We start from the raw sequence: 288,358 nt of genomic DNA, 5'->3' as shown, positions 1-288,358 counted from the left end.
CAACCTTCCTTCATACGTATTTCCTGAAAATTACAGTCTACAGAAGTTCAAGTCCAATGTCAACAAATCTCTTCTTTTGTCTTCTCAACCTCCAACCCAAGCACTGTACTAAGTACTATAGGTTCTAATACCTCTCGTGTTTGGGGTTTACTTACGCGTGCGCGCACACACGACTTTTCAACCCTTATATTAAACTACTAACTAATGGTGGCCAAGATTAAAATTAATAGCCATTTTAAATACTTAAAGGATGATTTCAAATACATATTATTTTAGATGTTTAGTTTCTCATAATACTGTAAGTTAAACAGAGTTGTAAAAGGTCTCTGATCTTTACATATGCTGTCAGAAGACTGTTCTTTACTTACAAAAAAAAAAAAAAAAGTTTCAGATTAATTCCTGGTAATGGTTATTTTGGAAAATTTTATCCTCCAATATGCTGATTTTGTGCTAATTTATATTTCATGAATGCTGTAATTATCAGGAAATCTCTTACCTGTGTTTATCCTCTTACTAACAGCAACGTTATTTGATACTCCATACTTATTTATTAAACCCTTGCTTTTTAGAAAATGAAACTTTATTTTCATTAAACATCAGCTGGCAGTAGTGTTCAAATTCTGTAGTTTCAAAGCCCTTTTTAAATTAAGTGCTGGCTCTTGTCTACTGGCATATCATCAATAACGAGAAATAGCTCAGCTTACAAACAAAAACTAAACTAAATAATTAAACTCTTAACTTTTTCCTTGCATAGCTTATATTACTCTGAGACTCCATGTAAATTCTTGAATGTTTCATTGTATAATTGCACTAAATATACATAACTTGAACACTTTAATCAGGATTATTTTAGATTATACAGTATGAATCAGAGCTGTAATACTCAATATGTTCTACGTTGATAATAATATTAGTAAATTAATAAGAGGAGTTTACCTCAATATAGTACGTAGAACACTTCCGTATGATACCCTCCAGAAATTAAAACGGAAAAAACGAAAAAATCGACAACTTACCGGTACATTAAAGTAAAATATAAATAATTAAATAATCAATTTAACACAATTCAAAAACAATTTAAAACAATTAAAATTCAAATTAACGCAATTAAAAGAATCTAACGAAAATATTCAAAACGATTTTCCTTCCTGTATTTGTCTCGTGATGTGATCAGTTTTAATTGCGTTAATTTGAATTTTAATTGTTTTAAATTGTTTTTGAATTGTGTTAAATTGATTATTTAATTATTTATATTTTACTTTAATGTACCGGTAAGTTGTCGATTTTTTTCGTTTTTTCCGTTTTAATTTCTGGAGGGTATCATACGGAAGTGTTCTACGTACTATATTGAGGTAAACTCCTCTTATTAATTTACTAATTTAGATTATACAATAATCAAATACAAATTAACTAAACAGTCAGGTAACAAATTATGTTTTTGATTCCCCAAGGTTACAAATACTAATCAGAGTTCATAAAGTTCATCTTTGTTATGCATATTTTTCTAGTTAATTTCTTAAAAAAAAAAAAGAAAAAAAAAGTAAGGTTCATTTAGAGTGAGAGATTCCACTTTTATAATTTTAAGTAAGTTTAGTAAGTTTAGATCCTTCAAATTCAGCCGTAATTCTGAAATAATAATATCATTTTAACTTGTGGTTCTTCCCTAAACAAATATTAATATTAAGTCTCTGTTTCAAAATGTAAGCAAAAATAAAAACTTCTGCTTTAACAAGTGGAATTGAGCTTACCTTATCACATCTATGCCTATGGGTTTCAGTTCTTAGAAGTGTTGGAGATCATCTTTAAAATTAATAAATGGTAACTGCCATTTGCTTTATTCGTTTAGCATATTACTAAATTTCTATAATCTAGCATCATGTTACAAAGCTTGATGAGATATCAGCATACAGTTGTGTACGCATATGTGCTAACTATGATTGGAGAAATGTCAACATATTGCCAATACATAAAAGCAGTTCTATGAGTGAAGTTGGTAACTACAGACTGGTTAGTCTGACTTCAGTGATAGGAAAAATCTTAGAGACAATGATTAAGAGTGCAATCCAGGGTTTAGATAGTATGGAATTCTGAAGGACACACAACATAGCTTTGTTAAGGGAAAATTATGTTTAACTAACTTAATAGACTATTTTGACACAAGTGCTCATGAGCTGGATTTAGGGAACAATTTCAACATAGTTTATTTCAACTTTCACAAAGAATTTGACTCTGTCCCTCATGAGAGGTTACTGTATAAGCTTGAAGAGGGTGGGATTACTGGTAAGATTCTAAGATGGGTTGCTGCAGGGCAGAAGGCAGAGGTTTGTGAATAATGGATATTCTTCACATTGGTGTAATCAGGAGTGTTAATGGGCAGCCAGGAAAGCCCCTCATGGTGTCCTAATAGTGATTTTTCCAGTGTTATCCTGTAGAGATAGAGTGGTCATAATCCCACTGTATAAGGCAATTGTAAGACCACATTTGGAATATTGTATTTAAGTTTAGAGACCTCATCTGAAAAAAGACATTGAGCTTCTTGAAAGGGTCCAAAGATGGACAACTAGAATGGTTAGATCGGCAGAGGGGCAACTGTATGAGAAAAGGCTCCAGTTATGTGGGCTACAGACCTTGGCAACCAAGCACCTTAGAGGTGACCTGATTGAGGTTTTAAGGCGTGAGAGGGATTAGAAAAATGAATGAAGGTGGAATTATCACTGTTATAAAGAATTCCAGAATTAGGGATCATAGATTCAAATTTCAGGTCTTGAGGTTTAGATTAGATTATAGGAAGTTTTCTTTTAGCCAGAGAGTCATTGATAGCTAGAATATGGTCCCCTCACAGGTAGTTGAGGCTGACAGTTTAAATAAATGCAGTGGTTGGTCACCTGGATAGTTACCTGTGTGAAGAGGGAAGCTTATAATTTGTATTTTCTTATCTATTTGTTTTTTTTTTTTTTTTTCTTTTGCCAGTGCAGCAAAAGCCTGTGGCTTCCCTGCACTATATGGCAAATACTATTATTGTAACTAGGCCCAACATCTCTTATTTTCAGTTTCAAAAGTATGAGTGTTCAGAAATTTTTTTACACCTTTGTAGAAGCTTTAGTTCCAGCAGCTGGAAACAAAATGAAAACTCTCCCTTTTTTATCCATTTTTTCAATTTAGTGCAGGATTTGTAAACCACCCACAGACATTGAAGAGCAGTTAACACAAAAAATCAAAATGGTTTTGTAGTTTGGATAGGTATGGATCAGCTAATTGTTGAATAAAGCCATACTTTTATGTTACATTTTTTTTACTGATTTTGAAGGTAATGATATGAAAGAAGAATTATTGGTCTATATTGAATTTCCTGCTCAATTAGTTTTTAAAATATTTAATGCAGTAAATAGGCATGTTAAAATAAATCTTTGGATCTTTGGAAAAACTGTTTTAGTCTATGCCTGAACAGGGCTGCATTTGTGACTGGCAGGCATTTGGGTATAGCAGCAGAAATAAAAGAAGTGCTCAAAGATGAAAATGCAAATTATTACATAGTGCTTTATTTATTATGATCATCAGTACAAATCATAAATTTCAATAAGAGTGCATTCAATTTGCAACTGTTTAAAATTTTGTGTAAAAGAATTGGATCTGAGCATGCATATTTACGGATGTATGATAGGTGCCAAGTATGGTGCCATCCCTCTTGGCACTCATGTATGATGGGTGCCAAGAGGGATGAAAGGATTATTCGAATTAAGATATAAAGTTGAAGTATTTTTGAAGAAACAAAATTAAAACTGTCATTGTGAAAGACTGGATTGAAAATTTGCATATTTATCAGATATGGTTTTATTTATAAATGAATTAATGAGTAAGTTAAAAAAAAATCCTAAAAACTGATGGAAGCAGACACAGTAAATCATGATTCCCCCCCCCCCCATTCTCTCTGTTTCCAGTCTTTGTAAGCTCAGATGATCTAGATATTAGCAATGTCACGAATGATGCTTGTGAATGCTGGTAGGTCCTGTTTTAAGTATTAAGTGACTACTTTATATACCAAAAGAAGAGACACGTGAGTAGGAAATTTCTGAATTATTGGTTTCTTAATTCAATGAACATTATTCACTTCACTTTTGGGTAAAAGTAAAGGCAGAGTAGCCAACACTTCATGAAAAAGCAATGAAGGCTTTTTGACTTTTCCAACTACATACTTCTGCAAGACAATTTTTTGGTCATTAATAAAACCCAAACATTGTTTTCTTTTTATTTTAATCATTAATAAAAAAAAAAAAAACCAAGGCCAGTTACTCTCCATCAGTCATTTCATTAACTGAGAGGATTTTAAGATAATAAGCGAGAAAGAACAACAGTGATCACACTGATTGCTTTCTGTTTATACAAATTATGTCATTATTATTACATTATTGGTTAAAAATTTTTTTATTTCTCATATTAATTTGATTTTTAGTCAAAGGAGTTTAAAGGAATTAATGTTTATGAATGGAATTAGTTTAAAGGAATTAACGATTATGAATGAAATTGGTTTAAAGGAATTAACGATTATAAAAAGTTGGGTTTTTATTTTGTTGATTGAAGAATTTAATAAATATCATAAAAAAGTTACTTATTTGGAATTAATTTACTATTTTGTGATATATTTTGGGTTGAACAGCTGCTTAAAAAACTTTTAGATTTTAATGTTCATAAATGATGTCAACACAACTTTCATCCATTTTATTTTACTGAAAAAAATAAAATAATAAAATAAATAATAAATAAATAAGAGGTTGTTTATTCGTGTGTACTATTTAGAGGTTATCCTTTAATAAAATGGTGACATCTTAAAGCAGTTTTGTTCATTGTTTAGATGGTAGGTACAGAGTATAGATGTGCATAGTTCAGCAAGTTTGTACATATTTAGTTTGAATTTCCTTAATTCCCCAGCAAGCATCCTCCCTCAAAGTTGTTGTAACTCCATGATATGATACTACAAAAATGCTTAGAATAAAGGCAATCAGTAATTTAAAATTGGATACCATAATGTATTCATTATATTGACAGTACAGTGAATGTAAAAAGAAATTATATATATATTTTTTTAATTGTTACTTTAATTAATTTATTCTTTTTTTTAAAAGTTAACATAAACAGGATTAAAAAATCATCACAACAGATCGTGGATATTTCCATAAGCAATTTCCATATATTTCTGTAGATGCACACAGTTATCCTGTGGAATATCTTTTTAGCATGTATGGCAGAAATATATTTTTGAAAGTTTTATAATAAGATTTTCATTATATGCTTTGTGCTAAAAATAATATTTTAAAAAAATTGTATAATTTTTTTTAAAATTTTACATAATTTGAGAGCCAGTTTACTCCTTCCATTTTCCACATTTGATTTAATTTCTTTAACCAAATACAGTGAAACCTCCCTTTAACGGACAGCCATGGGGAACGAAAATGTGTCCGTTAGAGAGAAGTGTCTGCTAACAAGAAGTCTGAGGGAGGGAAAAAAAAAAAGAAAGAAAGAAAAATCGTTAAACGTTTAATGTAAAATTAAATTAAAATATATACAGATTTTGAACAATATTTTTGTAAATAATGGGATACACTTAAATAGAAAGGGTGCAAGAATATTTGCTGATGCTATCGAGGCAGTGTTAGGTGGGTCGGAAAACTGCTAGCTTGGGGGGAGACAAAGACCATTGGATTGACAGTAGCCACTGGCAGAGGTGAAAGAGATTCTTGCACTGCTTCTATTAGAATGAGCAGAAGCCTGAAAAACAAGACGCATGGTATTTCAGAGACTGCTGGGAGCCATTGCGGTACAAGTAAACACATGGGTTGTGTTAGAGTAGCTAAGAATAGAAACAGGTGCAGGTATACTTGCGTGTACACCAATGCTAGGAGTTTAGTAAATAAATTTGATGAATTTGAGGTATTGCTCAAAACATCAAAGGCAGATATTGTTGGGATATCAGAGACGTGGTGTCACACAGATATAAGGGATGCAGAACTGGAATTTGGGGAGTACAACGTCTACAGAAAGGATAGACAGGATAGGAAGGGGGGAGGGGTTATGCTATTAGTTAAGAAACACATAAAAACCAAGGAAGTGAAGCCAGTCGACATCGCCGGACAGTGCTGTGTTGAGTCAGTTTGGTGTGACAAGCATTAGGAGATCAAAATTGAGAGTAGGAGTGTGCTATAGGCCTAATGACTCTGATGAGTATAATAAGGAACTGTACAGGGAAATAGAGTGGGCCAGTAAATCAGAGAGTCTTATAATGGGAGATTTTAATTTCCCAGATATTGACTGGAATTTGGGGGCTGGTTACTCACACACTAGCAGGGCTTTTGTGGATTTATTGGATGATTGTTTTCTACATCAGCATGTTCGGGAGGCAACTAGAGGGAGTAATACTCTTGATTTGATTATCAGCAGTGATTCTTCATGCATTAAGAATCTGCAGATAAATGAACCACTAGGTGGCAGTGATTACAGTGTGCTGAAGTGGGATTTACTCAAAGAGGTAACTACCATTAGGGGTAAAGGGAAGGGTTATTGCTTCCGTAAAGGCGACTACGATGCACTGAGACTGTATTTAAATTCTATACAGTGGGACCAACTGATGATGTTACCAACAGCAAATTCAAAATGGGAAGCATTCAAAGAACTTATCTTGGAAGCTACTAGGCTTTACATACCAACTAAGAAATATTGTTCAAAGTTTAGGCCAAAATGGATGTCAGATGAACTAATGAGGCATATGGCAGAGAAGAAAAATGCATGGGATACTTACAAATTAACACATGACACAGAAGCCTATGATAGATACAAGTTGATATGCAACCAAGTTACAAAGGAGGTTAGGAAGGCAAAGGCAGATTACGAGAAATCCTTGGCAAGGGATGCAAAGAAAAACAGCAAAGAGTTCTTTACTTATGTAAACTCTAGAAGGAAGGGGATGAATCAGATTGGTCCACTTGATATTGATGGGTCAACTGTTGATGATCCTGCTCAGGTAGCTAACAAACTAAATGAATATTTTGCATCGACATTCACACATGAAGAGTTATTCAGCGAGGGGAATGCCAGAGGTGTATTCAACTCTAGCAGTAAGCTACAGAATCTTGAAATAACTGGGAGTAAAGTGGAGGAGAAACCGTTGAAGATAAACACAAGAAAGGCACCCGGGGTGGATGGGATCTATCCAGTTATATTAAAGGAGGCAGCAAAGGAAGTAAGCAAACCCTTAGCCATAATTATGAGAGCTTCCTTGGACTCAGGGGAGGTACCCATAGACTGGAAATGTGCAAATGTGACCCCAATTCACTAAGGAGGATCAAAGGCTGACACAAGTAATTATAGACCTGTGAGCTTAACTTCTGTTCCAGGAAAATTAATGGAGGCACTGGTTAAAGAAGCACTGCAGGATCATTTAGACAAGACTTCAGTTATAGCTCAGACACAGCATGGTTTTGTTAAGGGGAAGTCTTGCCTGACCAACTTGATTGGATACTATGATGCAGTCACAAAAGAACTGGATGCAGGGAATAACTTTGATATTATATACTTGGATCTTAGAAAGGCTTTTAGCAGTCTTCCATGTTGCACATGGAAGACTGCTACACAAATTGGAGCAGTGTGACATTGGAGGCAAATTGCTGCTATGGATAAAGGGGTGGTTGAGGGGGAGAAGACAGAGAGTGGTAATCAATGGACACTGCTCATCATGGACTAATGTTATTAGTGGAGTCCCTCAGGGCTCAGTGTTGGGTCCATTATTGTTTTCTGTATTTATAAATGATATTGATGATGGTATATCAAGCTTAATGTCCAAGTTTGCAGATGATACAAAGGTTGGCAGAGTTGTCAAGGACACTACTGACACTATGCTGCTGCAACAGGATCTGGAAAGGTTGAGCAGATGGCCTGAGAGGTGGCAAATGAAGTTTAACATTGACAAATGTAAAATGCTACACATGGGAAACAGCAACCCCAGAGCAACGTATCAACTCTGTGGTACTAAACTGACAGTGGTAGAGAATGAAAGGGACTTGGGGGTGGTTGTGCAGGCAGATATGAAGTTCTCTGAGCAGTGCAGACGGGCTGCAAGAGTAGCTCATGGAGTATTGTCAATGATATACAGGAATTTTTCTAGCAGGGATAAGGAGGTGATTATTCCATTGTATAAGGCAATGGTCAGGCCACACCTAGAGTACTGTATACAGGTCTGGAGGGCTCATTTCAAGAAGGATGTAGAGCTGCTGGAACGAGTACAGAGAAGGGCAACAAGATTAGTGAATGGAACAAAGGGGTGCTCTTACGAAGAGAGGCTTAAGTTTTGCAAATTACAGTGTCTGGAGACTAGGCACCAGCGAGGTGATCTGATAGAGGTGTATAAAGCCTTGAATGGTTTAAGCATGCTCAATGCTGATGAGATTCTTCCTCTGGCTCAGGAAAATCACCTGAGAGGGCATAAATTCAAATTGAGGAAAGACAGATGTAGGATAGACGTGCGGAAATTTGCCTTTAGCCAGCGGGTGGTTGGTTGGTGGAACAGACTTCCATCCCTTGTGGTGGAGGTTGATAGCCTAAATAAGTTTAAAGCTCAGCTGGACAGGTATTTTGAACGAACAGAGGGGTGAAGTGGAAGTGGGTTTTTTTTTTTTTTTTTTTTTTTTTTGGCTGATGCTGCATAAGCTTGCTTTCTTGCATCAAATGCCTCTACTAATGCTAATATACAATTACATACACAAGAGATAAAGAAAAATTGTTAAACGTTTAATGTAAAATTAAATTAAATTATATACAGATTTTGCACAATATTTTTGTAAATAATATACATACAATTGTGCTATGCATATTATGACTTTATCTTAAGAAAAATGCATACAGTAATCACTTATTTTCTTCTGCACCTTCTTCCGGCTGATAATTTTGTTTTCAACATTTGTTTGGAGTAAAGAAACCATTGAAAGTCCTTCAGTATCTTCTTCAGCGGCAAAAAACATTTTTAAACGATTGATTTGTATGAGCGCTTCTTCTATTTTCATCGGTGGTTTGTCGTTAATATGTTCTTCGACAGAATGACCTCCTTCCATTTCTTCATCCTCATGAGGAACTTCTTGAAAAATATCGATGATAATGTCGTTGATATCTAGAGCACCATCTTTTGTAGTGAGGTTTGAGTCTATATCTTTGTAGCCAGGGTCACTTGTAGCGGAAGTATCGTACATTATCAATAGATGTTGAAGTTCTTGTTCTTCTTGGTGCTCCACATTGCTGTTCACAACTTCAATTTTTGCGTTTGAGAAGCCAGACTTTACAAAACAGTTCACGACAGTTTGTTTTCTAATTGCGTTTACTGAAGAGGAAATCCATTGAATCAGCATCTAGTATGCTGATTTTCTTTTCAAGGTCACTCGCACATGTTACAACGTTCATGTTTGCAATGAGATGTCTTAAAACACGTTTTCTGTAGTGAAGTTTAAAATTTTTTATTATCCCTTGATCCAAGGGCTGACAGTCTGCAGATGTGTTTGGTGGCAGAAAAATGATTTGAATGTTGGACAATTCAATGTGTGGGTGAGATCCAGCATTATCCATGAAAAGAATAATTTTTCTGTTTTGACGAATCATGTTTTGGTTAAAGTGACTTATTCATTCGCTCATGATATCTTGTGTCATCCACACTTTTTTATAAGACTTCCAGTCAACATCCAAAAGATTCAACTTTATGCCCTTGAAACAACGAGGATTTTGTGGGTTTCCTGTAACAAGAGGTTGTTCAAAGTCTCCCAGCATATTTGTACACAATAGTACAGTCAAGCGTTCCTTAGAAATTTTTCCGCCATGGCACTTTTCGTTTTTTAGACTCATTGTTTTTTCAGGAAGAGCTTTAAAAAAAACAACCCTGTTTCGTCACAGTTGTAAATATCCTTAGCTTCAAAATCACGACATAAATCTTCCAATTTGATGGTCCACTCTGTTACAACCCCAGTATCAACAGATCCACCTTCACCACTTTCGGTTTTCCAAGAAATTTTATGCCGAGTTTTGAACTTGTCTAGCCATCCCACAGAAGCTTTGAATTCATTTACTCCCATAGATTTCGCAACCTCCAAAGCCTTTTCCCTAATAATAGGCCCATTAATGGGAATTTTTTTAGCACGTGCGTGACAAATTTGAAGTCCATCAGTTTTCGGGAATGATTTTTGAACCTGATCATTTCCGTGTTGCCAAAATTGTTTAAGCAGTTAATTTTTTTCTTTAGGATGTCGCTTACCTGCGTCTTCCTGATTTTGAATTTTGCAGCGAGATTGCGAACACTATTTTTTTGCCGATCATACGCATTAATGAGTTGGACTTTATCTTTTAAAGTTAAATGTTTACGAGAAGACATTGTGCACTTCACACGACACTGAACAGAACTGAAAAGACGAAAGGCCGACCATATTCTCCCCTCCCTGCACACATCAAAAGTTTTACACGTGCCTTAAAATTCTTGAAAAAGGGTTTAGAACTGCGACGTAAACCTTGATAAAATTCAGAGAATCGGAAATAGAAAATAAACACACTATTGAGGCAATACGTGAAAGAAACGTTCCTAGAAAAAGGGCCGTAAGCTCGCCCGCTGTCCGTTATGGGGAGATCAAATTAAGTGCTAATCTAAACGAAACAGTGCCTATCTGCATCCGTTACAGAGAATGTCCGCTAGACAGAAGCTGCAAACACGTTAAAACCAATGGAGGTGAGTTGGGGAATTTGAAAATGTCCGTTGTAGAGAGATGTCCGTTAACGAGAGGTGTCCGTTAGGAGAAGTTTCACTGTACATAATATGTATGAATTGGATTGCAAATAAAATCTGCAAATGAATTCAACTTTGGATGCTGATGTTGATAATAAAGAATTACTTTATTATTTCTTAGTATTGTGGACAGTAATAATGGGTGCATGCAGAGTGAAATGCCAATGCATTGGGAAATGTCACATCATACCAGCATCCCATTAGTGATGGATGTTTTTGTATGCTATGATGTGCTAGCCGAACACTAATATAGCACATTTCCCAATGCACTGACACTTCATTCTGCATTCATCCATTGTTATAGTCACCAGTATTAGGAAACTGACAAGAAGATAAAATGTGAATAAGAATTCCACTTAACAACCACTAGCAACAGTGAAACAGCAACCAAACAATAATAGCCATAAACATCAACCAAAAAATTATAATCCATCTGACGCACATTCAGAATGAAACAATGACACATAAGCTATGAAATCAAAACCAAAATAAATGAATGCTAGACTTTTATGTCTCTCTAGAGGTAATTTTTATTATAAACTCATGGTGCTTTCAACAAATGCTTAAGCCTACTGCTACATGAATGAAACACCTAATACTGGCAGATCTAATTTTATTGATATAATTCTAAAAAATTCTAATTCCTTTTGGAATGCAGCTCAAAAATAAAAACTATATTGAAGGAATACTCTAACCATTTTAATTTTCAAGTGTTTTTTTTTTTTTTTTTTTTTCTTTTTGGCATATGGAAAATGTCAGCAATGCCCTCTGCTGGATTACATATGAAAAGAAAAGCAAGTGGTCTAGACTATTTTGCGATTTAAAAACACAACACAAAGACAGGTCATTATTTTTTCTGGAGAAGGTTGCAGTATTGAAGAACTCTGACAAGTGGGACTTTGGTGAAGTGATTGTATTGTGTATGAAACTTTTTTTGTTTCAGCTGTGTATGATATATATTGAAAGGAGAAATAATTTAATTTGATGCAATGAATTTTTTTTTACTGTGCAATGTAATACTTTTCCATAGAGTATTTATTACTTTTCTTTTTATGCAGGATGCACAGTACAGAACTTACAGCATATTGCTTCTCTCCCCACCATTTACTGTGAACTTTCATTTTTTTACACTCCATTGAATAGGGAGCTGATAAAATGAAAAAATCCATGTACAGAGGAATTACACCTATAGCTTGACATTCTACCTACAGTCAACCAATAACAGTTATTGAATCTTCAGACAAGAAATAAAGAAAGATATAAACACAATATTATGCCTGAATACAGATCAAAGCACCTTCTAGAAGTTTTAACTTAAATCATTCATTATAAGAATATCAGTGATATATATCACCATATTTTTCTGTAGTAGTAAAAAACTACAGAAATAGTGTTAATGGCATCAATTTAATTGTATCTCATATTACAACTACCTTCACAACGAGTTACCACATATTGCACTACCTCGAATAAGTAATGCTTCATCAATGGAGAAGACTATTGTTACTTATTCTCAGGGGATACCACCACCCAGATGGCACCATTTCAAGACTTGTCGGTCTATCATCGGTGGGCAGGTAGGTACCCCGGTGTTGCATTCATGCCAACCTAGTTGTGAAGTATAACTGCACAATATGAGAGATGCCAGTTGGTGTACATAGTAATAATACTAAAAAGAATAAACACACAAGGCATAATAGGCTACGGATTGGTTGCAATCATGTTGCAACCAATCTGTAGCCTATTACGCCTTGGTTGCAACACCGGGGTACTTTCCTGCCCACCAACGATAGGCTAAAAAGCCTTGAAACGGTGCCGTCTGGGTGGTGGTATCCCCTGAGAATAAGTAACAGTAGTCTTCTCCATTGGTGAAGCATTACTTATTCGAGGTAGTGCAATATGTGGTAACTCATTGTGAAGGTAGTTGTAATATGAGATACAATTAAATCGATGCCATTTACACTACTTCTGTAGTTTTTTACTACTACAGAAAAATATGGTGATATGTGAGTGATATTCTTGTAGTGAATTACCAATCCGTAGCCTATTATGCGTTGTGCATTTATTCTTTTTAGTATTAAACCATTCATATAAACTATGGTTTGCATACATACATGTTAACCCTTCCAATTTAGTTGGAAATTTTCCAATAATGGATACATCTCTGGTATAGACCTGATTTTGGCATAAGAACTGGCATGTTATCTGAAGAGAATCATTGGTTCTTGATTCTCTTCAGATAACATTTCAGTGAAGAAACACTCATTGCTAGCAAAACTAGTCTGGTTTTAGTAATAGAGGCATGGGATGCAAGAAAGCAAGCATATGAGCTTATGTAGCATCAGACAAAAAAAAAAAAAAAAAAAAAAAAATCACATAACCATTCCCTCTAAAACTTTGTCCAGTTTCTCCTTGAATTTATTTAAGCTATCAACTTCCACAATGACAGATGGAAGTTCCAGCAATTAACCACCCGGTGACTAAAGGCAAATTTCCACACATCTATTCTACAACTGTCTTTCCTCAATTTGAATTTATGCCCCCTCAGCTGAGTTCATAATCTAAGCAAGAGGAAGAATCTCATCAGAATTGAGCCTACTCAACCCATTCAAGGCCTTATACACCTCAATCAGATCACCTCACAAGTGCCTAGTCTTGTTGCCCTTCTCTGTACTCGCTCAAGCAACTCTACATCTTTCCTAAAATGAGGCCTCCAGGCCTGTACGCAGTACTCAAGTCATAACCTGACCATTGCCTTATACAAAGGAATAATCACCTCCTTATCCCTGCTAGAAAAATTCCTGTATATCATTGACGATACCCCATGACCTGCTCTGGCAGCCTGTCTGCACTGCTCAGAAAATTTCTTATCTGACTGTACAATTACTCCCAGATATTTTTCATTTTCTACCACCCTAAGTACATGTGCTTTGAGTGACCGGGTTTCAAGCCTTTGACTGCTAAATGTGGTTTTCATAAATAAATCATATTTAGCAGTCAAAGTATTCTGATCGTCCCAGAGTATAAACAGAAAATTTATTTTAATGATTATGGTTATTATTAATGTTCAAGCCACATGGATTGTGTCCCATCGGCTATTTCTTCAGAGAACTATACTCTAGTCCAGTGGTTTTCAGCCGGAGTGCCACAACAACATTCCAGGGGTGCCACGTAATTTGTGTTTAAGTTACTTAAACTTATTATTATTTTTTACTTTATATGTTTATTTCATTATAAAAAAGGTATACAGTATCTTTTTAATTTTGTGGTGATCTATAATTGATGTTTACTTAGTACCTCTATATAAAGAATAAAATTATATACTGTATATATATATAATTTGTATTATGAAATGTAATTTTTATAATTATATTATTGTAATAAAGATCATATAACATATATATTTTTTAATATTTTATATATATATATATATATATATATATATATATATAGAGAGAGAGAGAGAGAGAGAGAGAGAATCGGATCTAACAGGCAGAAAATTGAGTAGGGGTGCTGCAAAATAAAATTAATTACTTAGGGGTACCGTTAATAAAAAAAAGGTTGAAAACCACTGCTCTAGTCCTTTGTCTCCACATCCTTTCCTTCCTTTCTTTCTGGATTGCAGAGTCAATTGAGTTTTTGAGAGTGAAGTGGGAGATTTTGTTTGCATTTTGTATGTAATATTTGTTACACGTTAGATTATTATGGTAAAGTTGAAATTCACGTTGTCCAACCATTTTCAACAACTTCATGTCAAACTATCATCATGTCGTAAGGTGTGACAGCATCTCTTGTAACTTAACCCTGTGAATTCTTTAAATTTCCATTATCATAGTGCCACCTAAGAGAATAAGTGAAAGCAGTACAACTTTGCTGCTGTCCTCAGATAAAGTTTTTAATTGTTATAGTATAAACTATTTTTCTTCAATCTTCTGAGGATATTATGTGGTTTTTGGAATTTTGGCATATCAGGGATATAGCAGCAATATTTTATTAGTCATTCTCAGGTTATGTAAAATTGACTTATGTAAGAAGTCCTGGAATGCATCTCTATATTCATTTACATCATGGTATATTAAAATATATACATATTTAAATAAATACATACTGGTCTAATGAATATTTAAATAAATAAATACTGGTCTGATGAATTTAAGTTCCTGTTTCATACTGATGAGAGGACCAGAATAAGGCAAAAACAGCACAAGTCCATAGACCCATCCTGCCAAGTGTCATCAATACATGCTGGTGACATGAAGTGTATTGTATTTTGGATGCCACAGGTTATCTGGAAATTGTTTCTAATTAGGTTCTTCATCATTGCTACAGTGCATTCATCAGTGAATAAGTTCTTCCAACAGGATAATGCATCATGCAACAAAGCCAAAATTGTACAAAACTAGTTCTAGGAACATGAGAACCTTCAAAAAATCTTCACCCAAAAACCAAGAAAAATCTTCCCACACCACCTGTCCATCCCCTCCAATAGTTTGTCTAGTTTTTCCTTCAATTTATTCGAATATCCACTTCCACAACGACAGATTGAAGTTTGTTGTAACAATTAACCAACCACTGGCTGAAGGCATATTTCTTCATGTCTATTCTGTAACCATCTTTCCTCAGTTTGAATTTATGCTCCCTCATGTGCATAGTTTGAGAAAGAGAAAGAATGCTGATGCATTCTTTCTCAGACTATGCACATGAGAGGGCATGTCTGCACTGCTCTGAGAACTTCATATTGACTGCACCCAGGTCTTTCTCATTTTCCACTAAAGCAAACTTCTGCACATATGTCCTGCAACCATCCTTCCTCAACTTGAATTTGTACCACACAGTTGGTTCCTTAATCTGGAATTACTGCTACCCATATGCAGTACCTTGCATTTGTTAATGTTAAACTTCAACTGCTATTTCTCATCCCATTGGCTTAATTTTTCTACATTTTATTGTATAGCTTAGTAGTAGTAGTAGCAAGCTTATATAGCATCAGCCAAAAAAAAAAAAAAAAAAAAAACCCTACACAATTCATCCATCCATACCCTCCAAGAATTTGTCATCCTTCCTTGAATTTATTCAATCCATCCACTTTCACATCAGATGGAAGCCTGTTTCAACAACCAACCACCCACCCACTGGCTGAAGGCAAACTTCTGCAACCATCCTTCCTCAACTTGAATTTATTCTTCTTCATGTGTGTAGTCTCAGCAAGTGGAGGAATGTGATTAGCAATCAGCTTACTCAACCCATTCAAGGCTTTAAACACCTCAGTCAGATCTCTCTCTCTCTGCTAGTCTTGAGATGCTCCAATTTGCTTACCGTCATTAACCACCCTACCAGCCTTTGTATCATCTGCAAACATAGACATTAAGCCTGCTATGCCGTCATCAGTATCATTAATAAATATAGAAAACAACAATGGACTCAAACTGAACCTGGGGAACTCCACTAATAACATTTGTTCACAAAAAGCAGTGTCTGTTAATAACTACTCTCTGTCTTGTCCTTAATGCAGCACTGCTCCAATTTGTGCAGCAGTATCAAAAGCTTTCCTGATAATACAAGTGTATGATATCAAAATTATTTTTTGCATCCAGTTCCTTTGTTACTGCATGATGGTATCCAGGTTGGTCAGATAAGATCACCCCTTAAATACATGCTATGACTGCAGTATATTTGCATTCTAGATTGTCCTGTATTACTTCTTTAACCAGAGATTCCATTATTTTTCCTGGAACAGATGTTAAGCTAAGAGGTCTGTAATTACTCATGTTACCCTTCAGTCCCCCCTTTGTGAATTGGGATACATTGGCACATCTTCAGTCCACAACAACTTCCCCCGAATTATTATTCCTTTTATTTATTCAGGCTGTTTAATTACTGTGTGATTGCAGGTATCACCAGCACCTCAGAAGCATAATCCTATTGAAGTTTGCAGAAAAATTTCTAAATGGAGGGCATTAGCTGTAACTGATAAAAACAGGTACTTCACGTGAGAACTTGGGTACCATTTAGAGCAGAAGCATCCAGCCTGTTTTGACTAGGGGGCGCCAAAACAAATGACATGCTGAAGATCACTGCTTCAATGTTGTTTGCAGTTAGTCTACAAGAATGTTTCCTTGCCACTAATTATGCATTTTTTGAAAGAGAATTTTATCAAGATCCATTTACAATTCAAGTTCAGGCTCATTTCACTTAACCTTTTCTCATTTATTCTATACTTTGTTCTTTGGAACAGACCCAAGGTTAATGGCATTGGCAAAAGTTCAAAAATTCTTAGGTAAGGTGAATTGCATTACACTCACTTGCATAGTATCAAATTAAAAAAATAATTTATTATAACTATCTACAAGAAAGGAACTAACAAAAAAATTAAAAATAATTTGTTTAAAAATTCTCAAAAATAATGTAAATCACAGGCAGGAGTATACGCAGGAGTATATCTTAGTATATGCTTTCATAAGAGTCATGATAATAGCAATGTGGACATCTTTCTCTCTCTTGTTGTCCATAGTTCACTTCGTATGTGGGTCAGTTCTTATGTATTAATATATAAAAAATATAGCCTTGGAAAAAGTTTTAAACCTTTAGTTACAATAAACCTGGTGCTCTTAGATACATATATATAATATCTGAAATAAAGTTAATGTGATGGTATATGCACAAAAACAGCAAAAAAATACTTTGCAGTAAAAACTGGTTGAAATTAAAAGAAATCACAGAAATGAAGAGAGCTATACAACATTCAACATTTAGTGCATACCTTTATATGAGATGTGAGTGTAATATCATCATCATCATCAGCCATTTTCAATCCACTGCAGGATGAAGGCCTCTCCAGCAACTTTCCAGTTCCTTCTGTTTTGAGCACTGGCCATCCATTTACTACTCACTAACTCATCCATTTACTACTCAAAAACTCATGAATTTCATCTATCCATCTCCGCCTTTGTCTTCCAGGTTTTCTTCTAGCTCCTCTTGGGTACCATTCTGTTATTTTCTTAGTCCATCTGTCATCATGTCTTCGAGCTATGTGTCCTGCCCAAGACCATTTTAGTTCTTTAGTTTTGATAAGAATGTCCTTTACTTGAGTTTGCTGCCTAATCCATGTGTTTCTCTTCTTATCTAACAGTCTGATTCCCAATATAATTCGTTCCATTCTTTGCTGTGTAGTTCTCAGCTTCTCTTCCATTCTTTTGGTGAGTGCCCAAGTTTCACTTCCATAAGTCATGGTGGGGAGTATACATTGATTCATTATTTTACGTTTCAGACAAACTGGGATATTGCTCTTCAGTATGTGACTATATTTCCTGAATGCTATCCATCCAAAATTTATTCTTCTCTTGACTTCCAGCCATTTATCATTATTACAGCTAATAACTTGTCCCAGATAAGTATATGACTCCACCTTTTCAATTACTGCTCCTTCAATCATTATTTCTCTTTCCGTGGCATACTTGTTCATCATTACTTTTGTTTTAGCCATATTCATCTTTAGTCCAAAATCCTTACTAACTGTGCATAACTGATTAAGATTTTCCTCTAATTCTTTGGGATCGTGGCTTATGACCACAATGTCATCTGCAAATCGTAAATGGTTTAGGTACTTTCCTTTCACATTGACTCCTTTCTGTGACTAGTCTAATCTTCTGAAAGCTTCCTCAAGGGCAGCAGTAAACAGCTTCGGAGATATTGTGTCTCCTTGTTGAACTCCTTTCTCAATTTTAAATTTCCTACTGTCTTTGTCTAGTCTAATAAAAGAGGTAGCATTCTCATATATTTTCTTCAAAATCATAATATGTGGGGTATCTATGCCTTGTCTTTCCAGTGCCCGAAACATTGCCTTATGCTGTATGGAGTGAAATGTCTTTTCATAATCCACAAATGCCAGGCATAATGGTGTTTTATATTCATTTGCTTTCTCCATTAGCTGTGATATTACGTGAAGGTGATCCATAGTTGAGAATCCTGTCCTAAAGCCAGCTTGCTCTTACGGTTGATTCTCATCAAGTATTCTTTCTAATCTGTTAGTAATGACCCTTGTGAACAACTTGTAGATATGGGATAACAAACTAATTGGTCTATAATTTCCAATTTCTGATTTATCTCCTTTCTTATGCAGCAAAACTATGATTGCATTATTCCACTGCTTAGGCATCTCACCTTTTCTAATGCACTTTGTGAAGAGCCTTGCCAGTTTTTGTGTTATGTCTCTTCCTCCCAATTTTAACAACTCTACAGTAACTTCATCTTCCCCCGGGGCTTTCCGATTCTTCATTTTCTTCAATGCATGTTCTACCTCATCAGGAAGAATATCGGGTATGTTGTATGTGTTGCTACTTTGCAATCCATCTTCCCCACTGCTGGTATCATTCCCTCGCTCCTTGTATAATTCTCTATAGTAGTCTTCTGCTTTTTGAAGTATGCCTTCTCTGCTGTTTATAAGTACACCATCGCTATTCTTCAGTTTCAGTATCATTTGTCTTTCTGTATTACTGCTCACGGCTGCTGATTTAAATCCTTCGTTTTCCCTTAATGCTTGTTCTAAATCACCACTAATAGTAGTAGTAGTAGTTGCATGTGATGCAAGAAAGCAAGTGTATGAGCTTATGCAGTATCAGCCAAAAAAAAAAAAAAAAAAAATCACACCATTCCCTCCAAATGCCTGTCCAGTTCCTCCTTAAATTTATTTAACCTGTCAACTTCCACAACGACAGATGGAAGTTTGTTCCAGCAATTAACCACCCGCTGGCTAAAGGCAAATTTCTGCATATCTATTCTACATCTGTCTTTTCTTAATTTGAATTTATGCCCCCTTAGGTTTGTAATCTGAACAAGTGGAAGGATCCCATCAGAATTCAGCGTGCTCAATCCATTCACGGCCTTATACACCTCAATCAGATCACCGTGCAGGTGCCTAGTCTCCAGCCACTGCAATTTGCAGAACTTAAGCCTCTCTTGGTAAGAGGATCCCTTCATTCCCCTCACCAATCTTGTTGCCCTTCTCTGTACACGCTCAAGCAAATCTACATCCTTCCTAAAATGAGGCCTCCAGTCCTGTACGCAGTACTCAAGGCTTGGCCTGACCATTGCCTTATACAGAGGAACAATCACCTCCTTTTTCCTGCTAGCAAAATTCCTATATATCATTGACAAAACCCCATGACCTGCCCTGGCAGCTTGTCTGCATTGCTCAGAAAACTTCATATCTGACTGCACAATTACTCCCAGGTCTTTTTCATTTTCCAGCACCTTAAGTGTAGTACCACACAGTTGGTACGTTTCTCTGGGGTTACTTCTACCCATATGCAGTACTTTGCATTTGTCAAGGTTAAACTTCAATTGCCACTTCTCAGCCCATCTGCCCAAATTTTCTAGATCCTGTTGCAGTAGCACACTGCCATTACTGTCATTAACAACCCTGCCAACCTTTTTATCATCTGCCTGATATACCTTCATCAATATCATTGATAAATATACAAAACAACAGAGGACCCAACACCGAACTCTGTGGACTCCACTAATAACATTAGTCCACGAAGAGCAGCACCCATTGATTACCACCCTCTGTCTTCTCCCACTTAACCATCCTTTTATCCATTATAGCAACTTACCCTTAATACCATTCTGCTCCAATTTGTACAATAGTCTTCCATGCGCAACAGTGTCAAAAGCTTTCCTGAAATCCAAATACAGGCATACCTCGGTTAACGTTACCTCTGATAACGAAGCCTCGATATAACGAAGTCCGCAATTTCAAGCCCCATTTAACATAAAAAAATATTCCATTTTTGTTTAATCACCCGAAATCTAAACAAACTGAAGAAATTACGGAAACATTTGGGGCTTCTCGTGGTTGGTTCGAGAAATTTAAAAAACGGGCCAGGATTCATAGTGTAAAATTAACAGGAGAAACTACAAGTGCAGATGTTGAAGTTGCAAATAAGTTTCCAGAAAAACTAAAGGAAACAATTAAACGTGAAAATTTTCCACCAAATTTGGTGTTATGTTGACGAAAGCGGTTTGTTCTGGAAACGGCTACCAACAAAAAGCTTCATTTCTATTGAAGAAAAATCAGCTGCTGGGTTCAAAGCAGCCAAAGACCGTTTAACGTTACTCTTTGGATCAAATGCCTCTGGCGATTATAAATTAAAATTGTTATTAGTTTACCATTCAGAAAATCCGAGGGCGTTAAAAGGTAACATAAAAATGAATTTACCTGTAATATGGAAAGCAAATAGAAAAGCGTGGGTTACCAAGGAGTTATTTACTGATTGGTTTGTTAACCACTTTTGTCCTGGAGTAAAACAGTACATATTGTCAAAAAAACAACTTTGAAGAAAAAGCTCTTTTGTTGTTAGACAATGCTCCGGGACATCCTACTGATCTTAACATGTTGGACACATGCATTCCTGTCAAAGTTGTGTTTCTTCCAGCAACCACAACTTCCCTGATTCAACCATTGGATCAGGGAGTAATAGCATCATTTAAAGCTTATTATCTGCGTCGAACTTTAAGCAATTTAACTGAACTAGAGGATAAAGAGGAAATGACAGTTAAAACTTTTTGGAAAAACTACACCATTAAAAACGCAAGAAAGCATTGATAGTTCTTGGAAAGAAGTCACTAAGAAATGCTTAAATGGAGTTTGGCGCAAAATATGGCCAGAAGTTGTACTAGAAGAAGAAAATAACATCCAAGAAATTAGAAATGAAGTTATCCAGATGGCTCAATCAATAGGTTTCGAAAATGTCGATGAAGAGGATGTTAGAAATTTATTGAATGTAGAAGATGATGGTTTTTCAGTGGAAGATTTAGAAAGCCTTGTTAGCAACGAAGACAAAGATAATGAATGCGAAGTTAAAGAAGTTCCTGCCGAAAAAGTGTTAACAACCAAAGATTTAAAAAGGTGCTTAAATGATATTGAAAACGTTTTAAATTTTTTTAGTGAAAATGATCCTGACTTAGGAAGACGTGTTATAGTTAAGCGATCAGTGTTAAATGCAATAACTCCGTATAGGCAATTATGAAAGAGAAAAAAAGCATAAACAATCGACTTTAACCTCATATTTTAAAATGTGATTTCACTTTGTATGTAAGTTGACTGTTTATTTAATAAAACTTTTCTTTGTTCGAAAAAAAGCTTTTCATTTTCTTTACGTAGGAACGTATCCCTATTCTGGCCATAGTATTTTTACCTCTGAAAACGAAGTTTCGCTTAACGAAGTAATTTCGTGGAACGCATCCTATTCGTTAATCGAGGTATGCCTGTATATGATACGAAAATTATTTTTTGCATCCAGTTCCTTTGGAACCACATAATTTCTGTGTAATTATTTTTTGGTGACCTCAACCATGAAAAATATTGAAACCTAGAGTTGCATTATGGTGAGAAAACAGAATATACTTGTTCTGTCATCTCAGTATACTGTATTTCCCCATGTATAAGACACACCTTTTTTCAAAAAATTTGGGGTCTAAAAACTGGGTGCGTCTTATACAGTGGTTATAGATTTTTTTTACTTGCATTTCGCGCTTGTTGTCTTTGCGCTCATTGTTTCGCACTTGTTACCGGTATATTAGGTTACGTTTTGCCGCGTTCTGCCCAGAAATGGCTCAGAAAAGATTTTCATACATGCTGAATTCAAGTTATCCAGTTTGCAAAAGTAAATGGAAATCGTGCTGCTGAACGTAAGTTTGGTCCTTCTCCAACTGAGAAAACAATCCGAGACTGGCTACGGGAAGAAGAAACCCTACTGAAAACACCATGGCAGAAGAAGGCCATGAGAGGCAAGTCAGCAAAATGGCCTGATTTAGAGAGGGAATTGAAGATATGGATTGAAGAGCAAAGGGCAGTTGGAATTCCTGTGTCCACAAAGATGGTTCAGCATGAGGCAAGAAGAATTGCTGATGAAAAAGAAGTTACTGATTTCAAAGGAGGACACAATTGGTGCTTCAGGTTCATGAAACGGAATGAACTAAGCATGCGTACACGCACCAGACTCGCCCAAAAGATGCCTGAAAGCTATGAGCAGAAGGTCCTTGAATTTCATCGTTTTGTCATTCAATGTCGGAAGACACATCAGTTTGAGTTGGGACAGATTGCAAATATGGACGAAGTCCCCCTTCAATTTGATGTCCCAAGTAACAGAACTGTTGTTAAGAAGGGGGTGAAAACTGTAACTGTGAAGACAAGTGGACATGAAAAGAGCCATTATACAGTTGTTCTAGCTTGATGTAAATATGAAGTTTCATATTTACATATACCGAGTGGTTATAAAATAAGTTTCCCTATTCAGGAGAACCTAGTGTCAAAATGGTTAGAAATAGTGCTGTGAAAATCGGTGGGTATGTCATTTAGGATATGGGGAAGTGATTTGTAGAAGGAAAAAAAATTAGTTCAAATTCCCGTCACCAAGGGAGAAATTGGCACTGTAAACATGAGATGGAATACTTAATTTAGGATTAGATTTTAATATCAGAACTTAGAAACCCACAGATATTGTTCTATGTGCTTTCCTTCACTCGAGATGACATTCTGAAAATGGAGGACTGTGTGTGACACAGTTTCGCATAGCATCTCATTGGGGATGTTGGCTACAAGCTGTTTAATGCTTGCTTTAAAATCGACAAGCATCTGTATACTGCCACGGTAAACTCTGTCTTTCAGGTATCCCGCATAGCCAGAAATCACAGGGATTCAGATCTGTGATTGGGCTGGTCAGAATTGCGGAAAGTCTCTAGAAATGATGTGATCATTTCTGAATGTTGAACGGAGCAGTTCTTTCACTTGTCAACCAATGTGGGAAGGGGCACCATCTGGCATAAACACTACAGTCTCCCAGCATTGCCTTTCTTGCAGAGCGGGAATAATGTGCTCTCTTAGAAGAGCACAGTACTGTACATCTTACAGGGGAGCCCATGAGGTGTAGACTCTTCAAAGTAAAATTTTCCAATTATAAACTCTGCTATGAATCCACACCATACTGTAACATATGGACATTGTAGTGGTCTTTCATGCACAGCAGATGGACGAGAAGTTCCACATATTTGGCAGTTTTGTGCATTTACAGCCCCATGAAGAGTGAGATGTGCCTCATCAGATATCAAGATCATTCAAGCCCATGTATCATCAAGTTCCATACGAGCCAGAAATCATAGAGCAAAGTCAATTCTTTGTTGCTGATCACAAGACTTTAGTACTTGCACTACGTGAATTTTTACGGTAATCAACGTAAAATTATTCGAAGCACTTTATGTAGAGTAGGCCAAGGAAGGTTCAAGTCTCTTGACACACCTCTGGTACTACTGACTGGTAGCTTTTCGCATTCTGACCTGGAGGCCATTGCAACCGCCACTTCATTCACTACCTCTGTTCCGATACGTGGTCGTCCCCTGCCTGGAATTACACATAACTCCCCGGTCGCTTCAAATTTCTTTACTAGTTTTCAAAGGTCCTTTACACAAACCTTAAGTTTTCGAAATTCACGTAGTGCTGCATTAGTGTTACTGTTATTCTGGAAAACAGTTTTACTAAAAGAGCCGTAATGGTTATTGACGGTTGCTTGGCCTTTCTGCTTTTATCTAACAGGATGTCATTTGTGTAAGCAGCATGTCTTGAAGTAAATGACAACTTTTACATATGTGCAGCACCATTTTTCCTCTGGTGGCAGAAATTTGAACTAATCTTTTTTCTACAGATCGCTTCCCCGTACCCTAAATGACATACCCACCGATTTTCACAGTGCTAACTCTGTTTTGCCCTAGGGGTCTCCCGAATAGGGAAACTTATTTTATAGCCACCTGGTATTTCACTTTTTATAATTGTAGAATTTCCTTATATTTAATGTTATTAAACTGATGGTGCATTTTATCAGACTTCTCATTGTAGGTTGTGCTCATAATAATGAAATTTCACTGTATGGATATAATGACTGTGGTTGCCTTCAAAGTATCCACTCTTTTTCTGACTTTATATTTAGGGTTATTTGATAAATTTCTAGTGTAGCATAGAAGGAATTATTATCTGATGTTGACTTTACATATATTTTTTGGTATAGTCTCCTTGTAACTCTGCACTTTTTCCAATGATGCTCTAGATTTGTGATGCCAATTTTGTGGTTGCTTTCTTGAACATCCTGAAAAAAGGAGCATGTGGTGTGAAAAGTATTGTGGATAGGGCAACAATTAATGGCCAGCTTGATGAATTGTAGTCATGATAATAGCCAATGTATGAACAAGTGCATTATCCAGGTGGAATAAAACACCTTTAACTAGCTTTCTTGGCCTGTCTAGCTTGATGGCATTTCATAATTTAGTTATGAGGTTAGCATAGTATTGTATGTTTATTATTTGCCCCTTTGGAAGATAATTTACCCTTTTGAATCTCAGAAGATAGATGCAGTGACTGACTTGGCTTTCTTTGGAAATGTAGGATTGACATGCTTCCATTATTTTGATTGCAGTTTTTGCCCTGGTTGATAATAATGAAGCATTGTTTTATTCATAGTTAAGATCTGAGCAGAAATTTTTCAGGAAGTGCTTGAAAATGAGCAAAGGGTTGCTCTGAAGTTTTGGATTCAGGACATTTCTGATGGCATCAAAAAGCAAGGCGCACCCATTGTGTAGAAACTTTTGTCATATCTCATTTTTTTTAAAATAACAGCTAGATGAAATATAAAATAAATCACATACAGCAAAGCACATACCAATTTATTTCCTCATTGATTTCATTGCTAGTTCATCTCTTTGTGTATTTTTATAAACAGTATAGTTAAACTCACTTTAAACTATGTGAGAGTGTAACTCATGCCATAATGAGAATCCTCCTACTAGACAAATGGAATATTCCTGAAAATTTCCAGCAAGAGAGCAATTTTTGATGGGTGGGCTGTAATCTAGTTACTTCATTTTCCTATATAAGTAAATCTTAGTTTTATTTTCTTATTCTTAGCATTGGTAATGGAAAATGATGAAACTTATACAGCATCAGCCAAAAAAACAAAACCACAACACTTTCCATTTCACTAATCCATTTCCTCCAATGGTTTTTTTAATTCTTTCTTGAATTTATTTAAGCTACTAACTTCCACAACAGATGGAAGTTTGTTCCAGAAATCAACCACCTGCTAGCTAAAGGCAAACTTCTGCACATCTATTCTTCAACCATCCTTCCTCAGTTTGAATGAGTAGTGTCACTGGTGTTACTGCTACCCATATACAGTACTTTGCATTTGTCATTGTTAATTTTTAATTGGCATTTTTCATCTCATATACTTAACTTTTCTAGATTATTTTGCAGTAGCATACTGTCATTCCTGTCACTAACCACCCTGCAAACCTTTGTATCTTTGCAAAGTTGGACATTAAGCCTGATGTGCCTTCATCATTATCATTGATATATATAGAAAACAACAATGGGCCCAACACTGAACCCTGGGGGACTCCAATAATAATATTAGTCCATGACAAGCAATGTCCATCGATTATCACTCCCTGTCTTCTCCCACTCAACCATACTTTTATTCATTACAGCAACTTTCCCTTAATGCCACACAGCTCCAATTTGTACAGCAGTCTTTTATGTGCAACAGTATCAAAAGCTTTCCTGAAATCTAGGTATATGATATCAAAATTATTTTTTGCATCTAATTCCTTTGGGACCACATTGTAGTATCCAATCAGATTGGTCAGACAAGATTTCTCCTTAACAAACCCTGCTGTGTCTGAAATATAACTGCAGTCTTGTCAAGATGATCCTGCAATGCTTCTTTAACCAGTGACTCCATTATTTTCCCCTTTGTGAATTGGGGATATGTTTCCACATTTGCAGTCGTGGTGACCTCCCCTGAATCCAACGATGCTCTCATAATTAATGCTAAGGGTTTACTTACTTCCTTCACTACCTCCCTTAATATAATTGGATAGATCCCATGCCGGGTGTCTTTCTTATGTTTAACTTCAACAATTTCTCTTCCCTCTCAGTTATTACAAAATAATTTAGCCCCCTCTTAGAATTTGATAACCTTCTGGCATCCACTTCTCCAAAGAATTATTCATGTGTGAATGTAGATGCAGAATACTCATTCAGTTTGTCAGCAACAGTCAAATGGATGGTCAATATGAAATGGACCAATTTTGATTCATCCCCTTCCTTCTAGTGTTGACATAAGTAAAGAAGTCTTTGCTGTTTTTCTTTGCATCCTTTGCCAAAGAATTCTTGTAATCTGCCTTTGCCAACCTAACCTCCTCTGCTACTTGATTACAGCTTAGTTTATATCTACCTTAGGCTTCTGTGTAACTTGTGATAACGTATATGTATCCTGTGCATTTTTCTTTTCTGCCACAAGTCTTGTTAGCTCATCTGACATCCATTTAGGCCTATACCTTGAACAGTATTTATTAGTTGGTATGAAAAGCTTAGTAGCTTCTCTGATTAATTCCTTGAATGCTTCCCACTTAGAATTTGCTGATGGTAACATCATCAGTTGGTCCCACTGTATAAAATTCAAAAACTATCTGATTCCACTGTAGGCACCTTTATGAAAGCAAAAACCATTCCTTTTACTCTTGACGTTAGTTACATCTTTAAGTAAATTCCACATCAATACACTGCAATCACTGCCACCTAGTGGTTTTTTTTATATGCAGAATTAGGTCACTATCAAGGTGTCTGGCATCCACACTTATATATTTAAAATCTCTCGATAGAATAGCGATGGTGTACTTATAAACAGCAGAGAAGGCATAATTCAAATAGCAGAAGACTACTATAGAGAATTATACAAGGAGCGAGGGAATGATGCCAGCAGTGGGAGAAGATGGATTGCAAAGTAGCAACACATACGACATACCTGATATTCTTCCTGATGAGGTAGAAAATGCATTGAAGAAAATGAAGAATCAGAAAGCCCCGGGGGAAGATGAAGTTACTGTAGAGTTGTTAAAATTGGGAGGAAGAGACATAACACAAAAACTGGCAAGGCTCTTCACAAAGTGCATTAGAAAAGGTGTGTGACGCCTAAGCAGTGGAATAATGCAATCATAGTTTTGCTGCATAAGAAAGGAGATAAATCAGAAATTGGAAATTATAGACCAATTAGCTTGTTATCCCACATCTACAAGTTGTTCACAAGGGTCATTACCAACAGATTAGAAAAAATACTTGATGAGAATCAACCGAAAAAGCAAGCTGGCTTTAGGACAGGATTCTCAACTGTGGAACCAGTAATATTGGGAATCAGACTGTTAGATAAGAAGAGAAACGCATGGATTAGGCAGCAAACTCAAGTAAAGGACATTCTTATCAAAACTAAAGAACTAAAATGGTCTTGGGCAGGACACATAGCTCGGAGACATGATGACAAATGGACTAAGAAAATAACAGAATGGTACCCAAGAGGAACTAGAAGAAAACCTGAAAGACAAAGGCGGAGATGGATAGATGAAATTCATGAGTTTTTGGGTAGTAAATGGATGGCCAGTGCTCAAAACAGAAGGAACTGGAAAGTTGCTGGAGAGGCCTTCATCCTGCAGTGGATTGAAAATGGCTGATGATGATAGAATACTCTTTCTACCCCTAGTCAATCTTTTTTCTCTTCCCTATCTCTTTTTAACAAGTGCATCTTTCCTAAAATGATTCAAAGCCTATATGCAATATTTGAGTGTGACCTAACTAGTTCTTTAAATAATGGAATAATCACCTCTGTCTCCACTTGAAAATTCCTATATATATCATTGACAGAACCATCCTAACAAACAGTCTGCACTGTGTGGGGAACTTCATAACATGTCATACAACTACTTTCAAGTCCTTTTCATTATCGGATATCCAGAGTTTCCGAAGTGGTAAATTACCTACTGCTACCAAGATACAAGACTGGTTCTTGCATCTGAATAGTAGTAATTCCGCTGCCATACAAATAATGTTGATAGAATTTGTAATATTGGGCACTAGGATGGTGAAAATAGAATTTTACTTTTTAGTTAGGGCATGCTGAGGAAATTTTCTATTAGTTGCTGTGAAATATAAATTTGGCATTGTTGAAGTGTGTAAACACCGTGGAACACGTAATTAAAATGGAACTCTTCCAGTTATATTAAGTTTTAGAATAGAGACATAATATACTAAAAATATAAATTAAAACCCAGTGTAATTAAATAATGATTTAATTAAACATTGTATCATGATAACAATTGCTGCAAACCACAGCAAGTAATGCTGAAGAGGTGCTAATTGTTATCTGTGGGCAAGCAAAAAATTAAAAACTCAACCACATAATGAAAAAAAAAAAATAAATATTAACTTTTCATTGCTAACATTGCACCCAGGCACTACTTTTTTCAGCTTTTCTGTTTGTTTTTTTAAATTTGTGAATGAAATCACATCCTCCTGTACTCTTTTCCCACCAATTTTGTCACATTGGTTATTTGGTATTTTCTGTTTTCATTTTGGTATTACAAGACATTAAATTTTTGTTTGGCATTTAACAAATGTCAGGTGAGCAAAATCATTTACCTTTCTTGTATGCAATTCCCATTCCCACATGGTATCTGAGATGCCAACGACAGGTGTCTGATCTTGTTGTAGAGCTTTTATTTCACCTGCAAACTGTTTGGGGAATTTCATAAATTGTACAGCTGCTCGGCGCCTCCGTAGCCAGGTGGGAAAGAGCAGCAGTGCGTAGCACACACTTCTTGATTAGACCGGGGTTTGAGCCCGTCACCACCGGATGCGGAAAGGTCAGGGAATGACCACCGCATATCCTGGAGCAATATGGCCTTAGTTGCTAATGCTCCTAAAAACCAAACAACAGTAACAGTACAGCTGCTCCCAAGTCCTTTTCATTATCAGCTATCCTGAGTTTCCAAATAATGGAATAATTTGGAAACTCATTGCTTACTAATCACAGTTGTTTCCAAGTCGTAAATTACTCAGGTAATTTACCACTTTGGAAAGTAAACAGCTAATCAAAGATATAGGCAATCACATTGCATCTGCCATGTGACCATCAGGATTTCAATCTAGGGATCAGTGACCTTGAAAAATAAAAAAAAAATATGATAAAAACTTAATTATTATTAATGATTTCCCTGGATTATTTTGTTTCAAAATTTTTTTAATTGGCTTTAGTAGCTCATAATTAATAGATCACTATTTTCAATTCAGTAAAAAAAACTAAAAATAAATTTTTTATAATTAAAACAAAAAAGAGGATCACACACATCACATGAGTATCTTTGTTAAAAATGAGGGTGTAAGTAATGAAAGGTTAAATATAAAAATAATGGATATTAAATAAAACAAGCACAAACCCAGTGAAGCAGCACAGTGGCCTATTATCCTGCATAAAGTATGGTGCAATTGCTGTATGGAATTTCCCCCCCCCCCACTCCAGAAAATAGTGATCTATTAACTATGAGCTACAACCTAATGGACAAATACAAATACCCAGTAAGAAGAAATAACATGAAACAAAAGTTTAGTGGGTGGGGGGGGGACCACAGTGATCATTCCTTCCCTGTGGAAATTCCCAAACTCATTTTTTATATGGATAAAAATGATCATGGATGCCCCTGGTAACTTGATGTTTTCAATTTTTTTCATTTTATTCAGACTGAACTTCTGGCAACATCACAAACTTATTGTGATTACGAGATTCAGTTATGATTAAAGTTTATTCAGATCTTCAGTTATGAATGTTGGGATATACCATTACTTGCTATAAACTAAACTTATAAAATGCTTATCTTCTCAATGTTAGGCTATATTTTCATTCAGTTAGAACTTATATCACAGTTGTTTCCCTCGCTGCTATAGCTTACCTTATTAATTGCTGCATTGGTGCTCATTCTGTCTCTCTCAATTGTCTTTCATTCATTGATATTCTTTCTCAATTAGTTCATGTGCTTCACTCACAGAGTAGCAGGAGATGTTTCTCATGTCACCTATGTTCTGTCTCCTAGTTTTTGTCGTATAATGGCCTTTAACTGCCATTGCACCGTAAAACCTCCAATAAAAAACAGTTGTAGTTTTTAATAGTGTACTTTTTTTTTGTGACAAACCCCTAAGAAAGTGTACACGTTTTCAAAATAGGGAAATGTATTAGTTAATTAAATTTTTGTCACTTATCACATTTTTTAAAAATCATTTTGGTTTCAGCTGTGAGTTTTGGTTTTTGAAAATTAGGCAGCTGCTGATTTATCAATACATATTTATTTACTTATTTAAGTTTTTGTATTTTTCTGTTTTTTTAGTGGGATTGATTTGTATGTTTGACCTTCGGGAGTGCAATGTTTCATGCATAGTGTATTTCTAATTTGAATCACTTGCAGTACAGTCAATCTAAATGAATCAGCATAAAGAAGTAAAATATTCTAAACATAAATGAAATTTTACTTTAGTTAACTATATATTTTTTGTAACTAATGATTGAACAGCTGTTAAGCTTCTTTTAAATTATTGAGGTCTAATTATTTTATTTTAATTCTATATAAATAGTTGACATTGATTTTTAGCCAAAGTTTCTTTTTCTGGATTGCAGCCAGCTAATTCCAGTTGGGTGTAGCAGAGAGCATTGTCTTTCTCTCCCTTTAATGCCTGTTCAGTGTGTCTTTCTGCCCAAGCATTTTCTCTTAGGTTTAAAAAAAAAAAAAATGAGATAAGCCTACTTTTGGCCTCCAGTAGTAGCACATTTATACAACTGATTAGAGAGACTGACTTTCACTGTTGAGCTATCTAATTTTCGTGTTGCCATTCATTTCTTGCTTAAGACAAGTTAAAAATACAAGTTTTCATTAAATTGTTAGCTTTTTTTAGTTTTCAATTTATATTTAATAGACATCTTTTTATTTTTTAAATTACTGGTCATCAAGTATTTAGCTTTTAAATTCTAACTGTAACAGGTAAAATTTTCACTTTTTCTTATATGAAATTGCTTTTGATGGAACTGTTTTCATTTCAAGGAATGCTACTTATTGATATTTTTGAAAATCTAAGTATAATTTTTTCTTTGGGAAAAATGACATTGTCTCAGAAATTATTAGGATCATTTTTTCCCTTTGATTTGTTTATTATCAGTAATATGTTACTTTGACAAGAGGTGTCTGTGTGGGGGGTAAGATTTTTCTTAGAAATTGAGCATCAAAAACTAGGCAAATTGTTTATATTTGTATTATGATCATTAAAAAAAAAAAAAAAAATATATATCAGAAATTTTGGCATTTCTGATGCCTGGTCACCTTTCAGTGAACAGTAATTTCTTTGATCTTCATATTACTTTGCATAATTACATAAATTACAATATATTGTAATTAAATAATTACAATAGATTACATAAACTGAAATATTTGATATGTTGCTTACTAAAAATTAAGCAGTTCTAGTGATTAAACTGGTCAAAATTTTGAACATAAAAGCACTGCTTTAGACATTTATATAACTGTGTTCCAAAAAAAAAAAAAAAAAAGGCAAATCATGTTTTCAGTCAGTAATTGATAGCTTTTCGTATACGCCCTCTATTGGTTATAGGTGGTTTTCAGGTGTTATAATATTGTAATTTGTTGGATTGTTTACAGTATTTTGATATCCATACTGTATGCTTACTAACAAAAAATGAAAAAAAAAAAAAAAAAAAAAGAGTGAATGGGCCAGTATATTTAATACGTCAGGCAATTTTTTTTTTTTTTTTTTTTGAGTAATGAGAATAAAAACGAATGGCGGAAAACACAAATTTTAGTAGGATATAGGTATCGTTACACCTTAGCTTTTCTACTGAGGAACTGATACCCTTTAGGAAATTGCGTGTTGTTTTTGCTAAACATATGGGAGGACTAACAGACACGATAAATCTTGCCGTTAAAGGCTGGTGTCAGTAACCGTCGTAAATAGCAGTTGTGTGTAGTGTTTTATCTTATTTAGCGGGCATTGCTGAAGCGATTGCAAAATATCGAAAGAGGTTTGTACCAATTAGAGTAACTTATAAGAATTTTTTCGAAATTTTGGAGTATTTGCTTAAAATTCTTATTAGAGTAACTTTATAAAACCAAAAACGAAGCCGCTAACTAAGTACGATCTGTGCCTGGTTGTTTACGATAGGTGTTTCGAAACCTGGTGCTGGTAGGGAAATTACTTCATTTATCTAGAAGCAGCACCTTGTTGTACTGATCTGTGAACGATGTGTATACAGTATTTGTTTTGCTTTCCGATTTTGGCATGGCTATTCATATTTCGGTGATAAGAAAATTTCCTCTTCATAACCTTGTATTTATTTCATATTTATCTATTAGTAGTATTCACTCATATTCGAAAGAGCGCGTGTAGGACTGTTGTATTCGTGACATTGTCATTTTTGTTTTCATTCGATGTGTATTTAAATACATACATTAATGAATTATTCAATTTTCGGAAATATATTACATAATGTGGAACATTTTTAAAATTATTACTCCTTTTTGGATTACCCAACAACCTTGTGTGGATAGGGAATATGACCTTATTTAAAAGTCGGAAAGGTGAATGAATCGTTAATGTTTTGCAGTATAATTGCCAAAATTCCTGTTCAAATTAGTCTTTCAGAGATAGTGGATATATTCACTGTCTCTGATGAGTATTTAAGTAAACACTCAAATGTGAGTTCCCCCCCCCCTTCAGGTTCGAGTGTTTATGTATATCTTTTAGTGAGGGGGGAAGGATATTTCTCTGAGTACCGTATATTTTTTTTTCTAGATTTTCAAATTTTGCATCGCTTCTGACTTTAAAATGGTTGTTCCAACATAAATAAACGCATTGCAGCTCATCCGTATATCGTTTATATGCTAAAGGCATTTTTAGAGCTGCACAAACTTATCTGAAACATTTTTTAAAGAATTTTTAGAACGGCATAAGCTGTACTGTACTTCTCAAATAAATATTTGAAGAGGCTGCACACTAAAAAAAAAAAAATAATAATAAATAAAATAATAAAAATAACCCGTGCGAAAGCTATTGAATGGCAATCACTTTGAATCGAAATTATCGATATATAGAAAACTATTGTTTTTGAACTACTAATTCTAATACAGCAGTTATAAATTTTACTGTTTTGATGATTATTTTCTTAATCGCATTATATGGATAGTGGGAATTCGCAATTAATAATAAACCGATAGTAAAAGCATGCATTTTCTACGAATATCTCGAAGCAACCAGTCTGTTACGTGAATTTGATACAGTTATTGATCGTCTTGTACCAGAACGGAAGTGGTGTTGGCTATCCGGATTTTTCTGACATTATTTTCTTGTCGCACTATCGTAATCATTACTTTGAGCAAATTAAAGGGTATTATCCTGTTTTTATTGCAAAGGGAAACGATTAGAAAGTGCGATAACCGTATATTTTGCAAGTTTTTCTTCGCTTTGGCAGTCATTGCAAAGGTAAATTATGAATCTTAATTTCTATTTCATTAGCGTACGTTGTCGCTGTTATAGTGATAAGTGTATTTGAATTTACCTTTCAAGATATATTGGATTTGTTTATCTTCTGATTTTTTTTCCTGAAAATCATTAAATGTGGACGTCTTTATAGATGAACTATGCATATAATATATTTATATATGGAAGGAATTAACAATTCTCAAATTGTTTACAATTATACTAGTATAATTGTAAAGTAAAAAATATTGATAATTGTGTAATTTAATGTGATATCCCTTTCATGTAAGGGTAATTTCAAGTGCATATTATGCAAAAATATGCAGTGCATTTCCCGTATGGAATGTATTTACATTTATTTAATTTCATGCCTTTGCCGGTTTGTTTGTTTGTTTATTTATTTATTGTCACTTCAGGATATATTTTATTATTAGGCATTATATCAAGGAATCAGCGGTACCATTCTGTTGATGTCATTGCTCAGTTTCATTTATACATATTTTTTAATTTAATTTCATTACACTTAAAATCTAAAAAAAAAAAAAAAGCCTTGGCATTATCCCAGTAATCATTGGCTCATAGGCAGTGGTGCACAATCAAGAGCATTTAATTAAGTTATAATTAAATCATGCTATATGAAATGTCTTGTAAAATAGGGTTATAAAATATGGGATTGGAGATCCCATATTTTATTTTAATTTATTTTTAAATTTAAAGAAATCTAATATTATATATAAAGTGTTATATATAAAAATGGGACAACTTAAATATTTGAGAAATTTCTAGAATATTCCAGAAAGGTATAAATGACTCCTGAATGTGGTAGAAAATTGTAGATGATTCTAGAAATTGAGAGTATTGTTTCAATATTATAGAAGGTTGTAGATGATTCTAGAAAGTGAGAGTATTGTTTCAATATTATAGAAGGTTGTAGATGATTCTAGAGTGTTTTGCAATAATATAAATTAAGGAGTAAGAGCTGTAAATTATAAAAATTGAACACCCATCATTCAGAAAGAGTAAGTTTTGTGTGTTTTGTGATAAACATGACAGGAAATAGGAACTGACTGTTGAAGAAAGAAGTGCTATTATAACTCTTTTATCAAAAAAGTTATTCCATGAGAAGTATTGGAAAAAACTAGGCATTTTATTTCAAGGAGTGGAAACTGTCATTCAAGGAGACTGGCAGTTTAAAGAACAAACCATGATCACAAATGACCATGCATAACAATAGAAGCACAAGATAAGACCATAACAGTGATTTCTAAATGCAGTCGATGACTTGCTGAATCTGAAATTAGAGCTGAATTCAGTAGGAACAGCATACTGCTGTGTCTACATCCACCTAAAACTTTGTCTTAAACAAAGACTTCATGGGCATGGCAGCCTGAAAACCCTTATTTAAACCGGAACATCAAAAGAAATGGTTCACTTGGGCTAAGGGCCATCAACATTGAAAAACTGATGGAAAAACATACTGTGGACGGATGAATCAAATGAAATTTTTGGATCCAAGTGTAGAGTTTGTGTGAGACAGTCAACTCAAGAAAAAATGGTGCCACATTATTTAGTGCCTACAGTAGAGTATATTGATGATTCCATCATGATCTGGGGTTGCTTCTGTTTTTCTGGAGTGGGTGACATCGTCAGAATTGAAGGAATTTTAAGAAAAGAAGTTATAAAAACATTCTTGAACAGAATGCAATATCCTCTGGACTTACTTTGTGGAAGAAATTTTGTATTACAACAAGACAATGATCCAAAGCAGAGTTCTAAACAGGAGGGGTATTGCAAATTATTCAAGCCTATAAAAACACGGGTTGCGACAACATCACTTCATTCCCATTTTTTGGCTTGCTGAGTGAGATAGTCGCATCTCCAGTACTCAGGATGGCAAGTCAGTGTCATTAGATGATTCTTTGAAATGGCAGGATATTGGACGACTTGAAGCCTGGCAGGCGGAGGTAGCATGTTAGCTTAATGTGTCACGCAGTTTTGTCTCAACACTATGGACGCATTTTAGGAAACAGGAACCTTTGCAAGAAGAACTGGCCAAGGTCGTCTGAAGGCTCCGTCAACCAGAACAGAACCTGTCTGACTCTAACCACAGCAAGACAGGAACCCTATGATGTCCTGTCATCAACTCTCTTCAGGCCACAGGTGAAAATATTTCCAATTGGACTGTTAAGAAGGATTAATTCAAGTGGGCTCTATGCAAAGAAGCCAGTGGTTTGTATCCCAAACCACCATAGAGCTTGTTGAAACTGGTGCCATGAACATGACTTAGAGCCCTGATAAATGGGATACAATTCTGTTCTCCGATGAGTCCTGTTTTAGCCTATGGATTCTGTTATTTCATTTGTAGACAATAAGGAATGCAGAACCAATCCTCCAACATCAGAGAAAGGGACCACTTAGTGCAGTGGAATAATGATCAATGGCTGCACCCCTCTTCATGTTCTTGATAGGGGTACTGTAACTCTGTAGAGGTATTGAGAACAAATCCTCAAACCCTATGTGCAACTTTCCAGGGGTGCTGTTGGCTCAGATTTTATTTTCATGCAGGACAATGCCACTGCACATAGAGCTCAAGTGGTGGAGTAATATCTTGAAACTGAAGATATCTAACGACTGCCGTGACCAACACGAGTACCAGATTTAAATGTGATCAAATATGTTTGGGATTCCCTTGGATGTTGCATTATGCACCGATGGCCAACTCTCGATCTGTGCTGGTGGAAGAATGGCATTTATTGCTACAGAATCTTATAGACACCCTTATATCGGGCATTGTTCACCCCTGTCAGGCCTGTTTAGCCATTGGATGGGATCATATGCCATATTGATTTCATGTGACTATATTTTCAAGCATCTTATGTTGACTTCTGTAATGTGACATTTTTGATAATTCTTATACAATTCCTATGAAAATGGCCCTTATGTTCAAATTTCTCACTGTTTTCTCATTTCATTGAAAAAACAGTGAGAAATTCTGTTGTTCACCACTATACCAAGTTTTGCCCCACTTCATTGCAACTGCAAGAGTTACACCATATGTTCTACGTATTCTGTTAATTTCGTCGAACAGTGTATTATTCAGTTAATTGCCAGAATAGCATGTCTGTGTAAGGCAGTGATAAATTTTGTGGAGGATATTTTGATGAAAAGTCAATATAGTTGTTAATATTAATCACTTCAATATTTTTTGCTGTAAATTTTTCAATGCTTAATAAAAAATCTTAAAATATTTTGTATGTTGTTTTTATATGTATATATAAAACCTTATATTGTCATATGCTGTGATCTAAAAGCAAAAACACAGGTGGGAGTGTACTTAGATGACAGGTAGCTGGAATACAGTGGGATGAGAAAAGTAACTAGATCTAATTACAAGAAATCTTTGGCAAGGGATGCAAAGAAAAACAGCAAAGAGTTCTTTACTTATGTAAACTCTAGAAGGAAGGGGATGAATCAGATTGGTCCACTTGATATCAATGGGTCAACTGTTGATGATCCTGCTCAGGTAGCTAACAAACTAAATGAATATTTTGCATCGACATTCACACATGAGGAGTTATTCAGCGAGGGGAATGCCAGAGGTGTATTCAACTCTGGCAGTAAGCTAGAGAATCTTGTAATAACTGAGAGTAAAGTGGAGGAGAAATTGTTGAAGATAAACACAAGAAAGGCACCTGGGGTGGATGGGATCTATCCAGTTATAGTAAAGGAGGCAGCAAAGGAAGTAAGCAAACCCTTAACCATAATTATGAGAGCTTCCTTGGACTCAGGGGAAGTACCCATGGACTGGAGATGTGCAAATGTGACCCCAATTCACAAAGGAGGATCAAAGGGCGACACAAGTAATTATAGACCTGTTAGTTTAACTTCTGTTCCCGGAAAATTAATGGAGGTACTGGTTAAAGAAGCACTGCAAGATCATCTAGACAAGACTTCAGTTATAGCTCAGACACAGCATGGTTTTGTTAAGGGGAAGTCTTGCCTGACCAATTTGATTGGATACTATGATGCAGTCACAAAAGAACTGGATGCAGAGAATAACTTTGATATTATATACTTGGATCTTAGAAAGGCTTTTGATACTGTTGCGCATGGAAGACTGCTGCACAGATTGGAGCAGTGTGGCATTGGAGGCAATTTGCTGCTATGGATAAAGGGGTGGTTGAGGGGGAGAAGACAGAGAGTGGTAATCAATGGATACTGCTCATCGTGGACTAATGTTATTAGTGGAGTCCCTCAGGGTTCAGTATTGGGTACATTATTGTTTTCTGTATTTATAAATGATATTGATGATGGTATATCAAGCTTAATGTCCAAGTTTTATGCTACTGCAACAGGATCTGGAAAGGTTGAGCAGATGGGCTGAGAGGTGGCAAATAAAGTTTAACATTGACAAATGTAAAGTACTACATATGGGAAACAGCAACCCCAGAGCAACGTATCAACTCTGTGGTACTACACTGACAGTGGTAGAGAATGAAAGGGACCTGGGGGTGGTTGTGCAGGCAGATATGAAGTTTACTGAGCAGTGCAGACGGGCTGCAAGAGTAGCTCATGGTGTATTGTCGATGATATATAGGAATTTTTCTAGCAGGGATAAGGAGGTGATTATTCCCTTATATAAGGCAATGGTCAGGCCACACCTAGAGTACTGTATACAGGTCTGGAGGCCTCATTTCAAGAAGGATGTAGAGATGCTGGAACGAGTATAGAGAAGGGCAACAAGAGTGGTTATTTTTTATTTATTTATTTATTTTTTGGCTGATGCTGCATAAGCTTGCTTTCTTGCATCAAATGCCTCTACTAATGCTAACCCTGAATACTCACACTATCTGTCAGATGCTGTGTGAGCATAAAGGGTTAGAAGATCTTTTAAAATTCTTGTTACTTTTTCAGTTTGGGAATGAAATCAAACCCTCCTGCATACTTTTCTCTACTAGTATTCTCCAAATGGTGACATACGTACCAACTGTGTGGTACTACACTTAAGGTGGTAGAAAATGAAAAAGACCTGGGGGTAATTGTGCAGTCAGGTATGAAGTTTTCTGAGCAATGCAGACAAGCTGCCAGGGCAGGTCATGGGGTTTTGTCAATGATATATAGGAATTTTGCTAGCAGGGAGGAGTAGGTGATTGTCCCTCTGTATAAGGCAATGGTCAAGCCATGCCTTGAGTACTGCGTACAGGTCTGGAGGCCTCATTTTAGGAAGGATGTAGATTTGCTTGAGCGTGTACAGAGAAGGGCAACAAGATTGGTGAGGGGAATGAAGGGATCCTTTTACCAAGAGAGGCTTAAGTTCTGCGAATGCAGTGGCTGGAGACTAGGCACCTGCGCGGTGATCTGATTGAGGTGTATAAGGCCTTGAATGGGTTGAGCATGCTGAATTCTGATGGGATCCTTCCACTTGTTCAGATTACGAACCTAAGGGGGCACAAATTCAAATTAAAAAAAGACAGATGTAGAATAGATGTGCGGAAATTTGCCTTTAGCCAGCAGGTGGTTAATTGCTGGAACAAACTTCCATCTGTCGTTGTGGAAGTTGACAGGTTAAATAAATTTAAGGAGGAACTGGACAGGCATTTGGAGGGAATGGTGTGGTTTTTTTTTTTTTTTTTGGCTGATGCTGAATAAGCTCATACACTTGCTTTCTTGCATCACATGCCACTACTACTACATGGCATTTCTTTGTTTAGTGTTTATTTTTCCAGGTTATGAGAAGTTAGTTTGTTGTCTGACATGCCACATTAGTGGATGTGTTTTTGGAATTAGTGGGGATGTAAAAACATTGCTAATCCATAATTTGTCCCTGAAGGATAGAGGGGATGAATTATGAAAAAAAAAAAGAGAAAAAAACTTATTATTAGTTACAATGTGAGTAGGTGTGTTTGATTTAAGGATGCAGTAGCTTGAGGAATAACAAGAGGTGCGATAATGAATTGTCACATGGCAAACGTGTTAATTCACCAGAAAGCAGAACGAGTGTGACCCCTAAAATCAGCTGTTGGAAACATATTCCAATGGATGATAGAATTCATCCTAAGGTAGACCACCATTAACGACCCCCAGATTTTGTTGAAAGTTGAAACAGATTACGAGAAAAAATGCAAAGGCATCCTTATTGAATTGACTAGAGAAGGGGGGGGGAATTAAAGCAGTTTGCTCCCGATTTTTCAAAAGCAAATCAGATTTGGTGTCAAGACCTTGTGCCTTTTAAGGAAGTTAGTTCCCATTCTGCAATATGTTTGCTACCTTTTGGAGTTTGGTTGTTGTTGTTTGGATTCTTTTTAATATATTGGCTAGTTTATCATATTGTGCCAATTCTTATGCCTTTTATCATGTATTATGTCTGTACAGATGTGTGTTCACAGATTAATTTGCATGTTGTGCAGGCTGAAAAACAGAATAACTAATAGGGATAAAAAAAAACTTGGAAATGAATTACTAGAATTCCTTTAGGATTTGAATCCAGATCTCTCTCTCTCTCTCTCTCTCTCTCTCTCTCTCTCTCTCTCTCTCTCTAAACAGGTAACAAATGGCTGATCCACAGTTAGGCTGTGGTAGTGTAGTGTATGTGCCACTTGTCTCACGTTGGAACCCAGGTTCCCAACCTGTGGGTCGAGACCCCCCCCAAGTCGCAAAGTGTTTTCTGGGGGGTCACCATAGTTAATTTTATAGGAAATTTCACTACAAAGGTTTTCAACACTTATTTATTTCAATATGGCATATGGCTACACTGCAATATTCTACTAGTGGTTGTAACACTGATTTTTGATAAATGAAAGGAAGTGGCTTAAGGTCCACCACAGTGTATACTTAAAAAATAGTAAAAACCTGCCGTGTTCATACATATTAATTATTTGCTATGGCCAGCCTTTAATATTTTTTCAAATTTTTGCTGTGGCAGACCTTGATTCACTCCCTAAAAATAAAATATACAAATGCAGTGTTATTATTAGAATAAAATTCTATGTTACAAATAGTAAACTGAAAAAAAATATTCACTATGATGCAAAATTCATTTTTAATCGGTGTCTCGATGTGTGAATAACAGATTGTCAAATAAAGGTGAGTTGCTCTCTTAATGCAGTTAAAGATCACCCCATATGTTTTGCTGACACCACCATGTTTGCAATGATGTAATTCAAAATAATGTCCGCGATTGGCAGTTTAATGCAAACTGGAGCGAACTTAGTTCACCAGTAGTCAACCACCTTTAGTTGGCGCCATGATAGAAACCAGCCACTTGCTGTCAAGCACGGATTAGCTACTGCTTGCACTTTCTAAAATCTGAAGAGCGTCAGTAGGTCATCATCAGTCCGTGCTAAATCCTTACCCATGGAGAAAATACGTAAATATTCAGAAGACTATCTGAAACGTCACTTAGAGATAAAGCATTCAGAACTTACTAAAAAGGATTTGGAGTTCTTTCGACACCATGAAACTGGTCTCAGACATCAGAGACTTGATCCTACAGGAAGTTTTTAGCAACAGAGCACAGCAACAGTGCAAGCATCATATGAAGTTGCATGGGAAATTGCCAAACAAAAAAAATCTTACATGATTGGAGAAATGTTCATCAAACCCAGGGGCTCACATCTGGTGAGTATGTGCTTGGCACACCCAGGGTCTTAAGCTGGATATCATCATTCTTATTTTTGGTGATTCCCTCCTACTTCTCTCTCTCTCTCTCAGGGTAATCAAATTTTTTTTTGGCTGATGCAGCATAAGCCTCAGGCTTCCTTGCACCATATGGCTAATGATGATAATAATAATAACCCTGCATGTTGAAGATGAAGTCAATTCTTGGGGAAGCCAGTGAGATAAAAATGCAACAAATATCTCTATCCAATACTATTCAGAGGTGCATTTCAGATATGTCTGTAGACGTTGAAAGAGCAGGTTTTGAATGAAATCAAAGTTTCTCCACTGTTTTCTTTTCAAGTTGATAAATCAACGGACGTAAGTTCATGTTCTCAATTGCTTGTCTTCATGAAATATATTCATTCAGATAACATCAAAGAGCCCCTGTTTTGTAGTGCACTTGAAACTACAAAAGGTGAAGTTATAGAGAAAATAAATACCTTTTTTTGAAACTGGAGGACTACAGTGGAAAAAAGTCTGTGGGGTTTGTACAGATGGAGCACCAGCTATGCTAGGGTGAAAGTTGGGCTTTCAGACAAAAGTGAAAGAACTTACTCCCCAGGCAAAGGGCATTCACTGCATGATTCACCGATATGATCTTGCCAGTAAGACTCTTTGAGCTCCTCTGCAAGAGGTACTTAATTCTCTGATCAAAATTGTGAATTACATAAAAGCTGGAGCCCTCAACACCCTTCTGTTTAAAGAACTCTGTAAAGACATGAATTCTGATCACGAGGTTCTTCTTTTCTACACTGCTGTATGCTGGTGTTGTCGAAAGGAAATGTTGTCAATCGTGTCTTTGAGTTTAAAGATGAAATCAAGTTGTTCCTAGAAGTGCAAGGGAAACATGACCATGTGGCTTACTTTAATGATGAAACTTGGAAGAAAAGAGTTGCTTACTTAGCAGACATTTTAGACCAGCTAAATAAGCTGAACCTGAAACTTCAGGGAAAGGAAACACATTATCCAATTTCAAGACAATCATTAGGCATTTGTATCCAAGCTGCAAAACTGGCGTCGGCAAGTAAATCTTGGAAACATTGCCATGTTTGAAAAACTCTGCAGTGTGGTAGAGGAATCTGAAGGAGGAGATTACTGGGCACCTTGAATCTCTTGAAAATGAATTTCAGCGGTACTTCCCTGGATATCATCTAGGTTACAGAAGAAGAAGCTGAACTGGTACAAAACCCATTCTCTGCTTCCCTGAATGTAGCCAGCATTCCCCATGAAGTATAGGATGAATTCTTGGATCTGCGGAATGATTCCTCGGCACATAATTTGTTTTATGAAAAATTGCTGACTCAGTTCTGGTGTGCTATGTATCAGTCATATCCAAATGTCACCATGCAAATTTTGAAGCTGGTTGCCCAGATGCAAGTACAACCATTGCATTAAATATTAGGTTAGAATTATATTCTGAAAAATCTATTTTTAATGTGTTTTCTTTACCCTATTAAAAATGCCTTTTTATGCAAATGTGGCGGGGGGGGGTCGCAGGTTACTTGGCTATTATAAAAGGAGGTTGCGACTCGAAAAAAGTTGGGAAACACTGTTGGAAAGATCTGTTTAGTTTCGTTTGCCAGATTAGATGGTTTATCCTGCAATGACAGCTGGAATTTCTAAAGAATTTTTCAAGTGGCAGCTTAGGTGTATATTTCCATCCCCTAGTTCTGGGCTTGCAAAATGAACATAGAATCGTTGTATATGACCTTATGGCCTTGTTTTTCTTTATTCTTATATACCACCCTCAAAAACTACCCGGATACAACTGTTTTCATGTCTATTGGACCTTCTGTATAAACAAGTGACTTGGACTGGTATTGAGCCAAAATATAAGTTGCTCTTTTCACGGCATGTAGAGCCAAGCTGACTGAATTAAAGAGGGGTGTTATTGTTGGTCATTGCTGATTACACAAATCAACAAGTCATTGCTGACTTGTTGATTTGTGTAACTGCTGATGACTTATGCAATTCAAAGTCAATAGTCAGTGATATTTTTGCAAAATGGAAGCTTGATGGTACCCCACCTAGAAATGCACAGGAAGAACACAGAAACTCACCACACATGATCAGACATATCTGCAAAGAATCAACCAGGGGTTTAAGGCATCATTAGGGATTGAGATCTGTACAAACACCGTGTATAGGGCTCCACATCCTCAGTTTTCATGGGAGAGAGCATGTAAAACAAGAATCACCACACAGAGTAAGACCCATCAGTGGTCTTGCTCTGTGTGGTGCAATGAACACTGTAACTAGTCTGTAGAATACTGGAAACCAGTTCTGTGGAGTGATAAATATTGCTGCACCCTATTCCAATCAGATGGGTGTGTGTGTGTGTGTGGATCTGTAGGATGTCTGCTGCTAAGGAGGTGCAGTGTACCAATAGTGAAATACAGAGGAGGTTGGGTTATAATGTGTGACTGTTTTTAATGGTATGGCCTAGGGCAGTACATCTTCACACTACCTGTGGTGGTTGTGCATAGAACTTTGAATGCCAATGGACAATTTTAGACAATTCCCTATAACGTGGTAGGATAATGCTTCATATCATAGCACTGGTGCTATTTGAGTATGTTTCACGGACATGAATGTACAGAAGTTGGAATGTCCAGTGCAGAGTCCTGATTTGAATCCTGTGGAACACCTATGGAATGAACTGGAATTTTCATGGAAGTTTCCTCTTTCATATGCCAATTGACTGCTCACTTAGATTTGATTATATTACTCACAGGTTATCATATAATTACTAATTGAGGCTAGTCGTCATCTGTCGAGAGACTAGTGTCTTGAAACAACTGTTATGAGAGTACATGTGAATATAAATTGCCCTTCAAGACTAAAATTGACTGCAGAGATGCATACAAAGAATTGAATATTTTGATCATGAGTAACAGTGGTAACTGTTACCAAAGGAAATAAATGATGACTTTTGCTTAATCCTTAAGTGTAATATTGTGCATCCAGCAATTGTGAACATTGACAAAGAATTACTTTGCAGTATTAAAAAAAAAATTCTTTTACCCATTTAATTTTCCTCTCCCTTCTAATAGTTTGTTCAAGTCTTTAAATTTATTCAGACTTCCTAAATCCACAACATTAGGTGGAATTATGTTCCAACAATCAATTATTATCTACCTAAAGGCAAAACTTCTGCACATATATTCTGCAAACATCATTATTCAATTACCTTGTATGTTTTCCAAGGAATAATAAAGATGCAATCAGCACTTGGCGTATTTTATCTTTTTAAAGCCTTGAACACCTCAGTTAAGTTTCCACACACAGATGCTAATTTCCAGACATTGCAATTAATACAACTCGAGTATTTTTTAGTAAGAATATACTTTTGTGTCCCAAAAGAATATTTGTACTAAAATTGTTGCTGTTCTCTGAACCATTTCAAACACAGCTACATCCTTCCTAAAAATGAAGTTTACAAACCTGTATTCAAGACTTAGGCTAATAATTTATACAATGGGATTATCACTGTAACTAAAGCTTGCTAAAATCTTATAGCTAGTCAGATTGGTCAGGCATTATCTCCCATTACCAAATCCATGCTGTGATTGTGTTATGACTATTTCTATTCAATTGATTTTGTATTTCTTCTATGGAGTCTATAGAAAAAATAATACAAATTGTGGACTGCATAAGTTTCTTTGCTCAGAAATTAAACTTGCATGTCTGTAGTTATCCTCTTCACCTTTATGAATAGATGAGACATTTGCCTACCTTCTCCAGTATATAGGAACTTCCACCGAATCCAAGGATGCTCTCATTGTTAGATCCAGCCAAAGGTTTTATTACCTCCTCTGTTGCTGCTTTTCATACAGTTGGATATATTAAAATATTTCTTAACAGAAATATTTTAAATTAGCATTAGCAGGGGCAAATGACGCAGGAAAGCAAGCTTATACAGAATCAGCAGACAAAAAAGAGACACTTTCCATTTCACCTATTTATTCTCTCCAATAATTTGTCTAGTTCTTCCTTGAATTTATTTAAGCTATCAAATTCAACAACAACAGATGGAAGTTAGTTCCATCAATCAACCACCCATAGGCTAAAGGCAAACTTCAGCACATGTATTCAGCAACCATCCTTCAGTTTGAATTTGTACCCCCTCGTGTGTGGTCTGAGCAAGTGGAAGAATTTCATCAGCATTGAGCTTTCTCAATCCATTCAAAGCCTCAAACACCTAAGTCAGATCGCCTCGCAGGTGCCTAGTGTCCAGATGCTGCAGTTTGCAGAACTGAAGCCCTTCTTGGTAAGGGCACCCCATTATTCTCCTCACTAACCTTGTTGCCCTTCTCTTTACTTGTTCCAGCAGCTTCACATCCTTCCTAAAATGAGGTCTCCACATCTGAATGAAATAATCATCTCTTTACCCCTGCTACCAAAATTTCTGTATATCATTGACAAAACCCCATGAGCTGTGGCTATCTGCATTACTCAGAGAACTTCACATTTGATTGTACCTGCACAATTACCTCGGTCTTTCATTTTCCACTACTCTTAGTGAAGTACTACGGTTGGTATGTGCAGTCTTTTATGTGCAACAGTATCAAAAGCTTTCTTGAAATCCAAGTATATGATATCAAAATTATTTTTTGCATCCAATTCCTTTGTGACCACATTGCAGTGTCCAGTAAAAATTGCTCAAACAAGATTTTTCCCCTAACAAACTAATGCTGTGTTTGAAGTATAATTGCAGCCTTATCTAGATGATCCTTCATTACTTTTATTTTTTATTTTTACCAATGACTCCATTATTTTCCCTGGAACAGAAGTTAAACTAACAGGTCTGCAATTGCATCCCTCTTTGATCCCCCTTTGTGAGTTGGGGATATATTTGCACTTCTCCAGTCCATGGGGACCTCCCATGAATCTGAGGTTGCTCTCATAATTATGGCTAAGGGTTTGCTCACATCCTTCACTGCCTCCCTTAATATGATTAGATAGATCCCATCCGCTCTAAGTGCTTTTCTTTTCTTTAACTTCACTTCAACAATTTCTGTTCCACTTTCCTCTCAGTTATTACAAAATCATTTAGCTCCCTGTTAGTTTGATAAATACAGTGCTGTTTCTTGTATTGTCTCTATCATGGGAACTTCTCTGACCGTGTGGTCATCCCAGGGCATAAGCAGAAATTTTATTTATAAACTTACGGATCCCCTTCCCTAAAGAATTCCTTATATATGAATGTAGATGCAAAATACTCGTTCAGTTTGTCAGCAATCTGAGCAGGATCATCAACAGTCAACCCATCAATATTGAGTAGTCCAATTTGTTTCATCCCCTTCCTTCTAGTGTTCAATTAAGAATTCCTCATGTGTGAATGTAGATGCAAAATACCCATCTAGTAGTTACATCTTTAAGTAAGTCCCAGTTCAATACACTGTGATCACTGCCACCTAGTGTTTCTTTTATTATCTGCAGATTCTTAATGCATGAATAATCATCATATGTGCTTTTAAACTAAGAGCGTAAACTCCCATACTGTCTGTCCTTTCTGTATGCATTGTACTCCCCATATTCAAATTCTGCATCCCTTATATCTGTGCAAAATCCCAACAATGTCTGCATTTGATATTTTGACCAGCACTTCAAGTTCATCAAATTTATTTACTATACTCCTAGCATTGGTGTACTTGCAATAGTACATGGGCCTGTTCTTACTCTTAGTTACCCTAACTTTTAACTCAGCTAATACATTTACTTGAGTCATGATGACCCCCAGTAGTCCACCTTGCTTCAAGGCTGCTGCTCTTTCCAATAGAAGCAGTGCAAGAATCACTTTCACCCCTGCCTCCAGCTGTTTTTACTCTATTAATCTATGTATCTGCCCATATATTCCTAAAAATTTCTCTTCCAGCTTTCTCTCAGCAGTTATCATAAAATAATTTAATTACCAATCAGTATTAGATTTAGCATTAGCAAAGGCACATGATGCAAGAAAGCAAGCTTATATAGCATTAGCCAAAAAAAAAAAAAAAAAAAAAAAAAAACCTTATTTCACCCATCCACTTGCTCCAAATATTTGTCAAGTCCTGCCTTGAATCTTATGCTATTTAAGCTATCAACTTCTACAACAACAGATGGAAGTTTGTTCCAGCAATCAACCACCCACTGGCTAAAGGCAAACTTCTGCACATCTATCCTGCAACCATCCTTCCTCAATTTGAATTTATGTATCCTTAGGTGCATAACCTGAGCAAGAGGAAGAATCCCATCAGCATTGAGCATGCTCAAACCATTCAAGGCTTTATACACCTCAATCAGATCACCTCACAGGTGCCTAGTCTCCAGACACTGTAATTTGCAAAACTTAAGTCTTTCTTCAAAAGAGCAACCCTTTATTCCATTCACTAATCTTGTTGCCCTTCTCAGTACTCATTCCAACAACAAACAAACAAACCTTCTTAAAATGAGGCCTCCAGACCTGTATACAGTACTCAAGGTGTGGCCTGACAATGGTGGGAAAGTTACTAACGGTAACGGTAGTTACCGTTAGTAACTTTCCCGCCATTGTGATACCGTACTAGATAGCGTTAGTTGAACTTCGTTAGCAGTTAAATTGTATGTTTAAATAAATACATATAACGACTTAGATTACAAACGTAATATAATTAATAACATAACATAATTAATTAATAAATTAATAGAATCATGACTCAGACCAGAGCAGCAAAGCAAAAGGCTCAAGCTAATGGAAGTGCTGTGGCTCAGAGCAGAACTGAGGGGGATAGTTGTCCTCTGACTCACAGCCTTATAAAATGCACTGTTTGCTTGATGTTTGCAGAGCAATCGGGTACGGGACATGATACTGCCAAGGGGGATGTCTTTGTGTGTGCACGATGCAAGGAGTGTATCGATATCAGGCAACAACTCGGCGTTCTTGTGGGCCTATATGAGAGCTTGAAGGACAGGGTGGATGCCCTCGAAGAAACTAAATTGAGGGGCCCATCAAGCTCTCAGCTGCCCACATCAACGCCAGAGCTTGCACTTGGGCATCGCGTGACACAGAGACAACCCCTAAGGCAGAATGCGCTGGTCCCGAAGGAACTAGTAGTTGTTGGTGACTCTATTGTCAGGGAAACAGGGAACATGCTTTGTAAAAAAGATAGGTGGAACAGGACCAGGGTATGTCTGCCAGGGGCAAAGGTTGATGACGTTGTAGAGCGAATATCATCTTTTAAGGGCACAAAAGGTGATATAGTTGTACACGTTGGCACTAATAATATTAAGAGTAGGAGACCGGCAGAATTACTTAACAAGTACAGGTCACTGTTGAACAAAAGCCGAGAATTAGGGTTGAATTTGAAAGTGTCTGCAATTCTGCCCAGACCCGATAGGAGGGAGTATATGATGAGAGCCTTGTCGATCAATTCGGCCCTGGAAAGATTGTGCAAGGCTCAAGGGGTAGAATTTTTTTCAGCCTGGAATGTACTTGTTAACAGGAGAGATTGCTTCTACAGGGATGGGATACACTTAAATAGAAAGGGTGCAAGAATATTTGCTGATGCTATCGAGGCAGTGTTAGGTGGGTCGGAAAACTGCTAGCTTGGGGGGAGACAAAGACCAATAGATTGACAGTAGCCACTGGCAGAGGTGAAAGAGATTCTTGCACTGCTTCTATTAGAATGAGCAGAAGCCTGAAAAACAAGATGCATGGTATTTCAGAGACTGCTGGGAGCCATTGCGGTACAAGTAAACACATGGGTTGTGTTAGGGTAGCTAAGAATAGAAACAGGTGCAGGTATACTTGCGTGTACACCAATGCTAGGAGTTTAGTAAATAAATTGATGAATTGCTCAAAACATCGAAGGCAGATATTGTTGGGATATCAGAGACGTGGTGTCACACAGATATAAGGGATGCAGAACTGCAATTTGGGGAGTACAACGTCTACAGAAAGGATAGACAGGATAGGAAGGGAGGAGGGGTTATGTTATTAGTTAAGAAACACATAAAAACCAAGGAAGTGAAGCCAGTCGACATCGCTGGACAGTGCAGTGTGGAGTCAGTTTGGTGTGACATAAACATTGGGAGATCAAAATTGAGAGTAGGAGTGTGCTATAGGCCTAATGACTCTGATGAGTATAATAAGGAACTGTACAGGGAAATAGAGTGGGCCAGTAAATCAGAGTGTCTTATAATGGGAGATTTTAATTTCCCAGATATTGACTGGAATTTGGGGGCTGGTTACTCACACACTAGCAGGGCTTTTGTGGATTTATTGGATGATTGTTTTCTACATCAGCATGTTCGGGAGGCAACTAGAGGGAGTAATACTCTTGATTTGATTATCAGCAGTGATTCTTCATGCATTAAGAATCTGCAGATAAATGAACCACTAGGTGGCAGTGATCACAGTGTGCTGAAGTGGGATTTACTCAAAGAGGTAACTACCATTAGGGGTAAAGGGAAGGGTTATTGCTTCCGTAAAGGCGACTACGATGGACTGAGACAGTATTTAAATTCTATACAGTGGGACCAACTGATGATGTTACCAACAGCAAATTCAAAATGGGAAGCATTCAAAGAACTTATCTTGGAAGCTACTAGGCTTTACATACCAACTAAGAAATATTGTTCAAGGTTTAGGCCAAAATGGATGTCAGATGAACTAATGAGGCATATGGCAGAGAAGAAAAATACATGGGATACATACAAATTAACACATGACACAGAAGCCTATGATAGATACAAGTTACAAAGGAGGTTAGGCAGGCGAAGGCAGATTACGAGAAATCCTTGGCAAGGGATGCAAAGAAAAACAGCAAAGAGTTCTTTACTTATGTAAACTCTAGAAGGAAGGGGATGAATCAGATTGGTCCACTTGATATTGATGGGTCAAGTGTTGATGATCCTGCTCAGGTAGCTAACAAACTAAATGAATATTTTGCATCGACATTCACACATGAGGAGTTATTCAGCGAGGGGAATGCCAGAGGTGTATTCAACTCTAGCAGTAAGCTACAGAATCTTGAAATAACTGGGAGTAAAGTGGAGGAGAAACTGTTGAAGATAAACACAAGAAAGGCATCCGGGGTGGATGGGATCTATCCAGTTATATTAAAGGAGGCAGCAAAGGAAGTAAGCAAACCTTTAGCCATAATTATGAGAGCTTCCTTGGACTCAGGGGAGGTACCCATAGACTGGAAATGTGCAAATGTGACCCCAATTCACAAAGGAGGATCAAAGGCTGACACAAGTAATTATAGACCTGTGAGCTTAACTTCTGTTCCAGGAAAATTAATGGAGGCACTGGTTAAAGAAGCACTGCAGGATCATTTAGACAAGACTTCAGTTATAGCTCAGACACAGCATGGTTTTGTTAAGGGGAAGTGTTGCCTGACCAACTTGATTGGATACTATGATGCAGTCACAAAAGAACTGGATGCAGGGAATAACTTTGATATTATATACTTGGATCTTAGAAAGGCTTTTGATACTGTTGCACATGGAAGACTGCTACACAAATTGGAGCAGTGTGACATTGGAGGCAAATTGCTGCTATGGATAAAGGGGTGGTTGAGGGGGAGAAAACAGAGAGTGGTAATCAATGGACACTGCTCATCGTGGACTGATGTTATTAGTGGAGTCCCTCAGGGCTCAGTGTTGGGTCCATTATTGTTTTCTGTATTTATAAATGATATTGATGATGGTATATTGGGCTTAATGTCCAAGTTTGCAGACGATACAAAGGTTGGCAGGGTTGTCAAGGACACTACTGACACTATGCTGCTGCAACAGGATCTGGAAAGGTTGAGCAGATGGTCTGAGAGGTGGCAAATGAAGTTTAACATTGATAAATGTAAAGTACTACACATGGGAAACAGCAACCCCAGAGCAACGTATCAACTCTGTGGTACTACACTGACAGTGGTAGAGAATGAAAGGGACTTGGGGGTGGTTGTGCAGGCAGATATGAAGTTCTCTGAGCAGTGCAGACTGGCTGCAAGCGTAGCTCATGGAGTATTGTCAATGATATACAGGAATTTTTCCAGCAGGGATAAGGAGGTGAATATTCCATTGTATAAGGCAATGGTCAGGCCACACCTAGAGTACTGTATACAGGTCTGGAGGCCTCATTTCAAGAAGGATGTAGAGCTGCTGGAACGAGTACTGAGAAGGGCAACAAGATTAGGAATGGAACAAAGGGGTGCTCTTACGAAGAAAGGCTTAAGTTTTGCAAATTACAGTGTCTGGAGACTAGGCACCAGCGAGGTGATCTGATAGAGGTGTATAAAGCCTTGAATGGTTTAAGCATGCTCAATGCTGATGGGATTCTTCCTCTAGCTCAGAAAAATCACCTGAGAGGGCATAAATTCAAATTGAGGAAAGACAGATGTAGGATAGACGTGCGGAAATTTGCCTTTAGCCAGCGGGTGGTTGGTTGGTGGAACAGACTTCCATCCCTTGTGGTGGAGGTTGATAGCCTAAATAAGTTTAAGGCTCAGCTGGACAGGTATTTTGAACGAACAGAGGGGTGAAGTGGAAGTGGGTTTTTTTTTTTTTTTTGGCTGATGCTGCATAAGCTTGCTTTCTTGCATCAAATGCCTCTACTAATGCTAATGCTAATTGCCTTATACAAGGGGATAATCACCTCCTTATCCCTGCTAGAAAAATTCCTGTATATCATTGACAAGACACATTGAGCTACTCTTGCAGACCATCTGCTCTGCTCAGAAAACTTCATATCTGCCTGCACAATTACCCCCAGATCCTTTTCATTCTCTACCACTGTCAGTGTGGTAGTACCACAGAGTTGATATATTACTCTGGGATTACTGCTTCCCATATGTAGTACTTTACATTTGTCAATGTTAAACTTAATTTGTCACCTCTTAGCCCATCTGCTCAACTTTTCTAGATCCTGTTGCAGCAGTGTACTGTCATTAACAACCCTGCCAACCTTTGTATCGTCTGCAAACTTGGACATTAAGCCTGATATACCATCATCGATATCATTTATAAATACAGAAAACAATAATGGACCCAACACTGAACCCTGAGTGACTCTACTAATAACATTAGTCCCCGAAGAGCAGTGTCCATTGATTACCACTCTGTCTTCTCCCACTCAACCATCCCTTAATCCATAGCAGCAATTTGCCTCCAATGCCACACTGCTCCAATTTGTGCAGCAGTCTTCCATGTGCAACAGTATCAAAGGCTTTTCTAAGATCCAAATATATGATATCAAAGTTATTCATTGTATCCAGTTCCTTTGTAACTACATCATAGTATCCAATCAAATTGGTCAGACAAGACTTACCCTTAACAAACCCATGCTGTGTCCGAGCTATAACTTAAGTCTTGTCTAGATGATCCTGCAATGCTTCTTTAACCATGTAAAAATATATATATTATTACAAAAACAAAATCCATCAAGAGGGACAAGCAGCATTTAGCTGCACAAGACAGAGCAATGACAGGTCTGTGATGCCTTTAGATGTCTGGGGCTGCACGCACGCTACACTGAAGGAATCAGCATGCTCATCGCTTTCCGGAAGGATTTCATAACCCCATCAACCTCCTTCGTGATGGGGATAGGGGCTTGTAATTGAATTCCCTGAACGAGGAATTCCCAGTAAGCATGTCATAGCTCGTGTTATGTCCCTGTCCTTTGTACACACTGCTTGTTGCTACTACTGATTGAATGATATATTCCTTGACAGTAGTTAATTTCTTTGAATAAATCCTATATCAATATGCAATAATTGCTGCCAATGAGTGATTTCTTTTAGATTCATAAAATATGTTAATTACTACTAATAATCAAATAAATAATGTTGCTTCCTCTTTTGGCACCTCCACCTTGATATAGAAAGCAGTCATCAGGTATATCCAGAAAAGTTCAGATGCAGACTGAGTCACCAACCCACAGTTTCCAATCAATATTTGTAAAGCTAAAATCCCTCATGATAAGGCATTCTTATTTGCTAGCTCACTATTTGTTTATATAGTTCATAACAGTCATTTGGCTTAAAAACTGCTCCTCTTATCTTTCTTTTCACAATGCTTGTGTCACTAATGGCTGTCTTATTTACTGCACCGACTGCTCCTGTTTGTTGGATGTACTGTTTTAGAATCTAGATGCTTTCTTACCAAAAGCATATGCCTCCCTCCCCAAATCGTATCTCTCCGTTTTGTGTATGTTGCAGACACCATATTCATATTCTGAATCCTGTATATCAGATTGATACCATGTTTCTGATATTTTTGTTATGTCATTGTGTGATAACTTCATATTCATCAAATTTACTTACTGTACACATTAATATATAAGTGTATATATATGCCTGTCCATTTGTTCTCCAAGTAACTCTGGTAGGCCCACTGGGCTAGCCAGGTGGGTAAAGTGCCTGCCTGGCAACCTGAATGTCGTGGGTTCGAATCCCGCCTTGGGCTTGGATCAGAGTAAAATGCAAAAACTTTGGGAGGTGCATTATGGCCACAGAAGCTGATGCGTCAACAACTAACAAAAAAAAAAAAAAAAAAAACTCTGGTAGAATATAATTTCATATCCTATGAGGACCCCTAGAAGATGTTGTAGTCTCCTACTTTCCCTTCTTCCCCAATGGTAACAGTGCAAGAATCAGTTCCACCTGTGCTTATGGCTATCACTGAATTATTATTCTGTGTATCCTCTGAATCTAGCAATTTAACAAATCACTTGTGTTTTTTAGTTGACAGCATTAGCAGATATCCTGCAAGGATATCTGCTAATGCTTTCAAGATATCAGGTGTATCCCATCACTATAAACAGTTTCTTCTCGAAGCAGTTGAATAAAAATTCTACCCCCACAAGGCTGGCACAATCTTCCCCAGGCCTGAATTACTCATTAGGGCTTTTGCTACCTGGGAAAAATTTCAAACACTTGTCAGATTTCGGCCTTACTCAACTTTTCCTCAACGTCTCATAATTGCCTTTGCTACATGTCATTAGTACCTAAGTGTGTAAGAATATAACCTCTTGTGTACTTAAATGATATTATTCTACACTATTGCTTTGGCTCATAGCAAATATAACCTTTTTCACTTATCCTTATTGCATTAAATATTTTCTCTTTCCCCTGACAATAGAGCCACACGGAATAATTACCTCCATTGCGGTACAAGTAAACACATGGGTTGTGTTAGGGTAGCTAAGAATAGAAACAGGTGCAGGTATACTTGCGTGTACACCAATGCTAGGAGTTTAGTAAATAAATTTGATGAATTTGAGGTATTGCTCAAAACATCAAAGGCAGATATTGTTGGGATATCAGAGACGTGGTGTCACACAGATATAAGGGATGCAGAACTGCAATTTGGGGAGTACAACGTCTACAGAAAGGATAGACAGGATAGGAAGGGGGGAGGGGTTATGCTATTAGTTAAGAAACACGTAAAAACCAAGGAAGTGAAGCCAGTCGACATCGCTGGACAGTGCAGTGTTGAGTCAGTTTGGTGTGACATAAGCATTGGGAGATCAAAATTGAGAGTAGGAGTGTGCTATAGGCCTAATGACTCTGATGAGTATAATAAGGAACTGTACAGTGAAATAGAGTGAGCCAGTAAATCAGAGAGTCTTATAATGGGAGATTTTAATTTCCCAGATATTGACTGGAATTTGGGAGCTGGTTACTCACACACTAGCAGGACTTTTGTGGATTTATTGGATGATTATTTTCTACATCAGCATGTTCGGGAGGCAACTAGAGGGAGTAATACTCTTGATTTGATTATCAGCGGTGATTCTTCATGCATTAAGAATCTGCAGATAAATGAACCACTAGGTGGCAGTGATCACAGTGTGCTGAAGTGGGATTTACTCAAAGAGGTAACTACCATTAGGGGTAAAGGGAAGGGTTATTGCTTCCGTAAAGGCGACTACGATGGACTGAGACAGTATTTAAATTCTATACAGTGGGACCAACTGATGATGTTACCAACAGCAAATTCAAAATGGGAAGCATTCAAAGAACTTATCTTGGAAGCTACTAGGCTTTACATACCAACTAAGAAATATTGTTCAAGGTTTAGGCCAAAATGGATGTCAGATGAAGTAATGAGGCATATGGCAGAGAAGAAAAATGCATGGGATACTTACAAATTAACACGACACAGAAGCCTATGATAGATACAAGTTGATATGCAACCAAGTTACAAAGGAGGTTAGGCAGGCGAAGGCAGATTACGAGAAATCCTTGGCAAGGGATGTAAAGAAAAACAGCAAAGAGTTCTTTACTTATGTAAACTCTAGAAGGAAGGGGATGAATCAGATTGGTCCACTTGATATTGATGGGTCAACTGTTGATGATCCTGCTCAGGTAGCTAAACTAAATGAATATGTTGCATCGACATTCACACATGAGGAGTTATTCAGCAAGGGGAATGCCAGAGGTGTATTCAACTCTAGCAGTAAGCTACAGAATCTTGAAATAACTGGGAGTAAAGTGGAGGAGAAACTGTTGAAGATAAACACAAGAAAGGCACCCGCGGTGGATGGGATCTATCCAGTTATATTAAAGGAGGCAGCAAAGGAAGTAAACAAACCCTTAGCCATAATTATGAGAGCTTCCTTGGACTCAGGGGAGGTACCCATAGACTGGAAATGTGCAAATGTGACCAAGGAGGATCAAAGGCTGACACAAGTAATTATAGACCTGTGAGCTTAACTTCTGTTCCAGGAAAATTAATGGAGGCACTGGTTAAAGAAGCACTGCAGGATCATTTAGACAAGACTTCAGTTATAGCTCAGACACAGCATGGTTTTGTTAAGGGGAAGTCCTGCCTGACCAATTTGATTGGATACTATGATGCAGTCACAAAAGAACTGGATGCAAGGAATAACTTTGATATTATATACTTGGATCTTAGAAAGGCTTTTGATACTGTTGCACATGGAAGACTGCTACACAAATTGGAGCAGTGTGACATTGGAGGCAAATTGCTGCTATGGATAAAGGGGTGGTTGAGGGGGAGAAGACAGAGAGTGGTAATCAATGGACACTGCTCGTCATGGACTAATGTTATTAGTGGAGTCCCTCAGGGCTCAGTGTTGGGTCCATTATTGTTTTCTGTATTTATAAATGATATTGATGATGGTATATGAAGCTTAATGTCCAAGTTTGCAGACGATACAAAGGTTGGCAGGGTTGTCAAGGACACTATATGCTGCTGCAACAGGATCTGGAAAGGTTGAGCAGATGGGCTGAGAGGTGGCAAATGAAGTTTAACATTGACAAATGTAAAGTACTACACATGGGAAACAGCAACCCCAGAGCAACGTATCAACTCTGTGGTACTACTCTGACAGTGGTAGAGAATGAAAGGGACTTGGGGGTGGTTGTGCAGGCAGATATGAAGTTCTCTGAGCAGTGCAGACGGGCTGCATGGAGTTATGTCAATGATATACAGGAATTTTTCCAGCAGGGATAAGGAGGTGATTATTCCATTGTATAAGGCAATGGTCAGGCCACACCTAGAGTACTGTATACAGGTCTGGAGGCCTCATTTCAAGAAGGATGTAGAGCTGCTGGAACGAGTACTGAGAAGGGCAACAAGATTAGTGAATGGAACAAAGGGGTGCTCTTACGAAGAAAGGCTTAAGTTTTGCAAATTACAGTGTCTGGAGACTAGGCTCCAGCAAGGTGATCTGATAGAGGTGTATAAAGCCTTGAATGGTTTAAGCATGCTCAATGCTGATGGGATTCTTCCTCTAGCTCAGAAAAATCACCTGAGAGGGCATAAATTCAAATTGAGGAAAGACAGATGTAGGATAGACGTGCGGAAATTTGTCTTTAGCCAGCAGGTGGTTGGTTGGTGGAACAGAGTTCCATCCCTTGTGGTGGAGGTTGATAGCCTAAATAAGTTTAAGGCTCAGCTGGACAGGTATTTTGAACGAACAGAGGGGTGAAGTGGAAGCGGGTTTTTTTTTTTTTTTTTTTTTTTGGCTGATGCTTCGTAAGCTTGCTTTCTTGCATCAAATGCCTCTACTAATGCTAATGCTAATGGAGCTAGTACCTTCTCTTGGTGATGCCATTGTGTAGTTAGGTGGGTTATAGCATTGAGTTGGACATCTGAGCACTGGATGTTTCACTAGATTTAATTCCTTAGAGGTCATTAACTATTCTTTGCACATTCAATTTTTAAGATGTAGAGTTTTTAGCTTAATTTCCTCACTGTTTGTATCTAACCTACCTTTTAGCTATAGTCAATTTAGCATAGATGCCACTGCAAGTAGTAAATGTTCTTGTTTATACTCCGGTTCGACCACCAGGTCAGTGGAGTTTACAATATCAATGAATACAAATGTTAAATCGTATTTAGTAGTCACTGGCTTGAACCCTGGTCCATTCAAAGAGCGTGTGCTACTGCACTCATGCTCCTGACCACTCAGCTACGTCAGGCCTAAAATGTTCTTGTTTATACTCCAGCATGACCACCAGGTCAGTGGAGTTTACAATAAATCAATCAATATAAATGTTAATCGTATTTAGTAGTCACAGGTTTGAACCTCAGTCCACTCAGAGTGTGTATTACTGCACTTGCGCTCCTAACACTTGGCTGTGTCAGGCCTAAGCCTTTGATTCATAGAATTGGCTTTGGCATTTATCCCCTGAGCCAAGGCATCTTCACTTCTCTAGAGACAAGCATAATTTTTAGTTAAAAAATGAAATGAAAACTACAGTGCTAAACCACACTAGTACAATAATGCTATTCATAAGGACAGCAATAATTGCCACCCTATCTGCAGTTACTCCACTAATATATGTGTATTACATTAAATTTATAAAATAACTTATGTAATTATATACCACAGAATTATATCAAAGAAAACATAATTATCACATCCAGTACTGATATCTTGAAATGATGCCAAAATTTCTTGATAACTGAGAAATCTTTTGAATTGCTTGCCTGATTAAAACAAATAAATATACCTGCTTGATAAGATTAACGTGCTAACTTTACTACAATTTTAAAACAGATATTGAAAATCACCAAACTTTATCATAAATGCAAACTCACTTAGCAGGGATAAAATAAATATTCCTGTACAAAGAGTATTCTCAACCTTAGTGTAATAAAATATTACTTCTAAATGTTAACAAGAAAGGTTTGGGCTGCTATGTATGTAAGTTTAAGAATTAATCTTTTCTCTAATATATACACACACTTTAGATATATGGATGCTTTATGCAATTTGATAGTTTTCAGCAATTGGTTTAAGCAACTAGTAACAGAGTATTATGTTATCCTTATTTTTGTATTGTAAACAATACATGTGTAATTATGCAGGTTTTTTCATAATGGTGACTAATTGTGATTATTGAAATCTAGGAACTTCTAGCCAGAATGAATGAATGGAAATTTCCATGGAGGCATCTGGTAGTGTTGCTGACCATTGCTACTAGTGCCCTATTAGCATATGATATCCACGTTCATGGGTCATTTAAGAGTAAGTGTTTTGTAATTTATATGGATTATTAATTTTTTTGAATACCCTAATGTAAATACTAGGCAGTATAGGAAGCTGTCTAAAACCAGTTATATAATTGTGTATCATGTCTCTGTAGATGGAAGTGATTAATTATATGATGGACTAAATATTAATAATATGGTAATAGAGAAGAAATGTGTGTTAATAATTTAATTCATAAGTCCCCCCCCCCTCAGATACTGCCACAGTAATCATTCAAAATCAGCTATTTTTGATAGCAGTTATAAATTTGTAAATTTTATGTTGCTCCTTTGTGCTGGCTTTTTAAGCATGTAACTACCTTTTGAGGTCCATTGTTAACACGCTATGAATAAGCTGCCTCACCCGTAAAGGGCTATGCAGCATAGCTTTCAATAGAAAAGCCGAACAGCTTCCTGTGCTAGAGTAGTGGTAATTTGCATCTGGTCGTGCAAGTCAAAGTGATAAAGTAGCAGTATGGACATAGTAAAGAAATCACAGAGCTTCAAAAGGGCATGATTGTGAAGGCTCGTGAGTCGGGCTTCTAATTTGAAATGGCATGTCCTCTCAGTTGCTTGTGGCCCATTGTGAAAATGCCATTCTTAAGGTGCACAAAGAATGGTGTCAAATCACCATTGATTTGACACCATTTTGACGACAGAACTGTAAAGGATTTCACAAAGTGGATGTTTGTGGTGAACAAAACATGCAGCACATTGTATGGGCTCAAGAGCAGGTCATTGTGTGACATTTGATATTGCAACACACTATGGGCAATGCAAGAACAATATCCCAAATGACAGTATGCCTCACACTCAGATGTATGAGGTTCCACAGCAGATGACCCAAGAGACAATACCCTCTCCTCACTGCTTATCATCGTCGACAGTGAATGGTGTGGTATTAGCAATGTGCTGGCTGAACACTGGAAATGAGAGTGTTGGTCGGATGAGTCCAAATACCTGGTGCAATGCACTAATGGATGCCTTTGCCTGTGGCACGAGCAACACGAGTCCATGAACCCATCGTGCATGGTGCCCACTATCCAGGCAGGTGGCAATAGTTGCTTAATACAAGTCACGTTTTTCTGGCAAGAAAAACCCCCCTACTATTTCTTAAGTTGGCAAAATGCGATTGATGGAAATTTCTTGTAGATAAAAATACCTCAAATTTATCATTTCATTGTTTCCTTTTCTTGAAAGACTTCCGACAAAGGATCTATTTGTATATTCTCAGTCCCCTGAAACAGTCACATATTGCATTAATTTTCCCACTTATGCATAGAGTCGGGCATCAGAGGCAACAGCCGTACAAAAGAATGGACGACTAGGTGCTCGATATATTTTCATAGCCATAGATCACTTACGGTCAAAATTCAGAAATGTATTTTTTTGGAGACTATTTAATTTATTTCTTTTGCTAAATTGAGGGAATTGACACGTTTATGTGCGTGTAAGTGGAAAGAAGGTGATGAGGGTCTTAAGCCATATGCGGAAGGATCTGAAATGAAAGGAAATAGAACCAAAGAATCGGCAATATGGGCTTTGGGTACTTGAGAAATTTTATGATGAAATGTGCCACTTGTAATCTTCCAAAGCGGCATGTTTGGCGCATGTGCCATAGGTTGGCCATCCCTGCCATAAATAGATATTAGACAAATATATATATATATATATATTTTTTTTTTTTTTCTTCTGTTTTTTAAAATTCATCAGTTCTTTTTTGAAAACTAAGTTGCACTAGAAATGCCAAGGACTTTTGAAGAACACCAATTTTACTAAAATTCCTGGGTATAATTAGTAAACAGTGAGATAGTTGAAGAATTTGATTATATGAATATGTATAATTTTTTTTCTTGCAGTTATAACTGAATCAAATTTCATTTATTTCCCCTTTTTAACTTTAAATTCTGAATAATTTTCTCCCATTACAGAATTTGAAATTTTGCCATTATTTTTATCTCTAAAATTAATGAATGAATTAAAATTTTTCAATTTTATTCAAGGGTCCAAGACAGGTCATCTGTTGAAGGAGGTAGGATTGTTAGCAGTATGTGAACAAGCATGGAGTAGGATTATTGTATATTCTGGTAAAGCATACAGATACCTTGAAGTGAATGTACCAGTTTATTATGCACAAGTATGTGAAGTATGCGGTCCTTACCTTCGGTTATTCTGGGAGAAGTTGTTTTTATTGTGTGTATATTTGTGGGACAGTACACACGGTTTCAGGTCTTGGTTTTGTGTAAAAGTACCTCCATTGCTCCAGTGGGTGCGTATAAAGTCATTTTATTTTGTATATAAATTCACCTAAATAATAATTTAAAATACTATAATGTTAAATGCTTAACTTGTTGTGTTGGTCATGAAATCTATAACAGATATTGCCTACTTTTAGCATGTTATTCCATTCAGTAGTCTTCTTGAATTTTTAACAGAGAAAACTATGGTAAAATCCTGGGGAGATTACCGAGATTTATTCCAAAGTAAACAGAATGGCGTTTTGAGTGAAACTCAGAATGAAATAGCAGAAAATAGAGCCAGCATTTAGTTAGTCTAGTAACAACTAAGTTTCCTTGTTTAAAAATTGAATTTAGCAGTTTATATCACTAAAGGTATTTTTCAGTTTAGCAAAAAGGCCTTATGCATTGGGTATAAGCATATTAAGAATAAATATTGCCACAACCAGCAAAATGGTGAAATAAAACTATTAAAATATATGGAAACCTATTAAAATACTATATACAGGTAAAGCAAAAAGTAAAAGATAAGAACAAATATAGAGACTAAAAGTGATAAAAACACAAATATTTAAAAGGTAGCTTTCAAGACATTGTGCCTCTTTATCATCCTAGATGATAGGTTGATAAAGAGATCGAGCCGATGTGTTTCGGCTCGAAACCTACCTTTGTGAATATTTGTGTTTTTATTGCTTTTAGTCTGTGTTTATTTTTTTGCTTTACCTACATATAATATTTTAATAGGTTTCTGTATATTTTCTTTTATGTATATTTTAATAAAGTTTTATTTCACAATTTTATCAGTCATGACAGTATTTATTTTTAATATTTTTAATTTTACTGTACAGGGGAGAGGGGCAGTATTGTCTTGCTCATGACCGTATGTCATATTGGTATGGTATGTGATCACGAACACGATGATACATCTCTGACTATTGTTACACTTGGGAGGTATATATTCACTTTCATTATTACATAAGTTTTATGCTTAATAGTTTAAAGAAACATCAGGAAGCACACTGATTTCTTACTTTTCTTTTAGTTAGAAGGTTGTTGTTTGGAAGGCTGCTGTAGCTAAAGGATCAAACACAAGGGTACAGTAGTATATGAATTTAAGTTGACTGGTTCTAGCCCATGTAACTGCTAAATAATATGCTGTTCTTGTATTCTGACTCTCTGTCCCAGAGTATAAACAGAAAATTTACTTATTTAAAATTCAGAAGTAGCTGATATTCAGGTCTCATTTGCAAGTGCAGATGAAACCGTCAGTGAAATCCAGTCACTCACTGATAGTCAATTTTTCTGCTCAGAACTGTTAGTGGCTTCAGATGCATCTGAAGAAATTCTTAAAGCAATAAGAGACTGGCAGTGAATTTGATAGATTCAAATTAATTAGACTTCAGATCCAGCAAGTGTTGATGAGATCTCTCATATATGTCATCCACCTGTTATTTTAATTATTAGTAAATATGAAATTAATTTCTAGTGATTTTTTTTTTCCCAAAAAATTTTCACTTTATATATAAAACTTGTGGGGTTTCCCCTTGAAAATATCATACATGCCCATAACATGTGGACAATACTGTAGTAGTAGTAGTAGTAGTAGTGGCATATGATGCAAGAAAGCAAATGTATGAGCTTATGCAGCATCAGCCAAAAAAAAAAAAAAAAAAATCACACCATTCCCTCCAAATGCCTGTCCAGTTCCTCCTTAAATTTATTCAACCTATCAACTTCCACAACGACAGATGGAAGTTTGTTCCAGCAATTAACCACCCGCTGGCTAAAGGCAAATTTCCGCACATCTATTCTACATCTGTCTTTTCTTAATTTGAATTTATGCCCCCTTAGGTTCGTAATCTGAACAAGTGGAAGGATCCCATCAGAATTCAGCGTGCTCAACCCATTCAAGGCCTTATATACCTCAGTCAGATCACCGCGCAGGTGCTAGTTTCCAGCCACTGCAATTTGCAGAACTTAAGCCTCTCTTGGTAAGAGGATCCCTTCATTCCCCTCACCAATCTTGTTGCCCTTCTCTGTACACGCTCAAGTAAATCTACATCCTTCCTAAAATGAGGCCTCCAGACCTGTACGCAGTACTCAAGCCATGGCCTGACCATTGCCTTATACAGAGGGATAATCACCTCCTTTTTTTCCCTGCTAGTAAAATTCCTATATATCATTGACAAAACCCCATGACCTGCCGTGGCAGCCTGTTTGCATTGCTCAGAAAACTTCATATCTGCCTGCACAATTACTCCCAGGTCTTTTTCATTTTCTACCACCTTAAGTGTAGTATCACACAGTTCGTACGTTTCTCTGGGGTTACTTCTACCCATATGTAGTACTTTGCATTTGTCAAGGATAAACTTCAGTTGCCACTTCTTAGCCCAAATGCCCAAATTATCTAGATCCTGTTGCAGTAGCACACTGCCATTACTGTCATTAACAACCCTGCCAACCTTTGTATCATCTGCAAACTTCGACATTAAGCCTGATATACCTTCATCAATATCATTGATAAATATACAAAACAACAGTGGACCTAACACCGAACCCTGTGGGACTCCACTAATAACATTAGTCCAAGAAGAGCAGCACCCATTGATTACCACCCTCTGTCTTCTAGCACTTAACCATCCTTTTATCCATTGTAGCCACTTACCCTTAATACCATTCTGCTCCAATTTGTACAATAGTCTTCCATGCGCAACAGTGTCAAAAGCTTTCCTGAAATCCAAATATATGATATCAAAATTATTTTTCGCATCCAGTTCCTTTGTAACCACATCATAATATCCTATCAAATTTGTCAGACAAGACTTTCCCTTAACAAACCCATGCTGTGTCTGAATTATTGCTGCAGTCTTGTCTAGATGATCCTGCAATGCATCTTTAACCAGTGACTCCATTATTTTACCCGGAACAGAAGTTAAACTAACTGGATGTTAGTTCTGTTCTTCTGAATTACTACCTATAATCCTATGTTCTTATTCTGAAATAGTCTGAACATATGCAACAGCTAATCAGATTCCATTTGTGACTCACCAAACTGACTCTAAATTTTTTTCATTTGTGCACTCTGCTTCTGCTCTGTATTTTTTGAAAGGTGCATACCTAGGTATGTACTTTTGAAAAGTATATAGCTCCTTAACTTTGGACTATCTTTTATCAAATCCAAAGTAAAGTAGCTTTGGATGACTTCTAAAAACAGTGTTTCTCTTTAGTTTATATAGGAACATTTAAAAAAAAAATAAAATAAATAAAAAAATAATTCAAAACTAAAATTTGTTCAAATTTTGTGTTGTGTGGCACTTAAAATCAGGTGTGGATGTCATATACTTAATTACTAAAATACTAAGCCAGGGGTCAGCAACCTTTTTTGAGTGAAGAGCCATTTTTGATCTAATTAAATAAAAAAAAAAAAAAAAAAAAAGGAGAATCCAAAAGAGCCGCATCTCAGCTCAGATGGGGGAGGAGTTTTTAAGAAATAGAATAGAGTGGGAAGGTATTTTATTAAAAAAACATTTTTTGAAATATTTATTAATACTGAAAAAAAAACTTCTTAACAAACATCCAATTAGGTATGAATTAATGTGACTTGAATTGCTGCTGAACTCCTTGAGCGAGTCTCAATATCAGGCGAATATGCCGTAATTTTCATCTTTAAACATGCTGAGAGACTCCCATTGTTCAGACGGTTTCCTGATTTATTTTTAATATAGTTCAGGCCGAAAATATTTGCCCGCAGAAATATGTCGAACCAAACACTGAGCGAAGTCCAAATGCAAATATTTTCAAATTTATATACTTGTCTGTTAAGCCGCTCCACGCATCGAACACAATTTGGTTTGTTTTTTTTCAACTCATCTATCGCTGTCCATTTGCGTAGAATTGCCAGAGCAGCAGCCTTTTGCCTCTCCAAATCCTCAATTTCAGTTTTAAGGCATTGTAGTCTTGCACTCCACATGTCCCTGATTTTTTAAGTCCTCTAACTCCATTTCAAATTGTGCTTCGTGTGGGCTAAAAGTTAGAGCCACAGTTACATGTTCAAAGAGCTGCATGTGGCTGCGACCCTTTTAAGATCATACCAGGATGAGGGATGCAAATACACATCTGTCTGTAGTTATATACTTTTCAGAAAATAGAGAGCAGAAACAGTGAATAAATAAAGAAGAAAAATTAATTTGGTGAGTCAGAAATGGAAACTGGCTAGTAATGGGTTCACGCTGTTTTGGAATGAAAACATTAGATTACACATTGAAATTCAGAGCAGTAACCACAGAAATAAGAGTTGTAACTACAAGTTACAAGAATGTACCATACTTTCTGGAGGTGGGGAGCTCCACAGATTATATCCTCTGATAATATTGTAAAATTAATTTTATCATGCATTAATTTTCAAAGTAAATTTTCAGTAAAATGATAATTATATGCAGTATGTTTTAATAGGTAAATGACAACTTTCCTCAGTACATAGAGAAGGTAGCATTTTCTATAGTTGACATGTGCAGGATTTTACAGAAATACTCTATCTGGTTATGGAGTTATGTTGCATACTACCTTGGAATAATTGGAATGTGGCTTCAAGAGAATATTTTTACGTAAGTTTTTAAAATTTTTTTTTTTTCCCTGTATACTTATTTTTTTTTAAAACAAATATTAAATTTTAGGCTTGTAGTTAAAAGGGATACTCTCTGCTTAAATGATTTAATTTGCAATTAAATGATTTGATTTTTAAATAGGAGGAATTTTATATGTGAACCTTTTCAATGAACTCTGGACTTCGCAACTCTGCAAGACTTTCAGGGGAAAAGGTTTACCAGTGTGGCCTGCCTTAGTTTGCAGAAAGAATTTCTTTTGCAATGATGGCATATGTTTGAACAGAAGAGGTGCGAAGGTCTTTGCAAACAATCATTTATGGAGCTTTAAGGGTTCATGGAAACTGCTAGTGAGAAGAAATGATAGAGGCAGATGTGCATTTAGTGGGATAGGTAAATTTTGGAAACAGGTTGACTTTTTTTCTGTATTCATATGATAATAAATACCACTCTGGTTGTATTTTTCTGTTAGGGGAACTCTTGTTCTTCCTGTTGACAGCAACTGGCTCACATAGAATTGACTTCTTTGTCCACATGTCAACTTAAAATTACTAATGATATTTTTCATTTGATTAACACCACCAAAGAAGCAAATTCGTTATTCGGTCATGAACTGAAATGCTGTCATTACAACCAGTTTCAAGATATACTGGTCTCTTTCTCTTTCTGGAAATTTTTTTTCTCTCTTTCTTTCCCCCATGTGAATAGAAAAAAAAAGGTTGGTTTCATCTTGTAAATTCTAATAGACAAAAATTTTGTGAAGATCATCACTTATTTAACAAATTAAAAAACATGAAGAGAGATTTTTTAATTATTATTATTAGAATTGAGAAACTTTTAATTATAGTTTAAAGAAGCTTGAACATCAATTAATAAAACACATAAGTGCTGTTGGAGGAAAAACTTGCTTACTCTGAGATAATAAATTGAATACCATTAAAAATTATTTTTGCCAACATTTTTGTAGAACAGTATTCCTATTTTTGTGTTTGTGACTTTTCCCATATTGCACATCTTATGGAAATCTTAGAAATTAGTCAGCAAGTCTTCAATTATTAGAACACATTGCCTCTAGTCAGTTGAGGCAGACAGTTTGAAGAAATTCAAAGGTCACCTTCGTGAGGAGGGAAGCGTTTTTTTTTTTTTTTTTTCTTTTTGCTGGTGCATCAAAAGTCTATGGCTTCTTTGTACTATTTGGCTAATACTAAAGCATCAATATCCATGTTTAAAAATTAACAAATGACCCTGACAACCAGTAAGCTTAAACTGAAAAATCATTCTAGCAGGCAGTTAGGATAAAAACATTTAATGCTAACAAGTTCTGATATGTTCCAGTAGGTCTCATATGTAGTAGTAGTGTAGTAGTGGCATGTGATGCAAGTGCATGAGCTTATTCAGCATCAGCCAAAAAAAAAAAAAAAAAAATTACAAAACAAATCCCTCTAAATGTTTGTCCAGTTCCTCCTTAAATTTTTAACCTATCAACTTCCACAATGCCAGATGAAAGTTTGTTCCAGCAGTTAACCACCCGCTGGCTAAAGGCAAATTTCCGCACATCTATTCTACATCTGTCTTTTCTCAATTTGAATTTATGCCCTCTTAGGTTCATAATCTGAACAAGTGTAAGAGTGGAAGAATCCCATCAGAATTCAGCGTGCTCAACCCATTCAAGGCCTTATACACCTCAGTCAGATCACCTCGCAGGTGCCTAGTCTCCAGCCTCTGCAATTTGTAGAACTTAAGCCTTTCTTTATAAGACAACCCTTTTGTTCCCCTCACCAATCTTGTTGCCCTTCTCTGTACGTGCTCAAGCAAATCTACATCCTTCCTAAAATGAGGCCTCCAGACTTGTATGCAGTACTCAAGGCATGGCCTGACCATTGCCTTATACAGAGGGACAATCACCTCCTTTTGCCTGCTAGCAAAATTCCTATATATCAACCCCTCGACGTGGGCACCTGTACGCGGTGAGGGGACCTCCCAGTGACGCTGCTGGACTTCCAGACTAGCATCACTGGGATCCAACGCCCACAGCCCAGGTTCCAGGCTTACATCAATGGAATCCGGCGTGTTTGCCGTGCGCTGCGACCCGTGGAAATTCGGAAAGGGGGATCCTGGTGGTTGAGGGGCCCAGCTTCAATACACCACTTTGGCCCCTGCTTCGACAAGATGGGTGGTCTTGGAAGGCCCGGCTAGGATGAATCGGCTAGTAGGCTCGCCTGCAAGGGTCAACCGTGACAATGCCACGCCCCTACCCTCATGGTCCGAGGGACAGGATTCAGGCTGGCGGCGGTGCAGGTATAGTGTCTGGGTAGCCCTGGCGTCCCACTCCCGAGCGCATTTATTGCATGCCGGGTAGTGGGCGTCCCTTTGGGCTCCGTGGTGGTGGGGAGCCCTGGCACTGAACAATATAAAAACCTCAATGAATCCTGATAAACTTATTTCTTCAGGGGTCCAACCCGGTCCCTATCTGAAAGCATAGAGAAAGATCCAGATAGCATTATTGCTAAAAAGAGGCAGCGAACGGAAGTACCATCTGGGCCTGTTCCAAGGTTCCTAATAATACACTCCACCGGTGAAAAACTGATTGGTAAAATGTCGCCCTTTTTTTTATTCAAAAAGGGTTAGACGGGTTAGCAGGTTCGCCCAAATCAGTTAAGAGGCTTCGTTCTTGGGATCTCTTGATTGAATCAAAAAATGACAGGCAATCAGAACATCTCCTCCGAGTAACATCAATCGGAGGAATACCTATAACAGTGACACCACACAGAACACTCAATTCATCGAGAGGTGTCATTTCGGAGTGGGACCTTCTCGATGTAACCGAGGAGGAAATCTGCTCCGAATTAAAACCCCAAGGAGTAATTGCCGTCAAGAGAATTACTGCGCGAAGGGATGGAAAAATTGTTAAAACCAGGAGCGTTATCCTGACTTTTAACTCTCCTAAACCTCCTGACGAGATTAAAGCTGGATGCATCAATTGTTCAGTGCGTCCATACATTCCGAACCCTTTACCGTGTTTTAAATGCCAGAAGTATGGACATTCTCAAATGGCCTGCCGTGGAGTCCTTGCATGTGCTCGATGCGGTGCAAAGGACCACGAAACAACAGCATGTTCAGCCGCAAAACCCACCTGTATTAACTGTGAAGGCGAACACCCAGCCTACTCACGAGCATGCCACAGGTGGAAAGAAGAAAAAGAAATTCAACGGCTGAAGGCAGAGCTAAACATATCATACCAGGAGGCAAGGAAATCGGTCAAACCCCTGTATATCAACAGACCTACCTACGCCCAGAAGGTAGCAGGGAGATGTTCCGTCGGAACTCAGACGGACATGACCATTCCTCCAAAGGAGTCTTTCACTCCCATTGCGCGTTATCTCTTAAGTTCTCAAAAACCTGCACAGAAGGACCAATCAGCTGCCACTCCTATATCGGTACCTCCTAATGCTCCACAAATAACAAAGGTAATTATGAAAGAAAAGAATAAGAAAGGGGAAGTCTCCCCAAGTAAACATGGATGTCGAGCAGAAGGAGGTACTCGAAGATTCAGTCTTGGAACTCTTTGCGGAGGAGGAAATGGACACGGGACAGCGTCCATTCTTCCCCAAAAAAGATAAACCCAAGACTGATAAAAGTAAGCCCTCGGCACCTCGGAAGCCGCCTGATGGACCCACCAAGCCAAAATAATGGCTAAATTCCTACAGTGGAATTGTGGATTCCGGCAAAATACTGACGACATCAAGGCCCTCCTGCAAAAGCACGAGCCAGTTTGCTTTTGCTTGCAGGAGACTTACCTAAAGGCAAATGATGATCCCACAATGCATAACACCACAATATTTCGTAAGGATAGAATTGCGGATGGTCCTGCTCATGGAGGAGTGGCTATCCTTGTGGGAAACCAGACCCCAGTGCAGCCCTTGCTAATTAGAACTAGCATAGAAGCTGTTGCAATTCGCCTTACAGTGGGACTTTTATTAACCGTCTGCTCTGTCTATTTGCCACCTGGGACTGACATCTCCCAGGAAGACCTTGATGATCTAACGCAGTTGCCTCCCCCTTTCTTACTTCTCGGGGATTTTAATGGACATAACACCCTGTGGGGTAGTGCTAACATCAACGGAAGGGGACGAGTCATAGAGCGTATGCTCAATGACAATGACCTTTCCCTTCTAAATACTGGAACAAACACCTTCTTCCACATGCCTACCCGTATACTTTTTCTGCCATTGATCTCTCTATCTGCTCCCCTTCTCTGCTCCCTTCACTCACTTGGGAAGTGGAGGAGAATCCATACGGAAGTGATCACTTCCCTGTGATAACCTTGTTACACAGTGGGAGACCATGTCTTCCCTTCAGGTTACCACGGTGGAAGTTTGATCAGGCTGACTGGACTGCCTTCCAACATCAGGCAAATTTTGATCTTAGCACAGTCAGTCAAGAGCCTATTAATGATGCAGTTAAGTACATCACAGAAAATATTGTCCAAGCAGCTGCGAATACAGTTCCAAAAACATCTGCCCGGTTTCCACCATTTCCCAAACCTTGGTGGAATTCACAATGCACAGCAGCAAAAAAGGCTCAAAACAAAGCGTGGGGGATATTCCGCCGATATCCTACCATGACCAACCTTATAGCCTTTAAACGTGCACGAGCCAAAGCACGATATATCCGTCGTCAGAGTCAAAAGGAATCGTGGATCCATTTTACATCATCTATTAACCAGTCTACCAACTCTAAGGTAGTCTGGGATAAAATCCGGAAAATGAAGGGAAAATATACATCCCACCCTTCTTCAATCCTAGATTATAATGGATGCGCTATTGCAGATCCAACTGCAATAGCCAATGCTCTTGGGGAAACATTCTCTGACATCTCCGCAACATCCTCGTACTCCCCAGAGTTCCTGGTCCTGAAACATAAACTGGAGAGAGAAGCACTTAATTTTAAGTCCAAGGGCCTCTATCCCTACAATGGGGATTTTACTATTCAGGAACTGAAAAAAGCCCTCGCTCTTTCCAAAGCAAGTGCTGTTGGACCAGATGGCATCCATAATGACATGATTAAACATCTTTCACCAAAATCTATGGATTGTCTGCTCCTTCTGTATAACAGAATCTTTATTGAAGGGCAGTTTCCGGACTCCTGGCGAAAGGCAATCGTTCTTGCCTTTCCTAAGCCAGGAAAGGATCCAAAAGTCACCACCAATTATCGTCCTATTGCTCTGACCAGCTGTCTGTGCAAAATCCTGGAGAGAATGGTTAATTCTCGTTTAATATGGTATCTCGAATCAAATGACCTCTCCAACATCCAGTGCGGCTTCCGAAGGAACCGGTCCACTTTGGACCATCTTATCAGATTGGAAGCATCCATCCGGGATGCTTTCCTAAAACGCGAACACTTGGTGTCGGTGTTCTTTGACATGGAGAAAGCGTATAACACAACTTGGAGATTTGGCATCTTAAAAGATCTGCATAGCCTTGGCCTTAGGCGGCATCTCCCCTTTTTTATTCAAAACTTTTTAGCCAATCGATCTTCCCAAGTTCGTGTGGGATCCTCACTCTCTCGTCCCTTCAGCCAAGAGGAGGGAGTACCACAAGGATCAGTATTAAGTGTCACGCTTTTTGCCATCAAAGTCAATTCCATCACAGAACAACTTCCTCCAACTGTAAACTGTGCCCTCTATGTTGATGACTTTAGCATATTTTGTCAGTCATGCAACATGAGGGTTATTGAAAGACAACTGCAGAAAGCCATTGATCGCCTTAATTCCTGGGCACTTGCTAATGGCTTCAGGTTCTTGCCGGAGAAGACCGTTTGCGTACACTTTTGTCGCAAGCGTAATCTTCATCCTGAACCTGAATTAAGGCTCGGACAAAATATTATTCCAGTAGTGTCAGACACAAAATTCTTGGGACTTGTGTTTGACAAAAAGTTGTCCTTTCTAGAACACATTCGTCAACTTCGTACAAAATGCACGAGGGGACTCAATATTCTCCGCTCTCTCTCCTCAACTCGTTGGGGAGCAGATCGATGCACCCTACTCCGGCTTTACCGTGCACTTGTACGACCCAAATTAGACTATGGGGCCCAGGTATACTCCTCAGCCAGAGACAGTGCCCTTCGATGGCTTGACCCTGTCCATCATCAGGCCATCCGTATTGCTACTGGAGCATATCGCACATCTCCTGTCCAGAGCTTATACGTCGAAGCAAACGAACCATCATTATCCCTTCGACGTAAGCAGTTATCTTTAAACTATGCTTTAAAGTTGAAATCCCTGCCAGCCATCCTACGTGGACATCCGTTTTTGAGCCACGTTGGGAAAATTTGTACAATACCCGTAAGACTACCAGCCGACCTTTTGGCATTCGTATCCAAGAGCTACTCAGAGAGTTTAACATCATGGTAGACAAGGTTGCACAAACAGGAAAAGAAATTCCTCCACCCTGGCATGCTCATCCCCCACCGTGCGACTTTTCCCTTAAGAAATGGGTAAAGTCCGAGACCTCATCATCTGTCTACCAGCAGCTCTACTCTGCACACCAAGCTGAGCACTCAGACTTCCTGTCCGTTTACACAGACGGCTCGAAGACTGAATCTTGCGTAGGATCTGCTGCTGTCTTTCCGGACACTATAATATCTCAGCAGATTCCTCCCGAATCCAGCATATACACTGCAGAGCTGTATGCTAATAGAGCAAGCCTTGGATCACATTTGAACTTGTCAATTCCAAAGGTCAATAATATATTCCGACTCTTTGAGTGTATTACAGGCTTTATTATCTCTGAGACACAATTCTCATCCAGTTCTTTGTCGGATTCAGCAGAAGAGACATTCTCTTCATAAATGCAAGTTTGATATCCGCTTCTGCTGGATTCCTAGCCACATTGGGATAAAAGGAAATGATTTGGCTGACGCTGCAGCCAAATCAGCAACACCCACTTATAATCGTTGCCTGTTAGTCCCCATACAGACTACAGGCAAATAATACGCAACAAGATATATTCCCAATGGCAAGAACTATGGCACAGACAGAGAACAAATAAATTATACCAAATAAAGCCTGAAATAGAAACATGGCAGTCTAGTCTGCGCAGGAATCGGAGCGAGGAAGTTGTTCTTGCCCGACTCCGCATAGGACACAGTCATTTGACACATTCTTTTCTGCTGAGGGCGGATGACCCTCCTATGTGCGAGTCTTGCGACACCGTTTTAACTTTAAAGCATATTTTAATAGATTGTGTTAATTTTACCCATGTTCGCAATATATATTTTACCGCTTTTACTCATCCGACTGAGCCTTATACACTCAGTCAGATTTTATCAGACAACGACCACATGTCGGCAGTTTTTAAGTTTTTACAAGCTATCAATATATACACACATATATAAATAACAATTTGACGAGGTAACGTTTTTAAAGGTTACCAGAATTTCTTTGTTGATATTTCAATCGTTTCCTGGCGCAATATAACCGTAGTTGTTTTTGCGCCATTAAAACCAAAATCAAATCAAATCAAATCAAACCTATATATCATTGAAAAACCCTATGACCTGCTCTGGCAGCCAGTCTGCATTGCTCAGAAAACTTTATATCTGACTGCACAATTACTCCCGGGTCTTTTTCATTTTCTACCACCTTAAGTGTAGTACGACACAGTTGGTACATTTTTCTGGGGTTACTTCTACCCATATGCGGTACTTTGCATTTGTCATGGTTAAACTTCAGTTGCCATTTCTCAGTCCATCTTCCCAAATTTTCTAGATCCTGTTGCAGTAGCACACTGCCGTTACTGTCATTAACAACCCTGCCAACCTTTGTATCATATGCAAACTTTGACAGTAAGTCTGTGATATACCTTCATCAATATCATCGATAAATATACAAAACAACAGTGGACCCAACACCGAACCCTGTGGGACTCCACCAATAACATTAGTCCACGAAGAGCAGCAACCATTGATTTGTCTTCTCCCACTCAACCATCCTTTTATCCATTGTAGCAACTTACCCTTAATACCATTCTGCTTCAATTTGTACAGTAGTCTTCCCTGTGCAACAGTCACCCAAACCAAACCAAACCCTGTGCAACAGTCAAAAGTTTCATGAAAAGTTCAACAGCATTTTTCATGAAGTAATTTCTAACCTTTTTCTTGCTTACAGATGAGGTCTCTTCGTTCTGATTGCATCTCTCAAGCACTTATTTTTTCTAAGTACATAGTATGACCTCCTGTTATAAATTCATAATGATTTATATCTTTATAGTCAAAAAATAATTCCAACCTTTAGATCTATATACAGGCACTCCACGGCTTAAATAATACTCTACTTAACGAAAATTTGACTTTACATAAGTTTTTGCTGGCCAGTGCACACTTAAAACAAATTGTGGAAATGTATTTTGCATCCCGTAGGAATTAATGGAGGTATCATGAAAATATCGTAATGTGAACCCAATAACACATTGTTTTTTGATAATTCATTCCAAGACCTCCGAAGTTGAAATTTTTGCTATATAACTAAGCTATTTATCTCTCTAAAAGGTCATTTTTACACTGGAAATTGCACTACATTTATTGTTATCATATGTTCCATTATAAGAATCAATTTTGAATCCCTTTGTGATATTTTTCAAAAACACATTTCTGGATATCACTACCATAAAACAAAAACCACTTGCACTTTTCTGTTTATTGGGCCTTTCTGTTAGCACAATCTATTATAAACTGGTAGTAAATTCGATCGTATTGCATTTGCGATAATACAGTTAACTGGGTGGGTGTGTGTGTGTGTTTTTACATTACAGTATTATGATGAAATGAGTTCCCCTTCACTGAAATCTTCAAACATATAAAAAACATAAATAAATTTTCAGAATCTTCTCTTCATTCCTATACACTTATTACAATGGCGAAGGGAAAGGGACCAACAGAAAGTGCAAGTGCTGGCAGTGCTAGAAAACAAAACAAAATTGATTTAGAAATGAAGATGATTAAGAAGTTTTTAAGAAATTATTGCATAGAATTAGGTCTAGCTGCTTCAACAGTGAATACTATTTTAAGGAACAGTGCACGTATAAAAAGAACATGTTAAAGGATCAACGCATTGAAGATCAACAGTGATCACAAAACAGCATTCAGGTGCTATATCAAAGATGGAAAAGCAATTAATATGGATGGAAAATCAGATTCAGAAGCAAGTGCCCGAGTCCAATGGCCATTCAAGCAAAAGCAAGAAGTTTTATGAAGATATTAAGGATAAGTACGGCAAATCCCAAGCCAAATTTGTGGTAAGCAATGGGTGGTTTAATAGGTTCAAGCATTACGCTGGTTTCCAAAACATTAAAGCATGCGGTGAAGTTGCCAGTGCCGATTCTGCAGCTGCAGAGAAATTTTGATGTGTTGGAAAAATCCTCTTCTAAATCTCCACAGCCCTCAACTTCTGCAGCAGCATGCTTATCAGCTGAAGAGTTAATTCTGGCAACGATGCCTGTAAGGTAAAACTTGCTGACGTTATGCCCGTCTCCTCTCTCTCTTTTTGTAATTTTATAATTTTGTAATTTTGTACACTTATAATTTTTCCTGCACATGAGATAAAAAAATTGAATAAATAATTCTATTTACATGTTTAAAATAATTCAACTTGAGAGTTTATTTTCAATTTTTATTTTAAGATTGACCTAGATAATACTTGTAATGTGGTAGATGGGTTCGTTATTTATTGATGTCTAAGCTCTTCTCCACCTTGCACATATTTTGCAAGTTTAATTTGAATGCTTATGTCTATCCCTCAGATTCTTCATTAATTTATTCTATGATTTGGTTTATATTTGTAAATAGCAATTTAATTTTGATTGTCTCATCTTTTTTGTGCTTGTTATCCATCCAGAAATAAATTATGCACACACTTTGTACGTCACAATAAATAATTTTAATAAACAATTATTACGTAACAGAATCCTTCACGAGGTTCTCGTTCACGTGCATAATGAGTCAGAACAAAGAACCCGGTAAAGGGTGTGTAATTTTGCATTTGGAGCTAGTTATAAATATTGACAACATATATATTTGAGGAATGCAGCGAGAAGAAATTGTACTTAAAATAATAAAAACTTTATTTTTTTTCCCTCTCTAGGGGATCACTGTCTCCAGAGAATTTGCAGAGGTATGTTAGTCATGCAGTTGAAGTGTTACAGAAGTATACAGTACTGGCATATCACTGGATTGCCCAGCAGATTTCCACAATTGTTTCATCAAGCAAATGAAATGCAGTAATACTATTTTAACAGTCACTTGCTTAACAAACTTTAATTTTTATCTTCTGTTCGATGGTATTGATGGGATTTGGATGGTGTGGATGTATATATTGTTAAAACAACTGTTCATCCATAGGTTCTTATACCAGAAAGTCTTCATTTGCCAGTAACAGTTTAATGTTCTCTTGCTGTAAGATATTCTGTATAAATGATTGAACTTTTTGTTGTGTAAAATGGCAGTGCCAGGTTTTACAATTCCTGATGCATGTTGAAATTGTTACCTTGTGTTCATTTTACTACAATGTGTACATGAAATTATTTTGGGAAAAAAAGTAGAAAATTAATATGACCATAGTATGTTTGGCTTACATTTTTATACATCCAATTATGGTCATAGGAAAAAAATTTCAGATGAACATTTTCATGTAAATTGCTGTTTTCGGAAAAAAGTTTTTGATAACAAAGCACTTTTCAGCTTATATTGTATGTTGCACAGCAACATGAAATTGTCATGGCTCTGTGTTTTGTGAATGGGACAATTTAGTTTTCCTTCACAAATAAAGCTTTTATTTTGGAAAACATCAATAAGATTTGTTTCCCCAGTTGAGTGAAATACTATAAAATAGTCATTATAATAGTATTCTATGTAAATAATGAATTTCATTTCGCTCTGAGAGGAATGAAAGGAAATAGAAGACATATTTTGAAGTTTGTAGTGAATGTTTCAACTAAAATTATCTGAATTTTTTTTATAATAAAATCTTTAAAAAGAATCTCAATATCATATTTGAAGATTGTGTTTCTAAAACTGGTTATTTGTGTCATTCTTAACATGAGGAGTAAATTGATCTTGTGAGAATGAGAACAGTGTAGATATTCACTCTGCACAATGATGCAAATTTTTCTTAATATTTCTCCAATCCTGATAAATACGTTTTCCTTCTTTATCTTTCCTTCTCTCAAATATTTCAGACAAGTTTTAATATTAATTTTAAACCTTTCAGAATTGGATTTGATAAATGCAGTAATTATTAAATTTTAGGCTAACTGGGAAAGGAAAATAAGTGTTTCAAAAATTAAAAATCATTTACTGAACTGTTGGCTACGGGGAATGTGGTTTAATACAAAGAGAAGCTGATATATTCTCAGGCCCATCCAGTCTCCTTTTTTTTTTTTTTTTTTTGACAAATGGGTGTCAAATTATGAAAGAGAATACCTTTTTATTTTAAAATAGCCTATTTGCCTCAAGAAACCCTATTATCCATTTTAATTTTTTACAGGTTGAAGAAAAGTTGTCAGCAAAACATCACTCTCAGCAAAACTGCAGGGTAGCATGGTTATGAAATACCAGTTTCATAACTGCTAAATTCATGATATGTTGGTAATGTTAGGAGAACAGTATTCGTGCTATTCAACCATCAAAAGCATTGCAAAATTTAAAATGGGTTTTTGACAACTGATTTTTCTGCTAAATGGATAGCTAAGACTCTAGGCATGTGTTGGATTTGTTATAGGAACTCACATCTGGTGAGTATGGGCTTGGCACACCCAGGGTCCTGAGCTGGATATCATCATTCTTCTCTCTCTCAAGTTTCCTTGCACTATATGGCTAATAATAATAATAAAAATGACATCTTGGATATGCAGAAGCTTTCTGCCCAGTGGAACCCCCAAATGTGTGAATGCTGATCAAAAGTGACAGTGTATCCTGTCTTCAACTGCCATTCTTCACCATTTTGAGCAAGGTACCAATGATTTTCTGGTGTGAATTGACCATGGATGAAACGTTGATTCATTATGATCAAGAAGCCAAAGAACAGTTAGAGGTGTGGGGGCCGTAGTGGCTCCCGATCCAAAGAAGTTCTGTGCCCAGTCTGCTGGAAGTTCATGCCCTTTATTTTGGGACAAGACTGAGATTTCATTGATTATCTGGAAAAGGATAAAATAACTGCTGAGTATTTTGACATTTTTGAACAAACTGAAGGAGAAAATGAAGGCTAAATGCTGGGGAAATTCACCTGAGGAGTATTGTTTTTGTCATTCCAGCACGTACAGCACAAACACATGCCAAATTGGCTGAACTAGCCTTCCAGCTTTTTCATCTCCCCCCCCCCATATTTACCAAGTCTTGCACCCTTGGACTACTACTTCTTCCCAAATATCAAACATTTAAAGGGTATCAAATCTGCATGAAATGATGACATCTTATGGGTAACAAAAGCTTGGTTTGAGAAGCAGTCTTTTAATTTCAATTTTAGTGTTTTAAAACTGTTGGAACATGGAGTTGTAAGTTTATTATCTTGTTTTTTTTATTATAGGTTGAGAACTTATGGCACCCACTTGTACTCTAAAAATTAAGGTATTTTTTATGGAATCAAAACTATTTAGTTTCAGTTTTTATCACCAGATGAGAATGCTTATGCACATGATGCGATTTCATTCGAATATGTGGTTAATAAAAAATTTACAGCAGCAACTACTCAATGTGTCCACCACAAGAATGAACATAGGTGTAGTATTAACCTGCCCATAGTGTAAAATGATATCTGTTGGAATTGATGTAACTGGTGGTAATTTGAACTAAACCCAAACTATACCATGTTCAGAAAGACATATTGGAAGTATACTGAATAGAAAGCACCAGATGTCTATGGGGGGGGGGGAAAGAGTTGTCTCCTTCGGTGTATATGACCAAAAGCCACTTTTAACCTGTACGAAAGCCTCAACCACTCCCCTGGGCATAATTTCTGCCAACATCTGATAGGTGTTGGCTGGGCTAAAGCCTCTATACTTGTGCAAAGTAGCTCAAAGAGACTTTTTTTTTGGTGCCTAATCTGGTATTCCATTTTATGCTTAAGGTCCAGGCTCTGACCATTTGAAATCTTTGCTGTCATTATCCCACAGACCTGTTTCTTGTATTTTCATGGAGTGTTGTGCTGATACAAAGGACCCATTTCTATATTTTACCATGGCATGGGTAGCATATAGCTGTCCAAATAGATTATGGGCTTCTTAGCTTTAGGCACTAACAATGGAGTTGCCAAGAGTACAGCATGAGAAATTTGGTTATAAAGGTCAAAATTAAAGTTCTGGTTTAATGTTCAGTAGTTGTTTTTAATCAGCAAAAATTTCCTTCCCCAGTGACATCCTTTTATTTCACTTTTTTCAATTTTTATGTCAAGGGAGAGTATTTCTCCTCGAAATACTCTCCCTTGAGCTTTACACTTTCGCCACTGTCGTACCCACGCATTAAATGATTATTGCGAGACATTTTTTGAAAGACTGAAGTGCTTCCATTGTGGATCTGTGAGCGTCGTTGTGTTGGATGCAAAACGATTTGCCTTTCATAGCTTTCTTGAGATGTGGAAACAGGAAGAAATCACACGGGGCTTAAGTTCAGTGAATAAGGGGGATGTGACAGAACTATGGCAGTGATCATTGGCTGCACAGTATTAGCCATTTGGGCCTGGTATTGTCTTGATGGAGAGACTACTTTACACCGGAATATGGCTGTCCTATCAAGACATTCATTACCATATGCTTCATTCATCTCTTTAACTGTTTCTGATGCATTTAAGCCCTGTCTGACACAATAACAAATCCCATATCACTGTTCAATCTGTATTTCCAACACGATACTTGCTTCAGAACTATTGTTAGTGACACACTGCTAAAAAAAAAAACTTCATGCAACACTAGCTCGACAAGTACTGGGCTTGCTAATGAGCAATCAGGGAGAGCACCTCTAGCAGCAGTTATGGAAAGTTTGCACGGTGAACATAATCTTGCACCAGTCTGCGAATTAAATGATCACCCCTTGTATATGAAAAATGGTCTGTGGGTAGGAGGGACTGGAGTGCTTAGAGCAGAGGTTGCCAAAGTTTTTTTTTTTTTTTTTTTCAGATGTGGGGGTTTGGCAGGGAAATTGAAGTAGTTTTGGCAATTCTAATCACTAAGAAGTATTTTGGGGAAGTGCACTGAAGGAATTATTATACTGATTTAGACTGAGTGGGGGACAGTGGAAATCAACTGTAATGGGGGAAACAGTACAAGCAGATTTATTTAAGTATCAATGACAGAGGAAGGCAAACCACAAAAGAGCATGTGCCAAGGATAATGCAGTGTAAAGGAATAATGGGGGGACTCTAACATGGTTTGGGGGATGAGAATGAAACATATTAGTATGGAGTAATTTGGATAGGTAACAGGTTATGTAAAGAAGAAAGCATGAGTGTTTACAATTAGGTTCCAGAAGTATGATCAAGCTGGGATAAGAGATGAGACAGCAGCAAATCCCTTGGCTAAAGCAGAATGTGAATATTGTAGCCCAAATAGGGGAGGAGGCAGTGTTTGGACAGTGGGAAGGAAGGAAGGAAGGTAGAAAAACACCCAAGGTCAGTCTTTCTACTTCCATATTTGCATTAAACCAAACCATATTAAATAAAATTCCTACCTTACTGCATTGATTTTTCAATCTTGGGCATCATTTTTTACTTGTCTCTCAAATGAAGACAGGCTTTTGGCCTTGGCATGTAAGGCTTGAGCTCATGTTCAGATGTCACATTGAAAAAGCAGTGCCCATGCAAATACCAGCTAATATAATTAATCCAAAAAAAGTTGTCAAAAATATATTTTAAAAATTAACACTGGTAAATCACTTGTAATCAAACTTTGCACTTGAGGCCTGGGTTATGGGCCCTGGATGCCAAGCATTATAGTGATAGAGCTATAATATAGTGATCTGAGCAGTTTATAGAGCACTTTTTCAATGTGACAGTTTCTGTTAAAGTTTTGAAAGTTTTTCTTATGTAATTGTAAACTTATGAATTGTAAGTTTCAGAAAGGAAAACCATCTCTCCTCCCCCCCCTTTAGATCAACACACTAATTCTTATACTGCTTGGTCACTTGAGCGGCATTGCTTCTGTCTCCCCCGTGGCAAGGTTGGTAACCTGGGGAAAAAATATCCGCTCTCCCGAGACTTGAAAGGAGCAAAGATGGATAACAATATGTTTCCACCTTGAGAGCCATTGAGCTCAAGACCTAAGACAAGTGACACTGGGAATAACTTTTTTCAACCCAAGAGGTTAAAAACAACCCCTCAAGAGGAGATACCATCATTCCTCATTTTACACTGTCTAGAAAACCAGCCTCCCTTCCTTGTGCAGAAATGCTTTGAGTTTGCGGCAGGTCAGCTGAAATCAGTAAGGTGACACCTGTCTGACAATCTGGTAGGAATTATCTAGTCCACCTTCCCCCCCCTGGATGTCCACCAAAGGACGTACAATAAAAGTTACTCCCCATACTACCCTGAACTGCTCAGGGGAAGTAATAACAGAATAGGACTTATTAACTGTATCAGAGGATGAAATTGTCCAAGAACTACGTGAACAAAAAGCCATCTCAGCAAGGAGAATCGTGACTTGAAAATACGGTAGTCTTGTTCCAACAAGGAGCATAATTATTACTTTTAGCTCTTCTAACTCACCAACATTTGTCAAAGCAGGTTATCTCCACTGCCACATCCAACCTTACATCCCTAACCCCATCAGGTTCTAAATGCCAAAAAATAGGGGCATTCCAAAACTGCATGTTGTGGTGAGGCAATATGTCCTATGTGGATCAAAGGAGCACAGCCAATCTGACTGCATCATTATCACTCCTCATTCCCCAAACTGTAAGGAAAACCACCCTGTGCTTTCCAAAACATGAGCTATGGAAGCAAGGAAAAAAAAAAGAAAAATCCAGAAATAAAAGTGGAGAATGAAGTTACATACTCAGAGACACAAAGACAATCAAAATAGTCAAAGTGGATGTGTGCCATAGTTGATCAACATTTTGAATCAGCAGGTACTCAGATGTATCAGTTCCCCCCAAATATCTGTGTTGTTAATTGGGCACATTCTTTGCTCTCTACTCCAAACAATGTCTTTTGCAACAAATAACTGAACAAGCCAGTAATACCCCAATTAACATTCCAGCTGATGTTTCTCCAACAAAACCAAAAGTGACAGGAAACTAAACTGCAGCCATTAGGTCTCCCCCAAAATGGATATTAATAACACAATCCAGACAGTTGAATTTTAGAACTCCATGCAACCAGTGATATGGACCTAGCATACCAGTTTTCTGTAAAAAGACCAAACCAAAATAGATTGATACAAGCAACCTATAATAAAATGCAATCAGAATCAAAAACAATCCATAAAACCATATAATGGAAAGAATCCTTCAATGGAATTGTAGAGGCTTGCAGAACAAGGAACAATTTAAGTGATCCTATCAATCCATATTCTTACAAGAAACTTATTTAAATCCACATTTGGATGGCATATTAAAAATTATGTCATGCCAGCCCAAGCAGAGTTTGAAGAGAAACATGTTTGGATTGTATGTTGTTTCTAACAAGAAACTACATAGTAATAATGGCATGTGATGCAAGAAAGTATACGCTTGCTTTCTTGCATCATATGCCACTATTACTATGTTTCTCTTCAAACTCTTTTAGAAGTGGCAGTATGCATTGAAATTTGTATTACTCTTACAATAACTTCTATATATTTTCCTCCTAATTTCTCATTAGATAACCTAGAAAATCTAACAGATTGGCTGTCATATCCATTTTGCTTACTTGGAGATTTCAATGCTCATCATCCACTGTGGGGATCTCCAACAATTAACAGGAGAGGTAAACAAACAGAATCCCTGCTTGATGCTTATCAACTTACCCTGTTGAACATGAGTAAGCCTATGTATATCTATCTTCAGGATCCATGACTGCAATAATAGATCTTTCAATCTGTTTTACCATATACAGGGTGTCTCAAAAATACACGGTATGTGAGTTCCTCATATGTAGACAATAAAAATATTTTATATCAACATAGTTCCGGAAATGCTTGGTTCCCGAGTTATTAACCGAAATGTCTTATCTCCCGCAGGTGATTTCCTTCATCACAAGCTACTGACAGAATTTGGTGGTTTTCCATTCCGACCATGTACTCAAATCAGGAGGAAGCAGGTATGCACTTTATGTATGGTTTGGCGGACGGCAATGCTCTGGAGGCTCGTTGTTTTTACCACGAAAGGTTCCCAGAACGAAGATGTCCAGACAGAAAAACGTTTGAAGGTATCCATCACTGCCTTTGTGAACCTTTACACCTCGTGCTGCCGACAGAGGACGACCAAGATCTACGACTCCTGAAGTAGAGGAGGAGATCTTGGATGTTGTGCATGCCGCTCCTGGAATCAGCACATGCAGAATAGCAATGCAACTGGCTGTTCAATGTTCGACTATTTGGAGAGTGTTGCGAGAACACCAACTGTAGCTGATGTGGAAACTCTATGCAGTCGAATTGTGGCAGGTTGTGAGACAATACGAAACATGCCAGGAACTTGGCATCGTCTTTGCCAAGTTCCTGGCATGTTCCTGGCAAGTTTTGCGAGTCCATGAGATGTCGATGTGAGGCCTGTATTAGGCAGAAGGTGGACATTTTGAACAATTACTATAAGGTAATGTGAACAGTTAAGTGTCATAGACAGACCTTCAAAACTCGGAAACCAAGCATTTCCAGAACTATGTTGATATAAAATATTTTTATTGTCTGCATACGAGGAACTCATTCCTGAAGTTATGCCATGTATTTTTGAGACACCCTGTATACTATTTCAAAATATAAGAGCTATAAAGTTCTTCCTACTTTTAATAATATTGTTTGAATATAAGATAACTTCTCATGCCTTTTTATAGGAAATTTATTTACCCGACGCTCACATCAAATTTATCAGGTTAATACATAGTATAAAAAATCTAAGTGTATAATGCGATATTATCCATACTAAAAGATAGTAATTTATAAGGGTTTTATAAAACTAATCTTGCATTCAATTCCCAATGTCTACTTGCTGCCATCAAGGAAGAGCAAAGCATAGCTGATGCACATCAAACCACCCAAAACTAAACCCACCAGCAATAACAGACTTTTTATACTATGTATTAAATGGATAAATTTGATGTGAGCGTCGGGTGAAGAAATTTCCTATAAAAAGGTATGAGAAGTTATCTTATATTCAAACCATATATACTAATATGGAGTGGTCAGTTTTGGATAACCCACAAAGAAGTGATCACTTGCCGATTCTTTGCAAGCTCCAAACATGGGTAAACTTGCCTCCTGTACTTTTGTCCCACTTGAAAATTTCATAGGGCATACTGGAATGAATATGCCTGTCACATTGATTGACAATAATATAATTCAAACACAGCCATAAATAATTTTACTGAACATATAAGTAATCAGATTTTACAAGCTGCTAACTCTGTTATACCAGGAAAATGCAAACACAGCAATTGTTTCAGGAATCAGGAATGTATGCTCACTAAACAGGTAAAAAAAAAAAAAAAAAAAAAAAAAAAAATAATAGAACTTGGAATCTATTTCACAAATACCCTACAACTAGTAACCTGATTATCTTCAAAAGACTCAAAGCCAAGTTTCGTCAAATAAGAAAAGCAAAGAAAGATGCCTGGATTAGTTATTCTTCAACTATTAATAAAGACAGTAGCACCTGGTGGAAAATTCAAAACACGCAAATATGTACAGTCCCCAGCCTCAATACTAAACTGGAAAGGGCAGGAACTATCATCACTGGCAGAAATTGCAAATGCCTTCACTGAATTATTTTCTAGTATATTAGCAGTATCCTCTACAACCCAATCTTTCAACAAATAAAGGCATTTGCAGAGCAGCATAAAATAAAACTATACTATATCACACCTGTACAACCAGCCATTTCCAATTTATACAAAACTTCCTGTGGTGCAGAATGATTCAGGTTAGCTATCTAAACAACTTATCCAAATCATATGAACAAGAGGTGTAGTACTGCAGGGTTCAATCCTCAGCACAACTTTATTTTTGATAAGAATTACATACTTGACACAGGACATTCCAAATACAGTTGAATCACACACGTTTGCTGACAACCTCATTTCTTGTCAGTTACAAACTATGAATACCATTGAAAGGAAGCTTTTAACTTTCTATAGCCAAAATAGAATGAGTGCAACAGAATGGTTATTCCCCTAGCAGAAAAGAATTCCACTCCAGTTAATTTTTGTAAAAAACACACTATATCCAGATCCTGAAATACATTGAAAAACAACCTGATTCCTCTCACCAACAACTTGTGTTTATTGGGTTTATATTTAGACACTAAACTAAGTTTTGATACTCATATAGCCTACCTTTGGATGCCCTGCCTGAAAATAAGAGCTATCTCTGCTATGTCCTGGGCTGCTGATAGACATTCTTGCTTGCATCTCTATAGAAACTTAATTCTGTCCCACTTATATTATGGATCACCTGTCTGTGACTCTGCAAGGAACAGTTCTTTATTACATCTGAATACCATCCGGCATAGTACCCTTAGGACAGCTATGGGAGCCTTCAGAACATCTCCGGTCCATACCCTGTATATTGAGACAAATGAACTCCCACTACACCTTAGAAGAAAATCCTTACTGTGTAATTATGCAGCAAAAATTACAAAGTGTTCCATCTCATCCCAGCAGGGAATACCTGTTTCACCCTCAATATGCCATGCAATAAAACTAATGAAAACTGCCCTGCAAACCTTCGATTGCAAGAGCTCACACTCATTTGGGACATTAACTTCCAGCATATCCTAGATGACATTGCTACTCCTGAACTTCCGTAGACTCATTTCTTGCCTCTTTGCAACGATTTCTTTCCGACATGGGGAAAAGCTTTCTGCCAAATAACTTTTAGCAGCTTCATGAAGCACACACTCTACCACATATTTATACTGATAGCTCCAAAACATGAAGCTGTAGGTGCTGAAACAGTTTCTTCCACCTTAGTAGCTACATCACTTCCTACTGAATGCAGTATCTATACTGCAGAATTGTATGCAATAAAACCTTTCAAGGATTCCTTAAGTGCAGTCACTGAATTTTTCTCCCTCTTGCCCTGTTATGGAACAGATCCAACCAGATGGTCACCTGCTGGATCCCTGGTCATGTCGGCATCCCAGGTAATGAATGTGCGGATCGTGCTGCTAAATGTCTGACAGTGGATTGTTCTGTCATCCAAGTGCCCTAGACCAACTACAAATCCATTATTAAAACAGCATGTAAGAAACACTGGTCTCAACTATGCCAAACCTAAATTAATAATAAACTCCTGCAGCAGTGGGTATCTAGTTTCAGTAGAAGCAGGCAAGAAGTGATTCTGGCAAGACCTCACATATGTCATTCTTATTCAACTGATGTGTATTTGCTTATGGGAGAGCCTTTCTGAATGTTCTTTTCTGCTAACAATCAAGCATCTGGAAATCCATATTCAAATCTTTATCCAACTTGCAAGAACCCTTAACTTTGTCACACATTCTTGGCAATAATGCAAATTTTGAAGAACTGTTCAACTACTTGAGATATATACATATATAATAGTCTGTTAATCCTGTAGGAGATTTAATCATAACTAAACCATGAACAGGCACAATATAGTCCAGGAGGCCCTCGTGCCAGAAACCCTCAATTACAACTTGGTCTTATGTTCAGCTAAGAGACAAATATCAAAGGTATTTGTCTCTTTGAAACAGCTGTTCTGGTGCTGTCTTGAATATATAAATGTATGATGGATTCACACAGTTGGGTAATGCTGTTAGTGTGGTTTCAGATGTTGCCCTGGTGCCTCTGTAGCCAGGAGCAGCAGTGCATAGCACACTCTTCTTGATTAGACCGGGGTTCGAGCCCGTGACCACCAAATATGGAGGATGCAGAAAGGTCAGGGAATGACCACCGCATATCCCAGGAGCAATATGGCCTTAGTTGCTAATGCTCCTAAAAACCAAACAACAAACAAACAAGATGTTGCCCTTAATCTACACAGCAACTTTTGTGCTATAAGCTTATTGCTAAGCAGTCGTGCTTAGCATTTGTATCGTGTGTGGTGACATATTATTTTAAGTTGTTGGGTTGCCTTCCAGAAAGAAAGTTTCAATCACTAAGAAGGCTGCTCCTAGCAATGAGAGGGCAAGCCAACATTAATTGGAAAACCAAGGTTTAGATATAGGATGAGATTTTAAAGTTGAGTGTGGAATAAAAGATTCCATCTGTACAAAAATAATTTCTCTGACATGATCTGAACAAAGCTTCTACTTTTCTGACCAATGTAGAAGGCTATCTAGATCACAAAGGAGGGCTGCTTGGCACTGGTCATTTACTACCCCCTCAGTCTTTATATCTGTAAATTTTTCTAATCCCATTTTTAACACTAACTCAATATACCAAGGACTTATCTCCACATGGCATGGTATATGGAGACAAGTGAAATTAATAATATAGTTTATTAAGCTATTCACCTAAACTACTATATGTTAAGGTGATGTTTCAGGCATCTTACCAATACCCATCATCAGACCATGCTGCTGACAAACACTTCTTGCTGCTGCTCCCAGAAACCTGATGTGCACACCCTTGATTTCTGGGAGCAGCAGCAAGAGAAGTCTGTCTAAAACTATTTAAGAGTTGATTCAGCACACCTGTTCTGGCAGTTACACTTTGCTTTCCAAATGATCTGAAAATGGAAGTGTCTTGGGCATTTACATTTCACTTAAGTAATTACTCTTGCAACAATTATATGACCAATATACCTGTTGGATGTAATCAAGTAATTTTCAACAGATCTCTGCATGTGATACATTTGGTTCTCCATACATAAACACATCAAGGAAATTTTGTTTCTGAAATTCATATTTCAGAATCCCTCTAAAACAAATATCTTCTTCTTCCAAGAGAAATGTATGATTACCATGGTCTCATTTGTTCAACTCTTAGAAATAAACCATAATTTACATGTATTATTTTCAGTTGTCTTATAATAATACTCAACACAGAATTCCATGAAGTCACAAATATTTATCTAATTTTATGGTTATAACTTGAACTCCAGCACGTTTTTTGTTTTATGGAATTCTCCAACTAAGGGAGAGAATATTTGGTTATAAAAGAGCATATCTGATTATAAGAAGATCATGTATGATTCCTCCCCTTCCCTTTTTTTTGCTGAAAACATTTGCATAGAATATGGTTCCAGCTAGGCCATTGTTGGCGATGAATCAATTCATTTGCTTGGCAAATGAATGGATTAGATCTTGCATTGAAGAGAATCCTGTAATCATTTCAATTTCCAAATAACAAGTTTGCTTAACTGTTAGCCTATCAGGAATGAATCCTTAATAAACAATTTGTTTGATATCAGGTAAACAAAAGAACTTTGTGTACTACTTTGTGTTTTCATGACATGGAAGCACTTAGATTTTTCATCATGTTATAATTTTATGCAAAAGATGGAATTATCTCGTGAAAACATTTCTCGTGTTTGAAGTGAACCATCAGAATGGGTATGATCCCGTCTTTCTTGGTCAGAATATCCTTTCATGTGCCCCAACTAATCTTGTTACTCATCTCTCCATCCTTTCCAGCAGATCTGTCTTTTTTAAAACCTACCTGCAGTATTCCAGACAATGGACTAACCATTGCATTACACAACAGGATAATTACTTTGTCCCTGTATATCAACAGAACCCTATGGGTTGTTCTGGCAGTTTGTACTGCTGAGAGAATTTCATGTCACACTATACAATTAATCCTATATCCTTATACTCCACTGCTTCGAGTTTGGTACCATCCAAATGGTATAGTATGGAATGGTATGCTATTTTGGGATTACTGCTGCTTAAAAATGCAGTACTTTGCATTTATAACTGTTAAACCTTGATTGCCATTTTAGACCCATCTGCTTAGATTATTTAGACCCCTCTTGAAGTAGCACACTCTGATTACTGGCATTAACACTGTGCCCACCTTTGTATCGTCAGCAAATGTAGACACAAACTTGAAATGCCTACATCAATATTATTAATAAATATTAAAACAGTAAGGAGCACAAACATCAACCCTTATAGAACTTCCACTCATTGCATTAGTCCATGAGGAGCAGTGGCATTTATAACCACTCTTTGTCTCCCTACTTACCCATCCCTTTATCTGTAATGTAACTTCCCACACTCCCCAATAACACATAGTTCCAATTTATAAAGCAATTTATACAGTATCATGGGCATTGCCAAAATCAAAGTAGATGATGTCAAAATTATTTTTTACATTCAGTTCCAATGTGACAACCACATAGTAGCTAATCATTTTTCAAGGGTTTAGTGTTAAACAAGTTAACTACAAAATCATTTTGTAGTGAATGTTTTAAATCGAGAATTATTTGACATTTTCTTGGTTTACCAGAAATGTACTCACAGCCCAAGCTAACTTTTAAAGTACTAGGGCGATACAGTTCTATGACATGATGTGCATTGTTATTTGTATAAAGTAAAATTAAAGTTATCCCAAAAAAATGCAATTTTTCTGGAATAGTATGTCCATAGGTCTAATCAAGAAAAAAATAAAAATGTAAAAAAAATAACAGTAAGGTACCATGTTCAAGATTTAATCAAAACTCTGTCAAAAGGGCTATGAAATAAGTTTTTATTTGAGCTTATTCTGTATAATGTGAGTTTTGGTACTAATTCATACCTACCTCACAAGCTAAGAAATACATCATTTAAACAAAGTCATGTCATTTTATTTCATAAGATCTTAATTCCAAAATTTTATTTTATACTTTATTTACAAGAAAATGATTTTAAAAAAAAATTAAACAAAAATATATAAACTACATCTTTTACATATTAATTAAAAAATTTTCTTAACTGATTTGATAAATTTTATCAATAGTTTAAAATGCAACATTTGATTCAAAAAATGTAAACCACAAAAAAATTTCATGCTTTCAGCAAGATGCTCTTTGGTCAGGAAAGCAGCTACAAAAAGGATAGACAATTTTTCAATTTAGCTTTTACAGGATTATTCCTTAATATACCATCTAGATATGGTCCCAGCTGAAGTGATTTTATAACCCCTTAGAGTTGACTCAATAGTGTTGTACATAATCTCCATAGATTACTGCAAGGAGTTTTTAATACATAAAAAAAAAAACCAACCCAAAGAAGCAAATATTTAAAAATATAAAATTATAAATATATTTTACAAGGATTTAACAAAAATATGCTTAATAACAAAGAATTAAGTTTAAATGCACGTACAGCATAATCTTTGCAATGATCAACTCAGGCATTGAAAATATTAAGAAAAATAACTTAAATTCTTAACTTTATCATAAAAGTTTAAAATAATGCATTGACTTATTTCTTGTAAAATTAATAATTTTTACAAATTATTTATCAAAATCATGTAATAACATATAAATTCTCTTATGAATGTAAATAAAATAATAGCAGTAGTTTCTCTTTATCTTTACATAAGTTTGGTTCAGTTTGATAGTTATTGTATATTTTTTAAAACAAGAAAAAAAAAAAAAAAAACAAGCAACAATTTTTTCAAACAAGTCCAAATCAATAATATACAGGGTTTATACTTAACCAGAATTTTCCAATGTAAAACTTCCTGCAACATACAAGGGCTATGTTCCAAAAGAATACTACACTAGCAAAATCATTACACCTATGGGAAATAGGGTTTGATTCCAAAATTGGAAAAAAAAAAAAAAAAAAAAAAAAACACTAAAAATAAAACAATTAACTGTTTAAAATTAGTATACACAAAGTATGCAAACAAATTAAACACAGTGCCATTTAGATTACTAAGACTACACAGCATACTGAACAAGTTTTTTTTGCTTCTGTCACTTAAATATTTTTTAAATGGTCCTCTGAATTTTCCAGGCAGAGTTAAAAATGTGACATATAATATCATTCAGTGGTTTTCTGCTATGTTTTACAATAACATTTATTGATATTTTTCATTTGTTTATGGAAATCACTTACAGTGGAAGTCCAGTCACTTCATTGGCTTCAATGAATTTCACAGTTTACTGTAGATTTCATATGTCACACTTGGTATGTAGGTCACTGCATTAAATTCATATTAATATACATTTCTTAAATCATAAAACAATATCAGAACAACACATTTAAGAAAAATGTGAAAAAGCTTTTAAACCACATAAAAGCAAACTGCACCACTTTCTAGAGCAGTGGTTCTCAACCTCTTTTGCCCCATGCACCCTTTTCACCATATGTCATTCCCCCTTTCCAAGATTGTCTGACTCAAAAGGTGCATTCCAAAAAGATAAAAAAGTGAAATATTTATCTTTATTTTTAATTTAATATGTAACATCCAATAAAGTGTGATGTCCTGTAGATTATGTACAATCTGTAGAATTGTAGTTTGTAGAAAGATCAATATTCCAACAGTTTGAGTCTGTCAATCTGTGGTCCCAATTCCCCCCTGGTTGAGAATCGCTGTTCTAGAGAGTTCACTGCATAGTTGAGTACTGTGTAAAGCAAATCCACATTAAAGGAAGTTTTACTAAGTGCTAACAATTCTCAAGTATGAAAGGAAAGAATGTATTACCATTAAAAAAAAAAAAAAAAAAAAAAGTACATTTTAGGATATTTACCTGAAAGATTCAAAAGTGAATGAAAACTAAGAGTTTGGGTGATGAAACTGCTAATAATTGTAACATGCAAATCTGCTTTTGCTCATTTATCTTCTTTTATAGTTTTCTATCACTTTGCCACTTATTTGCTTTTCTCCATACTGAGTTCAAAACACTCAAGATGCTTGCAGTGGAATGAGAAATATTCAAATTCATCCTAATAGCATTTTATTTTCTTTTTATATAAGCACTCTTTCCACTAATTTTGATGTTAATACATCTATATCAGCTACTCATGTAGAATAGTATATTATAACAGTGTACAAAACGCCTAGCAATACAGGAAACCCTTGATTAATGCGGTTTTGAACAATGCGGTTTTAATTAGTGCGCAAAATTTTTTTGATACTATCCCCTTAATATATGCGTTATCAAATTTGATTAGTGCGCTGTTTTTTTCTTGCAGTGCTTGGCAATCACAACGACGCCTAAAGCGGCAAATACGTGATATGCACTCACCAGGGTCTTCTAACTTAAACGAATGGGAATCGACTCCAAAATGCTCGACAGCAGCACCCCATACCACTCTGAAATTGAAATTTGCTCTGGTAACTCATATTCTTTTATTATTAATATTAAACTTCTTTAATATTATGATATTAAAGAAGCAGTTGAGAACATACACAAATCGTGGGAAGAAATGACGAACAGCTGCATGAGAGCTGTCTGGCAGAATCTTTTGCCTGAATGCGCAAATGATTTTTGCGGTTTCATTAATCCTGTCAACAAAGTTATTGATGAAATTACTACAATTGGAAAAGACCTCGGCTTTGAGGAAGTAGATTCAGAAAACGTTATAGAATTATTGGAATCGCATTCAAAAGACTTAAGTAACGACGATCTTCTTGAAATTGAGCATCAACATGCATACGAGGAAGAAGATGAAAATGAAGCAGAAGAAAAGCAATTTGCTCCCAAAGAAATTTCATTCAAAAAACTTGAACTATTTAATACACTTTAAAAAGCAAAAGAACTCATATTAGAGATTGATACAGATGCAGAGAGAAGCATGAACGTTCGTTGAGGGTTAGATAAGCAAATTGATTGTTATTGCAAGATCATGGAGGAAAGGAAGAAAGCTACCACTGTTCAATTGAAGTTAGATAAGTTTTTTTTGCAAAAAATAAAATTTAAATCATACTATCTTTTTTTAAATTTATTCCTTAATAATTTAAGAACTATGCAGTGCATTATAGGTACGTATTGAGTAAGAAAAAATATATTTTTACAATTTCATAATTTTCAAGGATTCATTATAATTATTCCCATTGTTTCTTAAGTTTGATTAGTGCGGTTTTAATATGTGCGGTATATTTCAAGGATTCATTAACCGCACTAATCAAGGGTTTCCTGTATTATCAATCTTATAAAATTTTTGTTATGTTAAATGAAAAGTAGATTCTAAACTCACTTTCCTTTAATATAAAATGATTTATCAAATTTGTTGATGGTATGCTAATTATTGAACTGCCAATCATTCATACATTATAATCAAAAGTCGGCAGACACATACAGGTAATTGCAAAAAGGCTTTTAATTCAAAAAACGTAATATGTGGTAGGACCACAATTAGCCTGTTTGACAGCCTCAATCCTCTTGGGCATACTTCTGCCAACTTCCTATAGGTGTTAGCCTGAATTTACTTCCATTCTTTCTGAAAAGCAGTTGTCAGAACTGAGTTAAAGAAGGCCATTTTGGCTGTAGCCTAATCTGTCACTCCAGTTTTTCCCAGTGGGATTGAGGGCCAAGCTCTGAACTCGCAAGTCCAACTTCTGATGACATTTGCACAAGTCCTGTAAGATCCTTGCTGTATGATATGGAGCACTATCATGCTGCCACTGACAGCCCATAGTAGTGCTTCAACATTTAATTTCATTATTCATCTAGTGAATAATTGTCAAAACATTTAAGTAGGTCCCAGACCTATAGACCAAGACTGAAACAGCCCTATACTATGAATCTAGAATGTGATGCTTAATGGATGTGCCCCCATCAAATTCATGCACGAGACAGGTGCCCTGCCTACCTTGCCAAATAATTTCTACATCCACTGGAACAAAACATTGTACAGTATCAATCAGTAGCACCCGCTATCACTTTTATAAAGTCCATGAGTGGAGAATGACACCACTCCAAACATTGTCTCACACTGATGGCCGTGATATTAGGCTTATGTTGCTGCTCCAGCATTGAACCCAAGATTATACAGCTCCCCACAGATGGCTGTCATACTGATGGACGTTCTTTCGTCTCTTGGACTTGACCTTTGATGTTTTCAACAGATTACCTGTGTGAGGCATGAACCATCCACTTGCTTGTTGGTTTGTCAAACATGTTCAGTAAGGTCTGGCCATCCAGATCTTTTTCATTGATGTATCATTTAGTCTTCCATCTTTGAATAGTATCTATCACAGTGGATTTTCAAAAGTTTAGAAGAGTTGTAGTGGTACACAGAAAGGTCACCGTTGTGGCATTCAATCATCACACATTGAAAGTCTACATTGTGATCACAATCCATACTGTCATCTACCATATTGCACAGGCCCACAACATTTACATTGGTTACATCTGAGACTAAGCATGCATGGGAGACTTCCAACAGTGAACTTGCCCTATGATGTCCAGGGTATTTGGACATCCCTTTATGAATATTACACACATTTGTGGAAGAGGTGGCTGCATATTTTTTGGTCATACTATGTACATTCTAGATTGAACAGAATCAAAAATGTACAACCAAGATTAAAATTATATTAAAAAAAAAAGTAACATCAATTTTAAAATCTGAAAATTAGCAAAACTGCATTAAAAACATTAAAACTGTAGTGACTTGTTAGATGAAAATCTTCCAGGTCATTGCAATTTTAACATAAAAAAGTCATTATATTCACAGGTTCATAATATTACTGAACAAGTTGACTTATTTCGTGTATACGAGTACATAAAACAGAATGTTCTCAACAGAGGCTATCCTTTTCAACTTATTAAAAATACCACTGATAAAGTATGCAACTGTTTTTCCACCATACCACCCTATTTACTGTTTTCACTGTTGAATGTCCAACCATAGTGACACTTCTTTACCATCAACAGGGCATACTTCTTCATATAATAAAGTAATATTTGATGCAGGACACCATAAAGTATTATAAGTCTTTCAAAGAATAATCTTGTATGCCCTATTCTCAGCCAGATGGCTTCGATAAGTTTTATTTATATAGCACTACAACTAGCTGAAAAAGGTTTCCGTTTTCACAAGCTTTCGAACTTTAAAGTAAAAAAAAGCGACACTCTTATTTTCATAATACTTCTGTTATTTACAGCCAAAATGCAGCAAATGAACTAAAAGATTTTGAATCTATAGTCATAACCTAGTTTAGAGCAAGATTTACTGATGGAATTTTGGCACTTATGAAGAATAGTTTGGGACTTAGGTGCACCCTTCTACTTTAGACACTCATCCAAAGGTTAGGGACACATGGAATGTAATATTTTTTTTAATTAATTGACAATAAAATTTTTGAAAAGCACATAGTTTTGCATGCTAGAATTTTTATCTTTTTAAAATTTTTATTTAGCCATTGACAGCTTGATGGAGGAACTGTGTGCATACATTTTTTCCAGGTTTTACTTTTTAGTTTTCTTTTTTAATTCTTTAATTTCATTTTTAATTATTTTTTCTTGGAATAATTTCCATTAATCACGCAGCACAAATTTCCCAGGTAAGATTCATATATTAGGTTTCATTACTCAAACTCTTAGAAATTTAACAAATTATTTATCTAAAATTGTATAAGAACTTTAATAAATAAATAATACAGAATTTTCTTCTCTCCCGGAAAAACAAGATATCAAAGCCTGAAAAATGCAGAAGAGATAAAAATCTAGTGATACTTGGGAAAATGCTAAAGGACTAAAATTTAAAAAATGAAAATCAGTTTTCTATCCTTTTCATCTTGATCTATGAAATAATGGAGTGAAATTGTTGGCTTAAAAAATAGCTAAAGAGCATCAGTTTTCCCCTCTTTACTTTAGTAAGCACTTTTAAACATATCAGTCTTTTGTGATGTAAGGCAACATGAAAAAAGTGAAAATGATTTGAAAAATCAGTGTCTTTTTAAATCCATACATGTTCTATGTAGTCATCCTATGTCATATGAAACATTCAGTCAAAAATTCATCCCATGGTATTGGGTTGATTTCAGTTCACAAGCTGTACAGCTGCTGTGATCTAATTCTACAGTGATAGTAACAGTATTATAGGGACATGTATATATTATCTTGATGTGGTTCAAGTGGGGTTAAATCTTGGGGGGGAAGCCTTGATGGCCAAGTAGTTTGCTACTAACAAACTTAACTGTCATGAGAGCATCCATCCAGATAACCAATGGGCCAGAGTCAATCACGATGTTGAAAACAATTTATCATTTTAATTCTATAATTTACATAATTATATAATTTACTTTTCATATTTAGTTATGAAAAGTAAAGGTGGAGAAATAAAGTGATGCATCTTTAGTTTTTTTATTATAATGAACAGAACTACATCAAGAGAGATAATTGTTGTTGTTGGAGGTTTTACGGAGCAATGGCAGCTAATGGCCATTATGCACCAAGAGAGATAATGGTATTACTGTTATTAGTATTAATAAGACTGTTATCTTTATTAATTAATAACAAAATCAAATATGAAAACCTCGTTCTTGATCAATACATTATGCTAATGCATTCTAATTTGCTTATTGTATTTTACTGGTGATAAAACCTTGATTTGATATAAAAGCTACACTAAAAATACTAAAAGTAATATTTTGATTTACATTCATTTCATCACAAATGCTTTCATTTTTAGGAAATATATACTTTTTTTTTTCTTTTTTTTGCATTCACAATGTTAGCATTTATAATGCATTTATCACAAAAATTCTTTCATTTCCTTGCAACTCTGGAGAATGATAATTAGCTAGTTTCCTCTTGGAAAGAATACTCTAATTGTATTTTCATATAGTATATTGGCTAATTGATTAATGTCTTCTCCTCGTACAGTTGCCATGACTTCCAGAACCTGGCTATATAAATAAAGGAAAAACAAAATAGCATAACTATATTTTCAGTTTACGTATAAAACAATATTTCACAACAGAGTAAGCAGAAAATTTCATTATTTTAAAGAATGAACTTATTTTCATTTATAGAGTTACTTCTGTTTTGTATAACACCAGTTGGATGATGAAATAACTTTAATTTAAAATAATGTTAACACATAATATAATGGGATTGTTTTTCTATCAATGTAGACCATCCTCCTTTATATGAATTTCTTTTCTTTCTTTCTTTCTTTTTCTTTTTTTGTTAGTTGTTGGCGCATCGGCTTCTGTGGCCATAATGCACCTCCCAAAGTTTTTTTTGCATTTGCTCTGATCCAAGCTCGAGTTGGGATTCGAATCAGCGACCTTTGGGTTGCCAGGCAGGCACTTTACCCACCTAGCTAGTCCGGTCGGCAATGAATTTCTTAAGATTATATATGACTTCATTCTGTGACTGACATGTTATGTGCCATGAAGAGGAAAGGGGAACAGATATTAGCTCATTATCTACAAAAGCTGCATGAGTTACTAAGGAAGAAATAGTTTAGCTTCTCAAAAATCATAAGCTTTGTAATGAAATGCTATTATAGCCAACAGAAAACAGTGTAATTCACCTCAAGAAAATTTCTATAACTTATATTTAGATTATAAACAAACTGTAAATAATTTAATAAAATGAAATGACAGGAAAACCTATTATGGAGCTTTTAAAGTGTATTATAATTAAAGTCATGACTTAAATTATAATGATTAGAATACAAGGAGATCCCAGAAATTCTGCTGGGGAGGGAGGCTGGTTGTACTTTTTTAAAATTAACTACTAAGTTAGTTTTAAAAAGTACACTTTTTCATGTGATAAATTTTAATAAATTTCTGACCCAGTCAAAGTCCCAGTATCTAAATTAAAATGGTAATGTTTCAGAATTCCTTATTGAATTTTGTTATAAGATGAAGGTTTGGGTTCTGTGAAGTCCTACTTAGAATAACAGTCACATTGCAGACTATATGTAATGTGACCTAAATTTAGGCTGCACTGAAAACAACTTGCAATAAGCTAAATAGGTACCCAAAAAATCTGGGAAATTCTGCCCAAATTTTTTTAATGAGTGCTGTCGTGATTAACCTAGACCTCAGGGTCAGCAAGGCTTATGGGATATTTTTCTCAGCATAACTTTCCCTAGCTGGAAGAAGGAATACACTGCCCTACCATCTTACCATTAATATGCAGACACCTGCCTTTAGACAAAAAAAGAGCTTTTATTGTGTCATTTAATATTTTGTGCTGAAACCTTTTGCTTTTATGATGGCCTCCAATCTTCGCGGCAGACTTTCAACCAGCTTTTTATAAATGTCAGGTGATATGTTCTTCCACTCGGTCTTTAACACAGCAACCAGTTCGGTCTTGTTCTTTGGGCGATTTTGACGTGCACGTACCCGACACATCCCAAAGATGCGGTGATTTTGGTTTTTTTTTTTAAGGAGCATTAGCAACTAAGGCCATATTGCTCCGGGATATGCGGGGGTCATTCCCAGACCTTTTCCGCATCCTCCGTATTTGGTGGTGACGGGCTCGAACCCCGGTCTAATCAAGAAGCTACGCACTGCTGCTTCTTCCCACCTGGCTACGGAGGCGCCCCCAAAGATGCTCGATAGGGTTCAGATCAGATCAGATCAGATTCTGGGCTGGTCAATCCAACTTTTCCACGCCCATGTCCTCAAACCACTCTGTTACGACCTGAGCAGTATGGCATGGCGTGTTGTCTTGCTGATACAGGTATGGGTCTTCCCTGAAGTATTGCCATTATGTTGGAAGTGCATAATTGTCCAGGTTATCCTGGTATTGTGCAGCATTCATGATTTTGTTGATAACAACTAATGGGCTCAAGCCAAACCATGAATGGAGCCTCATACCACGACACTGCCTCCACCAAACTTCATTGTTGGGAGGATACAATCACGAAAGAACTGTTCCCCTAGCATTCGCCACAGCCATCAGACTGGTAGAGTGCGAACCTTGATTCGTCTGTCCATAGGACTGCTTTCCACTGCTCTACAATCCAGGATTCGTGCTCCTTACACCACGTTAATCAGCATCTAGCATTTGTTGAGGTGACCAATGGCTTGTGAACAGCTGCATGACCATTTTAACTCATTTCATGGAGTGTCTTTCGTATTGTACTAGTGCTGACATTAGTTCCAATACTCTCATAGAGGGTTTGTGTGACTTGAGACAATGGCAAATTACGATTTGCATGCACAGTTCTTTGCAGAATTGTCTTGTCCCATTCTGTTAGTTTATGGGGTTTACCAGTCTGTTCTTTGGCAGATTCAGTCCTCTTCCATTTGCATATGACATCACTAACCATTGACCTAGGGATCCCCGGGTGACTGCGATATCTCATACAGAATGCCTGCTTATGTGGCATCCTACTATCATTCCACATTGGAAGTCTGTTAATTCTGTTGAACGTGTCATCTTTCATGCCCACTTTTGCAATTGTCTGTTTGAAGCCCAGTGTGCATATTTATAGCAGGTTCTGTGATGTGTTGCATGCATAGGACCTGTTTCCCCATCCATGGAGGGGTGTCTGGATATTAATGGTAGGGCAGTATATGTTTAGTAGGGACCCATATGAACAGAAGAGTTGCACGGTTTGGGGAACTGCTACATTTGAAGTTTAGGCGCATCACTAGAAATTTACAGGCTAGTGATATATATGAAAGTGACACTAACACTGTCCTTGAGAGTACATGTGCACAACCTCAATTTATGGAAAGATGCAATAGTATTAGCCATATGATGCAAGGAAGCCTGAGGCTTTTTCTGCACCAGCCAAATAAATAAATAATTAATTAATTAAAACATTATAATAAAAATAAATAATAAAATACATTTGATCTATTTGATTTTCTCCTCACATAGGCCTATTCAGTTGACCTTTGAATCCCCCCCCAAGCTATCAGCCTAAACCATCCAAGAGGCAGCTTATTCCAATAATCAATAACTCACTGGCTAAAAGAAAATGGGCTTCCTTGCCCCATGTGGCCATTATTAGTATTAGTAATGGCCACATGGGACAAGGAAGCCCATGGCTTATGCTGCACCAGCCAAAAAAAAAAAAAAATAAAATAACAAAAAAAATACATAAAATAAAACAATAAGAATAAAACACATTAATAATAATAAGAAAATGGACAACCTATGCATTTCCCTCCTCCTTATGTAATTATCCAGCTGACCTTTGAATTTCCCCAGACTCATAAAAAAAAAAAAAAAGACTGTCAGCCTCTACCACCCATGTAGATAACTTATTCCAGTAATTTATAACTCGCTAGCTAAAATAAAACCTCCTGCAATCCAGTCTAAACAACTCCCTCCGTAACTTGAAATTATGGCCCCTAGTTCTAGAATCATTTAATTTATAACATATTCTAGAATAATTTATTCATTTCACTTTATCCTTTCACTGTATGTTTTTTTCAGTCTCATACACCTCAATTAGATCCCCACCCTCTTCACAAGCTGTCTAGTTACCAAACTCTTAGCATAGCATACATATTCAAAATCTTTCTGCATATGGATGCCCTTTTGCCAATCTCATCAGATGTGCTGCCCATCCCATCTTTGAATTCTTTCAAGAAGCTCAGCATGTTTTTTAAGTGCAGTCTCCATAATGTAACACAGTATTCCAAGAGTGACCTGGCCTTATAGTTGTCTTATACGGTGGGATTTTGACCTCCCTATCTCTACAAGAAAATGTTTGATAAATCACTGACAGGACATGATGGACCTTCCTTGCTGCCTGTCTACACTACTTGGAGAATTTCATGTTTGACTGTATTATAACTCTCAAATACCTCTCTTCCTCTACTGTTTTAAGTTTAACCCCACCAAGTGTATTTTATTTTGGAGGGTTGCTATTCCTTGCATTTTTCTGGCTGCATTAAAACAGCTATCACTTTTCTGACCATGTATCTGAGTTGTCCCAAGGAAGTTCTTCTTGGTACTAATTAATAACTACTCTACTGATCTTGAAATCTGCAAATTGGCATCACATGCTCTATCCCTTCTTCGATGTCATTTAAGAAAATCAAAAACAACAGTGGTCCAAGTACCATCTTTATGTATTGGGGATTGGCACTTCTTCAATCCAAGTGAATTTTTCCTGAGTCCAGTGATTCCTTCATAATTAACCTTAATGGTTCAATGCACTCATTTCTCTCAAAATTATTGGGTGTATGCCTTCAACTACAGGGATCTTATTCACCTTCAGACTTGAAAGTTTTTCTTATAAATAACATGCTTTCTGGCTTTGCTCACACATTTCTCCTCAACAAGAAGGGTCTTTTGTCAAAAATGTAATGAAAATGGTGCTCAGATCATTAGCAGACACAAGCCACAGGAAAAAAACTTGTTTAACCAACTAACAAACTTTGTATTTTATTACTTTTCGTTACTCATTATATCAGGAGATTGTCAAAAACAAAATGAAGGAATCTGGGCTTCTGTGTTAGGCAAACTAATGTTGATACTGTAGGGCTGAGACATTGAGGCATCCTGAAAAGTGGGATAAAGAAATTCATTACAGTTAACATAGTGCGTACAGGGGAGGGAGGGAGGGGGGAGATGCTTTTTATCAAAAGTTGTCTAAAGCAATCAGGTCATTTCCAGAATATAATCAAGTCTAGTTCAGTCTTCTTGGTGTGACATGACCGAAAAAAAAAGGAACAATGACAGATGTGTTATAGGCCAAATTAATCTGAGGCTTATGAAAAAAATCTGTTTTAGAAAACTTAAATGGGGCAAGAAAAGTGTGGTTCCCTCATTACTTTAATGACTGAATATTGAGTAAATATCAGCATTATAGCAAATGGGATCAGATTTTTTTTAAGCAATTGTTATTTCAGCATGTCAGAGAGATGGTATAGGGCTCAAATGTCTTGATCTGATTCTCAAGGATTCAGAGGCCAACAGCAGGTAGTGATTGCAATGTTATAAAATGAACAATGTCCAGAAAAATCCTGGTGGTCAAAAGAAAAGGTGAGAGCTTCAATTTCAATAGTGAGGATTGTAGCAGACTGAAGTTTCTTACGCTCTCTTAATTTGAGAGACAACTATAATACTGAGAGACATAACTGTATTATGAGAAGTAGTAGTAGTGGCATGTGATGCAAGAAAGCAAGTGTATGAGCTTATGCAGCATCAGCCAAAAAAAAAAAAAAAAAAAAAAAATCACACCATTCCCTCCAAATGCCTGTCCAGTTCCTCCTTAATTTATTCAACCTATCATCTTCCACAACGACAGATGGAAGTTTGTTCCAGCAATTAACCACCTGCTGGCTAAAGGCAAATTTCTGCACATCTATTCTACATCTGTCCTTTCTTAATTTGAATTTATGCCCCTTAGGTTCGTAATCTGAACAAATGGAAGGATCTCACCAGAATTCAGCATGCTCAACCCATTCAAGGCCTTATACACCTCAATCAGATCACCGTGCAGGTGCCTAGTCTCCAGCCACTGCAATTTGCAGAACTTAAGCCTCTCTTGGTAAGAGGATCCCTTCATTCCCCTCACCAATCTTGTTGCCCTTCTCTGTACACGCTCAAGCAAATCTACATCCTTCCTACAATGAGGCCTCTAAACCTGTACGCAGTACTCAAGGCGTGGCCTGACCATTGCCTTATACAGAGGGACAATCACCTCCTTTTCCCTGTAGCAAAATTCCTATATATCTTTGACAAAACCCATGACCTGCCCTGGCAGCCTGTCTGCATTGCTCAGAAAACTTCACATCTGACTGCACAATTACTCCCAGGTGTTTTTCATTTTCTACCACCTTAAGTGTAGTACCACACAGTTGGTACGTTTCTCTGGGGTTACTTCTACCCATATGCAGTACTTTGCATTTGTCAAGGTTAAACTTCACTTGCCACTTCTTAGCCCATCTGCCCAAATTATCTAGATCCTGTTGCAGTAGCACACTGCCATTACTGTCATTAACCGTATTTTTATCGTCTCCCCCATAACCCTAATTTTCAATCTCACTTGAAAATTGGCCCCCACCGAGAGAAACTAATAATTTCCATAATTTCTACTCAATTTACAAAATTGAAACTCTCAATATACATAAACAGAAGTATATTCTTTGATTTCCTACCTTTAGTGCTCAGCAAAAACTATTAATTCACTCTAAAACAGCAAAAATGTACGATCACATTTCAATTTATTATATTTTGATGTCGGAAAAACAAGATCCAAGCTTTGAAAATAAAACGCGTTACAGCATTAGTTCAAAAATTCGCGCGTCAGCTCGGCGCCTTTGGCTAAAACGAATCAACAGATACAGAAGATAATTGACTGGTCAAGCTTATGTCATTAGCGTTACCAAGGTGATCCAAGGAGAAAATGAAACTGTAAACAACTTTCATGGAAAACATTGAGCATCATTACTTGCGAACACTAATTTGCATGGCTCTCTCACAACAGTTTTACTTCTTTTCGTAATTGTTGTACGAAAGAATTGCAATGAATTGGTTTTGAAGAACAAAAATATCTTCTTTCTTTTCTTCAGTATGTATTGTATCTACTAACAAAAAAAATCAAGGAAATTCATCTATTGGAAGCTATACTGGGAAATTCATCTATTGCTATACTGGAAACGGAAGGAAAAAAAAAAACTCGTAAAACTGATCACTACAATGCACATTTCATAAAAAAAAAAAGTTCGCTTTATTGTAATTGTTTTTAGAGGACTAAATTGAACAGCAGTTTCATGGATGTATTGATCTTCTTACGAACTTTCAACAAAATATTTCTATTGATAGCTGCATTATAAACTTCGAAAACATATGTAGAAGGAACTTCGCCTTCATCTCACCTGGTGTGCAAACGAAAAAAATGCGCTCGAGTAACAGATTGTGAAAACAATCCGTTACTGTGATATTTCCTTGATATGCATTTGATACCATCAAAAATTTTCGAGGGAAAAATTGAATTTTCATTCTGAGCTGCAACTGTAATTTCACTTCTCTTGCTCTAACAGAGTAGCTGTTTGCCGAATGAAGGAAAACAGGGTTCATTTCCCTGAAATTTCCAGTTCCTTTCATTCACCTGGGGGGGGGGAAACTCCTTAGGGGAGAGAATTCGCCTTTCTAGTCCGATCCTAATGGAAAGCGACAGAGAGAACAAAATAAAAATACTCTTTTGATGGGGGGAAGGCCAGGAGATTGTCAAAGGTCCACAAATGTAACTTTCACATCAGAGATGCTGAAGTTCTAGCAAGTCAGTTTCATCGCGGATTCGAAAGTTCTAAGTCTATTTCTTTATTGCATTCGGTTTCACAACAGATGCTAAAGTTCTAATAAGTCAGCATCATCGTAGGATGCCTAAGTTCAGATTAGTCCGATTTTTGTCCGGTGTGCATTCGATAAAAAAACCCTCTTTGCTTTACTGTAATTGTTTTACGGAACAATATTTTGCAATGATCAGTCTGGAAATAGCCAGTGAACTGCATTATACATTTCAAATACCGCTGTATAGCTTGTCCTTGAATACAATGACTGCGGTTACTTTCCTTTGAGTGACTGCCTGTACAGATGTTTTATTGTGGACACTTCCTTCCAGTCAGTAAAATCATTAGTAGTCGTCCTTTCTTATACCTATAAAGTAATTCGTTATGTTGTGGGAAACCGTTTTTGCTCCTAATTGATGTTTCATTGTGGACACTTCCAGTCAGTAAAATCATGAGTAGTAGCGCTTTATTGTACTAAAGTAATTCGTTATGTTGGGGAAAACAGTTTTTGCTCCTAATTGAAGTAGCACTTGTGAATTTTGCTGAAGTCGATTATCTGCACACACACTGAAAATTAGAAGGACAGTAAAAGAGTTGATAATTGGTGCCACTGGTGGGCAGCATTCTGACAAACAAATTTTCTGTTTATATTCCGGGGCGACCCCAGTCAGAGGAGATCCCAAAATAGACAGAGAAAGAATACAAGAAACCGCACCGCATTTAGAAGTCACCGGCTTGATTGTGTGAAATTGCACTCTGCCTAAAACCACAGTAAAACAAGAGAAGTGATGGGGAGAAAATCTATTTTTCAGCGGAGTTTATCTTTTTATTGCAGCTCAGAACAGCATTATGGCCGTGGATAGTGAATTTATTCGGCTTCTGTACTAAAACTGAATTTCTCCCTTTGCAATGACATCAAAGCGTAACAAGCAAATATCTTCTAACAATACTTTTTGAGCAGCCCTTGATTTGTAATCTGTTAGCTTTGTATTGTTAGAAATATTGCAGTTTTGTGAACAATACACATTTCAAGAAACAACCGTTATTCTTGGCGGATATATATATATATATATTTTCTTTGGCATTTTCGAAGTGGCGATTTCACCAGTTTATAACTCAGCTATAAATAGAAATATTTTCTTGAAATTCAGTTATAAATATATATCCAGGAAACTGCTGTTCCCTAAAAACAATTGCAATAAAGCAAACTTTTTTTTTATCAAATGCGCATTGCAATGTTATCGGTTTTACACCAGTTTTTCTCGTTTCTAAAAGATGAATTTCCCTGATTTTCTGTTAGTAGGCGAACTACACATTGAAGAAAGGAAATACGATCTTTTCGCCTTTCAAAAAACAGTTGTTGCTACTGTTTCGCTTATTGCTTCTTATGTCAACTAACAGTTTAGCTCCCGACTGTGTTATGTTTATTTTCCTTCTTGATGTGACGTAACCACCGTTGGCACTCTCTTGATGTAGCTGTATCTACGAAGTTTCTCACGTAACTAACGGTTTTTCTCACGACTCGCTCCACAAAAACAGTTTCGCTCTGTAAACAGAAACTCCCGCTCCAAAACAAACAAACGAATCAAGTATCGTGTTTCATAAGCCACAGGTTAATTTGGGTGGGTTTAGAAAAATAACAGAAAAAGGCCTAAAAAAATACACACTTGATGTCACATTTTTGTTATTTGTGTGAAATTCAATAGAAATTTTTTTAAAATTGAAGTGGGAAAATCGAAGGAAACAGTTGTGGCTTAACCTATAGCGAATTTCAGCTGTGTCCATAGAGTAAAAAGTATAGAATTTATTAGTTGACCTTTGAACTGGGTCCACTGGACCCGAGGAGATAAAAATACGGTAATTAACCATCCTTTTATCCATTGTAGCACTTACCCTTAACTGAACCATTCTGCTCCAATTTGTACAATAGTCTTCCATGCGCAACAGTGTCAAAAGCTTTCCTGAAATCCAAATATATGATATCAAAATTATTTTTTGCATCCAGTTCCTTTGTAACCACATCATAATATCCTATCAAATTTGTCAGATAAGACTTTCCCTTAACAAACCCATGCTGTGTCTGAATTATTGCTGCAGTCTTGTCTAGATGATCCTGCAATGCATCTTTAACCAGTGACTCCATTATTTTACCCAGAACAGAAGTTAAACTAACTGGTCTGTAATTACTCGTGTCACCCTTCGATCCCCCTTTGTGAACTGGGGATACATTTGCACATCTCCAGTCCATAGGAACCTCCCCTGAGTCCAAGGATGCCCTCATAATTATGGCTAAGGGTTTGCTTAGTTGCTTTGCCGCCTCCTTTAATATAACTGGATAGATCCCATCCACCCCAGGTGCTTTTCTTATGCTTAACTTCAACAATTTCTCCTCCACTTTGCTCTCAGTTATTACAAAATCATTAAGTATCCTGCTACAATTTGATAACCTTCTGCCATTTTCAAACCTTAATAATTCCTCATGTGTGAATGTAGATGCAAAATACTCATTCAGTTTGTTTGCTATCTGAGCAGGATCATCAACAGTCGAACCATCGATGTAAAGTGGACCAATCAGATTCATCCCCTTCCTTTTAGAGTTTATATAAGTAAAGAAATCCTTGCTGTTTTTCTTAGCATCTTTTGCCAAGGATTTCTCGTAATCTGCCTTCGCCTGCCTAACCTTCTTTGTGACCTGATTACAGACTAGCTTATATCTGCCATAGGCTTCTAAGTCGCTTGATAATTTATATGCATCCCATGCATTTTTCTTCTCTGTTACGAGTCTCATTAGTTCATTAGATATCCATTTAGGCCTAAACCTTGAACAATATTTCTTAATAGGTATGAAACTTTTAGTAGCATCCACGATTAATTCCTTGAATGCTTCCCACTTAGAATTTACTGTTGGTAACATCGTCAGTTGTTTAAGGGATTTATTCTGTAAGTCACTTATGCGTTCCAGTGTAGAAGAACTGGAAAAAAAAAGATGCCAAAATTTGGAGGGGGGGGGGGAGGAAGAGAAAGAGAGATGTGAAAGGTTTAATTGTGGGAAACAAATATCTATGGGACAGTTACAGACTTATCACGAGATACTGTTTCATATGACAATTGTAACCGTATTTGTAACAATATAACTGAAGATGAGCATAAGAAATCCCTGGCAAGAACTGCGATAAGGAGTTCTACTCGTGGTGTGTGAATACAAGAAAGAGGATAAATCAGATAGACCCTTAAAAGGTGACAGCAATGGAATTATAGACAACCCAGATGATGAGAGGTACAACTGAAAGTTCATTTAAACCAGGAAGAAACAGTGAAGAGGAGTCAGCTTGTAAAATTAGTGATATCACTATCTCCGAGAAGTAGCTGTGTGAAAAGTTAGTGAAGCTAAGGGAGGATAAAGCCCAAGGGCTGGCTGGTATATGTAAAGTTATGGTAAAAAAGCAACACATAATAATATTAATGTTCATGGTATCAAACCAGAAATTAATAAGATCATCTTTAGCTTCCATGGTGACTAAGGCCATAATACAGAATCATCTCATCAGAATTATGAAGTCATAATTATTTGCTGTTACAAATGTTATAAAATGCATTGGGAGAAAAAAATACAGAATTTTTTAAGCCTAAAAGTGAAGGTATCAATACTAACAATGCTTGACAGCAAGAGCTATGGAATCATACACACCTGTTGAGAGTATTATTTTTCCTGCAGTTTTACCATGTACCATATCATCTGAATCATTAATAAATGGAAAAATGCCTGCAAAATATACATGAACAGATGCAACCTAGGCCAGAAATGCAAAATGACTACTGAGTAAGGTGAGTGATGACTGGAGTGGATCATCAAGTGTAATTGTCACTAAACAACAGAACTATTAACCCCTGCACTTAATGTGCAGAGGTTAATAGTTCTGTTGATATTTTATACTACATCCAAGGCATCAATACCCACACCATGTGAAAACTCTACAAAGAATTCACCAAGGGAGGAGGAGACCTTTACAGAAGCATTTTGGACCCAACCATAAAATATGGCTACACTGGGGTGAAGAATGCAAAGGATGGATGTAGAAAGACTGGAAGAAAGTCATATGGTCTAATGAGTGCTGATTTATGCTTTCCAGCAACAACAGAGGGGTGCACACATGAAGGAAACCACACAAAGCACTGAAACTATCCTATTGTGTACTGATGGTGCAGGCTGCCGATGGAAGTGTAATGGTGCAGGACATGTTTTCGTGGAACATCCCTTGGTTACTTGATTATAACAGAGGGCATGGTGAGTGCCAGAGCACATCTAAATATCACTGCAGATCAGGTGCACTCAGAATGTTGCATGTTTACCTCTATGGAAAAGAATATTTTCAAGATGACAATGTAACCATCCACTGTGCCAAAAGTGCAAAGCAGAAGTTTGAAGAATACAAGGAAGACTTTAGGCATCTGTGGATTGAACTGAAAGGGCATCACAGCACAATCCAGTCTGTGCCACTTCAGAAATTCTAGACAGTTATATTACATGACTGGTCCAATACTCCTCATGTCACTTCTCAACACCGTGTTCACTCCATACTGTGTCATGCTGAAGAAGAGATTTCAGTCAATAGCAGTCCGACATATAAGCTCATGGTTCTAATAATGGTTCGCTTTGTACATCAGTAATTTTTGTATTATTATTTCACCATTAATCATTATTAAATATTTTTCTGTATGTAGAATAATGTTCCTCTCACTTTTAATTAGAATGAATAGCAAAATCGAAACAAACAAGATTTATATTTAGCTTCTACTGATACTCACATTTTTTTGTAAAAAAATAGGCGCCGGTACTCATTCTTTGCTATCAAGAAAAATTCCGTGCCGGCATGGGTGACACAGTTGGCACGCAGTGGGTGCCAGCCATGCCAGCTGTTTCCGTCTGTTAATTGTTGTTGTTGTTGTATGTTTTACGGCGCAACGGCAGCTATAGGCCATTATGCGCCAGCTGTCTGTTAAGGATCACGTGACACTGGGCGGAGTCAGCACCCGTCAATCACGGCCGTATCGCTAGCAGTTGGTACGCTATATCCAATACTGAATCTCGACCATTAATTTTATTAACCATAAATTTATTATACAAGTATATTAAAAATAAGTCAAAGGTGAGTCTTATTTAATAAATAAAAAATAATAAGTAAAATGTAAAAATACGGTAAGTACCAAGTAAAAAAATAAGTAAAAATAATTTCATAATGAAGTTTTGGTCGAGATTCAGAAACGGGTACCCCTTCCAGACTGCTAGCAATACGGCTGTGACTGACGGGTGCTGACTCCGCACATTGTCACGTGATCTCCTTAACAGATGGAAGCAGCTGGCAGGGCTTACACCGACTGCGTAACAGGCATGTCACCCGTCCTGGCACGCTGTACCGTTGCGTACCGTGACAAAAAAAGCCCTGCTCCTCATGTCATTTCTCAACGCCGTGTTCACTCCATACTGTGTCACGTTGAAGAAGAGATTTTAGCCAATAGCAGTCCAACATATAAGCTCATGGTTCTAATAATGGTTCGCTTTGTACATTAGTAATTTTTGTACTATTATTCATTAATCATTATTAAATATTTTTCTGTATGTAGAATAATGTTCCTCTCACTTTTAATTAGAATGAATAGCAAAATCGAAACAAACAAGATTTATATTTAGCTTCTACTGATACTCACACAATATTAGATGGCTCATTTCTACTTTTTACCTGGAAACCTAATTCAAACCTCTCCTTTTTCTTACAGGGAAAAGTGGTTTTAATAAGTTTGGCACCAGCATGTGTTGGACGTATTTCACACCATGGAGAATCTATATGAATAACAAATCATTTAACGTTTCTTAAAGTATAATAGAGTATTGGAAAGTAAAAAAAAAAAAGAATAAACTATAGTTATTAACTGTCATGGCTTATGTCAATGGTATTCAACTTGAACTTTTTCTCATTCAAACACTCCACACCTTATTATAGCTAGGTATCAATGAACTAAAATTAGAAATAAAGAATCAAACTGGTTATTCCGATTCTTTCTCTTATGTCAAGCCTGAGAGGAAACTAAGTCTATGAGGCATTAATATATCAAGTCTGTAAAGTGGTAACATGTGCCCTATGGCTGTTTTGCTCAAAGAAAAAGCCATGTAATCCTTGTTAGAAACCAAGCCAAGTAACTCAGCCATAGTGTGAAAGAAAAGCACTGAAAAGTTTCTTCTGTTGAAGGGAATTGAAATTCACACTTTGACTAATGATTAACCAAGAGCATAGCAATTCTTTCCATGATTTGCTTGCATTAGCATTAGTAGAGGCATACGATGCAAGAAAGTAAACTTATGCAGCATCAGCAAAAAAAAAAAAAAAAAAACCCCTCCCATTTCACCCCTCCATTCGTTCCAAATGCCTGTCCAGCTCAGCCTTAAATTTATTTAGGCTATCAACTTCCACAACAAAAGATGGAAGTCTGTTCCACTAATCAACCACCTGCTGGCTAAAGGCAAATTTCCACACATCTATTCTACACCACACGTCTATTCAATTGCAATTGTTATCCTCACCTTGTTTCTATTGCTTAATGTGTTTTTGTCGGTATACTGCAGCAGTCACTCACCTTTCCTACCATTCTAACAACAACACTTTTTAATTGTAGTTTCCCATTAAACTAATCATCACCCTTTCTCTGCCTAAACAGTCAGAGAAAGGGTGATGATATATTTCAAATAATATAAGTTCTTGAAAAAGTTCCATTAACATGAGTTTGTACTATTATTTGAAAGCATGCAAATAATATTACAAACTCATTTTATTAATCTCACTCACTATAAGTACTCTCATAATCATGATTTTGTTTAACTTCGACAATTTCTCTTACACTTTCTTCTCAGTTATTACAAAATAATTCGGCTCCCTATTAGAGCTTGATAAACTTCTGGCATCCCCTTCCCTAAAGAATTCCTTATGTTTGATTGTAGATGCAAAATACTCATTCAGTTTGTCAGTAACCTGGGCAAGTTCTTCAACAGTAAAAATATTGATATTGAGTGGACCAATTTGATCCATCCCTTTCTTATAGTGTTTCTATAAGTAAAGAAGTCTTTGCTGGTTTTTTTTTTTTTTTTTTTTTTTTTTTTGCGTCCTTTGGCAAAGATTTCTTGTAATCTGCCTTTGCTTGCCTAACCTCCTTTGTGACTTGATTATATCTACCACAGGTTTCTGTGTTGCTCGATAATTTATATGCATTCCATGCACTTTTCTTCTCTACCACGAGTTAGCATTAGTAGAGGCATATGATGCAAAAAAGCAAGCTTATGCAGCATCAGCCAGAAAAAAAAAAAAAAAAAACCGCTTTGATTTCACCTCTCCGTTCGTTCCAAATACCTGTCCAGCTCAGCCTTAAATTTATTTAGGCTATCAACTTCCACAACAAAAGATGGAAGTCTGTTCCACCAATCAATTACCTGCTGGCTAAAGGCAAACTTCTGCACATCTATCCTACAACTGTCTTTCCTCAATTGAATTTGTGCCCTCTCAGGTGATTATTCTGAGCAAGAGGAAGAATCCCATCAACATTTAGCACTGTCTCAGACCAATCAAACCATTCAAAGCTTTATTCACCTCAATCAGATCACCTCGCAGGTGCCTAGTCTCCAAACCCTGTAATCTGCGAAACTTAAGCCTTTCTTCATAAGAGCAACCCTTTGTTCCATTCACTAATCTTGTTGCCCTTCTCTGTACTACTCCTTCCAACAGCTCTACATCCTTCTTAAAACGAGGCCTCCAGACCTGTATACAGTACTCAAGGTGTGGCCTGACCATCGCCTTATACAAGGGGATAATCACCTCCTTATCCCTGCTAGAAAAATTCCTGTATATCATTGACAAGACACCATGAGCTACTCTTGCAGACTGTCTGCACAGCTCAGAAAACTTCATATCTACCTGCACAATTAACCCCAGGTCCTGTCCTTTTCATTCTCTACCACTGTCAGTATAGTACCACAGAGTTGATACATTACTCTGGGGTTACTGTATCCCATATGTAGTATTTTACATTTGTCAATGTTAAACTTCAGTTGCCATCTCTCAGCCCATCTGCTCAACTTTTCTAGATCCTGTTGCAGCAGCATGCTCTCATTAGTGTCATTAACAACCCTGCCAATCTTCATATCATCTGCAAACTTGGACATTAAGCTTGATATACCATCATCAATATCATTTATAAATACAGAAAACAACAGTGAACCCTGAGGGACTACACTAATAACATTAGTCCACAAAGAGCAGTGTACATTGATTACCACTGTCTGTCTTCTCCCGCTCAACCATCCCTTTATCCATAGCACCAATTTGCCTTCTTTGCCGCACTACTCCAATATGTGCAGCAGTCTTCCATGTGCAACAGTATCAAAAGCCTTTCTAAAATCCAAATATATGATATCAAAGTTATTCCCTGCATCTAGTTGCTTTCTGACCACATCATAGTATCCAATCAAATTGGTCAGACAAGACTTCACCTTAACAAACTCATGCTGTGTCCGAGCTATAACTGAAGTCTTGTCTAAATGATCCTGCAGTGCTTCTTTAACCAGTGCCTCCATTAATCGCCTCCGTAGCCAGGTGGGAAGGAGCAACAGTGCGTAACACACGCTTCTTGATTAGACTGGGGTTCGAGCCCGTCACCACCAAATACGGAGGATGCGGAAAGGTCAGGGAATGACCACCGCATATTCCCGGAGCAATACGCATTAGTTGATAATGCTCCTAAAAACCAAAAAAACAACAAAAAAAACAGCCTCCATTAATTTCCCTGGAACAGAAGTTAAACTAACAGGTCTATAATTACTTGTGTTACCCTTTGATCCTCCTTTGTGAGTTTGGGTCACATTTGCACATCTCCAGTCCATGGGTATCTCCCCTGAGTCAAGGAAGCTCTCATAATTATTGCTAAGGGTTTGCTTACTTCCTTTGCTACATCCTTTAACATAACTGGATAGATCCCATCCACCCCAGGTGCCTTTCTTATGTTTATCTTCAACAATTTCTCCTCCACTTTGCTCTCAGTTATTGCAAAATCATCAAACTCACTGCCAGAGTTTAATTCACCTCTGGCATTCCCCTCCCTGAATAACGCCTCATGTATGTAGATGCAAAATACTCATTTAGTTTGTTAGCCATCTGAGCAGGATCATCAACAGTTGAACTATCAATAACCAGTGGACCAATCGATTCATCCCCTTCCTTCCTTCTAGAGTCTACATACGTAAAGAACTCTTTGCTGTTTTGCTTTGCATCCTTTGCCAAAGAGTTCTCATAATCTGCCTTTGCTTGCCTAACCTCCTTTGTGACTTGGTTACAGACCAGCTTATATCTATCGTAGGCTTCCATGTCACCCATTAATTTATATGTATCCCATGCATTTTTTTCTCTGCCACATGTCTCATTAGTTCATCTGACATCCATTTAGGTCTAAACCTTGAACAATATTTCTTAGTTGGTATGTAAAGACTAGTAGCTTCCAAGATTAATTCTTTGAATGCTTTCCGTTTTGAATTTGCTGTTGGTAACATCATCAGTTGGTCCCACCATATAGAATTTAAATACTGTCTCAGATCTCCATAGTCGCCTTTACGAAAGCGAAAACCCTTCCCTTTACTCTTGATGGTAGTTACCTTTTTGAGTAAATCCCACTTCAGCACACTGTGATCACTGCCACCTAGTGGTTCCTTTATCTGCAGATTCTTAATGCATGAAGAATCACTACTGATAATCAGATCAAGAGTATTACTCCCTCTAGTTGCCTCCCGAACATGCTGATATAGAAAATAATCATCTAATAAATCCACAAAAACCTTGCCAGTGTGTGAGTGACCAACCCAAAAATTCCAGTCAATATCCAGGTAATTAAAATCCCCCATTATAAGACTCTATGATTTACTGGCCCACTCTATTTCCCTGTCCAGTTTTTTATTATACTCAGCAGAGTCATTAGGCCTATAACACACTCCTACTCTCAATTTTGATTTCTCAGTGCTTATGTCACACCAAACTGACTCGACACTGCACTCCAGCGATGCCAACTGGCTGCACTTCCTTGGATTTTATGTTTCTTAACTAATAGCATAACCCCTCCTTCCTGTACACATTGTACTCCCCAAATTCCAGTTCTACATTCCTTATATCTGTGTGACACCACGTCTTTGATATCCCAACAATATCTGCCTTGGATGTTTTGACCAACACTTCAAATTCATCAAATATATTTACCAAACTCCTAGAATTTGTGTACATGCAAGTGTACATGCACCTGTTCCTATTCTTAGCTACCCTAACACAACCTGTGTGTTTCCTTGTACCGCAATGACTCCCAGCAGTCTCTGAAATCTCCTGCATCTTGTTTTCCCGGCTGCTGCTCATTCCAATAGAAGCAATGCAAGAATCAATTTAACCTCTGCCAACGGCTACTGTTAATCTATTAGTCCGTGTATCCCCCCCAAGCTAGTAGTTTTCCAACCCACCTAACACTGCCTCGATAGCATCAGCAAATATTCTTGCACCCTTTCTATTTAAGTGTATCCCATCCCTGTAGAAGCAATCTCTCCTGTTAACAAGCACAGACCAGGCTGAGAAAATTATTTTCTGACATCCACTTAGGCCTGAACCTGGAACAGTATTTCTTAGTTGGTATGAAAAGCCTAGTAGCTTCCAAGATTAATTCAATGAATGCTACCCATTTAGAATTTTCTCTTCAAATAGGCCTCTGGAGTTGGGAATATTCATATTCATAATAATTATACAATATACCAACCGATGTTATAAGTAGTGTTATGTTTATTAAAATAATGTTGTAGATAAAATAAAATAAAATAAAATTCCAATAAAAACTGACTGTAGAATATAATATGAATTTAAACTGCAAAGAATTATTTACAATAAAACAATGTAGATGAAACACAGGATGATAAAAGAGCTAAAATACCGTAGCTTTCAGAGGCATCCGCCTCCTTTTTCAACAGTGAGGCTTATCGTACGGCACATCCTTAAATATCAGCAGGCTCACAGTTCTCAGCACGTGGTTCCACTGGAGCATGGGCAGCGCTCTCCCCATGTGCACTGGAACCAGAAATGGCTCGGGTGCATGCCATGCGGAACCGCTCATCCGGTCCAAGAACCACTGCCTAGAAGAGGGGATGAATGCGGATTCCCATCTCTATTAATGGTATTGCTCTCAGAGGAACAAATCTGCAAGCTCTCGAGCCACTTGCGGTCCCAAAATCTCTTTAAGGATGTGCCGTACGATAAGCCTCACTGTTGAAAAAGGAGGAAGATGCCTCTGAAAGCTACGGTATTTTAGTGCTTTTATCATCCTGTGTTTCATCTATATTGTTTTATTGTAAATAATTCTTTGCAGTGTAAATTCATATTATATTCTACAGTCAGTTTTTATCAGTTTTTATTGGAATTTTATTTTATTTTATTTTATCTACAACATTATTTTAATAAACATAATACTACTTATAACATCGGTTGGTGTTGTGTAATTATTATGAATTACAATTTTCTGTTGGTAGCATCATCAGTTGGTCCCACTGTATATAATTTAAAAACTGTCTGAGACCACTGTAGTCACCTTTACAAAAGCAAAAACCCTTCCCTTTACCCCTGATGGTAGTTACATCTTTAAGTAAATCCCAAATCAGTACACTGTGATCAGTGCCAGCTAGTGGTTCTTTTATCTGCAGGTTCTTAATGCATGAATAATCACTGCTGATAATCAGATAAAGAGTATTACTCCCTCTTTTTTGCCTTTCTCTCTAACATGCTGCTGCAGAAAACAGTCATCCAATAAATCCAAAAAAAGTCTTGCTGGTCTGTGAATGACCAACCCACAAATTCCAGTCAATATTTAGAAAGTTAAAATTCCCAATTATAAGACATTCTGACTTACTGGCACTCTCTCTTTATTTCTCTGTACAGCTGTTTGTTGCATTCAGTACGAGTGATTAGGCCTATAATATAGTTCTACTCTCGTTTTTGCTTTTTCAGTGCTTCTGTCACACCAAACCGATATTGTTTGGTGTCACAGAAGCACTGAAATCTCAATATTGCACTGGCCTCCATGTCAACTGGATGCACTGCCTTATATTTTATGTGTTTCTTAACTAAGAACATAACCCCCCCCCCTCCATCCTTTCTGTACACATTCTACTCCCATATTCAAATTCTGCATCCCTTATATCTGAGTGACACCGCATCTCTGAAATCCCACGTGCACTTTCCCCAGCACTTCAAATTCATCAAATTTATTTACTGTACTCTTAGCACTGGTGTACATGCAAATATATATGCTCCTGTTCTTATTCTTTACTTGTTTCTCAATGATCCCCAGCAGTCCTTGAAATCCCCAGCACTCTGCTTTCAATAGAAGCTCATTTCAATAGAAGCGGTGCAAGAATCACTTTTACCTCTGCCTGCAACTATTGATAATCTATTAGTCTGTGTATCCCTCCCAAGTTAGTAGTTTTCCGACCCACCTAACAATGTGTCGATAGTATCAACAAATATTCTTGAACCCTTTCTATTTAAGCGTATAGGTAGTTAAGTGTATTAGGTAGCACATTAGACTAATAAAATGAAACCTATCAAGTCAAAAGATATTTTTTTCTTATATTTCAATATTCTTTTACAGAGTTAATGTTAGTATTTAAGATTTTAAACTTCAGAATATAACCTTTTATAGTTGGCTAAAAAAACTATTAAATGAATCATAAAACAATGAAAAAACAGTTATTCTCAGTTATAATCTGAAAACATTGAAGCTGAACTTTTTTTTTTTTTTTTTTTAATGGAAACCCCAAACACGAAAGGTATCAAAACCTATAGTACTTAGTACCATGCATGGGTTGAAAGAGAAGTATGGGGGGGGGGGATGCTATAGAGACTAAACATGGGTTTCACCATTTCAAACCTCCAATAAGCAAAGTGGTGGTATTGCACCAGTCGATGAGAGTTTGTTAGGTTTTATTGGCGCATTAGCAACTAAGGCTATAATGAGCTTGATGAGAGTGACTGCCAATGTAGAATAACTAATATTAGACATGATCACACAATTTCATCTAATCACATTATGTTATTATACTAACCTGTTTCTAGCATCAGTCTAGCAGATGGAAGCGATGCCACAACATCCAAATTTTCTCTTGTTTTTAAAGAGCTAGGGTGGAGATAGAAATATTTTAAAAATACAGTTGGCTAAAAACTATTTTGCCCACTAAAATTAGTGGGCAAAATAGCAAAAAATACACAATAGCAAAATTCTTATAAATAACAATAAAAACTTGTACTTAGGCTGCATTATACAATTAATATGAAATACTGGAAATTATGGTTATAAAGATATTCTTTATTATAGCTTCACCACGTGATTGGATTTTAATGTAATTATAATATGAAATAAATGCAGAGCAGTTAATAAAAAGTATGCAATATAAGGGCAGTTTTAGACAGTCCTAATATAGTAATAGTAATCGTGGCATGTGATGCAAGAAAGCAAACGTATGAGCTTATGTAGCATCAGCCAAAAAAAAAATAAATAAATAAAATTCACACAACCATTCCCTCTAAATGTTTGTCCAGTTCCTACTTAAATTTATTTAACCTATCAACTTCCACAACGACAGATGGAAGTTTGTTCCAGCAATTAACCACCCGCTGACTAAAGGCAAATTTCTGCACATCTATTTTACAGCTGTCTTTCCTCAATTTGAATTTATGCCCCCTTAGGTTAGTAATCTGAACAAATGGAAGAATCCCATCAGAATGAAGTGTGCTCAACCCATTGAAGGTCTTATATGCCTCAATCAGATCACTGCACAGGTGCCTAGTCACCAGCCACTGCAATTTGCAGAACTTAAGCCTCTCTTGGTAAGAGGATCCCTTCATTCCCCTCACCAATCTTGTTGCCCTTCTCTGTACACGCTCAAACAAATCTACATTCTTCCTAAAATGAGGCCTCCAGACCTGTACGCAGTACTCAAGGCGTGGCCTGACCATTGCCTTATACAGAGGGCCAATCACCACCTTTTCCCTGCTAGCAAAATTCCTATATATCATTGACAAAACCCCACGACCTGCTCTTGCAGCCTGTCTGCATTGTTCAGAAAACTTCATATTTGACTGCACAATTACTCCCAAGTCTTTTTCATTTTCTACTACCCTAAATGTAGTACCACACAGTTGGTACGTTCCTCTGGGGTTACTTCTACCCATATGCAGTACTTTGCATTTGTCAATGTTAAAACTTCAGTTGCCACTTCTCTGCCCATCTTCCAAAATTTTCTAGATCCTGTTGCAGTAGCACACTGCCATTAGTGTCATTAACAACCCTGCCAACCTTTGTATCATCTGCAAAATTCGACACTAAGCCTGATATACCTTCATCAATATCACTGATAAATATACAAAACAACAGTGGATCCAACACCGAACCCTGTGGGACTCCACTAATAACATTAGTCCACGAAGAGCAGCGCCCACTGATTACCACTCTCTGTCTTCTCCTATTCAACCATCCTTTTATCCATTGTAGCAACTTACCCTTAATACCATTCTGCTTCAATTTGTACAGTAGTCTTCCATGCGCAACAGTGTCAAAAGCTTTCCTGAAATCCAAGTATATGATATCAAAATTATTTTTTGCATCCAGTTCCTTTGTAACCACATCATAAAATCCAATCAAATTTGTCAGACAATTTATTGTACTATGCAATTTTATTGCACAGTACAATAAATATATTACACTGATTCCTCAGCACAAACTCTAAAACGAGTCAACAACCTCCCACCAGTCTGCTAATTTTGAGTATAAAAGTACAGTTTTGTTACCGTGCTATTTTGTCTTCACACTATATATCAAAAGGTCAGTACCTATGAACACAATATAACATATCTGTCCTACTTCGTCTTACACTATGTGATGTCTGGCTGCTTCCACCCAAATTAAAAGGTGAAACTGAAGGTGACATCAGAAAATATGAGGGGTAATCAATAAGTTATCTACTTTGGCTATAAATATTCTTGATATATACAGAAAACTGTAATTTCATCATACTCTCATAAATGTATGCATGTATTTTATTTGTGCAGCTCCAGTAAGCAAGGTGGTTAATGACATAATATATCATCAGAAAAATGTCTGAAATGAAGAAACTTGCAGTCATTATTGGGAATTATTCATGTATCAGGTCTAATTGGATCTGTTCATCTGATAGTCTGTGAATAGAAAAGTTATTGATATTGGCAGTAAAATGCTAATGACTAATATCATTTTTCCCTCACCTTTTCTCTTTATTTTCATTTTCATGCCTAGTTATGTAACTAACCTATCCTTCTAAGCTAAAATATTGAGACAGCATTGAATTAAAACTGATAAAAATTCTTCCTCCCCTATATATTTTGCTTTTAAAATACATTCAGCAATACTTGTTGCTTTCATATTATTAAAATGTGTTCTTAATTGCACATTAAGTTGAAACATTACTAGCAGATGTTTTCTATACTTCTTATAAAGCATTTTGCTTCTCCTTTAACAAATACTTTAAAACTTGATTCCACGAAGGCTTTTAGAATGGAGAGATAATACATAGTTTGGTCATTGTAAGCCTAGCAATGATTTGAAGCCAATATAAGCTATCTGATAATTGAATTTCCTATAACACATACTAAGGAAACATGCAAAATAGCAACAGTCCATTCATGATTTATGTATTTGGCAACATATATTATTTTTCCTCCTCATTGGGTCAATTAGCAATTTTTTTTCAATAACAGGATCAGAGCTAAAACTGGATATAAAAGACAAAAGGGTGTATTCAAAGAGAAACAAAGTCTTGTTTTTAATATTCTCAATATTTTCTCTTATTATTTTAATATTCTCTTATATTAATCTCAATACTTGCAAAAATTCTATCCAACATATTACATGACTATGCATAGGAGGGATGGTTACCAATATACAGCCAATTGTTGCTAATTGGTTTCTGAGATCTTCAAAAATAGCATTAGCATTAGTTGAGGCATATGATGAAGCAAGCTTATACAGCATCAGTCAAAAAAAAAAAAAAAAAAAACACTTCCCATTTCACCCATCCAGTCACTCCAAATGTTTGTTTAGTTCAGCCTTAAATTTATTTAAGCTATCAACTTCCACAACAACAGATGGAAGTCTGTTCCAGGATTCAACAACCCGCTGGCTAAAGGCAGACTTCCGCACGTCTATTCTATAACTGTCTTTCCTCCAATTTGAATCTATGCCCCCTCAGCTTCTTAATCTGAGCAAGCAGAAGTATCCCGTCAGCATTGAGCCTGCTCACACCATTCAAGGCCTTATACACCTTGATTAGATTACCTCACAGGTGCCTAGTCTCCAGATGATGCACTTGCAGAACTTAAGCCTTTCTTTATAAGTGCACCCCTTTGTTCCTCTCACCAACCTTGTTACCCTTTTCGATGTAGAATTGCTAGTACTTGTTCTAGCAATTCTACATCCTTCCTAAAATGAGGCTTCCAGACCTGTATACAGTATGCAAGGTGTGGCCTGACCATTGCCTTATACAAACGGATAATCACCTATATATAACTGACAAAACACTCTGGCAGTCCATCTGCACTGCTCAGAAAACTTCATATCTGACTGCACAATAACCCCTAGGTGTTTTTCATTCTCCACCTTCATGAGTGTAGTACCACACAGTTGGTACGTTTCTCTTGGGTTACTGCTACACATATGGAGTACTTTGCATTTGTCAAAGTTAAACTTCAGTTGCCACTTCTCAGCCCATCTGCCTAACTTTTCTAGATCCTGTTGCAGTAGCATGCTGTCTTTACTGTCACTGACAACCCTGCCAGCCTTTGTATCATCTGCAAACTTGGACATTAAGCCTGATATACCATCATCGATATCACTGATAAATACACAAAACAACAATGGGCCCAGCACCGAACCCAGGGGGACTCCGCTAATAACATAGTCCACATACCACTCTCTGCAGTCTCCCACTCAACCATCCCTTTATCCATTACAGTAACTTGTCCTTAATGCCATACCCCTTCAATTTTAGAGCAGTCTTCTATGTGCAACAGTATCAAAAGCTTTCCTGAAATCAAAGTATATGACATCAAAATTATTTTTTGCATCCAGTTCCTTTGTGACAACATTGTAGTATCCAATCAAATTGGTCAGACAAGACTTTCCCTTAACAAACCCATGCTGTGTCTGAGCTATTACTGCTGTCTTGTCTAAGTGAATCTGAATCACCTCTTTAACCAATGACTCCATTATTTTCCCTGGAACAGAAGTTAAACTAAAGGGTATATAATTATTTGTGTTGCTCTTTGAACCTCCTTTGTGAATTGGGGATGCATTTGCACATCTCTAGTCCACGGGGACCTTCCCTGACTCTAAGGATGCTCTCATAATTATGGCTAAGGGGTTTGCTTACTTCCCTTGCTGCCTCCTTCATTATAACTGGATAGATTCCATCTGCTCCAGGTGCCTTTTTTATGTTTAACTTCAATGATTTCTCCTCTACTCCGCTCTCAGTTATTACAAAATCAATTATCTCCCCGTTAGAGTTTGATAAATTCTGGCATTCCCCTCATTGAATAACTCCTTGTGTGAATGTAGGTGCAAAATACTCATTCAGTTTATCAGCTATTTGAGCAGGATCATCAATAGTCGAACCATCTATGTTAAGTGGACCAATCTGATTCATCCCCTTCCTTCTAGAGTTTACATAAGAAAAGAACTCTTTGCTGTTTGTCTTTGTGTCCTTTGCCAAAGATTTCTTGTAATCTGCCTTCGCCTGCCTAACCTCCTTTGTGATTTGATTACAGACTAGCTTATATCTGTTGTAGGCTTCTGTATCGCCTGATAATTTATATGCATCGCATTTTTCTTTTTTGCCACGAACCTCATTAATTCATCTGACATCCATTTAGGCCTGAATCTTGAACAGTAATTCTTAGTTGGTATGAAAAGCCTAGTAGCTTCCAAAATTAAGTCCCTGAAGGCTTCCCATTTAGAATTCTAAATGGGAAGAATTCTCATCTAGAAGGAAGGGAATGAATCAGATTGGTCCACTTCATATCGATGGGTCAGCTGTTGATGATCCTGATCAGGTAGCTAACAAACTAAATGAATATTTTGCATCGACATTCACACATGAGGAGTTATTCAGCGAGGGGAATGCCAGAGGTGTATTCAACTCTGGCAGTAAGCTGGAGAATCTTGTAATAACTGAGAGTAAAGTGGAGGAGAAATTGTTGAAGAGAAACGCAAGAAAGGCACCTGGGGTGGATGGGATCTATCCAGTTATATTAAAGGAGGCAGCAAAGGAAGTAAGCAAACCCTTAGCCATAATTATGAGAGCTTCCTTGGACTCAGGGGAGGTACCCATAGACTGATTGGCTGATGCTGCATAAGCTTTCTTTCTTGCATCATATGTCTCTACTAATGCTAATTCATCATTTGTAACATCATCAGATGATTCCACTGTATAGAATTTAAAAACTGTCTGAGACCACTGTAGTCACCTTTACGAAATCAAAAACCCTTCCCTTTACCGTTGATGGTAGTTACATTTTTAAGTAAACCCTACATCAGTACACTGATGATCACTGTCACCTAGTGGTTCCTTTATCTGCAAATTCTTAATGCATGATTAATCACTGCTGATAGTAATACCCTTGATCTGATTATCAGCAGTGATCTGATTATCACTGCTGATAATCAGATCAAGGGTATTACTCCCTCTGGTTGCCCGTTGAACATGTTGTTGTAGAAAACAATTCTCCAATAAATCCACAAAAGTCTTACTAGCGTGCAAGTGACCAACCCACAAGTTCCAGTTAATATCTGGAAAGTTAAAATCCCCCATTACAAGACATTCTGATTTACTGGCCCATTCTATTTCTCTGCACAACTGTTCATTGTACTCATCAGAGTCATTAGGCCTATAATGTAATCCTACTCTCATTTTCCTTTTCCCAGTGTTTATGTTACACCAAACAGACTCAACATTGCACTGTCCACCTGTGTCAACTGGATGCACTTCCTTATATTTATGGGCGCCTCCGTAGCCAGGTGGGAAGGAGCAGCAGTGCGTAGCACACGCTTCTTGATTAAACCGGGGTTCGAGCCCGTCACCACCAAATACGGAGGATGCGGAAAGGTCAGGGAATGACCACCGCATAACCCGGAGCAATATGGCCTTAGTTGCTAATGCTCCTTAAAAAAAAAAAAACAAAAACCAATCCTTATATTTATGGTGCATATTTATACACCAAAGGCTGATACTGAGATTTGTCAGGAAATCAAACTAAATGATAGCGATTAAGCTTTGAATAACTAACAATCTTTTCATTTTTCATTATACATATAAGCAAGCAAGTAACCTAAATATAATACCCAACTGAATGCCTAAATTATGTTACATTACTATATAATCAATGTAACTCATTCAGTGGCCTATATGGTTAAATTTGTGCTGATTCCAACAGAGAAACTGATGGGCCTATGGTATCATATTATATTTCATTACTTATTCATTTTTAATTAATTTTGAAGTATAAAGGAATGAGACCACCATTAAAATTTTTCATAAATCTACTTAGAATAGACTTATTACCATCCATTAATTCCAATATACAAGCCAAGATCAATAAATGCTTTTGCATCCTCTTTTGTACCATCAAACGAATGGACCTGGTGAATATTAAAAATAAATAATAAATTATAAATTTTAAAATTTCATTTTTTTACCATATAAATAAAGCTAACTAAAAATAAACATAAAATTAACATTAAAATATATAAGAACAACATGGTTCAATTTGTTTCACATTATAAATAATTAAACTGAATTATTAGACTTACCTAAATATTTTCTTATGAAACCCTTGTATTCTGACTCTCATTACATTATTAAAGTTAAGATTTTACAAATTAAATTAACTTTAGTAATATAGTGAGAATAAGAATACAAGGGTTTCCTAAGAAAATACTGAGGTAAGCCTCTTCATTCAGCTTAATAAAATGAACATGTTTAAAGTAAAAAAAAAAAAGTCTACTAAAAAGGAATGACAAAGGTAAAAATTACAAAAAATGTGTGTTATAATACTATAATATGAAAGAAAGTCAAATGAAAATGATATTTTCAATTATTTAAATTTAAATTACACATTGTTGTGAGCACTAATGCTTCTAATGAACAATAAGACACATTGGCTCCTCTATGTGCGAGGAGTAATATGCAATGGCAGGGACAATATGGTATCCACAGTGATGGATTCAGCCAAGCTAGCAAGCCACAGTGTTATTTAATTTCTTGTAGCAGAGGGGGTTCAACGTAAATTCACTGGCATATGCAAGCTAGATATAAGCTGGAGGTCTGGGTATGCTATCATTAAGCAAATTTTCATATTTTTAGGAAACTGTAAAAATATCTGGTAGAATGTTGATTACACATGGATAATGAGATATAGGAAGTTGTCAAACAATAGTGCATATAATTACTGGCCCATTCTATTTCTCTGCACAACTGTTCATTGTACTCTGATGAGTACAATGAACAGACCAATAACATAGGCCTAATGGCTCACCTAATTTTTTTTTTTGAAATAGCATTAGTATTAGCAAAGGCACATGATGCAAGAAAGCAAGCTTATATAGCACATATAGGCAACCCCCAGCCCATGGGCCATATCCGGCCCTCTACTTATTTTGATCTGGCCCTAATCTATTTCAGCGAAGTTTATCTGATTCATGGTGGGAGAAAACATGGTGTGTTCTACTAACTCACATTAAGCTAACGTCATATGACTTGCGCAAAACACACCATGTTTTCTCCCACCAAGGTCTCTTTCTCACTTTGACTAGCAGCGTGTGTGAATGTGTTATGTTCACACACGCTGCTAGTGTGTGAACATAACACGTTCACACACGCTGCTAGTTATGTTATGTGTCAGTTCGGTGCCTGCATTGATGTTGTGTTCTGTTCGGTGCCTGCATTGATGTTGTGTTCTGTTCGGTGCCTGCATTGATGTTGTGTTCTGTTCGGTGCCTGCGTTGATGTTGTGTTCTGTTCGGTGCCTGCGTTGATGTTGTGTTCTGTTCGGTGCCTGCGTTTATGTTGTGTTCTGTTCAGTGCCTGCGGTGTAGAAGAGTTTGTTTGACAGTTCTGAATATTGCTTATAAATTTGGGACAATGTCAGGTGTTATGTCAAAAAAAAAAAGAAAAGTAGATGCAGAGAATCGTCAATTTCAAGACAACTGGACAGAGGATTATTATTTTATTCTGAATAAAGGATTTCCTGTATGTTTGCTGTGCAAGGAATCCATATCTGTCAACAAAGAATACAACTTGAAGAGACACTTTCCTTCGAGACATGCGGATCACCAAAAAATTGATGGACAACTACGAAAAGATGAAATACAGAAGTTGAAAAAGAACTTGGATAGCAGCAAATGTTCAACAAGCAAAGAACACAGCACCACAGCATTGTCAAAGCCAGCTTTGTGGTAAACGAAAAAAATCGCTAAGCATTCTAAGTCATTTGGTGAAGGAGAATTTATCAAAGAATGTCTGCTGGATGTTGCAAGTATAATATGTGCTGAAAAGAAAAAAGACTTCAAGAATATTCGTTTGTCGAGACGTACTGTTGTCCGACGGATAGAAATTGTGGCTGATGATATCAAAAAAAGTTTAAAAGAGAAGACTGCTAGATTGAAAGCATTTTCAATTGCTTTGGATGACAGCACTGATCCCTCCGATACAGCACAACTAGCAATATTTCTTCGAGGAGTCGATGCAGATTTTAACATCACAGAAGAATTATTGGCGCTTCGGCCATTAAAAGGAACAACTACCGGTGAAGATATATTTGAAACAGTCAACACAGTCTTCGAGAGATTTGGGCTTAAATGGAGTTCACCATCTGGAATATGCACTGATGGAGCCCCTGCAATGGTTGGTGCACGGAAGGGATTTACTGGAATAGTTCATGAAAGAGCAATAGAACTACAGATCCATCAGGAAAATTTAACAAATTTTCACTGCATTATCCACCAACAAAATCTGTGTGCAAATCGATTAAATTCACAAATGTTATGGAAGTTGTAGTAGCCAGTATTAACTTTATTAAGTCACGTGCACTTAATCACCGCCAATTTAAGGAGTATTTGGCAGACCTATTTTCGGATTATGATGTATCTTATTATTGTGGAGTGAGGTGGTTGAGTAAAGGTAAAATGTTAAAACAATTTTATGATCTGAGACAAGACATTGTAGATTTTATGGACATAAAAGGAAACACAATTAACCAAGTAAATGATGAGTGGGTGTGTGATTTAGCATTTCTTGTAGATGTCACCAGATACCTAAACGAAATGAATCTCAAATTGCAAAAACAAGGACAATTGGTTCATGAACTGCATGGACATGTCAAAGCTTTTTGTAATAAACTAAGATTGTTGGAAAGTCAGATAAGAGCTAAAAATTGTTATCATTTTCCTACTCTAGCAACTCATAAAAATATCCCTTATAATTGTTATGGAGAAGAACTGAAGGCACTAATAGAACAATTTGATGAAAGGTTTGCCGACTTCCAAAACAAAGACTCCACATTCGCTATATTTACTCGTCCGATGGATACTGATGTAAATAATGTGCCAGAAAACTTACAGATGGAACTTATTAAGCTTCAGGCGTTTAGTGCTAAAATCACAATTTAGCAACATTGCTTTGACGGATTTTTATAAATTTTATTTGGTGGAAGAAAAATATACAAATTTACGTGCCTTTTCAAGAAAAATAATTTGTCTTTTCAGCAGCGCATATATGTGTGAACAGTTTTTTTGAGGATGAAATACAATAAATCAAAAATTCAGACAAGAATAACGGATGAAAATCTCGAAAATTCTATGCTATTATCCTTAAGTAATATTAACGTCAATATTGATAGTTTCGTAGTTCAAGTACAAGGCCAATCTTCACATTTAATTGTTATGTCGTTCATTATATTATAAAATTTATGTAGAGCTTTATACCAAAGCATTATATTATAAATAAATGAAATATGAAGTAGCAACTTGTTTTAATTCATTTAATATTAATTTATTTTATTTAATAATTTGGTCCGGCCCTTGACTTGGAGACAGAATGATAATTTGGCGTCCAAACTAGGAAAGGTTGCCCATGCCTGTTATATAGCATCAGCCAAAAAAAAAAAAAAAAAAAAAAAACCCCTTATTTCACCCATCCACTCGCTCCAAATGTTTGTCAAGCTTTGAATCTATTTAAGCTATCAACTTCTACAACAACAGATGGAAGTTTGTTCCAGCAACCAAACTTCCATGATGACTCTGATGAGTACAAACCTCAACCAGCAGCAGCAACCAAAAGACTTATGCAACAGTCTGCATCCAAAAGACTTATGCAACAGTCTGCATCCAAAAGACTTATAAACAGGCTATAAAAAACCTGGTGTACAAATGGGTTAAATGCCTAACTGTAGTGGAGATTTTTTAAAAAATAAAGTGCCAGTTATTGATAAGAAAATTTTTTTTCATTTTCATTTGACTTATCCTTAACTTGATTATGCACAACTTAACTGTTTTAATATAAAAGACTAATTTATGAAAATGTGTTGTCCTAGTAAATATAAATATTCTGTTTATATGCCACTAGGTCAGAGGAGTTTACAGTTAACCGTTTTTACAACAAATACAATCATTAACAATATTTAGCAATTTTGCAATGCACATTAATGGAATAAATTCCTATTTATTCTTGAGGAGGTTAGAAGTTTATCTAAATTTAAAGATGGATTGGACAAATACTTCAAAAAAAGTGGTAAATGAAGTGAGTGATGGTAACATTGGTTACTCTTTTTTTATTTTTCTCCTCTTCCTAGCTGATTCAAGATAATCCTATTTCTTTGCATCATTCGGCAAAGACTAATGCTATACTACCATTACCAATAACAGAGTAATAGCAGATTAGTATTACTTTAAATAACCTTAAAATCCCCTAAACAGAGTGGATTTTTTTTCATAATAAGTCAAAGGCTGATGCTGAGATTTGTCAGGAAATGCTTCTACTGAATAATTTCATGAATTTTTGTTGGCAATGACCTCTAAAGACAAAAGATAAATGTTATTTAGTTAGAACAAAGTGATATTTGGCTTGACTTAGTGACTCACAGACAACATGAATCACCTGCTTGAACTGTTGATAATTTTCTTGCATATTAACAAAAAATTTTCATTCTGATTTATCATCATACGCTGTCTTAAGGAAAATTAATGTTTTCCTTACTACACAGGTCTGTTCTCTTTGCTGCCTTGGCAGTGGCTCTTTTTTGTGAAACACTTTCATTAAAACATATTGAATGACCACTGTTCATCATGTCTATTCAAATTGTTGAGCCATCAATTTCTGAGATATTAGTGCTTAGTACCTTGTTGGCTAATATTAATATTGATTCCAATTTGTGGGATTAAACCATATGAAGAGAATATTATCAGTGTATAAGAGAAACCATTTAGAGAAAGCAACATATAAAAGAGAGTCATTTAGACAAAGCAGCATATGTAAGGGAAAGACATTTAATTTTTAGAATGATTATAATATCATTGGGTCCATTGTTGTTTTGTACATTTATCAATGATATTGATGAAGGTATATCAAGCTTAATGTCAAAGTTTGCAGATCATACAAAGGTTGGCAGGGTTGTAAATAACAGTAATGACAGCATGCTGCTGCAACAGGATCTGGAAAAGTTAGGCAGATGGGCTGAGAAGTGGCAACTGAAGTTTAACACTGACAAATACAAAGTACAGCATATGGGTAGCAGTAACCATAGAGAAATGTACCAACCGAGTGGTGTTACACTTAGAGTAGTGGAGAATGAGAAAGACCTCGGGAAATTGTGTAGTCAGATATGAAGTTTTCTGAGCAGTGCAGATAGGCTGCCAGAGTAGCTCATGGTGTCTTGTCAATGATATACAGGAATTTTGCGAGCAGGGATAAGTAAGTGATTATCCCCTTGTATAATGCAATGGTCAGGCCACACCTTGAGTACTGCATACAGGTCTGGAAGTCTCATTTAGGAAGGATGTAGAGTTGCTAGTATGAGTACAGAGAAGAGCAATAAGGCTGGTGAAGGGAACAAAGGGGTCCTTTTATGATGAAATGCTTAAGTTCTGCAAATTGCAGCTTCTGGAGACTAGGCACCTGCGAGGCAATCTGATTTAGGTGTATAAGGCTTTGAATAGGTTGAGCAGGCTCAATGCTGATAGGATACTTCCGCTTGCCCAGATTAAGAACTCTGAGGGGGCACCGATTCAAATTAAGGAAAGACAGTTGTAGAATAAGACGTGCAGAAATTTGCATTTAGCCAGCGGGTGGTTGATTGCTGGAACCAACTTCCATCTTTTGTTGTGGAAGTTAATAGCTTAAATAAATTAAAGGCAGAACTACAGAAACATTTGGAATGAATGGATCAGTGAAATGGGATGGTTTCTTTTTTTTTTTTTTTTTTGGCTGATGCTGTATAAGCTTGTTTTCTTCCATCATATGCCTCTAATGCTAATGCTAAATTGCTCATGGAAAAGATAAGAAATAAGAAAAATTCATATACAGCCATAATTATTTAAATTATGGCTGTCTGGAGGAAGTTTGATTACGAGAATGCAGATTACGAGAAATCTTTAGCAAGGGATGCAAAGAAAAACAGCAAAGAGTTCTTTACTTATGTAAACTCTAGAAGGAAGGGGATGAATCAGATTGGTCCACTTCATATCGATGGTTCAACTGTTGATGATCCTGCTCAGGTAGCTAATAAACTAAATGAATATTCTGCATCGACATTCACACATGAGGAGTTATTCAGCGAGGGGAATGCCAGAGGTGTATTCAACTCTGGCAGTAATCTAGATAATCTTGTAATAACTGAGAGTAAAGTGGAGGAGAAATTGTTGAAGATAAACACAAGAAAAGCACCTGAGGTGGATGGGATCTATCCAGTTATATTAAAGGAGGCAGCAAAGGAAGTAAGCAAACCCTTAGCCATAATTATGAGAGCTTCCTTGGACTCAGGGGAGGTACCCATAGACTGGAGATGTGCAAATGTGACCCCAATTCACAAAGGAGGATCAAAGGCTGACACAAGTAATTATAGACCTGTGAGTTTAACTTCTGTTCCAGGAAAATTAATGGAGGCACTGGTTAAAGAAGCACTGCAGGATCATCTAGACAAGACTTCAGTTATAGCTCGGATACAGCATGGTTTTGTTAAGGGGAAGTCCTGCCTGACCAATTGGATTGGATACTATGATGCAGTCACAAAAGAACTGGATGCAGGGAATAACTTTGATACTATATACTTGGATCTTAGAAAGGCTTTTGATACTGTTGCACATGGAAGACTGCTGCACAAATTGGAGCAGTGTGGCATTGGAGGCAAATTGCTGCTTTGGATAAAGGGGTGATTGAGGGGAGAAGACAGAGAGTGGTAATCAATGGACACTGCTCATCGTGGACTAATGTTATCAGTGGAGTCCCTCAGGGTTCAGTGTTGGGTCCATTATTGTTTTCTGTATTTATAAATGATATTGATGATGGTATATCAAGCTTAATGTCCAAGTTTGCAGACGATACAAAGGTTGGCAGGGTTGTCAAGGACACTACTGACACTATGCTGCTGCAACAGGATCTGGAATGGTTGAGCAGATGGGCTGAGAGGTGGCAAATGAAGTTTAATATTGACAAATGTAAAGTACTACATATGGGAAACAGCAACCCCAGAGCAAGCAACGTATCAACTCTGTGGTATTACACTGACAGTGGTAGAGAATGAAAAGGACCTGGGGGTAACTGTGCAGGCAGATATGAAGTTCTCTGAGCAGTGCAGACAGTCTGCAAGGGTAGCTCGTGGTGTCTTGTCAATGATATACAGGAATTTTTCTAGCAGGGATAAGGAGGTGATTATTCCCTTGTATAAGGCAATAGTCAGGCCACACCTTGAGTACTGTATAAAGGTCTTGAGACCTCATTTCAAGAAGGATGTAGAGCTGCTGGAACGAGTACAGAGAAGGGCAACAAGGTTAGTGAATGGAACAAAGGGTTGCTCTTACGAAGAAAGGCTTAAGTTTTGCAAATTACTGTGTCTGGAGACTAGGCACCGGCGAGGTGATTGATAGAGGTGTATAAAGTCTTGAATGGTTTGAGCATGCTCAATGCTGATGGGATTCTGCCTCTTGTGCAGAATAATCACCTGAGAGGGCATAAATTCAAATCGAGGAAAGACAGATGTAGGATAGATGTCCGGAAATTTGCCTTTAGCCAGCGGGTAGTTGGTTGGTGGAACAGACTTCCATCCCTTGTTGTGGAAGTTGATAACCTAAATAAATTTAAGGCTCAGCTGGACAAGTATTTCGAATGAACGGAGGGGTGAAGTGGAAGTTTTTTTTTTTTTTTTCTGGCTGACGCTGCATAAGCTTGCTGTCTTGCATTAATTGCCTCTACTAATGCTAAAATGCTAAATTTGAGGACAGCTTTGGAGACTAATCCCTAGTGTTTATTAAGGGCAGTCAATAAGATTTATCCTCAAATAGAAACATTTGAGTTAGGGATTTGAAATTTTTTCCTTCTCTACGTAGCTACCTTCTAGAGCTACAGATTTTCCCTATCTATGGATAAGCTCTTTCAGTTTTCTCCTTATTTCAAGCATAAAACTAGGCTTCCATTTCATTAATTAGTTCTTCATCAGTCTGAAATCTACAGCCTGTAATTGTTTAATAATAGTAAAATAAGGTGGGTGCTGCAGATTTTCAAATCCACTTCATCTGATTGCAAAGTCCATTGTGAGAGCAGCCTTGTTAGCAGGAGCACTGTTGGATAGGAAGGAGGTGGACACTTTTGGATAAATTCCTGCATCTCTTCAACTTGATAGCCTCTCTTAACTTTCTCAAGAGTTTATGTAGCACTTCTCAGTGATGCTGTTGCCTCTCAGGGGTAATCTGCAAGTATGATACCTTTAGAGTTTGTGATGACTGACAACATGACCTTATTATCTCACAAATGAACCTTGGCTGTTTCTTTGGGAGTTGGTGAAGATGAATGTTTTCATTGTTAGCATTAGTAGAGACATACGATGTAAGAAAGCAAGCTTATGCAGCATCAGCCAAAAAAAAAAAAAAAAAATCCTCCCATTTCACCCCTCCATTCGTTCCTAATGCATGTTCAGCTCAGCCTTAAATTTATTTCGGCTATCAACTTCCACAACAAAAGATGGAAGTCTGTTCCACCAATCAACTACCTGTTGGCTAAAGGCAAAATTCTGCACATCTATTCCACAACTGTCTTGCCTCGATTTGAATCTGTGCCCCCTTTCTTAATCTGAGCAAGAGGAAGAATCCCATCAGCATTGAGCTTGCTGAACCCATTCAAGGCCTTATACACCTCAATCAGATCACCTCACAGATGCCTACTCTCCTTTAGCCACAATGGAAAGGTCTGTTGCTGAGATGGGTCTTCCTTCTCTTGTGTCACTGTGCACACTGCTTTGCCCACATCAGAAGTGTCTTTTCCAATTTTTCACAGTCTATGTACAGCTTTCATTTTCTCATGGATTTGTTTTGTTTCTTTACCTTGCACATGAAGAAATTTTATATCAGATCGAATCTCAACCTTCTCCAGAACTGTTGGATCTTGATAAACAAAGAAATATCCATTAACTTATGAGATTTAGTATATATACATATATATAGAGACAAAAAAGTTAAAATCAGTATATTTGTGTATATGATAGGGGGAGTTGAGCTATCAGGTGTAATAACCATGGAAAAATAGGGAGGACCTGTAAGTAAAAATTAATTCCTGAAATAAAAATAAAATGTAATTAATAAGGGAATAATTATTTTAAGAACCTAAAGCTGTGGGTCCTAGGACTTTAACTACTTCTGTAGACTGACAGTAAGTTTTCTTGTGTTTGCCCCATCTCTGATTTTTTGAGTTTACATTTCAATCTTCTCTTTCCACAGGATTTTATTTATCATTATTATTTTTATTTTTATTTTATAGTTTATTTATTCTTTTATTCTTCCTTCTGGTCTCTGTCAGGTTGGCTGTGATGTATACATATACCGTTTACGTGTACATCATAACAGAAACAGAGATCTGGCCTATTGTCGTGGCTCTTACGATTTTTGCTGCCGACCCTTTTGTAGAAGTAGTTAAAGTCCTAGGACCCACAGCTTTAGGTTCTTACAATAATTATGCTCTTATTAATTACATTTTACTTTTATTTCAGGTAAACTGATTTTTACTTCCATGGTTATTACATCTGATAGCTCAACTTGCCTACCATATACACAAATACACTGATTTTAACTTTTTTTTTTGTCTATTATTCATTATGGTTGCTGGTCCTTTCTGCGTTTACCGTAGTACCCGGATCCATAACCCTGTCTTATATACATTTTATAAATTTTGCATTAACTCTTATAGCTCATTCCTGTTTGATAAGACTTTCATAATTTCATTCCATCTTTATAATTTTTTATATACATATATACAGCCGATTCTGGTTATTTGGGACACATCGAGACTAGTGCATTTTTGGCCTGATTAAGCGGCTGCCACAATTATCCGAAGTTTCACATCAATAGTTAAAAATACAATGGATCCCAGCTTTACATTTGATTCACTGTACAATCAAATCACGTTACAGCGGACTCACCATAGTAAAGTACCGTTCACTATACGATGTGTAGTAAGTGCCGTCATTGTGATCACATTTGTGAATTGAATTTTAATTCTCTTAAATGGCAATTCTAATTAGCAAAAATAGGAGGAAATTTATCCACAGGCTATAAAAGTAAAGATATATTAAGCACAAATTTACCTTTTATTACCTTACCAATTAAAAAATTAAATGATATGTGAAAATCGGAAGAATATACGTGATAATTGGAATAATTAATACGTATTGTAATATGTACACACTAACTAGTTGATATTTCTATTCACTGACATTTGTGGTTTGGGGTTAAAATTTAAAACAGTAAAAAGATAATCAATCAATAACAAAGAACACGGCACACGCAAATTGCAAGTAACACGATATGCGCAAGTGAGAACGGAGTAACGAGTTACGAAGCTTTAAAAATAGGAGTGAAGAGAAGATTCTGAAAATTAATTTTTTTATATGATTGAAGATTCCATGGAAGTGTGAACACATTTCACCATAATAACCCAGAGAATTCCAGCTGTCGGTATTATCACAAATTCAATAAGATTGACTTTACTATCCGTTTATGATAGATTGCACTAACAGAAAAGCCCAATAAACAGGTGACTGCTAATTGTTTTATGGTTGTGACCTCCAGAAATCTGACCGAACCACATATACGGTCGGAGGCAGTCGTAGGGTAATCTCCAGTGCTGCGGTCTCCTGCCCCGATTAAACGGCATGTTGTCCCAATTAAGCAAAGTAAACCCTGGCTATTTTCTCGATTGGGTTCTGTTCTTTAAGATTTGCCCCAAATAAACGGCTGCCCTGATTAACCAGTGGCCCAAATAACCGGAATCCACTATATATATATACTAAAATATGACGGTTAGTGAAGGCAAATATTTATTGACCACCCTCATAAATTTGGGAACTATGCCTATTCAATATTGAAAAAAAAAAAAAAAAAAAAAAGTAATGGGCCCAAAAATGGGTTAAGTAAAAAGTTATGATAAAGTTATATTATGTACAAAAACCTTTCTGAAGCCTTTAAAAGAAATCTTAAAAATTTTTTAAAACTATACTAAATATGTAATCAAGTTAAACTTACCACTCCACATGGAAAACGATCCCTATTTCTTTGCAATACAGATATTAAATCTCCTGCAGCATTACGACAATGGAGAAACATGGGCAGTCGCGTCGCTTCAGCAATATCAAATTGGCACTCAAAATACCTATCAAAAATATTTAATTTAGTGATATATAGGAGAAAATGATTACTGATGCTAGGCTGCTTTAAAACTGATTTTCTATGTAAGTGTTTTGTGTGCAGTTTATAGCTAGTTCTGAAATACAAGCCTGTCATCACACAATACAATATGACAACAAAATATATCTGTTTTTAAATATTTTTTATCTTCATACACAAAATTATTTGTACCAGCTTTTAACACTTACTACATACAATATAATAAAAACAATCTTGTAATTAAAATATCAGATCTCACAGATGGAGACATGAAAAATAAAAATGGGAGGAGAATATCATAGAAACAAACCAGTAATGGATATCCAAGGCAAATGATTCACAGAACTATGGATTGGTTTGGTTTTGGTTTTATTGGCGCATTAGCTACTAGGGCTATAATGCGCCACAGAACTATGGATGAAATCATATTGGAACTCAGTTAAATTTTTAACTTTCCATAAAATGTTAAGGATTTTCTCTTCCTTAGAGACCCTTATCCTGTAAATTTTATCTTTGTGTTAAATAGTTCCCCCAAAACTGTATGGCACTGCTACTGCTTCTCTGTAGCTTGCTGCCTTGTGAATGTGCTACTCTTACGTTTGCAGTGTTTTTCATTTGTAATTGTTAAACTTTGGTATAACACTGATGTTTTTAAGGTCATTGCCTTATGCTGCGTGTATTCTCTGTGTTCTGATGTTGATTCAATACTCCACTGAGTAACTCCTTGCCCTAAGATATGCAAAGAAAGGCCTGCTGTTGTCAACCACTACTGCAGCATATGCTTCTATTACTGCTTTGTTTGTTGTTTGGTTTTTTAAGGAGCATTAGCAACTAAGACCATATTGCTCCGGGTTATGCGGTGGTCATTCCCTGACCTTTCCGCATCCTCCGTATTTGGTGGTGACGGGCTCGAACCCCGGTTTAATCAAGAAGCGTGTGCTACACACTGCTGCTCCTTCCCACCTGGCTACGGAGGCGCCAGTTATATTACTGCCATTACTAAACTCTATCCACATAACTTTCATGGATACCACACCAGAAAAATGTGGTTGAAAAAGTCCTGCTTTACCACACACAATCATTTTCCATCTTCTATCCCATCCAACTTTAGTTACTTCCCAGTTCTAACTATCTGCTCTTTGAATAACAAGAAAGTAAAGGCAATCTATACAAGGAATCATGGTGCCATTGCTTCAATCACTGCCCAATGAAACAGCATAACTATCTCCTTCTATACTGTTATAAAAATAACTTGGTGTTGATTAACTGTCAAGATTTCTGTGAGGTTCTATTCCATGATCATAACGTTCACAGCTTAGAAATAAGCTGAGTGAACTCACACTCTTGCTGCTTTCATCTCAGTTTGACATTTTCTGTCTAACTGAAATATGGCTCCTTGAAATCAACAAGGAGTTAACTATGCTCACCCTTATCAGAAACTTCTCTTTTTTAAATTGTAGATCAGGTAGGAGAGGTGGTGGAGTTCTCTTTCTCCCTCTCAAAACTGTAAATATTATTAAAACTGTTAAATCTGACTCTCATATTTGAATCTTTCTCTCAATAACTGCCTCAATCTTATTTGATGCAATTATTATTGAACGTAAGTATGGAATTTTCTGGGCTAATATAATTAATATGTATTTTCCACTAGCCTTAAATGAGGATTCTTATCTTCAGCTTATTTCCTGGCTAATCTTTAATAAAAACTTCTTAAATCTAAATCTAAATTGGTGACTTCAATTCTCCATCTCATACGCTCACTCCTACCTGCTCGCTCAAATACAGCAGTTTCTATCTACAATTGGTCTTAAGCAAATTATGACTTTCCTACAAGAAATTCCCAGATACTCAAAGTTGTTCTTAGCCATAGTTCTTCTATCTTCCTAGTTTGCTTATCTTGCTAATAATTATGACTCTATACTATCCAATATCTCTACGCAGTCTAAACTTTAGTGGAATCTTGAACTTGGTGAAGTCTGCTTGAAGCAAAACTCTTCAGAATCAAATCTAGATCCCCACCTCAAGAAAATATTGTAATTACATACAGTTAACATCTCACTTAATGCATCTAAAAAAAAAGTATCCAGCTCCTCCTTAAGTCTAAACTCTAATGTAATAATATCCTTGACTGTTCTAAATCATCACCTGAGTTCTCTTTTGAGCCTAGTATCTGATTGGACTACATCACAAGAGCTGACTGTTCTAATACTCTCCCCAGTGATCCAAATTTCTCTGAAAACCTCTTCTTGTCTTCACAATTTCACCCTTTTCACATGATCCTGAGGTTGTCAAAAATCTGATTAATAAATTTTTTTTTTTCTGTGATTACAAGAAGTGAAAAGTAAATAACATTTAAATTGTTGCCAGTTAATTTCTAATCAATTAATTAATAATATAAAAAAGTAATTTTCATTTAACTGCACATACTTCAACATCATATTCACTCAACTTTTCATACTTTGCTTATTTCCTTCTAGGTTTTAATAAAAAATTGAAATGCAAGAAGCATTTCACTTTTTGATTTAATAAATTGAACAAATAGCAACATGTACCTCAGATTTTTGTATGTTGTCAACACTTCCTGGATTTTAATAATTGAAACTACACATATTTCATGTTTCAGCTGTGATTAGCGTAATGAAAAAAAACTAATAATTCCTTTTTAAAAAAATATAAATTGAAACCCAAAGAAAAAAAAAAAACACAAGCTCCTCAAAAAGCAAAGAGTTTCATAATAGTGAAGTGAGAACGATTCTTTTCTGTGCAGTTGCCATTCCACCCATCCATATAGCAACAAATATAATATCTGCAGTTTCAGTTATAATGCACAGTATACAAACAGCCTATGAGATATGTATGGAAAAAAAAAAAATTGCCAGACTTCTATTTGTCTGGTTTTAACAAAATTTGAGATGGTTCGATGAATCTTTCTAAAACAGTTAAATGCAAAAGTAAGTGTTCGGTTTTAGCAATGAATTCCAAAATTTTAATTTTCAACCATTATGTATGAATTTTTTTTGGGAATGCTGAGGTTGTCAGAATGTGATTTTTTAAAATCATTCTGAAAATGATGACACACTGAATGAGTTCTCTCACATTTAGGTGGCAGCAAAGGTGTCAAAATGATGATAAAAAGGTATTTTTCTTTATCTTTTTTACTTTTATTTCTGAAAAATTTCCATTCAGCTTTAATTGGTATAAGTATTTATACTGTTATTTTAGCATTCTTTAATTTCATGCATTACATGGATGTTTGCCTAACTTTTTAGTAACCCTTTGTGTATTTGAACAAGATATACCCATTTGCAATGCAGATTTTTTTCCTCAGTGATTTTGTGGAGACGGCAATAGGTGTTGATTAAAATTTTCAGATTTTTCTTTGCTTAGGAATGAACGGCATACTTCATTGATAAGCAAACTATGAAACTAAGAGCTATTACGGCTAAATATATCCTATGTTTTATTAATACTTAAAAATGCAAAAGAGTTTACCTCAAGTACTTCTTCACAGGATGACTTCTACACTATACTCTCCAAGTAAGACTGACTTAAAATGGTTGGGACCCTTTTAAATCGATTTGGGGCCTTTTTAAAATGTTGGGATCATTTAAAAACAATTTGGGACCTTTATAGTGATAACACAGTTAGTATTAACCAGACCAAGTTTCTGAAAAAAGAAATTTTTAACTTGGTCAAACTTTTAATCCAAGCGAATTACATCTCCTTTCAAGATAAAATCTATAAACAAATTTCTGGGACTAATTACACACCCGTACTGTTTTGGCAAGTAAAACTTCACAAGACGGGTCATCCCATTAGATCTATAGTCTCATAAAAAAATTTATTTTTTATATGAGCGTAAAATTTAATTTCTTAAATTTTACGCTTACAGGAGAGGGGGTCAGTATACAATTCAAGATCTATCCTAAACCTACCAATACTGGAATGTTCTTACACCATAACAGTTACCATCCATTTACCTATAAGCGATACATCATATTTAATCAGTTTATTAACGCTTACAAATAAACTACAACATAGACTGCGTTACATATAGAAATTGAGGAACTAATGAGCAGATTTGTAAATAGAAGATATCCTCTTACCACTATTAATTGTATAAGACTACAGGCCAAAAACAGCGTGGACAGCACAGAACACAATAACAGAATTAGTAAAAAACACTTTATTACAATTCCATATATAGAACAATGGTACAGGCAACTTAATATTCTTCTCAGGGATACAGAATTTAAAATAATAGCGAAACCAACAAAAAAATTGTATTTCATGTTGAAAAATCATTTGGGTTCTTCCCTCTTCTCCTATAGAAACTCATGACCTGGTATGTAGCATTTCATGCGGAGATTGTTATTTCTCTTATGAAGGATTGACAAGATGTATTTTGATACAAGAATAAAACAACATGCTGCTTCAGTCCGGGCATTATGAGCCACAGCATCAGAATTGTCCTTTTATGCCGTAAACGAGAATCACACTTTCCTGTTCAATAAAGCTAAGGTTTTAAACACACAACAAAATTATACAAAATTACTGATTGTTGATTTAGAAATGAGACTACATTGTAATTCAATTAACATACGGCGCCTCCGTAGCCAGGTGGGCAGGAGCAACAGTGCGTAGCACATGCTTCTTGATTAGACCGGGGTTCGAGTCAAATAACAACAATTAACATACGGTGTCTGTTTCTCATTTCAGATTCAAGGACTCTTGTACGCATGCATATTAATGAGTAATCTCCTATTAATATCGTAGATTTGGGGAACAAGAGTAGCTGCATGCGGGCAAAGTTTTTATGGCTCCAGCTAATAGAGAAGTTTTTCTTAAATTTTTGTTGTTTTATTGAATTAAATTGGCATATTAATTTATTTTCTAGAAGTAGCTTTATATTCCTAGTTACAATACTTAGTTTAATTTGAACTTAGATAGAGATTTTGTAGGTTATCACTTATTATCAGAAAGGGTATCTAATCCACGTTTTTGGACAAGTTTTGCAGCTCCCGCGAACGCTAAGTTTTTAATTATATTTAGCCGTTTTATTGACTTAATTGTTATATTAAATTATTTTCTATAAGTAGCTTATAGACCTAGTCAAATTCCTTGGTTTATTTTGAATTTAGATAGTGATTTTTAAAGTTAATTAATGCTTCATGTCCGTAGATTTACCATTTGTAACTTGTCGCCATTGTTATACGATACAACATATATCCTGAACTAGATAGTGTAAGATTTAACGTAAAACTAGAGAGCGAAACATGTAGCACTGTATTAGAAATCTGTTAGCTTAGTATAATATAGTATTATCAATTAATCAGTAAAAATTATTAATCCTATTAAATTTCATTGTCAATTAAATTGTATTTTTTTAATTAAATAAATATAATGACCTAGATTTTACAAACATAACATTATAAATTAATACATATAACTTGAAAAGAGATACAAAAGTCATATAACATAACTCAGAGCTAATACTCGATACTGAAATACATATATATAGTGTTATAACTGCACTGGGATATAAGTTTAGGGTTTTATATTTTTGTATTAAAATTGAAATTTTATTTAAAACTGAATTGAAATCATGACTCAGACCAGAGCAGCAAAGCAAAAGGCTCAAGCTAATGGGAGTGCCGTAACTCAGGGGAGAACTGAGGGGGACGGTTGTCCTCTGAATTACAGCCTTTTGAAATGTATTGCTTGTTTGATGTTTGGGGAACAATCAGGAACGGGACATGATATTGCCAAGGGTTTGTGTGTGCACAATGAAAGGAGTGTGAGGAAATGAGGTGCCAAATCAGCGTTGTTATCTGCCTACATGAGAGCTTGAAGGACAGGGTGGATACCCTCGAAGGATTTAAATCGAGGGGCCCAACAAGATCTCAGCTGCCCACATAAACGACAGAGGTTGCACTTGAACATCATGGAACACAGTGGCAACCCCCAAGGCAGAATGTACTGGTCCCAAAGGAACTAGTTGTTGTCGCTGACTATTGTCAGGGAAACGGGGAACATATTGTGCAAAAGGGATAGGTGTAGCAGGACCAGGGTATGTCTGCCAGGGGCAAAGATTGAGGACATTGTAGAGCAGATTTCTTCTAAGGGCACAAAAGGTGATATTGTTGTACATGTTGATTCCAATGATATTAAGAGTAGAAGACAGGAGGAATTACTTAACAAGTACAGGTTAATGTTGAAAAAAAAAAAAAAACGTGAGTCGGTTGAATTTGAAAGTGTCTACAATTCTGCCCAGACACGATAGGAGGAAGTATATGATGAGATCCTTGTCGATCAATTCAGCCCTGGAGAGATTGTGCAAGGCTTAAGGAGTAGAATTTTTCTCAGCCTGGTCTGTGCTTGTTAACAGGAGAGGCTGCCTCTACAGGAATGGGATACACTTAAATAAAAAGGGTGTGAGAATATTTGCTGATGCTATTGAGGCAGAGTTAGGTGGGTCAGAAAATCGCTAGCATGAGGGGGACGCATGGACTAATAGATTAACAGTAGTTGCTGGCAGAGGTGAAAGTGATTCTTGCACTGCTTCTATTGGAATGAAAAGCAGCCTGGAAAACAAGGTGCAGAGGATTTCAGATATTACTGGCAGTCATTGCAGAACAAGTAAATAGATGGGCTGTGTTAGGATAGCTAAGAATAGGAACAAGTGCATGTATACTTGCGTGTACACCAATGCTAGGAGTTTGGTAAATAAATTTGATGAATTTGAAGTGTTCGTGCATCAAAGGCAGATCTTGTTGGGATATCAGACATGGTGTCACACAGATATAAGGAATGCAGAACTGGAATTTGGGGACTACAATGAGCACAGGAAAGATAGACAGGATAGAAAGTGTGGAGGGGTTATGCTATTAGTTAGGAAACACAAAATTCAAGGAAGTACAGCCAGTCGACATAGCTGTACAGTGCAGTGTAGAGTCAGTTGTTTGTTGTTTGTTATTTAGTTTTTAGGAGCATTAGCAACTAAGGCCATATTGCTCCAAAATATGCGGTGGTCATTCCCTGACCTTTCCGCATCCTCCGTATTTGGTGGTGACGGGCTTGAACCCCGGTCTAATCAAGAAGCGTGCTACGCACTGCTGCTCCTTCCCACCTGGCTACGGAGGCGCCTGTAGAGTCAGTTTGGTGTAACATAAACACTGGGAAAACAAAATTGAGAATACGACTGTGTTATAGGCATAATGACTCTGATGAGTATAATAAATAACTCTACAGAGGAATAGAGTTCAGCCAGTAAATCAGAGTGTTTTATAATGGGGAATTTTAATTTCCCAGATATTGATTGGAATTTGTGGGTTGGTCACTCACACACTAGCAAGACTTTTGTGGATTTATTGGATGATGTTTTCTACAGTAGCATGTTCGGGAGGCAACTAAAGGAGTAATACTCTTGATCTGATTATCAGTAATGATTCTTCATTTTTAAGAATCTGCAGAAAAAGGAACCACTAGGTAGCAGTGATCACAGTGTGCTGAAGGGGGATTTACTCAAAGAGGTAACTGCAATCAGGGGTAAAGGGAAGGGTTTTTGCTTTCGTAAAGGTGACTACGGTGGTCTCAGACAGTTTTTAAATTCTATACGGTGGGACCAACTGATGATGTTACTAACAGCAAATTCAAAATGGAAAGCATTCAAAGAATTAATCTTGGAAGCTGCTAGGCTTTTCATACCAACTAAGAAATATTGTTCAATGGATGTCAGATGAACTAATGAGACATGTGGCAGAGAAGTAAAATGCATGGGATACATATAAATTAACAAGTGACACGAAAGCCTATGATAGATATAAGCTGGTCTGTAACCAAATCACAAAGGAAGTTAGGCAGATTATGAGAAATCCTTGGCAAATGATGCAAAGAAAAGCAGCAAAGTGTTCTTTATTATGTAAACTCTAGAAGGAAGGGGATGAATCAGATTGGCCCACTTGATATTGACGGTTCAACTGTGGATGATCCTGCTCAAGTAGCTAACAAACTAAATGAGTATTTTGCATCTACATTCACACATGAGGAGTTATTCAGGGAAGGGAATGCCAGAGGCAATTTAAACTCTGGCAGTGAGCTAAATGATTGTGTGACAACTGAGAGCAAAGTGGAGGAGAAATTGCTGAAGATAAACATAAGAAAGACACCTGGGGCGGATAGAATCTATCCAGTTATATTAAAGGAGGCAGCAAAGGAAATAAGCAAACCCTTAACCATAATTATGAGAGCTTCCTTGGACTCAGGGGAGGTACCCATAAACTGGAGATGTGCAAATGTGACCCCAATTCACAAAGGAGGATCAAAAGGCGACAAAAGTAATTACAGACCTCTTAGTTTAACTTCTATCCCAGGAAAATTAATGGAGGTACAGTTGAGAGGCGAGTTGGGGATTTCGGCTGTGATTCCAGCGTGTTGGATCATTCATTTACTAAGAGTGATGAACATATTAAATTATTTTAAAGACGTTTTCATGCATTTTAAGGATAAATTTGTCAAGATCATCTACACAAGTCTTCTGTTAAAGTTCGGACACGGCATGGTTTGTTAAGAGGAAGTTTGTCTGACCAATTTGATTGGACACTATGATGTGGTCACAAAGGAACTGAATGCAAAGAATAATTTTGATATCATATAGTAGTAGTAGTAGTGGCATGTGATGCAAGAAAGCAAGTGTATGAGCTTATGCAGCATCAGCCAAAAAAAAAAAAAAAAAAAAAAAAAAAATCACACCATTCCCTCCAAATGCCTGTCCAGTTCCTCCTTAAATTTATTTAACCTGTCAACCTCCACAACGACAGATGGATGTTTGTTCCAGCAATTAACCACCCGTTGGCTAAAGGCAAATTTCCGCACATCTATTCTAAATCTGTCTTTCCTTAATTTTAATTTATGCCCTCTTTGGTTCTTAATCTGAATAAGTGGAAGGATCACATCAGCATTCAGCGTGCTCAACACATTCAAGGCTTTATACACCTCAATCAGATAGATCAAAGCGCATGTGCCTAGTCTCCAGCCACTGCAATTTGCGGAACTTAAGCCTCTCTTGGTAAGAGGATCCGTTCATTCCCCTCTCCAATCTTATTGCCATTCTCTGTATACGCTCAAGCAAATCTACATCCTTCTTAAATGAGCCTCCAGACCTGTACGCAGTACTCAAGGCGTGGCCTAACCATTGCCTTATATAGAGAGATAATCACCTCCTTTTCCTTGCTAGCAAAATTCCTAAAATTAATTTACAAAACCCCATGACCTGCCCTGGCAGCCTGTCTGCATTGCTCAGAAAACTTTATATCTGACTGCACAATTACTCCCGGGTCTTTTTCATTTTGGCATTAGCATTAGTAGAGGCATATGAAGCAAGAAAGCAAGCTTATGCAGCATCAGCAGCAAAAAAAAAAAAAAAAACATGCTCCCATTTCACCCCTCCGTTCGTTCCAAGTACCTGCCCATCTTGGACTTAAATTGATTTAGGCTATCAACTTCCACAACAAAGGATGGAAGTCTTCCACCAACCAACCAACCACCTGCTGGCTAAAAGGCAAACTTCCGCACTTCTATCCTACATCTCTCTTTCCTCAATTTGAATTTATGCCCTCTCAAGTGATTATTCTGAGCAAGAGGAAGAATTCCATCAGCATTGAGCATGCTCAAGCCATTCAAGGCTTAATACACCTCAATCAGATTACCTCGCAGGTGCACAATTTCCTTGGCGCATTATAGCCTGAGTAACTAATGTACCAATAAAATCAAAACCAAACCAAACCAAACCAAACCAAGCATAATTTCCAGACACTGTAATTTGCAAAATTTAAGCCTTTCTTCATAAGAGCAACCCTTTGTTGCCCTTCTCTGTACTCGTTCCAACAGCTCTACATCCTTCTTAAAATGAGGCCTCCAGACCTGTATACAGTACTCAAGGTGTAGTCTGACCATTGCCTTATATAAGGGGATAATCACCTCCTTATCCCTGCTGGAAAAATTCCTGTATATCATTGACAAGACACCATGAGCTACTCTTGCAGACCGTCTGCACTGCTCAGAAAACTTCATATCTGCCTGCACATTTACCCCCAGGTCCTTTTCGTTCTCTACCACTGTCAGTGTACTTCCACAGAGTTTGTTTTGTTTTTGTTTGTTATTTGGTTTTTAGGAGCATTAGCAACTAAGGCCATATTGCTCTGGGACATGTGGTGGTCATTCCCTGACCTTTCCTGCCTGCACATTTACACATTTGCATCCTCCGTATTTGGTGGTGACAGACTCAAACCCTGGTCTAATCAAGAAGCGTGTGCTACGCACTGCTGCTCCTTCCCACCTAGCTACGGAGGCACCTACCACAGAATTGATACGTCACTCTGGGGCTGCTGCTTCCCATATGTAGTACTTTACATTTGTAAATGTTAAACTTCATTTGCCACATCTCAGCCCATCTGCTCAACTTTTCTAGATCCTGTTGCAGCAGTGTACTGTCATTAGTGTCCTTAACAACCCTGCCAACCTTCGTATCATCTGCAAACTTGGACATTAAGCTTGATATTCCATCATCAATATTGTTTATAAATACAGAAAACAACAGTGAACTGTGAGGGACTACACTAATAATATTAGTCCACAAAGAGCAGTATACATTGATTACCACTATCTGTCTTCTCCCACTCAACCATCCCTTTATCCAGAGCAGCAATTTGCCTCCAATGCCACACTGCTCCAATTTGTGCAGCAGTCTTCCATATGCAACAGTATCAATAGGCTTTCTAAGATCCAAATATATGATATCAAAGTTATTCCCTGCATCCAATTCCTTTGTGACTACATCATAGTATCCAATCAAATTGGTCAGGCAAGACTTTCTCTTAACAAAATCGTGCTGTGTTCAAACTATAACTGAAGTCTTGTTTAGATGATCCTGCAGTGCTTCTTTAACCAGTGCCTCCATTAATTTTCGTGGAACAGAAGTTAAACTAACAGATCTATAATTACTTGTGTTGCCTTTTGATCCTGCCTAGTGAATTGGGGTCACATTTGCACATCTCCAGTCCATGGGTACCTGTCCTGGGTCCAAAGAAGCTCTCATAATTAGGGCTACGGGTTTGCTTACTTCCTTTTCTGCCTCCTTTAATATAACTGGAAAGATCCCGTCCATCCCGGGTGCTTTTATCTTCAATGATTTCTCCTCAACTTTCCTCTCAGTTATTACAAAATCATCCAGCTCACTGCCAGAGTTTAATTCACCTCCAGCACTTCCCCCCTACCCCCTGAAGAACTCCTCATGGGTGAATGTGCAAAATACTCATTTAGTATGTTATTCACCTGAGCAGGATCATCAACAGTTGAACCATCAATATCCAGTGGACCAATCTGATTCATCCCTTTCCTTCTAGAGTTTACGTAGGTAAAGAACTCTTTGTTGTTTTTCTTTGCATCCTTTGCCAAGGATTTCACATAATCTTCCTTTGCCTGCCTAATCTCCTTTGTGACTTGGTTACAGACCAGCTTATATCTATCATAGGCTTCCATATCACTGATTAATTTATATGTATCCCATGCATTTTTCTTCTCTGCCACATGTCTCATTAGTTCATCTGACATCCATTCAGGCATAAACCTTGAAGAATATTTCTTAGTTGGTTATGTAGAGCCTAGTAGATTCCAAGATAAATTCTTTGAATGCTTCCCATTTTGAATTTGGTATGTAACAACATCAGTTGGTCCCACCGTACAGAATTTAGATACTGTAGTCATCTTTACAAAAGCACCTTAAGCACCTTTCTATCACCTTAAGTGTAGTACCACACATTTGGTACGTTTCTCTGGGGTTACTTCTACCCATATGCAGTACTTTGCATTTGTCAAGGTTAAACTTCAGTTGCCACTTCTTAGCCCATCTGTCCAAATTTTCTAGATCCTGTTGCAGTAGCACACTGCCATTATTGTCATTAACAACCCTGCCAACTTTTGTGTCATCTGCAAAATTTGATACTAAGCCTGATATACCTTCATCAATATCACTGATAAATATACAAAACAACAGTGGACCCAACACCGAACCCTGTGGGACTCCACTAATAACATTAGTCCACGAAGAGCAGCACCTGTTGATTACCACCCTCTGTCTTCTCCCACTCAACCATCCTTTTATCCATTGTAGCAACTTTCCCTTAATACCATTCTGCTCAAATTTGTCCAATAGTCTTCTATGCGCAACAGTGTCAAAATCTTTCCTGAAATCCAAATATATGATATCAAAATTATTTTTTGCATCCAGTTCCTTTGTAATCACATCATAATATCTTATCAAATTTATCAGACAAGGCTTTCCCTTAACAAACTTATGCTGTACCTTCAAACAGGCCTCTGGGGCTGGGAAATTCCATACTGCAATAATTACACTCAAATACCAGCCAAGCGATCAAATATTTTACTATAAAATAAAATAAAATACAAAAATAAAATATAATAAAATGCTATGATACAAATATTGGGAAACTATTACAATAAAATAAGTTACGATAAAACAATTAAAAACAATGCTAAAATCATTAAAATTTACTAAAATACCAATGCTTTCGGAAACTGCTGTCTCCTTCATCAACAGCGTACTATTACTGCAGTGACACATCCTTAAGTAGCAGGCCCATGGCACTCAAACACGTGATTCACCAGGCATACGGTCGGCATTCCCCACATGCGCATCGGAAACGGAAGTGGCTCAGGAGCGTGTCAAACGGAACCGGTCATCCCGTCTGAGGACAACTGCCTCAAACAGGGGGTGTAAACCCATACCCCTGTCCCTGTTAATAGTATAATGACTGGATGAACAGATTCGCAAGCTCTAGAGCCACTTGCGTTTCCAAAATCCATGGGCACGGTCAGTAATTACCGCGTCCTCAGGGGAGATCCAATGTTGCTTCTCCCAGAAATGCTCTGCCACAGCAGACCTCGCATAGTTTGCAGTCTTAATAGCGGTCACGTGCTCCCCCTCATGGTCTTTTAAACGCCATCCTGTCTCCCCCACATAAAACTCCTCACAATCCAGGCACTTGATCTCATAGACAACACTACTAGTAGAGCCATGTCTAATCCCCATTAGACATGGGTGCATTGTGTAAAATTGGCCTTGGAACAGGATGATACCTTAAGTGCTAGATGTTTATTAAGTATCGATATCTGTAAAGGCGTAGAGTTCTGCCTCGCTAGCACTACCATGATTTTTCAAAATGTTATGTACAAGCAGGTCCATGGCATGATCATGGGTTCCCCCATCAGTGCCATTGTGGCCAATTTTGCCATGGAGGAACTAGAAACCAGGGTGTTTCATCAGTTGGATTTCCCCATGCGCGAGTGGAGGAGATATGTGGACGATACATTCACTATTATAAAAAAGGGGAAGGAAGATGAAGTGCTCAATTTACTTAATAGCTCTAGCCCTAAATGCGCCTTAGTCTTAATAGCTTCTCCCCATTTATACAATTTACCTTGGAGGTGGAAACAGCTGGGACCCTCCCGTTTCTGGATGTCCTGGTTAGCAGAGATGGGCCTAGAATAAAGACGACAATCTATAAAGCCAATGTGCCGTAGCCAGTATGTTCATTACAGCTCGGCACAGGCTTATCAACATAAGAATAGTGTAGCCAGGGTGTTGTTGAATAGAGTGTGGACCCACTGTAGTACCCCCGAGGATAAAGAAATGGAAATTTGTAGAGTCACGGCAGACCTCAGCAAGTGTGGGTCCCCTTAGAGGGTCTTAGACAAATATATTAATAGGGTAGAGTCCAATTGTAGGGAGTCGCCTGCCTCTGTGGCTACCACATACCTTCCTTACTATCCGGGCCTTTCAGAACGCGTTGTACGGGCATTGTGGGAGTGTCAGACCCGCTGTGTCAACTTCCGGGACGGAGATTGCACACAGTGGTGTCCCAAGTCAAGGATCCCTTAACCCAAAACTCTACTAGTAGTGTGGTCTATGAGATCAAGTGCTTGGATTGTGAGAAGTGTTATGTGGGGGAAACGGGGCGGCATTTAAAAGACCGTGAGGGGGAGCACATGACCGCTATTAAGACGGCAAACTATGTGAGGTCTGCTGTGGCAGAGCATTTCTGGAAGAAGCAACATCGGATCTCACCTGAGGACGCGGTTATTACTGACCATGCCCATGGATTTTGAGAACGCAAGTGGCTCGAGAGCTTGCGAATCGGTTCATTCAGTCATAATACTATTAACAGGGACAGGGGTATGCGTTTACACCTCCTGTTTTAGGCGGTTGTCCTCAGACGGGATGGCCGGTTCCGTTTGACACGCTCCCGAGCCACTTCCGTTTCTGATGCGCATATGGGGAATGCCGACCATGTGCCTGGTGAATCACGTGTTTGAGTGCCATGGGCCTGCTACTTAAGGATGTGTCACTGCAGTAATAGTACACTGTTGAAGAAGGAGACAGCAGTCTCCGAAGTATAGTAATAGTATTTTATTATATTTTATTTTTGTATTTTATTTTATTTTATAGTAAAATTTTTAATCGCTTGGCTGGTGTTTGAATGTAATTATTGCAGTAAACTCATGCTGTGTCTGAATTATTGCTGCAGTATTGTCTAGATGATCCTGCAATGCATCTTTAACCAGTGACTCCATTATTTTACCCAGAACAGAAGTTAAAAATAACTGGTCTGTAATTACTCGTGTCACCCTTCGATTCCCCTTTGTGAATTGGGGATACATTTGCACATCTTCAGTCCATGGGGACCTCCCCTGAGTCCAAGGATGCTCTCATAATTATGGCTAAGGGTTTGCTTACTTCCTTTGCCACCTCTTTAATATAACTGGATATATTCCATCCATCCCAGCCGTCTTTCTTATGTTTATTTTCAACAATTTCTACTCCACTTTCCTCTCAGTTAATATGCTTGCATGTATACATTGGTATACATGCAAGCATACATGCACCTATTCCTATTCCTAGTTACCCTGATACATCCCATATACCCACCTGTTTCACGATGACTGCCATCAGTCCCTGAAACCCCCAGCACCCCTTGCTCCAGGTCGCTACTTATTCTAATAGAAGTTGTGCAAGAATCGCCTTCACTTCTGCCTGCGGCTACTTTTAACATTTTAGTCTGTGAATCCCGTCAAGCTAGTAGTTTTCCGACCCACCTAACACTGCCTCAATAGCATCAGCAAATATTCTTGCATCCTTTCCATTTAAGTGTATCCCATCCCTGTAGAAGCAGTCTCTCCTGTTAACAAGCACAGACCACGCTGAAAAAAAATTCTACCCCTTGAGCCTTGCACATTCCCTCCAGGGCCGAATTGATTGACAAGGCTCTCGTCATGTACTCCCTCCTATCGTGTCTGGGCAGAATTGCAGACACTTTCAGATTTAACCCTAACTCACGACCTTTTTTGCAACATTGGCCTGTACTTGTTAAGTAAATCTACAGATCTCCTACTCTTAATGTCATTGGTGCTAACGTGTACAACAATATCACCTTTTATGCCCTTAAAAGATGATATATGCTTTACAACGTCATCAACTTTTGCCCCTAGCAGACATACCCTGGTCCTGTTCCATCTATCCTTTTTACACAATATATTCCCCATCACCCTGACAACAGAGTCACCAACAATAACTTTTTCCTTTGGGACCAGTGCATTCTGCCTTGGAGATTGCCGCTGTGTTGCCTGATGCCCAGGAGTGAGCTCTGCAATTGAGGTGGGTAGCTGAGAGCTTGACGGGCCCCTCATATTAATTTCTTCGAGGGCAGTTACCCTACACCTCAAGCTCTCATAGACGCCCAGTAGAACGCTGAGTTGATGCCTAATTTCTAGACACTCCCTGCACCTGGCACACACAAAGACATTCTCCTTGGCTAGATCATGTTCTGTTCCAGAGAGTTCGGCAAACATTTCACAAGTTGCACATTTTTTTAAGCTGTGATATGTTGGAGAATCGCCGCACTCAGTTCTCCCCCGAGTCACAGCACTCCTGCCACTTTTTTGCCCATTGCTTTGCTGCTGTAGTCTGGGGCATGATATTTTAAATTAATAAGATCAATAAATTTAATTAATCAATTGTCAATACTATGCTATCTAATAGAATCCTAATTGCAGTGATGCATATTACGCTATATAATTATACGTTAAAGCTACCTAGTTACCACAATTAAAAATTTGAATTCCCTACTACTCTATACAAAAACAATGGCTGCAAGATTCGAAAGAAATAACGGTTTTACGTATATTAAGTAGTAATCTACAAAAACTCTTTATCTAAATTAAAAATAAAAATAACCAGCATAACTATATCTATAAGACTATGTATAAAGTACAATATAAAATAACAATTAGGTAAATAAAAAGGCAAACACTCATCGCTTTTTCGGAGTCTGTAATTCACAGCTGTAATTTTTAAAGAGAGTCAGCACCTCTCTATTTGGATCTTAGAAAGGCTTTTGACACTGTTGCACATGGAAGATTGCTGAACAAATTGGAGCAGTGTGGCATTGGAGGCAAATTGCTGCTATGGATAAAGGGATGGTTGAGTGGGAGAGGACAGAGAGTGGTAATCAATGGAGACTGCTCTTTGTGGAGTAATGTTATTAGTGGAGTCCCCCAGGGTTCAGTGTTGGGTCCATTTTTGTTTTCTGTATCTATTAATGATATTGATGATGGTATATCAGGCTTAATGTCCAAGTTTTGCAGTACGAAGGTGAACAGGTTTTTTGATGACACTAATGACAGTTCACTGCTGCAACAGAATCTAGAAAAGTTGAGTAGATGGGCCGAGAGGTGGCAACTGAAGTTTAACATTGACAAATGTAAAGCACCGCGTATGGGAAGCAGTAACCCTATAGTATTGTTTTTTTTTTGCCATAATTCACCTCCCAAAGTTTTTGCATTTTTACACTGATCCAAGCCCGAGGCGAGATTCGAACCGGTGATCTTTGGGTTGCCAGGCAGGCACTTTACCCACCTGGCTAACCCGGTCGCCCTAGCGTAATGTATCCACTGTGTGGGATTACACTGACAGTGGTAGAGAATGAAAAGGACCTGGGGGTAATAGTGCGGGCAGGTATGAAGTATTCTGAGCAGTGCAGATGGTCTGCAAGGGTAGCTCATGGTGTCTTGTCAATGATATACATGAATTTTTCTAGCAGCGATAAGGAGGTGATTATCCCCTTGTATAAGGCAATGGTCAGGCCACACCTTGAGTACTGTATACAGGTCTGGAGGTGTCATTTTAAGAAGGATGTAGAGCTGCTGGAACAAGTAGAGAGAAGGGCAACAAGATTAATGAATGGAACAAAGGGTTGCTCTTACAAAGAACGGCTTAAGTTTTACAAATTATAGTGTCTGGAGACTAGGTACCTGCAAGGTGATCTGATGAGGTGTAATAAGTCTTGAATGGTTTGAGCATGCTCAATGCTGATGGGATTCTTCCTTGTGCTCAGAATAATCGCCTGAGATGACATAAATTCAAATTGACGAAAGACAGTTGCAGGTTAGATGTGTAGAAGTTTGCCTTTAGCCAGCAGGTTGTTGACTGCTGGAACAAACTTCCATCTTTCATTTTAGAAGTTGATAGCTTAAATAGGTTCAAGGCAGAACTAGACAAACATTTGGAGCAAATGGATGGGTGAAATGAGAAGGTTTTTTTTTTTTTTTTTGGCTGATGCTATAAGTTTGCTTTCTTGCATCATGTGCCTTTACTAATGCTAATGCTAATGCATGCACACATACCTTGCATTAGTATTTCGATCTGTGAACAAGACGAAAGTAAAAAAGCTTTTGTCCCCTTAAGGAAAGGAAGTTTTATAAATTATTTTCATAGTCGTGTTCTTAATTTAGCAACTTTTTATTCCATGATATAATTCTATCAGCATCTATTTTTATATTGTATATTTTACATAATGTCTTCAGTCATTTTAGGTTTCGTGGAGGGTTTGATTGGTGTGGGTTCGAGTTGTGGGGATTTCGGTTGTGATCCCAGCGTGTCAGATCATTCATGTACTAAAGAGCGATGAACATATTAAATTATTTTAAAGAAGTTTTTATGCATTTTAAATCATTTTAAATTGGTTTTACTTGGAGAGTATACTGTTGAAGTCAGCCTATGAAGAAGTACTGAGGTAAAGTCTTTTGTATTTTTAAATTGATAAGTAAAGAAGCATATAGCAACAATATATATAAAATCAAAGTTTTATAGTTATGAAAAGAAAGTTTCCTACATGTGAAACGAGAGGATGTCCAGAGCTGTATCAGCTATCAAGGTATTAATCTTATGTTCTATTCAACGAAGTTGTGAGAGAGGATGCAAAGATTAGGCAGGAATCAGAAATCTCAGACCAGTTTGGTTTTATGCCAGGAAGGTTACCCATTGAAACAATTTTTATACTGAGACAACTGATGGAGAAGTTTAGAGAGGAAAGGATTGATAGGCATATGATCTTTATTGATTTTGAGAAGGCCTATGATAGAGTCCCAAGAGAAGTAATATGGAGTTGCCAGATTTGAACCATTACACTTGTATTATGTTAGAAAAGTAAATACTGTGAGGTTTTTATTCATTTATTTTTTGAAAAGAAAACTGTAATGTCCTACTATACCATATATAAATTTTCATTATCAATTAAAAAAAAAAATACTTGGAACCTACCTTAACTGAGTTTCTTTTGGACAAAACTCTAGCCTGTCATAGTCTGTTAAAAAAATATATATATATAATCTGAATAAACAATGATTATTACTAGTATTATAAAGAAATAATATACACTGAGTGATCACTGAATCATGACCACCTGCATAATACTTTGTAGTCCTCCTTTTGCCCTCAGTACAGCAGCTATCCGACGCAGCATTGATTCAACAAGATGTCAGAAGTGTTCAGGAGGTATGGCCAACCAAGCTGTGTGTAATGCAGTCAGCAATGCAGATATGCAGGTGACTGGTGTATCCAGATGCCTGATATGCCTTTCCATAGTTTCCCACAAGTGTTCTATGGGATTGATATCGGTGGAGTTCAGAGGCCAATCAATATGCTAGAAGTCAGAACTGTGTTCCTCAAACCATTCCTGCACAAGTGCCTGATGGCTCGGTGCATTGTCACTTGAAAGACACCATCGCCATTCGGGAAAAAGTGTAACATAGCGGGGTGTACACAGTCAGCAAGCAGTTGATGATAGCGGAGACCACTGATATGTTGTTCCACATGCACCAGGGGTTCAAGTTCCTGCCAGTGAAACATGCCCCACACCACACAACTGGCTCCACCAGCTCTTGATACCATGCATGATGGATCAAGAACCTCATGTTGTTGACGCCAAATCCATACGCGACCATCCACGGTGTGGAGTACATAATGTGACTCATCCTACCAGCACACCTTCCAGTCTTCTAATGTCCAACCTGCATGCTCTTTGCACCAGGCGAGTCTTTTACGCCGATGAACCTTGGTTAGGAGAGGATGCCAAAGGGGTTGTCTGCTGGTATAGCCCATACGTGTGAGTGTGCAATGCATGGTCATGCCAGATATTGTTCTGGGTTGGCCCATGTTGTATTGGGTAGTCAACTCTTCAACAGCGCTGCGCCTGTTCCCCTGTATGAGTCATCGGACCCGGCGCTCGCCTCTAAAATCAACCTTTCACTGACCTTTGCAGTTTTGCCATCAGATCATTGTTTGAACATTTTGATGCCAGTCACTTTAACTGGTACACTTTAACTACGGTGGCTCTCGAACACCCCACCAGTTCAGCCGCATAGAGGCACCAGCTCATCGAGCATCCACAATATGTCCTTTATCAAAGTCCGATAAATCCTTCCTTTTACCCATCACGCTTGGAATTTTACTACTTACTGAACCACTGACACCTTATACATGCTACATAGGTTGACTAACTGCGAACTCTCGTACCTCACGTGGTCAATGGGTCACATTCAGTTTTCATAGGGGTGGTCAAAATTCAGTGATCACTCAGTGTATAATCAAATGGGAAATTTTATAAATAAATCAGAAAATACTAGTTTATAGTTAATTCTACCCAAATTATAAATATCTAAACTTCACAATTAATGGCACTGAAAATGAAGTAAAATAGAGATTACATCTATAAATAATAATTCATATTTTTAAATGGAATCTCTCTAAGAACTTTCAGTAAAGTTTTTTTGACATTCTTTTAAGAAACTTATCTATTTTAAAGTAAATTACTGTCCTGAAGTTTTTCTTTTCTTTTTTTTTTTTTTTAATTTTTGGTACTCATTGTGCCAAATATTTGTGTACAATGAGTTCATACACTACCAAAGTGACGAGCATGGTTTCAATTTTTGACCTTTCTTGGTGGACTTTTTTGGCTTTGGGAGATTTTGCAGGCTTCCACTCCACACATTGTCGTTTCAATGTATTGAAACATTCGATCATAAAGGTAACATTTCATCACCTGTAACAATCGAATTCAGGAAGTTGGGTTTGCTTTTAGTAGCCCCAATGAGTTCTCTGTAGTGTTCAACTCACATCTGTCACTGACCATCTGTTAACGAATGTGGAACAAACCATGCACAGACTTTCGTTTTCTTCATATCCTGGGTTATTATTTGTCAAATGATTTCCTTATTAATGCACAGATCTTCTAAAAGCATTCAGAGCATTGCACATCAGTCATTGGTAATGACTTCCCACCTTTTCAATTAACTCTGATATTTAAACTGCTTTTGCCGGGCCCAGATATTCGTCGTCTTCCAGTGATTCTCTTCCATGAGCAAAACATTTATGCCATTCGAATACATATGCACAAGAGAGACAATTCTCTCCATACACCTGCTTCATCATTTGAAATATTTCTGTGGCACTTTTGTCCAGTCGAACACAAAACTTAACATTTGCTCTTTGCTCCCATTGTCTCTCCACAACACAGACACAGGAGAGATTAGCATTAGTAGAGGCATATAATGCAAGAAAGCAAGCTTATACAGCATCAACCAAAAAAAAAAAAAAAAAACCCACCTTCCCATTTCACCCATCCATTCATTCCAAATGTTTGTATAGTTCTTCCTTGAATTTATTTAAGCTGTGAACTTCCATGACAGATGGAAGTTTGTTCAGCAATCAACCACCTGCTGGCTAAAGGCAAATTTCCACACATCTATTCTATAACTGTCTTTCCTCAATTTGAATTTATGTCCCTTCAGGCAAATCTGGGCAAGAGGAAGAATCCCAGCGACACTGAGATTGCACAAACCATTCAAGGCCTTATACACCTCAGTCAGATTCCCTCGCAGGTGCCTAGTTTCCAGACACTGCAATTTGCAGCGCTTAAGCCTTTCTTTGTAAGAGCAACCCTTTTTTCCAGTCCACCAATCTTGTTGCCCTTCTCTGTATTCGTTCCAAGCAGCTCTATATCCTTCTTAAGATGTGCAGTTCAACTTACACTATATTCTGAAATGGCAGCAATTTCTGCTGATCAGCTGTGGTGCTCGAAGGACAATCATTCATTCATTTCACATTTACTTCTAATAGGTGGCAGCACCAGCATCTTGTAACATCAGTCTTGTTTTCCAATTAAAGCACTGTGTATAATAGATTTTAAAGACATCTTAGCACAAAAGTACAAAATGATAAAATGACACTTACTGCATTTGTATATGATTTATTTAAATAAAATCTGTATGCTGAAGCCACCCCCTTCCTGGATTTCTCCCTCACAAATAAATTACACAAGCAAAAAAAAATAAATAAAAAATAAAACAGTATATAAGCTTATAAACAGTATTATAAGCTTATATAAACAGTATATAAGCTTATAAGCATATAAACATGGATGCAAATTATACCGAGAATAACTGTAATTACAGTAGTAATGAACAGAATTAAAAGGCTAATATTTTAAAAATGTGAACCTGCAAAGGAAGTTTTGTCAGCTGTGACAACGGTTGTCAATTAAATTTCATTCGGTAAAAGCTGCTGGTGACCTTTTGCAGTTTTGATGTTAAAAACATTTTTATCGGCATTATTTGGAAAAAATACCTTGTTACCTAGAAATTGTCACGAAACCCAATGTGCATGCATTGTACTTGTTGCTGCAGTGATGCAACAAGTACAATGCATGCGCCCAAGAAAACTCAATTGTACGCAACAAGTGCAGTGACACAACAAGTTGCAGTGACACAAGTACAATTGAGCAGTGATGCGCTACGTTATACCATTATATCAGCATAATATTTAATACACAAGTGACTCTGCCAAAATCTACAGCTCAGTGTTCGAAGGAATATTGTGAAAGAAAGAAAGGGAAGTTGGACAGAAATGTGAATCCAGATGAAATTCAACAAGAGTGTTTCATTATGCTCGAGAGTTCTCAAACTGCACCCAAAAAAAACTTGAGCTGAATAATGAAGGAATATCGTGAACGGAAGAAAAGGAAATTAGAAATTCATACTATTCCAAATAATAATGAAATTCAACCACAGAGTTCTACTATGCCTGATACTTGTCAACCACAGAGTTCTACTATGTCTGATACTTATCAGGAATTTAAAACTCCAGAAGAACAAATGAAGGAATATAGTGTATGAAAAAAAAGTGAAATCAGAAATGGCTAATAATGAGATTCCTGATTACATCCCTACAGTGTCTACACGAGCTGACAATGAGTTTGAAAAACTAGTGTACAAAAACCCATTTGGATTTAGTTGTAATGTTTGTGATCGTTTATGGTTTCAATTAGATTTGAAACCATTTCCAACAACTTCATAAGAATTACTTCAAAATGAATTTCATTTACAAGACGTGAGTACTTTCATGACGTGTAATACATGTCACACTTCATTAAAAGAGGGATGGATACCAACTATGGCCACGTCAAATGGATTTATATGTCCAAAATCTCCTACTCATTTGCCTCCATTGGATGTTGTAACCGAGCATTTGATATCACCATGATTACCCTTTATGCAAATTCGTCATTCACATTATGAATAAATGTACCAGTTAACGTAAATATTACGAAATAAATAATCAATTACCTAGATTATCAGATAATGATTATGCCATTAATGTACACATAAAATGAAGACTCATAGATAAATCATCATATCTACAAGGATGTGTGCAGAAGAAAATTTGATAAATTCACCTTTGTATAAATTCTATGGCATAAAAGTGAGTGATGATTGCTTGGGGACAAATGAACATTCAGATGAAATTGTGGAACCTGTCAACAATGATGATGAACTATTGTTAATTCAACAACAAACATTTTTATGGTCTAAAGATAAATATTTGTGTATAGCACCGGGTCAGAAATCATCTCCAAGAAGTTTGATATTTGATATACTTGGTCATATTTGGTCCTTGAGGTTGTAAGAGACATCTCTCAGATATGCCAGACAAGCTGTACTGTACTTGCTACCTGGGAGTCTAAAACGCTGATGGAACTGATATTCAGGTGACACTCAAGTCAAGTGGACCCAATTTCAGCGAAGTGCAAACGGTCTGTGACAGCCAAATCCTCTGCTTGCACCTTCACGATGGTGGACTGTTAGTAATCCTGGGTATAACCTCCATGCACAAGCATACTGTGGGCGACCACCCAGGTGTGAACCAACATAAGCATGGGTTGACTTGTGGCGCCCACACAACATGGAGGAATGCCACCCCTCTGTGTTACCAGGCAGTAATAGGTGGTAGATGACTCTCATCAACCGGTGCAATACCACCACTTTGCTTATTGGAGGCTTCAGGTGGTGAAACCTATGTTTAGTCTCCAGAGCTAAGTTCTGGTCAACCCTCCCCCATCCCTTCCATCATGCAGTATGATTGATGACTTTTGAGGTTATGATGAACATTGTGGTGAGGTCCAATTTTCCTTACATTTTGAGGGTACATATCTAAAACGGTGTTCGCAGACCGGCCGCTAGTTAGTACACCGGACCGAAACTATTGGTAACTCTCTAGGAGGCTTCCGGATCAGCTAGTGTATAATCTTGCTACATCTACTCTGCCAGATAGTGACTGGAGGGAGTCCGAGTAGTGTGTATGCAGGGGACATTGTAGAGGCCATGTTATGTCAAGGATCTGGGTATATTCTTACCATGTGTATGCCATATCCAAAAATTTCATTACTTCATACAGCATGTCCCACCCACATTTTCTTACTATTGAATAAACCACGAATTGTCAAACTAATAGAGTAAGCTTATCTGTGAAAAGATGTAAACCTCCCACACACTTCCTAATTCATTTCACAAATATACGTTGTCTCAATTCTAATCTCAACGATGTAAATTTCCACTTGCAGTCTGACAAACCCAATGTACTTTTTCTGACAGAATCTCGGTTATCGGTTGATTCAACTACTGCTCATCTCAGTTGCCAAAATTATTCATTGTATGATTCCTTTCGTCTCAAAGGTGGTACTAGTGCATATCCGTTCCGTTATTCCCTGTCAGAGACTTGATAATTTGGAATCTCCTCTTTTTGATCTTCTCTGGGTCAAAATCTCTCTACCTCATTGTGTCAAATTCATCTGTTGTCTCTAACGTTCTCCCAACTCCACTAATCATTTGGAGCTCTTTAACTTCCTTTCTTTGCAACTTGACTTTCTCTAGTCCAACTTTCCTAACAGTGAGGAAATTTTCCTTGGTTATTTTAATGTTCACAACTCCAGCTGGCTTCCGTTTTCTAGTCACACCAACCCAGCTCGTCGAGATGCTGAGGCTTTTGCAATTACTAATGAACTTGCACAGATTGTTCATTTACCTACAAGAATATCGGACAATCCTAATCATACAGCCAATACGGTTGATCTTTTTCTCACAAACAACCCTTCTAAGTACACGGTCGAAGTGCTTCTTGCCCTAATGGTAGCCGAGCATTCTGGTCTCTTGCCAAAGCTATTGGCCCCAACTTTTGCCCATCTCTGCTCCCACCTCTGTCCAAACCAGATGGGTCTGTTGTCACTTCGGCCAAGGATAAAGCTGACCTGTTAACATCCCATTTTTCTTCTAACTCATGTATTAATGATGTTGGTAAAACACTTCCCACCATTCCCAACACGCCCCATTCAATGCCTCCTGTGGTCTTCCGTCAAAAGGATGTCAGAAGGATTTTGACGAATCTTGATGCTAAGAAAGCTCCAGGTCCCGATGGTATTTCTCCACTTGTTCTCAAAACCTGTGCTCCTGAACATACTCCTATTCTTTTCCGCCTTTTTTCAATTTCTTATTCCAAAGGTGTTTTTCCTTCTGCTTGGAAATTTGCTCATATCCAGCCAGTATCTAAAAAGGGTGACAAATCCCTCCCATACAAATTATCGTCCCATTGCAATTACTTCTACTCTTTCTAAAGTAATGGAGAAATCAATTAACCACCAACTCTTAAACTACCTAGAAACCTTCTGTCTGATCAACAATCGCCAGTATGGATTCCGTCAGTGTCGATCCACTGGTGATATTCTGGCTTATGTTACCGATTTATGGACTAATTCGATGGAAAGGTTCGGTGAAACATAAGTAGTTGCTCTTAACATCTCAAAGGCTTTCGATCGTGTTTGGCATAAAGGTCTTCTAAACAAGCTTCCATCTTATGGTTTGCCAACTGTTTTTAGTAATTGGTTATCTAGTTTTCTCTCTGATCACTCATTGAATATGATGGTAGATGGCTCTCTGTCTTCTAACTTCTCCACTAATGCCGGTGTCCCCCAAGGTTCAGTTCTTTCCCCCACTCTTTTCCTCTTGTATATTAATGACCTTCTTCCATTGACTGGTAATCCTATTCATAGTTTTGCTGATGACAGCACATTGCATTCCACTTTCCATTTTGAGAAACCTTGTCCTGCTCAATCAGCTTCAACTTCTCGAAAATCTGCTACCAATTCGTTAAATGCCGATCTTCAGGTAATTCTCCAGTGGGGCAAAGACAACTTAGTTGATTTCAACCCTTCTAAAACTCAGTCTTGTCTTATATCTCGCAAAAAGGATTGTTCTGCTCTTATGCTTATCTTTAGGGACACTTCGATTTCTAGGCAAAATGATATATCTCTTTTGGGGATTACCCTGACTTCTAATCTCTCTTGGCACAAGCACATTACAAATATTGCTTCCTCTGCATCTTAAAAACTTGGTTTTCTCTTTTGCTCTCGTCGTTACTTTTCTTCCAAACAGCTGCTCACTCTGTATAAATCGCAAATCCGCCCTGCCATGGAATATTGTTTCCACATCTGGGGTGGTGCCCCCAAAACCTCTCTCAGGCTTCTTGATTCCATTCAGAAGAGGGCAGTTAGGTTAATTAATAATTTATCTCTAAGAGAATCTCTCCACTCGCTTTCTCATAGACATAATGTTTCTGCTGCATGCCTCTTCTACAGATACTTCCATGGGCACTGTTCTTCTGAATTGGCTTCTATAATTCCCACTCTCTCTTTCAAAACAGTCCGAACACGTGCCGCCACAAGCCAACATCCATTTACTGTCCAACTTCAAACCCACAGAACCAACTTTTCATCTTCCTCATTTATTCATTCAACTGCCGTTTTCTGGAACAACCTTCCTTCATACCTATTTCCTGAAAATTACAATCTACAGAAGCTCAAGTCCAATGTCAACAAATATCTTCTTTCGTCTTCTCAACCTGCAACCCAAGCATGGTACTAAGTACTATAGGTTCTAATACCTCTCATATTTGGGGTTCACATAAAAAAAAAAAAAAAAAAATTCTGAGGCGGAAAGAAGTTTTGTAAATTTATGAAAGATGTCTTCAATTTAGATATTAAATCAAATACAGTAAACCCCCCCGCGAATAGCGGGGGTTACTTTAATGAGAAATATTGCAAATATCGAAAATGCGAATACTGAGTTATGGCTCCCACAGTAATAAAGGGGTTCCGTTCCAAAGTATGAAATATAAGAAAAACTAGTCTAAAATTTTGTCTATGTATGTATTATATGTACCTTCATAATATAACTATATACATAGACAGTACATTGTGAAATGCAAGCATATGCATTGAAATGAAAATAAGAAACAATTTAATATTAAATGTAATATTTATTAGAAATTTCAAACAAATCTTTCAATCCAGCGCCTTTGTGCAATAGCTAAAAAACTTATCCAGCCAGTGCTATCCCCAGTTTCGCTAAAGTGTTGATAAAGGAGTTTTGCCTTTTCAAGAATGATGAGTGAACTTAACGGAATTTTATTTTGAGTTCGGTCTTCTATCCACAGATTTACAGCTTTTTCCATTTTTTCTAATTTAACATCACGAGTTACAGAGCATATTTTTGAAGCAATTAGCACGTTTTCACGGACACAACGACGGATTTTTCTTTCCGATTTTTTGATTGATCATACCCTTGATTCATTGATTTTATAATGTTTTGCTACTGAGGAGACACTTTCACCATTAGAAATTTTATTTGCTAATGTCGTCATCACCTTCTTTGATATTTTCACATTTCTCTTGTTATTCGTAGCCATAATTTTGTAGGGGTTAGAAAGAACCTGTCCACAATAAAGTCATTTTCTTCCATTAACACACACGAAAAAGTCTGTTTTACATTGCAAAATGGTAGATTTATCATTTTTTAAGCATATCAATTTATAAATTGATAAATTTATTCAATTTATAAGCATATAAATTAAAAGCAAACAACGAAACCTTCCATGACAAGCGCATAACACATACTGAACAAGGATTAGCGAGAAACATCCACGCTCACGATTTTGTCACCCCTTTCTTTTTTATGGCGGAAAATATTCACGGCGCTTTAAAATTCACATTTTTTTAGGTTTCATTTTATATTAAATCGGCAATCGCGAATACAGATACCGCGAATGGCGGAGGTTTACTGTACTTTAGTAAATACAGCATATAATGGAACGACAATCGATGGAGTATTCACTCGGGAATTAAAATCATTTGAGTGTTATTCTATATTTTAGAGGGGAACAGGTATCCTGTGTGTTATCAGACACTCAGCCTAAAACACGGATGGATCCAATATCACTCTATTACAGAAGATTTAGAAGTCCGGTTGGCTTGCCTCCCTAAAATCCACTCATGCACACCTTCTCGATGGTAAGCCCTGTTACGTCACTTAGGTGGCAATGAACGTGTAGAGTGGTTCTTTTCAAGACGCCTTGTCAGTGTGAAGAGGACAAGACCAAACCCTCCAGCATATGACGGCACGAGAAAACAAATTGTCCTCAGTCCCCAGCAGCTTTCACTCCCCCTCTTACAGCAGCGAGAGGGTCAGAGTGGAAGCAGAAGGTGCTAAGAATCTCTGGGTACGGAAACTGAACTTGGCCTGTTATAACGTAAGATCACTCATCGGTGAAGACAGGATATTAGAGCTGGAAAAGGAATTAGAAAATGTGAACTGGAATATCATCGGCTTGGCTGAAACAAGAAGAAGAAAAACATACAGATTAGAAAGAATACTTGATGAGAATCAACCGAAAGAGCAAGCTGGCTTTAGGACAGGATTCTCAACTATGGATCACCTTCACGTAATATCACGTAATGGAGAAAGCAAATGAATATAAAACACCATTATGCCTGGCATTTGTGGATTATGAAAAGGCATTTGACTCCAAACAGCATAAGGCAATGTTTTGGGCACTGGAAGGACAAGGCATAGATACTCCATATATTATGATTTTGAAGAAAATATATGAGAGTGCTACATCCTTTATTAGACTAGACAAAGACAGTAGGAAATTTAAAATCGAGAAAGGAGTTCAACAAGGAGACACAATAGTTCCGAAGCTGTTTACTGCTGCCCTTGAGGAAGCTTTCAGAAGATTAGACTGGTCGCAGAAAGGAGTCAATGTGAACGGAGAGTACCTAAACCATTTACAATTTGCAGATGGCATTGTGGTCATAAGCCACAATCCCAAAGAATTATAGGAAAATCTTAATCAGTTATGCACAGTTAGTAAGGATTTTGGACCAAAGATGAATATGGCTAAAACAAAAGTAATAGTAGTAGTAAGTAGTAGTGGCATGGAGTGATGCAAGATGTAGTAGTGATGCAAGAAAGCAAATGTATGAGCTTATGCAGCATCAGCCAAATAAAAAAAAAAAAAAAAAAAAAAAAAAAAATCACACCATTCCCTCCAAATGCCTGTCCAGTTCCTCCTTAAATTTATTCAACCTATCAACTTCCACAACGACAGATGGAAGTTTGTTCCAGCAATTAACCACCCGCTGGCTAAAGGCAAATTTCAGCACATCTATTCTACATCTGTCTTTTCTTAATTTGAATTTATGCCCCCTTAGGTTCGTAATCTGAACAAGTGGAAGGATCCCATCAGAATTCAGTGTGCTCAACCCATTCAAGGCCTTATATACCTCAATCAGATCACTGCGCAAGTGCCTAGTCTCCAGTCACTGCAATTTGCAGAACTTAAGCCTCTCTTGGTAAGAGGATCCCTTCATTCCCCTCACCAATCTTGTTGCCCTTCTCTGTACACGCTCAAGTAAATCTACATTCTTCCTAAAATGAGGCCTCCAGACCTGTACGCAGTACTCAAGGCGTGGCCTGACCATTGCCTTATACAGAGGGATAATCACCTCCTTTTCCCTGCTAGCAAAATTCCTATATATCATTGACAAAACCCCATGACCTGCCCTGGCAGACTGTCTGCATTGCTCAGAGAACTTCATATCTGACTGCACAATTACTCCCAGGTCTTTTTCATTTTCTACCACCTTAAGTGTAGTACCACACAGTTGGTACGTTTCTCTGGGGTTACTTCTACCCATATGCAGTACTTTGCATTTACCAAGGTTAAACTTCAGTTACCACTTCTTAGCCCATCTGCCCAAATTATCTAGATCCTGTTGCAGTAGCACGCTGCCATTACTGTCATTAACAACCCTGCCAACCTTTGTATCATCTGCAAACTTCGACATTAAGCCTGATATACCTTCATCAATATCATTGATAAATATACAAAACAACAGTGGACCTAACACCGAACCCTGTGGGACTCCACTAATAACAATAGTCCAAGAAGAGCTCCACCCATTGATTACCACCCTCTGTCTTCTCGCACTTAACCATCCTTTTATCCATTGTAGCAACTTACCCTTAATACAATTCTGCTCCAATTTGTACAATAGTCTTCCATGTGCAACAGTGTCAAAAGCTTTCCTGAAATCCAAATATATGATATCAAAATTATTTTTTGCATCCAGTTCCTTTGTAACCACATCATAATATCCTATCAAATTTGTCAGACAAGACTTTCCCTTAACAAACCCCTGCTGTGTCTGAATTATTGCTGCAGTCTTGTCTAGATGATCCTGCAATGCATCTTTAACCAGCGACTCCATTATTTTACCCGGAACAGAAGTTAAACTAACTAATGATGAACAAGTATGCGACAGAAAGGGAAATAATGATTGAAGCAGCAGTAATTGAAAAGGTGGAATCATATACTTATCTGGGACAAGTTATTAGCTGTAATAATGATAAATGGCTGGAAATCAAGAGAAGAATAAATTTTGGATGGATAGCATTCAGGAAATATAGTCACATACTGAAGAGCAATATCCCAGTTTGTCTGAAACGTAAAATAATGAACCCCACTATGACTTATGGAAGTGAAACTTGGGCACTTACCAAAAGAATGGAAGAGAAGCTGAGAACTGCACAGCAAAGAATGGAACGAATTATATTGGGAATCAGACTGTTAGATAAGAAGAGAAACACGTGGATTAGGCAGCAAACTCAAGTAAAGGACATTCTTATCAAAACTAAAGAACTAAAATGGTCTTGGGCAGGATACATAGCTCGGAGACATGATGAGAGATGGACTAAGAAAATAACAGAATGGTACCCAAGAGGAGCTAGAAGAAAACCTGGAAGACAAAGGCGGAGATGGATAGATGAAATTCATGAGTTTGTGGGTAGTAAATGGATGGACAGTGCTCAAAACAGAAGGAACTGGAAAGTTGCTGGAGAGGCCTTCATCCTGCAGCAGATTGAAAATGGCTGATGATGATGATATATTTTATACGTACAATGCATATAGTGTACAATGAAAAATTCCATTCATTGTATTTCATTGTACTGAAATTATTTTTTCAAAAAAACAATGCAGCAATACTCTTATTTATTTTACTATACCAGTTTCATAATGAGTTCCTGCAGTAAAGATGTTTTTAACGGCTGCAGCTGTGACATCAGTGACACTATCAATCTCGGAGTAGAGTGGCAGCAACTCATTATATACCTGGTACATAATTTTTTAAATTCTTTTTTCAAACAGTTTTTAAAGGTTTTTAATTTAAATTAGAAGATATCAAAAATATTTTTGCAATCTTCTAATAACACAAAATTGGTTTTCTGACTGGTTTTTGGGAACATTGATGGCTGACAGCTTCATTGACAGCTTTGAAATTAAAAGTCCCTGCAATCGCAATCTTGTCACTGAATTATGTTGGTTATCTGGATAGGGAAGGGAGGAATAAGGAACTTGAGAAGGGATTAAGTCAAAACAGTGGGGAGAAATGAACTTCATTTCTCTTGACGTGATGTGATGGGTTTTTCAGAGGAATGTCCTAAAATGAAATTGAAAGCCATATCACTTGCCTTTGTATTTCCTGACCAGACTGCTTCATGAGAATGGTCTTTCAGACAACAGTATGTATAACTGGGGCACACCCTCAACACATACGAACATTTTCAAATCCCTTCTTCCAACCAGATTGTGAGATAAGAGAAATATATTCAATATATTCCTGTATGTGGATGCCATATTAAAATATTTTTTAATTCTCTCAATACTTTACTGACTTTTTTGAACTCCCAAGATATACATATTAGGTTCTCAAAAGATGTAGGGCAAACAATTCTTCCCCATATTAGATGTCTGTACCACCAGGAATGATTTTATTCACATCTCTGTTTACAGAAAACTAATGGCGTAGACTTATCCAAAGTCATCTTTCCAATTGCTCCAAAGCAGCAAAGTCCCAGATAAGTCAAGCGCACTGCTCTGAAAAATATGCAGATTTTTGATGCCCAAGAGATATGACTAAAAGTCAAGATAGAAAATATGAAGGTAAACGGGCCTTCCATTCTGTTCAAGAAGCCTATTTCTTTGAATTCACACATCCTAAAATAAAAGAAACAGTTCATCACCACTGAAGACAAGAATATTTTGAACAGAAATAAAGACAAATTTTCCATTCCTACCTACTTGGTTTCCATAATTCCATCTCAAATTCCTTTCTAATGTGAACATCCCAGAGCTCTGCTGTTCTATAATTTCAACTTCACTGAAATCAATGCTAAACAACCAATGCAATTCACTGATCACAGGGACTTTTGAATTCAAGATCATTGGGATCCTCAAATTTAAAATCACAGGGACCTTTAAATTCAAAGCCAGAGGTCATGCACATCAGGAGAAGAACATGAAGGTTTCTAAGTCAGAACCAGAGGATCAACTTCATGTTGTTAGAAGAATGCAGATTTAAAAATTGCAAACAGCATCAAAAGCATTTACTTAATACTTTTGATGCTGTTTGCAACTAAATCTCCCTAACACTGATACTTTTTCAAAAACATTAGTCCATTAAATGTGTTCCTTTTTACTTTATAGGCTGTGGTCATCATTCTCTATATAATTTGCATTTACTGGATTTTTACAAGCTTATATAGTGTTTTTATTAATTTTTATTTCTTATACATGTGATACTTTACTGCAAGAGCCATCACTAAGTTATCTGCTGATCATGGACAAAAATTCCGATACCATTCCTGTATATGGAAATAAGTGTGCTTTAATTTTTACATATATTTATTCATTTGATTTATTTATGTTCAGCTGCAAAGTCAAAATAGGAAAAAAATTAATATTTAAAATTATTCATGTACATAATTTTTCAATTTTTGCAAACTTCCAAATTCCTTGAAACACTCACTCCAGGTGGCTTGTATACCTGTGTAAAAACCTGCGTACAAGGGCAGATTAATAAGTAATGCACAATTACTCACACATATGTGAGTACATAAGGAAGAGGGGTGGGGATTTATGATGTACATTAATACACCTAATATCATTTTTCTGGTGTTTTAAGAAGGTGTTTACTGTGAAGATATGAATGGACAAAGTGACAGCCATTTCTGGCAACATGGAGTTCCTGTTCAAATAGGGTGATCAGTCAGCCACAGCTATTTATCAAAAACTTCTGTAAATCTATGGGGGACTAGACAATTGATTGAAGTAATGTCCACAGGTGACTCCAATGGTTTCAGGAAGGTGATATTGACATCAAGGCCAAACCAAGAGACGGAAGACCAATGTCTGTCACAAATAGGGAGAAGGAAGAACTCATTTACTAACTCATTCAAAATGACAGATGCATAACCATCAGACAAGTGATGGATGCTACGAAAATATGAAAGGGAAGTGTTTCATCAACAGATGTAGAGAAAAACCGGAGTACAGAAAAATTTATTCTTGGTGGGTGCCTAAACTGCTCACACAAGTGATGGCTACAAGGATAGAGATCTGTGAGGATTTCTGGAGAGGTTTGGTGCTGGCAGTCCTGAGTGCTTTAAAGGGTTCTCCACATGTGATGAAATATAGCATTATGGCCACAAACCTAATGACAATCTATGAAACGGGCACACTAGACATAATCTATAAACGAAAAGCCAAAATCTTCCAATTCATCAACGAAATTATAGCCACTTTCTTCTGGGATCAAAATGGCATCATTTTTATCGATATCAACAAAGAAAGATACTCTTGTCCCTGGAAAAGCTTAATTTCTGAAAACCAAAAGACATAACTGAATTGGTAGGACATCAAGATTCATCAGGATAATGCAAGGCCACACACACAGAGATGACATTGTCAAAGATTGTTCAGCTGGGGTAGAGCATAATGCCTCACCCATCCTATAGCCCTAACTTTGCCCTATCAGATTTTTTTTTTTGGTTATCTGAAAGTATACTTCCGTGGTAAGGTGTTTGGGAGTGATATGGAACTGATTTCTGATGTTAAACGGTGTAAACGTCAGCCTCTTGATTTTTAACAAAATGCATTACTGCTTGGAAAGAACTGGAAAAAATGCAGCAAGTATGGTGGTTCTTACATTAAGTGACATTTTCACAAAGTTGAAAGATTGTATTTTATGTATGTGAAGTATGGTTACAATATCTCAGATAATAAAGATGTTACAGCTTACAGTATGTTACTTATTGATCCACCCTTATATATAAAATTAAGTGATAACATAAGCATAGGAAACATTTAATTTTCAGACTTAAAAGTAAAACATACCCAAACCACATTCACCCACTGCAACCACCTTGTGACGATTTTCAAGAGCTAGAAGTTTTAATTGCTGTAGATATCCCCCAGGATCGCCACATGCTTCAAATTCTAAACATCGTGTGGGATGACATCCAATTGTGCTATAAAGCATGTCTATAATAACAATAAATAAATACAGAAAAAGAAAAAAAATATTTATTTGATAATAAATAGTAGCAATAGCTTAATTTTCAGTACTTACCTTAATATAATCTGCAGTTGGGCTTAGAGTGAATAAGGTGGAAATAGGCTAAAAATTGAATTTAATGCGGATGAGAGCATAAATTTTTGAACGGAGTTAAAATATGCTGAAGGAAATAGAAGTGCACGTCTTCATCCTTGGTTGTCATGAATTAAAGTTGAAAAGAATTGGAACTATGAGAGTATAATCAAGAGACCAATAGCCATAACGATAGGCTTTCGTTATTAACGTCTTCAGTTGGTAATAGTGAAGAAAGAGAGAGTGCGTGTATTTAACAGAACTCTAAGTTCCCGTGATGCTCTTTGACGCACGTGGAAATCTCAGGTGCATGAGATTCCAAACTGAGATGTCGTACGGTAATTTTGCATTTAATACGTTTAATTTAGATTGATGCTGAAACCATTCTATTGTAAGGGTTTCATACTGATAAATTCTGAAACTAGATTGTAATTTAATAATGGGGGGTTGCTGAATCTGTTAAAGGTGTGTGGTTATGGGATTGTACATGTAAAGTTAGTTCTGTATTTGCTTGTCCAGTTCTAAAGCTATTATAATGATAGTATGCTCGTGTATTGGATGTTTTTGTAGAGCCGTATTTTGAAGTAGTGCTTCTGATATAGCATGAATTATAATTTTGCTGGCATTTTATTAAGTATACTATGTTGTTTAAATCACAGATTTGGTATTAATAAGTTTCTTTATAAGAATTAAACAGGGATCCTAGTTTATTGTATGTTGAAAATGTGAGTGTAATGTCGGTATTTGCAAATATTCAACGAAACTGTCTAGCAAGGTCACTGTGATAAGGAAGAACTATGCGTAAATTGTTATGTGTGTTATGTTTGGATGGATTATTAATATTATTTTGGACATTGGAAATAGTTTTTTGAATTAACTGTAAAGGGTATTTCCTGGATATAAATTTTTCTGTAAGATATTGAAGTTCATTAGATAAGACGTTTTGTGTTGAACTGTATTTGATGATTTTGTGTTGAACTGTATATATTTGATTGTACAGGACAGCTTGTTTTGTGCTAAAAGGGTGGTGTGACTCATAATGTAAGTATTTTCCAGTGTGGGTGTTTTTTCTGAAAATTCTAGTTCTGAGTTGAGTATCAGTTTTATATATGGTAAGGTTAAGAAAATTTAATTGTCCATTTTCTTCTAATTCAAGAGTGTACTTTAATCTATCGTGAAAGGAATTAAATTTAGTAAAAAGGTTATCAATTATAGTTTTATTACCAATTATAAGGACGTCATCAGCATAGCACGTGTATGATTTTAACTCTGTAGGGTAAGGTTGTAAAATTTGGTTTTCTGTGGAGGCTAAGTATATTTCGGATAGGTGGGCTGAGATCCCTAATCCCATAGGTAAACCAAATATTTGTTGATATATTTGGTTATTGAAACGGAAATGTCTAGTATCTAAGAGAAATGAAGTAAGTTACAATATGCTATTGATCGAGAGAGAGAGACACGATTGATTAGGGTGCTATCATCAGTTAAGAAATCGCGTAGAGCCTGTAGAGCGGTTGGTAGATGTACATTGGGGTATAGGGATACTATATCGAAGGATGCTATATTGTCATTGTTGGAAATAGTAATGGGATTTATTTTCTCAAATAATTGGATGGTATTATTAACTTTAAATTTAGAAAATTTGGTAAGGGGGGAAATAATCTTAACCAGAAAGGAGGAAAGATTAGCAAAGGCTGATTTATTGAAAGAAATTATCGGTCTTAGTGGGTGGTTGGGTTTATGCAGTTTGGTAATACCAAACATGTGCGGAAGAATGTTATTTCATATATCAATTTGTTGGAAGGTGTGGAAGTTGATTTCTTTATTTGTCCTTAGGTTTCTTAAAATAATTTCAAGTCTATTTCTTTGTTTGGCAATGTTATATGTATTATCGAGTTTATACGTATCTGGGTATGAAAGGATTTGGTTCATTTTTTCAATATATGTACTTTTATTTAAGATCACTATGGTGTCTCCTTTATCTGCTTTCTGTATAATAATATTTCGGTTATTTCGTAATTTATGTATGTCTGTTAGCTGCTGTTTATTTATATTAGATTGCGATTGGAATTTTGATTTTAAAATAGAGTTAGACTGATGTATTATGCACCATTTTATCAGGGTGATGTTCTAATTTGGTCTGGAGTTCTATAATACAATCTTTAGAAGGATAATTGTTGTCTTTGATGGCAAAATTAAAACCATATTCAAGACCAGCAAGTTTAGCGGAAGTAAAAGGTTGTGAGGAAATATTGACGGTAGATATTTTTTGAGGATTGTGTGTTTTCTGAGTAAGGGTGTTCCATTTTTTTACTGTGCCTTTGTTCAATATCTGTTACGGTGGCTCTAATGCGTGTTTCATTATATGTGGTAATACCATCCAATTATTTGAGAAAATAAATCCCATTACTATTTCCAACACAGATAATTTAGCATCCTTCGATATAGTATCCCTATACACCAATGTACATCTACCAACCGCTCTACAGGCGCTACGCGATTTCTTAACCGATGATAGCACCCTAATCAATCGTGCCTCTCTCTCTCGATCAATAGCATATTGGAACTTACTTCATTTCTCTTAGATACTAGACATTTCCGTTTCAATAACCAAATATATCAACAAATATTCAGTTTACCTATGGGATTAGGGATCTCAGCCCACCTATCCGAAATATAATTAGCCTCCACAGAAAACCAAATTTTACAACCTTACCCTACAGAGTTAAAATTATACACGTGCTATGCTGATGACGTCCTTATAATTGGTAATCAAACTATAATTGATAACCTTTTTACTAAATTTAATTCCTTTCACGATAGATTAAAGTACACTCTTGAATTAGAAGAAAATGGACAATTAAATTTTCTTAACCTTACCATATATAAAAGTGACACTCAACTCAGAACTAGAATTTTCAGAAAAAACACCCACACCGGAAAATACTTACATTATGAGTCACACCACCCTTTTAGCACAAAAAAAGCTGTCCTGTACAATCAAATATATACAGTTCAACACAAAATCATCAAATACAGTTCAACACAAAACGTCTTATCTAATGAACTTCAATATCTTACAGAAAAATTTATATCCAGGAAATACCCTTTACAGTTAATTCAAAAAACTATTTCCAATGTCCAAAATAATATTAATAATCCATCCAAACATAACACACATAACAATTTACGCATAGTTCTTGCTTATCACAGTGACCTTGTAGACTGTTTCGTTGAATATTTGCAAATACAGTAAACCCCTGCTATTCGAGGGGGTTACGTTCCTGAGAAATGTCGCGAATACTGAGTTATGGCTCTCATAGTAATAAAGGGGTTCCGTTCCAAAGTATGAAATATATAAGAAAAACTAGTCTAAAATTTTGTCTATGTATGTGTTATATGTACCTTCATAATATGACTATGTACATAGACAGTACATAGTGAAATGCAAGCATATGGCATCGAAATGAAAATAAGAAACAATTTAATATTAAATGTAATATTTATTAGAAATTTTAAACAAATCTTTCAAACCAGCGTTTTTGCTAGCTAAAAAACTTATTATGCCAGTGCTATCACCAGTTTCGGTAAAGTGTTGATGAAGGAGTTTAGCCTTTTCACGAATGATGAGTGAACTTAACGGAATTTTATTTTGAGTTCGGTCTTCTAATCACAGATTTAAAGCTTTTTACATTTTTTCTAATTTAACATCACGAGTTACAGAGCAAATTTTTGAAGAAATTAGCGCGTTTTCACGGACATTACGAAGATTTTTTTTCTTCCGATTTTTTGATTGATCGTACCGTTGACTCATTGATTTTATATTTTGCCACTGAGGAGACACTTTCACCATTAGAAATTTTATATAATAACTCAATTTTATTCGCTAATGTAATCATCATTTTTGATATTTTCACATTTCTCTTGTTATTCGTAGCCATATTTTTGTAGGGGTTAGAAAGAATTTGTCCACAATAAAGGCACTTTCTTCCGTTAACACACTCGAAAAAGTCTGTTTTACACTGCAAAATGGTAGATTTATCACTTTTGTAAACATATCAATTTATAAATTGATAAATTTATTCAATTTATAAGCGTATAAATTAAAAACAAACGATGAAACCTCCCATGGCAAGCACATAACACATACTGAACAAGGATTAACGAGAAACATCCACGCTCACGATTTTGTCACCCCTCACCCCCCACCCCCCACCCGCTGAGCGCTGTTTTGACCAGGAAAGATAATTTTAGTCACGCCCATGTTTTTTTATGGCGGAAAATGTTCACGGCGCTTTAAAATTCAAACTTTTTTAGGTTTCATTTTATATTAAATCGGCGATCGCGAATACAGATACCACGAATAGCGGGGGTTTAGTATACTGACATTACACTCACATTTTCAACATACAATAAACTAGGATCCCTGTTTAATTCTTATAAAGAAACTTATAAATACCAAATCTGTGATTTAAACAATATGCCAGCAAAAATGTAATTCATGCTATATCGGAAGCACTACTTCAAAATACGGCTCTACAAAAACATCCAATACATGAGCATACTATCATTATAATAGCTTTAGAACTGGACAAGCAAATACAGAACTAACCTTACATGTACAATCCCATAACCACACACATTTAGCAGATTCAGCAACCTCCATTATTAAATTACAATCTAGTTTCAGAATTTATCAGTATGAAGCCCTTACCATAGAATGGTTTCGGCATCAATCTAAATTAAACGTATTAAATGCAAAATTACCCTACAACCTCTCCTCGGTTTGGAATCTCACACACCTGAGATTCCCACGTGCATCAAAGAGCATCACGGGAACTTAGAGTTCTATTAAATACACGCACTCTCTTTCTTCACTATTACCAACTGAAGACGTTAATAACAAAAGCCTATTGTTACGGCTATTGGTCTCTTGATTATACTCTCATAGTTCCAATTCTTTTCAACTTTAATTCATGACAACCAAGGATGAAGACTCTATGCCTCCATAGCCCAGTGGTCAGGAGTGGGAGTGCAAGTAGCACATGCTCTTTGAGTAGACCGGGGTTCAAGCTCCTGAGTACTAAATACGGTCGATCTGCCGACCAGCATGGCAGATTATGGTCCATTTCCTTCAGCATGAATTGTTGAGGAGGCTTCCATCCTGCAGTGGGTTGATAATGGCTGTAGTTTACTTTTTTTTTTTTTGACTTTTATTTCCTTCAGCATATTTTAACTCCATTCAAAAATTTACGCTCATCCACATTAAATTCAATTTTTAGCCTATTTCCATCTTATTCACTCTAAGCCCAACTGCAGATTATATTAAGGTAAGTACTGAAAATTAAGCTATTGCTACTATTTATTAAGTCAATTAAATCAGTACCCTAAGGAATCCTACAATATTTATTTAATTATTTGATAATGAATTGACAAACATCTTCAGAAATATTTGTGAAAATCAAATCTTCATTATAACAAAGGAAAGGAGAAAATAAATTTATTCCCCATACATGTATTAATTAAATTAAACATCTACAATTATGAAAATTTAGACTTTAATTAGTAATAGTAATAGTAGTGGAAAATGATGCAAGAAAGCAAGCTTATATAGAATCAGCAAAAAAAAACAAAAAAACTACACACTTCAACCATCCATACCCTCCAAAAATTTGTCTAGTTCTTCCCTGAATTTATTCAAACCATCCACTTCCACAACAGATGGAAACCTCTTCCAACAATCAATCACAGGCTGGTTGAAGGCAAACTTCGGCACATCTAACCTGCAATCATCCTTCTCCAATTTCAACCAGCAAACCAGTGTAGTTGCTGAGCTCTTCTGTCAAAGGAGCACTGTCAATAATCAACAGAGCCTTGATATATGGAGGGGAATTTTGTGCACTTCAATCTGATAATGCTGATGCTCAGGGTTGATGTGAGATTACTTCTCACTGATTTTAAAATTAGTCAGAGGTAATCTCCTGTGTGAACCATAATAATTGACTGTGAGTGAATGCCTAACATCCTTTAGCACTCAAGGTCACCATGGCTTTTCATTACAGCACTCTTCAGTTGATGTCTACCATGGTTATGCAGAGCATGGCTGAGATTTTCTTCTTGTTCAGTTCTCTTTCAGGAAGGCAGCTCAGATGAATATAGTGCTGAGTGCTTTCGGGGTCATGAATGCTAAAGAAGTCTGGTCTCATTGGCATCATATACCTGAGCTAAGCACAGTCCTGAGTTTTTTGGTCATGTTTGCACATGCTAAATCACCATGTAGATGATCCATCTGCATGTAACAATTCGACTCCCAGTGGATTAATTTTCATAAAATTTTATATACGATGAAAACAAATATATGCACTGGGGAAAGATTTGTTAATCTATCCCAAATGTCATAAAAATTGGACCAACAGAAATTGGCAAATTCCCCCCCCCCCTCCTTAAAATTTCAAGTTATTTTTACATATAAATGGAAGTATGTTTCAGGTGTTTGGTTATAACTACATAAGGAAAAGTCAGACTGACATCAAATTTTCAGTGTATTATCTTTTAGTCTTTCGAGTTTCAGAATCAATTCCAATTTAGTATTCTCCGAGTTCTCCCCCCCATATGTCGGTTTTTGATGTTGAGAATTACTCAAAAAGAAAACTCAGATTAATACTAAACTTTCAGAATATGTTCCACTGGTCCCTAAGGGGATTTAGGACTAAATGAAATTCCATATACCTCTCACTTCACTGAGGCATATATGGAATTGCTATGACACAACTTGTTTCAAGCTTTTGTAGCAAGTCCCACCTTTTAAATAAATGGCAGATTTGTTAAATCATTAGAATAAGTCATTTTCATGTGTAGTTGAGGGCCCAGAGAAATTCAGAGGCCTGCTGTATTAATACCTACAGGGAAGAAGGGAAACACATAAAGAGAGGTTTTTTTTTTTTTTTTTTTGGCTGGTGTAGCAAAAGCATCTGGCATTCTTGCACTGTATAGTTACTACTAAACAACATTGTGAGGTGATGCTAAGCAAAACCTCTATATATTATTATTATTATTATTAGTAGTAGTAGTGATGGCATATCATGCAAGAAATCAAGCTAGCTTATAAAGCATCAGTAAAAAAAAAAATAAATAAAATCCTACATCACTTGTCTATTCCTTTCAATAATTTGTCTAGTTCTTCCTTGATTTATTCAAACAGTTCACTTTCACAATAACAGACAGAAGGTTCTTCACACACACACACATCTACCCTGCAACCATGCTTCCTCAATTTGAATTTATGCCCCCTCATATGTGTAGTCTTAGCAAGAGGAAGAATGACAGTTCTTGACTACTGCAACAAGCTGTCTCCACAGGTAGTTGACACTGACAGTTTGGAGAAATTCAAAGGTCAACTGGATGATTACCTACATGAGGAGGGAAGTGCATAATTTGTATTTTCTTATCTTTAACTTTTTTGGCCAATACAGCAAAAGCCTGTAGCTTACTTGCACTATATGGCTAATACTAATACTAAGAGGACATTCCATGTTTGTTCATAATGAATTCATTTGAAATGTGAACAATAAACATTAATTAAAACAGGTGAATTGTTATGAAGTGAATTTTATTGTGTCAAGAGTATTATATTAATAAGATAAACTCCCACACAACAGAACTATGTAATACTTTCTGGATTCCATTTTGAATCCTGTAATCAGGCCTAATCAAGTCTGTTTAGACTGTTTAGTTGTTCATACTGGGCAACTATATACTGTGTAGAATGGAAAGATTTTAATGCTATTTCTAACTCTACTTCTACCCTGTAGAGTTAGGAATAGCATTCAAATCATTCCTTATTACATCTGATGACAGGATTTGATGAGGAATCCAAAAATATCACCAATTATTAATAGTTCTACTGTGTGGGAGTTCAATTTACTTTATGTAATACTTTGTGCACAATAACATTTACTTGACATGGTTTATTTAGCATTATTCACATTTCAAATTAATTCAATATATACAGGGTGTCCAAAAAAATGTATACACACTTTATCAGGTCTTAACTCAGTAACCTTTCTTTCTTTTTCAGTTGAAAGTTGGTGGTAATAATGGAGAAGACCAGACTTACATTTGAGCAGTGGAAATTTGTGTTGTGATATTGGAAGTCAGAAAATATCAATGAAGTCCAGAGATAGTTTAGGAGTGAATACCACACTGAACCACCAACGAGTTTCAAAATTTTGCGTATTCGTGATAAGTTTAAAGCGGATGACTGTGCAAAATGTACACAGGCAACGATCACGAAGACCTCGCACATCCACGAGATCACAAGAGGTGCTGGAACTTTTCCAACAAACACCAAGGAAATCTGTCTGACAAGCTGTCATGAAATGGCAATCCCCAAATCCAGTGTGCATAACATTTTAAAGCATACAAAATGGAAAAGGTACATTCCAAGATTAGAGCAGGCCCTGAACAAAGATGATCCTGATTGTAGGGTTGAATTTTCCAAGTGGTTTTTAAGAAAATCTGCAGAGTACGCTCTGTTTGCATAAGATTTTTTGGAGTGATGAGGCATCATTCAAGTTGAATGGTACAATTAATCACCACAATTGTTCATACTGGGCAACCAAGAATCCAGACATTACTGAGAAACAACGTTTGAATTTACCAGGCATTACAGTGTAGTGTGGATTATCATCCTTGGCTTTGATGGACCATTCTTTTTTGATGCAACTGTTACTGGTGCTGTTTATCTCAACTTGCTACAGGAATCAATTGTCTTACACATTCATGAGCTATTTGAGGATGATGATGAATTTTATTTTCAACACGATGAGGCACCTCCCCAGTTTCATTGCAATGTTAGGCCTTATCTGGATGAAACTTTCCCAAACAGATGGACTGGACAAAGAGGCAGTGTTGAATTCCCTCTGCGTTCTCCATATCTAACACTATTGGATTTTTATTCATGGGAATACCTCAAAGGTAAAGTTTATGCCACAAAACCAGCAACAATCGCTGAATTACAGCAAGTTATTGAAGGAGAATGTACAGCAACATTTACATGATGATTAGGTGATGTATGCAATTCAGTTTCTTGATGATGCAAACAATGCCTGGATAAGAATGGAGGACAATTTGAACACTTGTGTTAATGCATATTTTTTTCTCACATTTTTTCTTCGTTATAAAATTATAAAACTGAATTTATGAAAATAAACATAGAAGTTATTAACAATCAAAGTGTGTATACATTTTTTTTGGACACCCTGTCTATGTTTTCAATTGTTCTCAGATGTATTAAAATAGTTATAAGGTTGACTTTTTCATTGATGATTACTTCTTATCTTATTTGTGCAAAAAAGAATAGATGGAATAGGACCAAGATATATCTGCCAGGGGCATACTCACTTCATATTCATAAAAAAAAAAAAAAACCACCTTTGTGATTTCTTGGTATTCTAGAAATAGGGAGACTCCAGAATCAGGAATGTAAATAGAATGTTTTAATAATTCATTTTTGTAAAGTGTTTTTTCTTTATTTAAGGCTTATCTATTTTTTTTTTCAACAAACTTTCTAATACTGCCATTTTGTTTCCAATAGGTCATGATACCACTTATACATACCAAAGGTTCTCAAAAAAATTTTTTTACCTACCACATGTTTTTGCTAGTTCAAGTGCTGCTCGACTATCTTCTAAGCTCCCACCAGTAACAATTATCTGAAAATTTAAAACTCATATTAACAGTTATTAATATATATATATATATATATTAATATATATGACAATTTTATATATATATGGCAATTTTATATATATATATATACAGGGCGATTCACTACCAGTGCGACAAACTTGCAGGAGGTGTAGGGGGCACAAAGATGAATTGGAATCACATAGCATTGCAGGGTCCGAAATGCCTTCGTCATGCGGTAGAGGATGTTGAACGGGAGGTCGTGTGAACAGCGATCCCACTGTAAGTCAGCATTTGCGAACTGTTTCTGTTGAAGAAACCAAGTAGCAAAAGTCCTCCGGAGTGGATAATCCGCAGGCTCCAATGACTGGATGCGCTGCAGATGGTATGAACTCACTTAGTTTGTTGACAGTATCATCCATACAGTGGATTGGGAAATACCCAATCGTTGGCCTATCGCTCGAGTACTTGTACTTGGATTGCCTTCTGCAAGATGTAGGACATTCTCCTCATTGTCTGGCATCCTCGTCGTTCACTCTCGATTCATGGTACCTCTCGTGAAACAACCAGTCTCACGTAACCTTCTGTGCACATGTGCAAAAATCGTATGATGAGGAGCACACCTGTGTGGGAAACGTTCCTGGTACAAGCGCAGAGCGGTGCCCATTACAGTCCCCAGCTCCATACGCGAGGTGCATGTCGGCCAGTTCAACGTTTAAATAGTCGTCCATCCTACTGCCTCGGGAACCGGTTCGCAAATGCTGACTTCCAGCGGGATCGCTGTTCACGCGACCTCCCGTTCAACATCCTCTACCGCATGACGAATGTATTTCGGACCCTGCAATGCTATGTGATTCCGATTCATCTTTGTGCCCCCTACACCTCCTGCAAGTTTGTTGCACTGGTAGTGAATCACCCTGTATATATATACATATATATATATTAATATATGACAATTATATATATATATATATTAATTATATATATATATATATATATATATATATATATATATATATATATATATATATATATATATATACAGGACTCACCGACTTACAGAAATTCAACTTTACATAAGTTTTTACCGGCCGGTGCACACTTAAAAAAATTGTGGAAACGTATTTTGCATCCTGTAGGAATAAATGGAGGTATCGTGAAAATATCGTAATTTGAACCCATAACACATTTTTTTTTTTTTTTTGTAATTCGTTCCAAGTCCTTGGAAGATGAAAATTTTGCTATATTACCAAGCTATTTATTTCTCTAAAAGATCATATTTATAATGGAAATTGTGCTACCCTTTCATCGTTATCATATGTTCCCATTATAAGAATCAATTTTGAACGCTTTTGTAATATTTTTCTAAAGCATGTTTCTGGAGGTCACAACAAAAAACAATAAAAACAATTTGCATTTTTCCGGTTTATTGGGCTTTTCTGTTAGTGCATCTAATTATAAATGGATAGTAAACTCGATCTTCTTGCATTTGCAATAATTGTGTGGGTTTTTACACTATTATGGTGAAATGTGTTCCCCTTCACTGAAATCTTCAATCATATATATAAAAAACAAATTTTCAGATATTTCTCTTCATTCCTATTTATGTATTACAATGATGAAGGGAAAGCAACCAACGAAAAGTGCAAGTGGTGGTAGTGCCAGGAAATGAAACAAAATTGATTTAGAAATGAAGATGAAAATGATTAAGAAGTATGAAGCAGGTCAAAGTTTGTCATCTATGCAAGGCAATTAGGTCTCACTGCTTCAACAGTGAATACTATTTTAAAGAACAGTGTGTGTATAATCACATCTGGTGAGTATGGGCTTGGCACACCCAGGGTCCTGAGCTGGATATCATTATTCTTCTCTTTCTTGGTGATTCCCTTCTACTTTTGACTCTCTCTCTCTCTCTCTTTCTCAGGGTTACTCAGGAACTTTTTTTTTTCCAGGTGCAGCATAAGCCTCAGGCTTCCTTGCATAATATGGATATTAATAATAATAATAATAATAATAAAAGAACATGTCTAAGGATCCACGCACTTAAGATCAACAGTGATCACAAAACAGCAGGTGCCTCCGTAGCCAGGTGGGCAGGAGCAGCAGTGCGTAGCACACGCTTCTTGATTAGACCGGGGTTCAAGCCCATGACCACCAAATACGGAGGATGAGGAAAGGTCAGGGAATGACCACCGCATATCCTCGGAGCAATATGGCCTTAGTTGCTAATGCTCCTAAAAACCAAGTAACAAACAACAAACAAAACAGCATTCAGGTGCTGTATCGAAGATGGAACAGTTGTTGATAATATGGATGGAAAATCAGATTCAGAAGCGAGTGAGTCTAATGACCATTCAAGCAAAAGCAACAAGTATTTATAAAGATATTAAGGATACGTATGGTGAACCCCAACCCCAGTTCACGGCAAGCAAAGGGTGGTTTAATAGGTTCAAGCATCGCGCTGGTTTCCACAACGTTAAAAGTATGTGGTAAAGTCGCCAGTGCTGATTCTGTAGCTGCAGAGAAATTTTGTGATATGTTGGAAAAAATTATTGAAGAAGGCGGCTATTCAACGCAGCAAATTTTCCAATACAGAGACTGCTCTGTATTGGAAAAAAATGCGGGATCAAACATGCACTGTCAAAGAGGAAAGGACAGTGCCAGGTTTCAAGGTGTCAAAAGATAGGGCCATGCTCTTGCTTGGGGCTAATGCAGCCGGAGATTACAGATTAAAACCACTGCTTGTGTTCCATTCTGGAAATCCTCGTGCATTTAAGGGCATCAATAAAGCCACCCTACCCGTGCATTTCCGATCGAACTAGAGAGCACAGATAACAATATCTCTGGTGAGATATTGTTACACAGATAACAATAACTCGCCTGGTGAGATCGGCAAAAGGGCGTCCTTATGAAGAAAGACTTCGAATATGTGGGTTGCAGAGTTTGGAAACTAGACACCTTAGAGGAGATTTGATTGAGGTGTTTAAGGCTCTGAGAGGCATCAGTAAAATGAATGAGGACAAAATTTTCAGGATTATAAATGATGCTAGAACTAGGGGACATAAATTCAAGTTACGGGGGGAAATGTTTAGATTGGACTGCAGGAAGTTTTATTTTAGCCAGCAAGTTATAAATTACTGGAATAAGTTGCCTTCATGGGTGGTAGAGGCCGACAGTTTGGGGAAATTCAAAGGTCATCTGGATAGTACTTTCGGGTAAGGGAAGCGCATAGGATGATAGGATTAATTTCCTTTTTATTTAATTTTTAATTTTATTTTATTATTTTTATTTATTTATTAATTATTATTATTTATTTATTTAATTTTTGTTTTTATCATTGTTTTGTTCGGATTTTTTTTTTTTTTTTTTTGGCTGGTGCAGCATAAGCCATAGGCTTTCTTGCACCATACGGCCGTTACTAATACTAATACTAATACTAATACTCTCTTTGAGGATTGTTTTAAATGCTGCTTCATTTCTGAGGTCGAAAAATATTGTAAAGACAACGACGTTCCTTTCAAGGTTTTGCTTCTATTAGATAATGCTCCTGGACACCCTACACATCTAGATGATTCAAACGTGAGAGTCATATTTCTACCGCCAAACAAGACTTCACTCATCCAACCTATGGATCAGGGTGTTATTTTGAATTTAAAAGCATGCTATTTATGCACATTTGCTCAGGCAGTAGATGGTGAGAAAAATTTTATGTTAAGAGACTGTTGGAAACCTTACGATATTTACCACGCCATCTTAAACATTAATAAGGCCTGGGGGAAACAACTAAAAGTTGTTTAAATGGCACATGGAAGAAAATATGTCCACAACAGACACATAAGAGGCTTCAAAGGATTTTAAAAAGACAAATCATATGAAGAGGTTACACATAAGATTGTAAAGGTTGCAGAGCTTCTTCAGTTGGAGGTTGATACCAAAGATGTGGAGGAGTTAATAGAGGAAGAAGAGAAGGAATTATCTAACGAAGAACTTATTAACTTGCACGCAGTGATAGTGAAAGAAGAAAATGCTGACAAAGCTCAAGATGAACCAAATTAGGAGCTGGGATGCTTCATCACCAGAGAGATGGCAATGGCATTTCATGAAATTGCATTGGCAATGGCAAGGTGTGAGAAGATGGATCCTGACAGCGAATGATTCTTAAAAGTTAACAGAGGGGTGAATGATATGCTTGCTTGTTACAAAGAAATCTATGGCGAAAAGAAAAAAATCACCGGTCCAGTCATCCATTAATATGTTCTTTTGTAAGGTCGAGTGGCTGACCCCTTCTAAATCTCCACAGCGGTGTACTTATCAGCTGAAGATGTCGATTCTGGCAATGATGCTCAAGAGGTAAAACTTACTGACGTTATGCCTGTCTCCTCTCTTTTTTTGTAATTTTATAATTTTGAAAATTTTTTAAAATTGTACGCTTTTGTAATTTTTCCTGCGCATGAGATAAAAAAATTGAATAAATACAATAAATAATTCTATTTACATGTTTTTCGAACATTTCTTTTTTGATTCAATCAATTCAGCGAGCATAGTTGCGAGTGCTACACAAGCATGGGGGAAATTCCGGCACGTAGCATTACGGGGAACGCAACCCTTATGTAAGTCGGAGAGTTCCTATATATATATATATATATATATATATTATGTGAGGTAAAAGTTAGGTAAAAGTAATAAAAATAAATAGATATGGCTATGTAGCTATCATTAGAGGCAGCAAATGCACATCCTCCACATGATGCCTAATTATATCTGATAATTAAAATAAATATGATATTTAAATAAAATCATCAGCCAGTAGTACGGCAATAATGCAGAGCGAAATGAAACGCAAAATAATATAAATAAACAAACAGGGAAGGGAAAGTAGAGATAATAGGACAAAAAGGTAGTCGATAATCCCCTATATAATTTAGTCAATTAAGTCATTAAACCCAATTAATAGAAAACGATATAAATTTAAATAATGCCAATTATAAATAATTTAGCGGTACCGCCCTTGAAGGTACCAGTTCCAAAAGACGTGAAATATCACCTAAAAAGGGTTAAAGAATCTACCAAAAAACTAAAATATCAAAATAATGCATTATGTCAGTGGTGTGGCTCTGATCAAGAGTGCTGTCTGTTCTATAGATTATTTTTCGCTGCATAAGGACCACCGCCATGCAAATCCTCTGCATTGGTTTATCTATCGGAGAATGGAGGGGTGGTTTGGTTCTTCGATATTTCTGCCTTTGCGATGATTTGTATGACGATTGAAATGCAGCGATTCCATGACCATTATTGGCCTCGTGGTCCTCTGTCGATATGGGGCATGATGGTCAGTCTATTATTTTGATATTTTAGTTTTTTGGTAGATTCTTTAACCCTTTTTAGGTGATATTTCACGTCTTTTGGAACGGGTACCTTCAAGGGCGGTACCGCTAAATTATTTATAATTGGCATTATTTAAATTTATATCGTTTTCTATTAATTGGGTTTAATGACTTAATTGACTAAATTATATAGGGGATTATCGACTACCTTTTTGTCCTATTATCTCTACTTTCCCTTCCCTGTTTGTTTATTTATATTATTTTGCGTTTCATTTCGCTCTGCATTATTGCCGTACTACTGGCTGATGATTTTATTTAAATATCATATTTATTTTAATTATCAGATATAATTAGGCATCATGTGGAGGATGTGCATTTGCTGCCTCTAATGATAGCTACATAGCCATATCTATTTATTTTTATTACTTTTACCTAACTTTTACCTCACATAATATAAATTAGTGGTAGTAGTGGGTTGATATGCTAAATAAGCAGCACCTGTGCCGCCATCTATTCTTTTCCTTTCTATTATATAAGCTGGTTAAGCTTGCATTATGTCAGTGGTGTGGCTCTGATCAAGAGTGCTGTCTGTTCTATAGATTATTTTTCGCTGCATAAGGACCACCGCCATGCAAATCCTCTGCATTGGTTTATCTATCGGAGAATGGAGGGGTGGTTTGGTTCTTCGATATTTCTGCCTTTGCGATGATTTGTATGACGATTGAAATGCAGCGATTCCATGACCATTATTGGCCTCGTGGTCCTCTGTCGATATGGGGCATGATGGTCAGTCTATTATTTTGATATTTTAGTTTTTTGGTAGATTCTTTAACCCTTTTTAGGTGATATTTCACGTCTTTTGGAACTGGTACCTTCAAGGGCGGTACCGCTAAATTATTTATAATTGGCATTATTTAAATTTATATCGTTTTCTATTAATTGGGTTTAATGACTTAATTGACTAAATTATATAGGGGATTATCGACTACCTTTTTGTCCTATTATCTCTACTTTCCCTTCCCTGTTTGTTTATTTATATTATTTTGCGTTTCATTTCGCTCTGCATTATTGCCGTACTACTGGCTGATGATTTTATTTAAATATCATATTTATTTTAATTATCAGATATATATATATATATATATATATATGTATGAGAAGTATTCTTACTATTCTTAAAAGTGCACAGAATCACTTAATACCCTGTCCCCGCTCTCATAGTTAACATGTATGAAAAAGATTGTACATATCACAGAGAAAATTGTTATGAAAATAAAATTTAACTGTTTTTAGTATTTTTATTTTTTTGGAGAGAAATTTGAAAATTCTGTAAACCTCTTCTAGTCATTTTTGCTTCGGTATGCAATTTTAAAAAAAATTGTCGTATTGGCATGCGTGGAATATAATGAGGAAGAAAATTTGATTTATAAATAAAAACTTTTTCTGCATCATAAAATAAAAACATAAAAATGATTGAAGTGAACATTTTACTGAAACTTTTTTTGGAAATTTGCTATCAACAAAATACTTGCAAGACATATTTTATCCCACTCATATGTATAAGAAAATATGTTTAGAAAACAAACTTTGTACCATTTACTAATTTTAGATATTCACATACAAGAAATGATAGTGAAGGTAAAGAAAGCCAACACGAGATTGATGAGAAACGTCAGATAATTTACGCAGAAAATTAGTTTCCCGATACGGCACTCTAGCGCTGCTCGCTCGGTAAACAGACGGCAGGTGTTATCGGTCTGGAGCAAAGTCGAGAAGGATATATTGATTGACAGGTGGGCATGGCAAATGATGTGCTGATTGGTGCGAGAACACAACACACAATAACATCGGGTTAGTATCATTTTAGTAGCACTAATGGTAACTTGTCCTAATGAACGCTTTCCATAATGGTGAAAAAAGGTCAGGTTACCTCCACCTGAATCCCATGGGAGCTTAAACCCCCCCTCCGAGGTGGAGGGGGTAACCTAACCTTTTTTCTTTAGAATCAGTCATATTTAGAAATACATTCATAAAAAAATTTATTTTTTTATAACTATTTTTATTTTCTTATTCAATAATATGTCCTAATGGTGAAAAAAAGTCAGGTTACCTCCACTTGAATCCCATGGGAGCTTGAACACCTCCAAAAATGAAGGGGGTAACCTAACCTTTTTTCTTTAGAATCATGTGGACTAGCGCATAAATTAAAATATTTTTTTATTATTGTACTTTTATTTTTAAAGACACTCGTGCGGATACACACGTATCATAACGTCAATCAACACCTCAACAGCTATTCATTATATATATATATATATATATATATATATATAAAACCTTTTTCTTTTCTTATATTATTTCCTAACCTAACGTTTAAGGTTAGGTTAGGTTAAGGTCACTAAATATAAGGAAACTGTTTCTATTATTTCCTAACCTACCATTTAAGGTCAGGTTACAAAATATAATGAAAAATAAAGAAACCTTTTCCTTTTTTCATAACCAAACCTAAATCAACAGTATAGTAAAAACAATCATGAACTCCAAAAATCTGCTTTTAATAATGAGAAAAAAACAATGAAGAACATAAAAATGAACAGAATGAAACTTTTAATTTAGTTTTCATCAAAAAATCAACCAACGTTTTATTTTCCTTACAAATTTCTTCCATCTTTAAAAGATCCATCACTACTATTACCTGTTTACCGTTCATTACAAAAATAATTATGCACCGTTCTTTACTCATAAACACATTACAATGCCAACCAATGACTACTCAGTAGCTTGTCCTCTGTTGCACCCACCACCAATCATTTCATCGTTTGCCACGCCTACTTGTCAATCAATATATCCTTCTCGATTTCGGCTCCAGACCGATAGCACCTACTGTCTGTTTACCGAGAGAGCAGCGCTAGAGGCTGGTGTCGAGAAACAAATTTTCAGCGTAAGTTATCTGACGTTTCTCGTCATTCTCGTGTTGGCTCTTTACCTTAGCCGAAATGATTTTTCACTGTCTTATTACTATTATATAGTGTTATGTCACATTTATTAGATCAGTTATTCACAATACTAACACTATTACACTAATTATTAATAACCATGATATGACAATAACAAGGGTCTTCATTTCAGGAAATACCTAACTGATATTGATTTCTCTGTTTCTCCTAATATCCCACAATTAAGCAAAAAAATAACTCACATTACACAATATATTTTTTATATGCAGAAAATGCAATACTTGTATATTCACTATTCTCCAGATAAAAAATATGTGGTTAGTAAAAATAACTTTTTCATATCAAGTATGACCTCACCTCCAATGGGCTTTAATGATATCAGTGAATATCTATCAATAACCCTTTTAGGGGCAATTTTTACAAAGTTTTGGTAATCTTGTTCTCCAGTCTTTTTGTAAGGTTTCAGCTAGTTTTCTGCTTGAACTAGGACATAACGTTCTCACTCTCAATTGTTATTCCAAACATCACAAAGATATTAAATTGTAGCCTCTTGGCTGGAAATGGCAAGTTTACTACATTAGTTTCCTCAAATCACAGTTGTACTGACTGTGCTTTGTGACATGGAATCTTGTTAAGAAATGACATACTGCTTAAGAAAAGGCACAATTAGTATTAATACTATATTAGTATTAATAAATGATGCAAGAAAGCAAAATTTATACAGCATCAGCTAAAAAATATATATATATACACTTCACTTGTTCGTTCCTTTCTTTTAATAATCTGTGCAATCTTTTTAAAATTTTTACTAGCAACTTCCATAACACTAGTTGGAAACTTATTCCAACAATCAATTACTCTCTGGGCTAAAGGCAAATTTTTACATATCCATTCTGCAACATCCTTTTCAATTTAAATTTATTTTCTAGTGCATGTGTTGCTCAAGAAAGAGTAAAAGAGAAATAGCAAAAGAGAAAGAGCCATCAGTATTTAGTTTAATCAGTTTGTTTTTACCTTCTTAAAGCCTTTTTTTTTTTAATGTACAACAAAATATGAAAGAAAGAGATTAAATGACAATTCTCCAAGCTCACAGGTCCATATATTCATAATGCATCTAATGTTTTTAGCATACCCACTTGTCCATTTGACCACACATAACAACTCGACACTAAAGTTGTTATGTGAATGATTTTCATGAAATTTTATATTTGGGACTTTTAAAAAGATTCATCAAACCATTACAAATTTCATTAAAATGGGGGATCAACAGAAATCTGGCAATTATTATTTCCTTTTTTTTTTTTTTTTTTTTTTTTCCATCCTTGTAATAATTTTACTCTGAATGGATGGATTTTTATAAAATTTTATATTTAGGCCTTTTAGAAAGATTTGTAGAATCATCAAAATTTGCATTTAAATCAGACAATAGGAATTTGACGACTATTAATTCTTTGTTCATCTGTAACAGCTTGAATTCCAGTGGATGGAGATTTTCAAGAAATTTTATATTTGGACTTCTTAGAACGAACTGTCATCCCTTCCCAAAATTTCATTAAAATCAAACCAACAGAAATCATTAATTATTTTTTTCATACATATCACACATTGTAGTTGAAATACTGGAAATTATGTTTGTTGCCATGCACTGGTTGGAGGAATGAATAGGCAATGCAGAGGTGGATGTAGAGAAACAACATTTTCTTGATTCGTACTTAAGTCATTGCTTTTACTAATTTTTTTTGTTATAAATCATGAATTTTTGGTGCACCAAAATGTAATGTACTGGTGTACATTACTGTGTGCACAATTTGGCCTAAGTTTATCAAGCCTACTGAATAACTTGTACATTCAAACTGAGGAGTTATCTGAAGAGTTATAGCAGGTGGATTCTCTGACCACATTGCAGGCAGAAGTTTAGCTAACAGGTCTGTAATTACTCATGTCACTCTTTGTGAACTGGAGATACACATGCACATCTCCATTCCACTGGGACTTCCCCTGAATCCAAGGAAGCTCTAATTATGGCTAAAGGTTTGCTTAGGATCTATCTAATATAATTAGATAGATTCCATTTATGCCAGGTACCTTTCCTATATTTAATATCAGCAATTTCTCTTCCAATTTCCTCTCAGTTATTACAAAATCATTTATCGCCTTGGTAGAGTATGATAAACTTCTCGCATCCACTCCTCTAAAGAATTACTCTTGTGTGAATGTAGATGCAAAATACTTTTTGCATCTTTTAGCATTGGCATTAGTAAAGGCACATGATGCAAGAAAGCAAGTTTATATACCAAGCCAAAAAAAAAAAAACCCTTCTCATTTCACCCATTCACTCGCTTCAAATGTTTGTCTAGTTCTGCCTTGAATCTATTTAAACTATCAAATTCTACAATCACAGATGGAAGTTTGTTCCAGCAATCAACCACCTGCTGTCTAAAGACAAACATCTGCACTTCTATCCTACAATTGTCTTTCCTCAATTTGAATTTATGTCCTCTCAGGTGATTATTCTGAGCAAGAGGAAGAATCCCATCAGTATTGAGCATGTGCAAACCATTCAAGGCTTTATACACCTTAATCAGATCACCTAGCAGGTGCCTAGTCTCCAGACACTGTAATTTGCAAAAACTTAAACCTTTCTTCATAAGAGCAACCCTTTGTTCCATTCACTAATCTTGCTGCCCTTCTCTGTACGCGTTCCAGCAGCTCTACATCCTTCTTAAAATGAGGCCTACAGACCTGTATACAATACTCAAGGTGTGGCCTGACCATTGCCTTATACAGGGGGATAATCACCTCCTTATCCCTAGAAAAATTCCTGTATATCATAGACAAGACAACATGAGCAACTCTTGCAGATTGTCTGCACTGATCAGAAAACTTCATATCTTCCTGCACAATTATTCCCAGGTTCTTTTCATTCACTATCACAGTTGATACATTACTCTGGGGGTTACTGCTTCCCATATACAGTACTTTACATTTGTCAATGTTATAACATTATTCCACGAAGAGCAGTGTCCATTGATTACCACTCTCTGTCTTCTCCCACTCAACCATCCCTTTATCCATAGCACCAATTTGCCTCCAATGCCACATTGCTCCAATTTGTGCAGCAGTATTCCATGTGCAACAGTATCAAAAGCCTTTCTAAGATCCAAATATATGATAGCAAAATTATTCTTTGCATCCAGTTCCTTTGTGACCACATCATAGTATCCAATGAAATTGGTCAGACAAGACTTCCCCTTAACAAACCCATGCTGTGTCCAAACTATAACTGAAGTCTTGTCTAGATCATCCTGCAGTGCTTCTTTAACCAGTGCCTCCATTAATTTCCCTGGAACAGAAGCTAAACTAACAGGTCTGTAATTACTTGTATCACCCTTTGATCTTCCTTTGTGAGTTGGGGTCACATTTGCACATCTCCAGTCCATGGGTACCACCCCTGAGTCCAATGAAGCTCTCATAATTATGGCTAAGGGTTTGCTTACTTCCTTTGATATAACTGGATAGATCCCATCCACCCCTGGTGCCTTTCTTATGTTTATCTTCAACAATTTCTCCTCCACTTTACTCTCAGTTATTACAAGATTATCTAGCTTACTGCCAGATTTTAATTCACCTCTAGCATTCCCCTCCCTGAATAACTTCTCGTGTGTGAACGTAGAGGCAAAATACTCATTTAATTTGTTAGCTACCTGAGTGGGATCATCAACAGTTGAACCATCAATATCAAGTGGACTAATCTGATTCATCCCCTTCCTTCTAGAATTTACATAAGTAAAGAACTTTTTGCTGTTTTTCTTTACATCCTTTGCCAAAGATTTCTCGTAATCTGCCTTGGCCTGCCTAACCACCTTTGTGACTTGGTTACAGACCAGCTTATATCTATCATAGGCTGGCCGTAACCAAGTCATAAAGGAGGTTAGGCAGGCCAAGGCAGATTATGAAAAGCCTAGTAGCTTCCAAGATTAATTCTTTGAATGCTTCCCATTTTGAATTTGCTATTGGTAATATCATCAGTTGGCCTTATTCAGCTTGTATATCTACTATAGGCTTCTATATCACCTGACAATTTTTATGCACCCCATGCATTTTTTTTCTCTCCAATGAGTCTCATTGGTTCATCTGATATACATTTAGGTCTATGCCTTGAATGGTATTTTTTAGTTAGTATGAAAAGTCTATTGTTTCTATGATTATTTCTTTGAATGCTTACAATTTAGAATTTGCTAATGGTAACATTATCAGTTGGTCCTACTGCATACAATTTAAAAACTGTCTCAGACCACCACTGTAGTCACCTTTACAAAAGCAAAAACTCTTCACTTTACTCTTAATGGTAGTTACATCTTTAAGTAAATCCTACATCAAAACACTGTGATCACTGCCAGATAGTGGTTCTTTTATCTGCAGATTCTTAATGTATGAATAATCACTGCTGATAATCAGATCAAAAGTATTACTCTCTTTTTGCCTCTCTAACATGCTGATGTAGAAAACAGTCATCCAATAAATTCACAAATCTTGCTAATGTGCAAGTGACCAATTCACAAGTTCCAGTCAATAACTGAAAAGTTAAAATACCCCATTATAAGACATTCTGATTACTGGCCCATTCTATTTTTCTGCTGTGCAGTTGCTCATTGCACTCATCAGAGTCATTGGGCCTATAACACTCCTACTCTCATTTTTGCTTTCCCAGTGCTAATATCATACCAAACTGACTCAGCATTGCATTGGCTGCCTATGATAACTGGATGCAGTGACTCAAACTTTATGTGCTTCTTGACTAAGAGGAAACCCCCCCCCCACCACTGTTGTTCCCTGGGTATCCTACCAGTATGCATTGTAATTTCCATATTCAAATTCTGCATGCCTTATATCTGAGTGACACCATGTCTCTGATATTCCACAATTTCTGCATTTGTTGACCCAGTACTTCAAATTTATTTACTATTCTCCTAGCATTAGTGTACATGAATGCACTTGTTCTTACACTTAGTTACCCTAACACAGCCCATGTATTTACCTGTTTCATGATGACTCACAGGAGGCCTTGAAACAATCTAGTACCTTGCTTTTCAGGCAAGGTACTGGGTTATTCCCTTTGCCTGGGGCTATTATCAACCTATTAATCCATCTCTCTCTCTCTCTCTCTCTCTCTCTCTCAGGGTAACTCAATTTTTTTTTTTTTTTTTTTAAGTGTAGTATCACACGTATCAATTGTGTGGTACTGCACTGACAGTGGTAGAGAATGAAAAGGACCTGGGGGTAATTGTGCAGGCAGATATGAAGTTTTCTGAGTAGTGCAGACGGTCTGCAAGAGTAGCTCATGGTGTTTTGTTAATGATAAACAGGAATTTTTCTAGCAGGGATAAGGCGGTGATTATCCCCTTGTATAAGGCAATGGTATGGCTACATCTTGAGTACCGCATACAGGTCTGGAATCCTCATTTTAGAAGGGATGTGGATCTGTTGGAATGGGTGCAGTGAAGAGCAAACAAGATTAGTTGAGGAGAAGAAAAGGGTGTTCCTACGACGAAAGACTTCAGTTCTGCAAATTTCAGCACTTGGAAACCAGCCACCTGTGGGGAGACCGAACTTCAGTGTTTAAGGCTTTAAACGGTCGAGGAAATTAAAATGCTAATAGCATTCTTACACTTTTCGCACAACACACATAAGGGAACAAAAATTTAAATTGAGGATGACTGCAGATAGATGCGCAAAAATTTGATTTTTTCAAGGGTATTTGATTGTTGGAACAAACTTCAATCTGGTGTTGTGGAAATAGATAGTTCGAATAAATTTAAGGAAGGATGATTAGACAACTTATTAGACGGGGATGGATGGGCGATGCAGGAAGGTTTCTTCTTTTATTGCTGATGCTATATAAGCTTGCTTCTTTGAATCATTTGCTTTTTTTTTTTTTTTTTTTTTTTTTTGTCCTCACTTTTTACCATTATATATGGGGTCAGTATTTTTATTGTTTTGGCGTGCAATTTTTACGGCCAGATGCACTTCCTGATGCCAACTCTCACCCTTTATCCGGGCTGGGGATATGCGGTGGTCATTCCCTGACCTTCAGCTCCCTCCATATTTGGTGGTCATGGGCTCAAACCCCGGTCTAATCAAGAAGTGTGTGCTATGCACTACTGCTCCTTCCCACTTGGCTATGCCACTACTAATACTAAAAGACTAAGTGGAGTTGTATAATTTTAGAATTACTAGATTTGAAGGAAGAGAACTATTACTGCCCCTCCAACATACTTAAAAAAAATGACAAATGGCAAATTAGTTTAGATTACTAATATAAATGGTATATACATGAATGAAATTGTAGGCTAAGTAATTAATATGCTGTACGTTGATGTATATGAAATAAAATTTTATAACACTGCAATTATATCATGATGATAAAAAGAGAACAGGACTACTGTCTGTGACAAGTCAGTAAAATATCTCTAAACTATAAGAATTTTATTAATAAAATTAGCAAATGTAACAACTCATTTCCTTTATTTTTTAAATTATTCACCACTGAACCTTACTTTTCTTTATTTATTTTACTCTTTATCTTAATAACATAGTATAATTAATTTTGAAGACTGCACATAAATTATGGAACTAACAAAACCTTTATATTTGTGTGTGTGTGTGTGTGTGTGTGTGTGTGTGTGTGTGTGTGTGTGTGTGTGTGTGAGAGAGAGAGAGAGAGAGAGAGAGAGAGAGAGAGAGAGAGAGAGAGAGAGAGAGAGAGAGAGAGAGAGATGTGTAATTTTAGTTTTCCTCACTTCATTATAGGTTACAGCAGTTTTAAAAGAAAAGGCAAATGATACACAATTTAATAATTTATTTTAATTCATACTCTTTCAAGTCCATTTGCTGTGGCTCTCTTCAGAACTTCATGTAGGTCATCACTGTGCTTTCTTGTTCCATTATAAATTCCTCGGAACATGGGATCTATAATTGAGAATGGTGAAAATAGTAATCATATCTCACAAACAATTAAATCTTATCTTAAAAGTTCACACCTGTTTTATGCAATATATCAACATACAGAAAAAAATTAGTTTCATGGTATTAACATACTTTTAGGGAAGATATAGCACAATAAAAGTTAGACACGTTTTTAACCTATTAATTTTACTTTTATATCTGTACTTCTATGTAAAGTGACATCACTCCCATTACTGATGTTTTCTCTTTGACCTTGGAATAGAAAGCAACACTGTTCGAAACTACTCAAATTCTTTTTTTTAGTATTGATTAAAAATTACAAGTGATAACTAATATTTATTTTTTATATCTTTATCTTTTATATCTAGTGGCTATAGATAAAGGCAGGGCAGATTAATACGTTATGTTTTTATGCTAATTTAGGTGGAAAAAGGGTATAATTATTTACCTCTCAAAATTAAAAATATAATTATACTGTGCTTTTCTCTAACGAATGGTACTGGTTACCATAAAACTAATTAACAAAAGAGCGGTAAAACTCATGCTATTCATAAGCATTTTAATATGTATAACACTAGCTCAGTTTAGAAGTAAAATTTAAGTTTATATTTCTTATGTTACTTCTTTCGACTTGATAACATACTATATTAGGTATGTTAATTTGTTATTAAATAAAGTTAAATTTGAATTTGCTTCATCTCCTTTTCATTTTGTTTTTTGATAAGTTATATGATAGGATACCAATTGTAGAAATTCTGACTAATGAAAATGGTGAAGAATAGCACATCTGTAAAATGTGTTCTGATGAAGTTAAACATATAGCAGTGCTGTCTAATAAATCAAAAATCCCTTTTCAATGTAATAAGAAAAATTAATATTTTTTAAATTTTGTGTTAGATTTATTGATTACTGTTCTAGCTATAATTGAAAAATCAATAATAAATATAATTTTATCCATATAATTTGCAGAATACCCAACAAACATAAGTCCCTTTTTCAAGTCCCAATTCTTCTTTATATTCTCTATACTGTATAATTTTCATTATCACACTTAAATTTTTTTGCAATATATTCAATACTTTCAGTTTAAATTAAGATTAGACTAGTATTAGCCATACTGTGAAAGGAAGTCACAAACTTTTGCTATCCAAACCAAAAAATAAAACAAAATATATATTAATAAATAAAAAATAAGCAATAAAATTAATAAAAAATAACAATAAAAATTAATGAAAAATTAATAAAAAATAAGAACACAAATAAAAAAGAAAATAAATAACTTATGTGTTTCTCTCCTTGCATAGGTAACTGTCCAGTTACCCTTTGAATTTATACAAGCTGTTGGCCTCAACTACCCAGGAGGAAGCTTATTCCACTAATTAACAACTCACTGGCTAAAACTTCCTACAATCTAGTGTAAACCTCTTTCCCTACAGTTTTATATATATATATATACAGGCATACCTCGATTAACGTTACCTCTGATAACGAAGCTTCTATATAATGAAGTCGGCAATTTCAAGCCCCATTTAACATAAAAAAAATATTCCAGTTTAATCACCTGAAATCTAAACAAACTGAAGAAATTACGGAAACCTTTGGGGCTTCTCGTGGTTGGTTCGAGAAATTTAAAAAACGGGCCAGGATTCATAGTGTAAAATTAACAGGAGAAGCTGCAAATAAGTTTCCAGTAAAACTAAAAGAAATAATTGAACGTGAAAATTTTCCAAATTTGGTGTTCAATGTTGACGAAAGTGGTTTGTTCTGGAAACGGCTACCAACAAAAAGCTTCATTTCTATTGAAGAAAAATCAGCTGCTGGGTTCAAAGCAGCCAAAGACCATTTAACGTTACTCATTGGATGAAATGCCTCTGGCGATTATAAATTAAAATTGTTATTAGTTTACCATTCAGAAAATCCGAGGGCGTTAAAAGGTAGCATAAAAATGAATTTACCTGTAATATGGAAAGCAAATAGAAAAGCGTGGGTTACCAATGAGTTATTTACTGATTGGTTTGTTAACCACTTTTGTCCTGAAGTAAAACGGTATTGTCAAAAAAAAAAAACAACTTTGAAGAAAAAGCTCTTTTGTTGTTAGACAATTCTCCGGAACATCCTACTGATCTTAACACGTTGGACACATGCATTCCTGTCAAAGTTGTGTTTCTTCCAGCAAACACAACTTCCCTGATTCAACCATTGGATCAGGGAGTAATAGCATCATTTAAAGCTTATTATCTGCGTCGAACATTAAGCAGTTTAACTGAACTAGAGAATAAAGAGGAAATGACAGTTAAAACTTTTTGGAAAAACTACACCATTGAAAACATTGATAGTTCTTGGAAAGAAGTCACTAAGAAATGCTTAAATGGAGTTTGGCGCAAAATATGGCCAGAAGTTGTACTAGAAGAAGAAAATAACATCCAAGAAATTAGAAATGAAGTTATTCAGATGGCTCAATCAATAGGTTTCGAAAATGTAGATGAAGAGGATGTTAGAAATTTATTGAATGCAGAAGATGATGGTTTTTCAATGGAAGATTTAGAAAACCTTGATAGCAACGAAGACAAAGATAATGAAGACGAGGTTAAAGAAGTTCCTGCCGAAAAAGTGTTAACAACCAAAGATTTAAAAAGATGCTTAAATGACATTGAAAACGTTTTAAATTTTTTTAGTGAAAATGATCCTGATTTAGGAAGAAGTGTTATTGTTAAGCGATCAGTGTTAAATGCAATAACTCCGTATAGGCAATTGTTAAATGAAAGAGAAAAAGAGCATAAGCAATTAACTTTAGACTCATATTTTAAAATATGATTTCACTTTGCATGTAAGTTGACTGTTTATTTAATAAAACTTTTCTTTGTTCGAAAAAAAAAAGCTTTTCATTTTCTTTACGTAGGAACGTATCCCTATTCTGGCCATAGTATTTTTACCTCTGAAAACGAAGTTTCGCTTAACGAAGTAATTTCGTGGAACGCATCCTATTCGTTATTCGAGGTATGCCTGTATATATAAAATCCCACTGAATTGTCTTATTCAGTGGGATTATAACCTCCCTGACTACACAAACAAATGTTCAATAAATTATTGAAAGGACGCTATGGGCCTTCCTGGCCACCAGTCTACACTGCTTGGATAACTTCCACCTGTATCATAACTCTTAAATCCTGTTTCTTCCTCCATTGTTTTCAATTTAACCTCGCTAAGTGTATAAATTATTTTAGGATTGCAATTCTGCAATTGCAAAAACTTGCATTTTACTGAATTAAAACAAAGCTGCCACTTTTCTGATCATCTTTGAAGTTTATCCAAGTCATCCTGAAGAAGTGCCACTTGACACTGATCATAACTACTCTCCAAATCCTCACATCATCTGGAAATTTCGGCATCATGCCCTCTATCTCAATAGCCCAATCCAAAGAGTAACTATTAATCACAACTTTCTGTCCCATGATCTGCAATCTATCTGAGAATCTTACCCGTGATTCCAACATGTTCCAAATTATACAGTAACCTCTCATGAGGAACTGAACCAAACATTTTGCTAAAATCCAAATAAACAATGTTAAAATTATTTCCCACATACAAGTCATGATGCGTAGCACACGCTTCTTGATTAGACCGGGGTTCGAGCCCGTCACCACCAAATATGGAGGATGCGGAAAGGTCAGGGAATGACCACCGCATATCCCGGAGCAATATGGCCTTAGTTGCTAATGCTCCTAAAAACCCAAATAACAAACATAACAAACAAGTCATGATTAACTGTGTCAAAATAGCTAATCAGCTAAACATGATTTTCTCTTGACAGAACTGTGTTTTGTATACCCCTCAGAATTCCATTTCTCTCTAAACGTCCCTGTATTGCACTCTTTATTGCTGCCTCCATGGCATTCCCTTACCTTACCACTGAACCTCAAACTTACTATAGTGAGTAACTACTGACTGGTCAGTAGTTATTCACTTTGCTTTTAGAACTACTTTTATGTACAATTTAAAGGACCCCGATATAACGGATTTCAGATTTAATGGACCGAACAAATAATAATACAGTAATGTACATATTAATCTCGACCATATTTTTTTTTTTAGGTGATACAAAACTTCAGCGTTATTATTATTTAAAAATTAATAATAATTACCTATTTCCATTATTGTTTTGATAATTACCTACTTTTATTTTTCTAATCAAATTCAGGAAATTGTTTTTTAATCTTTCTGAAAAAAGTGTGTTCAAATAGCTGTTTTTTTAACAGATAAAAGCAGGCGGTGACTTGCAAGCTGAACATGACTCGGGACACTAAACTGCAGGTCTACCGACTCACTTCGTTTCGATCTCGGTCTGTCTGAAGCTATCATGCGGTCAGGTTGTATACAGTGTTTCTGTGATTTCTGAATTATGACTTTATTTATTAAATAATTTTGCAATCCTTACAATTTAAAATGGTATCAAGAGATAGAGGAGTTAAAAGAAAGTGTATGAACTTAAATGTGGCACAGAAATTAGAGCTAATTGAGAAATTAGCTCTAATTTCACAAACAGTAGCACATGTTTATGAAATTTACGGTGTAAAAAAACAAATTGTTTCTGATATCCGTAAATCAAAGGCCAAATTGCAACATAAATTTTATATTGTACAGTACTGTATATTGTATTAAAGCTTTTTTTTTTTTACGTTAAGAACAATAAAAAATGCCTCCCCCCCAGGTTGTGCATTCGATTTAATGGACTTTAGGCATTAACAGACACCCCTTCTCCCCTATTAGTCTGTTAAATCAAGGGTTTCCAGTATTGGCAATACATTGGTGATTTTCCAATCCAAAGGAATCTCTCCCAAGTATGATGATGCTCCCACAATTAACCTTAACAGGTCAATGCACTTGCTTGCCTCCTTTCTCAAAATTTGGTATATGGCATCAACTCAGGAGCCTTATTTGACTTTAGGCTTGAATGTGTTTTTAATAATAATTCAGCTGTAATTTTAATATTTACAATTTCATATTGCTCAGCCTCACTCAACAGCCTGCCTTCAACTATGAGGGATCTTTCATCTGCAAAGATAGATACACTAGATAATTTATCACCACATCAGAGACATAGATCAAAAAACAGCTTCATCCTTCAAAACACACAAAATCTTACTGATGTGTGTGCCATGACTTAACACAATAGAACAGAATGATCAAGTACATGCTGATCTGTTTCAGAAATATTGTTTTATTTGGAGGATTCTATTATGAGGGACACAGGTAATTTTTTTTTTCTGCTGGTTTTAGGCCATCTATCCTTAGAAGAGGGTTGCCAGTTTTAAAGGTGGAGTAAAGAGAATATTATTAATCACATGGGAATTAATGGTGTTAAGGGCACACAAACTGATTACCTGCTGCAAGTATAAAGGGCATGCTGAAAAAATGTAGTAAGTTAGGTCAGAGTGTACTTGTTTTGCAAATCTACCCAGGCACAATAGTCAGGACTGCATGATGAAATCCTTATGGATTAACAAAAGACTTGAGAGACTATGCAAGACTTTTGGGGGATGAGGAAGTGTGGTGTGGCTTGCCCCTAGTGGGTAGGAGGAATAAATTTTACAGAGGTGTAATAGATTGCTTCTATTGAATCTATTTTGTAGAGATGGAATACATCTTATCAAAGATGGTGCAAAGGTCTTTGCCAATGTTATTGAGGAGGGGCTTAAATGTCCAAGGAAACTGCTTGTCAAAGGTAACAGAGATAATAAGAGACTCATTTTCTTAAGGTTCTTGTGTAAGCCTGAACCTTAAGAAAATGAGCATCTCCATTAACAGAGATAATAAGAGACTCATTTTCTTAAAGTTCTTGATTCCAGAGACAATCCTAAGAATCTTCTAATATTGGAGACAGATGTACTAAGGGCAGCAATTCTGAAGAAACAAGCTTAAATAACTTTAAGAGATGTGCTTGCCAGGGTAGTAAACAATAGAAGAAAACGTAGCCTAAACCATGCTTACAGAAATATCCAAAGTATTGTCCATAAAATGAGTGAGTTTGAAATATTAGCCAAGAACTGCCTTTATGTGGGTGGGGATCGTGGTACTTGTCAAAAGTAGCCTACATGTGGAAGCAGTGCCAAATTATAATGATGTAATGATATAAATTGTAATTATGGTTATACTTTTGCTAATAATTTTATAAAACAAGTTGATTAATATATATTTGATAAAATACAGTAACAGTTAGCATACAAATTATATATTCAAACTTAATTAAAAACACAAATTTCTAAAAGTAATAGTCTTGAGCAGCAAAGAGAAAATATATATTCTCTATGAAAAAAAAAACATTACACAGTCGATTCCGGTTAATTGGGACAAGTACATTTTGGCCTGATTAAGCAGCTGCCCCAATTATCTGAAGTTTCATGTAAAAAAAAGTTAAAAATACAATGGACCCCCGCTTTACCATTGATTCACTGTACAATCAAATCATGTTACGATGGAGTCACCATAGTAAAATACCGTTCACTATACAATGTGTAGTAAGCACCGGTCATTGTGATCACGTTTGTGAATTGAATTTTAAAATTCTATTAAACAGCGATTCTAATTAGCGAAAATAGGAGGAGTGTTATCCACAGGCTATAAAAGTAAAGATATATTAAGCATAAATTTACCTTTTATTTTATTACCTTACCAATTAAAAAATACGGAACCAGAGGAAGAAGAGCAAGAAGAAATACAACCCCACAGCAGCTGAAGTGGAAAGAGATGAGGTTATGATAACCAGAATAGAGGACGAGTGGAAGAAGACCTTAACAGAATTCGAAGGAATGGACCCCACAATGACTCACGTGATACTGAAGCAGATGCCGAATAGACCTTGTGTAGAGTCACAGACCACCTCAATCGGCACATAATACTGCATTACTTTGACAGCAATGGTGCAAGACTGGAGGCCATCCACACAGCCGTGAATTGTGCTGTGGTAGCAGCCACGAGGATTAATGGAAGAGAAACGAGAGACCAGCAGCAGAAGAACTGAAAACAGAACAAACCGCCAGCTTGGGAAAGAAGACTCCAGCAGAAGATAGAAGAATTAAGAGTCAAGATAGGCTAACTGACCCAGTACCAACGGGGCAATAAGAGTAAGAAATTAATTAGAAAAGTGAAGAGCATCCTCAAGAGAGAGACAGCATCCACAGCAAACATGAGATAAAAAAATCAGAGAATAGGTTGTTGTTGTTGTTATTTGGTTTTTAGGAGCATTAGCAACTAAGGCCATATTGCTCCGGGTATATGCGGTGGTCATCCCCTGACCTTTCCGCATCCTCCGTATTTGGTGGTCACGGGCTCGAACCCTGGTCTAATCAAGGAACGTGTGCTACGCACTGTTGCTCCTGCCCACCTGGCTACGGAGGCACCCAGAGAATAGGAAAGTACTTGGACACATTGAAGCATCACCTCCTTGCACTCAGCAAGAGACTATGCCAATACAAAGAGAGCTCCCAGAGGAAAATAAACAACCAAATTATTTCAATGAGGACCAAAGAGGCTCCTACAAGAGTCTCAGAGAAGACAGGAAAGGGAACTGACCACCCGAGCAGAAGATGATTGAGGAGTTCTGGGGAAACATATGGAGCAGGGAAGTAAGACATAACAGCCGAGACCCCAGGTTAGAACTAGAATGTAAGAAAACCAAGGACGTACAAGAAATGAGAGGGTGGGTGGGAGATTCAGGAAGAAGTAAAATAGATGAACAAGAACTCTCATATCTGATGAACTCCAAGAATAGATAATGTCCACAACTACTGGCACACGAAGCTCACTTGCAAACACAAGCATCTGTCAGAGTAGCTCACCCGAATGATAAGGCACCCAGAGACAATCCCAAAGTTTCTCACTCAAGGAATCACATATCTGAAGCGTTAAGACGAAGATACAAGAAACCCAGCCAATCACCTGTCTCCCAACGATGTACATGATCCTGACCAGCTGCATAACCAGTAAGATATCAGACTACTTGGAGAGCCAGAACATAATGGCCGAACAGCAGAAAGGATGCAAGACGCAATTAACCATAGATGTCGCAGTTATGGAGCAAACCTACAAGAAGCACCACAACATGTACACAGCCTACATTGATTACCACAAGGCCTTCGATTCCGTGCCTCATAGCTGGCTAATAGAGGCGCTGAACATCTACAAAGTCAATCAAAGTGACAAACTTCCTAGGAGGAAACGATGGTGAAATGGAGTACCACCATTAAGGTCGAAAACATCACAACCAGGCCAATCCCCATCAGGAGAGGAATCTTTCAGGGAGATGCCCTGAGCCCATTGTGGTTCTGTCTAGCACTTAACCCGCTATCCACCATGCTCAACAATAGCACGTACGGATATCACCTCAAAGAAGGAAGGAAGAACCCATATACCCTCATCCACCTGATGTACATGGATGACATTAAGCTCTATGAGGGAACCGAGAAACACCTCCAGCAACTACTCCAGATCACCGAAGAATTCAGCAATAATATTAGGATGGAATTTGGTCTAGACAAATGGAAGATCCAGAGATTGCACCAGGGAAAATCAGTCAACCAAAACTACCAGCTCCAGACTGGTAAAGAGACTGAAGCCATGGCAGAGGGAGAGGCCTACAAATACTTGGGGATGATGCAGGCTCAGCAGTTACAGCACAAGGAAATTAAGGCCTGCTGACCAAAAAATACCATGAGAGACTCAGAAGCCTGCTGAAAGCAAAGCTGAATGGAGGAAACAGTTAAAGCTATAAACATCTATGCAGTCCTATTGCTAACATACTCCTTTGGGGTCATAGAATGGACTAACACCGAGCTGGAGGATATCATGAGAAAGACAAGGACAATGACAACCAAGAGCCGCCAACACCACCCAAAATCTCCCATGGAGAGACTGACAACTGACCTGAAAGAAGGAGGAAGGGGCCTGATAAACCTCATTGAGCAACAGAAGACAGCGATAGTTAACTGAAGGATTACTTCCAGAAACACACATCAGCACTCCAGCAGGCCATAAGGAAGATGGTCAAGAGGTATACCCACTAAACCTAAGAGATGGGTCCCCCACCAAACTAGGAGGCACAAACGAAGCTAGAAAGATGGACACTCCATGGCAGACACTACAATATTCTCCATCAAGATCACATAGATAAAATTGCTTCCAAATGCATGGCTCACGAGTAGGACGCTCTTCCTCGAGAGTGAAGGATTCATGCTAACCTTCCAAGACCAGGTAATCAACACCAGGAACTATAGAATATACATCACCAAGGTGCCCAGAGTGTTTGATGACACATGTCGATGATGAAAGTGTACCATACTACAAGTACGAACCCCAGGCAGTACTAGAGACCCGAAGCCATAAGCTGTACTGGGACTGCGCCATAATAATGGATAGAAAAATCCCACACAACAGACGAAACATAACCCTTGTGGACAAGAAGGAAAAGGCTACCTATCTGATTGACATAGCAGTACCCAACACTGGCAACCTGCAGAAACTCAAGGGGAAAAAATCAGGAAGTACCCAAACCTAAGACAGGAGATCAAAAAGATGTGGCATATGCAACAAGTAACGACCATCCCGATCATCATGTCAACCACAGGTATGGTGCCAAAGACCCTATATAACAGCCTAGTAGCAATAGGCTGTTATGTAGGGTCACCCAGAAAACACCTACAAGGAACTCCAGAAAGTCGCAATCCTGAACACCTGTAGGATAGTCAGAGTTTCCCGACCAACAGTAATGCTAGACATAACAACAACAATCACCCTGTGTACTTGGTAACAATAGCCGTCACAATACTCACGCTCATATTATAACCCCCAATCAGGGAAAAATAATATGAGCAATAATAATATATAATAATAATAATATCAAAAATAAATTAATTTAAACTAATAAAATAAAAAAAGCCTTGTCTAACAATATAGTAATAGAAATAACACATTTTTTAAAAATTTTATTTTATTTGTAAGATAAACTAAGAGAAAAGTAATTAATAGAAATGAAAATATCGTACACTATATATTTTGAAATATACAATATTTTAGTATCACACTAAAAAGAATTACAATCTTAATATAAAAGGAGACATACAAACCATTACCTTTTTAAACAAATTAATCTAATTTAAAGAAAGAATCCAATGTTGTTTATGCAGACAAATGCAATCAAATGCAATGTTGTTTCTTTATCAACGTTACTGCAGGCCAACACATTCTCTATTATGCTCAATGCATTTTGGGCATCTTTTTCAGACGGCAGTGTGTGTGTGTGCTTCTTCACTTTTGCTGTCGCTGGTAACAAAAACTTCATTGTTTTGCTTGGTGCTCAGCAACTCTTCTATTTTTGCTTTGATATGGGAGCAACTTCATCATCTACCTGCACAAATTCTTCAAATTTGCCAACAAAATTCATATGCTCCTTCAAATTCCCCCATTTTCAATGTTACTATCACATTTGTTTGCTAGACCATGTTTTTTGATGATATTCTCTCCAAAGCCACTCTTTCTGATGCAATACTGTCCCAAGCAATAACAAGATTATGGGTAGCATCCAAGACATTCCAATTTGGCTGCAAATTGTTCCCTGCTTGTATGTTGCTGATTAAGTACCTTATTAGGCAGGCTCTGTATGCTCTCCTGAGGTTATAAATGATGCCTTGACCCAGTGGCTGCATAAGTCTGGTGGTATGGGGAGGTAAAAACAAGCCGTCTATTTGTCAACTTAAGTGTCTCGGCAGAATGTGCTGTACAATGATCTAGATCATCAAAATTTTTCCTTTTTTTCTGAAGCCATTCTTCTGTCCACTTTTGATAATCAAGACTATAAAATTTTGACTGTAAGCCAAGCATTTCTATTGGCCTTATAATCACAGGGAAGTTGGTTAACTTCTTTAAAACATCTTGGCTTGGAAAACTTACCAATCACAAGTTGGTATAGTTTTGTATTGCCATTTGAATTGTAGAATAACAGAACAGTGAGTCTCTGTTTACTTAATTTTCCACCATGCACAGCAAATGTTTTCTTTGGCAGCAAATTATAAAATAAACCTGTCTCATCAAGATTATATATATCAAGACTATATCAAGATCATCAAGATTTGGCTCATATTTTTCAAGAATGGCCCGTACAGAACACAACTAGTCTGTGGCCTTTTCTTTATCGACTAATCCAGATTCAACGCAAACATTTCGCAAAACCAAGTTATTCCTGTTTTTAAATCTTTGGAGCCTGCCATTGCTGCATTTGAAGTGTTGAATTCCTTTGTAATGTCTTTTACCGATATAATTTCATGTTGCTGAGGCTGACCGGGCTAGCCGGGTGGGTAAAGTGCCTGCCTGGCAACCCAAAGGTCACAGGTTTGAATCCTGCCTCGGGCTTGGATCAGAGTAAAAAAATGCAAAAACCTTGGGAGATGCAATATGGCCACAGAAGCCAATGCGACAACAACTAAAAAAAAAAAAAAAAAATGTTTCTGGGCTAGATAATTTGCCTTTTCTTGCAATTGGTACCACTCAAAAAGTTTTATTTCAAGCTCCTCGTGTTTTACACCACAAATTCATTACCTGATTTTTATTGCTGCTCCAGTGTCGCACACTTCAAGTTTTTCAGTTTTTCAGTATTGTAGAAAAAGTAGGTAAAAGGATGTTGAATTCCTTTGTAATGTCTTTTACTGATATAATTTTCAGTTTAATTTAATTTCCAGGCTTAATTCTCTCTGTTTACATTCTTCCACCATAAAATTGCTAGATAAGATTTAATATGAACAAACTTTAAATAAATTTAAAGACACAAGTTCCAAAAAAAAAAAAAAAAAAAAAGACATCAACTGAGATAAAATGGCACTAAAAATAGATTATACTGTACTGTAGCAAAAAACTCTTTGAACATAACTGGTGTAATGTAACAATTGTAACTGACCTTAATCCCATGGAGAGTGAGGGAGTGTTTGTAAACAACTTAGAAAAACTTTTTTTATTCTTTTGTTAATTTAAACTCATTTTTCATGAGTTGACTTTTTTTTTTTTTTTTTTTTTTTTATGTGAACACCAAACACGAGAGGTATTAGAACCTATAGTACTTAGTACAGTGCTTGGGTTGGAGGTTCAGAAAACGAAAGAAGATATTTGTTGACACTGGACTCGAACTTCTGCAGATTGTAATTTTCAGGAAATACGTATGAAGGAAGGTTGTTCCAGAAAACGGCAGTTGAATGAATAAATTAGGAAGATGAAAAGTTGGTTCTGTGGGTTTGAAGTTGTACAGTAAATGGATGTTGGCTGGTGGCGGCATGTGTTCAGACTGTTTTGAAAAAGAGAGCAGGAATTATAGAAGCCAATTCAGAAGAACAGTGCCCATGGAAGTATCTGTAGAAGAGGCATGCAGCAGAAACAGTACGTCTAGGAGAAAGCGAGTGGAGAGACTGTTAGAGATGAATCATTAATTAACCTAACTGCCCTCTTCTGAATGGAATCAAGAAGCCTGAGAGAGATTTTGGGGGCACCACCCCAGATGTGGAAACAATATTCCATGGCAAGGCGGATTTGCGATTTATACAGAGTGAGCAGCTGTTTGGAAAAGTAACGACGAGAGCAAAAGAGAAAACCAAGTTTTTTAGATGCAGAGGAAGCAATTTTTGTAATGTGCTTGTGCCAAGAGAGATTAGAAGTCAGGGTAATCCTCAAAAGAGATATATCATTTTGCCTAGAAATCGAAGTGTCCCTAAAGATAAGCATAAGAGCAGAAGAATCGTTTTGCGAGATATAAGACAAGACTGAGTTTTAGAAGGGTTGAAATCAACTAAGTTGTCTTTGCCCCACTGGAGAATTACCTGAAGATCGACATTTAACGAATTAGTAGCAGATTTTCGAGAAGTTGAAGCTGATTGAGCAGGACAAGGTTTCTCAAAATGGAAAGTGGAATGCAATGTGCTATCATCAGCAAAACTATGAATAGGATTGCCAGTCAATGGAAGAAGGTCATTAATATACAAGAGGAAAAGAGTGGGGGAAAGAACTGAACCTTGGGGGACACCGGCATTAGTGGAGAAGTTAGAAGACAGAGAGCCATCTACCATCACCCTCAGTGAGCGATCAGAGAGAAAACTGGATAACCAATTACTAAAAACAGTTGGCAAACCATAAGATGGAAGCTTGTTTAGAAGATCTTTGTGCCAAACACGATCAAAAGCCTTTGAGATGTCAAGAGCAACTACTTGTGTTTCATCAAACTTTTCCATTGAATTAGTCCATAAATGGGTAACATAAGCCAGAATATCACCAGTGGATCAACACTGACGGAATCCATACTGGCGATCGTTGATCAGACAGAAGGTTTCTAGGTAGTTTTAAGAGTTGGCGATTAATGGATTTCTCCATTACTTTAGAAAGAATAGAAGTAATTGCAATGGGACGATAATTGGATGCAAGGGATTTGTCACCCTTTTTAGGAACTGGCTGGATATGAGCAAATTTCCAAGCAGAAGGAAAAACACCTTTGGAATAAGAAAGTGAAGAAAGGCGGCAAAGAATAGGAGTAAGTTCAGGAGCACAGGTTTTGAGAACAAGTGGAGAAATACCATCAGGACCTGCAGCTTTCTTAGCATCAAGATTCATCAAAATCCTTCTGATATCCTTTTGACGGAAGACCACAGGAGGCACTGAATGGAGCGTGTTGGGAATGGTGGGAGGTGTTTTACCAAGATCATTAATACATGAGCTGGAAGAAAAATGAGATGCTAGCAGATCAGCTTTATCCTTGGCTGAAGTGACAACAGAACCATCTGGTTTGGACAGAGGTGGGAGCAGAGATGGGCAAAAGTTGTGGCCAATAGCTTTGGCAAGAGACCAGAATGCTCGGCTACCATTAGGGCAAGAAGCAAGTTTTCTACTCTTAGCCTTTTCAAACTCTAGTTTGGACAGATTAATAACTGCTTTACAATTGTTGCGAGCTTTGGTGTAGGCAGAAAATGAAACTGAAGAATTAGAAACAAGCCAATTACGATATGCAACATTCTTCTCTTGAACAGCCTTAGCACATTTATTGGAAAACCAAGGTTTAGATAAAGGACGAGATTTTAAAGTGGAGTGTGGGATAAAGGATTCCATTCCTGCAAGAATAATTTCACTGACACGATCTGAGCAAACGTTGACATCAGAAGTTTTGAAACAGTAATCCGACCAAGGAAAAGAAGAAAAGAAGTCTCGCAGGTCATCCCATTTTGCATTCTTGTAAAGCCAAACAACACGAGGTTGGGAATAGCCATGAGATAAAGGTTCCATTGGAGAAGAGACAATCACCAAGTTGTGATCTGACGTGCCTAAAGGACCTCTCACTTTGACCGTGTACTTAGAAGGGTTGTTTGTGAGAAAAAGATCAAGTGTACTGGCTGTATGATTAGGATTGTCCGGTATTCCTGTAGGTAAATGAACAATCTATGCTAGGTCATTAGTAAAATGACCTAGCACAGATTGTTACACCTCTAAAACCCACTGTTTTAGAGCTGTATCCTCGGTGTGACTAGAAAACGGAAGCCAGCTGGAGTTGTGAACATTAAAATCACCAAGGAAAATTACCTCACTGTTAGGAAATTTGGACTGGAGAAAGTCAAGCTGCAAAGAGAGGAAGTCAAAGAGCTCCAAGTGATTAGTGGAGTTGGGAGAACGGTAGAGACAACAGATGAATTTGGCACAATGAGGTAGAGAGATTTTAAGCCAGAGAAGATCAAAGAGAGGAGATTCCAAATTGCTAAGTCTCTGACAGGGAATATCAGAACGGACATATGCACAAGTACCACCTTTGAGGCGAAAGGAATCATACAGCGAATAATTTGGGCATCTGAGATGAGCAGTAGTTGAATCAACCGATAACTGAGATTCTGTCAGAAAAAGTACATGGGGTTTGGCAGACTGCAAGTGGAAATGGACATCGTTGAGATTAGAATTGAGTCCACGTATATTTGTGAAATGAATTAGGAAGTGCTTGGGAGGTTTAGATCTTTTCGCAGATAAGCTTGCTCTATTAGTTTGACAATTCACGGTGTATTCAATAGTAAGAAAAAGTGGGTGGGACATGCTGTATGAAGTAATGAAATTTTTGGATATGGCATACACATGGTAAGACTATATCCAGATCCTTGACATAACGTGGCCTCGACAATGCTCCCCGCATACACACTACTCAGACTCCCTCCAGTCACTATCTGGCAGAGTAGAGGTAGCAAGATTATACACTAGCTGATCCAGTAGCCTCCTAGAGAGTTACCAATAGGTTCGGTCCGGTGTACTATCTAGCGGCCGGCCTGCGAACACTGTTTTAGAGCTGTATCCTCGAAATGTAAGGAATATTGGATCTTGCCACGACGTTCATCATAATCTCAAAAGTCATCAATCATACTGCATGATGGAAGAGAAAGGGAAAGGTGGAAATAGAGAGGGGCCGTTCCTCCATGTGGTGTGGGCGCCACACCTCGACCCCTGCTTACGTTGGTTCACACCTGGGTGGTCACCCACCATGTACTTGTGCATGGAAGTTATACCCAGGATTACTAACAGTCCCACCATCGTAAAGGTGCAAGCAGAGGATTTGGCTGTCACAGACCGTCCGGACTTCGCCGAAATTGGGTCCACTTGACTTGAGTGTCACCCAAATATCAGTTCCATCAGCATTTTAGACTCCCAGGTAGCAAGTACAGCTTGTCTGGCATATCTGAGAGAATGTCTGTGACAACCTCAAGGACTAAAGGCAAACTTCCATACATCTATTCTGTAACCATCCTTTTTCAATTCGAATTTATGCCCCCCCTCATGTGCAGTGAAATTTTTCAGAGTGCATTTAAGTTGTAGCTACCATAAACTGGTTTTGTTTACACAAAAGTAAATTTTAACAAGTAAGTGCCATCCTTCGGGAATCAGGGAACGGCATGGCCAGAGGCAATATTAGGGGCAATAATCAGACAGCTGTGCTAAGATTTGTATTAATCATACAAAATAACAATATTTATTTCTCATGGGGTGAAAACGAACTTTGTAATACATATTAAACCATATTTTGTAATAAACGAATATATTTATATAGAAAAGCCTATTGTTTAGCAGGGGAATTACATGTGCTTCCTATAAATGAGTACTTTGTATAAATCAAGTTTGCATTAACGCAATTTTACTGTACTACTTTAATCATTTTTGCTTTACCGATCCCTTCTCTCTAATTGGCTATTCAATTCAGCCTACAATTTTGCTTAATTCATTGTTTCATTAGGATATTCACGTTATTTCTCTTTCATATACCTTCAACATCTCCAATTTCTGCTCTCCTTCTATTAGTTTTGGCATCTTGTATAATTTATGCATCCATCTTCATACTTTTTAACAGACTTATTAATTCTACCTCACATATATACTTTTGTATCCTTTTCTGCTGCTTTGTGCACTCAGGTGCAAATGTCATATCTTCATTATTATTTTTATCTCTTCGTTACCGCTTAACGTTTCATTCTATTATACTTATTTCATATGCACACGTGTGTGTGTGTGTGTGTGTGTGTGTGTGTGTGTGTGTGTGTGTGTGTGTGTGTGTGTGTGTGTGTGTGTGTGTGTGTGTGTGTGTGTGTGTGTGTGTGTGTGCGTGCGTATCTCTTTCTCTGTGTGTGTATATATGTATGAACTTTGTGAAATTTCTGAAAAGAAAATTCAAAGTTTTATGTTTAAAACAATGCAACTTTAGTCTGATTTATACATAAATATATAATAATAACTTTATTTATCATTAATTTGCTATACAAAGAAGGAATAATTTGACCAGTTCCAGAGGGTCTGTTTTACAGATCCCGGTTTGGGAAATGTTGTAGACTAGTAAATTAAATTTTACATTATATAAATTATAAATACCTGTCAGATTAGATCCAATGTCAATAAATTTTTTTCTGATTATTTGTGTAGCCATAGTCATCCATGAGAAAGCAAAATCTGCAACAAAAGTATTTAGAAAAAACAATGAACATACAATAGTCAACTGCACAAAATGGACACAGGACTATAATAAAGAAGTTAACGTATACAATATGTTACATTTCAAGTGTGTTAAATTTTTTATTTCTTACATTAATTGAATTTTTTTCAGTGCTTAATAAAAATGAAAGGCAATAATTAATAATTAATTGTTTTCACTTTACTGCAACAAACATAATATCCACTGCATCAGCTAAAATATACATATATGTGGACAGCCTATGTGTTATAAAAAAAATAAAAAATAATTGTAAGATTTCTATTAATCTGATTTTAATGAAATTTGGGTTGGCATGACAAACCATTCTAAAAGAGCTAAATATAAAATTTCATGAAAATCCATTCCACTGGGAGTTAGTTCAGTTATGTGTGGACAGACAGAAATGAAGACAAAAGGCACATTATGCATATAAGCTAACACACAGATATAGGTGTATTATATATATATAAAATACACCTATACAAAAAAATACAAATCTAATAGTTTTTTGTTATTTGTTTAGCTTCTACCACTTCAACTATTTTCAAATGAACATCAGGTGGCAATTCTTTATTTTCTAATGAAGCAAAGAAATTCATCAGTGAGGTCTATGTCATATTGTGTAACTTTCCTTTTGTTGCTACACCTTTCATAATTAAAAAATAAATAAATAATTTTTCATGGTGACTTTCATGGTCATAGTGACTGCTAAGAATCACAGGGGAAGATATAAACTTCTTACAACAGGAAGCTTCAAGAAACTTTGCAATTAGTTGAGCATGATGGGTCATTTATGCAATAATCAAACTGTGGGACATTTCTCATTACTTAGCTATGATTAATTTATTGATGTTTAATCATTAATCATGACTGACAGCTAATATAATTAGTTTGCACCACATAAATATAAAAATAGAGGAGATAATAACTTTACTTTTTGTGAGTGTTTCTTGATTGTGTGCTTTTCGAACATATCATATTTATAGGAGTCAGTTGACAAAATTTGCTAAATTCTCATCAATTTGATTTGATTTGATTTGGTAGTTGTTGGCGCATTGGCTTCTGTGGCCATATTGCACCTCCCAAGGTTTTTGCAGTACTTTGATCCAAGCCCGAGGCGGGAATCGAACCCGCGACCTTTGGGTTGCCGGGCAGATGCTTTACCCACTCGGCTAGCCGGTCGGCCTAAATTCTCAGCAAAGTAATATGAATAGTATTTCTAAATCAATACTAAAGTTACTAAGAAAGATATTTAAAAATTATCATTTCTTCTATTTGATATCACACAATTTTATTGTTTTGTAATTAGCATTAGCATTAGTAGTGGCATATGATGCAAACTTATATAGCATCAACCAAAAAAAAAAAAAAAAACCCTCCAATAGTTTGTTTAGTTCTTCCTTGAAGGCTCATTTAGACTATTGACTTCCACAACAACAACAGACAGACGTTTGTTGCAGCAATCGACCACTCGTTGACTAAAGGCAAACTTCCATACATCTATTCTGTAACCATCCTTTGTCAATCTGAATTTATGCCCCCCCCTCATGTGCATAGTCTGAGCAAGAGGAAGAATCCCATCAGCATGGAGCTTGCTTAATCCATTCAAACCCTTAACCACCTTCTCAGATCACCTCGCAGGTGTCTAGTATCCAGATGCTGCAATTTGCAGAACTGAAGCTTTTCTTGGTAAGAGCATCCCTTTGTCCCCCTAACCAATCTTGTTGTTCTTCACTGTATTCATTCTAGCAGCTCTACATCCTTCCTAAAATGAGATCGCCAGACCTGTATGCAGTACTCAAGATGTGGTCTGATCATTGACATATACAATGGGATAACCACCTCATCCCTGTTAGCAAAATTTCTGTATATCATTGACAAAACCCCATGAGCTGTTCCTGGCAGCCTATATGCACTGCTCAGAGAACTTCATATCTGAATGCACAATTACCTGTCAGATCCTTTTCATTTTCCATTACCCTGCATGTAGTACCACACAGTTGGTATGCTATTCTGGGATTACTGTTACCCATATGCAGGACTTTGCATTTCTCAATGTTAAATTGAGAAATGCCATTTCTCAGCTGCTCTGATTAACTTTTCTGGATCCTTTTGTCATAGCATACTGTCATTAACCAATCATGACCAAATAATTGACTAATCATGCTTGATCAGCAGCAAAGTTTTCCGGTGCTGTTTACAGAGATATACTGTTTAGAAAAAAAAAAAGAAGCTATATGCAAGCATGGATTTTTAGTGGCATGGCGACCTGGCACCAGGATTTGATATGCACCGATTATGAATAACGAATAAAAAAATTTTTCCATTCTTTTAAAAGGAGAACAAATTGCATAATAGAAGAAAGAGGAGGAGGAAATTGAAGCTAAAAATTAATGAAGCACCTAGGGCTGATTAAAATCTATCCAATTATATTAAAAGAAGCAGCAAGGGATATAAGCAAACCAATGGCCATAACTATGAGAGCATCCTTGGATTCAGGGGAGGTTCCTATAGATTGGAGGTGTGCAAATGTCTCAAAATCTATGCTCCCCCCCCCCAAAAGGTGAAGCAAGTAATTGCAGATCTATAAGCTTGACTGCTTTCCTGGGAAAATAATTGAGTCAGTTGTTAGAGAAGTATTGCAGAATCATATTGACAGAAATACATTCAGAGCATGGATTTGTTAAGGAGATGTCTTTTCTGCCCAATCTGATTAGCAACACAAGCTATGACATGACATAGTAATAAAGGAGCTGGATGCAAAAATTAATTTTAACAACATATACTCAGACTACAGTAAAGCTTTTGACAATGTTCCACATGAAAAACTGATGCTGTACAAATTGAAGTAGGGTGGCATTGGGAACAAGTTACTGCTATGCTAAAGGGATGATTTGGTGGCAGTTATTTAAGAATGTGCCCTGTTCTTGGACTAATGTTCTTAGTGGAATCCCTCAGGATTCAGCCCCTTTACTGTTATTAATGATATTTACAAAAAACATATGAAACTTATTGTCCAAGTGTGCAAATAATACAAAGGTTGGCTAGGTGTGAAAATGGGTGTGAAAGTGGCTGGGTGTGGGCGTCATAGGAATTAAGGAATACTGCTGACAATACCTAGAAAAACTGGACAGTGGGCTGAGAAGTGGCAAATGAAATGTTTATAAATGCAAGGTGTTGCATACAAGCGGTGTAGAATGAAAGAGATCAAGCGAGTAACTGGACAGATTGACATGAAGTTATCTGATAAGTGTGGGAAAGCTAGGAAAGCTCATGGTGTTCTGTCATTGATATACAGAAATTCTGCCAGCAGGAACAAGAAAGTGATTATCCCATTGTATAAGATAATGGTTAGGCTGCATCTTGGGTATTGCATACAGGTCTGGAAGTCTTATTTTAAGAAGGATATGGAAAAGGTGCAGAGAAGAATTAGACAAATTATTAGAGGAATGAAAGGAAGGGGTAGGGTACGTTTTTTTTTAAAGGCTGATCTGTATAAGTGCTTCCTTCCTTGCGCTGTTTGCCACTACTAATACTTTATTTCTTTCTCTTCTGATCACTCTGCTGAGTATGTGCATGTCCAGTCTTTATCAAACATGCTCAGTAGACTGATGGAAAGTGACAATGAGGAAAATCCTGGCTCCCGGTACTTTGCTTTATCCTGAAAACAACATCGGATTGAGGCAGGTACATTACCAGGTCCCATATGGACTGGCCTGGTTCAGTGGATGCTGTCAGTTTTTTCTGAAGTCTGTTAAAATCGAGTCCTTTAAAGTGAGGGTTTACCTTACACATTTCTAAGAGTACAATTTTTACTTTCACTGTGATATTTTAAAGTGACAACTTTTTTTTCACCCAGATGCATTCTACAATCTTGAGAGAGAGAATGGAATCACCAAGAAAAAGAAGAATGATGATATCCAGCTCAGGACCCTGGGTGCCAAGCCCATACTCACCAGATGTGAGCCCCTGGGATTATTAGGTGGAAATCACAGTGTATTCTATGAAATGAAATCCATTTGTTATATTTGCCTTTTTTAAATTCCTTAAAATTATTAATAATAATAATTAATATGAATAAAAACAATTATTTATAATTTTGATAATCAAGAACGTTATATGGCTGCTGCTGTTCTTGGCATGGGCTTAGTGACTTTGTGGGAGACCCTATGAACAACTTTCAGTGTTGTACTGCCCTTTTTTTTTTTTTGGAAACTTTCTCTTTGATAAATCCTCAAAGAGTGTTGTTACATTGGAGATTTGGGCTACACAATGGCTAAGAAATGACAGTTGGTCATCTGATTTACAATTCCTGAGAAAACTAGTGGAAAGAGTCACCAAATATATAAGGAGAATTAGAAAAACTAACCCACATCAATTTTGTGGATGGAAAGTTTAAAAACAAAATTTAATGACATAAATAACAACTACTTATGTTATAGCCTTCTTTACTGGACTCCCTGTGGCTTAGATTAAAAAACAATTAAAGCTTATACTGCCCAACTTCTTTCTACACAGGTTTAGTAAATTATGGGCCTGCCCCCTCATGCAATAAAACAAAACACAATTTTAAATTTTTCTTTCAGACACAGAACTAGGATGTACACTAGTGCATAAAGAAATTAAGTAATTTAAGGCATTTTGGTTCTTTTTAATCTGAGCCCACAAGAAGGGCATATTTCAACTCAAAATTACATATCCTTATTTTTTATTATCGCTCCCTAAATTTCAAATTCATGCAGTTCTGTAAGCTGATCAGAGCAGCTGTCTTTTTAGATCATTAAATTTTTATTTTTAGGGTTTTCATCAATGCAGTGAAGTGCCTTTTATTAGATGCATTCAAAAATGTGTAAAGGAGCTATTGTTTTTGGTACCTCTGTCCATCCATCTACAGGTTAGAGTCCTGCACAGGTCTACTATATTAGATCCACACCCCACCTGCAGTAACTGGAACTTCAACCCAAAAAAAAAAAAAAAAAAAAAGAAAAAAAAAAAAAACAGTTAAGAAAATTTGTAATAAAATTTCTATATATTAGTAATAATACAATTTAGCTTCTTTAAATTAAAATAAATCAATCCATAATATTAACATTTTATTGTATTATATATAATGCATAAAAATAACAAAAATATATAAATAAAAAAATGAAACATATTCATAGTATAATTAATTTTATAAATTTTTGGTAAGTTCCTGTACAGAAAGAGGACACCAATAGTTTCAACTGTATCCTTCTTCCTTGGATTAGAAATCTTGCTGCAGAAAATTCTTTCAAGTTGGTGTCTGGCAATGTCAGCAGGAATAGCAAGAATTAAATTCCTCCCATTCTGAGAGTGGATAAAGAATGAAACTGTATATCTTAAAATGTTATCTGTCATATTGACCCAAATGACACAGCATAATTTATGCAGCTCACATAATAAATCAAAACTCAATCACCATTCACAATGGGGGATGCTTCTCTCCTCAAATTTCCTAATCATACCTTAATACTCAATATATAAAGATATCAGCAGTGGTATAAAGTTGTGCATAATTCAAATCACACACACAAAAAAAAAAAAAAAAACAATCCACATCTGACAATTCAGTAAATAAGTTACTTAGGAAAAAAATTAATAAAAATATTTACTTTATAAGTTAATTTTTGATATTATTGTATTAAATTATTTACATTCAAAAACTGGAAAAACATTCAAATATTATATTCAATTATTTAAATTATTTACATTCAAACACCTGCAAAATTTCTGAAGACTCAATCTGATGCAGGACTCTATTACAGGTAATAACCCATTATGTAGAGTTTCAAGAAATTTTAAATTTTTATTATAAAAATATAATAAACATTTAAAATTCTACTCCAGCTTAATGCATTATTGCATACAGCCATGAGAGATTATGGGGGAAAAAAAGTATCATTTTGATATGCTAATAAAATTACGAAAAAGTATTTCACCATTTTAGAGGGGAGGACTCTAGGCATGTGCTTTGTGCACCTATGCGTAAATGTACCCCTGCCCTAATACAAGATTTTGCACTGATGAAAGTTAGGAAGGTAATTTTAATGAAAAGTAAGCATTCTTATGTGAATGTATTATTATTTTATTTAAAACATACATCTCTTGAGCACTTCCTGATAGCAAAATCTCTTGAGCACTTCCTGATAGCAAAATCTCTTGAGCACTTCCTGAAGACAGTGTATGAGTATTGAATTGAAGCTCCTAGAGTCGATTGCACACGTTTCTCAGCTCGTTTTTTGTTAATGACTGAAAAGAGTGGAGCATTATTATTATTTTTTTTTTTTTTAATTTTTGCCTTCTTTCGTAGGCCCTACGCACTGTGCCTATGGTGCCTAATAGAAAATCCGGCCCTGTGCCTCGCTGGTCCTTGCGCCGGTTCTGCAAATATATCAGACTCTACTTTTCACAAAACTTTGGTGGTGGCTAGATTTCGTTTCTACAGTCAATAAGGAATGAATAGTGTCCTCAACTTTATTCTGAGCAATACCCAGTACTTATTTCTCAACACTGGAGTTCAATCCTGACTCATCGAAAGCAGAAACTGCTTGTTTAGCGGAATGAAAATTTATTTCTTTTAACGATCTACTGTGCTTGCAATTTTTACACGCTAAACATTGATCTCACATATATGGAAATATCATATCATACTAATTTATATTGCACGTCTGGTTCGGAATAGGAACAACTAGTTGTTTTGACATTAATCAATAATTTCGGATAGATCAGAGTATACCAAGTGAGTATGACATTATTTTAACGATTCTAGACCCTTTTAATATCTCCCCACGATATTTATATGCTCAAATATTTAAACTAATACTCACATATTACACTGACCGATAAAAATATCGATAACCGAACTCCTAAGCGTCTCTAGAGCAGACGATAAAAAGAATAATGTGACATCAGCGCTCTCTATTAACCTTTTTTTTTTGTTGTTGTTGTAAACGAGCGCTAGATGTCACTTCAGTTAGTTAAGGAGTAGGGCTGTTACCGGAAAGTAGAATCGAACAGAGTTCACGAAAAGCCCGGAAATAAGTACAGTATTGTGTAGCTAAGTCGGGCTGGATCTGTTGTCTCGTTGTATCAAGTCTAATTCTGCATTAGACAGAATGGGTGTTGAGATAGAAACAATAAATCCTGGTGATGGTACGTGTGTATATGCTTATTTGCAGTAATGTGTTGTAGTCCTCGGTGAATGTCTAGAATTTTCGGATTTTTTTTTTTTTTTGTAATAATTTAAACTTAAACTGATACCCAAATTATCGTATAGATTTATTCTGAGAGCCGTTTTTTTTTTGTAATGTTAGATAACTACTATAAATTAAACATTTGTGGTATTCCTTTTGATGTATTATAAAATTGGAGCTTATAATCTTTTTTTTGCAGTTTTGATCCTGACTATCCCTATTTTTTTTTTTTTTTTTTTTTTTTTTATAGGGCAGACGTTTCCTAAAGTTGGCCAGACTGTGGTAGTACATTACACAGGTAATTTGAGTATAGTGATGATTTTAACGATTTTTTCGCTAAATTAAATAAGTAAACATCCGTGACACTCCCCCCAACAATTTTGGATAATTGATGTGCTGTTATGTGATCCCTACAAAAGCAGTAGTAGCGATTTCGGTGATAGAGGGAATTCGTCTTCTAATAATTAAAAATTAATCTTGTATGTGTATTAGAATAGAGTCTATGTTATATATAATAATAATAATAATAATAATAATAATAATTGGTGAACATTTGTAGATTAGCAAATAATGACTTGTCTTGGGATTGAATCTCATTAAGGGAGGAACTTTTTATAAGTTCTCCTCCCCATCCCAATGTCAAGAACTTCTGCCTTAGGCAGAAGTTATGTCACTTTTCCACTAGAAAACTAATATTTACCAGTGTTGCTTTTATGAAAGTAACTGGAAAATGTCTTGAATCAGTTAATGGGATTGGAGAGAAGAATGCTGAGTGACACCATATGAAATACTTTTTGTAAATAAAGTTTTATTAATTAAACAGTGGTATTCTTAATCTGGCTCTGTTATAGTGGAAGCTAAGGCAACTGCAGCCAAGTGTGCAAACTCTGAAGGATGGAATCATGAATGTTATTGTATTTCATGTAGTAAGGTAGCATTTACTTATTTGTATCCATGTTGTTTACGCAGCTCTCTGCCAGTCACAATGTGCTTGTGATACTTTCCCTGTTTTCTCCACCTTCCCCACCAATTTCCTTTTAATTTGAGCAAAGGATCGTATTCTCCCACTACTTTTTTCCAACAATTTTCTCTGAATGATGTACAATATTTTTTCGTTTTGAATTACTACTGATTATGAATGAAATAGATGTCACTCATCTTCTCTTAATTTTTTTATAATTGTAAGAGATACTTATAAATTAATGTTTTTCAGTGAGTTAGTGGCAGGGTTCACTCTAAGCTGCACAACCATGCAGTGATTTTGGAAGTTTCATGCACTACATGCCGGAATGCATGGAGTTTCTAATTATTTTTTAATTCCGAGCACTGGCACATCCGGGTCCCAGTCTACCAGGGTTGGAAGAACTACAGCACAAAATTATTTTTTGGGGGGAAGTGTACCTTCTGTTGTTTTCATCTGTTCAGTCACAGTTGACTTTTGGAGACTTTATGGGCGAGCTGCCTCCATGCTGTCCAGTCTTCAACAGCTTCTTTCAAGTCCTTCATGCTCATGCCAGTGTTGCCCTTGATGGTGTCGAGCCAGCATGTTCTTTGTTGAATCGCCTGATGCTGGCCACTCAACACTCAACACATTCCAACACTACACACAAGCGGCTGGTGATGGCGCTTACTTTACCACAAGATGACAAAGTGGCAAATGGGGGGGGGGTTCATTTATAAAGTTTTCCAGTGAAAAATACTGGAGAATTTCACCATGTCTTTCTCCAGTAGTGGCATGTTATATGGCTGTATAGGCCTTTACTAATTAAAACCCAAGTCTTTAAAATTATATATCTTTTCCAGTAAGGTGATATTTTGTCCCAAAATTAGATATAACTAATCAATGTGACAAATCTCTCCTAACCTCCACTAATAAAGATCATATTGTCTTACTGTCATTAAAGAATGTATAGGGAAGCATATAAAGATTATTTTCCAGATATTCACCCTGTAGTTTATAAAAGTTGAAAACTGCCAAGAATGGTTTCATAAAGCTAATTTTATATTTGTAAGATCTATTTAATCTAATAGTTATAATTATTATAAAATTGTTTATTTTCTGTTTCACATATGAAAATCGCATGTAATAATAATCTGTACATTTGAAATTTATGGATTATTATTACATAATTTTTCTCATAATAATAATCTTAACTAAGAAAGGGTTAGTTAAGTATCTTAATTCTGTTTGTAAGTTATTCTTGTAATGACAGTATATTATTGAATTGTAGATTTGTGTAAATAAAACAAGTTTTTTGACACACTATGGGTGATGAGAATTAAAATGTAAAAACTGCACTGTGTGCATGTGTGTTCTTTCTATACATACAAGTATTTAATTGATTATTATCTTTAGATTCAAGAAATTTATGCCAATATTCAAGCTCCAGTGTATATTTTAACCTTGGATGAATGTTGTCTAAGGCTTTTTTAAAAAGAAAATATCCACATAGTCTCATTCAATATATCGTGTACAATGCAAGAAATAGATTAGAAAATCACCCAACAATCTAATAGTCTGCGTCGTATATAAAAATAATCCTTCCATATCATAGACAACTCAAAAATATATTTAATAGCACTGATCTCACTTTAGTATATTCTCATTGTATAACAAAATTAATACATTTTTAATAACTACAAAGACACTTATGAATATTTCAAATAACTATAACATAGTATATTTAATTCACTGCCAACAAGCATGCAATGCATGTTGCATTGGAAACACTACAGTTAAATATGGCAACTCAAACATATCCAATACCATAGCTTATCACCAAGCCAGTGTACACATAATACTGTATGACGGAACTCAGCCAGCATATCCACTCCACTACTCACAAACCATAAATTGATTCAGCAATAACACTAGTAAACTGACCACCTTTGAAACACTTGCAGTAGAATGATTTAAACAACACATGCAGTTTGCAATTCTCAAGCACAACTTTTTTTGCCAATATGGGACCTGAAAAACAATTTCCACACATGATCGAGTTACATCATGGGAACTAAAACACGCTTATATAGGAAACTTCCTAATGAACCAGCTGATATGATGATATGAAAGGCTCTTCAGGTTCAGGCTCTTGGTTCACAGTGTTTTTGGACAGTGAGTCCGTATATGATGAGCATTGAGCAAAGTGCACCTTCTCCATGCAATTTAATTCTAACCACTTTAATATCTGCATCTTCTTTTAATTTCATTCATTAATTTATAAGCAGTTTCGGAGGCAAGTTCCAATAATTTAGGTTCCCGTTCTTTTAATATCATTCAATCTTGGAACTAAAGGTCACCCTTAATATTAATAGAGTCTGAAAATAATAAAGTTATAAAAAGGAATAATAACATGAAAATGACTATAACCAAATATTCAACTCAATAACTGAATTTCTGTTCAATTATTTTTGCGTAGTCCTCGAGGATAGATTCTTGGGCCACTGTTGTTTCTGATTTTATGAGTGACATCGACGAAGGGATAAAGGGCACAAGGTCTGATATTGAAAAGGCATTCGATACTACCTGGAGATATGGTATCTTTCGTGAATTGCACAAATTAGGACTTCGAGGCCATCTACCGAAGTTCCTTCAGAATTTCATGACTAAAAGAACTTTTCAAGTCCGCTACCGGGCGCCTCTGTAGCCAGGTGGGAAGGAGCAGCAGTGCGTAGCACACGCTTCTTGATTAGACCGGGGTTCGAGCCCGTCACCACCAAATACGGAGGATGCGGAAAGGTCAAGTAATGACCACCGCATATTCCCGGAGCAATATGGCCTTAGTTGCTAATGCTCCTAAAAACCAAATAACAAACAACAAGTCTGCTACAATCATATTCTGGCTCTAATATACAATCAAGAACAGTGTCCCCCAAGGCTCAGTCTTCAGTGTAACCCTTTCCGCTATCAAAATAAACCCTATAACAGAAGTTATTCCAGCAACAGTTGAAACCTACCTATATGCCGACAATATCGTGTCACTCACGATATTGTCGGCAGCTTCAATGTGCTATTAACCAAATAGAGTCCTGGTCCATCTATAATGGATATTGAATCTCAGTACAAAAGACAGTGGCAATACACTTCTGCAGAAAATGAAAGATTCATCCTGATCCAGAACTAACAATAAGCAATCAACAAATTCCACTCAGAGTATCTGACTATTAGGACTAATCATGGATCACAAATTAAATTTCCTAGAACACATAAAATATCTACGTACAATGTGCTTAAAGAAATTAAACATTCTATGAGCTATACCAGCCATGACATGGGGAGCTGATCGTTTTGCACGTTTATTGTGCAATGATAAGATCTAAATTAGATTATGATTCTCCCATTTACTCCTCAGTTAGGAAAAGTGTGTTGAATTGGTTAGATCCAATTCATCACAGTGCATTACGTGTTGTTTCAGGAGCCTTCCGTACCTCACCTGTGTATAGTCTATACACAGAGATCCATGAACTCCCACTCAGTCTTCATAGATAAGTTCTTCTTATGAACTATGCTGCGAAAGTTCAAAGCCTTCCTGAACATCCAACATGACAGTATCTGTATAAACCGAAATGGGAAACCTTATATGCGATCAAACCTAACACATGCAAACCTGCTGGCATCCGACTAAAAGAAATACTCTCACAATTGAATTTAAGTATGGATAAAATCTACCAAGATACCCCAATCCCTCCCACCATGGGAAATCAGTTCAGTTGACTGTGACATGGTCCTTATAAAATGGAAACAGAACAATATCCCAAATCAACATATAAAACAGCTACGTTCCTTTTATGTAACACAATTCTCTCACTATTCTCATCTGTACACTGATGGATCCAAGACGGATGCACATGTTGGTGCAGCAGTCCTACTGCCAAACAGCATAATTTCACAGTGTCTTCCAATAGAGTGCAGTATCTTTAGTGCTGAATTGTTTTCAATAAGTCTCACCCTAGATCACTTTGCCAAAACTTCCCTCGTAAAAAGTATCATTTTCACAGACTCGTTAAGTGCAATATATGCTTTACAGACAGAAGATCATCCATCTCATCTGTATGTAAGAAAAATTCTTTCCTCCATATCACACCTTAGGGAAAAAAAAAACAGAGTCAGATTCACTTGGATTCCTGGACATTCTGGAATACTCGTCAATGAATGTGCAGATGATGTTACAAAACATCCGTCAAACGAAAACCCTCATTTGTATAAAATTCTGCTCAATGACTTTAAAAACATCAATCGAAAAGTCTCTGAAAATATATGGATGCAGACCTGAAAATCTCAAACAAACAATAAATTATACCAAATCAAACAGCAGCAGAAATCCTGAAAATCAAGTTTTCAGTCAGACACGAAGAGGTTATCCTTGCCTGGCTTTGCATCGCCACACACATTTAACACACTCTTACCTTCTAACGAAAGACAATCCTCCACAATCCCCCTCAGTGTCTGACCACACTAACAGTGAAGCACATCATCATAGAATGTCCACGATACCAAATTGCTGAATCGCATTTGAAAGCCAATCAGCTTTCAAATCGCATTCAAATGGGCCATTAAGCCTTGAGCTCATTATGGGAGAAAAATCAAACGTCAGCGAACTCTTTTCATACCTCAGTTTAATAAACTTAACCAATCATATCTAATATGTCAAATCAGTAACAGTATAACGGGAAATAACAAAACTTGAACAGGCGCAATATAGCCGAAGCTGCTCTTGCGCCATTAAACCCCAAACAACAACAAGGGCACAAGGTCAAAATTTACAGACAACACAAAGATTGGGAGAGTCGTTAGTGATCACTGCCAAGCAGTGCTCCTTCAGAATAACTTGAACAGGCTTCAAGAATGGTCAGAAAAGTGGCAGCTGTTTTTAATGCAGCAAAATTCAAGGCCTCACACTTTGGAAGCAGCAACTCCAAAATAAATTATACACTTGGTGGGGTTGAATTGAAAACAGTAGACAAAGAAAGGGATCTGGGAGTTATATGGGCAGATATGAAGTTTTCTGAGCAGTGTAAACAGGTGGCCAGGTAAGCCATAGCGGTGGCCTATCAATGGTTTTTCGAACATTATCCTGTAAAGATAGGGAGATCATAATCCCACTGTATAAGACAATTGTAAGACTGCATTTGGAATACTGTGTTCAAGTATGGAGAACTCATCTGATAAAAGACTGCTTCTTGAAAGAGCCCATAGACTTGACAACTCTTGTGGCGAGATCAGAGAAAGGGCAACTGTATGAAGAAAGACTCCAATTATGTGAGCTACAGAGTTTGGCAACCAGGTACCTTAGAGGGAACCTGATTGAGATTTATAAGGCTCTGAGAGGGGTTAGTAAAATGAATGAAGGCAGAATTTTCACTGTTATAAAGAATTCCAGAATTAGGGGCCATAGAGTAGAAAATTTTCTTTTAGCCAGTGAGTTGGTGATTACTAGAACAAATTGTCTCCACAGGTAGTTGTTGAGGCTGTCAGTTTGAAGAAATTCAAAGGTCAACTGGATAGTTACCTATATGAGGAAAGCACATAATTTTTATTTTCTTATTTTATTTTTTTGGCTGGTGCAACAAACTCCTGTGGCTCCTTTGCACTATATGGCTAATACTAATCCTAACACTCATACAATTCCTATGTGGAAATAATTTTTCCATACAGAATTCCTATCCTATATGGAAATAAAGATTATTTCCATATAGGATTAAAGTCAAAATACATATATATATATATATATATATATATATATAATTATATAATATCGGTGTAAATACACCATAGTTAACCCATAGATTTGAGCTCGATTGTAGCGTAGAAGGCATCGTTTTAATTGTATCTCATAATGTGGTTGCCTTCACAACAAGATAGCTACTATTGAATTACTTCAAATAAATAACGCTTCTCTAGTAGAGAAGACTACTGTTATTTATTTTCAGTGGTACCACCACCCAGACGATCGTTTCGAAGCTGTTTGGCTTCGTCATCAGTGGGCGGGCATAATGTGGATATAACTTCGCAACTGAGATGGCTTGTTGTATTACCTGGGTACCTGCTCGCTCACTGATGATGAAGCCAAACTGCTTCGAAACGATCGTCTGGGTGGTGGTACCGCTGAAAATAAATAACAGTAGTCTTCTCTACTAGAGAAGCGTTATTTATTTGAAGTAATTCAATAGTAGTTATCTTCTTGTGAAGGCAACCACATTATGAGATACAATTAAAACGATGCCTTCTACGCTACAATCGTAGCTCAAATCTATGGGTTAACTATGGTGTATTTACACCGATATTATATAGTTAATTATCAAAACCCATAAGGATTATGCCTAGTGCATTTAATTTTCCAAATATATAATATCATTGTTGCATTGTGTTATTTTATGACTGCCTTTCCATGTTATCTAACCCATTGGTTGATTGCACTACACGCTGTTCTCTCTCTCCATGCTAAAAGCATAACCTCCTATCTTTTATTTATTTGTAGTCGTTGGGTGCCTTCTACTCTACATAGTAGTAACCCATGTCTATATTCCTCTTATTACAACTCCCGTACCTATTACTTCTATTCTATGTGACACAGGCTTTGTCAAGATGTTGCTTTCGCTATCTTGGAATGCTTTTAACATGTTTTAATTTTCAATTGGCTTTAATGTCTATGTCCACCCACCTGATATTTTGTCACTTCAACCATGGTTAATTACATGGAATTTCTGTCTCGTAAATTAGTACACTTATGTGCACCCTTCAATTCATTATTCTGCTATTAATCCATATTAAAGGCATCTATTATACTGCCATTCCTAGGTTTATGTCACAATTCTTTTTTTACCTTATTTCATTGTATTATTATCAACATTATTATCGTCTTTATTTTGCCTAATTTCATTGCATTATTTTGGATTGACTTTACTATTTCTATATGAATTGTCTGCATTCTAGTAACATACTGGATGGGCAGAGTAGGTTAAACCTGACCCCGGGGGTTTATGCTTTGTATAGCCCTTTGAAACACAATGTAAGCACAGTACATTCACAAATAACACACGCCACACAGAGCAAAACAGCATATAATGCTTCCAGCTTGAACATGTTGAAGTCCTCACCCACCCAAACCAATCATAAATATAATAAATGTACCAATAAGCAATGCCTTACATGTCCAGAAACATGCACCCTCAGCATGTTTCTGAGAATGCCACAGACCCTATGTTCTGCAAAAATAGCAATATAATATATCTCATTACATGCCCCACCTGCAATATGAAATATGTTGGACAAACCAGCAACAAATTACACCTCAGACTTAACCTCCACAGGTCTGACATCAACAACTACTGCAACCATAATAAGTGTAATAAAAACTTAGAACAGGAAATTGAGTATAAGTACTTCCAAGTCCATCCCTTTACAAATATCCATATCTCTATACTAGCACATATATCTGACCCCTGCTCAAGAATTAGATTAGAAGAGTTATACATGCTAAAACTAAAAACCCTTTACCCACCCGTATGGACTAAACAAAGTTCACCACTACGTCACATCCAGCAATACATCTGATATATGCATCTATAACAAATTCCAAATGATTAAAGGTTTAAATAAACCCAAACCTCACAAAAAATTTAAAGCCAAGATTAATAAGTCCAAACAATCCTATAAACTAGGAAACTTTTCATAGTATGTCTGAATGGGATAATGGTTATACGGAAGTACAAAAAATCCATAACCTGCTTTTCAGCACTAAACTTAGTGTTCTGAAAGCTCTCTACAGATTCATTCATAATACAGATATTAAATCTATGCACTTACTCCACCTAATCACAGATATCTGTAAATTTAGACTAAAAACTATCAATATTGATAGTAATAAAGAGCATACCATCTTAATATTAAGGTACATTACCAACCTGTACAAAATTAACATCAGTAGGTGCATCGATAAGCACTGTGATCTCTTCTCTACCAACTGCCACAGCCTACAAATAATATCAAGATTCAGCTACTCAAAGCCTTTTGGACTGATAGCATGTAATTACACAGCCTTGGCCACCAATCTAAATAAATTTATACCAGATTCCAATAGTTGTATATGCAACCAACCACATTTTAAACCTTATGTCAATACTCATTTTGTACACATCACTGGTAATCTAGACATAATACCAAATGAAGAATTAAAAAACATCATGGTGCATGGCTTCACATTCAGGCTGTACCATCATATCAACCAAATTAAGGTCAAAAAACAACTGTCACAATTTACTCAACTTTTGCTTTATGTTATCGTACAAATATAATACACCCATAGAAGCCTTCCAAATATGGATAAACTCAGTCCTCATTGACCTACTCAATAATTATCAAACACTAGCTGTACATGGTGCCACACTTGCCACAGGTAAAAAATACAGTTTCTCCACTATCAAAAAGCACCTAGCTGAACTGCATAAGCACTTTATAATAACTACCGTAGATAAAGCCCCTAACAGTTTTGCATTTATCTGCAAACATTTTTATTATCATATGTTAAATACAGAACTAAACTCGAGTAACACATACAAACCTATAACCAACAACAATAGTATCATCACCAAAAAGCTTTCAGTATTGCCTTCAGTAAGAAATTAACTTTAACAATTATAACCTACCATACATCTATTTTATACCCAAATTCCACAAAAATCCTATAGGATTTAGATTCATCACCTCGTGTAACCATAGCTATGCACACAAACCAGGCAAGACTTTTGAACTACTTCTGAAACCCATCCTAAACGCTTTATCAAATAGAATTATTTATGACAACCAGCCCGTAATAGAAGCATTAAAAGCCAATAAAATCACCAGTATATCAACATATGATTTTTACAGCCTCTTCACCAGCATAGACCTGCCAAACTTAAAAAGTCCTTGACAAACTGTACAATAACTACAGTCACCTGATAAACTGCAAACCAACATTTTGGAACAGCTTAATCAACCTCTGCATTGCAAACAACTATATTACTGATGGAAGAACCATCTACCTACAGACCATAGTTACACCATTGGGTAGTCCAGCCAGCTGTGTCCTGGATAACCTTTATTTATACTATGCTGAAACTGCATTACCAACTGAACTATCAATGTTCAGATACATTGACTACTTACTGGTAATAAACTGTACCAATTTCATACAACATCTTGCCAACATTTACCCTCCAGAACTGACTCTGGAAAAAACCAGAGACAACAACCATATAGCAAATTACCTAGATCTGAATATTAATATTAATGGCCCACAAATATCCATCAACATCTGTAATAAAAGAGACTCCTTCAATTTCAATGTTGTCAACTATATGCACTGGCACTCTAATATCTCGAAAAAAGTACATGCAAATGTTATTCTTTCACAATGCTTCAAAATAGCTAACATGTGTAACAGTAACTGACTGATAAAGCATAATATAATAACCCTATATAACAAGCTATTGGACAATCAGTTTCCGACAGCCTACCTTCACTACCACTTCTACAAAACATTCCAAATCTTAAAATATAAGAATATAATTAACCAACCGATAGATATGACAAATATATTAGCATAATGACATCCTCTACATCCAGGCTGTATAAATAATGTATAGGCAATATTCCTTAACCTTTTTGGTGCCTCACCATCTGGAAAACTTGTGCTCATCAATTGGTTATCATAGGAGTATTTTTTACGATTTTTCGCTATTTTTATTGGCATATGTAATTATATTTTCATCATGAATGGTAATAAAACCTAAACGATAATATAATGGTCTACCTCCACCATTATTAACATTATTGACTTAAACACATGAGACACAATCCCAGAAATTACGTTCAGGGTCCTACTACAGGAACAGGCTGGTGACCCCGGACTACCCGACTCTACTAATTCCTCTCATCCTTGCAATCCTGTTCTGAATCCCTATCTTTTATTTCTTGTGTGCGATTAGGTTTCGAAAGCAATATCAAGATGCTATTTTACTGCTATATATACTGACTTTGCCTCATACAAAATTCAGCGTCTTTTTCACACTATTTTGTGCATTATGCCTTCTCCCCTATCCTGGGACACGTAGCCTCATTGTGTTTAATCGTCTGTCAACACCGTATATCTTACTGCATTCCAACGTCCAAGGTCACTTCTACATACCATATAGTCATTGAAACAAGCACGTATACCAAACGACCGACCGTCCCCACTTTCCAGCTTCCGAAATCAGTATGTACGATTCATGATCGTCTGCTCCATCTCGCGATTTCAACTTTCAATGATCTTTAGTAATTTTTTACTACCTGTATGTTGCTTATTATCTATAAATTCTTTGCCGCTGTCAGGTCAGCCATGTTATATACGTTAGCATTACAATTAACCTAGTTTCCAAACATTAACAATAAACTAAAAACCTGGTATCTGTTTATCATGTGCCGTATATTTCATGTTAGAAACAGAGCCCTTACTTTTTGCTGCAGTTTGACTGATTTTGATGGCTGGCCCTCGTTAACGACGCTGAAATCATCTGAAGTACAGCACTAAGTACTTATAATATAATATTATATTTTTGGCTTTCTGTGTCGCAGGTTCGAATTGTGTTATTTTATGACTGCCTTTCCATGGTATCTAACCCGTTGGTTGATTACGCTACCTGCTGTTCTCTCTCCACACTAAAAACATAACCTCCTATCTTTTATTTATTTATAGTCGTTGGGTGCCTTCTACTCTATATAGTAGTAACCCAGGTCTATATTTGAAATAATTGAAAATTGTTTGAAATAATTGAAAACTGAATCTTACATAAAAAAGGGGGTAAAGCATACATCAGAGGCAGCAAAAAGCATTTTCCTTGACATGACGCTTGAGATATAAACTTAAGTGAGAATAATGATTAAAAGATAAATAAAAATGCCAGCAGCATGGCAAGACAGAAGAGCGAAAATTGTGAAATTATGCATAATGATCAAACCAACGGGGAGGGAAGAGAATAAAATTATTGCAGCAGAAACTCTCGAAGATAATTTAGAAAGTCTAAATACAAAAATAATAAAATATAATCAATTAAATTTTGAATAGTCAAATAAATTAAATTTAACGGTGCCCCCTCTGACAGGCACCAGGTCCAAATTTATGTGAAATATCACCAGCAGAGATGTGAACAACTACAATAAAACAAAACAGAAATAGACTGACCATTATGCCCCATCTCAACAGATGGGGCATAATGGTCAGGGAATTGCTGCATTTCGATCGCTAGACAAATCGCCGCAAAGGCAAATCGATCGAAAGATCAGTCCACCATCCGATCCCCAGATCGAACCGCCAATGCAGAGGACTTGAATAGTGGTGGTTTTTTTTATTTTTTAATCATTATTCTCACTTAAGTTTTTATATATATATATATATATATATATACACACATATACATACACAATTATTTACAGTATAATAATACTCTTAAAAATGAACTAAAATATGTGTTAGGTTGGATTTATTTCACATTACTGAGATTAGTAGACCTCCTCACTCACCTCATCAGAGATCTCAAAGCAAAAAAAAAAAAAAAAAAAACCAGAACTTAATAGCAGCTCTGATCTTCAACTCATCCAAATCCTGATTGTGCTTAGTTAGCATTATACAAAGAGATGAGGCGATACAGTGCCAGATTTAGCATCAGTTTCATTGAATGGATGAAATTTTTTTGCATTCAAAAAGTATTTCTGCCTCAGCTGAATGTGTCAGTCATAATGAATCTTCTCATAAACATAAAAGATTAAAAAAACTGTTTTTAAACATGACTGGCTGAATGATGCTTGATATTTTGACTGGTGTGCAGTAGATAACAATCCAAGTTATGCAAGATGTTTTTTTTTTTTTTTTTTTGTTTTATAAAAACCCCAAACACGAGAGGTATTAGAACCTATAGTACTTAGTACCATGTTCGGGTTGGAGGTTGAGAAGAGGAAAGAAGATATTTGTTGACATTAGACTTGAACTTCTGTAGACTGTAATTTTCAGGAAATGCTATGAAGGAAGGTTGTTCCAGAAAATGGTAGTTGAATAAATACATGAGGAAGACTGAAAAGTTCTTTCTGTGAGTTGGAAGTTTGACAGTAAATGGATGTTGGCTGGTGGCAGCATGTGTTCAGACTGTTTTTAAAGAGAGAGAGCAGGAATTATAGAAGCCAATTCAGAAGAACAATGTCCATGAAAGTATCTGTAGAAAAGGCTTGCAGCATCTATGAGACAGCGAGTGGAGAGACTCTGTTAGAGAGGAGTCATTAATTAACCTAACTGCCCTCTTCTGAATGGAATCTAGAAGCTTGAGAGAAGTTTTGCAGGCACAGCCCCCAGCTGTGGGAACAGTATTCCATGGTAGGGCGGATTTGCGATTTGTACAGAGTGAACAGCTGTTTAGAAGAAAAGTAAAACGAGATTTTAAAGTGGAGTGTTTAATAAAGGATTCCATTCCTACAAGGATAATTTCACTGACACGATTTGAGCAAACGTTGACATCAGAAGTTTTGAAACAGTAATCCGACCAAAGAAAAGAAGAAAATAAATCTCGCAGGTCATTTCATTTTGCATTCTTGTAATGCCAAACAAGATATGGTTGGGAATAACCATGGGATAAAGGCTCCATTGGGGAAGAGACAATCACCAAGTTGTGATCTGAGGTGCCCAAAGGACCACTCACTTCAACTGTGTACTTAGAATGGTTGTTTGTGAGAAAAATATCAAGCATGTTGGCTGTATGGTTAGGATTGTCTGGCATTCTTGTAGGTAAATGAACAATCTGTGCAAGATCATTAGTAATTGCAAAAGCCTCAGCATCTCGACCAGCTGGGTCGGTGTAACTAGAAAACTGAAGCCAGCTGGAGTTGTTAACATTAAAATCACCAAGGAAAATTACCTCACTGTTAGGAAAGTTGGACTGGAGATATTCAAGTTGCAAAGAGAGGAAGCCAAAGAGCTACAAGCGATTAGTGGAGTTGGGAGAACGGTAGAGACAACAGATGAATTTGACACAATGAGGTAGAGAGATTTTAAGCCAGAGAAGATCGAAAAGGGGGAGATTCCAAATTACCAAGTCTCTGACAGGGAATATCGGAACAGACATATGCACAAGTACCACTTCTGAGGCAAAAGGAATCATACAGCGAATAATTTGGGCAACTGAGATGAGCTGTAGTTGAATCAACTGATAACTGAGATTCTGTCAGAAAAAGTACATGGGGTTTGGCAGACTGCAAGTGGAAATGAAAATCGTTTAGACTAGAATTGAGACCACGTATATTTGTGAAATGAACTAGGACGTGTTTGGGAAGTTTAGATCTTTTCGCAGATAAGCTTACTCTATTAGTTTGACAATTCATGGTGTATTCAATAGTAAGAAAAAGTGGGGGGACATGCTGTATGAAGTAATGAAATTTTTGGATATGGCTTACACATGGTAAGATTATACCCAGTTCCTTGACATAACGTGACCTCGACAATGCCCCCCTGCATACACACTACTTGGACTCCCTCCAGTCACTATCTGGTAGAGTAGAGGTAGCAAGGTTACACACTAGCTAATCTAGACGCCTCCTAGAGAGTTACCAATAGGTTCAGTCCGGTGTACTAACTAGCGGTCAAGCTGCGAACACTTTTTTAGAGCTGTACCCTCGAAATGTAAGGAGGATTGGATTTCGCCATGATGTTAATCATAACCTCAAAAGTCATCAGTTGTACTGCATGAGATGAGATAGGGAAGTGTTGATGGGAACTTAGCTCTGGAGACTAAACTAAACATGGATTTCACCATTTCAAGCCTCCAATAAGCAAAGTGATGGTATTGCACCAGTTGATGAGAGTCCTCTGCCAACTAGTATTCCTTGGTAAACAGAGGGGCGGCATGCCTCCATTTGGTGTGGGCGCCACACCTCGACCCCTGCTTACCATTCAGGTTCACACCTGGATGGTCACCCACAGTGTGCTTGTGCATGGAGGTTATACCCAGGATATTTGCATGTCAGTTTTTAGTGTAAAATACAATAGTAAATCACTATGCAGTATGCTTTTGGGTGGGGGAGGAAGAATGGTAGAATAGTAAACTTCTGTTATGAATCAGTAATCTTCATTATCCTGATACTCATTATTTATAATAATTTTTGCAAACCACTACAAGCATAGTTAGTGAGATGTAAAATTATAACTTTCCACCAGAAATAATCTTAGTCACCATTTTTATCAAATTATAAAGGATTTTGTTAGTGTCCACACTGTTTTGAATATTGTCGATAGTCATTTTTTCACTTTTTGCACAAAATGAATAATGTTTAAACCTTATTAAGAGCATTGCCCCATTTTCCTTTAAAATTTTCTAAAGATAGAGAAAACGTGGTCTTGTGTCACTTATATTTCATAGATATAGGTCATGAATGCAAACAATTTAGAAGGAAAAATGGTAAATGCACCACTTTTGTTGGCTTTTACTAGTTTAGACAAGCAGTATTTGACTATGAATGTATTCATGATTAGGAAAATAGATGAGAATGAACTGACATTGCTATTTGGTGTTCGAACTTTTGTATACAACTTCCAAACAACTCCAACTCTATTCCAACCATCTATGCACAAATCATGTGTACTTAAACCGAAAATGTTTCTGAATCTAGTTTGGTATAGCACTCCATAATATCTGGGATATGGTTGAGTATCAGTTACAGCAAGAGTTACACTCATCTCCAGTGCTGCTTACCAAGTTACAAACTTTGCTTATTCAAAAGACATTTCCATAACTGAATTCTATAGTATGAATCAGAGCTGTACTATCAATATGTTCTACGTTGATAATAATATTAGTAAAAATAATAAGAGGAGTTTACCTCAATATAGTGCGTAGAACACTTCCGTATGATACCCTCCAGAAATTAAAATGGAAAAAACGAAAACTTACCGGTACATTAGAGTAAAATATAAATAATTAAATAATCAATTTAACACAATTCAAATCAATTTAAAACAATTAAAAATCGAATTAACGCAATTAAAAAAATCTAACGAAAATATTCAAAACGATTTTCCTTCCTGGCTTTTTGACCGTATGTCGTGATCACAGGAATGAAAATTACCGAATCGGGTTAAACCTGAACTTAAATAGAGATTATTTGTCTTCGCGCATGCGCGTAAAGGTCCACGCATCGGAGATCAAATATGGCCGCCGAACATTAACAGAATTTTCGTGTAATTTAATTTCAATGGTTTCTGCAATTAATAGTTGCGTATAATTACGTTGAATGTTAAGTATTTTGGCTTCGTTAAATAAAAAAGTATGTTTTTCGTTAATGGCATAAAAGGCTAATTCTGACGCTGCTGAACGAAAAGCATGAACTGAGGCTTCATGTTGATTTACACGAATATTAAGAGAAAATCGGGTCGAACCCTGATAAGACGAGTCGCAAGAAATGTTGTATACCAGATCGTTAATTTGTGTTGCGAACGCTGAAAGAACCGAGCAATTGTTCAGTATAGTGTGTAACTTCCGTATTGCCCTAGCTACAATTTTAAATTCGGTATCTTTAAAGAATCTGTTAAGCTGTTTGTGCCACTGTTCAACATATGGGACCGAAATCAAGTATTTTTTGATATTACTATTGTTGATTGGTGTAGTATTTTGTATCCTATCCTTAGCTTGTACCCTAATTCGGTTTATTGTGGTAATGGAATAACCCCTGTTTAAGAATCTGCTAGTTAATATTTGTATTTCTGAGTCCAAAGCAGATTCCGTCGTTGAATATTTATAGGCATTAAGAAATTGATTAAAGATAATCGATCTTTTGTAGGTGAACGGGTGATAGCTATTATAATGTAGAAGCATACCGGTGTTTGTAGGTTTTCGATAGATGCCAAATTGTATTTTATTCGAGTCCCGGGTAAGTGAGAAATTTAGAAAGTTTAATGACTTAGTATCCGTATCCTCCCTTTCCAATGTAAATTTGAGTCTAGCATGAATATTATTAAACGAATGTAAAATGTCTTGGATAGTATTACTATTGGTAATAACTAGAACATCATCTAAATACCTCCCATAGTATGTGATACGAGTTCGAAAAGGTGACAAATGTATCTGCTCAATCGTTGAGAGATAGATCTCTGACATTAAGCCACTCAGGCTCAAACCCATTGGTAATCCAAAAATTTGTTTGTATACCTTGTCTCGAAAGGTGATGTAGTTAGCCTCAACTAACAGTTTAATTAAGCGAAAAATTTCCTTAATAGGTAGCTTCGTATAATTAATCGGTGTCGAGTTTTTATTTAACATATCCCAAATAATATCTAATGTGTATTCAACGTTTACATTCGTATATAATGAGGTAACATCTAATGAGAATAAATTGTCATTGTCGCCGAGTCTACAGTCTTTAAGCTTATTAAATAATGTATCGTAGTTCTTAATCCCAAACTGTATTACCTGTCTAAAGGGTTTTATAATGTTATAAATGCCGAGTTCCTACAGGAACTCGGCATTTTCATCCTTAGCCACACATGTATATAACATTATAAAAGCCTTTAGATAGGTAATATGAAATTATTCAATTTTTGTCATCAACCAGAACACGATTCATGAATAGTTATACCATTTATATCTAGTGGATCAATGTAGTTCATTCCTTTCTTTCTAGTGTTACTATAAAAAAACTTTGTTACTTTTCTTTGCATTCCTAGCCAAAGATTTCTCATAATTTCTGCCTAACACCCTCTATGATGTGATTGCATACTAGGTTTGCACTTTAGGTGTTTTGATTTCCTCTGATAAGTTATAATTATCCCATGCATTTTTTTGTCTGGGACTGTTCTCATCATTTCATCTCTCATCCATTTAGGTGTAATTTTGAATAGCATCTCTTAGTTATATGAAAAGCATAGTAGTTTCTACAGTTGCTTTCCTAAATGCTTCCCATTTAAAATTTGCACTTGGTATTATCATTAAAATATATTAAAAACTAGGACCATTATTGGAGGCAAAATTGTTCCTTTAGATAAAGGGATGGTTGAGTGGGAGAAGACAGAGTGGTAATCAATGGACACTGCTCTTCATGGACTAATGTTATTAGTGGAGTCCCTCAGGGTTCAGTGTTGGGTCCATTGTTGTTTTCTGTGTTTATTAATGATATTGATGATGGTATATCAGGCTTAATGTCCAAGTTTGCTGATGATATAAAGGTCGGCAAGGTTGTTAATGACAGTGCACTGCTGCAACAGGATCTAGAAAAGTTGAGCAGGTGGCAACTGAAGTTTAACATTGACAAATGTAAAGTACTGCATGTGGGAAGCAGTAACCCCAGAGTAACGTATCAACTCTGTAGGACTACACTGATAGTGGTAGAGAAAGAAAAAGACCCGGGGGTAATTGTGCAGGCAAATATGAAGTTTTCTGAGCAGTGCAGATGGTCTGCAAGAGTAGCTCATGGTGTCTTGTCAATGATATACAGGAGTTTTTCTAGCAGGGATAAGGAGGTGATTATTCCCTTGTATAAGGCAATGTTCAGGCCACACCGTGAGTACTGTATACAGGTCTGGAGGCCTCATTTCAAGAAGGTTGTAGAGCTGCTGGAACGAGTACAGAGAAGGGCAACAAGATTAGTGAATGGAACAAAGGGTTGCTCTTATGAAGAAAGGCTTAAGTTTTGCAAATTACAGTGTCTGGAGACTAGGCACCTGCGAGGTGATCTGATTGAGGTGTATAAAGCCTTGAATGGTTTGAGCATGCTCAATGCTGATGGGATTCTTTCTCTTGCTAAGAATAATCGCCTGAGAGGGCATAAATTCAAATTGAGGAAAGACAGTTGTAGGATAGATGTGTGGAAGTTTGCCTTTAGCCAGCGGTTGGTTGATTGCTGGAACAAACTTCCATCTGTTGTTGTAGAAGTTGATAGCTTTTTAAATAGATTCAAGGCAGAACTAGGATGAAATAAGAAGAGTGTGGGTGGTTTTTTTTTTTCTTTTTTTGGCTGCTGCTGTATAAGCTTGCTTTCTTGCATCATGTACCTTTGCTAATGCTAATCATCAGTTGGTCTCACCGAAAAAAATTAAAAACTACAACCATTATAGTTACTTTTATGAAAAAATCTCTTTCCTTTACCCTTGAAAGTAGTTACATAGTTATGTAAATCCCACATCATCAGTGGGCACTGTAGATAAAAGGACCACTAGGTGCAATTGATTCACCTAGTGGTTCTTGGTGGAAGTGACTATGGAAGTGGGCGTCTCCGTGGCCAGGTGGGAAGGAGCAACAGTGCGTAGCACACGCTTCTTGATTAGACCGGGGTTCGAGCCCGTCACCACCAAATACGGAGGATGCGGGAAGGTCAGGGAATGACCACCGCATATCCCGGAGCAATATGGCCTTAGTTGCTAATGCTCCTAAAAACCAAATAACAAACAAACAACAAACTATGGAAGTGACTAGTCTACAAGTTCCAGTCAGTATCTGGAAAGTTAAGTTACCCCATTAGAAGTCATTGTGGTCCATCCTATATGTCATCTGTATAGCTCTTCATTACACTCATCACAGTCATTTGGTATAATATACCCATATCCTAATTTTTGTTTAGACTCTTAAGGCAGTGCACCTCATTGACAGAAGTGAACAGTGTGATGTTGAGTCAGTTTGGTGTGACAGAAGCCCCCCCCCCCATCGCCCTTTCTGTAAATATTGTACTCTTCACATTTAAATTCTGCATCTCCTTTATATGAGTAGTATCACATTTCTGATACCCCTAATGTCCATATTTGGTGCTTTGAATACAACGATAATTGTAAGTTATTTTGATTAAATTCATCTTGCAGATCTCTGTGTATCAGGAATCTTATAGTGCCTGACATATAATGAAGATTATAATAATTTTATCTTCAAAGTTTATTTACTTCTGGAAAGACAATTTTGGTTATTGAAAAAAAAATATATATAAAAAAATAATGGTTATAGAACAGCTATGGTGTTCTACAGCTAAAAATAATGTAGCTGTAGAACAGCTATGGTGACTAATTTTTTATGACAGATTTAGCTTTTAATCTTAATTATAGGCAGTTGAAGATTGAATGAATAATAAAGCATTGTCAGTCAGCCATTTATTTATTATGAAGGAAATCATATATAGCTAGATTAAATGCTCTACCATAGGAAAGTGGCTTAATAAGATACTGAAGTAGTGAAGATATTTACTATTTATTTGTCAAACTTGTAATTCAAACTTAAAAGGAAGATAAAAAATTCAATATATTGAACTTCAAATTATAGAAGTAGAACTTAAAAAATATTGTAAGCGCATAAGAAGTTAATATTAGTTTTTTAGTATAGTAAAAGCCCATTACAGTGAACTTCTCAGGGGTGCACAAGTAGTAATTTCTGGTTTATTTTACTTAAATATCAACTTTAAAATCAATAAATGAAATGGCAAAATATGTGTGCTATAAAAGAAAAAATTATTTTGAAAACGTTTATGTGAAATATGTACAAAAATATAATACTGTAGATATAACTTATATCTGCTGTATTAAAACATTTCATATATTAAATACATCACTTTTGTTTTTAATACTTTTTTCCTACCACAAAAATCAGGATCATTAAGAAAGGTGGAAAACATAGTGATAATGAATTGTTAGCTGCATCTTTTAAAACTTCCTTGTTTTTTTTTTTTTTTCTTCTTCAAGTGAGATTGCTCTATAGTCATATTTATAATATGAACTATACAGTGCTGTACAGTTTTTCTTTTGTTGTAAACCAGTACATTTGAGGCATAGGTAAATTTTGAAAATAATTTGCTGTACTGAATTTAAACGATTTCATTCAGATATGACTTTCAAACAGTAAGGGAAGTTACGTTGGCCAGAATTCAGTTACTCTTTGGCTGAAGGAAAGTTTTCTGCACGTCTTTTCTTCAATCATCCTTTTTCATTTTAAATTTATATCTCCTCCTATTTGTTGTCTGAGAAAGAGCAAACATGCTATCAGCATTTAGTCAATCCCTTTTAAAGTCTTAAACAGTTCATAAATTTCCACACAGATGCCTAGTTTCCACTTGATAAAAATACTGTTTTGTACTCCCAACTCATCTTGTTGCTCTTCTCCTACACCCTTGATCTATGTACCATTACTTTGTAAAATGGGATAATCATCTCTATATCCCTGCTCGCAAAGTTCCCATATGCTTGCAGTTGGCCTATATACTGTGCTAGCCCAGAAAAATTAAAATCTATTCAAGTGATGTAGATGTGCACTTTAATATTCCTTCAGGGTGGTTTTACCTTTATACAGTCTTCCCTAAAGAAGATAAAACTGAAATTCAACACTACAAACAGTACCCACAAAAAATAAGAGAACAAAATACAACCCATAAAAAATCAGATCATACAGTATGTACACTGCCTGGAGTGTAGAGCCATGCATGCTAATATTGATGACTTATAGGACATGATTAATCAGGAAACATTTAACTTTGTGAGTATTCTCTCAATTAACACTACTATTTAGAAAAGAAGAAATACTGCAAACTCTGCTATAGGATACCTGGAAAGTCTGAAATCATAGGAGAAATACTATATTTACCAAATAATTTATAATATTTGTTCTGCCTGTCTGCTCTCTGTGTCTCTAAACATGTTTGCAATTGAACCTTCACGTTGTTTTGATTTTTCATAGCATGTTTGCTGTATTGGATGTGTAGATTACTTCAGTTCATTATTGGAAGATGATTTGTATTGGAAATTTTTTCCCCCATAAATTTGCAAGTTTATGTATCCCCAAAATGTGAAGATGAGTGGATTTAAATCTGGTGATCTGGGTGCCCACACTTCTGGTCCCTTCTTACAGTCCATTTTCTTTGAAATGTTTCATCTAAAAATTAATTTAATTCTAAATTGTTTTTTAACCAGCTCCCTATAGTTCGAGACTTTCTGGAAAATATGTAGATAAAAAGCCACAGAGCACTTGAATGCAATGTCTCTGCTGTCACTTAACTTGACAGTGTTGGTGCCCAGTATCTAGCAAAAACAGTGGCAGGGCACCTGACAGGTGCAAAATCTTTTCTTAAAATTTTTTTTTGCCAATCGTCCTTTCAGTATTCATGTCCAAGAGCTACTCAGAGAGTATAACCTCATAAATAAATTTTTCTGTTTATACTCCAGTTAAACCACATGGTCAGAAGAGTTCATAAGATTGAAAGAATACAAGAAACAGCACTATATTTAGCAGTCATGGGCTTGAACCCTGGTCACTCAAAACATGTGTACTTAAGTACCCTCGTGCCTGACCACTCAGCTGTGGCATGGCAAACACCAAAGCAAACCCTTCCACCCTGGCATGCTTGTATTCCATCATGCAACTTTTCCTCTAAGAACTGGGTAAGGTCCAATACTCCACCTGGCTACTGCAGATCTATTCAGCACACCGAACTGAACAGTTCAACTTCCTGTCAGTTCGCTCGGCTGGAATTTTGTAGGATCTACTGTTGTCTTTCCAGACACTACTATATCTCAGCAGATTCTTCCTAAATCCAGCATATACACTGCAGAGCTGCATACAATAGAGTTAGCCTTGGATCACATTAGAACTTCTCAATACCAAAGGTGTATAATATATTAAGATTCTTTGGTCGTATTACAGGCTTTATTATCTTTGAGAAACAATTCCCATCCAGTTCTCTGCCAGGTTCAGCAGAAGTACATTCTCTTTATGAACACAAATTTGATATTCGCTTCTGCTGGATTCCTAGCTACATTGGGCTTAGGGGGATGATTTGGCCAACACTGCAACCAAATCAGCAACTCCCTCTAATAATCATTACCTGTTAGTCTCCTATACAGACTACAAGCAAATAACACAAGATATACTCCCAGTGGCAAGAAATATGGCATCGAGGGAGAGAAAACAAATAAATTATACCAGATAAAGCCTATAATTGAAACGTGGTAGTCTAGTCTGTGCAGGAATTGTAGCGAGGAAGTTGTTTTTGCTTGATTCCACATAGGACACAGTCATCCTGCACACTCGCTCATGCTGACAGTAGATGACCCTCCTATGTGCAAGTCCTGTGACACCATTTTATCTATAAAACGTATTTTAATTGATTGCGTTAATTTTACCCATGCTTGCAATTATGTTTTGCTCATCTGACTAGGCCTTATACTCAAGTCTGATTTTATCAGACAATGACCACGTGTCAGATGTTTTTAAATATCTACAAATTATTAATTTTTACAAATATATATAATTTTTTGCATATATTTTTAGTCTTAGTATACCATAATTTATTCTATTTTTATGTTCGTGTGTATATATATATATATATATATATATATATATATATATATATATATATATATGTATGTATACAGGGTGATTCACTACCAGTGCAACAAACTTGCAGGAAGTGTAGGGGGCACAAAGATGAATCGGAATCACATAGCATTGCAGGGTCCGAAATGCCTTTGTCATGCGGTAGAGGACGTTGAACGGGAGGTCACGTGAACAGCGATCCCACTGGAAGTCAGCATTTGCGAACCGTTTCTGTTGAAGAAACCAAGTAGCAAAAGTCCTCTGGAGTGGATAATCCGCAGGCTCCAATGATTGGATGCATTGCAGATGGCATGAACTCATTTAGTTTGTTGACAGTATCCTCCATACAGTGGATTGGGAAATACCCAATCGTTGGCCTATCGCTCGAGTACTCATACTCGGATTGCCTTCTGCAAGACGTAGGACATTCTCTTCATTGTCTGGTGTCCTCGTCATTCGCTCTTGATTCATGGTACCGTCATGATTGTCCATGGTGGACCCGTTGCCTGGCCCCCACACTCACCTGATTTATTGAAACAACCAGTCTCACGTAACCTTCTGTGCACAAGTGCAAAAATCGTATGATGAGGAGCACGCCTGTGCGGGAAACGTTCCTGGTACAAGCGCAGAGTGGCGTGCCCATTACAGTCCGCAGCTCCATACGCGAGGTGCATGTCGACCAGTTCAACGTTTGAATACTCGTCCATCCTACTGCCTCGAGAACCGGTTCGCAAATGCTGACTTCCAGCGGGATCGCTGTTCACGCGACCTCCCGTTCAACGTCTTCTACTGCATGATGAAGGCATTTCGGACCCTGCAATGCTATGTGATTCCAATTCGTCTTTGTGCCCCCTACACCTCCTGCAAGTTTGTCGCACTGGTAGTGAATCACCCTGTATGTATGTGTATAATGTATGTGTATATATATATGTTCTAGATATGATAGAATATGGTAGAGTAAAAACATATCGGATTGGCAATGAGGTAGCAGGTTGAGTGAGATAAGGTGCAGTCTGTGAAAGACCTGTGCGTCAAAAACGCCCAAGTAATGTGCAAAGACCAATGCCAGCACTGTGGCAAAAACCTAGAAGTACAATATGTAATATAAGGTGAGAGTAAAGCAAAATGAGATAAAACGTAAAGCAAAAAGAGATAAAAGTAGTAATGGTACTAACATAAATTGAAATATTATAGAGCAAAATTATAAAATAATAAGGCAAAATTATAAAAATGTGTTAATTATGGGTTAGTAGATATATTGAAAGGGACTTTATCTAGGGCTAACCCTCTCAATATATCGGCCCATAATTAACGTAGCTATCTGTTTCTGTTGTCAACTGCCCGCAAGTCTTACATATAGGTTTGAATATATGTAAGATAGTATAATAGTAATAATATAGTACCAAGGTAGGTCAAGTAATTTAGCAGTATTATAATATAAGGGCCGAAAGCTGATAATAAATAAATTTAGTATGTAAGGTAATTTGGCAGTAATATGATATAAAGGCCAAACGCTGGTAATAAGTAGATTTTGATTAGTAGTTTACGGGCAAGATGACTATTAGCCTGATAGATAGCATAGTAGCATAAAGAATACAATAGAGCAACGACAATGTGTCGCAGTTTTTAAATTTTTAAAATCGATCAATATGTATACACTCGTATGAAATATACAATTTGCTTTTATCATTGTACTGATTTTATGTATTGATATGTCTGTATATATATAGGAGTTGCATATATATATATATATATATATATATATATATATGCAACTTTAGATGAAGTAACCTTTTTAAAAGTAACCAGTCTAATCTTTTTTGAATTTTAATCTTTCCATGGCGCACTATAACCTTGCTGTTTTTGCACCACAAAAAATCAAAATCAAATCAAATTGAATACAATAGAGCAAGAGTTCCATCCACTGTAGTTATATATTTATATTATCTATGTTGAATAGACAGCATGGGCTAAAGGAAGGAGAACGGAAATAGGATAAAGAATAGCAATAGTACCTCAATCCCCCTCAAATTGCTCTAATAGTTCATGAGGTATGAAAAAACGTAGGGTTATATAGTATATGGCTAAAAGTATAGAAAAAAGGGAAGAATACAATTGTACGTGGGAAGAAACCGGGAGCGTAACTTCCCGTCCCTTAAAGAAAGGGATCCTGGTTTATGGTTATAAGTATCACATTGTAGGAGATATACTGTAACAGAAGATAGGAAGCTGAAGATATAATAAGGACTTAGCATAATATAGATATGATGGACCAAATAGTTGATATATATATATATATATATATACAGGGTGTCTCAAAAATATTGGTACAAACGTTTAGGGGAGATAGGTAATATCTAGAGGAATGTGAATCGCATAGGAACCCATAACCGGAAACATCACCATAAGTCGGTACGCGGCGCTGTTCATCAGTTCGCGAGAGGGAAAATTTCTGGTTTACTCATTCAAGCAGTAGTCGCCGCATGAAGAGCATGCATCGACATACGAACTGTGAGCTGGCAGACATGCACCTAGTGTATGGATTAGCAGAGGGCCCACACAGTGTGCGCCCCCATGCGGTACACATCTCTTCACAATAAATATGTGAGCAGGTATGGTCGGCGACTGCTTAGTCGGCCCATACCATCCCACATGAACTCCACTAAATATCGGATCTTTCTTGAACAAGTTCTACCAGGGTTACTTGATGATGTTCCAGCAAATGTGAGACGCAACATTTGGTTTCAACATGACGGGGCGCCTGCCCATTATGGAAGGTGTGTTCGTGACCATTTGAACAGGTGTTTTGGACGTCAATGGATTGTCCGTGGTGGACCCGTTGCCTGGCCCCCACGCTCACCTGATTTATTGAGCCTTGATTTCTTTCTGTGGGGGGGCCCTCAAATCTGTCGTGTATGAATCGCCTGTGGAGACGGAAATGGATCTCGAGTGAGACTCGTCTGCGATGCTGCTACTGTCCAAGAAACTCCAGGTGTGTTCGACCATGTTCGCCAATCCATGCTGCATCAGTGTCATGCATGCATCGTGTCTCATGGTGGAACCTTCGAGCATCTGTTGTAACATCGTGAAATGCATCCATCTCGTACTCCATTGTTAATGTCAAATAAATGTTTGCCACTAATTACTGTCTTGTGTCATTTCTGCTTCTTGTGTCTCTGCTACTACTTTCCTGTGACGTTTCCGGTTATGGGTTCCTATGCAATTCACATTCCTTTAGATGTTACCTACCTCCCCTAAACGTTTGTTCCAATATTTTTGAGACACCCTGTATAGAACAAATTCCTGGTGAAAAATATGTATAAGTAAGTATGCTTACCACCGGTGAACGTGAAGATAGAAAGACCGAGAAGTGGAGCACGTGTATTATTTATCCGATACTGGTATATATCTTGACACGGTAGCCTTTTTCAAAAGGTTACCAAAAATCCTTTCTATCTCTTTTATGGAATGGCCATGGCACATTATAGCCTCAGTTGCTTTTGTGCTAGAAAACAAACTAACCAAGTTTAATTTTTTTAAAATGTTCTTGGTATTTTTTTAATTATGTTTAAACAGTTCCAGTATTTCCTGTTTTCTTAGTGCATTGTAGTACTTATTGTATATACCTGAGTTCTAATAAAAAATTTAAAATTTTAAAATATGTTATGTGTTTTACTCCTTTTATTTAAAAAAAAAAATGTTTTAGACATAAAATAAAAACATTAGTCTCTTATTATCTTCCATTTTATAGTTTAAAAGACCATTAAATGCTCAATTTCAAATGTGTATATATATTCATATATTTATGCTTATTATGTATGTAAATATTAAAAAAAAAAATATATATATATATATATATATATAACTATATATATAATATATTCGATACTGTTAATTTATTCCGTTTTCAGGTTGATATCAAATTTGGCACAGTGCACAAAATTTGGTATAATGGTTTACCATAGAATAAGGTTGAAGTGAAAAAAGACAGCAAGAAACTTCGGACCGGTATAAGGGATATTTATAGGGGTTGTATAAGTACCAAAAAGGTCATAGAATGACTTTTTTGGTGATTCTGGCAATTTTTTTTGGTAATTTTGGTTGTATAAGAATTACCAAAATATGGTCACATGACATCCGTACATTGTATTATCCTCTCCAACTAAACAGGCCCGACAGCAGTGAACCATGCTCAATATAAGGATGTCTATGGAAACAAATCCCATTCTTCCACCAGTGTAGACCTTAGCTCAACTTCATATCTGCCTCTGCAACTCCTAGATCCTTTGCTTCTTTCTCTACTGTTTTTAATTCAGCCCTGCCAAGTGTATGTTATTTTGGGGCTGCTATTCCACAAGTGTGGGTGAGACCTTGCATTTTGCTGCATTAAAACATAGCTGCCACTTTTCTGACCTATCTTGAAACCTGTTCAAGTCATCCTGAAGGACCACTGCTCATCAGTCATAATGACTCTCCCAGTTTTACATTATCTGCAAATTTTGACATCACTCTCTTTATTTCTTTGTCGATGTTGTTTATGAAAATGAGAAACAATGGTGGTGCAGGAACCAATCCTTGGGGATCCCACTTCTGATGTTACACCAATGTGAAGAAGATTCAGTAATCACAACCATCTGCCTTTTGCTCTGAAACTACCCTGCAATCCACCATAGAAAGAATCTTGCCAATAATCCTAACATGTTCCAGCTTTTACAGTAACCTCCTGAAAGAGACTGAGTGAAATGCCTTGCCAAAATCCAAATGAAGTGTCAAAATTGATCCCTACATCTACTTCATGAGTAATTGCGTCAAAATAGCTTACCAGGTTAGTTAAACATGATTTCCCTTAAGAAAACCATGTTGTGTCCTTCAGAATGCCATTTCTATCTAAAATGTCCTTGGATTGCACTCTTCATTGCATCTAAGATTTTTCCTTGCCACTGAAGTCAGACTAACCAGTCTGTAGTTACTGACTGTACTCTTAGGATTGCCTTCATGTATTGAAAATACATTGGCACTACTTCAGTCCGAAGGAATCTCTTTCATAAGTCCAAAGATGCCCTCATAATTAACTTCACTGATGCAATACATTCTCTGGCTGCCTCCCTCAAAATGACTAGGTATATGTCATCAACTCTAGAATCGTTACTTGCATTTAGTCTTGAAAGTTTTTCTAATAAACACTCATCTATAATTTTGAAATTACTAATTTTATATGGCTTAACCTTGCTAGCACTGCCTCTTCTAAGCATAAATGAGCTTTTGTCAGTAAAGACCAATGCGAAGTATCTATTCATCAGCAACATCAGCTGGTTTATCTAAGACCAAACCCACACCCAGTGCACAAGGGTACAATCCAATTTTTCTTTTTTGTATTCATAACATGTTCTTTGTTCTCTTAGCCAGTGCTTAGCATTAGTTGAGGCATATGATGCAAGAAAGCAAGCTTATACAGCCTCAGCCAAAAATTTAAAAAAAAAAAAACTTCCCATTTCACTCATCCTTGCTTTCTCATACTCAGCCTTGTCCTTCCTAACCTTATCTGTGGTACTATTACAGATCAACTTGTAGCTGTTGTGGGCTTCAGTATTTTTCATTGCTCTCTAATTTTTCCATGCTGTCTTTTTCTGCTCTATTAGACTGGCCAGCTATGTATTCATCTATTGTGATAACTACCTAGTGCTATATTTTCTTAATGATATACATACCATTATAATGGTAATATATTCTGTGATTATTGCCTTGAAGGTATTCCACAGTTCTAATGTGTTCACGCTCTCTCCGTGGTGATTGAAGACTTTGATAAGGTTTCATTCGAATATTCAGAAATTTTTGATCCTAAAGTAGTTTAGTTTTAAGAGTTTATACCCCCCCCCCCATAATTTTTGTTGCAATAATTATGTACTATAAATATCAGGAAAATCATATTTGTACATTTCAGTTCATACATTAACAGATTATTTTAAATTATCTTCAAAATATAGATATATACATACATTCTGCTCATCTCATATACATCTCATATTTTTAGCTTTTTCAGCAGCATGAAAAATATATATGTATATGCTGAAAGGGTTAAAGAATAATTTTGGCCACAAAGTGTCCACTCACTTCAGTTATGCATATAGCTGATGATCATGCTTAGTGTTCATTAGGTCTGTAGTGCCCCTACTCTCAGTTTTGTTGTGCAATTCCTTATAACACAATGTTGATTATTATTATTTATTTTTTTTTTTTGGCATTTCCCATACAATAGATATGTTCGCTTACTGATGAAAAGCATAGCTTTCCTTTCTTTCAGTCATTCTTATAAACTACTGCTTCTAACGCTCTCCTCCTTGTAATTGCCCTTTTCTTCTGGTCATGGTCAATCACACCCATTCGATATGCTTTTAAGGATAAAAAAAGAAATAAATCTAGATAACTCTTTGTCCTCTTGATATTCGTTTTTGAGAAAGGGATGATAAATATCAAATTGTAGGAACTGTTGTTATTATTATTAGTAGTAGTAGTAGTGGCAAATGATGCAAGGGAGAAAGCTTCAGTCAAAAAAAAACAAAAAAACTAATCTGTCTGTCCCCTCTGATATTGTCTAATTCTTCCTTAGAAACCAATCCTGGCTTAGATAATATTTAAGCCTTGAAGGTGGAAAAGCTGCTCTTTACAACACAGTGTCTAATCATTTATTGGTGCATTTTGCATGCTGTCCTCCTTTTTAATTTAATATCATTTGTCTGCTTTACTTACTGCATGGTAATCTGTCTTTTTTTTTGTGTGTGTGTTCATTGTGGCATCTTTAACTTTCATTAATGAAAGTATTGTTATATTAATATTACATTTATCATGTTTATAATACATTTAGTTTAATTGAATAAAATCTTTAAAATTTTTCATTCTTTTTTTAATAGCATGCAAACAAGGTTGAGTATGCCAAAAGAGTATATTTGTGTACAGGTTTCCAGCTTACATATTTATTCCTTTATTAACATTTCAAAACAAAGAGAGAGAAAAGAAAGGAAAACCTGAAACTATGAAAAATACCCCCCTCCTACACCCACCCAAAATGGGATCCTACATATAGTCCTAGTTATGACTAATCCCTTGAAAGCACTATAATGGAAATTTGCTCCTGTTATAGTGCTTCCATTCAATGAATATTTCAGATTTATCAGATTTATTAACCTTCATCTGCTAGCATGGCATCTGAGAGATGCCACTTTTATAAAGTTTTCTGTTATTTTTTTAAATCTGGAAATAAAATCAAATCCTCCCATCTACCTTTCCCCACCAATATTTTTTAATCAGTTATTTTTTCTTTTCATTTCGATATACGAGGGGTGATCATTTAATTCGCAGACTTGTTGCAAGATCTTATGATTGCCATCATCCAAATCTTCTGTGGATTTCTCCTTCTAGAAATACTCTCCCTTGAACTTTACACACTTTTGCCACCGTCGTACCCATGCATTAAATGCTTCTTGCAAGCCATTTTTCAAGACATTGAAGTGCTTCCATTGTGTTTCTGCAAACATTGTTGTCAGATGCAAAACCTTTCAGAGTTTTCTTTAGACATGGAACCAGGAAGAAATCACATGAGGCTTAAGTCTGGTGAATAAGAAGGATGTGGCAGAACCTCAGCACCTATTGGCAGGGATCATTGGCTGCACAGTATTAGCCCTTGGAGCCTGGCATTGCATGTTGGAGAAACCAATTCACACCAGAAAGTTCTTGAAGTTTCTCATGAATGGCACGCCGAAGTTTGACTCTGAGAACCTCAGAGTATGCTTGCTTATTCGTAGTTGTTCCGAGAGGCATAAAATGTGTAACAAGAATGCCTTTTATGTCAAAAAACACAATAACCATTTGTTTGTCAGCCGAACGAGAAGCTAAAAATTTCTTAGGTCTTGATGAATCAGAATGCTTCCACCCACTTGACTGTTGTTTTGTCTCTGGATCATAGTGAAAAGTCCAAGTTCCATCACAAGTCATCACTTGATTTAACAAGTTTTGACCCTATGTTTCAAAATGATCAAGCATTTCTTTGCACATCTACTCTTTGCTGTTTTTGTTTCTGGAATCAAATTGTGTGGAATCCTGAGGGCACAGATTTGTGACATTTTCAGTTGATGTTTCACAATATTGTAAGCACTACCATACGAAATGGAAATTCTAACAGGTAATTGGACTATCTCATCCAAGATTTCCTGGAATTGTGTGATTTTTTTTTCTCAGTTGTCGAGGAGGAAGACTGACCAGGCCTTGGGTCATCTGCAACAGGCTCACAGCCTTCACTGAATCACTTGTGCTCTTTGAATATGATATCCTACCAAGACTCAATACCATACACTTGATTCATCTCTTTAACTGTTTTCAATGCATTTAATCCCCTTCTGACACAATAACGAATCACATATCGCTGTTCAATCTGTAAGTCTGACATGATACTTCCTTCAAAATGATCGTCAGTGACACGCGACTAAAAAAAAAAAAAAAGAACTCTTCACGCAACACATTCCAGTATTGACAAATACTGGAATGTGTACACAGTCTGCTCAGTAGCGATCAGGGAGAATGCCACTAGTAGTAGTATTGGCATGTGATGCAAGAAAGCAAGTGTATGAGCTTATGCAGCATCAGCCAAAAAAAAAAAAAAAATTAAAAAACAAATCCCTCTAAATGTTTGTCCAGTTCCTCCTTAAATTTATTTAACATATCAACTTCCACAATGACAGATGGAAGTTTGTTCCAGCAATTAACCACCCGCTGGCTAAAGGCAAATTTCTGCACATCAATTCTACACCTGTCTTTCCTTAATTTGAATTTATGCCCCCTTAGGTTCGTAATCTGAACAACTGGAAGAATCCCATCAGAATTCAGCATGCTCAACCCATTCAAGGTCTTATACACCTCAATCAGATCACCTTGCAGGTGCCTAGTCTCCAGCCACTGCAATTTGCAGAACTTAAGCCTCTCTTGGTAAGATCCCTTCATTCCCCTCACCAATCTTGTTGCCCTTCTCTGTACACACTCAAGCAAATCTACATCTTTCCAAAAATGAGGCCTCCAAACCTGTACGCAGTACTCAAGGCGTGGCCTAACCATTGCCTTATACAGAGGGACAATCACCTCCTTTTTCCTGCTAGCAAAATTCCAAATATATCATTGAGAAAACCCCATGACCTGCCCTGGCAGCCTGTCTGCATTGCTCATAAAACTTCATATATACTGTACAGTTACTCCCAGGTGTTTTTCATTTTCTACCACCTTAAGTGTAGTACCACACAGTTGGTACGTTTCTCTGGAATTACTTCTACCCATATGCAGTACTTTGCATTTGTCAAGGTTAAACTTCAATTCTCAGCCCATCTGCCCAAATTTTCTAGATCCTGTTGCAGTAGCACACTTCCATTACTGTCATTAACAACCCTGCCAACCTTTGTATCATCTGCAAACTTTGACACTAAGCCTGATATACCTTCATCAATATTATTGATAAATATACAAAACAACAGTGGACCCAACACCGAACCCTGTGGGACTCCACTAATAACATTAGTCCACGAAGAGCAGCACCCATTGATTACCACCCTCTGTTTTCTCCCACTCAACCATCCTTTTATCCATTGTATCAATTTACCCTTAATAACATTCTGCTCCAATTTTTACAGTAGTCTTCCATGTGCAACAGTGTCAAAAGCTTTCCTGAAATCCAAGTATGTGATATCAAAATTATTTTTCGCATCCAGTTCCTTTGTAACCATATCATAACCACCAATCAAATTTGTCAGACAAGACTTTCCCTTAAGAAACCCATGTTGTGTCTGAATTATTGCTGCAGTCTTGTCTAGATGATCCTGCAATGATTCTTTAACAAGTGACTCCATTATTTTACCCGGAACAGAAGTTAAACTAACTGGTATGTAATTACTTGTGTCACCCTTCGATCACACTAGCAGCAGTTATGGAAAGTTCATGTAGTAAACATAAAATCATGCAACATTCCTCGAATTAAAGGATCACTCCTTGTACTATGAATTACAGGACAAACTTTTGTTTGGTAATTAATAGATGCGTGGTGAGCAAAAGTTTCTACCCTTTTTCTAAGCCACTTCTATTCCTACTTGGTGTCTGTGAGTTTCAATCAGTTTCAACCAGATGCAATGCAAGAATCTGAGTTTCAATCTGGGGAGCAATCTTAAATTCTAAAAAATCTGATAAAAACTATTATTATTGGTTTCTCATTTATTTTCATTCTTTATATTTTTTAATTGGGCTTAGCAAATCATAACTAATAGATTGCCATTTTCAGTTTGGTAAACAAGCTAAAAATTAATTTTTATAATTAAAACAAAATTGGGGGGGGGGGGGTATAGATGCTCTACGAATGTTCATGTTTCAATTTGGATGTGAGTTAGCGAAGGTTAACTGTACAGGTGACCCCCGCTTAACGCTGATAGTTCGTTCCGGGAAAACAGAGCGCTAAGTGAATCCGCGCTAAGCGAGCGCCATATTCCCATAAGGTAACATATGTATTTGTGAGTTGCGGTCTATTCCATAGGATATTTTCTAATCAATAATAAATGGTAGTGAAAATATGCACCAATATCGATTAAAAATACTTAATATTCAAAATTTTGTACATATAAAATATTCTACATTATATACACATATAATTATGAGGTAATTAACTTACGAAAATCATGAATTTATTAATTCGATGGCCCTGTGCTCTCGAGTTTTCGTATCTTTGGACTGAAAAATGAGTCGATTTTGGGTTGTGCTTTGGCCTTCTTCCTCTCATTGTACAACAACATGTAGGGATTCATTTCTTTCTTCAAATTTCTTATTACCTTGGCACTTCGTTCCATGTCAGGGTCGTTCTCCCGGAAATAATCACACATTTTTTCGAAGTGTTCAAAAGCTTCACTAAGTCCTTTTGCAGTCAGCGACTTCATCGGTTCTTCATCTATAGTATCTTGATCATCATCTCCCTCAATAGCAAGCTCTTGTTCTTTTAAAATTTCCATTAGTTCTTCATTAGAGGCCATCCCTGTCGTTGTCGATCATCTCTTGTACGATGTCTTCGTTAATTTCGTGTAATCCTGCTTCTTTTCCGAGCTCAACAATTTGTGTTTTAACATTTTCAACGGAATCATCAGGTTCCTGGGAATGCTTTATGCAATTTTTCCAAACTTGCCTCCACACTCCATTCATGGTTTTCTGAGTCACTTCATCCCAGGCACTTGAAATGTTGTAGATGGCGGTTTTAATGTTATAGGATTTCCAAAACTCCTTTAAACTCGGTACATTTTCAGTGTTGATGGCTTTTAATAGCTTGGGAAAAGGTGTTCCTTATGTAGTACGCTTTAAATGTGGCAATTACTCCTTGGTCCATTGGTTGGATCAGAGACGTAGTGTTTGGAGGCATGTAAAAAACTTTTATGTGATTGTTCAAGTCTTCTAAGCTCTCTTTGCTTGGGTGTCCTGGCGCATTGTCCATGATTAGAATAGCTTTATAACCAATGTTATTTTTTGCACAATATTTTTCCACTGCAGGACAGAAGAACTCAGCATACCAATCAATGAAAAGCGGTCTGGTTACCCAAGCTTTTTTATTAGCCTTCCAGATGACAGGTAGGTTTGATTTAGCTAAACCTTTAAGAGCCCTTGGATTTTCGGAATGGTAAACTAAAAGGGGTTTTAATTTAAAATCCCCCGCAGCGTTACCACCCAACAACAAAGTTAACCGATCCTTCGCCGCTTTGAAGCCTGGCATGTTTTTTTCTTCTTTCGATATGAAACTTCTTTTAGGCATACGTTTCCAAAAAAGACCTGTTTCATCTATGTTAAAAACTTGTTGAGCAGTATAACATCCCTCTTCAATAATTTTAACAAATTCTTTTTTGAAAGTTTCGGCTCCTTGTTGATCTGCACTGCAGCTTCTCCCTGTATTGCTACATTGTGCAGGTTATAGCGCTTTCTAAATCTATCAAACCAGCCCTTACTAGCGTTAAATGGTTCCACATTTTTTTCGGGGTGAGCTTCCTTTAAATCTTCATATAGGCTCTTCGCTTTTTCTTTAATAATAATTGAACTTAACGGAATTCTACGTTGAATGTTGTCTTCAATAAAATTATGTAGAAGTTTCTCCATTTCAATCATAATAGCCGGCCTAGCCCTGGTCAATTTAGTTGCCTGCAGGGGAACAGCGGTTTTTCCAGCTGCTAAAATTGATTCTTTATTTTTTATGATTGTTCTTACAGTTGAACCTGCCAGTCCTAAATTATTGCACACATCCACTTGTCTTTGACCGGAATCAATTCTCTTCAAAACATCTAATTTAATTTTCAAACTCAATGTTTTTCTTACCTTTCCAATCTTTGCACCACGTCCAGACATTGTTGCTTTTTCATTCTTATCCGCCATAACTCTCTGCAAATGTAACTTCGTTGCACTGATTGTGATACGATGTTCGAGTACAGTAAACTGTCTGTATGTATGCACTGAATGATATCTAGAATTCCTCTGGCAAGTGAGCTGAAGACGGTGACAAATGTTTTATTTATCTGAAAAGTTCGATTTTACCGTGCAGTAAAATCAAATGGTTGTTTATTGCACGAAAATACTGTAATAAATTATGGTGTGAGTCATGGAGAATGTTTATGGAATTTCCAAAACAGTAAAACAAACAAATTTTATGTACTTCGGGTGACCACAAGGTCAGAGGAGTTCAGAAGACAAGAGAATACTGTACAAGAAACAGCACCGCATTTAGCACTCATGGGATTGATTGTGTGAAAAACATTTCGTAAGTTATAGTTCCCACAGTAAAACAAAAGAAGAGATAGGGAGTAAATCTATTTTTAGTATCTTTCTATTACATGTCAGAACAGAAAATGCAGACTTCGTAACAGCATATGACACTGGATGGTAAATTTTTTCAGCTGGTGTACTAAAAAAGAATTTCTCCCTTGAAACTATCCACACCAAGAAAATAGAGCATATTGAAAGTTTCAATTTTGTACATAGAGTAGAAATTATAAAAATAATTACTGTAGTTAATTTCATGGTGACTATTTTCTCCTTTTGCCAAAAAAAAAAAAAAAAAAAAAAAAAGGCTCAAAACAGACTGGACTGAAGACGGATTTGCCAAAAATTCAATCTGTATGCTAGTAAAATAGCGTTATAGTGAGTTTTGACAGCGTTATAGTCAGATACGGGTTATAATATAAGAACAGCGTTATAGCGAATCAGCGTAAAGCGAACCGCGTTATAACGGGGGCCTGCTGTACTTCTAACATTAGGCGCACTATAGCCAGTGTAGCTTATGCGCTAACACACACACACACACACTTCTAGTATTAACATATAAACATGCAGGTCACTTTTTTTGTTTGTGTGTATGTGACCATAACAGAATCCCATGATGTTGTTTATGGCAGGACTTTTTCGAGATAAATATTCAATTAGTTCTGACATTTTCTAAACAGCTCTTTAGCACTTTTCCCCCTTCTTTTCTGTGATCTCGTAGTTTTGCATTCATTTCTTCCAGCTTTCACTGTAATAGTATTATAGGAAACCCCTTCCCCCAACTGGCCTGGTGTTAGACCTGCTATTTCTGAAGTTACTGTATAGCTGCATATGATAGATAGAGCCAAAAAACCTTGGTCCTTGTCACTACCCTGTATTTCCCAATGAAATTTTGACCAATCTCATGGCACATCTTTAGCACATCATCTTATTTTTTGAAAAAGTCCTTGGTTTGTGTTTTCTTTGTCATTAGTTCCCACACCGGTATGCATATATCCTTTAATTCCCTTAAGAACTGGTTAATAATCATAAGTTTTCTCACCAGGCAAACACTGATTTCTATTCCAACTGTCTTTTTTACGGAAAATATACATGGCTCTCCTAAAATCCCTACCCCACTCAAATTATTTCCGCACTTGGGTGATAATTTATTTTATTATGTGTTACAGCTTAGACTTACATATTCTTTCAGACTTTGTGCAGCATCATTCACATGTCACACCATTCTCTGCTGAAGGCATTTGCTATTATTTGAATGGTGCATATATGCTATGCATAGCTGCTGAATGTTTAAATAAATAATAGATATTTTTTCAATATTTTAATTTAAACTGTATCCTATCCCTAGTTTGGATGAGTAAGATATGAGCGAAATTACAAATCTGAAGTAATTACTTTTGATAAGCCTAGGCTTTTAATTCAAAGTTGTCCATTATTTAATATTTTGGCTTCTTCTTGGCCATTGAGTTCTTTACTCTCCCATAGAATATTCCAGTAATAATTCTTTGCTACTAATGATACTATTTAGACAGAGAGTGGTAATCAATGGACACTGCTCATCGTGGACTAATGTTATTAGTGGAGTCCCTCAGGGTTCAGTGTTGGGTCCATTATTGTTTTTTGTATTTCTGCTGCAACAGGATCTGGAAAGGTTGAGCAGATGGGTTGAGAGGTGGCAAATGAAATTTAACATTGACAAATGTAAAGTACTACATATAGGATACAGTAACCCCAGAGCAATGTATCAACTCTGTGGTACTGCACTGACAGTGGTAGAGAATGAAAAGGACCTGGTGGTAATTGTGCAGGCAGATATGAAGTTCTCTGAGCAGTGCAGACGGGCTGCAAGAGTAGTCATGGTGTCTTGTCAATGATATACAGGAATTTTTCTAGTAGGGATAAGGAGGTGATTATTCCCTTGTATAAGGCAATGGTCAGGCCACACCTTGAGTACTGTATACAGGTCTGGAGGCCTCATTTCAAGAAGGATGTAGAGCTGCTGGAATGAGTACAGAGAAGGGCAACAAGATTAGTGAATGGAACAAAGGGTTGCTCTTACAGAGAAAGGTTTCTAAGTTTTGCAAATTACAGTGTCTGGAGACTAGGTACTGGCGAGGTGATCTGATAGAGTTGTATAAAGCCTTGAATGGTTTGAGCATGCTCAATGCTGATGGGATTCCTGCTCTTGCTCAGAATAATAATCACCTGAGAGGGCATGAATTCAAATTGAGGAAAGACAGATGGTAGGATAGATGTGCGGAAATTTGCCTTTAGCCAGCGGGTAGTTGGTTGGTTGGACAGACTTCCATCCCTTGTTTTTTTTTTTTTTTTTTTGGCTGATGCTGCATAAGCTTGCTTTCTTGCATCATATGCCTCTACTAATGCTAATCCTATTTTCTTCATTTCATTATTTTTTTCTTTTTTGCTCAATTTCTTTTAAACTTGGGACAAAATCTTGTCACTTTTAATATTGTTCCTTTAAAATAGGTTACATAGAAAAATCCATAAAGTTCTAAATATATATATATATAGAATGATTTTAAAAAATAAGTTTTGAGGCCATATTTTTATCTTTATTGTGAGTTTTTGTGCCCTGCATCAGCATTAACCAAACCTTGATATCATGGCTCAGTATATGATTTCTGTCTATGCTAGGGAAATTCAGAATTTTCAATCCAAGTGAAAAATTGATCTTGGATTACTGTTTGAATAACACTAATTAAACTGCATGAATTGTTATCAAAAGAATAGAACTACTTAGCAGTTGATGTTTCTGTATTCAGTGTTGAATCTGTCATTGGTATTGCATTATTAATGTTATTGGTTATTAATATTTTTCGTAATAATATTCTTGAAGGATATGTACATAATAGTTGATGCAGTTCAAGTTTTTGTCAATCGAGTTCTGATGAAGATATGGTATCATCATGAACATGGGACATTCCATGCAAAAACTTAGGCAATATGCTCAAGTAAACCTCTAATATTCATGATATCAGAATGATAGCTAACTCGTTGCACCTCATCCATCATTTTTAGCATTAGATAAAAATGAAATTTTAAATAACTGCATAAAAAACATGCAGAAGAGCATGATGGTCAAGTACATGAAAATTAAAGGGAAAATTATCCTGGAACTGTTCTGAGAAAATCTGTGGCAAAATGTGTGATATTTCTTGTGAGCAGATGTGTTATAATGCATCATCAGCTTTGAACAAAGAACTCTGGACAAAGGTCTCTGATCAAAGAAAATTGCAGTGAGTCCATTTGGCATTATTATCTAAAAATGAGATGCTTTGAATGACTGTTAAGAACCATTCAAAGGCTTTCATTTCTAATTTGACACATTTTTGCTGTTGAATTGAATCACTGTTATGTAACATTTTATTTTTGCTTTGGCATCTTTTTAAGACTAGGTACTGATTATCACTATCCATTCTCTTAAATTTATTTGAATTAGAATTTCAACTTAATAAGTTGTTATGTTAATAAAAAAGACCTAAGTATATTGGTTATCAGCCTTTTAAGTAAACTTCATTTAAACTTGGATCTCTAAAGGAAACTTTTCACCTAAATATAAGTCCTGTGAAGTATCCTTCAAGATATTTTGCATGTAGTCAAAAATGTTCTGATGCTCCTTTCCTCATAATTTAGAGTTATGGGGAGGGTATCAGAGGGAAAGGTTGTGGATGAGTCAGTGTTCTTCATTAGAAGGTTGAATCATCCACAGGGCAAAGCCCAGAGTAAGGAGAAACAGTGGTATCTACTAGCCCTTAGCAATTTTTTGCAGAGATATCTTTTAATTTATTTATATGCAGTCATAGTTAATTACTTTATAGTGGAAATAAAATTAACTTTAAAACAAAAAAAAAAATTATAATGAAAGTAAAATTATAAAAATTGTAAAAATTGTAAAAAACATGCTTTTAATAATTGTAAAAAACATGTTTCAGTACATTGCTCTACAACTGAACTGTGTATTAATAACATAATTGCTGCCTAAAGGTCTACTATTTGTATCTAACAAATATGTCTCTTTAAATAATTTTGTTGAAGCACTCTGAATTTGCTGTTTTCCTGTCTATCATGTTTATCATTCTAAGTCGTATCATATTATTGAAGATTGTTAAAGACATTTTTTGAATGATGTGTGGTTCCTCTTAGTGAAAAAGTATACAAGAATGATACTCTAATACATTTAATTTTTGCTAAAACATAGCCCCCTCCCCTTTAGCGTTCAAGAACAAGTTATAGAAAAGAGTGAGGTAATCCTGTCCATTATAGTTTTTTTTGAGAAAAGTGATCTAATCTAAGAACAATTTGTGTGCTTTACACTGCTCTGCCTATGCTATAAATAACTTGCTGAGGATTCTTGGTACAGAATGTGGTAATGTCATTTTTAGGTTTTTTTTTTTTTTTTTTTTTTAACTAGTGAGGTTTTATTTTAATGAGATTGTATTTAAATGTCAGAAGAAATGTAAATTTAAATTTTTCAGTATGTATTTTATCATTTTATCAACAAAATTAAATTAAAACTTTACTGTCTTTCAGTGCCCGTTATATCTCAGAACATCAAAATAAAAAATTTAAAAAAAATCACAATTTGTAATGAGATACTTTTAAACATTTCAGAGTTTTTCTGATATGTAAGCAATGGTTGGCATATTTCAAAAATTAAATGTTGCAGATATGATTTCATCATAGAGAATAGATATTTCTAAACCCTCTCATTAGGAAGGGGTGCACAGCTTTCCTGGACACACATGTACAGCGAGTTATATTTTCTTTCCTGATTGGAATTTCATTCTCCCTTCTAGCAAGTTTGGAAGAAATATTTAGACACTGAATTTTTACTGCATGCAGTATGGTTGGTTTATTTCTTATTTTTTTCAAAAGTTATCTGTAAATATATTTGTGGTTAGTGTGGGAAGGCCAAAAGTGTAAGTACTTTGAATTATATAAATTTTCATCTCTTACAAGGAAAGTGTCACATCACAGTGGATTCATTTTGAAGAAAATTGGTTTGGACACTTCTTGACCTTATTGGTAGTTGCATTTTTCTGACAAATGTTTGTATACGCTACTAGAGTGTTTTGGTTTTGAATCTGTGGCTATGTATGGCTATGTAGTGAAATAATTTGTGTCATGTTATGGCATTTGCCATGTGCATGCAATAAAGAGTTCTTTTGTATATTTATTTCTTAAAGAGCTCTATATATTTTATTTGTTATTTATTTTTTTTAAGCACCAGACAGGCTATTAATTCCACCTTTGAGAAATTTACATTGTGTACTGTTGTTATTTAGTATACAGTGTATTTTAAAAGTATGTGCAATCTAAAATGTTTCAAACCAAACTGGCAGCTGGAAAAAGTGCCTTGATATTCTGAGACAAAAGGATTGTTAATTGATTACCTTGTACTAAAGCCACAATAACAGGACTGTTATGCAACCTTATTCCAAAGTTAAAAGTTGCAATTTGGGGGGAAAAGGATGAGGAACATTAGGTCACCAGGTTTTTCTTCTCCATGACAATGTACCTATCCAGGTACATTGTCATGGAGAGGTCCAGGTTTCATAGGCTAAATTCATGAATATGGTCTTGAATAACTAAACTAATCTCCCTCCCATTTACAGCCCAGATCTGGGCTGTAACAGAAATTTGCCTTTAGTCAGCGGATAGTTGATTGGTGGAACTGATTTCCATCTTTTGTTATGGAAGTTGATAGCCTAAATAAATTTAAGGCTGAGCTGAACAGGAATTTGGAACGAATGGAGGGTGAAATGGGAGAGTTTTTTTTTTTTTGGCTGATGCTGCATAAGCTTGCTTTCTTGCATCGTATGCCTCTACTAATGCTAATTCAAAATTTTATATGTATAGAACTTGTAAAATTTTTCTCTCAACAGAATTTCCTTTTCATAAAATAAAAAAAATTATATTTGTATCCTAGTTCAGTCCTTGAAAGTCTAAAAAATAGGTAAGCATGTAGTGTCATCCATCAATAAAAAAATTATTTATTATTCAAAAAATTATTAACTGGTACTAATGTAGTAATAAGAATAATTATAACAATGGGTAAAATGAATTTTTCAGGAATAATTATACATGTATAACAAGCATTTTTTTTTAAGAAACTAAGATGTAATTACATTATTTTATAATTATAAGTAAAAAAATATGGAGTAATAATTCAATTAAATCAGTAATCTACAATGTTTAATTTGGTTTCATCCTTGCATTCCTTGTATAATTTGTTTTTAGCCAGTAACAGTTGAGTAATGGATGCATAAATAAAAATGGCCTTAACTTCAATATAATTCTTTTCTAAATCATCTGAAATTGAGAATTCAGTTAGTTTTTTTTTTTTTTTTTTTTAATCTGTTTATATCTACTTATAATTTATTGTTTTTTTCTTCTCCATGTACAGTTTATATCAAATTTTATCTTCTCCGTGTACAGTTTATATCAAATTTTTGCAGAACAGGAGATATCCAAAAAGTCCTCATGTTTGTTACTTTGTTTTATCATAAAATATCTTTTTTTGATGAGATAATAATAAGGCAGAGGAAAATTTGTTTCCTAAAAGGTGCAAAGTGCTACTTTTTTTGTAGATGTAAAATCCACAAAACAACCAAACAAATATCTTGTTTAATCACTTTCATAATTTTTTTTTTTTAATTGCCAAAAAAAATAAGCAGCTATGTTATGTAACTAAATATTTGGAGTTTTGTTTATATAAATACTTAAAATGTGTGTTGCTGTAGAAAGATGGTTTTATATTATAAAGGAAACATATTAGTTAAATATTATAAAAGAAATATTATTGTATATTGATTTGTATTATAAAGGAAATATGAGTTTCAGTAAATCTAAATATATAATTTTAAATGTTATTTAAAATTATATTCATCAGGGACTTTGGAAGATGGACAAAAATTTGATTCATCAAGGGACCGTGGCAAACCATTTAAGTTTAAAATAGGCAGAGGTGAAGTTATCAAAGGATGGGATCATGGAGTAGCACAGGTAATTCAAAATATTATCTATGAATTACCAAGTTGAGCTTATAGTTAATGTGTTTACATATATAAAGAATAATTTTTAATTATATATAAATATGATAAATACTTTCCCACAACACATGTTATTCCTGTGGTAAAGTTGTGAATCTGAAAAGGCATTTTTTTCAAGAATAGCAAAAGTTTTTTTTTTTTTTTTTTTTTTTTAACTAGTAACAGTGTTGTGAATAATGGATGTCAAATAAAAATGACTTTAACTTCAAGATAGTTCACTTTTAAAGTACATATAAATATGTTAAATACTTTCTCATATAGCATATTCCCTATGGTAAGGTTGTGAATCCAAACAAGCAAATTTTTTTCAGGAACAGCAAAAAAAACCCCACTTTTATTTAAAAATAAAACTAGTTCTAAGGCAATTTTTCTTTAACAAGTGGTTAAGTACATTCATTTTCGAACTTTACATGTAGTAATTGTGTAGAAATTGGTGCTCAAAATAGATTCGCAACTCAAACTTGAGAATGAGGGACAAGCTGAGGTAATACAAAGAAAGTGACTAAATTGATTTGTGGCTTGTCGAAAGTAATAAAATAACATTCTGGTAACTCTTAAATGATCGACACCCTCAGATATAATTCATATCTTTTATGGTAAAGCTGAGTAAACATAAGTTATCTCTTCTTTAATTTCCTGATGCATTTGTTTTTGTGTCTAGAAATTTTGAACATCAATAACTCCAAGTAATACTTCACATAGTAACATGTGAGATACCCCATCTTACAAAAAGCCATGGGATACTCATAGCTATGAACAAAACATTTATTAATATTAGCCATATAGTGCAAGGAATTCAAAGACTTTTGTCATCCAAAGAAATTAATATTAATTTCTTTCTATTCAGAGAAATTAATAGCATGCTGGTCCCTCTTCAGCTATGACTGCTTCAGTGTACTGTGGACTTTATGCCAATTTCTTATAGCAAGCTGGTTATGCTGTATTGGGCTCCTCTAATAAAGAGTACTGTGTTTGCACTTGAATTCATCCCGAAGAAGTCTTAAAAGTTAAGTAAGATATAAGTATGCACTTCTTCCTGTGTTAGAACAAATTTGTATTTTGTTTCCTATTTATAGAAAATTAAGAGAAATTTACCTCAATGTTTTGCTTTGAACACTTCAGTGCGACACTCCTCTTGAATTTAACGGAACATAAAACCTCCTCTAATGACTTCTCTCACCTAAAGGTGTACCAATGATTCGACCCATCCGGAATCATTAGTTAAGGTTCCCCAACCCAACCCCAAGACACATCAAACCACCAACACTCAACCATGAGTGTAAGAAGACGTTATGTCCAATAATAAAATCAAACGAAGAATATTTATGACATATGATAATTTAAAATTTAAATTGCTTTAAATGATAATTTAAAGCAATTTAAAATGACTTTTCTTCCTGAAGCTGATGGGCTTTTCGACTATCACAGGATAGAAGGATCGTCTTGATCATAGAATAGAAGTAATGTGAAGTGAGTGTACCGGAGTTTTAAAATATATAAAGATCATTTGATATCTTAGTGCATGGGTGAAAATGACCACGAATCAGAAATAAGATATGGACAGCGCGCACAATAATAAATTTTCGTGTAATTTAATTTCCAGAGTTTCTGCAATTAATATTTTTATGTAGTTATTTTTGGAGAAACAATGTTGTGCCACTGGGAAAAACAGATTAAATAAATGGGTTGAGTTAAAATTCGTTTAAAAAACTAAGTTAGGAACAAAAAACAAAAGTAATAAACATAAAAGCTGTCAGACAGAGGTTGTGACTGTGACCATTATTGTAAAAAATACAGAATATCATGTGCATGCCATGGTGGTCATGCATGGCGAAAATCACGTGCTACAGGTGCTTGCAACAATTAGCTGGTTGAAGTGGAGGCTTGCAGTTGTAGCTGTAATACTTGGGAATGCTCTAAGTGCAAATGTTTGCCAGCTAGGAGGATGGTTGCCTCAGTGATAGGGTTGATGCAACATCCTCTGTTCCAGTTAAAGGAACTGCTACAACACAAGATGTGGATTAATTCCAACAAGACACAGTGACGGTAGTTGCGAGATCAGTCAATCTCAACTTCGCAGTTTGGGTCAATGTTGTGCTGGGTGAACCAGAAGTGCTCAGCAATCGCTTAGTGATCCACGTCTGCCGAAGAGATGGCTTTCTTGTGCTCAGAGACCCGATTACTGAGTCTTCTTCCAGTTTTCCCAACGTAGCAGCCAGTGAAATCATGGCAGGAAATATGGTACACTAATCCACTCTGCAATGGGGGGGAAACTGGTGTCTTAACCCTCGAAACGAGGGACCGCAACTTTCTCCCTGGAAGTTGTAAACACTTAGTTATGTTGAATGCTAAGTATTTTTGCTTTGTTAAATTAAAAAGAGTGGCTTTCATTAACAGCATGATAAGCCAATTCCGACACACCTGCTCAAGACGTGCAAACTGAGAACTCATGTTGTTTCACCTTCAGATCCATGGTGCAACGTGTCGAGCCTTGATAAAGATGAATTGCAACCACTTCAAGAAACATTATATACCAATTGTTTATCTGTGTCAAAAATAAAGGATTGAACGATTGTTTAGTGCAGTATGTAATTTCCATATAGGCCTAGCCACAATTTTAAATTCTCTATCTTTAAAAAGCCTGTTGAGTTGTTTGTGTCATTGTGCAATGTATGGAATGGAAATAAAGTATTTCTTGGTGTTATTGTTATTAATTGGTGTAGTTTCTTGTAACCTATTTTTTTCTTGAGTTTTGATTTGGTTTATAATAGTAAGAGGATAACCTCCATTTGAGAATCTTTCCTATGCAGTATATACAAAACATGTTTCATTGCATGATTCTCCAATGCTTCTTTTCCAACGCTCACCAGTAGTGTCTTGTGAACCATTGCCAAATGATTTTTGTTTTGTGAGGGGTAAAATTCTAGAAGCTTCCCAAAGTGTCCAGTGTTTAGCTATTTTGAGCATTGTTCCATTCAAGGTACAATGAAATGCAGTAATATAATACAACATTGAATATTGTATTATATTACTGTATTTTATTTTTTGGTATCCTTGTAAAGGTTTTATATTATGATAAACAAAATAGCTGGTATTTTATGGCTGCAGCATTTTAAAAATATCTAAGTTATATGCCAACTTTATATAGAGCACAAACAGTGATGGTCCTTTTTGTTGATTCTCTCCACATTCTACATTCACTGGACAAAAACCAAAGGGCTGTATGTGTGCACTTTCAGTTATGGCCTATAAACAACATCATTTCTTCCATATCATTGGTTTCTCATACTCAGCATGTATTTACCTATATAACAGTATTTGTGGCACAAAAGATGTTTTTGATTTTCTTAAGTAATTTGGCTTGCCGAATTACTTTTAAAACAGATATGGTATCATTGAAAACTGTTTGAACCTTTATTGTGTGTGTGTTGAATTAAATGGATGGCCAAATTATATGAAATAGTTTTACTCATGCATAAGATATTTTTGTTAATCTCAAACAAAATAAGTAATAATCTTAGCGAGGAAATTAAGGACTGATTGCTATAATTCACAGCAGTTACTTCTCAGCAAGCAGCTCTTAAGTATAAAGAGCTGTTCACTGAGAAATACAGAGTATTTCCTGAAATATAGTCTATTTCTGGAAAAAACTATTTTATATATATATATCAGGAAAATTCACACTTTAAACAAACTCTTGTATAGTTCAGATTACCACTGTTTTTTTTTTACTCTTTTGTGAACATTTTAAGTTTTCATAATTTAATGCCGTTGCCCTTTTTTCATTCTGTTTATAGTAAGATTTATATAGCAGGTAAACTTTATAACCTTGATGACTATAATTATTTAAATTTATTCTCAATATTAGAGAGATGCCCAGCTGCACGTCCTCCATGACATTATAGTGGTTTCACCACTTGTCACATTTTGAGAGGTCTGAGTTCAATTTCCATCTATGACTGGAGTAATTTCTAAAGTCCTCTTCAAACGAGCCTAGTATAGTATATGTGTTTGATGAATGGCGGCACCTGGAACATCAGTTCAACTCTGCTATGGTGATTCAGACTGTAGAATTAGGCCAATGTGTGGGTATAGTGTTGTTTTTGTGATTGTTGTGCTATATTGTTTGGACTGCCAGCCACCAGGAAGCAGCAATCACCAGGAAAGCCACTTCCCACAAGGAGCTGGGCCTCTACAATCACTGTCCAGTGACCAGCAAGTGCTAGCAAAATCCCATATTTTGAGTGGCCCAGACCAGGAAAAAAAAGGGGGGGGGGGTTAAGGTGAGTGGACAACAAGAAAGGTAGACCTAAATAGGAAAAGTCTGTAGGTAGAAATACAAAAGAATGTGAAACCATTTCAGTTTAAATTAGGAATTCAATTTGAAGAAAAATTGATTAAATTATAATTAAATTAGATTCTTTAATTTAATAACAGAGAAACCATTTAGAGGTAGATAACCTGAAATAGTTAAACAAAAGCATCACTCAACTGTTTGGAACAAAAGGAATTATACAGAAGATTATACAAAATTATACCGATACCAAATATACGAAAGAAATTATTACATATTCAAAAAAAAAATTTTGTTTTTAACCATTAAAATTAATAAATGTCTAGTCCAACAGTTAATGTACAATCAGTTCAAGACAAAAACAGGTGTTCAACAAAATGAATTTTTCAATATAATGACATAAGTTTTGTGTTATTGTCCATAAAGCTCATAATGTTCAAGTTTATTTGATTAGAATCAAATAAACATTGAAGGTGGTAAAGAGCATGCTTTAAACAAAATCTAAAGGAAACAAAGGTGTTAGTTAAATATAAATTTAACTGCTATTTACAAAGTATGAACATATTTACAAAATGTCAACTTTCATAGAAAAAAGAATATGGAGCAAACAGTTGATAATTGTCACAGTTTATACAATTTGTGGAACCAGGCTAATAGGAACAAGTAAATTTTTGGAAACATTCTGTAAATCAAGTGAGCATGCAAATGACCCTATAGTTAGCTGATTTCAGGTGAAGGGAGTAGAGCTTTTTCCTCTGAATTGCTCCGAGTTTTTCAGCCTGCACATCATGAAACTCAGCCTTTGAATGTACACTTGTACAGACAGAATACACATGGTGCAAAATGGTCTAAGTTGCTGATGTGCTTAAAGCTGAACAGCAGCAGCAACTCCAGCTGCAATGGGTTATTACCATTTAACCATTATATAAAATAGTTAATACTATAGTGCTAATTAGCGCATATAATTTATTCCTCTTGTTAATCTTTTTTAACAGCAGTTCAGATTTTCTACTTAGATTATTTGACCCCCTCTGCACATATCTATCTTCATAATAGAGATAAAGAAGGCCTTCATAGCCAAGTGGTCAGGAGTGGGAGTGCAATAGCACATGCTCTTTGAGTAGACTGGGGTTCGGTTCAAGCCTCTGACTGCTAAATATGGTTGCTCTGCCAACTTGCAATGGACAGCATGGAAGATTATGCCATTTCCCTCATGGCTTGTTGAGGAGGCCTTCATCTTGCAATAGATTGACAATGGCTGCAGGTTTATTTTATTTTATTATTAATAGAGATATAATCAGTATTCCAGGTGTAAGATATATCACATGATAACCAGTAAAGGTGTAATGTTTGTATTGAGTCATTCCATTCATGTAAATTCATAATCATAATCTTTTCTTGTTTTCAAGTTTTAATTTTGCCACAAAGCATTAAAGCACCACAGTCAAGTGCTTTAATGCCACAAAGGTAAAGATTGTTATACAACTGTCTTTATTTTTTAGTAAGTTTTTTTGGCACCTTTTTATTGGATTATGTGTCATTGAACTTCATGCGAAAAAACATTGCATTATATGAGGTGCTACCCAAATGTTCCTGAAATTTGAATGTTGTACGGGAACTATGTCTAATGCGGACTTGTGGTGCTAGGTAACACTACATGCATTCTTTATGAATCAGCGTGCCACGTGGCGTCGGGCTAGATAGAATCATTGAATATTTATGTGCAGTTCTTTGGTTGTGTGTTTCGCATAGTTTGCAATTGTTGCAATGGCTGATGTGAGAGAGCAACATGCTTGCATCAAGTTTCGTTTCCTTCTTAATGATACAGAAGATCCTAATGGTACAGCAGAAGAAACCCATAGGAAGTTGAAACAAGCTTTTGGTGTCAATGCTTTAAGCCAGATGCAGACCTACTACTGATTTAACTGTTTTGAAAACGGTCAAATGTCGGTTGATGATGATGATCACTCTGGGCATTCATCATTGAGCATGACATTTGTGGCATTGTAGAAGTATTTTTTTTTTTTATGAAAATCCCAAACCCGAAAGGTATCAAAACCTATAGTACTTAGTACTGTGCATTTGTTGAAGGAGAAGTATGGGGGGGGAGGGGGATGCCGGAAACTTTGCTATAGAGACTAAACATGGGTTTCACCACTTCAAGCCTCCAATAAGCAATTTGTACGGCATGTGTCAGCGGATTTTGTCAGATGAGTTGAACATGAGAAGGATTGTGGCCAAGTTTGTGCCACAGTCACTGAGTGAAGACCAAAAGCAGCATCGCATGGAAGTTAGCAGAGATCTTCAAGAATGTGCCAGGAGTGATCAAAACTTCCTTTCTATGGTTGTCACTGGACGAGAGTTAGATATATGGGTATAACCCAAAAACCAAGCAGCAATCATCCCAGCGGAAGAGCACATCTTTGCCACGACTGAAGAAAGCTTGACAAGTGAGGAGCAATGTGTGAACTCCATGCTGATCTGTTTTTTGGAGATTGATGGGATTATCTATAAGGAATTCGTCTCTCCTGGCTAGACTGTCAACGAAAGTTCTCCTGCGACATCCTCAGGCAGTTAATGGAAGCCATAAGGAGGAAACATCCAGAGAAGTGGCACACAAAGAACTGGGTCCTTCATCATGATAATGCACAGTCCCACACATCTCTTGCAGTTTTTGTGGTGCAGTTTTTGGCATCCAGCAACATGACAGCATCCCCTACCTCCCCTTATTCGTCAGACTTAGCCCTCTGCAACTTCTTCCTCTTCCCAAGAATGAAAATCAAGCTGAAGGGTCGAAGATTTGACATGTAGAAGATATCCAAACCGAATCGCAGGTGGTGCTGAATGCTATGACGAAGAAGGATTTTCAGGACGTATTCAAATCATGGGAGAAGTGTTGGGATCAGTGTTTACACTCCCAAGGGGACTACTTCAAAGGTGATGGTGGCAAATAAGACCCAGGGCGAGTCTAATTTATTTTATAAATACATTTCGAGAACTTTTGGGTAGCATCTCATAATGTAAAAATTTTTAATTTTTACAAAATTATTTTATATTTTGCCCCCTCCATGTTTAGTCTGCTGAAATGATCCAGTAAGCAGATTGAAATTTAATAAAAATAAAAGGTTGGTGGTTTTGTTTTTGGGATTCCTTGGCACATGGTTCAGCCATTAGAACAACAATGGTATACTTGGTTTGTATGGTACTAGATTTGGTTTTTATTTTTTTTAAAATCATGTTTATACAAGTGTATTTTATGGGCAAGGTTTATATTGTGTTGGCAAAAAAAAAAAAAAAAAAACCCTAATATATTGGAGAACCCTACTGCTTCTGTCTGAGAGTGGCTAAAATTAAAAGAAGCAGTGAGTGAATACAAAGTATACTGGTGAAGAAAAGTTACCACTCTGTGAACTTTTTTTTTTTTTTTTTTTAATTTAATGTTGTCATGTTTTAGTAAAGTAAGAATAATTAATTTTGTAATTCTTATTCTTTTAAGTTTCTCTGTCTAGTTTGATTTGGTATTTTTGTATCTGTTATTAAAATTTCTTTTACATTAAATTAACTTTTGCTTATATCCAGGAAGAAAAAAAAAAATAAAATAATTGTTTTAACCATGCAGTTAGACTGTTTTATGTTGAACCCTTTTGTGACTATGCATAATGTTTTTCACATGTGAGCTCTGTAATTCATACATATATATACATTTTTCATTAATTTGTTATCTATGATTTATTCCAAGGTCGTCTTCTGTGAATTTCAGCTTTCCAGAGCTTTCCTTCTGTGAATTTCAGAGTTACAAATAACAAAACTAATACTGCTATGAGTTGTCCTAGTATGAGTTGTGTGACTAGTATGAGTTGTGCCCACAGAGAAAACTTAAAGAGAATTGAAGTTTGTCCTTTCCACACTTGTTTGTTATCACTGATATTGACAGTAAGGGATCCCACTGCCCATATGAATGTGATAACTGGGCCAACATGGCTTCAGTTCTTTTGAAGTTTTCTCCACATCACACCACATATTAATAATTAGCAGTATTAGTGTTTTTATCTGTAACTCAGACATTCAGAAGAAACCTGAAATTCACAGAAGATGGAATAAATCACAGGTAGAAAATTATTGCAATTTCCAACTTGGGTTCTAAGCCTTTTGGTTCAACTTTTAATATACATTTTTTTCATGTATGGGCTCTGTGGAGAATGTATGTATGAATACTATATCCATTTCAAAGTCATTTTGGATAATGTGCCCATTAAGCAAGAAGTTTCTAGAAATCTTAAAACTATTTTGCCCTATTGTAAGACACAGTTTATATATAACATATAGCAGTAAAAAAATAGCTTTGAAAACTGGAATAAATTCTTGCCAGTGTCAGTTGTTCAATTTAGGCATAAAAAAAAAAGGTTAACTGCAGCCAGTATCAATCCACTGCAGGATGGAAGCCTCCTCAATGATTCAAGTTGAGTGAAATGGACCATAATCTGCCATGCTGGTCCAGTGCAGGTTGGCAGATCGACCATATTTAGCAGTCGGACTTGAACCCCGGTCTACTCAAAGAGCATGTGCTACTGCACTCTCACTTCTGATCGCTCAGCTACAGAGGCCTTAGGAGGAATTTAAGCATACAAAAGCCAAAATTGAATCAATACTTGGAAATTCTGATCTGTTAGTAAATAGATGTATTCATGTGATTCAGCAAGCTTAGTTTTTTTTTTTTTTTTTTTAAATTTTGATTTGATCTTTGTCAGTACTTTCACTGTAATTTTAGACAATCAAGTCAAAATAAGTAAATTAATATTTAAAATTTTATGTATATAATGTTAATTTTTTTTAAATAAACAATGTGTACATATTTTTAAAGTGGTTTGGATTTTTTGTTTTAATTTTTTAAAGTAATTTTATTTTAACGTGAGGCTTTGACTTGCATATGTTACATATTAGCTTGCAATTTTGCATTTCTTTTCTGAAGTCAAAGGAATGAATTTAATAATCACTCTGTATCTTATAATCACCTTAAAAAGCAGCCATTACATATCATCATGAATTGCAATGGTTACAAACTTTTAACAAGTATGAAATATGTTTGCATGATAATTTAAAGTAATACAGTGGCTATATAATTCAAACTTCCTTATTAATTTAAATTATAAAATTGAAATTTAATTTAGCATGTACAATATTCTTTGGTATATTTACGAGAAGTTTGCTAGGAAGCCATTTTAAATGCAGCATTCAGAAATGTTCTCATCTAATGCCATATATCCTCAGCAAAATAGATGTGGTGTCAATCATGATGTGTTTGAGAGCAAGTGCTCTGAATATATAATTTGATATATTGTTTTCTGTTACCAGTTTTTATTTTTTATTAGCTTGTGTATAAATCTGCAAGTAAACCTCTTGCTGATTAGATTTACTAAAGCTGTGCACATGATATTGCCAGTTTTTCTGTCATTATTTCTTTATTTATAAAAGTAAATTTTTTATTTTATTCAAATTTCTGCATATTGAATTTAATTTAATTAACTTCCACCTTTGGCATGTTCTTTAAATATAAAGTAAAAAAAAAAAAAAAAAAAATCAATAGTAGATAATGATTATTTTATTTTATTTCCAGTTATTTTATTTACATATAAACTTTAATAAAATGTAAAAATAAAATAAAATGAATACTATGCTGTTGGAGAAATTTTCTAAATAATTTAGAAAATAGAGTCCAAATTAAAAGAAATTCAACTGCACCCCCTGTGACAACTGTGCCCCATCTTGTCAGTGGACCACGAGGCCATAATAGTCAGGCAACCACTGCATTTTGAGTGCTAAACAAATCTGTGCCACGACAGAATGATACTAGGATCAACTGCCGATGCAAGAGATTTGCATAATGGTGGTCCATATGCAGTGTTGAAATAATAGGGGACTGAAAAAGATATACTCACATGGAAAAACCACACTACTGAACAGACAAAGCAACCACTAAACTTATATATATGGAAATAAATAGTTTCTATTCATTTCAATATTATGGTATGTTCTACTATTTTTTTTTTTTGTTTTATTTTTACTTATGTCTGTATTGTTGGCAGTATACATTTACATATAAAATAAATAAATAATTTTCTAAAAATAATTTAAAAATAATTTTCTAAATTATTTAGAATGTTTCTCCAGCAGTACTCTATTCTTCATTTTATGGATTAAATTTCAACTTCACTCTCTGGTTTACCACACTACTGGCATACTTTTCATTTTATTTTTACGTTTTATTAAAGTTTTATAACACATGCAACGTGTTATGGTTTTTGCATAACTGCTGCGACTGATGTCTGCTCTACTATATCTTTTATTTTCATTTAATTTTGCACTTATTTTCGCTGTCTAATATTTGATTCATTTGGATTTAATTTGAATTATATATATACATATATTAGAATGATGAAGTAGTTAAGAAAAATAGTAAAAAATTCTACTGGCATTAGTTTTGATTTAATATTTAATCAGTTATATATATATTTGATTTATTTTTTATTTTTTTGTTACAGATGAGTGTTGGTCAGAGAGCAAAGTTGATCTGTTCGCCAGATTATGCCTATGGAGCAATTGGACATCCAGGAATATATCCTTTTTATTTAAGTTCAGTCAACTTTCATAAGATGTTAGTCTAAGCTAGTGTTTCTTAAATGGCATGCCACAAATACAGCTCAGGTGCATTATGATTAATATTCTCTTTAAGTATTGTTTTATAACTGATGGTACTTCAGGACATAGTGGGTGTGTATAGATGTTCATGGTATATGCGAATGAGTTCAAGGAATATCATCACATTAGTTTTTCCACCATACTCCGATATTGCCATTTTGTGTTCCTTAAAATATGTGAGTAAACAGGCTTTAGTAAGCATAATACGTCCTTTGACACTGTTACTTATTTATATACATCATATGTCATATAATATATAGCAGTGCAGTTGAAGAAAATTGTAGAAAGGTATTTGTTAAATACTTAGGGATTACCTATTTTTTAATAATAATTATCTTTAGTAAAATAACAATTTTAATAATCTTCGATAACTAAAATTTTACAAAAAAACTGTCTTAGGGCTATACTAGACAAGTGCTTGAAGTTCGGCATCCGTGATGCCTTCTAATGCCAAGTTTTACAGGAAGCATAGAGTAAAGGCATGCAAACTAGACGAGCACTTCGAACGCCATGTTGGACAATGTAAGCTGATGTAAAACTTCTGGCATAGCCTGAGGAGACATTTTCCCCGTGCATAGGGTTGTTGGCCTTAATTGGTTTGTTTATTATACTTTGGGGAAAACTATGCATAGCTGTGAACTGACACAGAGGAGTTTATTTGTGAGGTGGAAAGGAGGCTTCCCTTGTACAATACGTCATTAAAAGACTACTTCAGCAAAGAAATAAAGGCAGAGTTTTGTATTGAAATTGGAAAAGAAATGTTTCCGAACTGGGATGAACTATGTAATGATGAGAAGAATCAAAGCCCAGTTCTGAATCTTATATTTATGTAAATATTACTTCTATTTTAGTACTGTTTCATTAGTTAACAAAATACAAGTTTGTTCACTTGCAGAGACAATTTATTGGTAGATTCTGGGTTATCTGTATACAGAATCACGAATGTACATAATTTAGGTTAATAAAGAACCTTATTAAATAAGATGAAAACAGTAATCAGAAAACTGCTGACAAATATCCATTTGTTATATCCATTCGCCATTTGAAATGATGATTCGTGCGGTCTCTTGTCTTCTTCCAAAACGAATTTTGAAAACCTTTCATTTCAAACATAACTTCAGTGTCTTTCTTTTTTGAAAGGTATTGTGAAAGCAATGAAAACACGCAGTAAGCCACAAAGTACAGAGTCGTTGCCAGCATGATACAGGGGGGGAAAAAATAATGCATGCGACTGTTTCTTGGCATAAAAAAACATGACTGAAAGAATTGCAATGGATTGTTTTTGAAAAACGAAAAGATCATACTTGCTTTCTTCAAGTGTATTGCATCTACTAACACAATCAAGGAAATTCATCTATTGGGAGCCACACTGGAAATGGAAAAACTGGTGTAAAACCTTGTGTTCCTTAAAATATGTGAGTAAACAGGTAGTAAGCATAATACATCCTTTGACACTGTTACTTATTTATATATATTATATGCCATGTAATATATAGCAGTGCACTAACACTGTAATGCACATTTGATTTAAAAAATAAAAGTTTTCTTTATTGTAATTGTTTTTAGGGATCAATATCGGTACAGCACCTTTTCTGTATGTGTATTTGATCTAATGAAATTTCAAGAAAATATTTCTATTGATAGCTGCGTTACAAACTTCAAAAAGTGGTGTCTTCTCATGAACATTTGTAAAATCAAACAACACTAATTCTTTATTGTTCGAAAAGTACTCCGTTACAGTGTGGGTAGTGGAGAATGTTTTCTGCTTCAAATGGATGGAAAGTACTTGCCAATATCTATCTGGAAATAGTGTCAAGTGGTGGGAAGAGAGTAACATAGGCATTTTATTCTGAGAAGTCCCATGCAGTAAAATCAAACAAGAAGTCACCCTTTATGTTATCGAAAGGAATTCTGTAAGACAAGAGTCTTACAAATACTTTAATCTTCGAATAAGAATAGTGGGTAGAAATACAATAATTTTACAAACAAAGAAGAGAACATTTCAGAAATATTTCAATTAGTGGGAGTTGGCCAGTCGGTACAGTGCATAAAGCATAGTTGCAAACATCGGTATTGATTTCTGCATCAAGGTATCAAATTTTGAGGGGTTTTTTTTTTTTTTTTTTTTTCACTAATTAACATTAGAAGTTCATCAAAACTCTATCGACATTCTGTAAAATAAAAAAATAAAAATTCTTGGGAGACTTCCTGTGTGTTTCGAACATAACATAAAACTTTTTTTTTTAACCTATTTGAATTTGCTGGATGAATCCACAATCATTGTTTTCTTTCTACTTGCAATCAACACTATACATAAATGTGCAATACATCCAACTTAAACAACATCCATCTTGAAACTGGGAATAGAAAAAGTGAGTCGCTGGTGATATCCATTGAAATGTTAGGAGCACCCTGTCTAGTTTGAAACGATCTGACATTAGGAGTGCTACGTGTAGTTTGCTGTTTTGGAGGCGTTTGTGACGCCAGCTTATGCTCGTGCTTCAAGCACTCATTTAGTATAGCCCTTAATCAATTTTATATGTTTTAATATAGAAATTCACAGTTTTTAATGCATACATATACAAGCTCAACTTTAGTTTGTTGTCCATTGCTTTAATTATTTAATCATGTTTTGAGATTTTCAGTAACACACTAGTAATGAACAAAAAATAAAGCTAACCATATATTTTGATATATGGTTAGTTTTTTTTTTTTTTTTTTTTGCAAACTAAACCTAAAATAAAATATGTGGTCTTACAAGGGAAGCACACAATTCTGTTATCTCCAATTATTCTTTGTTAGGGTGAAAATTTTTTTATATTTAACAAAATTATTATACAGGAAGTTGCATCCTGTTGAAACATAATTTCTACAAGTGTCATCTGTAATTTGAAGTATCAAAAAGGTTTTGCAGTATATCAAAGTACACTTTTATTTCCTTTTTTTTTTCTCTCTTTCAGTAAAACAGAATGGATCATAAGCTTTTGGAATTAAGTATACAAAATGTATTGACTTTGAGCTGTTTTTAACTATTTTGTACGCTTTTTCAGTATTGATATTTTGAAATGTGGTTACGTTCTAATTTGAATACAAATTACACTCTCAACAGTTATTTAATATTGATTAATTTGAAACTTTGTTGCTTGGACAAAACTTACTTTAGATGTCTTGCCCTTCCCTTGCTGCATGCATATCCTAGAATAGCAAGCCTTTGCTCATACCAACGAATAAACATAGGTGTTTATTCATTGGGTTTTTTTTTTTTGTGTTGGCAAAAATGATCAAACAACAGTGAAAAGAAAACAATGAAACATTTTAGTATGGTCATGAAGTGGAAGGATTACAGAGGCTCTTGCAGCATAATAAAAAAAATAAATAAATAAAAAATGCACACAATGTTTTTCCTCTTCCTGTAATTACTTATCTAGCAGGTCTTTTAATTGTAAAATTTTACTGGCTTGTAAAAAATTTTAGAAGAATTTTTTACAAGCCAGTCTAAACCTCTTCTGCCATAATTTTGATTTGAAAATTTTGCCCTTATTCATTTTACTTTCTGCTATTGGAGCCTTATAGACCTTGATTAGGGCCCCTCTAAAGTGCCTAGTTGCAAAGCTCTGCAACCCGTATATTTGAAATCTTTTTTTTCATACAGATGACGTTTTGCTTATCTTGCCAAGCTGGTTTCTCTTTTTGGACCTTTTCAGGATGCTTGAGGTCTTTTATTAGATGCTGTCTCCATACATGGATGCAGTATTCAGAGTGCAGTCTTACAATTGCCTTGTACAGTGGGATTATGACCTCCCTGTCTCTACAAGCAAATGTTTGATAAATCATTTATGGGACACTATGGAACTCCCTTGACACCTCTCTGACTCAACAGAGAACTCTACATCCATCCATGCTATAATCCCCAAGTTCCTTTCTTTATCTACTTTTTTTAAAATTTAAACTGCCAAGTGCATAAGTTATTTTGAGGTTGCTATTTCCTAAGTGTAACACTGCATTTTCATGCATTAAAACATCCCTAAGCCTGTCTGAGTAACCATGAAGTTCTGCTTGGCACTGATCATTACCTACTCTCCTGACCTTTACATCATCCCTGTATCCCGTCGTCGATGTTATGTTAGCCCAATCTGAAGAGTAACCATTAATCACAACCTCTCTACCTCCTGCTCTGTAACTACCATGTGGATCACAGGAAAGATACATATGAGGATCTTTCCTGCGATCTCAACATTTTTAGCTTATATAGTATCTTTGCATGCTTTGCTGAAATCCAAGTAAACAATGTCAAAATTATTTCTTACATCCAGGCTCATAAACAACTCTCAAAATTGTTAACTGGTTAGTTAGCTATTTTGACTGGGAGGAGCTGATAGCTGTAATGGATTGTTTGTAAAATTTTGAAGATTTTTTTAATGTTTACTGCATGCCACTGTTAGTCCACTTCTGGCAGTGTCATGGATATCCTGACCCAGACAATTGCTACCGATTGTACAGAAGAAGAGAGCAAGACAAGAGGATGGGAGACCTGCTTCCTGAACCTCAGCATTTTGCCCGTAAAAAATGCTTTCACAATGATTGTTGTATTTGAGTTACTACTGAAATGTAAGGATGTTGATGAGCATATTGGAAGCACTAGGAAGGCAAACTTAATAAGACCATGAAAAAAGCAGGGTAAAATAGCTAGTTTCTTCAAACAAAAAAACCCAGTTTTATTTTGTTGTAAATATCCATCCTCATTCCCATTTTGATTCTAAAACTTGGGCAATAAATAAAGTGAATTTTTTGTTACCTGTTTTATATATATATATTACTTAACCAATATCACCATGCATAAAATTACTATTCAAATACATCTTATATAATGTTTTCCATAGTTTTCTGATATGTTGCATTTTGATATATTTATTATATATATCATATTATGTTTAGTATTATTATTGGCAAAATAATGCATGGAAGCAAGCTTATACAGCATATGCAAAAAAAAAAAAAAAAAAAAAAAAGTTCATTTTCCCATTCCTTCTAATAATTTATTCAAACCATTGTAAAAAGTATTTAAACTTACTACTTCTACACTAGGTGTAAGTTTATTCTCTAGTCAAAGGTAAATTTTTATTCATCATTTTTAACTATTTACAGCATTGTTTATTATCATTAATTACAGTATTATTATACATAGTGGTCCATAAGTAAGGAAACATTTTTAAATGTGTAAATAAAACCACTTTTAAACATATATTAATGCTGGCACAATAGAAAGGACATACATAAATTTAAAAAATTTATTATGGCCTTTACAAAATTGTAGCCTTTTGGCCACAGAGCAACATACAGTTCCCCAAAAATATTCTCAAATTCTCTAATTATTGACTGCTGAACCTTCAATAAAGATCTATGCTTATTACTAAATACTTTATCCTTTAAAAATCCCCACAAAAATCCAGGCAGCATGGGTGGCCATTCGATGGAAACTTGTTGTTCAATCCATTGACCTGGCGATTTTTTTTGTCTAAGAAGTCACAGAAAATTTTTCCATAGTGAGCTACTGCTCCATCCTGTTCAAAAAAGCAACATTTAAAATTGATTTTGGACTGCATTAATGGAATTATTTTGTCTCTTATCAGTCTCAGGGTCACTTTCTCCTGTTATGCATCCCTTGAAAAAAAAAAAAAAAAAAAAAAAAAACAACACAAAGAAAGAGGGATGAGTCTGAGCTCTCCTCTCAAAATTCTAGCCCAGATTTTCAACCAGAAGCATTTAAATCCTTGTTAAAGAATAAATGGCGATTGTTAAAAGAGTAATCAACACAGTTATGATGATTAACAGTTCCATTAAGCTTAAATGTGATTTCTCCAGTCTACTGTCAACAATGTCTGGGGTTTGTAACACTCATGGCCAAAAACTTTGACAAAATTCTCATTTTCTAGCTTTAAACTTAACCCTTGTAGATAAATGGCATGATAAATCTTGTATTTAAGTTCCTTTATGATTATATTTTAGCTTGCTTTAAGTTCCAAATTGGCAGACTTCTTTGAGATATAAGATGATCTACCAGGTTTTGATAGATTGTGTATTGTCCCCACTTCATTAGACTTCTTCACAATTTGCTTTGTTTTTTATTATTGGTGATTTATGTCCAAACAACTTAAACTTTCATGGAACTTTATAATTTCGCTCCTCTTCATTTTAACACTCATAGTACTTTTCCTGTATTCAAATAAAAAAATAAAATAAATTTAAATAAAAAATATATATATAAAACTGTTTTACAAATAACACACACACACACACACACACACACACATATATATATATATATATATATATATATATATAACCAATAATAAATATAAAATTAAAATCAAATTAAAACATATGCCAGTAGTATGGCAAAACTGTAGAGCAAAAATTTAACATAAAAATTAAATCAAATATAAGTAAAGGTAACAAAACCTGTAGCCAAAAGCCTCCAAATAATTTAGAAATTCAATTAATAGTAAATCCATATTAAAATTTAAAATATAAGGCCAATTATATAGAAATTTAGTGGAACCCCACAAGTTAAGTTTCGAAAGACTTGAAATATCACCAAAACGGGACTAAACGAACTACTAAAATAAAACAAAGTAACAAAATAATAGATTAACCATTATACCCCATATCAACGGAGGACCGCGAGGCCAATAATGGTCATGGAATTGCTACATTTCATTCGCTAGACAAATCATCGCGTAGGCGCCTCCGTAGCCAAGTGGGAAGGAGCAGCAGTGCGTAGCACACACACTTCTTGATTAGACCGGGGTTCGAGCCCATTACCACCAAATACGGAGGATGCAGAAAGGTCAGGATATGACCATATTGCTCCAGGATATGACCACCGCATATCCTGGAGCAATATGGCCTTAGTTGCTAATGCTCCTAAAAAACCAAATAACAAACAACAACAAACAAATCGTCGTAAAGGCGAACCGATCGAAGGACCAAATCACCTCTCCATCCTCCGATCGAACCACAAATGCAGAGGATTTGCATAGCGGTGGTCCTTATGCAGTGAGAAATAAACTATAGAACAGACCAGCACTCCAGAGCAGAGCCGCACCACCGACACAATGTAAGCTTAACCAGCTTATATTGACAGAAAAAGGAAATTAAAAATATAGATGGCGGTATAGGTGCAGCTTTAGCTCGTCAAACCCACTACCACCTTATTTACATATGTTCGAATAATGACAAATAATAAAGTGAAATAAATAAGAAAATAAATATAAAGCTATCATTAGAGGCAGCAAAAATACACATTCTCCACATGATGCCCGATAATAAATAACTGATAATAAATATAAAATTAAAATCAATCAATAAAATAATGGTCAGTCTTATTATTTTGTTACTTTGTTTTATTTTAGTCCCGTTTTGGTGATATTTCACGTCTCTCGTAACTGGTACCTTACTTGGGGGGGGATGCTAAATTTCTTTATAATTGGCCTTATATTTTAAATTTTAATATGGATTTACCAGTAATTAGATTTAATTGAATTTCTAAATTATTTGGAGGCTTTCGGCTACAGGTTCTGTCTTTACTTTCTCCCTCCCTGTTGATTTAATTTTTATGTTAAATTTTTGCTCTACAGTTTTGCCATACTACTGGCATATGTTTTAATTTGATTTTAATTGTATATTTATTATCAGTTATGTAATGGCCATCATGTGGAGGATGTGTATTTTTGATGCCTCTAATGATAGCTTTATATTTATTTTCTTATTTATTTCATTTTATTTTTTATGTCATTATTCACACACACACACACACACACACACACACACACACACACACACAGGTAGTCCTCGGTTTACATTGGGGTTAGGTTCCTTGGGGGACATGTGCAAATGGAGCCCTTTATATAATGTAGTCAATCAGAAATCACAGGGTTAGGTTCCGGGTACCAAAAATATTATCTACCACTTTGCATCGATTGTTTTATTTTATTAGAATTCTTCATAGTTGTAGTAATAGTCGATGGAGGCATATTCATAGTCCTACATACATTAGGGCAGCTTTCACCAGATTCCATTCTCTGAATATTGCACTAGGATTCAATGAACTTCTTTTACCAGACACGACGCCTCTTTATTCTATTAAATTAAAAACTTTATAAAGCAATTGGCAAAAACTGCACATGGATATTATTATTATTTAATTTATTAATAGCACAATTAATAAAAAATGTTAGCTAATAAATTTCCAACATGTGCAAATAGCGTAAACAACAACCAACTGAATGCTTCACTGCGTGGGCCTTTACCACCAGCATCCACAAGTGGCTACTTTGAGGGTGGGAATCTTTCTCGTCTCTGATAAGAAGTGCTAATTGCTGATTGGCTCAGATTGTCCTAAATCAGCAATGCATGAACAGTGCATGATACATAGCACAGTATGATAAATTTTGTCTGACGATTTTAAACTTTCAATTTATAAAAAATAAATAAATAAAATAAAAATAGCGTTGTGGTTAGTGATCGATGCTATTGTGAATTGGACCAGTGAGGGCTACCTGTATATACATTATTCAGAATAACTTATTAGTTAACTAATTTCATTCATTTTTATCCTTGCAACAAATGCATAATTATGTACAGTATGTTGGTGAAATTTTATAAGTTATTTGTATAATTCAAATTCACTGAATTCAGAGGTAATAAATTAAGGTCCCTTAAGATTTGGATAATGATTTTTTTCTGTATAATATTTTTAGTTTCTAAATTAATCTAATCTTCCATTTTAATAAATTTGGCTAGATTGCAGAGAAGTATTTTATCATTGCTGATAACCTCTTTCAAGAAATTAAAGCATCTTGATTTAATTAAAAAAAAAAAAAAAAAAAAAATGCATTAGATAAAATTGCTGTTCTTTTCATTTAATGATGTGTTTAAAATATATGAAGAGCATTAATGTGTGCGTGTTTAGTTTTCCTATAAGATGTTTGTTTTAGTTGTTTTGAAATTTTTTCTCTTAACTGACATACTATCCCTCCTAATGCAACTCTAACGTTTGATGTCGAACTCCTGAAGCTTGAATAGTCACATTTTCATTATTTCTTCATCAGCGTAGAGAGGGCTATGCAAAGCCCTCATGGGAAGTCATCCTGGGCTGTAGCTGCTGTACCCTACTCTCCTATTGATTTTCAACAGAACTACCTTGTTGGAGCTGATCCTTGTGAAATAAAGCTTGCCCCTCTGATGGACTGTCAACCTCCCCTGAATTTAAAAGGACATGATATAAAGATTACCCAACTGGAACAGCTCTAATAGTAGACAGTGATATGCAATACACATGCTTTTTCCTTCCCTCTGAAAGCTTTTACTGTGTTTCACGATCTGTTTCTTAACTGTGGAATCAATTCCTAGTTGACATTAAACCTTAAAGCTCTTTACAAGACTTTTTTGTTAAAATTTGTTGTGTGTTAGTTTTCTTTGTATTTTTTAAGCATGTGTAGGCTTCATTGACAATTAGGGTGAACTTCTAAATATTATGTAGCCATGAATCTACTTTAAAGAGAAAAAAAAAAGGTTGGAAGAAATGGAAGTAGCACTGAAAAGAGTTTGGATGGACAGAGCACTGTGACAAGCTGATATTGTCAGACATTGTAATTTATCATCTATATTTGTACCTGCAACAGACACCTGTGGCCTCTAAACATATGCATTCTAGCAGGGTAAACCAACAACAATTTTATGTATTAAAAAAAAGAAAAACAAAAAGGGGGTCATTGAAATCACCATTTCTAGTATACGACTTGAATAATGGAATGAATGCTAGAACTTGTGATATTGTTATTTGTGATCTTTTTGAGATTAAAGGCTTGTAACTCCTTAAATTCTTGAAATAATTTTTGTCTTTACCTCTATGCAGTGTCATTTATATCTAGGTATATTGATATTTCTTAGTAATGATTCTGTTTATGTTCCACTCAGTACCTTTGTATATATCATTAGGTGATTTTAGTGCTGTGACCAACCATATCAGTGCTAACCTTTATTTTTAATTTGTATTTAAGGTATACATTATGTGCAATGTTTGTGTTAATATTGCAAATAAATATGCATTCTCTCTTTCCCTGATGCCTTGATACTAGGAGGCCATATTTAATTTTTCACTTAAAAATATTGGTTTTGAAATTAACTCTAAGGTTCTTAATTATTGTTTAATTAACTACATGCAGATATTAAGAAAAATATTTAAAATGAATATAGCAATTAGGTTACTTAAAAGAACAATATATTAATAAGAATATGGTGGTGGTAGTGCTTAGTTGAGTACTTACCTCATTATCATTCTGAAAAGTATAACTTTGTTTTCAGGAATAGGCTACTTTAAAAATAAATTATACGGAGAAATTTGCATATGTGGTATTTAAGACAGCAGAATGTTAACTGGATTTTTAGTATTCAAATAAATTAATTATGGAATGCCTATTCTCTCTTGAATATTTCAACAGATGCATAATTTTTTTTAATGTAATGACATTTTGAAAACATTAACCCATCAGCAAGTTCATGAGGTAATGGTGGATCCCTGTCCCCCAACCTTTAGGAAAAAATCATCAAGCAGTGGAAGTGTATGCTATGCCACCACTCCATGTGTTCATTTACATAACATTTCTTCTAAAAAAAAAAAAATCAGTTTTGTGTTCTAATTGATTTATGATCTGTAAAAATAGACCTGTTTATAGAAGGCATTTCTATACACAGGCCCACTTTATTAATCAGTGATATCAAAAAATAAATATTCATTATAGCTTATGTTACAAATCTTGTTTGTTAAAGATGTATAATTTCTGAATTGTACAATATTTTTTATGCAGTTGTTCATTTGTAGATGCCTACTGTCAACTTCCAAGATTGTCCTTCCCGCACCTTATCAGAGGCTTTCAACACCCCACTATGGAATAGAATTTGGCTCAGTTAGTAAATTCATTATTCCATAATACTACCCATTTAATTTTGATAACAGCAGAAAACAAGCACGTGGTGTTGAAAACATTAAAACAGAAGCAGTGTTTTTACAGACATCTCTGGGATCCATTCAGCAGCTCTCCTTAAGACAGTCTTGGGGTGAATTACTGTTTGGATCCTAGAGATAGTGATACTATCTGTTCTCAGCTAAGAAGGTAATCTTTCAAAGTTCTGTGTTTGGTTGTGCTGTAGGCTGATATCCTGTTTTGTGTTTTCTGTGATCTTGTTCTGTTGGAGTCTCCATCACATCCTCTGTAGTAATGGAAGTAGTTATTGTGAGAATACAGAACAGGATATCTGCTTCCATATGATGGAGGCTTCACCAGAATCTATAGAGTAGCCACTCAGAACGGACCACATGACCACGTCCAATCAACATCTGGAGCTGAATCTAGGACACCAAACAGGAGAAGAGCCACAGAACTGCCAATGAAACTGCAGTACATAGAGGGATTTAACTTTTGGCTCCAAACAGATAACCTTACTGTCTCTAGTACCAAGCTGAGCAGCTATAATGTGTCTTATTCTCCCCTCCCCCAATTTACCGTAGATTTATATTGTCATTGAATTTATTTTTTAATTTATATTTTTTGTTATCTTTGAGTACAGTTTCTGCAATGCGTCCTCATATGTCAATTTCAGGTTCCTTTGCTATAAGTACTTGATTTGTTTTGGAAGTTCTGTGTTGAACGATGTAATAAATTCTTTTCTCATTTCAGACAGTGCAACACGAATAACTTCCCTTTAACTCATTAATTAGCAACAAACACTACTAGATAAAATAACAAATAATATGCTTGCAATGGCATAATTATTTATATAACACAGTATTTTAAACCATTGCACCATTTCATTTTTTACGATATTGAACAACTCAGCATGGGTGACTCGGCGCAGCATCTAGGCATGGCCATCTTGATGCAGACCGAACTAGGCACCAGCCAACTTGGTACTAAGTACAATATTTATTTATTAATATAGGTTTTAACTTTAACATAAAATATTATGTAACATAATATTTAAAATATAACATTCAAAGTAATTTAAAATAATATAATGTAATTTTAAAACCATTATAAAAATAGGATCACGTAGGAATTCATTGTTGGCAGGACATAGTAGGGACTTAATTGCAGTCAAGGTACATAAGGATGGTTTAAACAAGAAAATTAGTTGTAAACTTTCATCAGTCTGCTTAGGTTAAATTAATATAAAATATATATATATATATTTAAAAATTATAGCATTTACACATCCCCATCGACAAATGCAACCAAAAATACTTTCTCAACATGAAAAGAAAAGTTACCCAGTGATGGATAGTAGTAGTAATGGAGACATGTGATGCAAGAAAGCAAGTGCATGAGCATATGTAGCATCAGCCCACAGAAAAAAAAAAAAAAAAAAAAAAAAATCACACATCCATTCCCTCTAAAAATTTGTCCAGTTCCTCTTTGAATTTATTTAAGCTATCAACTTTTCCACAATGACAGATGAAGTTTGGTCCAGCAGTTAACCACCCGCTGGCTAAAGGCAAATTTCTGCACATCTATTCTACAACTGTCTTTCCTCAATTTGAATTTATGTCCCCTCAGGTTCGTAATCTGATATTTATATGTATTTGATAAAGTTGGCGCAGATAAGAACCAAATTTGGTGATGTGAAAAAAGGATATATATAAAACATGGATTCATGTTGGAAATCGTAAAACAGCCAAGTACATCATTAGGCATTCACACACCACCTCAGCATCAAAAGTGGAGAGAGAAAGAACAATTACAAAAATAAAATTGTGGGCTACAAAAACTGTAAAAGGAACATCACAGGTTATCAATGCATGTTTAAGTAATCTGTTGGAAGTTTGCCAAGGAGCTGTGCCTAATCACAGTGTACTGAGAAAATTGGTAAGAAGAAAAAGGAACAAACTAGTGGCATATTCTGCTAATCTGTCAACAAACATGGAGTCATTAGTGATTCCTAATAGTTTCCAAACCTATTCCTGTAACAAACTTGAGACAGGTAACTGTGGCTAAGAGTTATGCAAAATTCTTCTCTTTGGAAGACAAAGAAATCCATTTTTACTAAAAGAATTAAAAAAAAATGGTATGTTGATAGCACTTTCAAAATTTCACCACCTTAGTTTCCACAAGTCTATGTTAGTATGGTAGAAATGCACGGTATACATCCAGTTATGTATGCTCTTCTCCCAAAATAAGCTACAATCTACATATGACAAATTAGTTGATATGATGCTCCTGATTCAACCTGAGTGCAACCCATAAATAATTAATTACGATTTTGAGGTAGTTACATTCAAGACTATAAGGGGCATTTTCCACTTGCTGAAATTCAGGGTTTTTTTTATCTTTCATACAACATGAAAGAACATCTCACTTCTGTGGGATTTTCACGTTAATACAACAATCATGCACAATTTTCTCTACAAGCTAAAATTATTAGTGCACTTCCATTTGTACCAAGCGAATACATCAACGAAGCAATTGAACACCGTGCTGATATTTTCCCTGATAAACTGCAATCACTCTTTGATTGGTTTGAGGACAACTATGTAGGCAGAAGACAGAGGCTAGGTAGTGGTAGACATTCTCTGCTATTTTCACATGAAATTTGGAATTTATATAGAAGAATTTTAAACAATGATGACTGAAGTAACAATAATGCAGAAGCGGCACACAAAAGACTTCAGTGCTAGCTAGGAGTAGAACCTCTTAATATCTGGAAGTTTATCAATGGGCTGTGTAAAGTTCAAAGGGGAAGAGACCTTTACTATGAGTAATTAATCACAGGACTGAATCCCTCCTTGAAATTGAAAAAAATACAGAGAAGCAGATGCAAGGATACAAGTCATCATTAGAAATTTTAATAATTGAAATTGCGTTGAATTTTTGAGAAGCATTGCCCATAACTTTGTCAAACTAATTTGCAGTGTGCCCTTTTTCTATTTTTATTTTAATGACATTTTATGTGCAAGTTAAAATCAATAAATATTTTATTACCATTTAAAAATACTTTAATTTATTTGCTTTTATTTTGACTTTTATCTATGAGTTTCATAAAATGTACTTGCCACCGAGTTTCTTTATTTAAACCTACGTCTTTATATATCTTGACTAATATTTTTATATATTAATAAATAAATATTGTACTTAGCACCAAGTTGGGTGGCACAGAGTTCAGTGTGTGAGATGACCATGCCCAGATGTCTGCACTGAGTTGTCCCATCCTGCATTTATGGGTTCCTTTATTGCTCCCTCCTAAAGACCTCTGTAGCTATTAATTAAAATAAATGGCTATCAAATCCAAGATTACAGATAATATATATTTTTTCCTTTTCTCATTTAACATGGTTAAATGAAAAATTTCTGTAAATATTTATTTATATGTACATCCTTCTCACACACGGCCACAGGGCACGTAGACCCTAAATAATGGTGAGAATGCTAAGAGTTACAGAAAATGCAAAACAGTAATAATCAATACAAAACTATAATTAAAATATATACAAAATTTAGATTAAGAAAACAGAGTAAGGAACAAATTCTTACGAATAGATGGATTAAGTATAAAATCAATGTTGTAATTATTCAATACCTGAAGGAAACAAAACACCAAGACTACCAAGTAAGTGATGAGTACAAGGAACAGGCAGTGAGAAATTAATTTTATAATGAGAATTCAAATGGAGTATAGTGAAAGGTATTTGTTCAAGAAGATATAGAGAATCGATAAGAGTTTATGATATTGTAGACAAAAAGAGACCCATGGAGTTGTCTAGAGTGAAGAGGAATGATTCTGAAGTGACCAAAAAGAGCTCCATAATTTCGATAGCATAAGAATTTAATGAATTTAGTTTGAATTCTCTGAAGTCTGTGAGAAAGATATACCTGTTGTGAATATCATGTAGCTGACCGGACTAGCCAGGTGGGT

At 36.2% G+C, this 288,358-nt stretch overlaps 3 protein-coding genes across 3 annotated transcripts in view; 2 read left to right on the top strand and 1 right to left on the bottom strand.

Annotated features, from left to right (window-relative positions):
- Nucleotides 1-77,010, top strand: part of Tmem214 (Transmembrane protein 214) — a 145,577-nt gene extending 68,567 nt beyond the window's left edge. The window contains exons 12-15 of the mRNA XM_090371232.1: nucleotides 59,211-59,328; nucleotides 61,334-61,599; nucleotides 66,020-66,171; nucleotides 76,307-77,010. Of these exons, the coding sequence (XP_090227358.1) occupies nucleotides 59,211-59,328; nucleotides 61,334-61,599; nucleotides 66,020-66,171; nucleotides 76,307-76,436 (666 nt within the window). The 3' untranslated portion in view covers nucleotides 76,437-77,010. The remainder of the gene's footprint in view (nucleotides 1-59,210; nucleotides 59,329-61,333; nucleotides 61,600-66,019; nucleotides 66,172-76,306) is intronic.
- Nucleotides 77,011-96,987: 19,977 nt separating this feature from the next.
- Nucleotides 96,988-216,913, bottom strand: LOC150087518 (deoxyribonuclease TATDN1-like). The gene is made up of 11 exons (XM_090372512.1): nucleotides 216,845-216,913; nucleotides 211,871-211,948; nucleotides 194,871-194,965; nucleotides 179,678-179,741; nucleotides 169,776-169,922; nucleotides 154,137-154,179; nucleotides 135,323-135,449; nucleotides 124,107-124,183; nucleotides 117,564-117,634; nucleotides 110,111-110,243; nucleotides 96,988-97,093 (listed from the first exon to the last, which is right to left on the bottom strand). Exons 1-11 carry the CDS (start codon nucleotides 216,852-216,854, stop codon nucleotides 96,988-96,990), a joined length of 951 nt encoding a protein of 316 aa, XP_090228638.1. The 5' UTR covers nucleotides 216,855-216,913.
- Nucleotides 216,914-218,978: 2,065 nt separating this feature from the next.
- Nucleotides 218,979-283,156, top strand: Fkbp12 (peptidyl-prolyl cis-trans isomerase Fkbp12). Its single transcript, XM_090371231.1, has 5 exons — nucleotides 218,979-219,143; nucleotides 219,435-219,482; nucleotides 262,242-262,354; nucleotides 273,235-273,308; nucleotides 282,421-283,156. The coding sequence occupies exons 1-5, from the start codon at nucleotides 219,107-219,109 to the stop codon at nucleotides 282,473-282,475; spliced, it is 327 nt and encodes a 108-aa protein (XP_090227357.1). The 5' UTR covers nucleotides 218,979-219,106; the 3' UTR covers nucleotides 282,476-283,156.
- The last annotated feature ends 5,202 nt before the right edge of the window (nucleotides 283,157-288,358 follow it).

This window comes from Mastigoproctus giganteus, chromosome 4, assembly GCF_048544385.1.
Source record: "Mastigoproctus giganteus isolate SK-2022 chromosome 4, ASM4854438v1, whole genome shotgun sequence".
In the NCBI taxonomy this organism is placed as follows: domain Eukaryota; kingdom Metazoa; phylum Arthropoda; class Arachnida; order Uropygi; family Thelyphonidae; genus Mastigoproctus; species Mastigoproctus giganteus.
The sequence above is the reverse complement of the archived record's forward strand: the minus strand, read 5'-3'. Positions and strand labels throughout refer to the sequence as shown.

What these genes read in the sequence shown, in the direction of transcription:
- Fkbp12 (XM_090371231.1), top strand. Translation starts at nt 219,107, where the DNA reads ATGGGTGTTGAGATAGAAACAATAAATCCTGGTGATG. An exon ending in GGGATCATGGAGTAGCACAG is followed by an intron (nt 262,355 to 273,234) that starts GTAATTCAAAAT and finishes TTTTTGTTACAG; the next exon opens with ATGAGTGTTGGTCAGAGAGC. An exon ending in GCAATTGGACATCCAGGAAT is followed by an intron (nt 273,309 to 282,420) that starts ATATCCTTTTTA and finishes TAACTGACATAC; the next exon opens with TATCCCTCCTAATGCAACTC.
- LOC150087518 (XM_090372512.1), bottom strand. An exon ending in TGAACTAGCAAAAACATGTG is followed by an intron (nt 169,923 to 179,677) that starts GTAGGTAAAAAA and finishes TTGTTATTATAG; the next exon opens with ACATGCTTTATAGCACAATT. An exon ending in TAGACTGATGCTAGAAACAG is followed by an intron (nt 110,244 to 117,563) that starts GTTAGTATAATA and finishes TTATTCATATAG; the next exon opens with ATTCTCCATGGTGTGAAATA.